Source organism: Sceloporus occidentalis, unplaced genomic scaffold (genome assembly GCF_023333645.1).
Source record: "Sceloporus occidentalis isolate IW3139 unplaced genomic scaffold, rSceOcc1.0.p SCAF_101, whole genome shotgun sequence".
NCBI classification, from domain to species: Eukaryota; Metazoa; Chordata; class Lepidosauria; order Squamata; family Phrynosomatidae; genus Sceloporus; species Sceloporus occidentalis.
This window is the reverse complement of record NW_028317081.1, coordinates 2,068,996-2,357,353: the sequence shown is the minus strand read 5'-3', so window position 1 is coordinate 2,357,353 and position 288,358 is coordinate 2,068,996. Positions and strand designations below refer to the sequence as shown.

The 288,358-nt window shown below is 39.6% G+C and overlaps 5 protein-coding genes and 3 non-coding genes across 8 annotated transcripts in view; 5 read left to right on the top strand and 3 right to left on the bottom strand.

The window, feature by feature from the left end:
* LOC149283794 (complement component C7-like) overlaps positions 1-2,598 on the bottom strand; it is a 145,572-nt gene extending 142,974 nt beyond the window's left edge. Inside the window, exon 1 of the mRNA XM_089497306.1 lies at positions 1,483-2,598. Within this exon, the coding sequence (XP_089353432.1) occupies positions 1,483-2,598 (1,116 nt within the window). The remainder of the gene's footprint in view (positions 1-1,482) is intronic.
* Positions 2,599-7,669: 5,071 nt separating this feature from the next.
* On the bottom strand, positions 7,670-7,741 carry TRNAQ-UUG (transfer RNA glutamine (anticodon UUG)). The gene has a single exon. It is a non-coding gene; the product is annotated as a tRNA-Gln (tRNA).
* A 235-nt stretch (positions 7,742-7,976) lies between these two features.
* On the top strand, positions 7,977-13,559 carry LOC149283790 (large ribosomal subunit protein eL37-like). Its single transcript, XM_089497304.1, has 5 exons — positions 7,977-8,006; positions 10,820-10,978; positions 11,668-11,803; positions 12,271-12,355; positions 13,469-13,559. Exons 1-5 carry the CDS (start codon positions 7,977-7,979, stop codon positions 13,536-13,538), a joined length of 480 nt encoding a protein of 159 aa, XP_089353430.1. The 3' UTR covers positions 13,539-13,559.
* On the top strand, positions 11,508-11,587 carry LOC149283792 (small nucleolar RNA SNORD72). The gene has a single exon (XR_016277901.1). It is a non-coding gene; the product is annotated as a small nucleolar RNA SNORD72 (small nucleolar RNA).
* LOC149283791 (small nucleolar RNA SNORD72) lies at positions 13,319-13,398 on the top strand. The gene has a single exon (XR_016277903.1). It is a non-coding gene; the product is annotated as a small nucleolar RNA SNORD72 (small nucleolar RNA).
* A 19,049-nt stretch (positions 13,560-32,608) lies between the features above and the next one.
* LOC149283789 (5'-AMP-activated protein kinase catalytic subunit alpha-1-like) lies at positions 32,609-44,110 on the top strand. The gene is made up of 9 exons (XM_089497273.1): positions 32,609-32,735; positions 37,219-37,360; positions 38,849-38,942; positions 40,025-40,169; positions 40,609-40,696; positions 40,973-41,197; positions 42,079-42,568; positions 43,323-43,449; positions 43,863-44,110. Exons 1-9 carry the CDS (start codon positions 32,609-32,611, stop codon positions 44,108-44,110), a joined length of 1,686 nt encoding a protein of 561 aa, XP_089353399.1.
* An 11,010-nt stretch (positions 44,111-55,120) lies between these two features.
* LOC149283788 (tetratricopeptide repeat protein 33-like) lies at positions 55,121-189,713 on the top strand. The gene is made up of 4 exons (XM_089497334.1): positions 55,121-55,335; positions 116,811-116,892; positions 146,456-146,587; positions 189,369-189,713. Exons 1-4 carry the CDS (start codon positions 55,121-55,123, stop codon positions 189,711-189,713), a joined length of 774 nt encoding a protein of 257 aa, XP_089353460.1.
* Positions 189,714-211,967: 22,254 nt separating this feature from the next.
* LOC149283787 (prostaglandin E2 receptor EP4 subtype-like) lies at positions 211,968-225,220 on the bottom strand. Its single transcript, XM_089497303.1, has 3 exons — positions 225,165-225,220; positions 222,537-223,377; positions 211,968-212,564 (listed from the first exon to the last, which is right to left on the bottom strand). The coding sequence occupies exons 1-3, from the start codon at positions 225,218-225,220 to the stop codon at positions 211,968-211,970; spliced, it is 1,494 nt and encodes a 497-aa protein (XP_089353429.1).
* Positions 225,221-288,358: the final 63,138 nt, after the last annotated feature.

Genomic DNA, 288,358 nt, shown 5'->3' with positions numbered 1-288,358 from the left:
TTATCCAACTAATTGGGTCTGAGGTTCTCCAATTTCTGGATACATTTATTTTAACTGCTGTTAACACATGTAGTAAAAACTGCAATTCCTGAATAGATATTTTGGGTAAGTTTATGTGTAGTAGGGCTCTTTCTGGTGTTAGTCCCCAGTGTGATCCATATAATTTAATGAGCTTATTAGATAGTTCTCGCCAAATTCTATTTATCAAAGGACAACTCCACCATATGTGGAGAATGTCTCCTTTATAGTACCCACATCTCCAGCAGTTCGTCAAATTGTTAGGCGACATTTTTGCCAGTGTTGTAGGGACTAAGTACCACCGGTTCATCAGTTTATATTGCATCTCATTTAAATTCAAGCAATGTATATTTTTATATGATAAGTACAATGATTTATTCCATTCTTCTAATTTAATTGTGATATCTAAATCTCTCTCCCATTTTTTAATTGCTGGAGGGATATACTCCTTTTTAAGTAACGTTATCAAAGTGATTCCCCTTCAACTAAGTCGCATAAGAGTTTTTGTGCTTTCAAATTTTGATTCCAATTTATCAATTTTAATAGAAAACTTTTAACTCTTAAGTAATTATATGCTTCGCCTGCTGGTAGATTAAATTCTGATTGAAGCTGAGAGAGGGACTTTATCTTCGAGCCATTGATTAGATCTTTTATTCTATGAACACCTCTTTGTATCCAAATTTTTAGATTTATATTGTCCATTAGATTTTCTATAATATATAACGGTAAATCCACTATTATCTTGTCTTTAAGACCTACCTTACTTCTTATCCAGATCCAATTCATGTATAAATGTCTGAAGACTAAACTGTTTATGGTTGGCATTAATTCCGTCGCTCTTATAGGAAATCCAAAAGAAAGTTTGTAAATCTTTAAAAGGATATTTTTTGTGATCTCACCCCAAGGCTCCTGAATAGATTCCTTTCTCTGAGATATACAGGCTTGCATTAGTAAAGCTGCCTGTGATTATTCTTGGATTAGGGGGACACTTAGTCCACTTTGCTCTTTATTTTTTGTAATCAATTTTGCATTTAATCTCGGTTTCTTACCTCCCTAGATAAATCGGTTTATAGAGCCTTGGATTAGGTCCAACCAGCTGTGGGGTATGTTCAGTGGGATCATCCTGAACAAATATATAAATTTAGATAGGATATATGCTTTCACAACATTTATCCTCCCCCACCAGGAGATAAATAGGTTTCGCCATTTTTTAAAGGATAAGTTCATTTCTTTAATCATGGGAAGTAGATTTTTTTCAACCCATGTATTTGGAGTATTTGTGATTTTAACACCTGGGTATACTAAGGTTTCATTGGTGCATCCGAAACCAATTCTCTCTATTTCTTTCTTTTGTGTTTCATTGAGGTAGGATGATAGCACTATTGATTTATTTATATTTAGTTTATAATTAGAAATAAAACTGAATTGATGTATTAGCTTCATAATCTGATTCACTAAATTCACTGGGTCTTTAATTGTAAGTAATATGTTGTCTGCATAAAGTTTGATTTTTTGTGTTTCTCCCTCTCCACAGCCCACTATCCCAGGGCTACTTCTAATATCTCTTGCGAGGGGTTCTAAGGATAGGACATAGAGCAGTGGAGAAAGAGGACAACCTTGTCTTGTCCCCTTAGACAGCGGGAACCAGTTGGATTTAATTCCTGACCCAATAACTCTACCTCTCGGATTCTTATAAAGGGCCATTATTGCTTGATGAATCTTGCCTTTTATCCCGAATGCTTTCAGAGTTTCTGCTAAATATCTCCAGTTGACCCTATCAAAAGCTTTTTCAGCATCTAAAGATAGGGTCAACTGAGGAATTTTAGTTTGTATATTCTCTTCAGAAATTCCTAATAATGCTCTTATATGGTTAGATGCAGAACGTCCTTTAATAAATCCAACTTGGTCTGTATGGACCAGCTGCGGTAACACTATGTTTAATCTTTGAGCTAGTATACCTGCATATATTTTTGCGTCTATAATTAAAAGGGATATAGGTCTATAACTAGTTATCTTGTCAGGTTCCTTCCCTGCTTTAAGTATTGGTGTAATATTACCTCTCAGAAATTCTTCAGGCAGCGCCCCCTTGTCCATACCATCATTAAAGGCTCGGACTAGACATGGTGAGATCTCCTCAATAAATATTTTATAAAATGTTGCATCGAAACCATCTGGTCCCGGGGATTTTTTTCCCTGTAATCTATGTATTTCTTTATGAACCTCATCTAAAGATATTTTCTCATTTAAATTGTCCAAAACATGTTTAGGGAGTTTAGGAAGTGTTCTTTCCGAGAGATAGTTCTTTACATCTAATTCTATAGATCTATTTGGCAAATTATATAGCTCTTCATAGAATTCATTAAAAGCATGGCCTATCTCATTGGGGGCAAGTAATGTTTTTCCTTTAAATATAATTCTAGTAATCATCTTATCTTCCCTTTTCTTTTTCAATTGATTGGATAACATTTTATCTGCCCTGTTTCCTTTATAGTATCTTTTTGATTTCATGGTCATCAAGGCTCTGTTGGTATTCTCCAGTAATAGGTGATTAATTTCATCATTTGTTTCTTTAATTCTCATAACCGTATTTTTAGAGGGATTCTGTTTATTGAGTTTATTAAGGTGGGAAAGGGTGATATATATGTCGGATATTTTAGCTTCCGCTTTTTTTTTCGCATATGCTCCTAATTTGATGAAATGTCCCCTTATAACTGCCTTGAACGCACACCAGAGACTTAGGGCTGAGATGTTATCCACATCATTCTCAATAAAGTAAAGATGAGATGTTTTTTTATATATTCGATGTCTTCTGGTTTTTCCATTAGTTTGTGGTTCAATCTCCAATCTGTTCTAAGTTTTTCCCCATTCTCCTCCAAATCCATAGTTACTAGGTTGTGATCAGACCATGTTATTTCATGTATTTTAATATTTTTAGCTTTTAATGCTAGACTACAGTCTCCCAAAATTAAATCAATACGGGAATATGAATTATGTTTTTTAGAGAAACATGTGAAATCTTTTTCTATAGGGTGAGCCATTCTCCAGATATCAAATAACGCATGCGATTTTATCAAAGCTTGGAATCTTTGTGCCTGTAGAAGAAGATTTCGATCATTAATGGTTCTTTTTGAAGACATTTTATCTAGGTGGGGGTCTAGGATGCAATTGAAGTCTCCCATCCATACTAAGAAACCCTGTTTTACCTTCTGAACTTTTCCTAGTAGGTTAGTCAAATAGCGAGCTGGAGAGGTATTAGGTGCATATACATTTACTAGTGTAAATAATATATTATTAATTTCAACAATAGCTATAATATATCTCCCATCGGAATCGGTTTCTACATATTTAAATTTTAAGTCCAGATCATTGGAGAATAATATGGCGACACCTCTTTTTTTCTTTGTTTTTATTGATGCCTGTATGGAATGCGGAAATCTCTGATTTCTTAGAATAATATTATCCGCAAGGAAACATATATTTATTTTTTCTTCCCATAACCTTTGTAATACTATATGGTTTTTTTGGGTCGAGTTAAGGCCTTGGGTGTTTATCGTACCAAATCTAATCATCCTTAATTAGTTTAACAATCTTACTTATTCTCCCAATGAGTCTTACACTGTGTATCTTTTGTATAGTATAAACATGGAATCCACCAAACAACAAAACAACATTTAAAAACAATAGACAAATTAGTAGGAATAATATCCACCGATGTATCTGCCTACATCCGCACCGTTTCTCCCCTCTCATAGTGCGGATAATTAGTGCCATCAAGCAGATGGCAATTGGAGTCTAGGTATAAGTTATTAACTAAATATAAATATGCCCGTATTGATTCCGAAGAGAACAAGGAGAAAAAAAATATATATATATATATAATGTAGAAAATAATGAACCATCATTTAAATTTAGACCTGTGTATATCTGTGGGAACTATATGTCCTAGCTACTTCAATTAACTTAATGTGACCAATAAGTATACCAGTGTGTATCTGTCAAAGCTATATGTCCTAGCTACTTCAGTTAGCTTAATGTGTCCAGACCATATGTGTCTATTTGTTATGTAAGCAAACGTTTCCTATTAATCCCCCATAAATTCAATATAAAATAGTGCAGAGAAAAAAAAAATAAAAAAATGTAGTTTTACAAGAAACATATTTCATCATAAGAAATTATGTAATATAAATTCGAGTGAAATACCCAATATACCTCCTAAAGTGCACTAAATCTAATTAATTTAATTATCTCGTCCTAGCTACTTACTAAATAACTATTAGCTAGAAATATTCGTGTCAGAAATTAATATCACGTGTATATTGCTTATAATATTAATATCGTGTATTTACAGTGTCCTAAATCAGGAAAAAAAATAAAAAAAAAAAAATAAAAAAAATTTAATGAACCATCTGTCACAACTTACCTCTCCGGAGAATCCTTGTCAGGGCGCCGTTCCTCGTATTTGCGGCATAACAGCAAAACTAGTGTAGCTGCTTCTAGCCACATATCTCCTAGCAACCTACGTGTCAGTCATAGGAGGGGGCGTGCCCAGGCTGGGAGATGACTGGGGGTGTTGCTGCCTGAGCAATCTCCAGTGCAGTTCCGGGGGCGTGGCTTGGTGTGGCTCCTAATTTAAAAAGCCTGCTGGTCTGCTGCACTTTACCCTTGTGTGGTCTTGGAGTCTGATGTGCTGATAGCTGCGCCTGCTTTGTTTACTACTCCGTGTACCGAATCCTGGCTTGTCTGACTTACTCCTCTGTGTACCGAATCCTGGATTGTCTGACTAACTCCTCCGTGTACCGAATCCTGGCTTGTCTGAGTAACTCCTCCGTGTACCGAATCCTGGCTTGTCTGAGTAACTCCTCCGTGTACCGAATCCTGGCTTGATTTCTTCACTTCGTTTTGCAGTTCCGGTGCTACCTTCACTGTCCACGCTACTGCCATCTACTCCTCAGAGACTGCCTATATTATTTTGCCTGTACCCTGTCCTATGGCTGCTCAATATCTCTTCGGCCCTGGGTGTTCCCTTTGGGCCTTCCCATTCGGTATCTCCCAGGGTGAAGTTGCGGTTCTTCAAGTTTCGGGGTATAGGTACGTGACACCATCGTTTAGATTTAAACGAGTGTGTATCTGTAGAAGCTGTGTCCTAGCTACTTCCATTAACTTAATGTGTCCACTCAATATGTGTCTATTTTTATGTAAGCAAACGCTTACTATTAGTCCTCCATAAATTCAAAATAAAATAGTGCAAAAAAAGTTTTAGTTTTACAAAAAACATATTTTGTCATATAGAATTATGACATATAAATTCAAGTGGAATACCTAATATACCTCGTAAAGTGCACTAAATCCAAATTAATTTAATTATGTCATCTTAGCTACTTACTAAATAGTTCGAAATATTCGTGTCAAAAATTAATATCACTTGTATATTGCTTATAATATTAATGTCGTGTTTTTACGGTGTCCTAAATCAGGAAAAAAAAACAAAAAAAAAGAAAAAAAAAAGTCAATTTATTCTTTTCTCTTGTAACCATTTCTCCTAATTCTCAGGTGTATCGAGAGTCCAAGTTTTAAATTCATATGTAAGCGTAATTTTGGTCGGGAATGTCCATCTATATCGGATATTTTTTTTCCTCAAAATGGTTGTAAGATGCGGGTACTGCCGTCTTCTTGATCGTGTAAGGTAAGAAAGATCTGGAAGGATTTTGATTTTATTATACGGTTCTGACAATGGATTTTCTCTATACATTCTTAGAATCTTCTCTCGGGTTTGAAGGTTTGCACAACCCATCAAAATATCACGGGGTATTTCCGAGGGCAAATCTGATGCTTTTGCGGGTCTGTAATAACGCTCCCATATAGGTATATGGGCTTCTTGAGTAATCCCCAATTTTGAGAATAAGTCTTTAAGAAACTTTTCTAAAGCGTCATTTGTTAAACTCTCCGGGATTCCTCTTATTCTCAAATTAATTCGTCTTGCACGGTCTTCAAAATCTGCTATTTTCAATTCCAAAGCCTCTATTTTTGTAGTATTCTGTGTAATGTTATCTTGGTGAGACAAGTCTTGTATAATTAAGTTTTCTAGTTTCTCCATTTTTTTTTTTCCACCCGTGTGGCAACGGATAGTAAGTCAGATCTTATTCCCTGCATCTGTATTTGTATTTCCGATTTTATTTTCTCAAATTGATCATCCAGCGCCATTTTAAGTTGTTCTTGAATTACGGGGGTTAAATCTCCTGCGGGAGCTGAATTGATTTTTTGATGTTCTTCCTCCCCAGGGCTTGTATTCAATGTTTGTTCCAATACTGATCTTTCATTCTCGAGTTTAGAGGCTTGTGGTGGGGAAAAAAAGGATAATCTTTTCTCAGGTTTGTCTTTTTTCTCGTCCCTTTTCTCTCTTCTAAGCGATTTCTCAGAGGGCATTTTTGCCGCCATATTTTATTTTTTATTTTTTTTTCTCCTTTTTTTTCTCTTCCCCCTTCTCGCCTTTTCTTTTTTTTTTTTTTTCTTCTTCCTACTGAGGTGTCTTTAACTAAATAGCACTCTATTTTGTGCTTATGAATCTTTCCTTCTTACGTAATTCAATAAAATAGGTGCTATTTGAATAATATATCATATATAGCTTATGTGTAATAATGATGAATCTTTCCTTCTTACGTAATTCAATAGAGTAAGTGCTGTTTGAGTAATATATCATATATAGCTTATGTGTAATAATAAATGCTGGTTATCACATATATCACAGGGTTGTTGAGAAAATACCACACTAACAGTCCATAAGAAATATCAGATGTTGTCCAGAAAATTAACCACAGAATATCCAGTAATTCGGCAATAAATTTAAAAAAAAATGAAAAAAAGAGAAAATCCACTTATCTGAAGAATGTATTCGTTTCCAGGTGTCTGTCAGATATCTATGTCAGCATATATTGAGGTTGAAGTTATTAATTCAGGCCTCAACCCGCACACGCGTCATACAGCCGTCCACCCCCGCAGGTGAATCCTTGCTTTACCGGGCCAGACCGCAGCTCTCTTCGTATAGCTCCCGATCACAAAACAAAAAAGAAATCCCACCTCCACGGGTGCAGTATTGTGCAAGCAGCCTTGAGTATGGCTCCGATAGTGGCCGCGGCAATTGCGGCGATGACAGCCGCAGCAATAACTGCTTCAGCCACAGCAACAGCAGTGTGGAAGTCCCAGCGGTCCCGGTATGTGCGGCGGTAGCAGTGGCGGCAGCAGGTATTATAAAGCCGGCAATCCGACAGACTCTCGTTACGCCGCAGGGTTTGCTGGGCCTATCGCACCCTAGACTCCGTTGCCGCGAGCGTGGCACGAGCGCGTGCTATGTCATGGCTCCACCCCCCAGGTGGGGGTAGAAACTTTTCATTTGCATTATTGGTACATCATACGATCTGAGAAACACACTCATAAAACGTCTTTGGAAAGTTCAAGATGTTTAATAGTATGCCATGAATGATATTACACAGGGTAAGACTAGATTTTTCACTGTGTGAGCAATAGCAAAAACAGCAACAAGGTGGAAGATTTGGTTTGTTTAAGAGCATGCCAACAGGTAAGAACTGACTTTTTGTTTGTGATTCCCTCCTTCTGCTGTAAGCTAAAGCATGGTTAGAACTTATCAAGAAACATTAGGTTCCACCAAGATTTGAACTTGGATCACTGAATTCAAAGTCAAGAGTGCTAACCATTACACTATGGAACCACACTGAATGAAGCCTCACACGGAACCATACCGAATGAGGCCTCACACAACCTCATCCAGAAAAATATTCCCTCGATGATGTTTCGTCTTCTGCTTACTGTCCTTCTGTATAAATGGAAAGAAGGTCAAAAGTGGACAAGACTTGTAAAGGAGAACCAGACAAATAATAGGAAATTATTCAAATGCATGCTGGCAGAGAGAAAAGAAAAGAGATTGTCCTTGTTAATAGTATGTCATGAATGATATTACACAGGGTACAATATGGGTAATAAAGACCTTAACAGATTCACTCAATTATGCTATGCAGTCCTTCTGTGCAAAAAGCAATTATATGAAAACTGGAGAAGACTAGCAAATTGTAAGCAAACAGTGAGAACTTAATGATATACATGTTGACAGACTGCATATCCCTCCACTGATGTTTTACTTCACTGGATCTCCCCAACCAGCCCATGCTTTCACCGCCCGATTCCTGGCCAGTGGGATAGTTACCCAGGACAATGGGACAGTGGCTTAAAATTGTTACTGTCACACAAAACCCACTAACTGCAGCTTTGAGTCCCACAAGTTAAGATGTTGTTCTGGTACAGGCACCATGCCACGTCCTACATCACCCCCTACACCATGTTATACTAAACAGGACTGAATCAAAACCATTACTTCTCTATATTACCTATTTTCCTGCGTATGCTATTGACATAATGATTATTTCTAAACATTGGCAATATATATACAGAGCCGGCCTTAGGCGTTGTGGCGCCCTGTGCGGACTACTCCTCTGGCGCCCCCCCCTCACTGCCCCCTCAAACTACCCCCCTCTCTGCCCCTTCAAACTACCCCCCCTGTCCCTTCAAACTAACCCCCTCGCCCCTTCAAACTACACCCCCCCTGCCCCTCCAAACTACACCCCTCCTCTGCCCCTTCAAACTACAACCCCCCCCCTCTGCCCCTTCAAACTACACCCCTCCTCTGCCCCTTCAAACTACAACCCCCCCCCCTCTGCCCCTTCAAACTACACCCCCCCACTTAACTTGTTGCCGGAGTCCTGCGGTGAGACCGGGAGGCATCCGTCTTCTCGCTCTGCCGCGCTGCCGGCATTTCATGTTGAGCGCCGGAATAGTCCGGCGCTCAACATGAGATGCTGGCACCGCGACGGAGTCAAGGAGAGTAAGGGGCGCCGAGCGGTTGCTGAGAACTTCACGAGCAACCGCTCGGCGCCCCTGCCCGGGACTTAGATTAAAGCATCGGGTTTTTTTTTTGGTTTTTTTTAAACTCTATTTAACATGAATGATGTTAAATAAAGTTAAAACAAAAACAAAAAAACCCCGATGTTTTAAGTTAAGTCCCGGGCAGGCGCCCCTGCTACCATGGCGCCCTGTGCGGTCGCACAGGTCGCACACCCCTAAGGCCGGCCCTGTATATATATACCGTATTGGCCGTATTGGCTCAAATATAGGCCGCACCCAAAAAGTTAGGTGCTTTTTTTAAGAAAAAATATTCTTAGTAAAAAATACACAATGGAATATATACGCTGTCACTCTGCCCACCCCAGATATGCTGCCACTCTGTCCCCAAGATGTGCCCCCCTCCTGAGATATGCCCGCCACTCTGCCACCAAGATGTGCCCCCCCTCCCGAGATATGCTGCCACTCTGCCCTCAAAATGTGCTCCCCCCCCAGACTTACCAGTGCAGACTCCCCAGGGTCGGGCGGGGCCGGCAGGGGGCATATACACAGTACATATATACAACTTGGTGCCGGCAAGAAAGATTGTTAACGTACATCGTGGGTATTCCCGGCAAGGGATATTGTTAAAGCACATCGAGCAGACATGCCACAAGCGGTGGTTGTTTACGTGCATCGCCGCAGCCGGTGAACGTCTGCACGGTGCGCTTAGACAACCTCCTATGCTGGCACTTCCCCCGTGGAAAGTGCTGACAGGGGAGGCTGTCTCAGCGCATCGGAGAGTAGGATGCAGGTCCCCTGCACCGCTGCAGGGGATCTGTATCCTAAACCTGCTGCCTGCCCGCCGCCTGGAACTGCATGTCCCGGGCGTCGGGCGATACAAATTGCGCATTCCTGCGCTAGACCCCAAATACAGGCTAATTAAAGACTTAAAGTGGGGGGGGGGAAGTGCGGCCTATATTTGGGCAAATACGGTATATATATATATATATATATATATATATATATATATATCACCTTTTACCCACCATAACTTATGTAATGGTATTTCTTAGCTACCCAAGCCTCAACTTTTAAGCCACTATCACAACCTCATACTGATGAGTTCCACGAAGGAGGAAACAGCTGTCAATGAGCGGTGATCTGGCTATTGCACCTCTTCCCGAGTTTTGTCTAAAAGTGGATATAAAGGTAAAATGTGATAATTGTTAGCCTTATTTGCATGCGCCTACCCAGAATCCCTTGTGGCTGTGACAGCACCATGAGAATTCTGAGGGAAAAACAAGCCTTCTGGCTTGTCTGGTGTCTGTAGATGAGTGATTAATAATACTTCTACTACCCTATATATATTTATATATATATATATATATACGTAACCAAAGAAAAATGGTCGAGAAAGGACCGGAGGTGGTCCGAAACGTTGGCTGTGCTGATTGAAATAAACTAGTGTTTAATGCACTTTACTACAAAGACCCGTGAGTGCCCATTTTTCTTTGGTTACGTATATCTGGCTATTTTTGGAGTACCCAGGAAAATAAAAGCCTGTGTATATTTACAATATTTCTGCGTGTGCAGCCGCTCCCTTTGGTTTGTATATATATATGTTATTTGCTTATATTTTATAGTATATATATATATATATATATATATATATATATATATCGCTGGTAATGACCCCTAAAAATTAAGAGGGTGGCCATGATAGAACTCTATAGAAGTTAAATAAATGCATTATCACTGTACTCAAACTCCAAAAATTAGGTAAATATTTCCATCTTCCATTTAGAATACTGACACCAGCAAAGTGCTTCCATATCATAACCATAGAAAATCCTTCATGTTACGCTGCGAGCATCAACACAAATGTTACAAATATAACTAATATACTCAACAGAACCAAACACTTGCCCTTATCAAATATGGCGAGAATGATAGCACGGTAGTGCGTGTGCGCAGCCTGCCGACTGACGCACACCCGGAAGTAGTTCTCCACGATATAGCGGATGTAGTTGTAAAGTTCCGGTCTCTGTCGTATCGGCCGCTGGGGAAGATGGTGAGTGTCGTGTTGCTCTTCAAAATACAATCCGGTATCATCCGTCCTTAATTTGTCCTGTTAGAGTCCGAGAGTTCTGGTTGCTTGCTGGACATGTTATTCCGAGTGCACACCGCCCTGTATGATCTGAGGATGCTGCATTATAAGCGATTTTACTAGGGGCGGCCTGAGGGCCTTGAATCTTCTCTATGGTTGAAATAGTAGATGCCGGGCCGTCAGCGTGCTTAAAAAGTAATGGTTCCCAGCGTTGTCGTTATGTTTTAATTTACTGCATGTTATTTGCTTATATTTGATGAAATAACATGTTCAGCGAGGCTGTGCTTATGGGTTTGAGCCGGAATAAATGTATTTCTAGGAGATGTTTGTGTGTCTATATTATTAAAGTGCGCGCCTTGGCCTCATACATTCCCGCCGGGAAAGCCCTATGCTTGCCCCCATGTGTTATTGCTGTGCCAGACGTTATGCATCCCCCAGCACAAGCAGTAGAAGCCATCAAACTGTAGAGTGGGGTTATTTGCTACATGGACTGCATTTATCAATGATGCTGATAATAATAAATGTCTGAACATATGACATTTCATGATTTCGCTCTTTAAACTGAGGTAAATGCTGTATCTGTGTGTTATTATTATATGCCTGTTGGGTACTTTGGTATTTGACTGTATGCTCTTACACATTTTTGTTTTTAGACGAAGGGAACATCGTCATTCGGTAAACGCCGGAACAAGACGCACACCTTGTGCCGTCGCTGTGGATCTAAGGCATACCATCTGCAGAAGTCCACCTGTGGAAAGTGTGGTTACCCAGCTAAGCGCAAGAGAAAGTGTGAGTTCCTAGTGTAAAAAAGAAGAAACCTGTTCTGTAACACTGCAAACCAAGATTTAGGGGGCTAGTTGTGACTGCATGTCTTTCATTCGCCAATGAATATCATCTCTAAGGATGCTTGCGTTTTATAAGTTAAGTTTTATGTCCATATACAGTGGGTATTAACACTTACACATAATCATTATTCTGAAAGGCTCTGACTTTATTCGTTCAGAGTATGAGCAACTATTAAAGATGTAGGTGACGTAGTATGGAAAACTGGAGAACTACTTGCCTATGAAGCATGTGGTTTAAGAGCCGGGGAGCTCTGTGGGATGTTTTAAGTACTCAAAGTAATCCTTATGGCAAGACTGTAAACCTAAAGCTGTAGTTGTTTCTACATTGTTGTATGGTAATGTGGGAACTTGAAGCCAAAGGCAGCTGAAGTTTGAACTTTTATTTACAATTCAACCTGAATTTCATTTTAGATAACTGGAGCGCTAAGGCCAAGAGACGCAACACCACTGGCACCGGTCGTATGAGGCATCTTAAGGTTGTCTACCGTCGGTTCAGGTAAGCATCACACAATCTAGTGAGAAAAAAAGTTTTCAAACTTCTGTGCTGTTAGTGTTTTGTGTGGATTGATTTATCAAAGGACAAGTTAAGTTTCTCTATCTGCTAAACAGATTTAATTCTTAATGTTTTGCTAACTGGATTACACTAAGCTTTCACCGCTACTTGGGTGGTCTCTTGGTGCTTGCGTTATGGCTCCTTTTTCATATCTTGAATTTTGGCGCCAAATGCTTTGTATTTAAAGTTGTGTGGCTTTTTCCTTATGCAAACTGATGACAGATACCAACTTCAGTATAAATGTGGTGTTTGAATATGAAACAAGTGGCTTGCTTGGCTAGCATCCTTTAATGCAGACTCCTGCAAGATGTAGGACATAGTCGAGTGAAATTCCTGTTCTTCTGCTCACACACAATTTGTTCAAAGTTTGTGAAAATGTTGTGCTTGGCAGTACTTTGGTGTGGTTTTGTGTTGCAGTAAGACATGTTCATGTCTGTTCAATGAGAAGCTTTTACCTTCTGATTCAATTTTTTTTCTTCAAGTTAAAATTCCAGTATTATGGAATATTCTGTTAGAACAGACTATGAAACTCACATTTCTGTGGAGGGCATTTGAGAAGACAGCTAGTGATTGTTTACATATGCTAAAATGTCTTAATGAGTTAATTTGCTATGTTCAGAGACCTTGCCTTAGATTTTTGCCATACGTTAACTGTTAAAAGTAGCTCATCTTGGTTAAGTGCATCATAGTGAAGTCAGTGACTGCAGACGTGATGTTCTGTGAATACACACTTTAGTTCTGGGTCTCTCATTACGGAGGGCCCTTCTGGTGTAGTTCCAAAAAGGCTGACAACTTCATCCTTGTCTCTTGCATTATTGCTACATGTATGTGGAATACAGCTGAGGCTTATTTCCAATACCTTTAATATTGTAATATACAGATACTCGTGGATCCATCCACCCTACATGCTTATCGATGATGTTTCAAAAACAAATGTCTGAACATATGAGTTCTTAAGTGATTTCAGTTTGTGACTGAGATAAGCGGATCTAAAAATGCTCTTGGGTACTTTTTTTTGTTAAAGTTGCTTAACTTCATATTTTTCTTTTCTTACAGAAATGGGTTCCGTGAGGGCACAACACCAAAACCCAAAAGAGCTGCAGTTGCTGCTTCCAGCTCATCTTAAGATCTGATGTTTGTTAAAATAAATGTGGTTAAAAATCAATGGTGGATGAGTTGCCTTGTCTTTTTTCACCTGTCGTCCATTCTTTTTTCGCAATTGATTGGTTTTGGAGAAGAAAAACATTAATTTAATCGAAGGGGAGATCAGCCTGATTGGTAAGGGCTAGCCTTATCTAAACTCCTTCCTGTCCTGGGTTTCTTACCCATAACCTCACCCTCCATTACAACAAAGGCTGCCTTAAACGATAAATAACTTAATCAAGGACAATAGGCAAATGTGGTCAGTGAGGAAGAAGAAAATGGTTAAAAAAAAATAAAAAATGCCAACAGTGTGTACGTCAAACACCAGAGTTCATGGTTTATCATAGGCTGTTTAAGCACATCCATGAAGGCGTTAACTGAAAAATGTAACTTTAATTGAGATGTCCAGGCTAAAACCTTTTTTGTTTGAGACCTGGCGACGGGAACCACTGAAATTTTTTTTTTTAAATGCACTAAAGCAGGCATTGCAGCCAGTTTCTGAAATAGACAAGGCCGTAGAATGCTGTGAGGATTGATTACGGTGCAGTGCAAATGCTGCTATGGAACTCATTAAATGACAAAATATCCAATATGGTAAAAAAAGAGAAACTTGCCGGATAAATATTCTCAAAGCCCCTTTGAATATAAAAACAAAATTCAAATCTGAAGATACCTACAAAGAGCCTCAGTCCAAACTTAATGGTGCATACAAATAGACATTCACAGTGGAAATGTTTGCCAATTGTCGGAAAAAATAGCTGTACTCTAAGGAATAGGGGAAGTGACTTCCTAACAAATTTTTTCAGTATTTTATGAATGTGATTAGATGTCATCCCATAAAGTAGGAGTAGATGAGGTTATTGCTGTAGCCCAATAAGGAAAAATGGTGAGACAGCGTACATATGTTCGCGGTGGGAGGTTGGGTCACTTTCGGCAATTTTTAGGTGCTTCCGTTTAACTGATTACTGGGAAAACTTTATTTTAAGCAAGTCAGCCATATAATTATTACCACTGACAGTTGATGTGAATAACACTGATAATCGTATCATGGCTCCTGTCAGTGGGTGGGATATATTGGGCAGCAAGTAAACATTTTGTCCTCAAAGTTGATATATTTATAGCAGGAAAAATGGGCCGGTGTAAGTATCTGAGCAACTGTCGCAAGGGCCACGCTAACCGCTGTCGAAAGAACCTGCAATGGGCACGTGAGCACGGACTGAACCACGGAGCAAAGGAAGAAGGTGGCCTGGTCTGATGAATCACATGGATGGCCGGGTGAGTTGCTTACCTGGGGAACATCTGGCTCCAGGATCCATCCATGGAGGCCCACCTTGCCACTTACAGGACTTAAAAGATATGCTGCTTCTGTCTTGGTCCAGATACCACAGCACATCCTCAGAGGAATAGTGAAGTACATGCCTCTACAAGTCAGGGCTGTTTCGGTGGCAAAAGTGAGGGACCTCTAGAGTGTAAGCTCGTTGAGCAGGGCCCTCCTCACCTGTTGTCTCCAAGTCAATTTGTTATGTTACATACTACTTGTTATGTCCAGTCCACCCATTGTGCAGCGCTATGGAATTTGGTGCTACATAAAATACACACTCTACAACTATATAGTAACGTACACATTTTAACACCATACAAAGGAGCTAAAAGAAATGGAAAAAAAAAAATGGTACAGAAAAGCAAACTCTTGCATGCATATCTTAATGCTATCGCTCAGCCCTCCTCCACAGCATATGAACATAAACCCTCTCACCCTAGCTGAACAACAGCCCTCCAAATATATTGCACTGGTTTCATGGGTCCAGATGAGTGCAGCAATCAACTGCATTCACTTGTTGAAGGGTTGCCCAGCCCCTCCACTGCAAAATGGAGACTCACATGGCCATTGGCCCAGCATTTGCCAGGATATAAAGAGATGATATGAACTAGAGTGCATTAAGTGGCATAGTGGAAAAAACTACAACAATAGGTGCTGGGTGGGCTGCATGCGATCCACTCTATGATGTCACAGAACTATGTGATCATTGTGGCTGCAGCATTCTTGGATCCAACAGAGAAAAGACAGGGGGGGGGGGCATACGCTTTCCCAGTAACCATGCAGGCATATTGAGGAACCAGCGCTGGTGAAATTCAGACAAGTATAAATTGTTATATATGCATATATATATGTCATTATACTTTTCTTGTAGTGGATCTATACTTTTGGATGACTTGTACACTTTAAAGGGAAATCACAAGCACAGTTTTTAGCATAATGAGACTAAGTTATTGAAAGTATAGTCGCCAAGTTGAAAAAAAATAGGGAACACTTTGCAGCGCAGCTTGAAAATTTACCACACCCACTGAGCAAAAGCTCCACCCACTCTCCCCAACCCACACAATTAGCATAATTTAGCTCCGTCTAGTCATTATGGCACAGATTGTATCACCAAGTTTCCACCAGCACTACATACATCCTTGGTATGCAGTAGATACATTTGCAGCACAACATTTATACCTAACCTTTACGGAGGTTATTTTGAGGAAAGTAGCTAAATAAATAGTATGAGATAAATGTTACATTAGGGACAATGGGACAGAAAAGAACTCTTTGACACGCTAGAGGTTGTGTACGATAATCCTCATTATACATACATACTTAGCATACTGTTATCGGCGCACCTCATAGTGAGAATAAATACATTAGTAAGTCTGATATATGTGTTACAGCATAATCCCATTACTATATATATATATAGATAGATAGATATTTTGAGCCAGACACTGATGTTTGGATTGCATAACTCCAATTATTATATACTGAGCCAGACAATAATAGTGGTACAGCATAACTCTCATCAATATATCCCAAGCTTGATAGTGATACACAATCATTACACAGTGATTCAGACACAGACAGGGGTACAACTTGACTCCTATCATTATAGAGTGATGTAGACGATGATAGTTATACCGCAGAACTCTCATCAGTATATATTGAGCAGGTGGTACAGCATAATGTCCATTAAATAGTAATCCAGTCACTGTGGGTGGTATAGTGTAACTCCCGTCATTATATACTGAGCCTGAAAGTGGTACAGTATAACTCCCCATCAATATATACTGAAGCTGACAGTGTTGCACCACAACTACCATCATCAAACAGACAGTGGAACAGTATAATTCCTTTAATGGAAAGACAGAACTGCACTCCAAATGTGAGTAACACATTTAGAGCAATGGTGCTAAAGCTTACAGGTGTCCTCCAAGCACCATAAATAGCAACAACGTAAAAAAAGAGGCTAGCACTCAAACCACATGAAGAATGAACAATAATAGACATATATGCTGATACAAACAATATTTACTAGGTGTAATATCACCAATATTACTTAACAAAAGCAAAACAATAACTTAACCCCCTAAGGACAATGGGCGGTCTCTAAACCCATTGAAAACAATGCATTTTGAGCACGTACATGTATGGGCTTTGTCATTAAACAGAAAACTGGGACAGCATAAAAGAAAAAAACACTATTATTTTACACCTGGAATAGGATAAGACCAAAAAGTATGCATTCTAGCTCTGTCATTTAGCTCATTCTTAGCTCAATCTAGTAGACAAACATCCCGACTGCTTATCATATTAGGTATGATAAACAATACTCATTCCTAATCACACTTTTTACGGTAGCATTTATGATGTCCTGTCTATCAAATGAAATCTTTCCCTACTTTAGTCAGAGTTTCAATCTGGGTGATTAAAGATAGTGGTGCGCATTTTGTTGGTGATGATGTCATCATGCGTGGTATGCACACATATCCTCAGTTTTCTTTGGAAGCCCAGAAAGACCTCATGGCAAATCAGAAGATTCCTAGAGCAGCCAAAGAACAAATCAACATGCATGGAGGAGACCCTGCTGTCTCTAAACATACCGAAAGACACGGAAACAAGGTAATGCAAGGGAAACAGACTTAATATAGAACTCGAGAAAAAGCAAACAAATCACACAACATATATAACTGCTTCATTAAAGCTACAGAACTTTTTTTTTGGTTAACGAGAATATATCTGGTATATTTTTTAACAAAGAAAACGTAAAACCAAGAACTGACAGCCAAGTTGGCACTGGAATAAGGGTATCAGTCCTGGACTGGTGATTGGGCAAGCTGGATATTTGTCCAGAGGGTTGGTGCCCCTACATACATTTATTGCCACTTGTGCATTACATTCTGTCCTTTACTGTGCAGACAGTGCCTGGATACACACAACCGCATTCTCTCAAACAACTAACACAGCTTGTAGGTGTCCTAAAAAAAAGCTACCCTGTCTGAATCTTAGGGGTTCTATTTTGACAATAGTCTTAGATGAAGCCCATTGGCAACTCTCATGATAACATAGGAGGACAGACCCATAGAAGTTGCTGACGTAACTACTGGACCTCTGAAAGATGGCAAATTCCTAGAGATTTTGTTTTCAGTACATGCAAGTTTGACACTGTTTGTCACAACACTGACCTCTTCTGGGACAGCGCTCAAACCTCTCCAATAATAGAGTGTCTAAGTGAACTCACTTTCAATATTCCCAAGGCTATTCCTCACGTCTATTCACTTCTGCACACAATACAGAAAAAGGAAAGTTAGGTTACTGGGTTAAATGGGTAGAAGAAGAAAGCGTCAAGATGCGGGAACTATCTGGAGATAAAAAAATGTAATTATTTAGATGGCATTGAACACTAGCTAGAGGGCATGCCATGTTCCTTAGTGTTCCTTGACAGAGAAAGGGGCGCATTATTACATGCCCACAGTTGGAGTTGGTGCTTCTTTGCTTCTTTTCAGGCGACCTACCTCAAAGGTACCAGAAATTAGGATATTAATACTGTTATTAACGAAAAAAAAACAATTGTCAAGTGGTTAAATACTGGAAACAAAAAGGAGAAAATATACGCTGCGCTTTACCCACTCGCCAGCTGCAGTGTGAACCTATGTAACCCCTAATTATACCTATAAATAAATAAACAAGAAAAGTGGTTTGTGCTCTACAGTGCCGAAAAGTGACAAAAAATACATAGAACAAAAAAAAGTAAATGGCCAGTCACTGTATCAACCTTGACAATCTAAAATTTCTTCCGAATAGTTAATACGATAGGAAAAAAAACAAAACATAGTGTAGTAATTTTGATATCTTTTTGATGGCTATGAAGCCACAAAACCTCCAGCAAATGCTTATAAAAACAGAAATACAAGAATATATAGAGTAGTATTGTCGAAAACCTTGATTACTTTCTAAACATTCAGCAGCTATCAATAACCTTTATCCCTGGGCAGAGATGTCTATCGAATTTTAGAATTAGTACTTGTATTAATTAATCAAGGAGAAGTAGATAATTCTAATTTAAGAGATATTCTCTTAGATCTAGAAAAAAAATTTATGAAAGAAATCAAACAAAAATGGGAAATTGCCATTCAAAAAATGGGAAATTGCCATTCAAAAAATGGGAAATTGTATTAAAAAAATGGGAAATTGAAATTAAACCCTAAACCTACTTACAATCAACCAGGTCATTTATTTATGATAAAGTGGAATCACATTTTGGAAACCTGTACCTATAATTTAATAGAATTTATTATTAATCAAAAAAAAGGTCAGTTTCTTTAGATAAAGAAATAAGCGAAGAACTTAAAATCAAATCATCTGATTATACAGAACTGATTATACAGAACATATCTCCGATATTATTTCCAAAACAAAAAAAAATGGAGTCAGATATAATAAAAGTGAAAACGTGAATATGTTTCTTAGGGGTAAAAAAGATAATAGATTAAACACTATAAAACAGCCTACAGATTATAGACATAAGAAAGCTCATAATAAAATATACACACATAATTTTGTTGAACACACAAAAAAAAAAAAAAGATAAATATATGGAAGTAAAAACTAAGAACCACTATGTATCATCAAAGTCTACTATTCAACAGAGGTTGATAAATATTAGTAGTGAAGAAAAATTCACAAAGGCTTACAATGTTAAGAAAAATAGAGGTGGGATTACACAAACACATAAAATATCACACAGGAATATAGATAAACCACTTTGGAGGAACAGTAATTTTGAAGAATCACGGACATGTGAACAAAGGAAAGATCAGGATAGATATGAAATCCGGTCTGAAGCCGGAGTAACTTCTCCTTTTTTAGACAGGGACCAGAGATTGATAAAACCTCCTCCAAAGATTCAGAGGGACAGACAAATGGTAAGAAAGAGAACAGATTTCAATATCGAGGGAAAGAGGAGGAAAGGCTGTGCAAAAGAAAAAAACTTCAGAAAACATACATAAAAATAAAAATAAAGATAGATGTGGGTATTTTCAATCTATCTCAGAAAGTGCTCGGCCAGGAGTTTTCAGCATATGTTGATATAAATTTTCTAAGAAATGTAACTCTAAAAAGATGTTTTGCTGTAAAAATTCCCACTGAGGCACACAAAGACCGAAAAACAATTGAGAATTATTTAATTCTACATACATTTAAAGAATAAATGTAACCTCTACCCTACTAGCCAAATTTAAAACAAAAAAGTTACACAGAAAAGGCAAAAAAATAATAAAAATATGTCATTTTCTCAGACAAAAATCAGGCTTTTATGGATGCAAAATGTGTTTAACATTTAAGCTAATACAACCTAGAAAGTATCCAGAAATTATTTCACATACTAATGGCAGATGTTTTAAAATACAACATTTTATAACATGTAACGCCAGAAATGTAATTTATGTGTTGGAGTGCCCTTGTGGATACCAGGATATAGGACACACTTTAAGAACTTAAACAGAGACTATATGAACATATTAGAAATATTAAAAAGGGTTTTACACAACATTCAGTGTGTAGACACTTTTTAGAATGTCACAATAAAGAAAGAAAAAATATTACTTTCTGCACTTTTGAGAAAGTGGAAAAAGATTGGTGAGGAGGGAATAACCTAAAGGAGATGGGAACACGAGAAATGAAATGGGTTTTTGATCTTGAGACCTTACAACCAAAGGGGTTAAATACCAATTTTCACCTGCTCAATTTTTTTTATCATGTATGAAGCTAGTGTTCAGTGTATATTGTGACAGAAAGCATGGGATAATAATGGAGGGAGTGTATATATCCCCTTATATTTTGCAGGGTGGTTACCCTCAGTAGTTTTTTTACCAGCCCCAGAGAGATTTAATTATTAATTAATTATTGCTTCCATGTTAATTGTGTATTTTGGGTCCCTGGGGTGGAGCATTTGGAGAGTAGGGTGGGCCAGTGCTCCACTCCACAGTTTATGAGCAGCAGAGCAACAGCGGGTGGGATCCGGTCCGGGGATTCCAGCTTACGCTCATCAGTACTCACCTGCATTCACTAATTAATGGGGAAGCAGTTAAATAGCCTCTGGATCTGAGCAGAGGCAGATCGTTTGGCTCCGGGAGAGAGAGGGAGAGAGAGGGAGAGAGAGGGAGAGGAAGGGAGAGGAAGGGAGAGAGAGGGAGAGAGAGGGAGAGGGAGGGAGAGGGAGGGAGAGCGAGAGGGAGCGAGAGAGCGAAAGTGGGAGAGAGCTGCTATATTATTGATTGCTGCTATTACATGTAGCCTGGTTTTGTCGGTAACGGATAAGCCGTCCGACCGCAGTTAGGTCGGAGAACTTTGTTTAGTTTGCGCTCATAAGAGCAAGGATTTTGTTTTTGATTTGTTTTGTTCTGTTGTGCCTGTCTTAAAGAAATAAAAACACGCACCAGCCTTTTATTTAACCCTCCTCGTGTCTGAGCCGTCTCTGCAACCTGGAAGACTGTATGTGGGCAAAGATTCCTGGACAGAATACCAAGTTCAGGGGTATTTTGTCACGTATGGTGGAGAACGCTGGTAGCACACGGACACGGACAAGTCGATAAGGTGCAAAAGAGACTCAAAAAAATATAAGGGGATATATACACTGCCTCCATTATTATCCCATGCTTTCTGTCACAGTATGTATACATACATATATATATATATATATATATATATATATATATATACTGTATGTGTATACATCTGCATGAACATATGTTGTTTTATTATTATTATTATTAGTATTAGTATGCATAAATAAATGCAATTGAGAAATAATGCATACATTCCAAATTTGATGTAAAAGTGTTGAATAAAAAAATTATTCTTCCAAGCCTCTTTTTGGGTGATTTGTTTCCTGCATGAGGGATGTGGTTTTTTATATTTATTAGCATTTTTTTTATATTTATTTATTTATTCGTTTTGTATACATATGCTCTCAATTGCTGTATTCTGAGTCTTTTTGAGAGCTATGAATGGGGAGGCTGGTTGCTGCTGTGGTCAGTCTAATGCCTTTCTTACTTCAAGGCATCAATTTTTTTCTAATTTTAGGGTAATGTGCAGTCCTGTACCGTGGGGCAGGACACCATTGAGGGATCAAGTCATCAAAATAGTCAAATTGTTGGAGAAATGCAGTCCCATGGAATGCAGCTGGATTTGTTTATCCATTGGAGTAGTAGATAAATAGAACAATCTCCCAGGAGAAGCTAATACAGTGAGGGAATTTAAACAGGGACATGATAGACATAAAGCTTTCCTCACTATAGGACTTGACCAAAGACTGATAGGGGTTTAAACCCCTTACATCAGAACACAATGGGCAGCCTAGATGGGCCGAATGGTTCTTATCTGCTGTCAAATTCTTTGTTTCTAAACTGTTGCTGGTGGTCCTGCAATGCAAAATCTAGCGTGGATCTCTTCCTAAACCTTGAGATGCAGCTTTAAGTAAAAGGTAAGACCAGAAGGGGGTGAGGACCTCGCTCTTTGGAGACATACCTCCAAATATTGTTTTCGAATCAAAAAAGCCATCTGAACTGAACAGTCAGGAAATGAGATGCATATCCAAAAAGGAACTCAGCAAAAAAAAAAAAAATTGTCTTGAATTGTTTTTGCTTGACTTGCACACGTCTAGCATTAACCTCATCCATGCCTATATTATTATTGAAGGTGTCCATAAATTGTATTAAAAAGAGGGAAAGAAATTAAGGAGACAGAGACAATCTTATCTGCTTTTGATTTCATATAGCATACTCATCTGAAAGGCTATGTCTCGCTTCCAAGGTCAATGTCTAAGTAAGAGACCCTTCTGGCAAAGAAGTTTTAATCTTGATTTACACAAGAAGACTGTGAAAACCTTGAAAGACCTTGCAACCAGACATTTAAGTACATTTATGTAAAGTGCAGGCACTGAGTCTGACCAAGTGCTTTTGACCAATGCTAGTCCTAAAAAAGCCTCCTCACCTTTGTTGTAACGGTGAGAGCCTGAAGGGACTTCCCGATCAGGTAAGGTGGGGAAGAGACAACTGGGACCAAAACTGTAGACACCTTCAAGTGTGTTGGTCCTGGCTGATTATGATGTCCCGATATGCACCTCAAGAATGGTGTCTGTTTAGGAGAGATAGAGTCCACTTAGAAACAAAGGTAAGAAAGAGAATGAAAATGAATGAGAACAAACTATTTTGTGCTTATGGAAAAACAGGAGGAATTGAGAAGGGTAGTGATGAAGTGCAGCTCTTGTATGAGTTGTTTTCTTGATGGATCAAGAACTAAAAGGTCACATAGGTCACGTATTCGTTTTTCTCCTTTTTTTCTGCTGGGTTTTTTAGCCTGATTTCTGTCTTCCGTCGCATAGCAGAAGTTATTATGGGAATCCAGAAGGAAGAAAAAGCTAATAGTGTGGGAAAAATAAATGCCTAATACTCTAGCCTGACATTCATTTTGCTGAGATGCAGTTTGGCTTCATCTGGGTGGGAAATCGCTAAGCGGAAAACCTGGTTTTGGTCCCAGGATTTAAAGGTCCATAAAAGCAACTCTGTTGGTCACCAGCAGGGGACTTGTCTGGCTTCAACCAACGAAGAGGAGCTGCCCTTTCCCATTCGTTCTTTAGTGTGAATGCAGTTATGTCAGTGCTGCTGCTCACTGTTATAGTGTTAGGATATAGTTAGATATCCTTATGATGCTGTCACTCGTGTGTTACAGTATATGAAAACTAATGCATCCAAACATTACATCTATGCTTTTCTTGTGTTATTGTTTTTTTATGTAAAAATCCTAGTTTTGTTTCTTTCTCAACAGTTTCAAGTGATAATGTGGTGTTTGCTGGATGTAGCACCAGTAATACCTTCCTGTTCTCTACAACAGTAAAACATACATCTCAGGTATCACACATACAAAATGCCATTTTTATTAACATTTACGCAAACACAACCACACTTAACTCTCCCCTCGTCTTTTACAATTAATTGAAATGTCTCAGACCGTATTCACGTATTTTATTACTCATATCCTTGGAGAACAATCCACTTTGATGACACTGAAGCTATGTAATGTTATTAATCTCATCACAATGTTTATAAAACCAAACATCAATGCTATTGCCCTTTTCAATAATGTAAATATAATTTTCTTTGGAAGTCTAAGCAATTTGAATACATACATGTTACTCAACAGTCTACGCACACAGGTATAAAATGGAAAGTGTTTAATGGAAAATGTATGTTGGTTTTTAGAACTACTAATTTATGAGATCTCTCAACATTAACTTCATGGCCTGTTTGCCTCCATTTGTTGATTTTGTCAGATGAGAGGAAACAGGCTGTAACTCAAGCTAGGGCAAAAAAAATAATAAAAGCATTTGGAGTGCACACTCCCAATGGGACATCTACACGTTGAGTGAAACACCAGTCATGTAGATGAATCAAAAGGCAAAGGCGCATCATCGCACATTTAACACCATCTTACTTTTTAAAAGATGTTATCTTAAATAGCAAATAATTGTTTATGTATAAAAAGATATATTTAATTATTAGCAAAATACTTAAAAAAAAGTATTATTATTAATATTATTATTCAAGAAATGTCTAGATCAAATAAACAGAAACTAAACAGTTCCATTTGTAGCCCTACTTGTTATGTGCCCTTAGAATGGGCTATCAGCTATAGACATAGTAATATTATCCAAATAAAAATTGTATAAGATAAAAGCATATTTACAGAGCAATGCCATTTTCTCAGGCAAAATACTTAAACACAAAAATGCTGCTACCTTTTTTTTTTCTTACAAAAAAAGACAAAATATTTCAATATTAATAAAAAATGTATGGCAATGTGGACCCAAAATTGAACCTCTGAGTAAATAGTATACACAATGAACAGAAATTATTCTATTTCTATAAAAAAAAGTTTTAGAAAAACAATATAATCCTCTCCTTTTCTTTACGCATTTTCTTAATTTGGGGGGAGGAAAATTCCTCTTCCTTTATGGACATTTCTTCCTCCTTCTGTTCATGGATTGGTTTGGATGAACTGGGAACGCCGAGGCCGTATTTTAATCGCAATATATCCAATTTTTCTCTTTTTAATTGCAAAAGTTGGCTGCGGAATAATTTACTGTCCAGTCTTTTCTGGTTTTTCACTTCATTTGAAATCTGGCTCTGGTGCCTTAATTCAGCTAAATCACTACGAATACCGTGTAATGCATCCATGATCTCTGAATGTTGTGTGGCTTTCAGATTTGTCTGGGACAAAATCAGCTCTGAAATCTTGCTAAGTTGTTCTGTGGTTTTATCTACAACAGCATCCAGTTTCCCGGAGGGAGAGGAAGAAACAGCAGAAGACTGAGGACAAGAAGCTGACGACGTTGATGGCCCATCTTCTGAACCCACAATTATTGAAATGATTTCTTCTTGGGCACTAGAGTGTAAGGCTGAACAAAAAAATATATAAATATATAATATATATTATATAATAATAATAATATTTCTTTAAAAGCAGTGCACAGGTCAGGTTTATACATTTGCAAAAAGTTTTCTTTCCAATCTTTAGACTCCTTTTCATTTTAATTTTGAATGTAAGTGCAAGGATATATAATACAACATTTAGGCTTTGTTTTATATTTATGCACACCAGCTGTACATGCTGTTATAATGTCTATCTTCACTTGCAAAATACATATTGCTGTACAGCAAGACAATAACAAAGAACATCTACATTTACTGATGCATGAAATATACACACACATACACATATATACATACAATTATTCAGCGTACGTGTTTGTGAAGACCCAGAGGGTTCATCCGCTGGCTGAAGCTTATGGGATCCGTCACAATGACTAGCTTTGTAGAGATACCTTGCAGAATCTAATAAAATATTCAGAAAGAAAGTCACCCATACTATAAAAATCATGACGTATGGCATATGATATTTTACTTAACGTTATTACCAATGTACTATTGTGTTTTTAGATATGACGAAAGGACCTCTGAAGTTGTGCTGCATCTTACTCAATAGACTTCAGCCCACTTTCACTAAAGGGAGAAATGTTACGAGAGCTGTCCGTTTCTCCAGCAAGAAGGGCTAAAGCTGGCCCTGTAAAATTCATTAAATTAAATGGGCGAAGAGACACTGAACACATCCTAATGATTTTGCAACGCATTGTACTGGGTCAGCCAAGTTCTAACTGCAGTCACAACCCTACAGCAATATCTTTGTTTTTGTGTGTGACCAAAAGTCACTCCATACTCTGTGAAATATTATTCAGAAATAGTACAGGCTAATTATAAACATGCATTGGATAGGCATAAAGCTACCCTGAATAAAGATATCCTAAGACAGGTTTGAGGTACTAGTCTTTGCATCAGGAAAATCAGGCAGACTAGATAGGCAGATCTGTCATCTAATTTTACGTTGTATTATTCATCTGAGAGACAATTGCACACAAGTTTGTATTCTGACCAGCGATATAATGCCACAACTCACGCTACCATTGTTCCATGTCAGGATAGCCGGAAAACCAGGATTGCTGGGGGCTCCTGAGCTTTGAAAGAGCACTCTAAATAACTTTCGATTCACAAAACATGGAAAGGAACCAAGCTGCTTTTGTTTTTTTGATCATTTTTAATGCAATTTCTTCCTTGTTGTAAACTTTCATTTAAAGGGATATTTTGCTCTACTTTGAAAAGTCAATGAAACAAAGTCTTTTTGCTTCAGCCCCTTAAGGATCAAGGCCTTTTTACACTACCGGACAGCCATATGTTTTTACTATGTCTCTGTTCAGCTGTAATGTCCCTCCTTTTCAGTTGGTGTTACTTTTTTGTGAGTGTAAATTATATATATATATATATATATATATATACACACATACATTCAACTCAAACTTATGTAATCAGCCTTTATTGTAAGTTCCTTACACATTGCAGACTTGCCCGGGATTTAGTCTTGGTCATCGAGGAACGTTTTTTTTGTGTGACATATACCCTACGACCTTGGTCGCGAAGGGGTTAAGCTGACATTACCGTTTATTTAATATCCCTGTCAGACAGCCAGCACTGTATCTGGTGAGTTGGTTCATAATGATTTATCTCATATATTGGATTTGGGCATTTCCAATGGTATTCTCTGCATTGATGAGGTGTAATATATTTATAGAATGAAACCATCTTTGCCTTTATTTCATTTTTTACCTTAAGTACGGTACATAAAACTTTGGTTGACCCTCCCGGTAGACCTATTGTCTCTGGCATTGGAAGCTTGGGAGAGGGTCTCCCAGAGATGGTTATTTACAACCAATTGTTATTAAACAAAAAGGTTACATGTCTTTACCTACCATATACTCAGTGTCTGCAAGCTATTAGGTGGGGTCTACAGAGATACAGTGAATATGCCTCTGAAACTATTGATTTTTTTATTACAGTCTATTTTATTTTTACTTACACACAATTTTTTCAGTTTTGATGGTCAGTTTTATTTGCAGCTTCAAGGGACTGCAATGGATGCGCGATTTGCACCTTCATATGCTAATCTCTACATGAACTTTTGATCAGTTCTGCAAATCCATTTTCAGGCAACATAAAATGTTTTGGTCGCTATATATACGATCTGTTATTTATTTGGCAAGGTGACCTTGATACCATACACTCATTTGTACATTATGTTAATACTAATGATTTAAATCTTATTTTTACATTTGTTACTCATCCAGATACTTCCTTTTTAGATTTGGAACTGCGGTTGACACACGAGTTAAAAAAATTTTAGGTTTTTTGAGCAACATGCAACTGATTTAATTGAAAGATTTAAGTCTAGGGGTTATAAATACAATGATATTATGAATGCATATGATAAGGTCTCTAAAAAAATCACGTATGGAGTTATTAACTGACCATATTGTGTCGCCTACTGTAACCAGACAATCTAGTTTTATGGGTTTTTCCACTTCATTTAGTAATCAGTATAAAAAGATTAGGTCTATAATACAAAAGCACTTTAGCATACTTAAATCAGATTCTATCTATGATAAAATCCTGTCTAAAGGGGTTAAATCCGTTCCCCAAAAAAATAAAACACTAGGTAATATTCTATCTCCGACCAAGTTCATTAGTCAGCCTAAGAAATGTACTTCGTTGACTTGTTCTGGCATGTTTCCTTGTGGTCATAATGTTAATTCCTTGTTGTCCCTATGATAATAAGAATGTTTCTTTTACATCTACCTCTAATAACCGTACCTTTAACATTTAGGCAGTTTACTAATTGCACCGCATGTAATGTTGTTTAATTATGTGTAAAGAATGTGGGATTCAATACGTTGGACGTACTACACGAAGACTTAAGGACAGAATTAGGGAGCATATTTTAAGTGTTGAGTCAGGTGTTTCTTCTTCACCCATTGGCAATCATTTTATTTTATGTAATAATTGTAATTTCCAAGATTTCCCCTTTATGGGGATAGAGCGTCTCACCCCTAGAGGTGTTGATGCTATTACCCTTCTTAACCAACAAGAGGTATACTGGATTTTCAATCTGACCACTAGAAAGTTTATGGGGTTAAATTCTCGGTATGAAGTGTCCTGTTTCTTTGATTAAGGTATTATTTGCTTTTACTTTCATCTGTGATTTATCTCTTTATTTGGGTATATTATATATTTTTATTTGTGATTTATTTCTTTATTTGGGTATATCATGTTTTTCGAATTTATTTCATATTGGGTGATTTATTTATTATTCGCTGTTACTATCAGGTGTTCTTTATTTTCATTAAGTGTTTGATTAACATGGCTATACTAGGGCTGCTTTTGTCTTGTGGGATTAGCTTTTGATAAAGCAATTGAGGTGCGAAACTGGTATGACATTTATTGTATGATTTTTGTATAATTTGTATGTATATATATATATTTTTTTTTTATTTTTTTTTTGTTACTTTTCTTGCATAATTTTGGACACACTATATTTTTTTTATCAGGCATCCAAATAAAATACTTTTGTTATACTTCTATCTCCATGGAGTGCCGGTGTTTTCAGTGTTGAAGTGGATGCTCCCGTGTGGGATATTTGCTTCTGCCTTGCTTTTTATTTATGTGGTCTGAGGTGGCGTTTTGTTTGTCAAGTCTATAGACAGGCATAGGTTCCACGTCACCAAAAAAAAGAGCCAAACACCATATACCTAATCATACTGCCAAATGTTATGAGATGTTTTATTAAATGAAATTTACACTACATGCGTACACTAGTAACAGTACTATAGTTGATGCATTGACCTTACCCATGCTTTTCATATGACTTGACATCTGCTTGGGTTCCTGATCTTGTGATGATATAGGTGGTCCTGAGGATAGCTGTTCTTCTTTAGCTTGGTGTAGAGCACATGTCTGTTCTTGCAAAACTGCATTACAAACATAGACATAAATAGGACACTGAATACAGTACATTATTACACATACTCATGAAGAAGAAAAGGTAAAGGGCACACACTGAAGCCCGGATAACAAGGTTCTGACAGGTGAGTGGTATTGCTATGTAAAAGTAACTATACAAATCACCTCTACAAAGCTAATGCTCTAAACTGAGGAATAGGTCATCTCTGATAATAAAAACTCAAAAAAATATACATACATTGGAGACAAATTTGGATGTGCTACCTATTTATTGTTTTATATAGCACCATCATGTTCTGCAGCGCTGTACAATAGGGTATTTAAAATAAAAGAAAAAAGTCTGTTGCAAATGTAATATATTACAGCAGCTGTTAAACTTTTAGGAGCAGCCACGTCCAAAAGTTGGATTTCACAGATTGGTGGAAAAAATAAATCACCTTCACTTTCAAATGCTGCTTGTTTATTCATTCAGTGGCTGCTTCCTGCGTTGCTTGTCAGTCAGAAGTGAAAAATGTCTCCACGTGTTTCTGTCTAACATGTCCCTTATGCACACGTGCACTTGGAGCATGCATGGACACCCAGTACATTCTCTCTTGCCTCGTCTGTGACATTGCACATAGAATGTAAATTGGCGTAATGTATCGGTTTCTCTTAGTCCGTCAATTCTAATGTTATCATACCCTTTGAATGTATGGACTGTAAGAAGTGCTTTGTAAATTGCCGTCGTAATAAATAAAAGATAATAGCCTACTAAATGTAGCAGGGTGCGAGAGAATGGAGAGGCCAAACAACCCTCTCATAAAAACTATATGCTTTGCCAAACAAAAGGAAAGAGCGCTTAAATATCTTGATAATAACGATCAGCTCGAATAACTATTGTTTCATGATAACCTGCATCCTTACATGCTCGTTGGTCAGTATCCACACTTCCGTCTACACCGGTCACAATGTCTAGCCCCAGGGCCTCCAGCAGCTCTTCTTCATCACTGGTCAGGTCCTCATCTTCAAACGTTTCACTTCCTGTCTGCCCTGAATGAGATGCGGTCATGGACAGCTTGGTTTTCAACTGCTTCTTCGCAAGAAAGTACCTTTTTCTTGCCAATCGGTTGTTTCCATCAACTGCTCTAATTGCATCCGTAATCTTCCTCCGTAACACATTTTTTTCTTTGGATGACGTTGGTGTTCCTGAAACTATAAACAAAAAAAAATAAAAAAAAAAATATATATATATAATGTCAGATATGACATTTTTTAAGGTTTTAAGACCTTTTGTGACATGCGATATATAAACTTGAATAATTCTGGGTATGGAAAGAAAATCTATAACATGTAGCCAAGTCATGCCAGGGCTCTTATTCTGCCCTCCCTGTACCAACAGCATGTGATGTAGCTTTCTGGCCCACAGCATCAGGAAAGGTGTGTGAGAAGATGCTAACAACTAAGCGAGACACCTGTAAGGAGTGTTATGTACTATCATTTAATAATCGCAGAGGTAATAAAATACAATTAAAAATCAGATTGCTCTAATTGATTCATTTCTTCCAATGTTTTAGATGCCGTTGTATTACGGGGCAACTTGGGTGAGCACGTCTTGTAGCCCAGAGTTTAGCCATCCGCCACTGTACGCACACACAAATAGGAGTGTTAATAAAAACCCATCTCACTTCATACACAAAAAAAATGTGCATCCTCAATAAACAGACTCCCTCCCCAGTTTGATCATAAATGAATGCAAGACTAACATTTCTTGCTCGTTTGTACAGCAGAAACCAAGGACTTCTCCACCGCACTTTCTTTCCACAGCAAGTTTCAGAGAGAACCAAAAACTTCAAAGTTAAAATTGTTATCCTCTCCCGTCGTGGAGGACAGGCGAGCTTGGTGATACATTGGAGGACTAAGCGAACCTCTGATGATTTTTGGGTGCACTTTATGACCAAGGATGTCTGCGAGGTAGCCCAACAAGACCTATTTCATTTAGCTTATGTTCCGTTCATTACAGAGAAATAAGTCGGTACTGCAATTGTCTGGGGAAACGACACAAGAATAAAACCCCAGTAGATACTTACACCTTGGTGCGTCAGTATCCACGATCCGATCCACGCTGGCTTCATTTCTCGGCATCAGAACTTCCAGGAGCTCCTCTTCATAGCTGGTCAATTCTACGTCTTCAGGTTTATCATCCTCAGTCCCTGCTAAATGGGACGCAGCCTTACAGAGCTTCTTCTTCAACTGCCTCTTCACATCGAAGTATCTCTTCTTTACCACCATGTCGGGGCGATTGTTTCCACCGACTTCGTTGACAGCATCGACAATCTTCTTCCAGATCTCATTCTTCTTCCTCTGGGGCGTTTCATTCGCTGCCGGGCCTATGATGCTGTGAAAATACTCACACACTTTTGACACCAAAATTTTATTCTCCTCAAAAGAAAATCTAATCGATCTTGGTGCTGAACTGTCCTCACAAGCTCTCCTCGCCCTACCTTTCCCCTTTGGGGTCAACAGGTTGGTAGCCATTTTTTTTTTTTTAAGTAAAAATTACACAAAAAAGTAGCCAAAATAGCTAAACCCAGGAACTTTACCTAAAATGCCACCGGTTCTTAAATCATCATTATTATTGCTGCAAATTCGAGCATTATTACTGGAAAGCACTAATAAGTTTCTAATTGCATAAAATTCCACTACATATACTACAGCACATATTCTGATGCTAGAATTAACCGACGACCTCACTATTTGATTTTTGCCCAATAATAATTAATTTAAAGAAACCCAACTAGATAACTGATGGATAACGTAAAAGATATATATGTATAGCAGCTGTGTTCTGCTGCCAGACGCTGCCTTGGCTTTTTTGATCAGAGTACTTTGGTGGCAATCTGCCACAAGACTACACTGTACTGTTTATCCAGTGAGAAAACAACAGACAATGTTTCAAGCTGTTAAAAGCAAACAGACAAACATGCCGGGCATAATATATAAACAAATGTGAGTTGACTTGTCTACTACGGATTTCCTCCTAGTATCTCCACAGGAAGCAGGTTTCCAGGGACTTGCACCTCATGCTTGTGCATAACTCCCGGGTTCTACTACTCATACGGCCACTTGCCCCAGCTCTAATAGCACTAGCCACCGAGGCACCCTTCCCCCATTTAACCCTGCCCCAGTGTTGCCCCAATCAGCGCACCGCCATGACCGATAAATATCAGGAGACGCGCACGCTGGTGACGTCACTCTTCGTCTTCTCACGGCGCGTGCCTCAGCAATCTAGCCCCTCCCTCCGTGCGCGTGCCCGCCCATCCGGGCCGCACCGCACCACCTGGAGCGCGCGCGCACACCATGCGCAAGCTCAGTTCCTGGATGAAGATGGCGGCCGATAAACAGAAGCATCATGACGGGAGGGTGAAGATCGGCCACTATATCCTGGGGGACACGCTTGGAGTGGGCACTTTTGGCAAAGTCAAAGGTCAGGCGGAGATGCTGCTGATAACGGAGTTTAGGGGGCGGAAAATCTTAATAGTTTAATTTCCCGGGGTTGTGGGAATTTGAGGTGGCCGTGGAATAGTCCGCCTGGAGGGTAATAGGTGACAAGGGTGGGTGTGGTGTGTTTACGGAGCGCTTCATGCTATGAGGGTAAATTGCCGTTATATACATTAACGTGTATTAACTGCTTTATTATGGAATTGGGGGCAAGGAATGGATATGGTGCTGGGCATATGGAACGTCTGGAGAGGAACAGGTGGTTGTGTAGCCCTGGGTGGTAGTAATAATATATCCTTTTTGAGGTGAGAGGGGTTTTCTTCTGTAATTTTTGCCCCCTTTGTACTGCGCCATGGAACGTGTTGGTGTTATGTAAAGCAAACCTAATAACTTGTTAGTCTTTTTTTCCCGTTTCTATGGCAATGTTTGGGGGGGGGTTTGCTGCAAGCACAGAGTTTCTGCCATAATTATAGATAAGGTGAATGGCTGACTGATGGGGAAGTTGCAATAAAGCGGCCCCCGTGGGGTTAATATACACGTTATGGTGAAATACCTGAATGTGGTATTACTACACAGGAAGGAGCGTTCCCGCTGATCTACATGATGTAAATATCTGCCGTAAACACGCGTGTTTTTACACTATTTTGATGGCTGATTCATGGATTGTGTAATTTTTAAGATTAAAATTGGCAGCCTGGGGGCACAAAAATACAGTTTTATCAAATCAGCTGTATTTCAGGTGGCGTCGCAGACGGTATTGAATATAATGTTAACTTTGGAGCCTGTGTTTGCTGAAGCCTCCCTTTGATCTGTTCTTATCCAGAAATATTTAACTGTTTGTGTGCAGCAGGTCTCTTCTGGGAAGCAGTTGCGCAATTGCACGGACATTCCGGTGGATCTAAAAACCTAGAGTTTGACTGCAGGTTCAGGCCGTCTTGTCTGCCCGTTTTTCAGTCGTTGGTCATGTTATAGATTCAGGAGCAGCATGTCCATCCCATGCGTGTTTACGTTCCCTCTCTGTATTACATTACACATATATAGCGCCAGCAGACTCCGTAGCGCTTTACAGTCAGAGTCGGTAGGATTTATTAAAAGTCACAAACTACAACTACAATCTATTAGTATCTCTACCGCTTCTGCTGGGGGGCTATTCTATGTTTATACCACTACATCAGTTATCATGGTACTAATTCTGGTTGATGTGGTCGTAGTTAGTTTTTATATATATATATATATATTAGAAATGAACACCGACGTGTCTCGACTCTCTGCTGTTGTGGATGATGTATCTGAAAGCGCTGGTTAGCGGCAGCAAGCTGTATGAACAGAATAATTCCCCGGCTGTGAATCTTTAACCTGCAGCTTGCTGCTCTTAGTTCTATGCGTTAGGCCGTACATTATCTCGCGATGTGTTAATGTTACACTTCACTGCTCTTATCCGAAATGTTTATGCTCCTCATGCTTGCTGTGTCACCTTCAGAAACTGGCCCAAGGTGAGCCGCAAACTCTTTCCCGGCCCTTGGCTTATGGAATCCTCCGTCCAGGAACATTGTTGCTGATAAGAGGCTATTAAGTTTTATTACATGGCTTTGATTTAGATAACCAAAGGAACTGGCAAATAAGAGCATAAGTTGAGTGAAAGAAAACTTTCCTCTGGCACAGTGTGGGTTGGTGGTCTCTGGACCAGCTAAGGAAGCCGTGTTCTCTACAGATGTTTCCAGGCTGGTTGTGACATCGTTTATAATCAAACTCTTCTCACACTCGCTCCGCGGCCGGTCTCTCCCGTGAACTCTATTCACGTAAATTCAGTCCTATCAAAAACTTCATGCAATAAAAATGCATTTGAATCACCAATTCAGCTTCGCTTATGTCGCATCTTGTCGTGTTTTACCCCCTAAATTGGTTTTGTTTGAAGGATATTTTGTATTATATGTATGTTTCTGGTTCTTATTAGTGGAGCGTTATTAGTGGAAACGGTTGGGTGTAGTGTAATTGCATGAAGGTTTTATTGCAGCGTTGTACGGACTAGTAGTTCTGACTGTAAGTTTATGCGTTAAGCGCCCTCTCATTAAGTGCTGCAAATTTGAGCAATAAATCACGAAGCGACACAATCCACATTTTTACATTTTCAGCCCTAAATTCTGAGTGTTGCTCGTGGGAGCGAGTGTTGCTCGTGGGAGCGAGTGTTGCTCGTGGGAGCGAGTGTTGCTCGTGGGAGCGAGTGTTGCTCGCATAGCGGCAAAATACACTACTTATTGTCATTACATAGTGCCAATAATTTACTCAGCGCTTCTTTACAGTACTTGTATTTATATGGTCTGACAAAACTAGAACTGACAGACTGATGGACGTTGGATAAAGAGACTTTGGCGCAATAGCTAGCGAAGCTGCTAACGGGCAAACGTGAGGACCAAGCCGATGTTTGAAGTACACTCCAGGACTTTGGTGCTGTAACTGCCGGCAAAGTAAAAACCATCTACATAAGTTACACGTAGCTTTTATTTATTTTATCCTCCAGTCTGTGTAATTGTTTGGGGGTAGCCGAGTTCAGTGGCAAAACCTGTATGTTTTAATTTCCGGTCCCCTTTCCTAACCCGTGCTTACAAATAAGAGGAAGTGACAAGTAATGGTGTTGCTTACCGTGGTACACACACAGTGGGTGTCTAATACATATATATTGCTATTTTAATCTTTAAACCCCCTCTACACGGGTTAAACAAACACTGTGGCCTGGTACTGATGCCTGAAGAGAGCCGGGGTGTTACTGGCGCTCTGGGTATGGGAATATCGAAGCAGATCTGTTAGTTCCTGCTTTATGAATACCCCGGGATGGCTGTTCTACACATGGCCGATGTCGTTACTGTTGGGTTTTGCCCAAACAAAGACAGCATTGCATCGTTTGCCGGGAATCTCTGAGCCCCACAATGCTGTGTATTTGTTGTGTATTATCGCAGACCATGTGAGACTGAAATCTATTTGCAGTCGATCCTGTTTCTGGATGAACACGGCGGCAATGAAACCGTCTCTATGAACTGTCTCTATTATATTACGGCAGTGCAAAGTTACATTTTTGGTGATGAGCAAAGATGTTTTCCATTCTTTGTTTGAGAACCTCGGTATTGCGCAATGACCGTAACATTTACAGACTCCAAAAAAATCAATAAATTAAGGAGGCTGCTGTAGTTTTTACTAACAAAATTAAAGCTACCCATAGTCTATATCAAAGTTCTAGAGAGAAGTTTTGAAGAAAAAGTTGACGTTAAATGACCTTTTGAGATGTCAGCGGGCTATACATCGGATATTATCAGGCTATTTCAAAGAGTAAATTCAATTAATTCTACCTGATTAAGGTGAACAGGAATTGTCCTTTAGTAGCTGGATAAGAAGCCCTTTTGCCTGGAGGTAACAATCTTACACGTCGGGTAATACGTGCCGGCTGTGAGCATGCTACATGCTTATCTAGCGCAAAGTAAAACGGCTCGATAACAATCCACGTATGTTTTGCACGTTGAATGGACGCTGAAGCAGGTGTTGATCACTTAACTCATGTCTCATTTATAACTGAAACTATCGCAAATCCAGTGAGAACCGGAAGCGATCAGTTCGATTTCCATGGAGTCGGAATAGACGTTTATCTGGTCTCACAATATCTGATTATTTTAAGGGTGTGATTTTGTTTTGGGACACAGATGGTAGAGACTTTTTTAACCCACCCAGCAAATCACCATTAAACAAGTAAATCTGCTTTAGTGTTGTGCGTTTGTAAGATGAAAGCCACCTATTGGATTTTTGCTCCTCGATCTGACAATTCATCAATCCCCTAATAAGCGTGCGTTTACTGCTGCTGCACATGGGCGCTGCGTGTTTTGTCTTTCTATAGCACCATCCTATTCTGTAGCGCTGTCCTAGACAGGACACTGCAAGTAGTGTATAACATAACCATTTGAGCGCCTTGCTCTACAGACTGTGTTTATAAGATGAAACCCATCTATTGTATTTTGGATTTGTTGGATTTTTGCTACTAGATGCAATGATTTATCAATGCAATAGTAACCACCTTGTACACCTAAAGCATCTATGTCTGGACTAATCACTGAATACAGGGTCACCATATCTGTCGCTTTTCCAGGAGACATCTGTAAAGCACTAAAATCTATGATGGGGGATGTATCGGTTGGTTAAGTAATACATTTGCTTTTGTGACATACATGCTGCAGGGTAGCACTGTAGGTGGTGACCAGCAATTTTCAGATGTGTCATTTGGGAACCCTAAACATGATGCAGAATGACAAACAATGGAAAAACACTGGCTTCTGATCCTTGTGCCAAATGTAATAAGCTGATTTACACAAATCTGATTCTAATTAAATTATAGATATAATGCATGGCATGAACACAAACTTGGATAAATGTCATCCTTGTAGCAACTCGTAACACTATTTTATTTTTTCCTCCTCCTTTTATACCAGTTGGGAAACACGAGTTAACGGGACACAAGGTTGCAGTGAAAATCTTGAACAGGCAGAAAATTCGGAGCCTTGATGTGGTGGGAAAGATTCGTCGGGAGATCCAGAATCTCAAGTTGTTTCGGCATCCCCATATTATTAAACTGTAAGTTTTTTTTCTTTGAATTGGTTTTTGCCAAATTACATTGTGAAAGGGAAAAAAAACTTCTTTACTTTACATATCCTATTTACAGTGACTTTAGAATGTGCTGGTACAGTTAACTGACGGTTAGCGGTATGCAAGATGTGTCGGTATCTACTTGCTGGAATATCGAAAGTGCCCATCAGACGCTGGTAAATTAGATGTGTAGCTTTTCTTTTTTTGGTAGGAGACAGTGGCAGCTCCGTTAGCGGGAGACAGGGGTGGCTATGGTGGCAGCCCCGTTAGCGTGAGACAGTCAGGGGTGGCTGTGGTGGCAGCTCCGTTAGCGTGAGACAGTCAGGGGTGGCTGTGGTGGCAGCTCCGTTACCGGCAGACAGTCAGGCGTGGCTGTGGTGGCAGCTCCGTTACCGGCAGACAGTCAGGGGTGGCTATGGTGGCAGCTCCGTTAGCGGGGGGCAGTCGGGGATGGCTATGGTGGCAGCTCTGTTGGCGGGTGACAGTCGGGGATGGCTATGGTGGCAGCTCTGTTAGCAGGGGCAGTCAGGGATGGTTGTGGTGGCAGCTCCGTTAGCAGGGGCAGTCAGGGATGGCTATGGTGGCAGATCTGTTAGTGGGGGCATTCGTTATAATGGCATTCATGCAATCCTTCACTGATGAGGAGCAAAGCCTGTTTTGATGCTAGTGGGTTCTTGCGCTTCATCCATAGCTATATTTATATATTTTCTAAAACTGTTGCATAGCGTTGTACTTGTTAGGAGAAAGTTGGAAGTCTTACCCGCTTATGTAAAATAGTTGTATTCTATTGCATCTTTAGTACGCTCTGCTGTTTATGTTCTCATTAATCTGCTGTGCGTCTGTGCGTGCGCGCTGTATGTCTGGTCCTCCACCCCTTTTAATGTTTTGGTTGTTATGCTTAACTGTCACATAACCAGCTGCATCCCAAAAGCTTATGGCATGCTTCTGGCTAGCACGCTCCTTCCCTCTGGTCACACTCGCATGCCAGCCACATAATGGAGGGATTGCCGGGTTCGTTGCTGAGCCCGTCCGGTGGGGCAGAATCGGCATGCTCTGTGTGTGTCCCGGGGCCCAGAGCTGCAGATACCTACTGGTTTGGTGAAGGAGCTGCTTGTTCAATGTTCTGATTTCACGAATACGAAGACATGTGGGTAACTGGCCATTTCAGAATTACTGCAATGAAATTGGTTTATGACCATGCAGTAAATGGGCTCATGCCGCAGGCAAACACATTGCCTCCCCTAGGAACTTCGGCATAATTGTGTTTTTAACAATGTAAAACCTCCCATTTTTTTATGGGGTAAACTTTTACACAGCCTATTTGTGATTGACATAATCTAAAAAATAATGGCTCACAACACGTTTATTTCATTCCCTACACGTTTTGGGTTTGGGTGAGACTAGACTTTTTATCAGGAATTTGTTCTTTGCATGTATATTATCCAATGTTGTCTTTACCTGCTTTTCTTGTCTTAGGTACCAGGTCATAAGTACGCCAACAGATATCTTTATGGTGATGGAATATGTTGCTGGCGGTGAACTCTTTGATTATATTTGTAAAAATGGAAAGGTAAGAATTTGAGTAGCGTTTCTTCCCCTTCTATAAAAGTTAAAGATAAAAAAAACCAGAAGAACCCCAAAATCTCTCAATTATAGGTGATGTTAGGCGGCATTTAAAATTGTCATGTCGCAGTAACGGGCAATAAACAAACAAGTGGCCTACTGTAATGGGGAGACGTAATTTGAACGTTGGGGCACTTGATGGCATCGGTTGCACACATTCAGAGCACAGCTCAGATTTTGTTCATCTAAGGAGAAAATGTTGAATCCCAAGTCAAATGGCTTTTAAATATTGTCCATGTTGAGAAACTGTTTGTCTGGTAGGGGCTGGTACGTGATAGTGGGGTAAGGTTAGACATCTCGCTTAAATGGATACACTAGTTATCAATGTATATTAATGCATATAATAGAGAGATTCTTTTAAGTTTATGTGCTGACCCTTTTTCCCCACCCGCCAGCTATTACCCTTTCAGCCGAACACCTCTCTTGCCATGCGATAAAATTTTAAGAATACGTATTTAAGTACTCAAAGTACCTTAGTATGCATTGTTCTTTGTTAAGGCTGTCCCTTTAATTCGGTTAGTTAACCCGCGTAGCTTAATGTGTAGCGGGATTGAGAATCTGTATCTATACTCCTCATAATATGCAGCCCAGGCAATTATTGCAGCATTCTCATCACTGCGTCCTTTTTGTGCCAAAACTTAATATGTAACATATAAACACGTTTAATGCTTCCAGGGATTGATCAGATGCCTGGACGCTAATATAACTCTGTACTACTCTAAATAGCATACACTCAGTTCGGTAACTGATTAAGTGGTCACCTTATTGTCTGGGCAAATTTAAATAGATGGGCAACTGGTGGTCACATTATGGTGAGATATATAGGGACTTAAAAGCGTGGTCTGTAACATGGATATAGGGTTGTAGTAATACTTCCCAAGAAGAGCCAGTAGTGGAGAAATGTTAGCCTAATAACCATATTCCCCATCCTATGGAGTTCCTGCTTCTTTCATATTTGCCACATTACTTTAGGCTGAAGTCGGAAATTAAACAGACCTAATGGTTTCTTTTGACATTTATTTTTTGCAGTTGGATGAAAAAGAATCGTGCCGCCTGTTTCAACAGATCCTTTCTGGTGTTGACTATTGCCATAGACACATGGTGGTGCACAGAGACCTGAAACCCGAGAACGTACTTCTCGATGCACACATGAATGCAAAAATAGCAGATTTTGGTAATTTTTCATGTCTGTACATGTTCTTATATCTCGAGGGCACTATAAACAAACTGTTTTGCATGTGGCAATATGGTGTTATCCATATGCATATGTACCACACAAGCCTAGGTGTGCTAAAAGCAGCTGGGAGCCGAACGCCTTTGATGCTTGTCCCGTCTGATATTGGCACGGTGCTGATGTTTGAGATAGGTGGGCTTAAACACAGCAGCCGATGTGTGGCTGTTAAAAGGTTTCATTCATTCCTTAAAATGATTTTGATCCCACATGTAAGAGAGACATTTGCGTCTTAGCCCGTTTCTCCAACTCAGACCTTCTTGCAAGAGAACCTTGTTGGGGTTGATTTTCCATAACGTATGTTAGTATATAAGTGGTTGAATTAGTTACTGGACTTTTAAGTTCATTAAGTTAATGTATATATTTTTGTAATCCCCACCAGGGCTCTCCAATATGATGGCTGATGGAGAATTTTTGAGGACCAGCTGTGGGTCTCCAAATTATGCTGCACCGGAAGTAATTTCAGGAAGGTAAGAGTTGTTTCAGCTCGTACCACAAATTCTAAGTGCTAGTCCTACACCTCTACACTTGTGTTCTTTGCACTTAATTAATAACACTCAAGATCTCTACACAATAAGAAACTTAGAATTGCGTTCTGTAAATAGTTGAAAATGTCAACTTCAGAAACTGTCTTGAAGAAATGTTGTGTATTGGCATAAAGTTGTTTATTGTCCATTTTCCATAGTTTTTGAGGCACATTCTATGTAGAACAATTCTGATTTAACTGACTTTCTATCTGTGATTAGACTCTATGCAGGGCCAGAGGTGGATATATGGAGCTGTGGTGTAATCTTGTATGCATTATTATGTGGGACTCTGCCATTCGATGACGACCATGTGCCAACACTTTTTAAGAAGATCTGCGATGGCATCTTCTACACACCTCAGTATCTGAATCCTTCAGTAATTAGCCTTCTGAAACACATGCTGCTGGTAGATCCCATGAAAAGAGCTACTATCAAAGATATTCGGTAATGTCTCTCTCCTACAAAAAACCTTACCAATAGGAGCTGTTTAAAATCTGTGCGTGTTATTTGCTTCTATGGGAAGCATTGAGGAACAGATGATCTCTTCATCATCCACCACCCCCCCACCCGCCAGTTTATTTGTATTCACTTTTTCATAATTCCACAATATCCCCCTCATAATGTATAGTGAAGATCGGAATGATGGGTCTCACTTACTGGCAAACTCCTGGTTTAGTAATTAGACTCTAATGATTTAGGGGGATCCATGATCTACATTTAAGAAAAAATGTTTACTCTCACACCATTTTAGCTCCACAATCAGATATTGGCTGGAGATTGCGTCTTTAATACATTTGTTTCATTTAGCAGCCAAGCGTATCTTTGATATCATGTATGATTGAATTAGGATCATCTGTCTTTCTTAGACAATACCTGCAATGAAAAGTGGATTGTTTGTCCTAAATACCAGTCCCAAACACCATCTAGAAGTAAAGTTGTTTTTTGGGGGTTTTTTATTTTATTTTTTTATTCTGGTTGTTCTACACTTTGATCACACCAAATGCAAACTGTCTTCCATCTGTGACAGCACAGCATCGGACACTTTTACGTTTCTGGTACAAGTGAACTGTTTAGATATTCTCACTTAATTTCCAAAATGTTAATCTTAAAACGCATATTATATGTGCAGTTCCGGTTTCCTTCTGAGCATATGGTGTGATTGTGTATAAATGTAAAAGTCTAATGATGGTTTCCCATTAGCTAAACCAGCCCTCAATGACTTTTAGTCCACAATGTCTTGTCCTGATCTACTTGTTATATTGTAAAACGAGTTCTGTATAATTATTAAGCATTAACGCATACTTTTTTTAAATGTTGTTATTCAGGGAACACGAATGGTTTAAGCAGGACCTTCCAAAATATCTGTTTCCTGAAGACCCGTCATACAGTACAAATATGATTGATGATGAAGCCTTAAAAGAAGTTTGTGAAAAATGTGAGTGTACAGAGGAAGAGGTTCTGAGCTGTCTCTACAGCCGAAACCACCAGGACCCGTTAGCTGTTGCCTACCACCTGATTATAGACAACAGGAGAATAATGAATGAAGCCAAAGATTTTTATTTGGCTACGAGCCCTCCGGATTCCTTTATGGAAGAACCCAGTGTGTCTCGTCCCCATCCAGAAAGAGTGCCCTTTTTAGTAGCAGAGTCTCCTCGACAGAGGCACACTCTCGATGAGTTAAATCCACAAAAGACCAAACACCAGGTTGGTTTAAGAAGAGCTAAATGGCATCTTGGGATTCGAAGCCAGAGTCGACCAAATGATATAATGGCGGAGGTTTGCAGAGCGATGAAACAGCTCGGCTATGAGTGGAAGGTGAGTTAAGATGTCAGATATTGTTACATTCAACATAACTGGCACTGTGCTTACATCCTATTAAATATTGTACAAAGAAAAGAATCTGAACTGCATTGCCTTAAATGACATAATTGTCAAGGCTGCTAAACCCCTTTACTCCCCTATGGACGTGCAGGTATATCCAGAAAAAAGGAGCCGGGATGTCTGTTTGGGCATACCTGTCCATCCTGATTTAAAAAAAAATAAAAAAAAATTGGGCGTGGGCAATCAGGTCTCTGGAGGACAGGAGAGACCCGGCCAGCCCCTTAGCTAAAAGAGCATTATGGGAGATGTAGTCCTGCAGCAGCTGGAGGGCCACAGGTTGGACACCCCTGATCTAGGCCCTGCTGAGATCTGTATAATTTTAATTTATTGGAAGCCCAATGAAGTCAGTGACATTACTGGCACCTAAAATTATGTGAGCTACAAAGGGATCTCAATCCATACCACACTGGAAACTGTGCAAGGGAAATTAATAATTATTTATATACTATTTATTTTATAAACGATGTGCCCTGGTATGTTCCTTGGCCTTACCACTATGTGGGGGGAAAACCTAACCCCTTTAACCAGTGGTATTAATAAGAATATAATATCGAGTAATATGTAAAAAATAAAAATAGATGTAGCTCTCGAACTTAAGATAAAAATGTGATGTTACTGTAATGGGGGGGGAGAATCTCTGCAGCCGGTACTCTTAATAGCATATTTATTTCCTCTCGACATTATCAAGGTTGTCAATCCATACTACCTGCGTGTTAGAAGAAAGAATCCGGTGACCAGCACACACACGAAGATGAGCCTGCAGTTGTATCAGGTGGATAGTCGAACGTATCTGTTGGACTTCCGCAGTATTGATGGTAAGTGGCATCCTTAACTTGGACTCTGTTTAATAGTGTAGATAATGCAAATTATGCTGTTTTATACTTGCTATCTACATTAAGTACAGTCCTACTGTGGCCTGGAAGATTGCTTTAAAAGAGAAAAAAAATGTAAATGTGCCATTTTACACAACCCTAGGTATCTTGTGTGATTAATATTTTAATGTTTCACTGCTTCCGTGTCATCACATAAGCTTCTAAATTGGGATATCAGGCTTGCTGTGCCAATTTTCCCACACATTTTTGTTTTTAAAACCTCAAGGCCACTTGGATAAACTCAGTCTTCTCCGTGATCCAATAAAGGTATAATTCAAATACTGTGTATTGCTGCATCTTGCGCATGCTAAACTTTTTTATTTTTTTTTTTATTTTTTTTTTACTTTCCCTCTCAGATGATGTGACCGAACCTAAATCAGAAAGTGCCACACCTAGAAGATCAGGATCGGTCGGCAATTACCGGTCGTCACCAAAGAGTGACACTGATGGCGACGGTCAAGGAAAGTCATCGGATGGTTCCGGTCCCTCCTCTCTGACCTCCTCGGCGGATTCCTCAAATACTGAATTCGTTCCCAGACCAGGAAGCCATACCATAGAGTTTTTTGAAATGTGTGCAAATTTAATTAAAATTCTTGCACGATAGGCCCAGAGCATTGGCCTTTGTCATATCGAGCAATAAGCATGCAGTAAAGTGTAGCCAAATGCTTCCAGTTTTAATCCAGTCATTATATACAAAGAGCTGAAAGCAACATCACAAATGCAATTTGCACATAGATTGGAAGACTTTGTTCTGTTAGATTTAAGACCATAAAGCTAATGTGTGATCATTATTTTTAATAGATATAAATGCCATCGGATATAAATTGTATATATTTTTCAAGTTGGCAAACTTTTAATTGCACATTTTATTGAACACTGGGCTATGTTGCATAATTGAGAAACCTTTTTTCTTCCTTTCATGTATTTAATCTTCACGCAAGTCTGGTTTCAGCATGTGGCTGGATGGCCATAATTGTGCAGCGGGATACATCTTAAAATTGTTTAATGACTAGGCCGGGGCCATTTTGTATAAATGTAAACTTTTTTTTTTAATGTATGTAAAGCCTGACACAATGTTGAGGACAAATTATTGAACATTTAGACAATGCTGTGCATCTGTTAAGCAGGTGCCCATTTGGCATTCAGTTGCCATCGTGGGTTTCTTGCCTTTCTAGATTGTTAAACATATCCGCTACATTTGTGTTACCAGCTTTTACAAGGAACACATTTAACACGTCAAAGAAAATTAGTATTCATTAGCAAATTCCCCCTTAAAACATTCCATTTTTTTTGTACATTTTACTTCAGCCTTGGCAAATGTTTTCTAACTTGTATATTGTCATTAAGACTGATCCCACCCGTTTAACTTGAACTCATTTTAAACGGTGAATGTGCATTAAACGTGACTCTGATTAACTTGATCATTGGTATATTTCAACAGTACCCTTTCCCCGAGCTGGGTGTCTAGCATTACGTACGGTAGCCATGCGGCACGGCTGGTAGTATCTGCACTGCATCCTTATGCTTTGGGATCGTAGGATAGGTTCCTGAAGCTGTAGATGTTGCGTCAAAGGTCTGAGAACTTGGTTGCGATCTAAACAGAAGGACTTGATATTTTACTTTGCCTTGCAGCACCTGTTAGAAGCCTCAGACTAACAGTCCAGGGAATGAAACGGGGTAAAATAAAGTGAGGACTGTTGACTCTCTGGGCAGTTGGGATGTGAAATTATCTCCGCTGCGTAATGAGACACGGATTTACCAATCCAACCAAACTGTTCCTGTTGAGCTAGCGCTTAATAACGCAGCGTTAAAGTGGTGAGATGAGATGTTTCACCTCTACGCCGCTCATGGTTAACGCTAGAGAATAGCGAGGACAGATACTAAAACTCGATAAGTAAATCAAGTCCTCGCTGCAGTAAGAACCCACTGTCTTAAACAAGTCGTCAAACTTCTGCCAGAAGTACCTCAGTGGTGTGGCCACCTAACCCATTATGTACCATTTAACAACGTATTGCTATGCAATGTATTTATATCTAAGAATTGGACACTCATATAACATTTTTCCCAATGCGGGTATAGTTCTAGGTAGTATGTATCCCAACTATAGTGCTTGTACATGAGCTCATAAATCACAAAAAATAGGTTTTTTTTTTCTCTCCTGTAAGTTCACTATATAATTTGTGCAATAAGACCTCAAGCTGCCTAGAAATGATATTCTAAGATGAGTTTGACTCGCATGTATGTGACTTGCTAGGTTCAAAGCTTAACTACTGACCTCAGATTGTACACCTGCAAGCTACCATGCAGCTAGGAGGAAAGTCACTCCCTTGAATGTATGTGTGTGGGAATCAGGGGGGGTTTTACTGCAAGCAAATTTGACGATTGATATTTAATACATCGACACAGCCTGGTAACAAAATCCAAAAAATGCCTGGTTACAATTATGATTTTTTTTTTTTGTGTAGCTCAGTTTCCCTTCCCAGGGAAAGTCTGCATTTTTTTACTATATATATATATAATATATATATGTGTGTGTGTGTGACGACCTTGTATCCCCTTAAACTTCTAATGATGCGCTGAGACATGGTGTTTACTACCTAGAACCTACATGACCCATCTGTGTGCATGGAACATAGCTGGTGTTCTCCCATTAACCAGTACTGGGTCGCAGACTAAACCGTACTGTATTGAAGAAGGTAGCCTATTTTATTTGGTCTGGTACCCAGTCTGCACGGTGTTTGTGTGACGCACTGGGGAGGCGCCTGGCTCTCCCCGCTATATATTTTAGGCCAGCCTGGTGTTTATGCTGTAAGGATAAAACCCTGAAACTGAGGCGGAGGTATGGGGAAGGCGTGACAAAAACAGCAGGTCTGCTCTACGTGTTACTCGACTTGGAGGGAACGCTACCCTTCAGCTACCTTTTTACGTATAGATAGATATATATATAATATATATGTATGTGTAACCGGCCTACCGGTCCCTTATTTGCCATAAGGGACCAACAACAACTGCGTATCCTCCTGGCAGCTACACTACCAAACCATAACTTCTATGATTGAGCATAGCTTGCATATACATGATGTAACCTCCTAGGCCACTATAGGTTATTACTCCATTATGTTTAAACGGATCTGTTGGTGTGTGATGTCAGAGAACGGTTAGAGGAAACTGTGAGCATTTGGAGTCAAATATTTGTTGTGATCAAAGGCATTTCTCACATACCTGAGTGTATTTCATTATGAATTTTTAATAAAATCTGTACTTTATCATCGTGTCTGATAAATTGACTTAAACCCAGCCTGCGCCTGTGTTCGGAAGTCCAGTAGGTATGTGGAGTGCATTAAAGGTGCAGTCCCGCCATAGTTTGCCCTTTTAATGTGGATCTTGGCTGTCATGCACATTTATATGATGGGTTTCTCCCACCGCAGGCTTCACGGCCTCCCCAAGGCATGTGTCTCTTTCCCCATCCTTACAGAGAAGGAAAAAATGATTTGATTCCCTGCTGGTTTTGTACGTTTGCCCGCTGACAAAGACATGATCAGTCTATAATTTTAATGGTAGGTTTATTTGAACAGTGAGTTACTGAATTACAAAAGAATCCAGAATAACGCATTTCAAATAAATTATAAATTGATTTGCATTTTACTCTGTGAAACAAGTATTTGATCCCCTATCAATCTGCAAGATGTCTGGCTCCTGGGTGTCTTTTATACAGGTAATGAGCTGAGATTAGGAGCTCTCTTTTAAAGGGAGGTCTCCTAATCTCAGTATGTTGCCTGTATAAAAGACACCTGTCCACAGAAGCAATCAATCCGATTCAAAAGTCTCCACTAGAGCCAAGACCGAAGAGCTGTCCAAGAATGTCAGGGACAAGATTGTAGACCTACACAAGGCTGGAATGGGCTACAAGACCATCGACCCAACAACATACATTCAACGTGCAAAAAAAAATGTAGTATTGGATTTAGGAAACTATACGTTATACCATTGTTAGAAAACCAAGGTTGCATGTTAAATGTATAACGGATAATTGAATGGACAAGAAAACTGAAGAAATCACAGATTTAACTACACATTGTACAGGGCCCGCCAAGCTCTGTCTCCAGCAGAAGCTTACTGGTGTTTGACCTTCATAATGTACAGTGAAGCCTCTGCCAGACATTGAATATTTTGTGCTTAATCTACATGAACTGTGGTATTTTGTGCACCATAGTAATGCTTTTTAGGGAATCTGTAGGAATGTGTAGGATTACCTATTCACACAATATATATAAAATTATATATTAATGTGTGACCCATCATTTAGTCTGAATAAAACAGAAATAGAAGAAATCGGAAACAATACATTTTTTTCTTAAAATAACTCGGACACAGCTACAGAAAATTACTCAATATATATTTTCCCGTGTACTCGAAATAACACAACAGATAATTTGTCACCAAAACAGTATATTTTATATACGTTAACACTAATTCCGACGGCAGCCACCGAAACCAAAACCACTCACCGGAGGTGGAATAAAAATGATCAGGAAAGACTAAGGGATCTCGAAGCTTGTAAGAAAGAAGAGCGAGAGATGAGATATGATAGAAATATTTAATATAACATAAAAGAAGGGATGTTTAAAAGAGAAATGTTAGAACAAGAGGTCATAATAAGTCAGAGGCGTAAATATATAGTAAGGAAGCTCAGCAGAGGCGGTAGAGGCTAATACATCGAGGGAATTTAAAAAAGCATGCGAAAGCCATAAAGCTGTCCTGGATCTAAGACAAGACCGCGCGATTAAGATCTGAGTCTTTACAAACTGCGGGAAGCATCACTGGGTGAACAGCTTCATCTATGTGATTTGTGGTTGGCAAAGCGGACCCAGGATGCCAACCACGTGTTGGTAAGGTTGGGTCCTCTCCCGCAGTGAGCGGGGCAGACAATCTGCTCCTTAGCCCCTTGGTAGCCACGTTCGGCATCTGCGGTGGAAGTTTTCTGTGTTTAAGTGCACTTGCGAGTCTTCCCGCGTTTACAGCTGCAAATCGGCCGCAGATCCAGAAAACAACAGCTTCTCTCACAATAACACAATAAAAATCCATCGAAAGTAAAAATATCTGACGCTTCCTTTAGGCAGCAGCCGGCTCAGGTATCGGGCAGCTGGCTACCATAGTAAAGCATCATGGAGGATAAAGTATCCGAGACAGCACGCCGCCATCTAATACGCAGCGAGATCCACTGCTGGACATAACACACGTAGGGATCGGCGACTGTGACGCGACCCGTCTCCTGAACCTTCCACAGTACAAACACCCCAAAAGAAGCCATTAACTGTAAGCTTGCGAGCCGGGCTCTCTCCACCTAATGTATCGGTTTGTCTCAGGCTGTCAATTCTAGTCCAGTCATACCCCTTGAATTTATGTATTGTATTATGCGCTGTGTAGATTGGTGTAATAATAATTTATACTTTGTCCTGAATTACACAAAATGGACCACAGCGCCGAACACCCTGGGCCAGAAAGATGAGGTGGGTGATGGGAGTTGTGGAAATTAGTATCGCCTGCCTAGATTGTTTTTTTAGTATAATGATTGAATTTAACCCCTTCTAAATTATGCCTACCCTGCAATATTTCTATGTATGTATGTGTATATATATATATATATATATTACATTTAGTAATGGGCGGTGTCTTTTATATAATTGTACGATGACGTGTTATGCATGATCTAATCTTATCGTGAAAAAAATATATAGGTGTCTCTAGGTAAAGTGCAAACAGCTTATATGGTCGTTGCCACACCTGGGAAGCCTCAGGGTTTTTGCCCCAATCTCAGGGTGACGGGGCAGATTCTCAGGGCCATTAGATGTTCTAATAGCGCACTGCATACAATCTTCACCATGGACTATTTTTAGGGTCAGCTCACTTATGGTTGTCATATAAAACACTCCTCGCACTCAATGAGTAAAAGTGCACGTACTCGGTGGCTTCCTCAGCAAGATGAAATAAGCGGTTAAAACAATCGGTAAGGCGTTATTTACAAACACGGACACACGCTTTCAAGTCGGAATATTACCTAAACGCTAAGGGCCAACCGTGCATTACCCATGGGTGACTGGGCCAGCTTAGTGATAACCCGCCGCTTCTCTCAGGGTTATATTTTTTTGTCCCGCTGTGTGCTGCTCATGTCAAGCTCCGCCCACTTTAGTGTATACAGCGTCTGGGAGCCAGAGCGACAGAAGCAGGTAATGTAAAGGGACCGGGCATGCAGGAAATGGCGCGGGCCTACAACCCAGGCTGCACTACAACTCCCAGCATCCCAGTCCAGCCTCTGCCCAAGGATAACGAGAATTGTAGCCTGGGTGCCAGATACTTACGGCAGTAATAAACCTATCTGCGTAATCCGATGTCAGGGTGTTGCATGGGCTTTAACCACTTGTTATGCAAATAAGACCCCTTCTTCCATTTAGTCTGCCCGTTTCCTCCTGTGCTTGGTCTCGTCTTAGATTCAGGATAGCTTTATGCCTCTCCCTTGCATGCTTAACTCGCTATAGCCTCTACCATTTCTGAGGAGAGGCTGTTCCACTTACCTACAACCCTCTCAGTTTAGCCAGCTGCCTATACACTGCTATTTTTGTTGTAGGCTTGGTGGGTCACTTTCAATAGCTGACTAGGTTTAAAAAAAAAAACCAAATATAGATAAGGACAGGAATGTTAAGTAAAATATGTATGCGTAGGAGTGAAAAATACCTCCCAGATTTAACCTTTTCCCACAAATGAATGGCAGCGTGCTGTAAGGATCCAGTTCCAAGGTCTGCGTGTACACAAATGTTTATTGCTAAGTTGCGCATGTGTCTTCCAACTACCCAAATTCTTACCGTTGTTTCAAATATTTGATCATGCGCAGACCCACCAACGATTCAGGAGCCCAGATAGGTGTTAGGGTGTGTGAAAAGAGGAGGGCGAAGGCCAGAGACATGACCTCCTGTGCACCCTATCCTGTCTAATGCGTTTTTATAGCATTTGAAGAAGATGTATCAAAATAATGATCAAAATAAAAATACTATCAAATACAGCTGCTGTGTGTTACGTTAAAAACAGTAAGTTACAAGAAAAGGCACTTAAATTATTAAAGTATTTATACTTTTTTGAGATATATACAATATACCTAATTATTATACCCAGTAACATAGGGCGGCACGTTTGGTGGTCGCCAGTCCCCCACGGTGGCAGGTTGCGGTCTCCTGCAATCGAGGCCTTCGGTGTCCTGTTGCGCAATAGGCCGGTTACAAGGGAGATCTTTGATCTTCCCAACTGGCCTATTTATGCTATGAGGCCATGCGGGCTCAGCACAGCTTCCATAGCTTTTAAGACAGAGTGAGCCTTTAAGACACAGAATGCTGTGATATGACATCATTTCCATATCTGGGAACTTCTGGGCTCCGGCTACCCGGAGCCTACGCTTGCAGGACGCAGCCAGGACTGCACACTTACATTGGCGGGCGGTCCCGCTGACTCCTTCCTATTCTACACTTCTGTGATCATATACAAGGCTCCCAATTGGTGCTTTTGCTGCCAGTATGTAATGAGTGACATCCCTGCTTGAATGCAGGTGACTCCATGAGGACCAATATTAGAGCCGTTTGGTTAATACATTTGAAGAGTCACTATGTAGAATCTGTCCAAAAAAAAATAAACAGCTCATTGTGCATTTTATGTATTTATTTTTGGTCGCATGGCAGTAGGCAGCCACAGTAGACTGCTTGCTCCATGCTGTGATTGCTGCTTTTAGATACCAATCAATTAATTTGTATTATTTTTTTTAATTATTCTTGAGGCTGCTTATCATTCTCTGAGGCTGCAACCTCACAGCTCCAGCTGACCTCTGTGTTCAGGTGATTCTTGCCGCTGACTGGCTGCTTGAAGGACAGGAAGCGTTCACCAAGCCAGTTCTGGAAGTGAATATATCACATGCATGGAGTAGTGTTTGGCCGAACGCATCTCCTGATGAGGTGGGTGATGAGGAAAGGGGCAAATGGGTATGGGCGCAATCAGCAGAACCCGCCATATGCTGGACACCATAACAATTGAAATGTATTGCATTAAAGTGCCTATGATGGCTGGATTGTCCATTTAAGAACTTGCCTTGCTTTAGAATAAGAAAGTAATCCGTACCGATTGAAGACTGCCACCTGAAACCTATTTTGTATTAATTAGTGGAAAATTATTACGCAAGCAGTCGCAACGCAGCTGAAAACCGCGCCATTTATCAGGACCTGTCAGCCTCCCGGTACCAGCTGTGTAATACATTTAACCCCAGTCATTCATTTTTACAGTCGTTAATTTGTGTTCTACGCATTTCATCAACTCCATTGACTTTAGCACAAAAATACAAGTTGTTATTGTTTGAATGAATAAATAGGCGTCTAACATTTTCCATTAATACCCGCCTCGCAGCTAGATCTTCCATTTGTATAAATAGCTCTGGCTCAGCTCTGTTTTGTAGAGGGAAATAAAACATGTTGTCTGTCACTAAGCATGGACTGAATTTGCCGACTGCGTTTCCATACTTCTGATAGCAAAGTCCCTTTCCTTTGATCGCGGACCAAAAAGCTGCCTGGTCGTCTCCAAAGAGAAAGTTAACATTAATTTATATGGGTCAAGCAGTAAAGCAGCTCAAATGGAGACCACTGTCCTGTCCCAAACACATACACAGAAAGCTAAATGTTATTTATCGTTTTATATAGTGCCGTCATATTCTGCAGCGCTGTGCAACGGCACATAGAACACCCATAACAGGAGGGCATAATAAATCCAGTACCGGTGTAAATGCTCCCTCTGGGTACCCATTACGTGAAACTGAGTTTCTTTTAGAAATGATGCTTCTACTCGTATTCTGTTACTCCCATGTGCCTTCTGTCAGTCGTCGGGAACCACAGGTCTTGGACCAGCTATCTTGAGCTTGGCAGACCACGTACATAATGGTGTAACCATCAGGAGGCTTTGTGCTCACCGGCATTCCCATCTCCCATATGAGAGATCAGCGGGACCGACCGCTGATGTCAGTGTGCAGCCCTGGCCGCTTTCTGCAAGCGAAGGTTCCAGGTAGCCGGAGCCCACTGGTTCATGACACAACTGAGGCCTGTCAGGCAATTAAGGGCCTTTACATACCGGGGTGCTCCCAGGCGTCCTTGCTGGATCATTGCACTTCCTGACCCTGTAGTACTGCAAGTTTATTGCTTGTTTTGTGTATTTTTTGGTTTTGACCCCTGGCTTTGGACTTTGACTACGTTCCTGTTTTTGCCCTTGTACCTCACCTGGTCGTGGTTATCCAGATTTTGATCGTTGGCTGTGATTATTCTTTGGATTACCCTTTACCGTGACCTTGTTTGCCAGTCTCACCAGTATGTCCGCTGGCAGCCTCCCCAGTCTGTCCGCTGCCAGTCTCCTATCCGCTGCCTGTTCCCTGCCCTGTGCCTGCTGATGGCTCCTATGAAGAAGCCCAAGGCTGCAGCAGACAGAAGAGGCATGATTTTATTACATTACATTTATTAGTACAGCGCCACCAGATTCAGTAATGTCCTTAAATTAGAGAGCAGCTACTTTTTCATAAGATATGTTATTTTGAAGAATTTATATGGAAGTAAAGGTTAGTCCCGAGTTGGTAGGAACACACGAGACAAGCAGAGTCAAGTTGATGACTTTATTGGCTAACTGAGTGGAAGCTTTCAAGACCACTCAGAGGTCTCTTTATGAGAGGTCTTAAAGCAGGCATGTCCAAACTTTTTTCGAAGAGTGCCAGATTTGATGAAGTGAACATGTACGAGGGCCGAACATTTCGCCTGACATTCTTTGAACCATTAAAATTAAATGCAAATTAACTATTTTATGCAAAGTTTATTGAAAACGGCATACTTTTCATTTTGTGACTTGGATGACAAATCTAAACAGGTGTTAAATCACTCTGCCTTTAATATCAAAAAACAGATCTATATTTGGGCAACTTATCTGTGGGGTCTTATCAGTCCGGAACACGGGCCGCAATTGGCCCTCAGGCCGGACTTTGGACATGCCTGTCTTAAAGGTTCCATTCTAAATCTACTCAGACAATAAAGTTATCAGCTTGACTCTACTTGTCTCCCATATTTAAGTCCTCACTGTGGACGTGACACAGAAAACACTAAGAAAAAGCGATTCCCTTCAGATGTTACAATCCCATTAAAATAAAACTTTTCGTTATTGAGTGCAGAGAGAAAAATCTCTATTGGAAACCAGACATATGATTGAGGTAAGCCACAGTTCTGCTTGGCGCAAATTATGGTTGAAAAATATTCCTATCACAAAGGTCACTCTTGCTCTGGATAAATGGTTCTCCTTGAATCATTGCCTATGTGAACACCGTTCTCCTGAGCACCGTGCCAAGCCATACCAAGCGTATATAGATTGGATACTTGCGTTAGTTATATAATCAAGTCATCTGGAGCAAGCAAATCTATTTTATTCTAAAAAGATTATCAAATTTCTGTATGTTCAACACATAAATATAAGTTAGGATGACCATTTCCTTTATTAACAAAGTCTGCCCCAGCACTTTAAAAAGACTGCATAGATCAGTGGTTCTCAACCTTCCTAATGCCGCGACCCTTTTATACAGTTCCTCATGTTGTGGTGACCCCCAACCATAAAATTATGTAATTATATATTGTGAAATATGTGTTTTCCGATGGTCTTAGGTCGCGACCCACAGGTTGAGAACCGCTGGCATAGACCTTCAGTACTCGAAAGATGTGTGACTCTAGAAGAATTACGGGGTATTAAAATGATCTATGCACGTAGTAGCCATATGTTTAGACGTAGCTTTAGGGGGCCCTTGCTTCCTAGAAGCTGCAGGTGATAGGGATGCATTGGGCACCTGAGTGTCTCCTAGTGCCCCCTTAAAGACAGACGTAGGCAGGACGGAGGTCTTGTTTAAAACCGAAAGGGATTTATCACCTAAAGTGATTGATTACAGGTTCAACTTATCAGCTGCACTATGCGTTACGATCCAATCCAAGTAAGCTTTTCCCGCAAGAAGCCTTCTGGTTGTCCCTGAATAATGTATTGTTTAATAACTTCCGCGGTTCAGGTGAAAACTGTTAGGGTTGGCGTTCATAATGTACAGTTGATGAGTTAAAACTGCAAACTCCTACTATAGTGAATGCTCGGAATTTCATCAAACAGCTCCCTGCCAGCCAATCAAAGAGTTAATTAAAGCAAATTTCTCATATTATCCAAATAGTTACCTTGTGCCCTATATCCATCTGATAAGCTTAACCCCCATTACCCTAATAACTGTTTTTTTCGTAACAGTTAACTCTATAATTCCATGCAATTAGCCACTTAATGCACAGCTCTGCTAAGATAGAAAATGAACAAATAAATAACTAACAATACAATCTAAGAAAACTGGGGGGGGGGTACAATATAAGCCAATTATAGAAGGTACGTTTTAATTGGACAAGAATAACAGATTTACCAAAGTAATATTTGGGTTAACGTTTACTCTGTTGAATAAATAATCGGTAATCATCTACTGTTACCATCACTTTGCTGCATCCATCATGAGATAACCAGTTCTTTTGATTGCTAAAAGATGGCTTCATTCGGGTGGAAGCGGAAGATCGGTGAGAAAGTATCGAAGGTGACCAGACACCGGTTTGAAGAGGACGCAGCGGAGGCAGCGACAGAAGGCGATGATGCGGATTGGCTGAATGCCGCAAAACGCAAAAAAGGGACACTGCTTGAGGATAACGGCGAGAAAAGCAAACGCTTAAGGCAAGAAGGGATTATCCTGGCTGAAAATGGAAGGTACCATTTCATAGTTTTTATGTCTGGAAAAATAAGTACCGTTTTTACCTATATGAAATGTAAAAAAAATAACTACAAATATTATGTAATCTTTTTTTATCCCCATTTTTGAGAATGAAAAACATTTAGATCATCATTTTAGATTTAAAGGGGAAAGTTCGTAAAAGGTAATTCCCCTTGAACATAAAAGCCAGCGCTGTATATAGTTTTTTTATACTATATGGACAAGAGTATTGGGACACCTGACCATTACACCAAGAGGGACCTTTATGACATTGAATTCAAAATACATAGACATTAATATTAATATTCTAATCAGAACAGCCAGTGTAAAGTTATTTACGTATTAATGTCAGAACCTAAAACTACAGTCTACTGCAAAAGGGACGGAACTTTACCTATAGCTACACTAGTTTTACGAGCTGGTTTCTCAGTGCTGCCACCTACTGGCCAGAGTGGCTATGTACAAAGGACTTTATGGAAAAAATGTTTTTGGTAGGAATAGCAAAGGAATCCTTTTAATTTACTAAATTAAGGTAGGGTTGTTTACGCCAGCACCATAATATTTTATTATTTGCAAATTAATGAAAATCATGGGTATACTATATATACTGTACACAATTGTACCCACATATTACACAGAAAGTAAAAATAATTTAAAAAAATTAACACGAAGGTTAGGTAGACATAAAACAATTTACTAGTCGTAAGGGGGACATTACTAGTCCACTGAACTGTTTATTCCAGCTTTTGGAAATCTGAGAATATAAGACTCAACAGGTGGAATTTGGTATTAATGATACAGTTTCTCAAGGTAACTCTGAAATAAGGGATAATCACTTTTTTCAGATTTTGAATCCTTTGACTTCAAATTATAGACTTATTGCACTTATTGCAATAATACTTAATAATTAATAATTCATTAATTTACAGTTGATATAAACACAAGAATCAGATGCTGAGTTTGACCACATGGGGGCGCCAGAATTCTTTAGAAAACTTTTCGGCAAGATTCATGCTTTGTGGAAGATGGAAGGCAGAATAATAAAAAAAAAAGAATGAATGAAATGTTACATTTAATCTAACACTGCTTGTAATCTTGCCTGTATATTAACAACATATATTTTTTTTTATCTTTTTTTGTAAGATTAACGTTACTGGGCCAAGGATATCAAAACAGTTAAATAACGAACATTAAACTGGTTAACATAGACTACCTGGGTATGGATGATAAGTGACTGGTTTGAGGCTCAAACTCACCTCTCTATATCTCATTGTCATGGATTTGGGCAAAGTTGCCACGACTCTTGGTTCAGTAAATAGGAACCACTGGAAGTGCGCCGAGTCTTGCTGCGTTTTCCCATGGGGTTGCTTTCAGCAGTTATCCTGGCCATTGGCCCCGAAGACCACTAAGCAGTGAGCTATCTTTTTCTTACTACATTTTTGGGGCTGTAATGGGCCACCATTTTTTTTTACATATATAGCACTCCAGTTGTTTGTGGTTGCTGCAGGATACAGTGTTATTCTCACCCCTGCAATGTCAGTGGTACAGTAGAACAACCTTTCCTGTGATCATAGTGTTTGCTAGCACTTTGGCTTTTTTTCTGATGTATAGGTCAAACAGGCTACTTCCATTTAAACCCTAAAAATAAAAGCCAAGTCCTCCCAAATATATGTTTACTCCTTCTCCTCTGCTGCGAGTAGGTTTATGCAGGTTTGCGCAGAATGTCCAGAAAACAGGCACAGGTCTCAGCAAAAGCACCCAACGGATAAAAATAATAAGTACGGAAAGGGTTAACTGCCAGTGATACTTTTAAAGTTTAACTTTAAGTTAAACGCATATCGGAGCCTATTTTACATGATTTTTATTGCACGCAAACCAGCATGGAGTACGCATATTAAAGTACTTTAATTAACTAAAGCTGCTGAAAGTCTAAATATCTGTGGAATCCCAATAAATTTGCATGGGGAACCACACAAAAAAATGAAAGGGATCCCTCGGCTTCGGCTATCATATGCATTAAAGACATATGATGGCCAGAGTGTCCCTTTAAGTAGACACAGGAGAAAATCGCAAATTGTTAAAAAATATAAAATAGACCCCAATATGCCTTACATTTGTTTTAAAAACAAATTGTGGACAAGACAGTCTATTTACGAGGATATACATTTTTGATGTGCGAGTGAACTGTACTTGAGACCAACTTTACTTTTCACCAGGTCACTGTGAACTGCAGAGATGCAGCGTCAAGACCGTAGATACTAAGAGTGTGAGAAACGTTCTCTCAACGAGCCGTAACAAATGGATTTCTGAGAACAGACAAATACTGCATTGAGATCCACTCACGGCTGTGTTTGTTGCATTCTTCTAAAGCCCTGATTCTCTCCGTTCATTAGATTTTTTATTTAGCGGAACTAAATACACGTAACAGGCATATATAGCAGCTTTCTTATGTGACCTAACAATTCATAAACAGAAAATCACTAAGACATACTAATGGTTCTTTAATCAGCCATTTACAGAAACACTAATTTATACATACTTAAAGATGTCCAAAAATGAGTTACCCGTATTCCAACAGCACGTTCCAGGATGGCATACCATAAAAAAATTCTAATTCAAACAAGTAATGTGACATTGGCATATATGATATCGGCAAAAAAATATATAAATTGAAGAATAATTTCAGTGAAAGGTGTAACAGGTGCTACTTGGGGAAAAGGTTAAGAAACAAAGATCTAAAGAGGACTCGGTGACTTAATTTTCACCCTCCTATCTCTGAATCCTCAAACACCAGATTATATCAGATTATATTACAGGGAATGGTTTGCTTCCAAAGTAACATTTTTGTCTTCAATCAAAGGCAATACCTGTTATCGGACAAACATTGGAAAAGGAGTAGTGTGACATAAGTCACGTCCTACCAAAGCCTTCATCTTCTCTTGGACCAATATTGTGATCTCCATTTGCCTTATTAAATTAGAGACTGCACACTCTTCAGCACTATTCTGCTATGGCTGGAGTCTTTATTGGCTTTTTTTATTGGCTTTTATTGGCCCTTTGCTGTTACCCAGAGACCCGTAATCGACGTGTTGATAACAAGAGGAAAGTTACTGATTTGTTTTGGGTTTTTTTACGGTTGCTTGTTATTCCTTATCTTGGAGGCGTCTTGTATGTGTTTATTGTGCTCTGTGCCGGAGCATTAACCGAAGGGGAAACCACAGAATCAAATAATCACCAATTTTATGCCGATCATGACTTGTCACTTTTTACTTTCTTATTTCCATCTGTTTTTGTTTTTTGTGGATCTGACCCTTCCCTCTTGTGAGTTGCGTAAATTCTAAGGATGATAAATGCTTTTTAAAGCGCTCTGTGTAAGTGGATTCCAAGAATATTCTTTTATCAATTAAGTGTGTCTGCAGTCCACACTATGGCTAGAAAATCTATAGATTAAAAGTTATATTTATAGAGTACCCACTCATGATACTCTTTGTGAAGCCGAAGGCTGATGAGTGCCACTTGCTTCTGATTAAATGACTGTTCACCTATACATTGGGATGCCACTTTATAGATAAAATTTGTCCTAATTTTTCAAAGAGGTGCTTGTGTCAGGTTCTGTATCACAATTATATTACATTTAAAGGGACAGGTCCTCTGGTGCTAGTTGAAGTTTACGGTACGCTGGCTTTTCTTTCAATAGAATTTGATGCGCATTCTGTAATAGTCATGTATTTTTTTATTTTGCTCAAGTGCTCCCCCAGTGGTCATTCTCTGCTACAACCCCTTGTGCAGCTGCACTGGATCTGGAGCAGAGAACTGTGGTCTTGTAGAGTGGGGGCCCTGCGAGTGCAGCACTCTGTCTGATGATATCACTCGCAAAACAGGAAATCCCATCAAAATGATTCAAATGCTTCATAATGATTCAGAAGATTTGACTGTGAATGAATATTATTTCCAAGGACAGGAGTCTCAGTCGGAGTATTGTCCACTAAAAACAGGGACATCTGGCCACTTTGTTTATGTGTTTGTAGAAACAAAACTAACGTTTTTAGCCTTCAAAGATTACACTAATTAATGAGTCACAGAAACCTGGCAGTGGCAGCAGACCTTAGGGTTCAAGAAAGACAGGTCCTACTAGCAATGCCTTGTTAGTATGTCGATGAGACACATAACTCATTGACGGTAGAAATCTATTCAAGAAGATCTCTCATTTCTAACTATTACATCATACAGTCCTGAATAATGATTAAACCCGCATAATGGCGTTTACCAATTATAATAACCAACCTGGAACCCTTCTGGTTTTGCCCAAAGACTCAGGAAATCGGAACTCGTTTAAGGGTCTCTAGGCAAATGTTTTCAATGAAATCCACTTATTGGAAAATAAGTACAAGCTATAGGCATTTTATGAAATCCATTTGTTTCAATTATGTAGGTGAAGCTTCCCTTTAGTCCCGAAACATACATGATTTAAGGATTTAGTCCTTAAATTATTCACCATTAGTTAGACTAGAACAGGAACAATGCTTTCAAATTACATTTTTGTATTAAATACAAAAAAATTCAGAAAACACTGTCTGCTTGCTTGTATATTTAAACAATTTTGCTTACAGGTATATTGACAATCAAATAACTAGAAGGTATTAGCTACAGTATAAATGATCCAACAAATCAGCCAACCAGTCCCTGTCTTCGTCTTTGTTTCTGTGTGTAAAGTGCAACGGATTTTAAGAGCGACAGAACTGTTAAATAGGCAGATATCTAAAAAAAATATTTTAACCTGGAAACACCACTCTTTTAAAATACGTTCCTGCTAGGTAACTGGGGCTCTTCACTGTGCTTGTGCGATTTTGCTCCCTGTGCTTTTCTTAGTAGGTCCCTGTTGTGAGCCAATCATTGATTAGGGGAGGGACCAAATAACTACAGAGTGTTTCACAGAACACTCTACAAAGCTGCAGAGAGGTTTACATGTAGAAAAAAGTTATTGTTTTATGTTTTTTTTTCACTTCAATGAAAGGGTTATAGACAAGTGGAACAGTCTTCCAGCAAAAGGGGTAGGCGCTAATACAGTGAGGGAATTTAAACATGCATGGGATAGGCTTATGGGGATACCTGGGAACTCTCCGGGTTTGACCCAACGATTGCCTGGTGAGCACTGCTTCTTCGGTTCTCTGGGTCTTGACACGCCCCGCATCCCGCCCATTTTTCCTTTAAATGGGGGTGTTTCCCACCGGCCAACGTCAGAGTGGCGCCCCGCAGGAGAAGGCTCCGGGTAGCCGGAGCCCAGAAGTTCCCAGGTATGCTTATGGCTATCCTGAGTCTAGATGGGCTGAATGGATCATTGCATGTAGCGAGCGATCATTGCATGGAACAGGCACAATGGCTGCCTGCTACTATGCCAAAAAAAGTGCTAACAGGTTGCCAGCCACATCCAGCCACCCCCGCCTGTAGATAAAATCAATAAAATAAATGACAAATAAGAAAAATAAGAAAAAATACACCCTAAACGTACATAATATTTTTTTTTAGAAATGGGCTAATGACTCTCTGTGGATTACAGCTCCAATCACTCCAAACAATCCTAAGGAACATGGAAAGATTGGCTGGGGAAAAAGCAAAGAAAATTTAACGTCTCCCTTTTGTTAGAGATTTGTGACCAAATGGTTGTGTGCAAAGTGCCGAAAGGCTCCTAATGAAATACTCTGGGTTTTCTTCTTTCCAAAAACATATGCTTTTGTGGGGGTATTCTGAGCTGGCGGGCTGCTAAACACCCCCAAATGAGACATAGACATCACAAAATAAAATCTGAACATTTCAAGTTTGGGAAAGTTTATGGGATGTTACATTTTGTGCCCCATAACTTCCAAAACCCTCCAAAAACCTATACATGTTGGATATTTCTGCAATCAGGGGTTGCTGGTTTGAGGACAATTATCATAGAAAAAAAGTAAAAAAAATGTTTTTTTAAATATTCATGTACTTTCATGTATTATTCATACTAAATGTTGGACTATAGTACACAGATAAAAACTGTACTAAAAGAAAGTTCTGTCTGTCCAAATTATAATTTACAAAGAACTAACTAAAAGTTTTTGTGTACAAAACACCCTCAGTAAAGAATGGGTTAAAGCCAAGACTACATCAGTTGCATTATGTTTGGCTGCTTTGGATATTCTAATATGGGATATAGTAAAGTTTATTCAGTACTACAAGGAAATTGAAAGCATGCTTCCATAATTTAAAGCACTCTTTTGTGCATGTGTTCCATTGTTCAGCCAAAAAAAAAGAAACAAACAAAAAAAAGTATTTATAAGACTTTGGTTTTAACTGGCAAAACGTCTTGTTTTGTTTCTGGCATCATTCATAGAAAGTGCTTTTCTGTAACAATGTAGCTTAGTCATCGCGTACGACAAAATCCTCCATTGTAAAATGTAAAAGTACGCAGATATCATGATTTTCAGTAAACTGTTGTGCTCAGGATGTATTTGAATTTGGGTAAAATGCATATTTCATGCATCTGTGTTAAAAAAAAAAAAAAATCACAAAAAATTAGATTCCAGACAGGCATAAATCAGGGGTCCACAAATTTGTTTTGGATCTTGTAGCCAGCCAAAAAATTTAGGAGCCAACTTTTTCTTCCCCAATCATGTTTTTATTTTCATAAATTACCCACTGGTCTAAAGTTAAAGGGTGTTCATTGGGGCAATATGACATAAAACACCCCTTTCCTCAGTGCTGCGCCACAGTTAACCTCGTCATGACGAGGGTAATTTTATACCATAACCGCTCAAGCTTGTATGTTTAACCATTATTCCTCTTTTTTGTGTTTCAGTAAAGATTACATTATTTTCAGGTTTCATATAAAACATTACATTGCATTTATTTATATAGCGCCAGCAGATTCGGTAGCGCTGTTTCAATAAAATAATTGAGTAAATGAGTCGATCAGTAAAATAATTTAAAGTCACACACAAAAGGAGACGATGGTCCTGCTCTTGTGAGCTTACATTCAAGTCGTTGGTTGAGGGGATGTGAAACAGTAGGACAGGACTGCTTGGATGGGGATGAGTTGTAGACGTTGTTGATCGTTTAGATGACTTGATTAGGATGATGACTGAGAGTGTTAGAAAGAAAAGTTGTACGCTTCTCAAAAAAGGTGGGTTTTTAGTGTGAGTGTGCATGTGTGTGTTAATGTGTTTGTGTTAGAGTGAGTGTGTGTGCTAGCGTGTATGTTACTAGGTTAGGACAAGGGAAGGGAACTCAGCTGTGCCTGTCCACCCTCACTTGTCTATACTGCCGGGAAATGGAAGCTCGATGGGGTCACGTGATGTGACGGGATTCGATTTTGTGGCTGGCTTCTGTGTGTATGGAGCGGATATGTCGAGCCCGGCCATGTTTTATACCATATAGAAAACAGGCTAGACAGCTGAATATTATTGAATTAATTAATTAGTACACAAAAACTTGTGCGCTTTCAAGCCTCTAACTTTAGGTGAATAAGTCACGGTTGATTTGTACTCATTTTATATTTTTTATAAATATAGGGCTCACTATTAATAGTTCGATCAGAGTTAATCGATGTTTTTAAGTCGGCCTTACCATGCCAGTGTTTAAAGCAGCAAGTGTTTTCAGACCATAGAATGTGAATGGTAGGTTTATATCTTGCCTTTCCCATATATTGAATTAATTCCAATGTTCTGGCATAATTAATGTCTGCTTCTTTCGTACACAGATTTAGTTCAGTGATAAGAAACACATTTTGATTTCCCGTCCCTTACAATACCGGTCAAGAAAAATTAAGTTTTTTTTTATAAAACAAATGTGATTTCCCAGATTTTAAAATAATTGTGTGCAATTATTTCTATAAAACACGAATGTTGGCAATAGTAAAAGCGCTGGATTCAGATTTTGGTTTTACTATTATGTTGAATTTTGGGAATTGTGCGATTGAAATTCCATAATTTGATTCTGTTCTACCTGGGATAATCATATACTGTGATTGGTCTCACGCTATCCCTTTGTTTGTGGGCTGAAAGGTTTATAAACATGGGGATAAATACCATGGAATCCTTTCTTATACATTCTGCACGGGACAATGAAGAAAATTGTGATTTGCTGCATTTGTCTCTAAAAAAAAAGTTTTTTTTCCTTGCTCTATATTCACAAAATACTGGTTCTTTACTAGTTTTGGTACATAATTATTTTTGTATTATCCACGGCTACATATGTGAACCTCCAATTACAGCGCCCGATTTGCACAGCCACGTAAATGAGAAAACTGGCAATATGTTCATACATCATGACTTCAAAGTTCAAAGATCTGCCTCAAAATGCTAATTGCTTAAATTACAGAATTCTCACTGAAAACCTGTTGTTCTTCCTGTTCTAGCCATTTGAATATGTTTCCAAGTGTTATAAGGCATCTGAGGATAAATGTGTCTGTTAAAATGGAGAAAATACTAATATCCAAAATCTTCAATTAAGTGAAATAATTAACACTGTATTCGTTCTACTGCCACTTGAGCTAGCAAAGTCATGGTGACTTAGTACGCTTTCAGCACATCAGACGCACAAATCATGTTTAAGAGCTACAACACGTTAATGAATGTAGTCTAATTAAAACAACAATATAGTACATTCAGATGATTGTCAAGTTGTCTTTAACCCCTTAAGCACCAAGGCTATTTTAGGCTACGGAACCAGAGCATTTTTTCATGCTTTTGCTATGTCTCCTTTAGTGAACCCACACTTTTTTAAACCATTTTGATATATAGTGGCAAGTAAATGAACCTTTTCAGAATGACCCGGTTTTCTGCATTAATTGGTAATAAAAGGTGATCTGAGTGACAAATATAGACAAACACAATGTGCTTAAGCTAACAACACACAAACAATGATAATCTTTGATGTCCTTATTGAACATAGTAGAAGTATTATTAAACACTCATCTACAGACACCAGACAAGACCAGAAGGCTTGTTTTTCCCTCAGAAATCCCATGGTGTTGCCACAACCACAAGGGATTCTGTGTAGGCGCATGCAATTATCACATTTTACCTCTATATCCACTTTATACACGGATCCCTTGAAAGTAATTGCCCGCTTTACAGGACAGCCTTTAGACAAAACTCGGGTAAGAGGTGCAATAGCCAGATCACCGCTCATCAGTGGCGTCGCTACAGGGGGGCAAGGGGGGGCAATTGCCCCCCCTAGGTTAATCCTTGCCCCCCTGTTGCCCCCCTGCCGAAATTGGAATAAAGTCGCAATGCGACTTTAAATCCCGTCTTTTTTTTTTTTTTAATGTGGAGGAGAGAGAGGGTGCGGCCCGCGTAAGATCGGCAGCCAGGGCAACCGATCTTACTTGGGCCGCACCTCGAGCCCTGCTACTTACCTGTGGGAGGGTCTTCTGTACTGCATAGAGGAAGCGGAAGCTAGCAGAGAACGCAGAGGGAGGCCGCGCCCCCTGCTGAAGTCTGTCAGCGGCATCGAGGAGCTGCAGTGCAGGTAAGGGGGTGGGGAGGGTGTTTGAATGGGTCTGGGTGATTGAGGGAATGAATCTGAATGAATGAGTATATGAATGAATGTGTGTGTGTGTGTGTGTGTGTGATAGCATGGATGTGTAAGTGCTGGAACCTTGGCATGATGGAACTGTGATTGCTGTTAGCAATCACACTCCTATCATGCCAAGTCAGCCAGTACATGCTGAAACCTAGCCAGCTGCCCCCCTTGTGTATTGATGCTGCCAGCAGTATGGGGTCTGCACAACACTTACAGCCACCCTGTACCAGCATGTACTGGCTGACTTGGCATGATAGGAGTGTGATTGCTAACAGCAATCACAGTCCCATCATGCCTAGGTTCCAGCATTTACTGGTTGGATGTGTAAGTGCTGGAACCTAGGCATGATAAGACTTTGATTGCTGTTAGCAATCACACTCCTATCATGCCAAGTCAGCCAGTACATGCTGAAACCTAGCTAGCTGTCCCCTTGTGTATTGATGCTGCCAGCAGTATGGGGTCTGCACATCACTTACAGCCACCCTGTACCAGCATGTAGTGGCTGACTTGGCATGATAGGAGTGTGATTGCTAACAGCAATCACAGTCCCATCATGCCTAGTTCCAGCATTTACTGGTTGGATGTGTAAGTGTTGGAACCTAGGCATAATGGGACTTTGATTGCTGTTAGCAATCACACTCCTATCATGCCAAGTCAGCCAGGACATGCTGAAACCTAGCTAGCTGCCCCCTTGTGTATTGATGCTGCCAGCAGTATGGGGTCTACACATCACTTACAGCCACCCTGTACCATCATGTACTGGCTGACCTGGCATGATAGGAGTGTGATTGCTAACAGCAATCACAGCAAGCACAGTCCCATCTTGCCTAGGTACCAGCATTTACTGGTTGCCTTGGTATGATAGGAGTGTGATTGCTGTGTGGGCAGTGTGGACGCAACTTGTGATCTATGCCTGTAATTTAGGGGGTTTTAAATATACCTTTTAATGACGTGTTTTTATGTGAATTCCAGTTGATCTATGCCTGCAAAGCTGGGTTTTTGCGTTATTCTGTAGAGCCATATCTATATATTTCCATACATTATTTATGTATACCTGCAAATACAGTGTTTGTATGTCTTATTCAATTGATTAATACCTGCAATGCTGTTTCCATGTATTTATTTGATCTATACCTGCAAATACAGGATTTGTATGTCTGATTCTGTTTATTTGATATATACCTTCAGTGCTGAGATCACAAGTGAATATCAGTTGATCTATACATGTAAAGCTTGGTTTGTGTGTTAATGTGTTGATCTATACCTGCTATCGGCAACTGGGGCTAATATTAATATATATATGGGCAGCAGAGGCATCAATACACAAGGGGCAAAAACACTAAGGGGGGTATAAACGACAATGCAGTGTGAAAAATCCATCCTGATGTAGACGTCTGTGACGTAGATTGTGTCCTGCTGTTTGTGTGTTTTTGGTTATCAGTGTAGCAGAGCCTGTCCTCGGGTGTGTGTGTATAGGTGTTGGTGTGGCAGAGCCTGTCCTGGTGTGTGTTTGGGTGTTGGTGTGGCAGAGCCTGTCCTGGTGTGTGTGTTCAGTTGTCAGTGTGGCAGAGCCTGTCCTAGGGTGTGTGTTTGGGTGTGGGTGTGGCAGAGCCTGTCCTGATGTGTGTGGGTGTCTGTGTCGCAGAGCCTGTCCTGGTGTGTGTGTCTGGGTGTCGGTGTGACAGAGCCTGTTTTGGTGTGTGTTTGGTCATCTGTTTCCTGGCACTTAACTTACAGTAGGAATTATTTAATTTATATTTATCCAGAGATAAAATGCCCTCCTGAAGTTGTAGTGACTTCAGGGGACAAAACGTTCAAGGCCGTGAAATCATTTAGTGGAAAAGTTATTTATTGTGTTATAATATTTATTTCAAGGTCGCACTCAATTGTGGCTTCAGGCTTCCCATGTTGAATGATCAAGTATTATTTTAGCCCAATAACAAAAGTATAATTCCATAGCACATTACTTTTGGAAATTATGAATGCCCCCCCAGTTTAACTGTGGTATCTTGTGTGCCCCCCCTATATATTGTTTCTAGAGTCGCCACTGCCGCTCATGGACAGCTGTTTCGTCCTTAATGGGACTAATGGTATTTCTTATTGAACATACCAATTCACAGAGCTGGTGGAAACAGTAAGTGAACCTTTAGATTTCATAACTGTCCGAACCCTCTTTGGTAGCAGTGACCTCAGACAAGCATTCATGGGGAACTTTGGACTATAGCTACCTTGAGGTCATTCCTTAGCAACTGGAACGGGCTAAGGTCTGGGCTCTGACTGGGCCACTTCAAAAGGTGGAATTTTTTTTATAACCATTCTGTGGTAGATTTACTTTGATGGATCGTTGGCATGATGCACTACACAACTTCTACTGAGCTTCAGCTGACGGACAGCTACCCTGACATTGTCCTGTATGATACCTTGATAAAATTCATTGTCCCCTCTATGATGACAAGCTGTCCAGGCACTGAGACAGCAAAGCAGCCCCAAATCATAATGCTTCCTCCACCATTAGCATGATGTTTTCATGCGGGTACGCGGTGCCCTTTTTTCCGAACAATTTAACCTTAGTTATTAAAACAGCTTTCCAGTCGAGGTGCTCTTTGACAAACTTCAGAAGAACAGCGATCTTAAATTGGAGAGCGGTGGCTTCCTCTGTGGTGTCCTGCCGTGGACTCTACGTCTGTTCAATGTTTTTCATATGGCAGACTCATGAACAGAGATGTTCATTACAGTACTGTAAATAGTAAAGATTACTTTACATAATCATAATGTAAATGAAGATTATTGATTTTATCCCAATAACTTTCCTGAATCTGCAGACTTGATATTTTTGGTGACTTTCCGTGCTCAGATGCCACACTGAGCTGTTTCAGCTGTAACTTCCAAACTTCACTGAAGGCAGTGACCCCGGCACGTCAATGAATGCACGGAATCCGGAAGTAATTGTTCAGCTGACGTCAGACGCCACAACACGGAAGACAAGTAGATGGCGCCAAACATTTAAAAGGACCTTCACTACAGAGAAAATACTACTCCTGATGAAGCCTTATATGGCGAAACGCGTTGAGTGACTTTTCAAGGACTTTTTATGATATAATTTTATTTTATCAGTACTTTTATTTGCATTACAACTTTTTATGTTATTTTAAATACTTTTTAAAGCTGCAGCTGATATGGATCCAGCTGGCTGCTAATTAAGAATAAATATATATTTTTTTTTATATACCTTATATGTGAATAGTGGTTGATTTTTAGACACCACACACACATTGGTATCTCATCATTGGACTCTTCAAAGCAGAAGGAAATACAGACGCGACCAGATCACCATCAGAGATTACGGGCATCTTGACACTTATTTAAGTGTAAGTATATTTCCACTTGTTGCGTATTTAGCGGCATATACACAACACACTATTGGATTCTTTTCTGGTTTGTCTTCTCGGTTTATATCCCGGCATAAGGACCTCAAGGCCCTCTCTATGACGCACTGAACTCCATCAATACATTGTGAGTGGGAAATCTGCAATACGCAGGGCATAACACACTGTTTTACTCCTACACTATATATTTTTTCTTTGTTTTATTTTTATTGAATGGAACACACGAGCGCCCCCTAGTGGACTTTTTGCTGTTTCAGCTGTAGTCAGAGTGTCAGACATGAAGATTAAGACTGAACCATTCTGTTGTTTACCCCAAGGCTGTATGATAAGGAGTGATGGGGTTTTATCTCTTAGATTGCATGAAGATAACACAGCTAGAAGTTCATCTATCTGGAAATAGATATAAGAATTCCACACTTTCCCATTAACTGTTGAAAATTCTTACTGTTGGGCTGTATGAGAAATTGGCCAATCAGGGGGGAAAGGGGGCAACTACCCCCTGGGCAGGTCCAAATTTCTTCAAAGATGGCAGGAACACAGCGGAGGGATGGGAGGGAATGGGGTGTGAGATTTCATGTGAGGTATAATCAGTGTCATATGGTGAGGTGTGATGATAGAGTGAGGCACAGACTTCTATAGATATCACACACTGCACATTTAAGGCACCATATCCCGCAGCGTCAGAGGCAAACATGTCTCTGGCGTTGAGTCCGATTTTTGTACCATTCTAGGGTTGAGCCCCTCATTGCTCGCAACTTGGAAACACCACAGTCCTGGAGACATTATTCAAAGTACAGATGACCAAGCAGGAGGACGGGATTATTATTAAAGAATATGTTGCAGGTTTCAGTGACTATGCCAGACATCGGACAGGGGGCAGGAACTATACGAGGAACGTTCCAGCAATCCAGAGAAAGAGATTCTCCAAGATACCGCCATGCACCGAAATCTGGCTACTAAATCATTGGTGACTGTTTGCTGGGTTTTATTAGAATATCCTGCCAAAAAGTATACTTTTCACCTCCATATGCATACGGTTTATGGTCTGCAGCACATATGCACCAGTTCCGTTATGCAGGCAAATTTCAACAACTGTATATGGATATTTCCCTGAGCACATAAGAATTAAATTTATGGTGTTAAATGTATTCATTGAGTTTCCAAACCACCTTTGACTATTTGAAAAATAAATTTTTTTTTATTCCGATATCCTGGACTTTTTTTTCCTATTCAATTATTTTCTCAATTCCTTTACCTCGGTGCACTGCAGATACTCACCTTAATTAATCATTTGAAAGGTCTCACCTACAGCACCATGGCCAGTTAAGGAAATTAGTTTCCTAAGGTTAAAGCAATCACAGAAATGTGTCACGCCTGAAGCAATCACACAAATGTATCACACTAAGCAGCCTCTATTAACATCTCTGATGACTTGGGGTAACACGTGTTGGATTTCTATAAGGGGCAGAAAGGGATCATCACTGAAAATCCAAAATAACCTCAGAATGGAGAAATGGCATAAACATATAAAATGCTCATTTAGCCTAAATAGCTGTCTAAACCTGGGTTTAGGAAAGAGGTGGTTGTATGCAATATTTATATGCATGCCTTCCAACTTCAGATGCACGCTGGCAGATGCTTAGGGCCACAGGTTAACTGACATTTAGCTTGCTGGCACCTGCAAACATTTTATGTTAACCTTGCAGTGCTTAGGCAATAATAGCCATATTGGCCTATGAAATATACAATATCTTGTAGGATAATGAGCCATCAAGCCAGAAGTGATGGGGCCAAGGCATGTGTCTTAGGTTTAAAACAAAATCCAAAACAGTGACATTTGCTGTGCTTTGAGATCTTTGGTTGTGTTCTTTGGTAACAGAGAAAATCTAGCGTTGATGTTGTATTTGGGCTTAGCCTGCGTTTGTGTTCAGCCCCGTCATTTACAAATTTGAATTAACAATCTATTTGGTGAGGAGTAAAAAATGAGCATTCCCTCCAATCCCTACAAGGAGGAACATGAGGGGGCTTAAAGTGTCCACTTTTTAAATTTGCATAGGAAACAGGGATACATATCTCCCATCCATAAACATCCCTTATTACCTTGTTTCCTCCTGCCCTGTTTCACCTATTTCATGCCTCCAAAGGTCAAAATGGAAACAAATCCAGAGCTGGTTCAATGGGTTTTTATTGTCTAGTGAAAATGTAGATAGGGCTAGCATGGACCAGTGAACTTTTGTGGTTAGCAAGAATGGTCATGAGAGCCGTGGCTCTCAAAAGCAGGTACACAATTGGGCAAAAGGTTCCACTTAAGTAAATGTGTATTATAATCAAGGGCGAACGATAACCAGACGGCCCTGGCATTTTAACGTGGTGGGCGTTTGATGAAGTCAGTTTAGCCAACAGCTTGATATTGTTGGCCACACACTATACTTTTTTCTGCTCACGTAGCGTGCAGCCGGGTGTATGCAGCCAGGCAGCAGCAGTATGAGGTGATGTTGATAAGATTTAGCATTATTATGGAATTTAACCCCTTCTTACATGTGAAGTGTGCATGTAGATATGTGTATATATTTACTAAGGGGGGTGGGGACTTTTTAGAAACTTTTTTAGTTTTCATTAAATTCAGTGTTTGGATTGGCATACATGGGGATATAATGGGGCGTGTGTACTAAAAATGTATGGATATTTCACTTCGTGGTTCCTGTCCTCTCTGAAACATTAAAATCATTTATCATTTAGAAATTTTAGAACCTTTCAGGTTCAGCACGTGCGATATCTAAATGTTTTATATCCTTCACTGTTCACCAGCCCATGTAAAGGCATTACATTGGCCAACACATGGACAGCATCTAGCAGATACTTCATAACTTTGGACCACAGTCAATGTATTGATAAATACATTGATACATTCTCTGAATTATTAAACTACTGGAGTGTAGTCAGTAACTCATATCCACTGACTTCCCATTAAAGTAACGGAGCACTCAACTTGTAAAGATTGTGCTGCTCTGCAAGTTCCCTAGTGGATATGGTTAGTCCTCCGTATTTTGGCATCCATGAGTTGCCCCATGTTTTATTCCAGCTCAGAGACTGATTTTATCCCTATTTCCTCACATTTCATTTTCACAGGGTCATTTTTAAAAAGCGATCACTTTGGGGTTAATTTGTAAAGAGGAGGTAAAGTCTGCTCAGCAAATGTGCTAATTTTGCCACCTAATGCCACAAACACCAGCTTTCCTGAATTAAAATAGCCCCGGAGTTACACAGACTGATCAGGAGAAACTAAACTAAAAACCTTAGTTATGGTAACAGTTGTTTGTTAATCTGTTTAAATATATGCATGGTGTCCATAGTATGCCCATCATCTCTTGTCTCTGCCCAAGTTTTTGATTCTTTAATATTTGTGTTCTAAAACAGCCTTTACTTTAGATTTACAATACAATTAGAATTCATATTTTTGGGAGTATCTCTTTGTTTTGCTGATTGTGACATATTTATAGTCCTTTATTCCTTGCGATATAAATAAAAAATAAAAAAAGCATTTATAATCTTCTGTACCAACCCACAGAAATGACATCATTGTATCTTAATATCTCACTTTGTGTCAATATACTTGTATCTTTACTTCCTTATTTTATTGTGGCTTTATCTGCTTTACAGCATGCCTTCTGCAATACACCACATTGATTGTGGTGAAGTTTAACTAACTTTGCAAATAACATTTATGTCACTAATAGTTCACGTAGTTCCTTCCGCCTAAACTATAATTACCTTCTTCTTTGTCCTCAACTTTAGTTCCATAGTTTAAGTGCAAATTGTAACGATTAGTGTGTAGTTAAAACATTGGTTTCTGTTGTCACATGATTCAAGTAGAGTTATTATGGTGTCATTAGCCATTTTACATTGAAGCAGTCATAATTCAGTAGGGCCACTATTAAACCCTTCCCTAAAGCATACCTTTCAAAACACCCAGTTTTCAGACATTGCCCCAGTTAGCTACCCTACTTTTCCACCTTTGTGGGAAGTCAGGATCATGGGTCAGTTAGGGAGATCCTCTAGGCTGCTGTAACATTGATGGATATCTGTGCTATCACAGTATAGACCTCCATTGCAGCTCCCCTGTGACCTTCTCGCACCACTCTGAAACTGGGCGCCATGAAGTAGCTGTTTGAGTAGGGCAACGGGTTGCCATGCCTCAAGCTCTTCACACTTTTGGCACGAGCCCAACGAAATTCCTGCCTTGTGCCACTTTCCACAACACAGGTGAAATGCTGGAGTGTACGTTGTTGGCTTCCACCATGGCACCCTTGATGCGTTTCAAGCTAGCTTTATGGAGATATGTGAAAAGACTGATACCAAAATCATCCTGAGAAATATATAGCTTGATGCTAAATGAGTCTGCAGGTTTATGAAATCAACATTCAGCACAATATCAGTGCACCATACTGCTGTACATCAGCAGAAGCGTAAAGCATACCGTCCAGCATACCGTGCAGTGAGTGTTAAATGGCACGCAGCTGAAACCACCCGGAAACCAAAGCTATAAATAAATTTACACAGACAGTCCATTAACCAGCACAGTGAAAAAAAACAACCCAACCTATTATACCCCCGTTGGCCATTACTTCACCCAGAGAAACTACTCCATCCACAACGTTACAATCAAAGTATCCAAATTATACCCGAGTGACAAAAACTTTGGGAATCTACGTGAATAACAATTTTAGCAGGCTTGGGACTAAATAATAATTCTGAGTTCCTTTTACAATAAGAAACTGTCACTTGCCATTTACATTATTCTAGTCTATACTTCATACTGCTATTTTCAGCAATTTCAAATAATCATATTATAGGAAGTTTATTTTTAAATGCACTCATTTACAAATTCCAGTGTTTATTATCTGGGTGAACTGTTTCTCTAATGATACTAATGTAGTATCGATCGGTATATGCCATCATGGCCAAACCTTTGCTAGCTTAAAAAAAAATAAAAATCTAATTACATCCATCTCCAAAGCTGCTTTCAAGATTGGTGAATCAATTACAACAACTTGAGATGGCTCATTAATCCAAATATGTGAGCATATCATTCCCAGAAGTCATTCTCATTCCATCATACCTTCAATTTTAAACGCGTGAGAACTAGGGTAATGACGACTGCTCCGGGTAACACATGATTCCAGCTGTACTTTTGGAGTTCCAACGTGTATCTGCGCTCGGCTCCACCAGAAAGCCTAAAAGGACCCTTTCACCTTAATGGTGTTAATTATATGAATGCACAGCTAAAAAATAACCAAGAACAATCAAACGAACCATAGCTGATTTAATAAGTTGATCCTGCTGCACGTTATTTTGTTTATTTGTTTTGGCTTCAGTTCTATAGCCAAGATATTTCTCGAGAACGAAGTGCTTCTGAGGTTTCATTTTAGACCATAATTGGAGAATGAAGCAAACTGGAAATGGTTTTGCAAGAAATATCTGAGAAAAGGGCATTGTAGTTGTTTACTTTTCAGATTTCACTTACCATTCTCCTTCAGATGATTTTATTTTATGAAATATTTTGTTGGTATTTTTTTAAACATCACATTATGTCAGCATGTTTAACAACCAGTATAGGCGAAGATAGCAGAAGCAAACATACAATACAGAACATTATCCTTCAGTATCTCATACAGTATTCATTCTTTGTTGCTTCCACCTTTAAAGGGACAAAGTCATTAAAAGTAATTTTTGTACATCCTAAAGTGCAGTTAAGTAATTTTAGATTAATACAGATGTCATATTCCATAAAACAATAATTTTGTGTTTTAAAGTAAATATTTGTTATGTGGTGGTTACATTGTAGTGGTTACATTTTTACCCCACCAGTGAAAGGCCTTCAAATCTTACAAAACTACACTGCTGTAAAGAGTCTTACCAGATACATTATTTTCGCAAGTTCAGGACTGTTAGCAGGTACACAATTGTCCTACTAGATACAGAAGGAGGTACCAGCTCATCCTTCAACTCTTTGACCACTGATGAAGACACATTTGAAGAAGCAAATCCATATAATTAGATTCAGCTGTAGTCAAATGAAGAAGACATGGTGTACGTGGTGAAGAGATGACCGTAAAATTCTCTTTACAAGAACACATTTAAGTTATGTACACATTTTTCATGGTAGTGTTCCTTTTAAGTGGAAGTGATGTCCACAGAAATGTAATTAAATGAAGCTGGTATCATATCACTGACAATAACAATATATGTTAATATGCAGACGCAGGATTCAGATGGTCTTTTTGAGGCTGTCTAAAGCATTGCAGGGGTTAGCAGAATTTTACAACCATTACAACATTGGTAGACAGTGGCCAAGGAATAATCATCTATAGTGCTGTTTGAATGGATCTGTTGTTGAAATCAAGGCTGTTCTATATCAAGCGGCACAATTCTAAAATTGAATGTGACTCATTGTGTATAATTCATATTAATGTTGCCATAGGGTTTCTGATATTGGTATAACTTTTTCCCGCAACTTTAATAAGACTTTTCTTTGTTCTTCTGTCTCATATGTGTGTGGAAAATAACTATAGAGACCATTTTCTAAGTTAAATTATGGCATTTTGACTTGGATTTTCATCTAATGTATTTGTAGAGCTCAGTCCGGTCCTAATATGAAAGCATTTAATACCGTTACATAATTGTTAAACCTATTAGTTATTAAGTGCAGAGCTTTAATGATTTTGGTAAAGGTAAAACGAGACCCTAGACTGGGCCTACAAAAATATTACTGATGATAACTAGATGGAAGAATGTTTTGATGGTGTTGGTTTTGCGGAGGTGGCATAGAGTATTTTTTCATTCATCTGTTAGATTTTTACTTGTATACAAAAAACAAAATACTGTCTGCGCTTCTCACCCTAATAAAGTTGGCAACAAATATATAAACATAATATAAATGAGAGGTTTTGGTTCTATGAATTGGCCAAAGCATAATTAAGCTCACCCGCCACGTGAGGCACACTCTCAATAGGGTGAGAACCTACGCTCACCTCCAACATAGTGGGCACACAAAGCAGTTTATACTGCTACCAAAACCTTATTAATGTGTTGGGGGAGGTGCAATTAAACCTCCTCCCATTTAACCCCTGGACAGCAAGCTGCAACCAGACTGATGAGGAGCCAACAACCTCAAATATGTGCAAACAGGGAAAAGAAAAAATGTCGGTGCACTAAGCTAGTCTCAGGCTCAAATAATACAAATGTATAATACGAGGCCTACCAAACAGTGTGAGCATGCTGCAAATACAGTGTGTTGGCTGTACAATGTATACAAAAAACAAAATACTGTCTGCGCTTCTCACCCTAATAAAGTTGGCAACAAATATATAAACATAATATAAATGAGAGGTTTTGGTTATATGAATTGGCCAAAGCATAATTAAGCTCACCCGCCACGTCAAGGCACACTCTCAATAGGGTGAGAACCTACTCTCACCTCCTACATAGTGGGCACACAAAACAGATTTTTACTTGTCACAGGTCAGCAGGCCATCTACGAAACTCATGTGCCGGCCTGTTGGTGTTCCATTGAGCATGAACAATGTATGTTTTGTAGGAGAACATTTAATGCCACAGTGGGACCAGGCAGAGAAAGCATGTAATGCCTGGTCAATGCCACATAATGTGGTATGAGCATGATTGGGGAATGGCTCTCCTCCTTTTACCCAACTAAATATCTTTTTTCTCCATGGTGTCGCCTCTCTTAAACTGTTCTTCCTGCCTTTGATTTTTCATCTACCCTCATATGTTCTTAATCATTTCTCCTACTCCCTTTTATTAGGCACCTTTATGCATTCCCCTTTCTATTCCGCTCATTTCTCATTCACTTACCCCAACTTTTTTCTCTTTTTTCCCCCATCACATAATCTCTTCTTTGCATGCACCTCACTCCCTATTTTTATGTTGATATACATTTATACATTTCGAAACACTGTGACATGAATGGTTTTTATTCTCTTGAGGACTGGAACATGATCACGACTGCATACTGCATCTGTGTAACCCAACTAACAACCCCGTAGACACTGCCTCTGTTTTGAGCTGCTGAACCGTTTGGAACTCACATATTTAAAAAAAACCAAAAACACTTCTTGCAGTTTAATGTGTCTTATGGGAAGGCTGGACTCTTTTCTACCTTTTACCCTCAGAAGAAAAAGACAGATGTTCCTTAGCTTTTATATAATTGAAAATACATGTCACATTTCATCCCCCCCCGGATTGAATAGACAATATTTGAGTTTTAGTTGATGAACATCGCTGGTTGTTACTGTCCTACCTTTTAGGTCTGTAAAATCAAGTGGTCATTTACATATTGTAAAGCTTTAAAGGAGTATCTGATATCCGTGGCTTCATGCTGGTTATCGTTTTGCGTTGCTTCTATGAGCAAAGCGCTTTGATCAGGCCTGCTGCCAAGCTGGGAAATGTCATTGTTTAAATATTCTATTGATCATTGCTTTGATTATTGAGAATAACCAGCAATTTTTTTTATCTAACAGCACAGTGAGAAATCAAGAGACCTGAGTCTGTACATAAGGAAAAATTGACCTCTTCTTTTCTTTTGCTTTGCCTTCCTTTGATAATGATGACCAAGCGTGTATACAATTTGAAATAGACATTTGTGTGGTCTAAAATGCTAGCCACATTTAGTGAATAAATTCAGTCTTTTTCTAACAACGTTATAGGGGATTAAGGTAAATGAGATATCGTATATTACTCCTCAGGTTGACTAATGTTGTTACTAAATTACTTAATATTGTATATACCATTGTGAACTATAGACAGTGACTTGATAGGGTAGATGTTCAATTTTTTAGTCTTTCACTAAAAGTTACATTTCATTGGGTATTATTTTCTATACCTATTTTATTGTTGTTGTTTTTTTCTTCCATTTTGGTTATTTAATAGACAACATATAATAAGGAGATTATTCCCTACTGTTCTGGGTGAAAATTGGATTACCATTGGATTGGATTTTATCCAGGGTCGCCCCAAAAAAAAAATACTATGCATATTCTGTATTTAGTGAGAATTTATGCTTTCACAAATCATTTGGGAATTGCCAGTAATTACTTAATACTACAACGTAATTTAACAGATGAGGTTTAATCCATCTGATATGTCACAGATATTCTGAAAACAGATCATATTAGTGATCACGGTAATAGCTGTCTACTTAAACGTAAAATAGCCATACACCCCAAGGTAAAAAAATACTGGTTATTAAATTACAGATGCCTGGTTACTGTCTGTACACCCGCTCTCAGACAGGTCACATAATGCTAATTATCTCCCTTTCCACAGGTCTGCGTATGCCCATCAGCTTCCAGACCCTGACTATATATAACCATATCTTTTATTGTTACAGTTTGACAGATCTGCTACATCTCACTGGATATTGTGTTTCCCAAAATACCCCACTATTTAAAATATGTATCACGATGGGATTTAAACATCTGAGAAAGATAGGTTGGTGTTCGCAAAGCTTCAGGATTGTAGTTAGTCTTCATAATGCTTAGCATGGTATGGACCAAGAGCAGCAGAGTGACATTGAATGGGCATATTCTTAGGGCAACACTGCCTGTAGTTAGTCCCTAACACTTGCCAAATGGTTCTTCTGCGTTCTAGATGAAGTGTCAACTTCCGCTTGGTACTCTTGAAAGCGATATGGTTTTGGCCAGAACAAAGTGTTTCTTTAGGCCTCTTTGGAAATTTTAGCAGGGATTTATTTACCGTATTGGCTCGGATATAGGCCGCCCCCGTGTATAGGCCGCACCCTAAAAGTTTGGTGCTTTTTTTAAAGAATTTTTTTTTTTTTATAGACATGCTGCCACTCTGTCTCCCCCCCCCGCGAGATATGCTGCCACTCTCCCCCACCCGAGATATGCTGCCACTCTCCCCCACCCGAGATATGCTGCCACTCTGTCCCCCCGAGATATGCTGCCACTGTCCCCACCCAGAGATATGCTGCCACTGTCCCCACCCCGAGATATGCTGCCACTGTCCTCCCCCCCGAGATATGCTGCCACTGTCCTCCTCCTCCTCTCCCCGAGATATGCTGCCACTCTGCCCCCCCGCCCCCGACTTACCAGAGCAGACTCCCGGGTGTCTTGCGGGGCCGGCGGGGGACATCTACACAATACGCGTATACAACTTCCGGTGCCGGGACTCAGCGGATGTGCCAGCACCGGAAGTTGTATACGCGTATTGCGTAGGTTTCCCCCGCCGGCCCTGCAAGACACCCGGGAGTCTGCTCTGGTAAGTCTTGGGGGCAGAGGTAAAACGCATCGTGCGGACGGTCACCGCTGCCGGTGAACGTCTGCACGATGCGCTTAGACAATCTCCCGTGCCGCCCCCCCCCGTGGAAAGTGCTGGCAGGGGAGACTGTCTGAGCGTATCAGAGAGTAGGATACCGGTCCCCTGCACCGCTGCGGGGGATCTGTATCCTAACCCTGCTGCCTGCCTGCGTCAGGCGCTAGACCCCGAATATAGGCAGCACCCCCACTTTAAAGGCCTATATTCGAGCCAATACGGTATTTGAGATAAATCATGCGTGTATACACCATACACCAAAGATGATGCTGTTGGTGATGATCTTTTATGTATAGCTAGATGTTTGAGCTACCTTCACATCAGGGAGCGTCACATTGGACCATCATTTGAGCATACTCATTGGACTATTTTATTGGACATTTTATTTGGAGACTGTCCAAAAACATTGTTTTCATTACCTGTGCTTAAGTTGTTTTTTTTGCAGCAGTGCTAAATGTTCTTCTTGATATATAGATAATATACCATTGGCGCACAACTACACTTTCAAACATATACCATGTATCTTGTATGCTTATAAATAGGCATTGTGTAGTCATCGATTCACCTGCTAGAAATGCGTATAGCACAATGTATAGACTCTTTGGATTATGCGTTAATGGAGAAAGTTTGATTCTAGAACTCTGTCTCATCTAGAATTGAGTGCTTTAATAATTTTCCACATACTGGAAATGAAGTTGCTATATTCTGTAATATTAACATAGCAACCAGGCAAGCAGAATGACAGCCAAAATAGCACAGCTGCAGCAGTTGTGTCTACTAGGAATTACAAAGTAAGTAAGTGTACTATGATACAGTCCATCTTGTGCGTTTTTTGTTTTTTTTGACGGACTCAATAACTTTGTCTACCATGTGATGTCAAGGTAATATTTTTCGTTGCACTGAACTGTGAAACTGAACAAATTAACCTGGACCTTACAAAGATACATAATTACAAGCTATGTGTTCTTTTTAAAATAGCCTGTGCCGTTGTGTCTGGTATGTTCCATCAGAAATGGCATCTGTGAAGGAAATTGCACTCGCAGCATGATATTTCCATCAGGATGTGTTTTTCAGATCAATTACTAGATCAGCGTAATACTGTTCTTCAGTCACTCATAACAGGCTCCTAACTACAGCAAATAAGCAGATATTTGTATTTATTACTAATATTACAGGCATACCACACATTAATGTACACAATGGAGACCAGAGCCAGAGGTCACCGCAAAACGCCCAAAAGACGCTCAAAAGATGAACAGACGTGCTGGCGTCTTGCTGTTATGTGTCCATTTTTGTTAAGCGACTGTACGTAAATGGTTGCGCTGCGCTGTCCTTACTCGCGATAGCCTTAAAGCGAGGAATGCCTGTATTCATTTATTGCCCCTACTTATCCTGCATGATGGCAGGGGCTATATATGTAGATTTTTGGGAGATCAGGTTAGTAGTGTCTTTCAAGACAGCTTAAAAATGCTGCCATTGTTCACACACGTTTTGTCTTTGTAAAGTAAAATTTTAGATTCGCTGGATGCATTTGAAACTCCTAAAAAACAAAAAAAACGAATGTGTTGCTATGGTGATTCAGCCCACATTAATATCGAGACACAATGTGTGGCTGACTATCTAATTTTCCTCTGCACGCACTTCCTTCCTACTTTTTCTCCTCTACGGATGCATTCTTATAGACCCTCTTATACGTCGTCTACATTTTGAGTTTCGCTACATTTCTTTTCCACATAGCTGGCAGGAATTTGCACGCTAAAAGTTCAAAGAAAACTTGGTAAAAGGAAATATGCGAAAACCACATTGTGGTTGAAAAAGATGGAACATTTTTTGTGTTTCTCACACGGCTCCAATCTCACTACTTGAAGTTATTGAAAATATTAATATGTGGACATGTGAAGTATAATAGCATGACCAGGATTTCTATATCCATCAGTGCGTCAGTATCTTTCAGTTTGGGTGAGATCTCCGTTTCAATAGCCCTGTTGGTACGCTTTTACTGAGACCACAAGGAAAGTTTTTCATTGGACCAAACATTGATCATTAATACAGTTTTGCTGGCTTCAAAAGCTCATGGATTCAAGAACACATTCACGCTAAGACATTTTGGGTGGGGATAATGCTAACTCATTTTTTTTATCAGCTGGTTTTTATTTGAATACAGCTGACTCAATTAAGAATGCATTTATTTAAAAGTGATACGCCACTTTTTGCTCCAGATTACATCCTCAGCGGGTAATATGTTCCTTCAGGAGGCCACCAACAAGTGCAGAGGATCTAGTTTTCTTGTGATATAGTGGTTTTCCATCACTAGTTGAACATCATCTAGGTAACATTTCCCAGAGAAACCTCTTCTGATGGCTTCAGTGAATAAACGTGGTCACCATTGCAAGCTAGACTCCCCATTCTCTGAAGCTTGTGTTTAGTCATGCCCACTCTCCTCTTGTGTCACCCCTAAAAAATGAGTCATCCATGACTAGTTGAACCCTCAATGCAATGGCATTGGCACCAAGGTGGTGATCTTCACCAACAACAGTAACTGTCCTCCACAGTCAGGAGCCAACCTGAGTGTGGCAGGAACTGGTTTACTGGGTGATGGGAAATCTGTGTCTGAGTTGTGTTGTAGACATACAAGGTACATTGCTAAGTGCATATGACATAACCTTCCAGTGCTCAGTTATAGAAGCCCCAGCGGAAGTGCCATGTAGCAACGGAGGCTATCTACGCGCATCGGGCAGATGTTCACCGGTTGCCCCACTAGACACCAGGGAGTCTGAAACACAGGGGACAAGTCTGGGGATGCATTGGTAAGTCGGGGGGGGGGGCACAGTGGGATATAGGGGGGTATAAGGCATATCTGGGGGGGCAGAGTGGCATATAGAGGGGTATGAGGCATATCTGGTGGGCAGAGTGGCAAGCCGCGGGCAGATGTGCACAACTGTGGGGCAGAGTGGCAAATAAAAGGAAATAAAAACAAGACATGCATTTTTCTCAATCATAGTTTTTATTACATATGAAAAATATTTTACATGTGAATTAATATTTACTAGTAAAACTTTTTTTCTTATAGGGTAGTCTTATATTCAGGCTTTTTCTTTTTTTCCTGAATTAATATTCAAATTTTGGAGGCTCATCTTATAATCAGGGTCATCTTTTAATCGAGCAAATACGGTATTATAGTGACATCACCATGTCAGGTTTCATGTCATTATGAAAGAAACTTAATTTACCCAAATGTGGTGGAGGAGAAAGCAGCAACTCCTGTATCTCCCACCCTACATTTATATCTTTCATTACTTGGAATCCTCTCCTTTCGTTTTGGCTACTTTAATGTTTTGTCCACCATAAAAACTTCAAAGATTAAAAAGGTAGCAGAAATACTTGGTAAAGATTACATTTGTTCTTATTGCTAAACTTAATAACGCAGAGCATTTTTTCTGGCATGTCACTGGAGATACAAACCAGGAAGTGCTGTAGTCTTTCCTATTTCCCAGCTGCTGGAGCAATGACAGGATCAGGAGCGTATTAAAAGATTTATCGACCATTCATCATTTCCCTTCATAAGCAGAATTCTTGTGTTACCCCACTCCAGACACACATTTTTATTAAGTTGCATATGTCTGCGTTGAAGTATTAGACACATAAATATAATGTTGTTTTTACTGACTACAGGAAACGCTCGATGAAGTTGGGAAGAGGATTGAGTGTATAAATTGTCTAATTATAATGTGCCTTGGTGGCGCTGCCATTGGACTAAAATAAAAAAAACTTAAATAAAAAAGCTATAATTATTGTCGTAGCAACAAAATAATCCTCCATTTTTGCCTTGTAAGAGGAATAAAGCAAGGTTGCTCTATGTTAATTCTCAGTATCTTTAAAGGGGTATAAAGCATAACTACGTTTATTTATTAAACTATAAAAAAACGGTGATTGCTTTAAGTTTTAGAGTAGGGGACTGACTGCTTAACCCTACAGAAGCTGCATTTGGGAAAATGTGACAAAGGTTTTAGTTTTACAGAATCTACAACACCAGACTAATCAACAATAAAGTACTTTTAGATTGTAAGCTTGCAAGCAGGCCCTCTTTATCTAATCTACCGGTTTGTCTTAAAACCAAAATCCAGGTTCAAAGTGTGACAGGAAACAGCAGAAGCCAAGTAAGCAAATGGTGGGGAATAATCCACAATTCAAATTATGCACCCATATTGGCCTGTATGCTCCTAACCAACAAATATACCTTTCTCATCTATAACCACCGCAGCCTCCTTGCACTGACTAAACCGTGGTTAACATCTTCTGACAATCCTCTCCTGCTGCTGTCTCGTATGGTTATCTACACTTTACTCACACACCTAAACCTGGAGACAGACGAGGGAGCGGTGTTGGAATTCTCCTCTCCCCCACTGCACCTTTCAGCGTCTGCCACCAATACCCTCCCTCTCCTCCTTGTCTTTTGAAGTACATTCTGTCTGTCTCTTCTCCTCAATTGCCATGCGTGTTTCTGTTAGACTTGTGCATTCGTCTTCGGGCGAACATGAAAACGAACACGAAGAGTGCGTTTTCGTGTTTGTTACGAAGACACGCCGAATAGAAGACGCCGAATAGAAGACATATCTTTATGATAATCTTCGTACCCTCATAATACCTCATTGTGCCAAATTTCATCAGATGCCTCCTTCAGCAAGTGAAAACTCGTAACTAGTTTTATGCAAATAGCTTCTTTTGTGCCTGTCAATAAATCCAGAAACGTCTCTCTCAACATTTTTATAGTAAGGGACTTCTTTTTTTTCTTTTACAAAGCCCTTATTTGCTTTATCGTAAAAAATGACACTCAAACCACCTTGTAGCACACACACCATACTGGCGTGCAGAGCGAAGAGTAACCAAAGTCGTAATTATCTCTCTTTGCCCCCATAGAAGAACCCACCAAAAGAACACAGAAGGGTATTTAGTGCCGCCTTGGACTATATTTTGTGGTGGATGTTGTCTGTGGCCATATGGCTGATTACAGTATATTGTGTGTCCCCAATTCTTCAAGGGAAATCAGCACATGAGGAAATTGCTTTGGTGCCCCGTAGAACTAATTAGCCCAGCAAGTGACTTTTAGACATTTTACTATATTCATTAAAAACATGAGCATTCTGCTTCCCTTCATTGAAGGTTGAGCAGCTCTTTCCTTAAACCTTATGATTGTAAGACAGGCCTTCCAAGGACCTATATATTCTGTTCTGGAATTATTATTTTGATGTCCATAAAACATCAGAAGAAGTTATAAAGAATTATGAATTATGTGGGTATACGGTGTGTGTTAATTTGTAGATTTCTAATCAAGTATTGCAATTCCATAAGTTTTGCTTGTATTACTGCTACTATTTCTGTGTTTACCTTGTATGATTCTTTTTTTAAAAAAAAGAAAAGAATTATAAAATGATAGACTTTATAAAAAGCTTTAATTACTGGCGCATTGCTCAGTCACCCAGCATGCAAATGGTGAATAGAGAAGTATAAATTCAGTTAGAAAATGCTGTTGCCTTGATCACTTGCCATGCTCCTAAAAAAACATTTTCAGATTATGACTGGCATAAATTTGGTCTCATTTAAATGTCACAGCAGATTCCCTGGGGGTTATGTTGCCAAATGCTTGATATCTGCTCTTCTATCTGACATATTTACACCAGTTTATATCATACGCTATTCATTTTAATTTGCAAGCCTGTCATGTACGTATAAAGAATAGCCAGTTGATTAGTATAAAGAAGACGTAGCACACTGGTAGTGTTTGGCAAAATCACAATACGGTGTTGAAATGTGATCATGCCGAGCTGCGTCAAAGGTGTACCAGGTTCTATAAATTTTAGATTGCTGTTTAGTGGGTTAAAATTCTACTTTTGACCTTCATAAACAGTGAGTACAACGTTTGCAGAATATATTATCTTCATAAAATAAGGCAAACATAATTAAGTGTAACCCATTTACTATTCGGTATACAGTATAACCAGAAGGCTGGAAGTGCATGTATCTGCCTCCATCTTGCATAGGAACTCCATAGGCATACACACATTGCGTAGGCATTGCGACTGTGATGCCATGTGACCATACCTGGGAAACCTTGGGGGCTGACCCTTGCTTTCCAGCTTCTTTTTCCTCCGGGCAGGGGAACGGTGTTTGGCCATATCTGCCCGCCAATTTCTTTCCTACTTACCACCCACTGAAGGCCATTCCCTACTTGTGGCACTGCACCTTTTTAAAATCTCTTTCCAAGAAGGGTGAGCACTCTGGGTCGCAGAGAATAATGCAACCAAAGCTCTGGTTTTCTGGGTTGGACACTGGAAACTCGGTAAGCATACCTGAGAACTCTCTGGATTTTGTCCGGAGACTCCGGGTGAATCGCCGCTTCTCTGGGTCTCTACAGGAAATCTTCAAGTCATGGGAGTGACGTTGCATCACGCCCGACTCCTCATTCACTTCTCCTCCAACAATTGCACGTGTCCTGCTCTAGGTAGCCGGAGCCATAAAGTTCCCAGTTATGCTGAGATTTTGATGGCAGGTGTCCTTTGCCTATTTCCAATCCAATTTCGGATCCCCTAGAGCAGGGGTTCTCAAACTGCGGCCCTCCAGCTGCTGCAGGACTACATCTCCCATACTCCTCAGTCAGCCCCTTAGCTGAAGGAGCATTATGGGAGATGTAGTCCTGCAGCAGCTGGAGGGCCGCAGTTTGAGAACCCCTGCCCTAGAGCCTCCTACCACTTTTCCCACCTTATAGAGATGCCACTTGTGCCTTGAAACTTTTGCAATAATGTGCATGTTTTTCTTACAAGCAAATAAGTTGCTGTGAAAATATTGGTATATGAATATATGAGAATTCTATATTTTCCTCAAGAAAATTGTATTCAGGGTTTATTTTTGCGTTTTAAAGCTTCTGTGATACATGAGCTCTTTGGTTTGAGCTCCGGAATGAATTTATTATTTTAGATTTTAATACAGTCAGACGCAACAAAATATGATCGTTAATTATGATATTTATTGATATTTGACTAAGAGCTTACAAATCCTAATGTTGTCCATAAGAAGTTTCTGTAAGCAAAGTGAAGTATATTTATAAGCACCCATAATTCAACACATATCTCTACTCAACTCTTCTAATGCAGAAAAACAGTTTTTTGCCTCAAATAAACCTGAAAGTTAATGCAGAGTGATTGTACATTGGAAGGCTAATGCGTTTCCTGGGTTTTGCTTAAATTAAAATATATAGTCTGGGGACATATTTTCTGGTAAATAAGTACTTAAAAAATACTACAGTTTTCAACATCCTCTCCTGGTCTGTTGGAAGAGCATGGAGATATAACTATTGTGGTGGAATTTTTCACCCTTCCATATTACATAATCAACTTAGGACAGATGGGAACTATGATAGGAGATTTTCAAGTTTTGTAACACTAGTATATTATTTAAGGGTGATATTAAAAACAATACATCGTGTGATGGGACTATATATGTATATCAATTAATAATAACTAATAATTACTGCTTCTGACTGAAACATCTTTTTGGAAGCCAGTAGAGCACATGCTGAAATGGTACCCAAAAAATTAATTGGGCTTCTGTTTCTCCACTTTTTGTTAGATCTTTTTTTCTGTTTTATTTTTGTTTCTACCCCACTTCTTACTTTTCAGTTTAACTAGTTGGTTCCCATAGCCACCAGGTTACAGATAAAAAAGTAAGCTTGTCTACAATCCAAAAATAATTTTTGTGATGTTACAGTTACGAAAAGAAAGAATGTTCAGCAGAAAGTCCCTGGTGTGCCCGCTGCCATTTTAGTAACAGGTGAGCATTTATTGTAGCTGTGAGGCTGGTGATGAGCTCAGTCTTTTGGCATTGAGAGATCTTTATGGAAGATCACAGGTAATAGCCTGATTATAGGTAAATCAAAAGCTGTCATTCTTTCTGTCATTATTTAAATTGTCGTTTTGTGAAACCTCAGGCAATAGACAGGTAATAGAAGGCGACTCAGAGGTCTCACAGCTTTGGTTGGAATGCTGGATTATTGAAGCATTCTGCGAGGTTCACAAACTGATTTATTGCAAAAGTCACATCTTATCAAAGCATTATATTGAAGGTCTTCAGAACGACCATTTTTTTAAACAAATGTTTGTAAACGCAGACTGCATGGCTAGGTGCTTGATTTTATATACCTGTGGCAATGGGTCTGATTGAAACACTCTTGTGCATATATTGTATGTGATCCTTATTATTTATAACAGTAATTGCAGTGTTAAATGCTATTGTATAGTTCAGTGCTCAGTACAGTGACCACATTTCCCAACTGCCATTCAAGGACACTTACTTTCTTACTTTTAGGAGTGCATTGCATCAACGTTATGCATCCATCTTTGAAATTTTTGGCACCAGTTTCATGATTCAGGTCACAGATGCATGATCCTGTTACGCTGATAGGACAACAAGCGGGATAGGACAACATAGGACTTCCTCACACAAAAAACAAGATCGGCCAAGTATGAGTGCAAAGACGTATGTTGAAAAGTTTAACGCAGCATGACATTGTGTATGTAGTGATAGGCAGCATCTCTCTTCCCTGGGTTGACCAAAGAAAACAAAAGAGATAGGGGAAATGCTGGCTTCTCCAAATTGGGTGAGCTGGTGGCTTATGATTGGACAAAATTGAGACCACAAAAAACTGATTTGGCAGGTATACTAAAAATAACACTTGCTTCCAAAGACAGGCAATCTTTGTCCCCAAACATCTTCCTGGTGCCATATTTGTTCCTAAACAGCTTCCCAGTTCCATCTTTACCCCCAAACAGCTTGTCACTTGCCAGTGCCATCATTGTCTAAAAACAGCTAATCATTGCCATTGTTACACCCACACAGCTTATCATTGCCATCTTTGTCTTCGAACAACTTATATCTGCCATATTTCTCCCCAAACAGCTTCCCCTTGTTCCAAAAACAGAATCCCATTGCCAACCTTGCCCCAAGTCTGGGAGCTTACCTGAATGAACGAACTGAATGATGTGGAATCAAATCCTGAAGCCATGTAGTGCTCTATGTGACTGAATTTGGCATTTTCTTTCAGAATCGCAGTAAAATAGACACAGGGGTATTTTTGTCTTCAAGTAGTGACTTACGCATTGTTATGTAATGGTTTTTAAAGACTTTTCAAGCACAGGCTGTATTAAGGGTGTATTTGACACTCTGACCAAGAAAAAACCTGGGCAGTGTGTGCCCTGAGTCACCGTCCTGTTTGCAGTTTTGAAATCCAGCCTTATGGTTTAATGAATGCTTTTGGGCCAACACCTCCTCGTCTGTGATAAGCAGCGCGAACCCACGGGGTTAAAAGTGTAGCTAACCTTGGCAAACCTTTTGGATGGCTACACACAATGTTACGGCTACCATATGTAATACAGAGATATTGATCTTTGCGTTTGCAGATAAGGAAAGAACACAAAGTCTGCTTCCTGGTGTTATTAGCATATTTGTGGTTTTGTGGACTGATCAAACATTTATCTGCTCTTAAGGAAAACTGTTGTTAAATGGTAATATGTAAATCTGTAAATTAGTGAAGCAGTAAATCAATAAACCGGCTCCTCCAGGTGTGAATGTACTGTTTATCATTAATAAATGAACAAATATGTTTGCCAGCTGTTAGAAAGGCAGTTTGAAAGCTAATCCAATCTTCTAGATCAGGTCCTACAAACCCGTGCTACCCAGCAGCCATTGTTCTACCCTTGCCTAGAATTATACACATTATTATAATACTGTTTTTATTATCATGCGCATGGGCACCAAAAATTTTTGCGGACAGTGTGCATGAACAAATACGGCTTCCCACCTGGAGATTGAAGACACTAACCTGGAGGCCCTGGGGAAGCAGTGTTTCATCCAGAGACTCTGGGGGAACAACGATGGTTTCTATCATGACCTACCAAGTCCAAGAGTCAAACTCTCACAGCAACAGCACACAAAACATTATTATCATTTATTTATGTGATGCCTTCAGTACACAGAGTTTTGTGTAATGCATGGAATACTCATGTTTGCAAGATTATTATTCTTTGTCGTGTAGTCATTTGGATAGTCAGTAGGCTGTGTGTTTCCTAATGCTATGCTTAAAACCTCTGAATCACACACAATTATTTGGTTGGTTAACTGGTGAGAGGTTATGGAATGTATTATTATTATTATTATTATTATTTTATTTCTTTTATTTATATATCACCAGCAATGTATGCAGTGCTTCTTACAGTTAGTGCATGAAAGAGTCTGACAAAACTAGAATAGACAGACTAAGACAAACCGATATTGCTCGCAAGCTTATAATTACAATGCTTATCCATTACAAGACTTACATCATGGCTCAAGCATCACTGCTTTTATCCTAGCATCATGAATCTCTATCATTAGTCACCATCAACCATTTGTATTTCTTTGATCTCTATTTTCTAGAGAGCATGTGAGATTTCATAAGGTGCTAAGGTTAAGAAATTGCCATCTTGCCACAACAGCATAGCCTGTAATCATCACAAGCTGATGTCTGTGTTACACCCCCCGAACGTGCTACTCCTTGTCGTAGATGCCTGCATTCTGTAATCTGCAGTACATACATTAACATACTTCCCAATACATACATTAACATACTTCCCAATACATACATTAACATACTTCCCAATATTTCAAATGGCCAAGGGATGAGTGTCTCTAAAGGGCCATTGTATACTACCTAATGATAACAATTAATGCAAAATGGGTATTGTATTTACCAAAGGAAGAACACATTTTATTTACAAAACTTAATACATTAAGGCTGGAGAAATCTCACAAATTTAACTATACAGAGCCAGCCAAGCTTATAGGGATGAGCCTGAACATTAGGGAAGTCTAGACGTTGAGACCAAAACTTTCCTACCAACTAAATAAACCAAGCATTCTGAGCAACTAGAAAAGAGTGGGATCAGGGGAGGAAAGATGGACATATTATTGAATGAAGTTTTTTTGACTGTGTTTCCTTTATTTTACCAGATGCATTATTGTCGTACTATAGAGTAACTATTTTTGCCTTCAGATAAATTCAGTTTACTACTACCACAGTAAAAATTACAGAATGTTGAGGGCCACGGGCCTTTCCAGTCAAAAACGAGATTGAGTAACTAGAGTTAAAAATCGGTTAGTAATATAAGCACAATTTTTATGCATTGTTGATAGAGACCACGTTTATTTTTGGCCAAAGAGCCTCCAACTTCAATGATATTGAAGGAACATTCTATTCTAGGAAAACCAAAAACATAATCAGGACAGTTCTGGGCAGCGTAAACAAGATCTAGCTTATATGCTATGTAACAGAATCCCAGTCACATTGACGTTTGTGTTTTAACACAAAGGTACGTTTCATCTTTCAGGTTTGTATGCTTTGGAAGAACTGCATGTTTGGTCAGTCATATTACCAATTAACTGTACCAACGCAGTCACCGCTTACATTTACCTGTAGATCGACCCAGCCATGCGTTCTCGGCTGGTGCTCCGTCATTCCTTTATTATTGTTCTTGTTTTTTTGTCTTTATCAGTTAAATAAGATCCTTAGTTATTCAGTCTTTAGTATCCAGGGTTACAAGAGTTTAGTCCCAGACTGACAATTAGCAAATCAGTGCAACTCAAAATAAAGGAAGCAATGCCTGATGGCAAACGTTTGGATCAAATTTAATTAGTTTTAAAGTGGAAATGACTCACATTTCAGAACGTCTGTGGATATTTGAACTAATGACCAGGAAATTTAAAACGGGAGCTGTTTTTACACAATAAAAAAAATCTTCATTTGCAATGCTTGCATGAATTAATCCTTTTCTGAATGTGTTAAGAAGTTACCTTGTTTAGTTTGCTAAGTTTCAAATATAAATTTTGCATTGATTACTCGGGCACAAACAGGAGCTGTTTCAATGTTTATATCAGTAATTAGTATTTTTTAAATTAATATGACACATACATTCTCCCATTTAATCTTTGCCATACGGGATATGCCTGGTTAAATATACTATCATAAAATAATATTAATAACAAAAATGATTAAACAATAAAATGAATATATTTAGCATGTGGTTTGCTATATGGATTTTAATATGCCATTAAAGGCAAACTTTTCCCCTGTTGTAACACTTGAATTGTATGAACAATTCAAGTGGTATTTGCTTTTCCAATGTCCTGCTAAATTAACAGTTTTTTACTTTAAAAAGGCTGCTTGAATACTACCGTCAGCTGTCGGCATCGTCAGCAAGATGCGCTGTCGGATCTGATTTGCATATACACATGTCCTAAAAATATTCTTACCAGGCAACTGTTTTTTTTCCAGATGACTATGATTTTGGAGCAAACCCCTTCCATTTTTGGCCCATGACCTTTCCGCCAATCCTTTCATTTTTGTTATTATTATCAGTATACAATTTACAGGGTTATCATACTGGTTTTCTTTTAAAACATATCTGTGAAATTATACATTTTCAGTAAAAATGGGTAACATATGAGTGTGTCAATTTACTATTTTTTTTCTTCATACATCCAAGTATTCTGTGACATTTACTTAGGAATGTGTGATATTGGCTGCTTCTTTTATGAAGTTGGAGCATAATAGGTTTATTTATATTTTTTGATCAGTTTCTTTTCCCTAATGAGCAATTAATTGAGCAGTTTAATATTAGTGAGTGTGTTACTAAAGAGAAATGCTTTTGATGGCTGGAATGTCCCGTTAAGAACTTTTCTAATCTACTGTTCTGTTCATATTAATTGTCAAAAGAGACCTACTTCTCTTGGGACACATTGCTGTACTGTGAACTGGATTACGTTACAAGCTGTGTCTGTTAGCTGACCCAATGTGTTTATCTGATGTATGTACTCTGCTGGTTGTAGTGGCTAAGTGGAGGAGCTATCCTTTTTTATTTAATTTCAGTCTTAAAGTTATGGAGGTTGTATAAGGATCCAGTAGGACTTCCAGCTACCAAGTTTGCTGGAGAGTTCCAGTTGGGAATCATCAATTAATGATCTTTGGAGCATCAATTGGTCAAATCTGGCTTGATTTCATCTGAAATGTCCCTGGGAATTATCATTACATAGCATGGTAACAAGAGGCCAATTAATAATTTAACTGCTGGCTTTGGTTTTAGTTTCTCGCGGCAGCAATAGACAGTAGGGAATGCAGTCTTGTTCACTGTCATTAAACCTGCTGGACACAATTAGTGTATGAAAAGTCTGTAGATTAAGCACAGAATCACTGGTTAAATAAAGTCAAAGGCTTCTTTTGTAATTTATGTTTTAAGGCACTCTGTCATACAAACCATTGTCAGATAATTGCCATTGTTTTATTCTATTTGCACATTCATGCTATATGACATGACCTGGAAACATTATTCCTATATGAATCTGTGGATCATCCCCTTGCTCATATAAAGTATTGCTGCTGCGTGTGTTTTACAATTAGTATTTTCCTTGTGTTTTAGACTTTCTGATCTCTGTCAATTCTTAAGCAAAAAGTGACATAAAAGATAAAACAATGACTGGATCCAGCACTGAAGACCTTCTATCATTCTACTATTTTTATACCAGTCTGCACATTATCATGTATGTTTATGTTTGTAATAATAAGAGAAAATCCAGAATATTATAGTTTCCTTTATAAATAACCAAGTTCAATTTATGTTACAATTACGCCAAGAAGCAGAAGATTGCTATTTTACTCCGCTTGAGTATGGCCTGTATTAGTATACATAAGTATAGATAGTGGAAAATATTAGTAGCAACATATTGAATATTGGTTGTTCCCTTTTTGTTTTGAAACAAAACTTGAAAAAGTGTTGCAGTCGAAACATGAATACCTTTTAAGTGCCTGTATTTGGCTAGTTGTTAACCACACTGATTAAATAACTCCTAAAATTGGACATCAGGGCCACGGTCACTAGAGTATTCTTGTCTAGGGCTACTAGGCCAAGGGTGGCAAGTCCATGGTTGTATGGCACCTTAACCAAATTACTAGGGGCATGTTGCCCTCTTGTTTCCCTATTTTGCGATAGCTCTTAATGGGCTGGTTGGAGAGATCACTTATGTCTGTTGTAACTGGCCCATCTTTTATACATTCCATGTTAAGGTGGAGTATCCCCTCTTTGGGGCTTATCAGGAGAGTTGTGGTTTCAATTCCCTTCATTATGAAGGGTTAGCAAGAATGGCAGAGCTAACCCTGCATGGTAGATAAAGCAATGACTGAGGAGACTTTGAATAGGTCTCGCTGATTTGACTTTGCACTATATAGGACCAGCCAAACTTGTCATATAGCATATGATCACTTGGGTGTGGGCCTTCATAATGCATAGTGAAGGGAATGGCAATCACAATTGTAGACTTCCCTGACAACTCTCCCTGAAGTGGATAGACCTCTTTAAATGTGTTTGACCTTTAAAGTCAAAGACACTCTGTATATCGGTATATCGCAAATCCTAAATACACCACTGGCCAAGGTCATCAAAAGTTCTTGAAATTTCCTTAAATTTTGTATGCGTTTGCAGTAGATTTCACGCAAACAAACCATCTAGCTAGGTTAGACAACATCCGTTTTAACATAAATAACATAAATGTCTGGTTTTGGGGGGTTAGTTTACAGAGATGAGTTTAGCAAAGATTTGGTTTTATCATAGATATGTAAACAAGTGTCCATTAAGAGAAAGGAAAGCTTCACAGAAGGATTTTCCTGTTTATTTCGTGACTAATGACAATATGTCAACTCCAGTTTGAATGGAACACACAACTAAAGATCCATGATAAACATGGTTGCTTAGTTGGTTGTTAAATAACAAAATGTATCAGAATAAGATTTGGTAACCTTAATATAACCGACTTAATTCAGCAAGAGGAAATCCGGCAGACTTTAATACAGTAAAGACTGTTTAGGCTAAATGGACATCAGTGGTCATACAAGAAAACTGACATTGATCCTGTTGGACATTCACCCATCTGAATTTATACCTGAAGAAAGAAAAGGCACTAAATAGTGTATCACCCTAAGGCATCAACATTTTGATAACATTTTCTGCCTGGAGCCCTGGACATTTGTTGACAACTGAACCCAGCTGGTTCTATCATCCTTTGGTGCTGATTTAGGTTCAAGGTGAAATGAATTTACAGCTGCCCCCACAGGTCTGGTGGTAGAGGTGACTCCATGTCAAAAACAAAAAACAAAAAAAACAGGGGGCAGAACTTATGAAACAGTATAGCTGAGTTCAGCTTGAACTGCCTCACTATCTAAAACAAAGCATTTCCAATATCATCAGATTTATACCTTAGATTTATGCCCCTAGGCACCTTACAGATAGAGTAAAAAGCAAGATATGCCGTTCACAGCATGCACCTGGTCTCTTTGTAGGTCTGCAAATACAAAATACACATTCACTATAGGGAAATATAGCAACATGGACAAGTTGGGTGCAGTAGTATATCGTGGAGGTAGTCATGGCCCTTCAAATAGTCCCTTACTATGAATTTGAAGGTAATACCACTTAGAGTTACTTTTAACAAATGTTACTTTTTAATTTTTTTAAATAATTTCTCTTTTTCTCTGTGGAGACAATGCTGTAACAAAATAAAAAATACTTAGCAAACTCACGCTTTGTCAGTGCACCAAATGTAATAATAATTGTTTTGCATATAAATGTGTTTACTGCTGAATATTTTATATTTATTGCACGCAATATCAGTTAAATAAACCCATTAGATTTTTTCAATTTATTTACGGAAACACTGAATAGTTCAACGTTTCCTTGACATCAGCAAGCTGTTGCTTTATGGAATACTGAAATAAAAATAACATATATGACACACAGTATTGCAAACTTAGTGTTTATTTTTGTATATTAATCGACAGAATAAATTGTAAAATAAGAATTTTTTTATGTCAACAAAAATGGAAAAATTCTGTTTTTTTTATTCTGTGATCTGTGAAATTTTAAAGCGTAAAATGTTCTTAGCAAATTACTATAAGAGAGTGCAAACTTTTTAGGAGATAACATTGGGGCTGTAGCCAGTTACTTAGACGGTAAGCTCTATGGGCAGGAACCTCCTTTACTAATGTATTCATACCCGTTGTACCCCAATCATCATGAATGTAGACCACTGTACATATTATATAAATGCACTTATTGTACCTCCCTTTTTACTGTACTATGTTAGCTCTTAAGAGTCTTCTCCCTAACCCATGAGTTTAGGTGATCCATTGGGGCATCTCATGGAGTTGAGTGCCTGGAGAATTCACCATGATTGCAATGGATACTGCAATGTTCTTACCCAACGAGCAGTGTTGCTCAGAACTGATTTTCAAGAAATATCACATGGGTCTAAGGTTGTGGTTGACCCAGGGTTTGTCCATTAACCTTTTCTGCAAGACTTTTGGGGCATCTGCAAATGTAGAGAGGGTCCAATCCTGAATCCTGCTGGTTTGGAGAATGAAAGGTACCAATGAGTCAAGTTCTGTCTGTCTTACTAATGCCCAGATAAATATCTGAGCTTCCTCTTTGAGCAAAGAAGGGTGAAGGCTCAGTTTTATACCAGAAAGGCAAATGTACAAATCAGTGGTATAATCAAGTATGTTGTTAAAGTCAAACAAAAGGCAAACATCTTTTTTTGTTTTGTGTTCGAAACACCAACTTTTTGTAGAAGGTACGATTGTTTTTGGAAGGAATTTGAATATAACTGCAGCCGAAAGTACATAATAAAATCAAAAGGCAGTGCGGGATTCTGATGCAAAATATTACACCTCCTTACCCGCTAGACAACTTACTGCATATGTAACTGATAAAGGGAAAAAGACAAGGATATTAAAATAGACACCAATGCTATGTAAATATATTTCCTCCGCTCTTTGAACTATAAATACAATAAAAGCGTAAAATAAAATTTCCTTCAAGTCTTATAACTAATACAGAAGGTGTCCCCTGTATGGTCCATCTATACTGGTGGCTCTAATGTAAATCATTCCACTAATTCCAAACAGGATTTGCATCCTTCCTTAAGTTACTGGGACCAAGCGAGGGAAGGGCAAATGTTGTGTGTAGGCAAAGGACTATTCCACAGGTAGAACATAGCAGGAAGTTTAGAACTTAGTAGTTGGGTGAGGACACAATCTACGGCCGTGATATAAAACTACCCTAATATTAATTGTTGATTATAATTTCACATTTATTTGAATGGCCTTAATTTTGTAGTCATCCATTTGGCACTATATGGGATTCACATTTGGCAGCTCAAAAGTAGAGAAATGTGTCACTCAATTCTACAGAAGGGCTTTTTGGAGCATTCATCAATACTCTGCATCTTGAAGGTACTTCCTAGTCAAAAGTACTTCCTGACACTTCAGCTTTGGTCAAGGTATGTAAACTGTATATCGTGATGCATTGTCACTTTGTTGCTTGTTGAGTTGTTAACAAGACTAGTGGAAATGTACACAACTGTTTACTTCAATAGGGTTTCTCAGAATTTCCTCCAGGGTATCACAGAAGAATTTTCATCTTTGATATGCTTATTATTACTATTATAGTTGAATTTAATAAAATGTAAACTTGTAAGAGCAGGGCTCTCTTCTCCATCTGTATCAGTATGTTTTTAACTTTTGTCAGTGTTAATCTCCATTTTGTTCCGGGTTAGGGTTATTGTCAGTTTAAATAGTATTGTTTGTTTTTACCTCCCTTTTTTTATACAGCGCTATAGAATATGCTGGCGCTGTATAAATAAAATGTAATCACATCCAGTGACTGCTGAATCTTGATCCAAGCAGAATTCTAATTGCCTTCTGTAGTCAAGAAAGATTTTGTTCTACCTAAATGGCATAATCCCCAAAAAATAATTTAATGGGGATTTTTTTGGTCTTCTTTTAGATCAAAAGCAGGAAGGATAGGTCTTTTTTCAACCTAAATGACTGTTACTTAATGTTCCAACAACTGAGCCTGTGCTGGCCTTTTCTTTCCCCTCACCAATTCTCACTCATTCTTAAATGGTTAAAAGCAAGAGGTGTTTGAGTAAGACTCTATATAAGTAATACATTTCCTGCTTTCCTTCTTTTCTTTTTTTTTGTGCTTTTTAAAATCTCTACTATGTGGCGGAAAATGCAAATACTAAGCATTACGTATTGCAAACGTAATAACCCAATAGTGGCAAAAGATTATTTTGGTTATAATATTGCTGTCAAACGTGTCTGGACACAAAACCCCGGGCTTGATATTTATTATTCTCAACACTAGGTGTTGGTTAGGCTGACGTTCAAGACGGATAAGCCAAAATAGATTAGAAAGCAGTTTATTTTCAGTAATTCTAGCCATGTGCACTGCCTGCCCTCTCTCTCTCCCTTACAACTTGTATTCATCGAAATGACGCATGAATCATGTTTATTCATTTGTAGTAGTCTTCCTGTGCTGGGCTTGAACCCACTAATAAATAATAATAACCAGGGTTTGCTACTTGCCTTAATACTATGTAACTGGGGATTTTGTAGAAAACCGCCTTAAGTTCTACTTTGTAAATATATCACTAGGACTCTCTAACTGAAGTGCGTACATGATCTACTATTCCAATAACGTAAGGTTCCAGAAGCCCCCAGAAGAGCTCAGATACATCAGTCATGTATCTCTGTGTTATATATGTATGTATGCTAATAAGGCATCTGGTAGATTTGGTCCTCTTTACATCTTCTGCCATGTACTGTGTTACAATGGGAGAGAATTTTCACTGGGTATATGCAGTTTAGGATGTAGGGAGCAGTAACAGGGTGAAGAGATACATATTTTGTCTGCCGCTAGTAACCTGTATGTAGAGTAAAGACTGCCCCCAGTTAGATACATTGAATTGTTTTTTATTCTTATAGTCAGGAATACAAATTACATTTTAATGGCAGGATTCTAGTGACTTGTTTGAGATAATACTGTGGGTGAATGTGTTGTGAGCACTGTCGCTGCTAGCACTCATGGTTCAAAGAGATCATAAAGCCTCTGGGCAATGTTTGTCATCTTTCATAGAGGATTAGTCAAGTAGTTAAAGATAGGGTTTTTTTTTTGCATTACAAGGCGCTTTTCGTGTAGAGACAACTCAATAAACCCTATTTGCAAGTCAGATTTACGTGGATTGTTTGTACTTATTTATTTTGTACCATGCTACCTGTTAAAACAACACCATAGAGACATCTGGCCACCAGTGGGTTAAATCAGCAAGCATCCTTTAAACATATCTTCATGTCCTGTTCATTCTCACTAATAACGAAGTTATTGTTTGCCCAAGTGCAGGACTCATGATTCAGGGCATTATTCGGTTTTCAGTATGATCTCAACTACAGTATGATCTCAGAATAATTGGAACATTTTTCTTGTATTATATGCAAAGCAATCCAGACATGGTGTTCCAGTGAACTGCACCAAATGTTATCAGCATGAACAGATCATTACTGAGGAGATGTGATTTATACACGTGGTGCTTCTAGTCGTCATAGCACATCCTTGGTACAAAGACCCCTAGTGCGAAACTTAACTGAAATTGGTAGGACGACAAAGGATACTTTTCTAAAGAAATTGATGTAATATGCGAAGAAACTCGTCTTTTTTTTGTTTTGTTTAAGGAAAAGGCTTACTTCTAAGTATTTTCTCACCTTCATATTCAAAAGAGAAACTATGACTTTTTTCTCTGTGCAGGCAGTCATCAGTCCACCAACATAATTACCCAGGTCAATAGGTGAGAGTTGAGATGATGCCTTCTGGTCAGCGTTGAACTAATAACATTGTGAGGCTTTAACATGGCGTTGAAAGCTGTTTTTGATATTGTTTTAGCGATATGCCTAATGTGGAGGGGCACATGTTAAAGAACAGTCAAAATGAATTACATTATAATGTAATGTTTCCAAATAGCTCCTACCTTCTCTCCTCATCGATGAGAACACCTGTGGATATCACACTGGCTTCCATATATGTTAATAAGAGTTCAGGTTGCTTCCGCATGGGACCTAACCACACGGGAAATTAATGCTCACTGGTTCCAGTGGTTGCCCACACGTGCGGAAACTTGGTTCTCCCTGGTGACGGCTTTTTCATGAAGTTGATCTTCACGAAAAGTAACTTCAGAAGGAAACTTAGACATACGTGTTATTAGAAGCCAAAAATTAATTATCATGAACTTACTGGTCAACGAAACAAATAATATTTAAAAGTAAAAGGCTGGTCTTTTGAGAATCGTATTGGCAAAGTACAATTAATGAACTTCTAAAGACTATATACTACTGGGCATATCACATGGAATTCAGTAGCGTTAAGTTTGTATTTGCTTATCTGTACCCTGTACATTTGCTTAATTATTTAATTGTGTAATCTAGGGCTGCAACTAACGATTATTTTAATAATCGATTAGTTGGCCGATTATTTTTTCGATTAATCGATTAATCGGATAAAAAAAATTTTTTTTTTTTTCAATTTAAAATAATGTAATAAAAAACGTACAATTTACACGTTCATCTCTTTATCACAATAGCCTCTCTATTCACCTTCTTATTTTACTGACATAATAATAAAAGCTACAAGAACCCAAACACAGTGTTTCTCAAACTAGGTTTTAATACAAAGTTATTAGTAAATATTAATTCATATGTTAACTATTTTTCATATTTAATAAAAACTATGAGAAAAAAGCCTTGTTTAAATTTTTTTTATTTACCAAACTGCCCCCGGTTATGCACATCTGAACCCCAGCTTGCCACTCTGCCCCCATATATGCCTTATACCTCTTATATGCCAGTGATATGCAACTGAGCCCCCTGATATACCTTTTACCCCCAGATATGTTTTATGCCCCCCTGATATGCCTAATATCGATATGCCTTATACCCCCTATATGCCACTGAGCCCCCTGATATACCTTTTACCCCCAGATATGTTTTATGCCCCCCTGATATGCCTAATATCGATATGCCTTATACCCCCTATATGCCACTGAGCCCCCTGATATACCTTTTACCCCAGATATGTTTTATGCCCCCCTGATATGCCTAATATCGATATGCCTTATACCCCCTATATGCCTTATACCCCCTATATGCCCTAAAATTCATAATACCCTCCATACACCACTATAACTCACCCATACACCACTCTGGCTCCTCCCCCTCCCATACATCACTTTGGCTCCTCCCCCTCCCATACTCCACTCTGCCTCCTCCCCCCTCCCATACACCACTCTGCCTCCTCCCCCTCCCATACATCACTTTGCCTCCTCCCCCTCCCATATACCACTTTGCCCCCTCCCATACACCACTCTGCCTCCTCCCCCTCCCATACATCACTTTGGCTCCTCCCCCTCCCATACATCACTTTGCCTCCTCCCCCCTCCCATACTCCACTCTGCCTCCTGTCAGCCACGGAGGTTCACAAGACACCAGGGAGCCGGGTGGAGAGGCAGAGTGCCGTATGGGAGGGGGAGGAGCCAGAGTGGTGTATGGGAGGGTGGCTCCCATACATCCCTCTGACTCCTCCCCCCTCCCATACACCGCTCTGCCTCTCTACCCGGCTCCGTTACTGACAGGAACTTTCACTGCAGCTTCATAGAAGCCTCAGCGTAAGTGAAGGTGAGTAACGGAGGCTGTCTGTGCGATGCAGACCCCCACCGGCTGACAGAGAGGATGATCCTCTGTCAGCCGGTGGGGGTCTAAACGATGCGCACAGACAGCCTCCGTTACTGCCCTTCACTTACGCTGAGGCTTCTATGAAGTCAGTAACGGAGCCGGGTAGAGAGGCAGAGTGATGTATGGGAGGGGGAGGAGTCAGAGGGGTGTATGGGAGGGGGGAGAGAGACGGAAGTGAGAGACCGGCCGACAGTGAGGGGAATCCAGGTCCCCTGCAGCGTTGCAGGGGATCTGGATTCTAGTGTTATAATCCGATCTCTGTTTGAGGTCGGATTATAATTTTTATTATCGATAAAAATCGATTCGATTAATCGATAATGAAAATCGTTGACAACGATTTTCATTATCGATTATTATCGATTTTATCAATTAGTTGTTTCAGCCCTAGTGTAATCGTTTTGGAATTTTACTTCTGCAAAGCTACCTTCTTCAGAGTAACTCTATGACTTTTCACTAACAAGTCCTGAGCGAAAGTTCATGGTCCTAATTTTCCTACTGAAATTGGGATCAATTAAATGTGCTGCATCTTATAACTAGATGAAGCACTAGATATATCATCGTAGTACTATTACACGCCCAAACCCTTCCAAGAAAAAGAAAATCTTTAATCATGAAAAAATTTGCCTTCAGGGGATATTTAGGGAATGCTTATGTGACACGAACTCAAAAGCAGGCACAGATAGGTTGTTGCCATAGAAACTGGAAAAAGTATTTTTTTCTCCTTTTTGTAAATGATTGTTCTTACTTTGTTCTTACTTTGTGTAACAGTTATATATTTCAGTTAGCATTAATGGCTTATTTACTGAAATCCTGCCATATGAAAAATGTTTCCAGGAATGCCATCTCATACATGTGATTATATAGAAAAATATATATATATACTTGGTTTGGTTGGGTATATACCTTTTCAGTAGGAGTGGTTAAAACACAATGAAGGCTTTTGAAGCAAGAACATTTTCCGATAGAGCTATCATTAAATCGTATGGAAGGACTTACCTTTTTTGGATTATTGAAAGTGTGTTATTGTGGATGTTAATCTGATCCACTTGTGTGGTTTTATCTGTACTGAACGATAAAAAACCACTGTTAATATAGAAACATAGTAGTTGACAGCTGATAAGGACCATTCGGCCCATACAGTCTGCCCATTGCCAGTGATGTAGACACTTAAACCTTAAGCAGCCTTTGGTCTCATCTTCAGGATAGCTTTATGCCTATAAAATGCATGTTCCCCATAATGTATTAGCCTTTACCAGTTACGCTGGCAGGCTGTTCTACTTATCTCGAACCCTCTTAGGAGTGTCAGGCCTATAATTGATAAAATTGTACTTGATAAAACACATTTCATTTACTTAATACACAGATGTATAAACGGTTACAACCCCATATTACTGTTCAGGGGACCACCTTATGCAGTACAGGATCCTTCTGCTAGTAAAACCACTCAAGTGAGTCATAAGATTTTTCTCAACTAAGTAACTTAAATAACATCACTGTTATTTAACATACAGAAAGCTGGTTCCATACAACAAAGAAAACCATGACAAGTTGTAATTTGCTCTAGTTGACAGCATTTCTTAAGGAATGAAGATTGTCATTCTGGAGGCATTTGGATGCAGGCTTCCTTTTTAGGTTTTGCCTTTGTTTTTGTATCATTATGTGTAAGTACAGTTCTTATAAATCTTAAAATAACAGTTTACTGTCCCTGAGAGCCTCAACAAAGGTGTGTATTAAAGTACTCTGTAAGTACCTCAATATGCATTTCATTCTTACCATATGGAAAAGCTACAGCTTCCCACCTCTTCCATGGTCCGACAATTCTCGCCTTGAAGAAAAGCGTTCCCATTGAACTTGATGGTATCTTCAGAGATGAGGGTATCGTCATACCGCCCCACAACTTCTCTGAAGCAGCACTGGGGCGGACAACGGGCAAATCCATAAGGAGGATTCTGAAGAATCTGCTCATGCATTCGCAAGAGAGACACCATGTACATTTCTAGGGAACTCTCAGCTATCATATGCATTAAAGTTACGCTTTTGTAACTTAAAGCAGCATTGGAAATATCATGGATAGTCCTGTTGGATGGCCAATCCAGTTCCTGGAGTAATTATTTAGTTTAATATTTTAGCTCATTTTAACTTCATTTTCATGTGACACAAAAGCAAGTACTGATAGAAGATGCCATTGAAACTGAAAAATTGTCTTAAATGTTTCTATGTCATTCTTTTGTGATCAAACCTTCAGATGATATGATAAAATGATGGATCGGCTACATTTTTTTGGGGTAGCAGAGTAGAGTGTCCAATTAATGTTACAAATGAAGAAATGTAAGAGATATCCCCCTCCCACCTTCCAGGAATGTCTTTCGCTTAGCCTGTCCCATATTACAGCTTGTAGATAGAAGTCTATATATAGAAGATTCTGTTTTCTAGGACTTGGAATGTAACTTTACTTTTCTCTTAAACCTGGGTAGAACCTTCATTATTTATATTTTTCTTCACCATCCTCCCTTTGAACCGTTTCTCCATATTATATCTTATCATTTTCGTTTTTAGTGTGTTACATTTTGGAAGCTCTTCACATGTTCTGCCCTTCTCTTTTTCATTCCACTGCTCCTTTATTTATCTTCTACTTAGTTTCATTCATAAAGAATAGTCAAAGATCTAAGATGTGAAAAATAAAAAATAGGTATTAATTATTGGTGATGACATAACCCTGTTGAAGATATTGTAAAATTCCATGGCATGTTGGTAGATGTAGTACCCTTCTTAGCTTGAAAACTCAAGAGTCAACCCAAAACACTGCTGATCACAAACAGAAATTATTGTGGTCCTACTTCCAACATACTAGTAAGTTGTCTATAATGTATATTCTAGGACTGTAACAACTAATTGATAAAATGGATAATAATCGATAATGGAAATTGTTGTCAACAATTTTCATTATCAATTAGTTGATTTAGTCTGACTAAGATCCGGATCGCCCACAGTGCTGCTGGGGACCTCTCTGGCAGCCGGTGAACGTCTGTGCGTTGGGCGCAGACTACCTCTGCTGCCCAGAATTTCCGCCAGGGCTTCTATGAGAGAGCGCTGGCGTGACATGACCTTCTGGTGCTCTATCATAGAAGCTACGGCGGAAATGCCGGGCAGCAGCAGAGGTTGTCTAGGAGCATCGCGCAGACGTCCACCGGCTGCCCCCACTAGACTCCAGGGAGGCTGCAGCACGGGGGGCATGTCTGGGGATGCAATGGTAAGTCTGGGGTGGCATATCAGGGGGGCAGAGTGGCATATAGAGGGGTATTATGGCATCGGAGTGGCGTATCTGGGGGATTTAAGGCATATCAGGGGGCAGAGTGGCAAGCCTGGGCTCAAATGTGCAAAACTGTGGGGCAGGCTGGCAAATAAAAGCAAATAAAAACAAGAAATACATTTTTTCTCAATCATAGTTTTTATTAAGTATAAAAAAAATAGTTGAATTAATATTTACTAGTAAAACTTTTTTAGGTATTAAAACCTAGTTTGAGAAATATCGTGTTTGGGTTCTTGTACCTTTAAAATATAGCTTTTATTATTATGTCAGTAAAATAAGAAGGCAATTAGAGAAATGCCGTTGTGATAGAGATAAAAGTGTTGTGTGCACAAAGTACAATGACACTCGTTAATGTAAATTTAAAGTTTTTAATTCTGCTGTTTGGTTTTCACACCCAGTTTGTGCATTACATTTTTTTAAATAAACGAAAAATATATATATTTTTTATATCCAATTAATCGATTAATAGAAAAAATAATTGGCCAACTAATCGATTATGAAAATAATCGTTAGTTGCAGCCCTAATATATTCCAAAAAATACATGGAATTCACATTTGTGTCACCACAGCCTGGGTATGATCATACCACCAGTACCTGGTACATATCTAGAAGTCAATTTCACAGTGACAGTCACAAAGCTTATTAGTCACAGCTCTTGCCTATTGCAGTAGAATACTTTATTTTAAAAGACTCACTTGATGGGTTAATTAATGACTAGATAGATAATAATGGGGCTGTCATAGTAATATAAAATAAAAAACCTGTTTTGATGAATTGCAGATGCCAAACTGAAATGTTTATTAATCACACTTACCTTTTATGATGAGATGACTATTATGAAGTGTGTGAACTTTCGTGTTCTACACACTCGGCAGAGGTACCTAGTGGGGGGCGGGGGGGCGGTCCGCACCAGGTACCGCTCATCAGGGGGGTGCCAACTTGCCGGCACCCGGCACCCCTCCAGAGACGGACAGTAATGTCCACCGCTGGAGGAGCAGGCTTGCAAGGGAGCGGTATCGGAGGTCTTTAGCAGACCTCCGGCTCCCTTGAGTGATTTTAAGCCGGGTTCAACCCTTGATATCGCTCCCTTGCGATCCGCACGGCAACAGCTGCTGTGCGCCGGGATTTGTTGTCAGATCCCGGCGCACAACACTGAAGCCACGCCCACTGCCGTCCGTGCCCTCTGACCCGGAAGAAGACAGAAGAACTGAAGAAGAGGAGGAAAAGAAGCTGTAAGGAGAAAAGAGGAAAGGTAGGAAAACATTCAGTGAGTGAGAGTGGATTGGTATATGTGTGGATTGGTATGTGTGGATTGGTATATGTGTGGATTGGTATATGTGTGGATTGGTATGTGTGGATTGGTATATGTGTGGATTGGTATATGTGTGGATTGGTATATGTGTGGATTGGTATATGTGTGGATTGGTATATGTGTGGATTGGTAAATGTGTGGATTAGTATGTGTGGATTGGTATGTGTGTGGATTGGTGTATGTATGGATTGGTGTATGTGTGGATTGGTGTATGTGTGGATTGGTATATGTGTGGATTGGTATATATGGATTAGTATATGTCTGGATTGGTATGTGTGTGTGGATTGGTATATGTGTGGATTGGTATATGTGTGGATTGGTGTGTGTGTGTGGATTGGTGTGTGTGTGGATTGGTGTGTGTGTGGATTGGTGTGTGTGTGGATTGGTATGTGTGTGGATTAGTATGTGTGGATTGGTAAGTGTGTGAGAGTGATGGGTGTTATGCTGTACCATTTCCAATGTATTTTTCATTATATAATTATGCTCTAGTACATCATAACTCCCATCACTCTATACTGTTCCATACACTGGCAGAGCTGGGAGGCAGAGGCCTTGCACCCCCACCGCAGGACTCCTGAAAGGTAAGTGAACTTCAAAGTGGGAGAGGGTACATAGTTAGGAGGGAGTAGATAGGGAGAAGGGAGTGAGACGGGGGGATAGGGGGTAGATAGGGAGAAGGGAGTGAGAAGGGGTAGGTAGGACAAAAGGGAGTGAGAAGGGGTAGATAGGGCAATCATACTCCTATCATGCCAACTCTGCGAGTACATCCTGGAATCTGGGTATGCCTGGGCATGATAGAAATGTGATTGCTGTTAACAATCATATATATATTGTGACAAACCCTATAGCATGAGGGCCATACATGTCACTTTTAGGGGTCCTAAGCAAAGTCCTCTAGGGCAATCAGAGTCAGGAACAGCAGCTTTAAACAAAACAGCGCTTTATTTTAACCACTTAAACCCCAAAAACCAAATCATAAAAAGAAAACCTAGCTCCCAATTGGAGCCCTCTCTAACTTAACTATGCTGGTCTAAACTGACCAGCCTAATCACCCACTACCTCAACCTCCCAACCAGACCCAGCTACGCCAGGCTCTGGAAAACCTCCCCCAGACAGCACACAAAATGTCCAGGCAGGTATTGCCTCACTTGGCTCAGGGATAGTCTTCTTCAGGGCCTCTCCTTGCTCTGGGAGCACAGGGAACTTCCTCTTCCCCCAACAGTCTTCCTGAGTATCAGGCTCCAGGGGTTTTTAATGCCCAGCACCTGTGCCTGACGCCGGCCTCATAGAAATCCCGGACCGGATCCTGCAGATTTCTTGCCTCCTGGAAAACCCGGCATGGAGTTTCCACAGAATGGGGGAATGGAGCATTGGCCCACCCTGCTCTCCAATTGCTCCACCCCAGGGACCCATATGTATAATCTGCATAGCAGCTGTACTCAGATGCCATGCTAATCATCTCCCTGGGGTTCACACGGTCACAATATATATATATATATATATATATATATATATATATTAATATTGTTATTTAATTGTTTTGTCCTATTTTGGTGTGTTACTTACTTGAAATAAAAGTGTTAGATTTTTTTTTATGGTGTGGGGGGGTCATATTCGGTTTCGGCCAGGTAAATGCTGCATTTTCGGTTTCAGTCCAGAATTCGTTTCGGTGCATCCCTACTACTAATGAAGTGGTAGGCCTACACCACATCAATGTTTGGCTTAGTATATAGTGATAGGAGTTATGATGCACTATTGTCAATGTCTGGCTTAATGTATAGTGATAGGGATTACGCTGTACCACCGTCAATGTGTGCCTCAGTATATAGTGATAGGTGTTATGTTGTACCACCGTCATTGTCTGCCTCAGTATATAGTGGTAGGTGTTATGCTGTACAACCGTCAATGTCTGCCTCAGTATATAGTGATAGGTGTTATGTTGTACCACCGTCAATGTCTGCCTCAGTATATAGTGATAGGTGTTATGTTGTACCACCGTCATTGTCTGCCTCAGTATATAGTGGTAGGTGTTATGCTGTACAACCGTCAAAGTCTGCCTCAGTATATAATGATAACAGTAAGTGTTATGCTGTACCACCTTCAGTGTCTGCGCCGGTATATAACGGTAGAAGCTATGCAGTTTTAAAGTGTGTGTGTGGGGGGGGTGCCAAATACTCTAGGTACGCCCCTGGGTGAGAGGTCTCTAAATGCAATGTGCTAAGCTTCTAGCAAAAACCTGAGTGTTAAAAAAACCCACTTACTGGTGTATACTGGTGGAAATAGATCAACCTGCACGTGTTAGTGTATTTATGTGACTAGGTCTATTTAACCCTTCTATCTTTATCAGAATAGACTCCAGCAACCTTAAATGGTGCTCTTATTATAAAATCTTTGTCTTTGTAATAACCTTCACCTGTGGGTTTTTGAAGTATCCACTCGCTGTGGAATATATTACCAGGATTGTGTCCATGCAAATATTGATGTGATATTGATGGGCTGTTACAGCATGCAACTTACAAGAGCCTATGCTTTGGATAGATGACCACCACCTGCCAGGCTCTACACGTGACAGTTTCATACTGATAATAATAGCTACAGTATGAAGTAAATGGTGTCTGCCCAATTTGCTGCATGGAGATCTACAATTAGCAGTGTAGGGTTAGGTTTGTTATGGAATAAGAAGAGACGTTCACCACTATACTGGTATTTTCACCCCTTAGTCCGACTAAGCTATTTATTAGCCCTCTGTAATCCTCCTCTTTTTTTCTTGAAATTTTTTTTTTGACACGTTAAATGGTCTATATGACTGTATCTTGGCATGGTACCAGAGAGAGTTGTATGAGATATATTTATAAGTGGACCATCATTAGTAGATGAATACTCTCGTTGGTATGCAGAGCCAAGATCACGGGTAGCTCTGAAGAACTTGGAAAACATTCTGGTTTAGTTATGGCCCTTTATATCGACCGTGTTCATATTTGACTTAAAAAAAATAATAAAATCCTGGAATTTGAGGTTCAGGTTGTTTATTCAGAGTTTGGCGCTCGGAGTTCTATTGTACAGTAGACTTTACTTTTCTTATTTTTTTCAATTTTATTGAGGGCTGAGATTATTATAATAATTACAATCCAGCAGATTCTGCAGTTCATACAGTGATGTTATACATAAAAATGACACGCTTAAACAAACAGAGACCGAATACGACAATGACTGATGTATCTTTTGTTCCGTCTTCATTGAATGTTTATACAGCTTTCTTATATTCTCTTTCAAAGCTTTCACAAGTTAACACGTTTTATCATTATGTGCCATTATAATGAGAAGCTTTCAGAAATCACGAGTCAATGTATAGTATGTATTGTTATAAGACAAGTCAAACATAACGAACCACTTAAAGCACATTAAGATTTTAATTTTATCCTTCCATGTTGTACGTTTTCCATACAGACCATGTCATTTGAATTTCCAATGGAAAAAATCTTCTCTAATCTTATGCAATAATTGCTGCTTGCTTTTAGATGAAGTCATTGTACCTAAAGTATACAACTTAATTTGTGTGTATTTACTTTACACCTTGAGTTATGAAAGTAAATTACACAGTTTTCTAAAGAAAAACAAAGCCTTGGTACTTACAATTTGCCTGATAACATCACTAGTATTTTTAACCTATGGAGTTCTAGGTTGGTGAGCGGCGTATGAGTTTTCCATTGACAAATCCATTGACGGTCAGAAAATGGAGCTAAGTGGTTGCTCTTTCCAATGCTGCTACGTGAGACAAGTGGCCGTTATTCAAAAACAGTGGACTGGGGATGAGCACCATTGCCAGGACTTCTCCTGGATGGGCACAGATGCCTACAGGGATCCCACAGAGCACTCCTTCCGGGGGGCTTACCGTATGAAAGGCTACTGAGAGGGCCTATCTTTTTTTGCCATAAAAATGTAGACATAAAGTTTAAAAAAAATGTAAAATATATTAAAAATAGTAAGAGAAAAGAGAAACTTATCTAGAGAATAAGGATAACAGAGCTTCACTTGGAGAATTAGGGTCAAAACTTGGGAAAAATATAAAACGAGGAAGAGATGGTCTGCTCTCAAAATTCAACCTCCAAACCAACCATACCTGAATTTATATGTTTTGTTCTATCTCACTCTTTTCCTAATTCTGTATTTTTTACCATTCTCGTACCCCATTTCACTCGACATTAACAAAAGCCGTGTCGAATTCATACTATGTTTATCCTTGCCAAAAAATTCAAGAAAATGTAAATATATAAAAAAGAAAATCCGAAATTTCCTCTAAAAAGCTTTAAGTTCTAATATTTTACAGTCATACCTCCCAATACGGCCGCGTATCCCTCGAATGCAGAGTAATAACGGCATATAGCTAACCTCCCCTGCCTCTCATTAAGTATTATTTTTCTAGTTGCCTGAGAAACCCTTGGTCGTTCTCATTTTAGATTGATTATCCTGTGAGAGAGGATCCGCAAGCTATAGCAGATCTGCGTCAAGGATGACCTTAAAATGTACATAAGATCTGTTCACTTAAAAAGACATTAAACATTGCCGCTACAGAAGGACGTCAGGAGTTACCGCTCTAGACAAATAAATCTTAAAATATCTAATACGTTACTTAATAGTTTTTAGCTAGCAGATTTATGTTTGGGTAACAGAGATACCATTTTTTTTATCTGCTTATGATATAATCCTCCTATATGAGCCTTCCAAGACCGTATGCGGGATTCTCTTTTATGTTAATGTTAGCAACAAAATCCTGTATTTGTATAAAGGATAAACCTATGAATATGTATCGCCTAATAATTCCACTTTGCATCCTGTTACTTCTCACTAAGGTAGTCTGCCTGGAGTTTTAAACTAAGTAAAACAGAACTAGCTTTCACTGCACTTAAGCCTTTATCCTTATATCCTTAACTTAAATAAAGACAGGAATACTTTTTGGCTTTAGGTTGACTTCCTTGGCTTATAGTAAGCGCAAATGATGTCATCATTTATTACACTGTGAAATGAAATAAAAATGTGATTTGTATAAATGTACTGTTTCCATTGAATAAACCATATATATTATTCTACACATCACTACCTAAATGCTTGGAACTATATAAAGAAATAGTAATCAGCATCATCATGCAAAATGTATGAAATGTATGGAATCTATGGGACCACGAGTGAGAAATCACATTTTTTTATTTTTTTATCCCAAGTGGTTTTTTTTATCAAAGAGGTTGCTGAGGGTATGGATTTTTCGAGAGTAACTGATAGGCGCTCACATTGATGAGCCTTTTAATCAGCTGCCATATTAAATGTAATCACGGCTGCTTCTAGTCCTCTGGATCACTGAATGCTTAACGTCTAATATTTTTTTTACTGTCCTTTTATAATCTTTGCTTCAAATAATATCTACAGATATCTAGATATCTGTCCATGAAAGCCAACACTAAAATGTAAATCGGCAACATCGAGAGATCTGATCGCTGACCATAACAGACCCAATCCCGAGTTGGTCCACGTTTGGTGCTGGCTATATGGATCTCTTTTTCTTGATAGATTATACATCTAGAAATGTCTTCCTTTTGTCTTTCGATACTTGTCTCCAAACCTCTAACATTATTTGGGCATCATAGCAGACCCGCGTAAGACGCTAGTTCTTGTTCTGCGCTGCTTGGATGACAGAAGTAGGATCTGTGGTAAGGGGGAAATGGTTCAAAAGCTGATATTACCTTCACAATTAAGAAGGTAATAAGATAAGAATATATTAACAACATAGATTTCACCACTGTTTTCGACTGGATTATATTAACCAAACTCTACGATAAATTGTCCAAGGACTGAACCCAATTATCTCAGTTCCAGACCATGACTTGTAAATATATTAATATTTGTGCTCCAAATTAGTGTGTTAGCTACCAAACAGAGCAAAGTAAATAGCAGTGATACAACTGGGAAATAAAATGAAAGTATTCACTTGGGAGGCACAATAAAATAGTCTGTTAATTTAAATAGCATGGGTTGCATTATTATGGGGGTTGTATGACTATTTGTGGGCTGTGTCACATATTTGGCCCAAACTACAGATTCATTCAGTGACAGTGTGCTCCCTGGAGGCTTCACATTCAACTAAAGAGAAACACTAAGTAATCAAAGACTGCAGAACCAAAAAGCACCATATACATGAACTTCCATAGGTTTATTCTAATTGTAAAAACGTGCATTGTCAACATTCTTATTACCTATAACGCCTGGTCCATAGAGATGACATTTATTGTCAAAGGTGATACTTCTTGTTGTTTAAACATAAACATTATCTCCCTAACTGGCCCTTGTATACAACACAGCATGCTTGGGATGCAATAAATTGCACTACATGCCTTTTGGAAAGAGAGTGTCTGCATAAGAACTCGTACCCCGGTGCTCCGCACTGATGGGGATGACCCAGGACCAGGGCTGTCAGGCCAAGGGCAGCTCCCAAGTTAAATATACCACTACTTGTCAGCTTTCATACATCACTACAGCTACCAAGACAAACTTTCCTGTAAAACCTAAAGCCTACTGGGTCCATACATTGGTCTCATCAAACTAATTGAAATGGAACAGTTTCCCATCAGTAGTGGTAGAGGTCAATGGAATAAAAACATGCGTGGTGTAGGCATAAAGCTATTTTTGAAGGCACGACCCAGGACTGATAAAACAGGACATAAATGATAGACAAGAAAAGGGTCAAAATCCGACGAGACAAAATAGAGAAGGCAAATAACCACAGTAGTGAATACGCTGATAGCACAGTACATCTGAGCACTGTGAATAGGAAAAGGCACAGATTTATAGGGAGGAGGGAGGGGTACCCCCTCTGACATCATTATTGTGCCTAATTCCATTAATCTGGGATTTACACTTACTGTCCCTTTAACAAGCTGTCTGGTTCGCCTGCGTGCCCCTAGAGGGCGGGCGAGAGACGGAAACAATCCTCCGTCTTTGTCGCGACGGCCCCTTCCTCTTGCTCCACCCGTCCTGCGGATCGCGATGCAAGGAAAGAGACTGCGGCACCGCTTTCATCCAGAGGCAAGCGGGTCGACCACGCCAGACCCCTCTCCGTGCGTCGTCATGTTGGCGGCGCGTGTGGAGAGGAGGACGCAGTGCGGGAAGGAGGTGAATGCCACAGCCGGGACCCGACACTACCAAAAACTATTCAGACAAGTTTCATTTTTGGTCCATTTGTTTTAAAATTCCGTTTTCTGCCCTTTCGGTTTGGATGAAATTCTGAGGGCTTTTTCCATTTGGAACACAATTTGTTGTCACTCATTCACTCACTCATGCTCTCTCACACTAAATTTACACACTCTCTCAATTCCTCCCTGGCTTTTCTTCTCTTGCCTCATCTAGTTATTATTTGTTTTACATAGAACCATCATATTCTGCAGTGCTGTACAATGGGCATAACAAGTAGTACATAACGTAATTTGATTTATAGAGTTATAGAAGCAACAGGTAAGAAGGGGCCTGCTTAAAGAGCTTACAATGTAGAGAAAGTTGGGATATATTTCCAAGAGGTAAAAGTGCTGCTGTTAGGGATAGACCCAGCCACGCTACTATAAGTATTGCAGGAGAGAGACTAGGAAAGGTGTGTTCTGTTTTCATCCTTGTCTCCTTGTGTCTTCTTTCTTCATCAGCTTCTCTGTGAACTAGGCCTCCCAGGGTGAAAACTTCTCCGAGAGGCCAGAATAATAAATTCATTTCAAAATAATTCTGTTTATGCAGTTTTATGTTTTGTCTTCTTTTCGGTATATTTGAAAGATCGTATCCTTAGCTGGTCATGTGGGAATTCAAATGATCTGATAATGGGTCGGTTAAGTCAGTAATTACCTGGATCAATGGCCTTTGACACCATTAAACATTCAAATGTAATTGTCTTTCTAGACTAATTAATGCTTGTGTGCCTGCCTGACTTAATTGGAAGACATTCACTTTACGGGTATACGTGGATATTAGAGAGTTAACGGTTTTCAGCAAACTTTCTAGTAAATATGTAATATAATGTTGCTGGTGTATATGTGATGATTGCCGGTAATTGTTTATTTAATGTGTGTCCGGTTTGGTAATCACTGACTTGGGAAATTGATTATAACATTTTAAAGGAATTTCTTCTCTATCACCAGAATATCTAAACAGACGTATGGGAAAGGCCTACATGATGAATAGTCCACTTCTCAATAATGTATAAAAAATACATTAATGAGCACAGTGGCACATGCAGATAATACTTTTATATATATTAATGAGGCCTCAATGTAAGTATTAAATAGCACAAATGTCTGACTATATCAGATCATTATTTTATTCTTTGGCTTTACTAGTAAACTTGGAGGAAATTCCCAGATCCGTCATTTTAGCAGGGATGAGGAGTCATAGGTGGCAAAAGGACACGTTACCAAATATTTAGTCTATGGACGTAAATGATGGATTAGCAGAATTAAGAATTTTAACGGGAAACCACATTTCTCAAAATAATTACCTAGAATTATTTATTTAATATGTACACATTTCGAGTCACTTTTTGTCTAGAGAAACCAGTTATTTATTTTGATAAGAATATTGCCGATAAATGTTTATGTATGGCTTATACATTTGACAAGTAATGATGTTACAAATGAACAGCTTCTTAAGTTCTTACAAACCAAGGTTGATTGACAAGAAATAAATATAAATTGATTTCCTAGACCACGATTTAACCCAAAATGTTATGATCCCTGGTTTTTGAGAAATATTTCCTATGTTCAGCGAAATAATGTTGGTTTAAACCCTTAACCCCTGGGTGTCTGCCTGGGTTAGTTTAACATGAACTTGGAATCCAGAAAGGATCTTGATTTTGTGATAAACCACTTTTATTTAAAAAATCAATAAATAAAATTAGCGAGATATAATGTAATTCCCAGTGGATAAAGGACTATGTATTGTCTATGTGAAGTCGGCAAAAAAGAAAAGGTTAATTACATGCCCAGTAACTGTAATATAATAGCATTACTGTAGAACCTTCAAAAGTAGAAGACAAGCAAATATACCTCCGGCTTAATGAAGCACTATAACAAGCATATATATTAGTATTAACTTTCCTAATAAGACTTAAGACAAGTGATGCAAATCCTCAAGAGAAGGCTAATCATATAATTCGAGTACTGATTAAATCATAGTCATAGATTATAAACCACAAGTAGGCTCAGATCAGAAACTCGGTAGTTTATGGTTAATTCATATACATTGATTCAGAGCGCAATAATTCAGTGTACGAATGCAACATCTTTACCAACACGATACAAATGTCAAACTGAAAATAACTAAAAATATCATCTGAATTATTGACCAACTTGGAGAGCCAAGAAATGCAAGATTAGTAGAGAGTAGAAGATCTTTCATTATATTTACAACAAGCTATCCCAGCAAAGTACCAAGTCAGGGGGTGCATTCCTGCCACGTAGGGGAAAAAGTCCTTGTTTTATTCTGACAGATCTATGGAACCTGTTGGGTTCCAGCAGTAAGAAGTAACAATCATTACAATTAATATTTCGGTAAATGCCCCAGAGGCACAATAACCATACGCAACCCTTTTTACAGAGGCTTGTGTCCAGGACACTTTGCCTATCCGTTTGGGGACTAATTGTGTGAGAATGTATTTTCCATGAATTTTCTCAGACAAGATGCTCCCTGTAGAATAGATTGGATCAGTAATGAGTGAAAAGTCATCATCTTCTCCTTTTTTAAATGTTTGGGACAGAGCTTCATTTGGCATTCTTTTCCAAAACTTCCTGTGAAAATATTTGCTGTGCAGCTTACATGTAACATAATCACTGCTGTCTGCGAATACAGAAAGCAGCCACTATTGCGTTTAGGACAAAAAAAGTTTCCATTTTTTTATTTTAAATAAATTATATTAGCTATCAAATTATAAAATCTAAGTGGTCCCTTTAAATTTACATGGTGTCCCTTTTGTAAATGCATGAGGGGCTCTCCCATTTGCCCCTTCAAGCAACCAATCAGTGGCAGGAACCCATCTCCTGCATTGCAAATAGCTGGAGAAGAGGAAAATACATAAAAGGGGATTAAAAGTAATTCTCTCATAGGGACTTCATGAAAATTTAAAGAGACCATTCAGCTGTCACATACATTAATGCGCATATAATGGCTGGAGGGTCCCATTTGGTTCTTGTATATACTACCGTTCAAAAGTTTGGGGGTCACCTAGAAATGTCCTTGTTTTTTCTAAAGAACTACAAATTTGGTCCTATAATAATGTTAATAAATGACTATCGTAGCTGGAAATGCATGATTTGTAATGGAATATCTTCACAGACATAGAGAGGTCCTTTATAACTCCAATCACTCCTGTGTTCCAATGGCACGTTGGGTCAATCCAAGTTTGAGTTTATAAGGCTAATTAATCGTTAGAAACCCCTTTTCCAATTATGTTACAGCTGGAAATGTCCTAGTTTTCCATGAAAACTGTTAAGCGACCCCGAACCTTTGAAAAGTAGTATATATGGTTGAGAAACCTAAATCTAGAAAGGATAGTCACTTTCTAATTGCACAAAAACCAAAGCTTCTTTTATTTGTTTTCCTCGCACATTTCGGTTTCATGTAACCTGATTTATTGATCTGTTGGTAAAGTTACAGTTCCTGATAATTCAACTTTTGGACCTTGGCACTGCCTTTGATCCACATGTGGGTAATTATAATAATCTCCTGTATGTTTGCGGCAAATTAATTATTATATAATTGGCCTTTCCTGCAGTAATAAATCTAAATATAATCTGATTCCAGTGAAACGTGAGAATGTTTCCATTGTGTTACTGTGATTTTTTATGTTGGTCGAGTTGAACTGATGTGTTTATAAGCAGCCAAACTAAATGCGGTTTGTGTTTTTGTCTCAGACCTCCAGCGTTTGAGAGTGGATTTCCCGTAATGTTGTTTTGTTGCTAGAAACAGTAGCAAATCTTGTTGTTTAAAAGGCCATAAAGTAACAGATTGTGTGACAGGCTTCATCAATATGTACAAAATATTTATACTGTGCTCTTGAAAAAAGTGAGCAATTTATGAGCTTTTTAAAGAGGCCCAGTAACAGATTTCTTACCCCAGGTTGCTTTCCCTTGGACGCCAAGATTTATATATTGTCTAAAATGTTGTATAGCGGAAATTAAAATATAGGGTTTGAACAAGTCCGGTTTGCTTGAGATGTGTCACATTACATATAGCTTGAACAAATGTAGCCGTGGAAAACAAAAATAAAAAGCATAAGCATAAAAAGGTAATTAAAGTGATAAAATATGCTGATTATTCCTCCCAAATGCCTTGTTTAGAGGTCTTTTTGTCATATATATATATATACAGGTATTTGGGTTATGTTAATGTAATTCAACAGTTTCTGGTGTCTGTGATGTCCATACCTAGGACCTCTCCAGGTTTGATCCTGAGTCTCTGGGTGTAGCATTGCTTTCCCTGGTCACTTTCCTCTTTCTCCGAGCACAAAAATCTTCACAAAGGGCCAGTTCGACCTTGACTGTCCTGGGGAGGCAGGAATGCAGCAGAGTCAAGTAATGTGATGTTACGTGACCACACTATGTTTGTGTGTGAGCATGAGTGTGTCAACGAGCTGCTTTGGTGATAAGATCACATTTCATACTTTGCACCAGATTTACTTTTTATACATCATCCCCAATATCGTCTCCTTGGCTTTATACAGTTCTTATGGTCCATCAAAACATCTAAGCTGCATGATGTTCCACAAACGTTTCTGCACCCTTCGGCCACAGACAATAGGCACTTAGTCCACGAACGCTCACACAACCCTGTTTTCTGTTTTTAGACACTGGGAAGCAGTACGAAAATGGGATGAAGCGATCCAGTTAACGCCAGAGGATGCAGCTTTGTATGACATGAAGTCACAGGTGAGCTGTGTTTCATTTTTGTAACCCAAGATTTTCTTACTCGATCACTTTTATGCTGACAGTATTGGACATTCTTATAACTCTGCACAGTGTTTAATACTCATACGATTTGGGTTTTAAATTCTAGTAGAAATGGCTTCCTTCCAATGAGACTAACGTGCTGATCTTGGGCATTTATTACATAAAGTCTGCAAACATTGCAGCCAGGTTGTCCCCTATAATGGCTGTTCATGTCTCTGAAGAAAGCTCCAGATCAGATGATGCATGCTCGTTTAAAAAACATGAAAGGTGGAAACTTTTTGTTGTATCACTATTGTTATTGTGAAGCTGTATGGCTTTGTGCAGAGAATAGAAACATAACCACTGAACTGAGAAGATACATTTAGAATTTTACATATTAAACCATAGATAAGGATGTCTGAACTTTCCCAGATGTAGAGACACATCGTGTAACGCTTATCTGTACCGATTTGTGTGATGATACCTGGAAAGTATTGGCACGATGTACGGCTCATTAAACACATTAGCCAGTGGACTCTACTATGGGGTTTAGTCCAAAAATGAAGAGGTGCTGCCTTTTCCCTGCAAATTATTCGTGGAAGCTGATACAGTTAATGTGTGGTTATTCTTCTCAGGGAAATGATCATGACATTGGTAATCTACTTTACGAATGCGTGTTATATTTGGTACAGCAGTGATCATGCCAACCCTCCACTTTCAGGAATTGGTTTTATCTCTGTGTTGCCCTCTTCTCTGTTTTATTCTTTATTTGCTTTCTATACTTGGAACTTCTTTATTTAGTTTAAATCATCTTTTAATGGAGATAACTGGAGCCTTCGGAGTCGTCTGCTGTCTTCTTACAGTGATTTATGTTGCTTCTTGTGTACATTTGTTAGCCTTCTGTTATGAGTTAATTCACTTTAAATTTACAAGTCTAATGGTGACGGATTCTTAAACCCACATAAGACTATTGTGTGCATGTGATGCCCGTTTCAGCTTAGTAAAGTGGTTCAGCATTCTGCCATTTTTATACAAGTTGCCGGGAGGGAGAGAGACACCCGGAAACGACCGAAGAGTTGAAGTTGCAGATTTCAACTTCCCAACTCCAGTATGCGTTATAAAGGTCCAACCCCATTGTGCAGGGCCAGACTGGCGATCAGGCCGTCTGATATAAGCGCAGCGTACGTCTTGATATACATATGCATGCATTTTAATGCTCGTGCAGCATGCGGCTGGGCATATCCAGCCGGTGGAGCAGCAGATCCGGTGAGCGTGTGGCTCGTCTGGTGTGCCAGATGGCCAGTCTGGGCCTGCTATTGTGCTTCTAGTATTTGCAATGGGAACCACTCGGCTGTCATATACATTAAAGTACATGTGATGGCTGGAGTGTCCCTTTAACATGCTAGAGACTGAAATTAATGTTCAATTGAACAGCACCTTTAATTTGTTCTGTTCATTCAAAATATTTCTGTTTTCTCTTTTTTTCTTCACACATGTAAAAACCTTGTTGTGTTCTAAGCTGATTTATATGGAGCACTTTAAGATGAGAATCATCTGACATGAGAAGTGAAATTTTGTAATTAAGGCAAATTAAAATAGCTGAAATAGAAATGACAAAGAGAATTGGATTGTTTATAGACTCCCACCGCAATTTACTTCTAGGGCCATGGTTACATTCTGTAAGCCCAGCAGAAGGAATCCCTGGTTCTTACTTCTTCCCATAAGGGATAATTCCATTATTTGTTAAAGTTTAAATATTTCCTGTAAAACAGAATGATAACAGCTACTCACACATAGTTTTCCCAAAGAGTTGACTTCCTGAAAAGTTTGCGTGGAGGAGTTTGAAACCTTTGCATTGAGACTGATAGGGTTGGAGGCAATAGATCACAGCTTGGTGTGAATATTCTGTGTTTAATTTATTAAGTATATGGTAGTTTTTAACTTTCTACATTTCCTTTAAATGATTGCCAAACAGGATGGCTACATGTTCTCCCCTGTTTTATGATGGTTACAGTAAGCCGAGGGTAACTGCACAATAGACATTTATAATATTGGGTAAAAATATTTAAGCTTTATTATATGTTGTTGCTATATAAATAAAAGATAATAATAATAATAATGTGGGGTAGAGAAGGTGATCTTGGTGCAAAGGTTTAAGAGTAATGTTATCACCATGTAACCGATATGGTGGTCCTGCTGATAATTATGTTATTTTTTCTTATATACCACCAGCATGATTATATTTTATTAATTATTTTAATAATTATTAACCTTATCGCAGTGCTGTAAATTTTCCTGTACTCAATAACATTCTCATCTTAAAACTCAGATAGCTAAGATAAGCCTTTTTTGTTCCCCCTTATTTTTGTTTCTGTTTTGGTGAATTCTGAAGTCTATTTTACGTCAGTTTTACCTTTTTTTGTGAGGTTCTGTAGAGAATGCTTAAAATGAAAAATATACAAAATAAAATACAAACATGAAAAAAAGCCAGTGTTAAAGGAGGAGAAAAGAGCCCTACTTCAATGAACTAACAATAATTTTATGAATTTTGTATTTCGTAAACTTTTTAAAACTTAAATTCAATTCTCAGCATAAGATAAATACGCCTAATCATCTTGGGATGACCTTCCTTAGCCCTAGTAATGTGATGTTTATTCTATCCCTATGTATTGTCACTAATAGTTTTTCAAACTGTTTGTTAAAATTTTAATTGGGTTATGAGAGTATTAGAGTAGCAGGAGGGCAGACTTAGACTTTGAATAGGAAAGCTGGATAGCCCGATCATCCCCTTGGAGATACTGGCTCATTTCATACTCTCTCCTGCTGTAGTTTGAGCTCTGCTCCCATTGTGGAAGAGAGATCTGGGCATGATGCTTTTATGGAACACAAAGTTCCTCCTGCATGAGAGCAGAGATTTATTGGTTTTATGGGGCGATGAAGGGAGACAAGAGCCGTAACGCTAAGACGCTCTCCTCTCTGCCCCCCTTTCTGTTTCTCCTTCTTATCTTGTCCATTTTTTTTTTTTTATTCCATTTTGTTCCTTTTTATGATTTGTCTTTTTTATGAAAATGAAAATGCATCTGTTGACTGTATAATCTTGGCATACAGCGTAATGTATTTAATTTGAGAGATATTGTAAAGCTGTTGAGGGCTGTTTTACTACAAATGTAATGTTCCGCATACGCACTCTGCTTATGATGAAGTTGTGTGATGCTGCAATAAAATATAATTAACAACATTTGTTTTAATTGAGACTGGTTGTCTGCATGATGAACTTTGCAAAGCTGCTGAGGGTATGCAAATATCCATGTTTAATGATACAGATTCAGTACCTCCTAGGTCCCTTTTTGGCACCCAAATCTCTCTGCCCCCCTCCAAAGTCCCTCTTTTTTTTTGACCTATAACAGGAACCGTTATGTACAGTAATACTATGTGTTGTGTTATTATTCTGCTATGGTTTTGCATTCTACAATGTCTATCCTATGGTCTTTATACAGGAAGACATTTTTAAGTGTCCCTGGCAATTAAATACATATTTGGGTTTTATGTATATATTGCTGAATTTAGTTACATATGTGTTAAATTCTACAGAGAAGGTGGAACAACACCTTTAAGATGAAAGTCCTTGCAGTTTGTGCTTCACAGTGTTTTATGTTTCAAGTTGAGTCATCTGGGTAGGGTGAAGACAGCTCTTTATTGAATACCTCACATGGTTATGATCAACCTTTGTTCCACTGAGAATATCCTCAACAGGGTTAGGCAGTTCCCCGGGGTAGTCCTAATTCTCCAAATAGGGCCACCCTTCTTGCATGGGCAGGGCTTGGTGAGGTCATGTAATGCATCGTTACGTGACCAGGCTGTAATAGCGCGATCACTTTGTACGCAAGGTGAGTGATTAAGTGAGTGTGTGTCAGAGTAAGGGCATGTGTTAGAATGATTGTCTGTGTGTATGTGTGTGAATTTTGTGTGTTAGTGGAAGGAAGAGCCAGGCTAGAAGGTCCCAGCCCTCCTCTGATCCTCAGAATCTTCAATAAAAAGAGAATGTAAGGTCTAATGATTGTTTTTGATTCCATATAAGTTATCAAGAAAGAAAGTTTAAATTTAATTTCGAATGCAACAAGTGTCTTTTCTCTCTCAAATGCCTGTTCTAAGAGCAAGTTCCACCTACAACTGTTATGATAACTTACATTTTATTCATTGGTGTTACGCATTGAGTGGGACACGTGAGTCTATTCATCTACTCAGCCACAGTGGCTAACAAACCAGGCTTTGTATATAAAAAGCAGAGCTGTAATGTGTCACGTTGGGCACAAAAAGTGAAGTTAAAAGCATTCCTTTAATAATATTTTGGAACAATTATGCTCCGTGTAAGGATGGAAACCGAATGTGTAACCTGAGATGTTGAAGCTGCTTAAAGAGATGGGTTCAACTGACATCCCAGCAAGTATTAAAGGAACTCGCTCATACAGTAAATGACATCTGTACTGACTTCCAGTAAGTAAAACCCATCTGTAAATTGAAACCCTGTTGCCGGAAAAACTGTAAACTGAGCAGTGACAATTGTTTGGTCTCTTTGTAAAAGTATGGCATGTTATTCATTTCAAGATTTTTTAATTTTTTTAAAAAATATGGTTATAACGAAACAATCATCCATGGAATTGCAGAAACCACACAACAAGAAACCTGCGGTGAGGTTCGCAGGGGTAAAGTACCATAAACTCGGCTTTTGGCCGGTTTATGTTGAAGAAAAAAACATTTAAGGGAAAACACTTGAAGAAGTAAAGGAAGAAATATGCAGCCCTTATGAGTCAAGCTGTGCTGGCAGGCAGCAGTATTCCTAATAGCATCATCTGCTCTGGGAAAGATTTTTGTTCTAGATTAAAACATTGATTTCAATTCAGTATCTTTTTATCCTCTTTTCTAGGACGGAATATAGAAGCTTCGTAAGGACTGATAGTGAAAGTTTTGTTTGACTGTCTTGTGCGTTTGTGTTCGTAAAGATAGTTATAGATAAGTTGCCTTTCAGTACATGCATCAGGAAGATACCAGGTCACAAAGTTCATACAGATCATTGCAATGATCACTTTTCCTCCTACTGGAATTATTCTCCCAACACTTCTGTGAGACTCTGTCCTAGTTAAACGTAGAAACATAAATGTTCATGGTAAATGAGTAAACCATTCGGCTCATCTAAATCAGTTCTTGGTTTTGTCTTAGATTCAGGATAGCTTTATGCCTATCCCATGCATGTTTGCATTCTCTCACTGTATTAACCTCTACATCTTCTGCTGGGGGGCTGTTCCTCTTATGTACACTTAAGTAACTAGTGAAGGTTTCTGTAGCTCCTGTCACCTTTGCTAGATAGCTGGTCATTTGGTTGAGGGGCTCCTGTAGCTCCAGGGATCTTGAGTATAATTCTATCCTCCCATGTTTCCCTCTTTGGAATCAAACCTCTCTGTCCATCTTTCCTCCCTTTTCTGAGAGCTCTGCATTTTTGGGAATATGACTGTATTACAATGATCTGCAGCTTTATTTATATAAACAGTAGAAATAAATGAATAACTAATTTATGTGAATAAAACATATCTCCTGAATCATGTAAACACAAAATATAGCAATGAACAGGTCTCACTGAAATCCTACCCCCATTCACACCGCTAACCAAAGTAAAAATGTTCCTCTTTGGCCATGTTGGAGGACATTCCATCCACGAGTGTGAGAGTACATGGCCTGTGAAGAAATGGGGCCATATCTGTTTGGAACAGTACATTAAATAACACAATGAGATCTCCCTGTGGCACAATCACACAACACAACATGCTATATAACCACCTGCCTAATATTGTGTAGGTCCTTCTTTTGCCGCCCAAACAGCCCTGACCAGTCGAGGCATGGACTCCACTAGACCTCTGAAGATGGCCTGTGTTATCTGCACTAATACGTTAGCAGCAGATCCTTTAAGTCCTCTAAGTTGCAAGGTGGGGCCTCCATGGAAGCATCCTGGTGCCCAGCCATCCACGTGATGTAAAAGAAAACATGGTTCATCCGACTGGCCACCTTCTTCCATTGCTCCGTGGTCCAGTTCTAATGCACACGTGCCCATTTTAGGTGCTTTCAGCAGCGGACAGGGGTCAGCATGGGCCCCATACATAACAAACTGCGATGCACTGTGTGTTCTTATACTTTTTGATCAGAACCATCACTAACCTTTTCAGTTAATTGGGATCTGTCAAAAATGCCCAGGTATTTAAGGTTTGCAGAGGCGCAATGTCTTTGATGATTAATGGGGTTAATAGTATCATTCGGTAGATAAAGAATCACTATATGTAATCTGTATAATGGAAAATGTAACAAGAACTTGCCACCAGAGCTGAAAGGGTCAAAGTAAAGCGGTTTATACCTTAAAGTGCACAACATATGGAAATATATAAATATTGGAGAAAATATTGTAAAACTCATATAAGATTACTTGTAGAATAACTAAAAACCACTGTTAATTGTGACATGATTTAGGGGAAAAACAGAAAGTTTTCTTTTAATTATGTGTTGACGTAACCATTGTACAAACAGCCACCAAAAGAGGCTCTTGGGATTTTTAAAGAAGTGATGCCAAAAACAGCTGTATAGTTCCAAACAAGTTTCAAACAAGAGAAAAAGGAACAAAGGAATATGATTTGAAATAATAATAAAAGGCTGAAATAGAAGACAAGGCTGGATTCATGCAGAACTGCCAAGGAACAGCTTCGTTTGGTCACCTTTCCTGTATCTTGCAAATTGCATTTGTTTACAGTAAATAGTAATAGTGTCTCTAGCTTAAAATAAACAGAATATGAATTATTCGACCAAAATTATGTAGACGCCCCTCTTAATTATTGAATTTAGGTGTTTCAGTTGCAAACATTGATAACAGTTGTATAAAATCCAGAGCCGTAGCTAGCTCCTTTTCGCCTTATGCAGGAATGGAAAATTGTGCCCTAAGCTACTTTTTTACAGATGTTATTTTATTTACACTGCACTTACACACTTCCCATAAACACACCTGCCCACACACACTGCCTTTACACAAGCCTGTCCATTAACATGCATATACACACACTGTCCTTACAAACACATGCCCATACATGCTGCCTTTACTCACACCTGCCCATTAACACACATATGCACATGCACTGCCCTTATACACGACTGCCCCCACATGCTGCCTGTATACATACCTGCAGTAATTTGCCGGTGCATAGTGATTAGGGAGCCGAGGTCTGAAGTGCCAGACCTCACGCTCCCTAACGTGTTAGAGGGTGATCTCCGTAACCAGCCCTGCTCATCCGACACCTCCTACCCAGACCAGCGCTCATGGTCACTGGGTGCGCACTGCCCACAGGGGCGCCCAATGAGCAGGGCTGGTTGGGAAGATCACAATCTTGCAGCTGCCTCTGAACATTTTCCGAACAGATATGGTACAGCATAATTCCCACTACTATTCACTGACCCAGACATTGACAGTAGTGCAGCATTAGTCCTATTATTATATACTAAGCCAGACATTTACGTGGTAGGCCTCAAACCAGCCTGGCTGTGCCACTGCTGCCCATTTAGCACCCTGCCTGTGCCACCTCTGCCCCTGAATCAGCCTGTCTGTGCCACCTCTGCCCCTAAAGCAGCCTGTTTGTGCCACATTTGCCCGTGGAACAGCCTGCCCGTGCCACCTCTGCCTCTAAAGCAGCCTGTCTGTGCCACCTCTGCCCCATAAGCAGCCTGTCTACACCACCTCTGCCCCTGAAGCGCCCTGTCTGTGCCACCTCTGGAAAAGCCTGTCTGAGCCAACCCTGCCCCTTTACCAGCCTGCATGTGCCACCTCTGCCACCCAAATCAGCCTGCCTGTGCCACTTCTGCCCCCTAATCAGTCTGCCTGTGCCATCTCAGCCACCCCCAATCAGCCTGTCAGTGCCACCTCTGCCCCCCTAATCAGCCTACCTTTGCCATTTGTGCCACTAAACACTAACTTACTACAAACTTCACTCACTCGCCCATTCACTCTCCAGCACTCACTTACCCCTCTTGCTGATTTCCCTGGTCGGGGGTGGCAGTGCAGGCATCTATGCGGCCCGATGGCCGCCTAACACGGTCCTGTAGCTTTACTGCTGTGGCGCCCGTGCACTGTATGAAGAAACTCTATTCCCGCCCATGTTCCTGCTCCACTCGGCTCCATTGTCGGGCCGGCCCTGCCTCTGTAGCATCACTCACTACAGAATTACAAACTGTGCCTGGAAGCAACATCAGCACGAGCACTGTGTGCTTTGTGAAATGCATTTGCAGGGCTGAGCTGCACACATGCTGAAAATCACTATGCACAATGCTAAGTGTTCCGCTGGAGTGCCGTAAAGCACACCACCAGAAACGTGTTCTGTGGAGTAATGAATCAACGCTTCACTATCTGGAGGCCTGATGGATGATTCTGGGTTTGGTGGATGCACAGAGAACACCTACCAGAACATTCTGGACAATGCTACCAACTTTGTGGGAACAGTTTGGGGAAGGCCCTTTCCAACTCCAGCATGACTGTGCCTCAGTGCACAAAGCAATATCTCTAAAGACATGGTTGGATGAGTTTGGTGTGGAAGAACTTGACCGGCCACACAGAGACCTGACCTCAACGCGCTTGGGATGAATTGGAATAAGATTGTGGGCCAGGCCTTCTCATCCAACATCAGTTCCTGACCTTGCAAATACTCTACTGGATGAATGGGCAAAAATTCCCACAGAAACACTCCAAAATCTTTTGAAAAGCCTTGCCAAAAGAGTGGAGGCTGTTATAGCTGAAAAGATGGGGACATCACCATGGTTTTGAAATGGGATGTCCAACAAGCTCATATAGATGTGATGGTCAGGTGTCCACTCACTTTTGGTCATATAGTGTATGTATTTTAAATCAATTTTATGTGGATACCATGGATCAGAGAATTTAAACATTTATTTCACTTTGTTTAATAATCTCTCCCCTGTTAGGTTGCTGGATATATCATAGTTAGTCACAGATTGCAGTCTACTGATATAAATCTTTAAAATGTTAACTGTTATTTTTTTTTAAAAACTTTTAAATATCTTTTTGAAGAAAGAAAAAAAAGTCTAAGCTCTAGGTAATTTTGATTGATAATTTAGTTGTTACAGTAACACCCCCTCTAAGGGATTTGAGTTTTCCTCTCTCTATATGAATAATTTAAGTCAAATTCAAAACTCAAAGCAAATTCCAATGATAGAGATTTAATAGTGTCAACTACATTTAAAATACAAAACAAATCTCCGCTTTAGAGTTCCAAAAAAATCTGCATTTAATGTAAACACCATTAAAAGTCTTTGGCTGAAAAAGGATTTAGGTTCATTTGAAATCTAGGCTCAAGCTTACATCTCACACGGGGATTGCAGTTAAGACAGCAGTATGTGTGTGTACATGCTAAAAACATGACAAACACGGATGCTTACACAAATAACCATAAACAATTAGTGAAATTAATCTTTTTTGTATGTTTTAACATGTATACACCCATACTCTGCATTATATAATGTTACAGATTTTACAGTTCTAGGTCTTGCGTTTGTATGTGTCGTAGCTCTGTTATCTTAGCCCAGTCGGCTCTACAAAGCTACTGACTCCTTAATATGCTGCCATGTGGTAAGCAATAGAATGGCTCAGTTTTAATCACTGTATTGGACACATTAACCATTAACATTGCCATAAAGAATCATCTCAGTGTGGTGTTTGAACAGGAAAACTCACCCAATAGAACATATGACTGACAAAAATGGCAGCCACCAGCCTCTGCAGATAAAGGATTTTCTTTTAAAGGTTAGTTTTTTCAGTGCTAACCCACATTACTGTATGTATTTTTTTTAAATGTAACTTTTATTCAAAGTTTTAATGTTACAATAGGCTCTCGTGGCGGTCGGATCACTCCCCGGAAAAATCTTACTGATGTGGACCCTAGTCCAGCACCACATTGTGAGTGCTTTGTATGCATTTTCGTGAATCCTAGAGGCTATTGAGCATTTGTGAGCCAATATGCATTTTTTTCCCCATTGTTGGTCAGGGAGGGAGTTTCTTACTGTATATTTTATGATCAAATAAAAATATTATTCATGGGAATTTCCCTTTAAATCACAGATAAAAGGGATTACTCAATTTTAATATGTTTGCTAGTTATGAGTGTTTAAAAAGTCGCAATATTTTCTATAGAAACTGGAAAAAAATCTAAATTAAATGAAAGAAATAAACATTCTTCTTCTCCATGCCCTAGACCAGTGATGGCAAACCTTTTTGAGCCCAAGTGCCCAAACTGCAAACCAAAACGACTTATTTTTTTCAAAGTGCCAACACTGCAATTAAACCTGAATAACGAGGGGGCGTGGCCAGGGGAGGGCTGGCAGCCTAAGGCCTGGGGGGCAAGGCAAGTGAAGTGGCTCCGCCCCCTCGCACTCACCTTTCACCCCTCACGCTGCTCCCATCACTATGCGGCCATCAGACTGCTGGAAAACTTATCTAAACGGCTGCTGGGTGCTGATGCCACCGGCCGGAGCTACTTTAATCCTTTTTTTTATTTATTTAATATGCTGGATCGGCTTGCCATATTAAAAATAAATAAATAAAGTATTAAAGTAGCGCCGGCCGGCAGCATCAGCACCCAGCGGCCGTTTAGATAAGTTTTTCAGCAGTCTGATGGCCGCATAGTGATGGGAGCAGCGTGAGGGGTGAAAGGTGAGTGCGAGGTGGCGGAGCTTTCACCCCTCACACTGCTCCCATCACTTGGCGGCCATCGCATACGGCGCTGGGTGCTGATGCCGCCGGCCGGCGCTGCTTTAATACTATTTTTTTTTTCATTAAATAGCCGATCCGGCTTGCCATATTAAATTTTTAAAAAAAGTATTAAAGTAGCGCCGGCCGGCGGCATCAGCACCCAGCGGCCGTTTAGATTAGATTTCGGGCGGCCTGGGGGGCAATTGCCCCCCGGCCCAGCCCGCCCCTGGGCGTGGCTTCAGTGTTCTCTGGGGAGGGTTCTCCCCCGAGAACTGTGGGAGATGTTGTCCGCGGGAGCCGACGCCGTGTATGACTGTAGTCACGGCGTGCCCACAGAGACAGCTCGGCATGCCAACAGCGGCACGCGTGCCACGCGTTCGCCATCACTGCCCTAGACTATCAGAAGGTTTTTATAAAAACCTGGCCCTAGCTGTGCTGTAACTGTTGCCTTCCTAGGCTACTTGAAATGTTGCGCAGAATGTAAAAGTTGTGGGAGGATATTAAGGACCCAGAATCCTGCGGAATCTCTACTCTCTAGAAGGTTAAGCTCAGAAAAGTTCATTTCCCAGCAAAGAGCACATCTGGGGCCTTATTTAATGACCCTTTAAAGTTTTAAGTAGGCATTGGCAGTTAATAAACAGCAGTCAGCAATGCAACATCAGCTGTCTATAACAGCCCGCGCATGTTTCAAAAACAGTGGGTGTTGAAAAGGAATCTATTATAATGGAGTGGAAGATTTACACTGCTTTTCAACATGGTCGTGTGCTTTCTACTGAAATACATGCCTTTAACCTCTAGTTAACTTTAACATTTAGGTGTAAACTTCCCACCAGGTGCTACTGAACACAACTCTAAACAGAGGCATTAACCCTTTTAGTATTGCTCCATCGTGTAAGGTGACCCGATTTTTAAAATAAAATCCGGGGACATCTTTTTAAATTGGCAAATGGTAAAATAAGCATTTTTTCTTCAAACTATTTATGCAGTGTATTCAGGGTTTTATCTCTCTATAAAAAAAGTAAGTAACACACCAAAATTGGACAAAAAAATCTATCTATCTATCTATATATATATATATATATAACAGCAATCACACTCCTATCATGCCAAGTCAGCCAGTACATGCTGGAATCTGGGTATGCCTGGGCATGAAAGGAGTGTGATTGCTGTTAACAATCATATATATTTAATACAGCAATCACAATCCTATCATGCACAAGTAGCCAATACATGCACACAGAGCCGGCCTTAGGCGTTGTGGTTCCCTGTGCGGACTACTCCTCTGGCGCCCCCCCCTCACTACCCCGTCAAACTAACCCCCCTCTCTGCCCCTTCAAACTACCCCCCCTCAAACTACACCCCCCCTCTGCCCCTTCAAACTACACCCCCCCCTCTGCCCCTTCAAACTACACCCCCCCCCCCACTTACCTTGTTGCCGGAGTCCTGCAGTGAGAGCGGGAGGCATCCGTCTTCTCGCTCTGCCGTGGTGCCGGCATTTCATGTTGAGCGCCGGAATAGTCCGGCGCTCAACATGAGATGCCGGCACCGCGACAGAGTCACGGAGAGTAAGGGACGCCGAGCGGTTGCTGAGAACTTCACGAGAAGCTTCACGGCGCCCCTGCCCGGGACTTAGATTAAAGCATCGGTTTTTTATTGTTTTTTTTTAAACTTTATTTAACATGAATGATAAATAAAGTTTAAAAAAAAACAAAAAAAACCCGATGTTTTAAGTCCCGGGCAGGCACCCCTGCTACCATGGCGCCCTGCATGCACATCACTTACAGCCTCCCTGTGCCATGCTCCCCCACTTATCATTAAGTGACACTAATCATTCACAGATACTCATTCATTCCCTCATTCACAGATACTAATCATTCACAGATACTCATTCATTCCCTCAATCAGGCATACTCGTTCATACAGCCTCCTTCACCCCCTTACCTGAACTGCAGAACGTAAAGTCATGTGACTCTGCTAGGTTCCTGCTTCCCATGAGGTAAGCTGCAGGGCCCCTGCAGGAGGGGAACATTAATCGTGCCCTGCATCCGGGGACATAATTTTAAACCAGGGATGTCTGGTTACCCTACCATCGTGTTGTCAAAGGGGGTTCAAATAAATTAAAATGACTTAAAAATATTAAAACTTAAAATACTTTTTTTTTTAAATTAAAAAAAGCGTTCTCTCAAATACCCATAAATCCAGGGGTAAGCCAGCTATGTCAGACTAAGTGGACTGTAAACCAACTGGCTGGTCAGAGGTCCAGTTGCTTTTCCTCCCTCAACCGTGGGTTTTTGAGGAAGTTCCATGGTAGATTGTGCTACTTATGACAAGGTGTTCTTAACCCTAAGCCCTGCTGTAAATAAATTTTAGGCCTAGGGTGTCCCAAATCTATTAACTTTATAATAAAAACATACTATGCCAATAAAGTACCTTCCGGCCCATTCAAAAAATGATAGGACAATGGAGTCTTGAACCCCATATATCTCTTCCTTGAAGCCTATGGACTAAGGAGTGCCGATCATTCCTCACCTGTTCACCCTAACCCATTCCCCATTCTTCTTGGCCAATGCATTTTGGGTGCTTGGGAATCCAGGAGATAAACAGCAAAAGAAAATAATTTTCAAAACCATCAAATCCTCATGTTCTGGAAGGGGACCCGCCTAAAACTGTTTTTGGATATAGTAAAATTTGAAAAATATAAAGCTCCAGCAACAGATATGGGGAAAAATATAGTGATCTGTGAACTGGAGATATTTTAAAACTGGAAAGACTTTGGCAATATTTTCACATTTCAAGAAAAATCTTTTATCTATTTATCTATTTTTACTGTCTTCAGATAAACACAAAGCCAAAGAAAACAGCTGAAATAGCCTTCCGTCAGATGCTTTATACATACATTTATATGAAGTTATGTGTTTAAAGAGTCAGTATGCTGCTGGCTGATATAATGTGAGATTGGCTGTCCCGCATGCTGGTAAGAAAGCCTGATCCTTGCCACCATGCAGAGATCAGGGACTGTGACATCACATGTCCTTTCTCCGTACACCCTTCCTGCTTTATTTAAAAAAAAAAAAAGGTAAAAAAAAAATTAAAAAGACAAACACATATGAATGTATTGACATAAATTGGTTGGCGTACTGGAAGGCATATGATAATAGAATGTAACATCGGTTGATAACGTCTCTGGCACAGAAAATAGCTACATATGGGAAACGGGGAAATATATTATGGAGGGTTAGAGAATCATCCAGTGCATTTACATCGCAACAAAAATGTGAGAAGAAAAGGAGACCACACAGTTATTGAATGCATGAAAGTACATATGAGGGCTGAAGTGTCCATGTAAGTTACTTATTATTTGGTTTAGAAATAATGGGGGAACATTTTGTGTATTTTATTTTTTTTGTATTTTAATCCATTTATCATGATACAATGTATGGATTATCTATAAATAACTTGTCCCAAAACTAATATATGTTCCCCTAGTAAATGAATACACTCTGCATAGATTTGTCAGCTAAATTTAACTATAGCAAAACCGTAAAAACTGGCCTGACCCCAGACACTGAAAGCATTGACTTCTATCATTTCTGATTTAAGGCTGAAAAGGTACTTCACACATTGCATTACATCTAAGCCTCAGACCATCATTTTTTATCATTATTACGATCCTGTGCTTTCTATTTTCCCTCCCTCTAAAACATTATTTCCTCTTGTAGTTTGCACTTTAAAATTTATGTCCATTTGGACATTACTTACTCTTTCCTGATGATTCATATCCTGCAAGCCTTGGATGATTTTGGTTTCTAGAACTACACGTAGCCAAATTTTAGGTGTAGTTTGACCAGCAGTACATTTGACAGCCCACCGGGTAAGAGATGCAATTGAAGGTCATCAGTGCCATTCCCTCCCAACCAGATAGAGATTTCATGTGTGTCAGACCTTTACGGCCCACGGGACACCAGTGAACAAGCAGGAGCTTAAGTATAAACAACTCCAAGCAATGGTCCCAATCGAGTGGCCTATTACGGCTTATTTTAGAAAATCATCTCTGCTCTGACTACCACCTATGGTTTTTTTTTACTTATGCCTTTTGTTGCATTGCCTGCCTGTATTTAAATGTAGAAAAATAAATAAGTCCCTTTCTAGTGTGTAGTTGAACAGAGTCCAAGGTAATAAGACTCATTAACCGCAGAATTATCTTGAGCGCAGCAGATGTTGGGTGCACATCAGGTCACTTTGGGCCAAGTACTCTGCAAATTACGAATTGCTGATCAACACAGAAATTTACTTATCTCTGATCCTTTATTTTTCAACTCTTTTGCTATGGAATATAGCTTTCTTAGTCATTGTTAACCTACACAGACATATGTTAAGAAGAATAGTGTGTGGTAACCACAGCAATGGTGATCCACTGTTCACGCTCTCATCTTTTGCTACCAATAATCAGTGATGAAAAATTGCAAGCTACATTATATGCAACTTAAACATTGTAAATTCCAGGATTTTTCCAGGTCACCAAGGGAGACAGAGACAGGTCAGAGGATCAGTAGGTGAATATTCTTGTTAAAGATTCAGGTAATTCGGGTAAATGAATATATTACTTATTTACTTACAACAGCAGATGAAAACCATTTCCCCACTGTATTAGCCTCAACCGCTTCTGTTGGGAGACTATTGCATGCAGATTGCCTCCCTCTCTGTAAAGTTGAACGCCCTTACATTACATCTAAGCCTTGGAGCCTCTAGTTTAAGACTATGACCTGTCGTTCTAACATTTTTCCGTGAGATGTCCCGGTAGGCTGCCTCCCCTGGGCCAGTCTTGAGGCGGCCATCTAATTATATGTGTGGCAATAGTCTCGGCTGCCAATGGATAGAATAGATAGAAAATAGGAGTGGCCACACGTATAATTACGTATACTACGCATATACCGGTCAGCGCCAGACTGGATGTGACTTCCTATACGCCGTGGTGCTGATTGGCACATGTGCAAAGCAAGAACAGACTGGCAGACCACTGTGGGCGACAATTGCACAGGCAGACTGGTTGGGGGGCACTGATAAGCTGTTTGGTAGCAAAAATGGCACAGACAATCTGGGGGCACTGACGATGTTTGGGGACAAATATGGCACTTGCAAGCTGTTTGGGGGCACTGACAAGCTGTTTTGGGACAAATATGGCACAGACAAGCTGTTTTGTGGCAATAACAAGTGGTTTTGGGGAAGGATGGCACCAGCAGATGTTTGGGGCTAAGATGGCACAGGCAAGCTGGTTGCAAAGTTGGCACTAGCAAGCTGTTTGGGGGCAAAGATGACACAGGCAAGTTGTTTCTGGTCAAATATTGCACAAACAAGCAGTTTGGGGGCACAAGCTGTGGTGGCAAAGATGACACAGACAAGCTGTCTGGGGCACAGAGACAACAGACGAGCTGTTTGGGGGGCAAAGATGGCACTCGCAACTGTTTGGAGATAAAGGTGACACTGTGGAACATGTTTCTTGAGAAGTTATAAGAATATAGTGGTTAGAGTATAATGATTGTGGTTGGATATTGGAATGAATTAGGATGTTGGGGGTATGATGAAGGTCAGGGGCAGGTCCACGCCAACACATACATACAACTACTCTAACACCCTATACATACATACAAACTTACATAGACATGCATTTAAACATAGATACACACACACTTCTGTAACACCATGCACATACATTCACACACACAGCCCCTCCAACACTCTGCACTTATACATACATATATAGCTACTCAAACACTGAGCACTTACACACAAAAACATACATACATGCACACTCTAATACCATACACCTAAACATACATGCACACACAATCTAAAACCATACATTTACAGACAGACACAGCCAACATACACTTACACATATTTACATACACACATTCACTCTTGGATAATCCATGCAGCTCACCTCCCTCTTACATTTTTAGCGCTATTTTTAGTAGAGCTTCAAGTTTATTTGCAGTTTATTACCTACTGTGAAATAACCTTTTCCATTGAAAATATATTTTGTTTTCAGTAATTTATTTACTTACAATAGTTTTGTAAGTAAGCCTACTACATGATGTCTTGGGCTACAGTGATATTAGGAACTGTGTGTTTTAATATGTGTCTTTTGACTAATGTGTTTTTCAAATATACTTTAAAATGCAGGGTTTGTCCCTATTCTAAAGAGAAATTATTGGGGCGTGAACCCGACAGTGTCCCCCCCCTCCAATGGCACCATAAAATATGGGGCTGGTATTCAATTATTTCCAGGGCTGACTTTAATTCCCAGTTCGGTCCTGTATGTAAGCAGGTGAGTTTTATGATCGCTCCATGTTTTGTTTCGCTATGGTGCATCCTACACTCCTGAGGTCAAGATTCATCACTGCATGCGAAGTCAGCACCACTAAACTGTTGGTGGATAAATATCGCCTCTTAATCATGATGAGAACTTTCAAGTGCCTTTTGGCGACGCAGCAGGAATCTTTACTATTTTTGGTACAAAGCCTCCAACGGCATTGATGTTTAAATTGCTTTAACATACCCTAGAAGGAAAGGTCACTTGTAGAGCTGCCCTTACATCACAGGGAAGATTCTGTGTGCCCTTAGAGATCACAGTATGGTGGATTCTTCACCGGTACCATACACTGATGTCCATCTCACTTACCCTACCTGCCCCCCATGCTGATTGCAGATATACCTGCCCCCCATGCTGCAAAGGGCAGCTTCCCTACCATTATTTAATTCAGGTCAGGACATTGTCACTGATGAGCAGTATGGTTCCTCCTCATTAACCACAGTTATTATGGGAAGGATTTGGTTGTGATTTATATTATTTTACTTTCTAAACAAAGTCACATGGATTGATTTAGTGTAGAAAACTACAGTAAATGTGTAAAATGTGACAGATCTGTTGTAATCTAGTAAAGCATGGTTAAGTGATATGCCTCAATTGAGTTATTTCAAGATTAAATTATAGAAGTAAAAAATATAAAAAAAATTATAAAAAATCACAAATGTTGATTAGAGTAATTTTGTGAAACTCAGCTGCACTCACTAACAGTGAAGTCCACTCACACCAAAACCAAGAAATAAGATACAGAAAAAGGATTGTGATGCGGTAATAAAATTATATATAAAAAAATAAAAATAAAAATGTAACAACAAATAAATAATAATAATAAAATGTATAATAAAAGAAAAGAAAAGAATCAAAGAAGCAAGAAAGCAAACCGTTCTATGTATCCAATTTGATTTGAAAGTTGAATTTAAAATGCACTAACACTTCAGAAAAGCATTTCAAGCATACAAGTGTTACACGGCTCAGTGTACAAACACGAGTGTACCGGATTACTCCCTCGCCGTTAAACAAACGACCACAAGCTATATTATCTTTTTTTATATTATATAGTATTTTCGTAGCGCCTCACCGAATAGAGAGGTCACATCCTTTTTCTGTATATTAGTTCATAAAGTAGAAAAACTACAGCAAGCTCTCCTTCCAACTCCAATTTTAGCGAATAAACCCCCTTTTGATATAACACTAAACATTTAGTCCATAGATAACTGAAATGTAATGATCCGTTTTATCTGTAGATTGTAAGCTTGTGAGCCCAGCCCTATTCTCTTAGTCTGTTCTAATTTTGTCAGACCCCTTGAAAATATGTATTGTAAGAAGTGCTGCGTAAATTGTTGGAGCTATATACATAAAAACATGATAATTATAATCTCAGTGGAGGCGGCTGTTGGCCCTTTTTATGTAAATGTGAAAAATGTGATGAAGGAGCACATTTCTGGATTTTCTCAGATTGCTAGATCTGTATAAAACTGATCCAAAGGAAGACGAAACAAATGATGTTACTAATGAATGTTATTAATCAGCAGATACAGTCTGCAGTATAAAGAGTGCATGAAAACAGAGACTAATGTGTGATTGATCGCCAGAGTATTTGGTTACCAATTTGCTAATTAGTCACATAAAAGCATGATGATATTTGGGATAGAAAATGATTCATGTATGATAAACGGTGTTCCAGCTGACGATCGCTCCCACTGTGATGAGCTAACTGGATATGAGCCCTAGGTCACTGCGAACGACTCTTGTTAAAAAAACAAAGCAAAACAAACAAAAAAAAACGTGAAATGATTTGAAGAACAGATGTTCGCAACTGTTTAATAAGAAAAAAAAGAATCATTGACTACATCGATGCTCGAGAGCCGAGTGAATCATACGTCTCGCTTCACTGACCTGCAACTATAGGGACATTTCGTATTTCAGTAACGCATAGTTATTGATCATGCAGCGATGTCATCACAGGTTTGTATGACACGGTAGCACGTGTCATCAATTTCTCTTTCCAAGAAAATAAAGTGATAATAATTGGGTTTAAAGATGTTTAAGCAGCTTGAACGTTCAAGACTAAACAGGTGCAAAAATGTTTATGGCGGAAGATTTAAACAACCGTTAACCAATTATTATATGAATACAATTAGAATAGCTTTAATACGGCTAACATATGTTGTCACATTCATCTGATGATACAGTCTGTGGGGTCTTTTGATTAAAGGGATAGTCGAATTTTCGACACCCCCCCACTACAAAATGACTACACGGAAATTTAAAGGAGCCACGCACCTATTATGTGCATCAAAGTACATATGTTGCCTTGAGGGTCCCTTTAATGTGGGGGTTTGCAGGAGAGATGAACGTTTCATCTCCTCAATGTCAATAAGCAGTATTAAGGGCAAACCCTCATGACCTTTGCTTGCAAAAAGATCTAAGTTGGTCCTGTATTGCACATATGTAATTGATTTAGCTATGTGTTAGCATACCAGGCACCGTGAGCCAGGGCAGTTCCCCCAGTTGCCCCCTCCATCTTCACTACAGAGTGCAGAACTTTTTTAATGCAGTCTATGGAGCCTGTGCTGAACTGTCATAGCATCCATAATGTAAATGTGCCGAGATCAGAAATCTCCCCTGTAACCAGCCCATTGAGCATCAGCACACTGGGGCGGGGGGGGGTCTAATCACCTCAGAGGACAGTCTGCCCCCTAGATGTGCAGCAGGGGAACTGCGGCCTTGCTGGACCCGCGTTCCTAGACTAGGTCTCCCTAGACTAGGTCTTCCTAGACTAGGCTATGTCACTACCATCACAAGGAATCTGTTGTTAATGACTCATTAATAATGTTTCTGATAATGATCCTTATGAAAACTATTCGCTTTCAGTTGGTAAGTCACCTGTATTCAAGCAGGGATTTCAGCTATACTGAAAAAAGCAATAAATCCGGTGACAATATAAAGAAGTCAACTCCTGACTGGGCAGCTCTTTAGAAATTGCTTTTTTTACCCTTAGAATTCCTAGGTATGATAATAACCCCCGGATAGCTTAATGCAGTATATACATTTGTCAAACAAAGTGATTCTTTATGGTACACTTGACCTTGACATTCTCCAAGAATGACTTCACCGACTGCTTAAGGAAATGGAATGGACTATAAAAAAAAAAGCAATAAAAAAACAATAAAAAACCCCAACAATAATATTACTCAATATGCATGATCTATTTTAACAGCCCAGGCTTAGATTTTAATGCATGCCTTATATTCTTAAATATAACCAAGCTTCCTTGAAATATCTAACCAATTTAAATGACTACCCTGCATCTTTGCAGATCATAGTTTTCATAACAAATTAAATAGAGAGAGAATCATTGATGCTTAGGTTCTACGGGATAATGAAATAATTACCAAGGTCGGATCTTCATTGATCTTTCGTTTTACTGGCATTTATAGGCATTACAAAACGAAATCTCGGAGGAAATCAGATAAATTACGCATGTGCCCGATAAATCACGTGGATGTCAAGCATTAGGAGGACACACACGAAAACTCTACAATTCTCGAGAGGTCTTCGGTATTTAGTGCCACGTCTAGGAAAAGTCACAGCGATGAATCCTTTCATAAACACTTGATATGGAATTGTCAATAAATATTGCTCCATTGAGAAGAGATCCAGAAACGATTATTTTTGCTAAGTGTTTTTTTTTTAGCTATTAATCCGTTCACTGTATATTGTTAGAGTTTATTTTTAATGACTAGACTTATAAATAACTTCATAGCCAGCATAGAATGATAATAAAATACTAATATATATATATATTATTATACACATCTAGACGGGTAAGCATTTTGCAATTATAACTGTTATATATAATATAATAATATAATTTTTATAGAATCATAGAAGTTGACAACAGAAAAGAGCCACTTGGCCCACCTATTCACATTATTAGGTGCGCCAAAGCACACAGGGAGGAGAAAACTGTTAGATTAGTAAAATAACTGTGATAAGACGGTGATTTTTTTAGATATATTATTATTATTATTATGTTTTATTTATTTGTTATGTCCTGTCTACCCATTGTACAGCGCTACGGAATTTGATGGCGCTATATAAAACAATAAATAATAATTAATAATAATAATTTATATAGTGCCAACAATTTACGCAGTGCTTAGATATACAAGTGAAAGGAGAACATGTCAAAGAGGAATAATTAGACGTAAATCAAATGAATGGAATTATATAAATGAGGATAAATAAAGTAGAGAAGGGCTACTACAATGAGGAATGGTTTGCAGGATAATAATTAAAAGGAAAGCCTAAGGGAAATTAATATGAATAGCTTGGAGGAAACAAGAAAACATTAAAATATTTAAAGGGATTTAACAAAGTAAAGGAGGAAAGTTAATTTCAAAGAAGGAGAAATGTTAGAACAAGAGGCCATAATCTAAAACTTAGAGGGTTGGAGGCTTAGAGGTAATATAAGGAAGTTGTACTTTACTGAGAAGTTGGTAGATAAGTAGAACAGCTTCCCAGAAGAAGTGGTAGAGTGTTATATAGCAAAGGAATTTAAAGTGTCTTTTATTGAAAAATGATACATTATAAATAGTAACTCTAAAAAAGCTCAAAACAAAATGCAAATGTGGCTACCAGGTGGACTGCGCATGCATTCACACACAGACACGTTTTCTTACTCTTAAATGCTATGTATATAGTACCGTGCAAAGGTTTTAGGTGTGAAAAAATGATGTAACATAATAATGCTTTAAAAAATAGATAACAAAAGTTATTGTGGGGGGGTGGAAAAACCCTCCTCCTAAAATTAAAGGGGTAGCAGAAGCATTATTAAAGACTAGTCTACACCAACCGGACAAGCCTGAAGACTTGTTTTTCTCCCAGAAAACTTGTAGTGCTGCCATAACTGCTAGGGTTTCTGGATAGGCAAATGACCACATTTTGGCCTCTATATCCACTAAATACATGGACGCCTTGGATCAAATATGCACTATACTAGACAGCCTTTAAACAGAGCCCGGCACAGAGGCTACCACTCATGGACAGTTTATGGGACTCATCAGCATGAGGTTGTCATACTGGCTTACTGCTTGAGGCACTAGAACAGACCTGGGCAAAGCACGGCCCGCGGGCCACATCCGGCCCGCTGAATAGCTCGGACCGGCCCGCAAAGAGTGTCCTGGTGACTCACCAATGAGTCCGGTGTCCCCCCCCGCCCCGGTCACTTACCTTAAACTCCTGTGTTGGAAGCGTTTGTCTCGGGTGCCGGCGCTTTACGCTGGGCGCCGGCATATGACGTCAGACGCCGGCGATCAGCAGTGAAGCGCCGGCACCCGAGACAAACGCCTCACGCTTCCAACACAGGAGTTTAAGGTAAGTGACCGGGGCGGGGGCGGGAGATCCTGAGAAGGGGGGGTTAGGGAGTTAGAGGGGAGATACTGAGAAGGGGGGGTTAGGGAGTTAGAGGGGAGATACTGAGAAGGGGGGTTAGGGAGGGAGGTCTTACTGTGTGTGTGTGTCTTACTGTGTTTGTGTGTGTGTCTTACTGTGTGTGTGTGTATATCTTACTGTGTCTGTGTGTGTCTCACTGTGTCTGTGTGTGTCTTACTGTGTCTGTGTGTGTCTCACTGTGTCTGTGTGTGTCTTACTGTGTCTGTGTGTGTCTTACTGTGTCTGTGTGTGTCTTACTGTGTCTGTGTGTGTCTTACTGTGTCTGTGTGTGTCTCACTGTGTCTGTGTGTGTCTTACTGTGTCTGTGTGTGTCTCACTGTGTCTGTGTGTGTCTTACTGTGTCTGTGTGTGTCTCACTGTGTCTGTGTGTGTCTTACTGTGTCTGTGTGTGTCTCACTGTGTCTGTGTGTATCTTACTGTGTCTGTGTGTGTCTCACTGTGTCTGTGTGTGTCTTACTGTGTCTGTGTGTGTCTTACTGTGTCTGTGTGTGTCTCACTGTGTCTGTGTGTGTCTTACTGTGTCTGTGTGTGTCTTACTGTGTCTGTGTGTGTCTTACTGCGTGTGTCTTACTGTGTTCATAGCTTATTCAGTTATTGTAATAAATATTTTAGCCCATTTTTTAGCTCAAAATATTTTTTCCTTTTTTTTCTCCTCTAAAATCTAGGTGCGTCTTATCAGCAGGTGCGTCTTATAGAGCGAAAAATACGGTATGCACTCCGAAGCCTTGTTCATTTTGTTCACTTCTGTGCTGTGCTAATAGTTATTCAGGCCTTACTTATTCAAGCACCTCTACCAATGACGTAGGCTTGAATAACTTTATTAAACAGCACATAAGTTAACAAAATGGACAAGGCTTCGGAGTTTGTAGTTTGTAGAGGTCTGGCCCTCTAAAACCATTCCAATTTCTCATGTGGCCCCATGGGAAAATTAATTGCCCACCCCTGCACTAGAAGGACACATAACGAAGTGGACAGATTCATAGTTTCATTTTTTTTATAATTTAACAAAATGCAAAGTGAATGAGCAGAAGAAAAACTCTGCATTTTGGTAAATGATAAAAAAAAACTACTAACACTTCTATTTTTGAAAGCATTCTTACTTTACGGCTATTTTTTCTCACCTGCCAAAAACATTTGCACAGCACTGTATTTATTCAATAGTAAATCAGACCTCGACTGGATAACCCTTCCCAGTAGTATCCTATTTGACTTATCATGATAGACAATTGTCATTTTAATTGTTTCTGTTGGAAGGCATTCTTTGTAATCTTCCAGTGTGCTATAAGATACTTGAGATCAGCTGTCATGGCTATACGTTAAAATGTATATACAAGTTGTCATGGAGTGACTTTCATTCTGTATCACGGTTCACACTTTCATTCTTTGTATGTTCATTCATAATATAAACATGTTACAAACTTTCTTACATACATTTACACTTTATTTGAACAGTGAAATAAGAATAATGAGGATTCTGTGCTCTAATTAGTAAACTGTTGTGTTTGTGACCACATTAATAGATAAAAGAGTAAATGATTCCAAATGATTGCTTCAGGAGCCACACACCAGTAGTATAACTATTTTCTCCCGGTATGCCATTAGCAGACAATTTTCTAAATTTACTAGAGGTTAAGTGAACAAGCAGAAAGACTCCAGGTAAATGTGGAGCCCATGGAGATGGTTTGACTTGGCAGGAATACTAAGAAATCGTAAACAGTGTAGAATAACATCTACTGGTATAATCACGCCATGAAGATGACTGTGAAGTCGACAGGCTAGCCAACTGTGTGTAGTTCTTATCTTCATAAAAAAGAAAACCAAAATGAAAGTCCGCCCAGGTAGTATATGGTTAAAGTTTATATAATAGCATGCTTAAACTCGATTAACTGATTTCTGTCCTGAGTAACATTTAAAAATGGCAGGTGATCTGAAAAAATGGCTGATATGCCAACAATATGCATTGCCTATCTAAAATAACATAACAGAAAAGATTTTAAAGAAAGCTAAATTTACAACCCAATCCTGCATGACAAATCAGAGATGCTTTCACGTCACAATAATTGCACTTACAGTGGACCAGGGCAGAAATTTCATGAGCAGACTTGTGGCAAAGGTGGCATCATATGACAGCGCCATGTTTAAAGTCACTGAGCTCTTCAGTACGACCCATTCTACTGCCGATGTTTGTCTATGGAGATGTCTGGCTATATGCTGATTTCATACACCTGTTAGCAATACGTGTGTCCCAATACTTTAGGTCATATAGTGTAGTTTCTGACTTCACTGTATATTTGTCAGTCATTAAAAACATAGAGATATAAGAGCGACGGAAGTATTTGTGTATGGAAGTTTTGGAATGAAACCAATATGACAGTTTTTTATTGACATGAGCTGATTTATTACAGTGCTAATCCTAGGGTGTTAGGGGAATCTGTACTTGGTAAATTCAAATCACAAAAAAACATCCCTCCTTGTTGCCTCTGTGCAGCTCAGTCTGGATCAATGTAAACGCATTTTCCACTGGACTGTCGGCAGCTATCTGACTTGGAGGTAAAGCCATAGCAAACAATGAAAGTAATTTGGTGTGATTAGCTGTTGCAATTTTATACCTTGCCATCAGGTTCTCTATTCTGAGTATATTTATTGATTATAATAAAACAAGTCTTAATATAACATGCAGGGGATAGAAGAATAGCAGTAATATGCTTTTTTTTCTTTGTTGTTGAATAAAAATGCCTTAAAGCAAGAGCTTTTGTGCAAAAATGAATCAAGGGCAAAACCATTTTTTAATCTTTGCTTTGTATATATATCATGCTAGCCAGTTTTGCTAATGCGTATATCAGACAGATCGTCTGATGGATACAATTATTTTACCAAGCTGTGGTTCTAAAAGTTAATTGCATTTAATAATCAGTACTTTTATAATATATATTTTTTTAGAGGTACTCTAGGATGTTATCAAGCAAATGCATGTTGATTAAACACCAGGCATTCCAAACAAATGTTCCCGGTACATAAATGCTTTGGTAGACATATAAAACGATATATCATAAATGCAAATTGAAACAATATCCCGCTTTGTTATCCCCTGTCCATTGTAGGAAGACTAGCGATTTCAATAACATGAACATCAAAATAATTTATTGGCAAACAACCCCTGGAGGCTTCCAAATTGAAAACTGCCAATAGAACAACAAGAACAATGCTATGGGTCATTGCAATCAAGCGCGGCGGGCTGAGAGCATCCTTCACCAGGATACATTGTCCTCCGTCATTGTAAAGAGGATGCATGTGTCCGTTCACTTCATGTTTAATTGTGTAACTAATGTCTAGGCAGCCTGAAAAAGCTTCTCGTGTTAAATAAAATGACTTCTGTGTCGCAGAAGGTCGTGGAGAGAGATCCCTGTACACTGTTTGTTTTGTGGAACAAGCAGGAAGTCCGGTGGAAATGGCTCAAGATGGACTATGATTTATTGCACGTTGTAAAAGCCCAGCAATCATTTTGCGTAGATGTTAAAGGTAACACGCCTTTGATTAACCAGTTCCAAGGTCTAAATATTAAATAAATTGTGCGATTCCAGCTTCCTTTATTTCTGGACAGGTCTTTGGAGATGTTTTTAATTACATTTGGTACCTTGTGGCCATGCCTAAGAAAAAAGAGCCATCTGTCCAATATCGTCATATTTGTTGTTCACAATTTACTTAATATTTAGGCCTGGTGGAATGACATTAACATCTTAGGAGGGATGGATGCAGGCAATGCCTTTAACTTGTTATTTATTACGCCACAATAATTATTTCGCTAAAGTGGTTAGTGGGCGGTTAGCGGTGACAACCATCCCTGGGAGCTTCTCCTGCAAGAAGATTTAACACGGGCCTTCTTAATGTAATCGAAACATTGTCAGAACTCACCCGCGCCAAATATTTATGTTTTTATAGGTATTTTCCAGCCCCATTACATAGGCGCTGTGGTTGAGCTGGTTGTGTATGTGATGTGACCAGACCGCGTGATCATGGATATTCCAAACATAGATTTGGTCATAAACAATTCCTTTTTGGCTGCATTTGAATTACATATGTGGTCAGGGACATGAGTTTTGACCAGTTATATTGAAAATGCATATGTCACTCCAATCTGAGGGCCTTTAGGAAGACCCTAATATCATTCATGATACTTACAATATATACTTCTCTTGCTGGTGTGTCAAATAATTATCTTGAATGGCATATAGGAGTTTTCATTAAGAACCTTGAGAAGCTGGTGTTTCTTTAAAGGCTATAATTAAAACCAACTGGTTGAATTGTCAAGTTGCTACATAGAGCCAGATCAGGCTGTGAAAGAATGAATGTTTTGAAGGGTCAACTCATTGTTAGGATTCAAACCGTCCAATTTGGGTAATTGTCAGGAAATAAAGCCATGTAGTATGCTCTTATTACGGGGTCGTCTGTTTCATCTGTCATCCACACTGATCTCAACAGAACAGAATAAGGGATGCGGGCTGTTCACATTCACATTATGCCGTCCCCTAGAACTAGGGAGGCACAAAAACAGTTCTTTATTTACTTTTAATGAAAGAGGGAGCATCAAATGTTTTCTTTGAGTGATACATTGTTTCTTTAATGTCATTAAATATTGAAGATTCTTGCATGACTTTGACATTCTTTCTCTGATAACAGGCTCTTCAGAGACCTAACATTACTCTGAGTAATTGAGGGCTGTTATATTTTCAAGCCATAGTATACACTTAGGTATAATGCCGGAATTCATTATCCAAGAAAAATACATCTGCCTCTATACATCCTGAGATATTGTCCGGCCCCATCCAGGCTGCGGAGCTGCATATCTCTGGTTTCTCCTGTCTCGCTACAGTTCCCCTGTCTCGCTATAATCCATTCCTGGATTTCTTTATGCTCTGTCCTGACACTACCCCTCCCCAAAAGAAATCCAGGAATGGAGTATAGATATGCAGCTCTGCAGCCTGGATGGGGCCTGACAGATATTGGTGTCTTGTCTTTTGTGCGATGCCCAGCTTCTTTAATTTCTTTACATAAGGGGCAGGTCTCACAGGGAATCAGGCTTTGGAGATGTTTGTAAAAGTATTACAATTGGTACCCTGTGGTCATGCCTAAAAAAGGGGCATCTGCCCAGTATCATCATATTCATGGTTCCTCAGAAACCGTCACTCTAATTTCTATGCCACAATGCAATACTTTTACTTTTCTTCAATATATCATACTATCTAATACTTCTATTCTCCTCCTTACACTATGTATCCCACACTGTAAGGCCACAAGTATGATTTTTTTTCATGTATTTTTGTGTCTTACTCGTCAAAATGTACCAGAACTCACTTTTAGCAACAAGATTACCTTTGAAGAGCAATAAAGGGGCTCAGGAATCAGAACACCAGGATTGTGAAGATGCCATGCCACCCCACCAACAGCAGCACACAGTATTTATGTTTCTGAGTACCCTGTCATGGGTATCAGTAGCAGTAGGTATCTATGTGCCCTGCTGTCACTGATCAATACCCCACCCTACTTACCTTTCAGCCCATGGGTGGAGTGAGAGGTCAGTCCCTGGCAATCCCTTTTGGAGCATGGAAATTTATGACTTGACAGCATGTACATTATTTATGTTCCCCTACCTGTATTAGTCTACTCCCTGGCACTTGACAGGCAGTAGAAGAAGAAAGATCTGTGCTGCAAGCTCTGTTGATCCTCATGCCCCACAATAGACCACCAGTGAGGCCCTAGAATTTGAGGCCTAAGCAGGTATTTGTACAACTTGTGTGTGATACATCATCTGATGTATCAAAAGATACAGAGATTTCTCGTCTTGTTCCAGTAAATGTCCTTTACCGACAGACTTGAAGGCTTCCATTATTGTCCGACATGACTTTCCCTGCTCAAACATCACACTCAGCTGATTCTTTATGGCAATGCTAATGAAGTCCGTTCATCCATAAATTTTCATTAGTCGGAGTGTTTGCCTATAAGTAGTCGGGGTGTTTGCCTAGTAAATTGGGCTAAGATAACAGAACTACAACACATAATATGCAGCTGCTTGAAAACCGTATATCAGGTACAGAAGGACATCCTTACAGGAACACTTACCAGGCCGATGAGCTGTAAAAAGATAACCAACTATAATGTGTGAGTGGAACATCAGTCAGTATCTCCCCCAAGGTTTCTCTTTGTTTCTTTTTCGCTTTTGATATTGAGGCATTAGCCGAGCCCAATGTCAGTCTCTTTGACAGCATGCATTGCTGGCATCTAACGCTACTCAGACTAATGAATGGATTTATTGCATTTTTATTTGTTTTATATTATACCCCGTTATTTTGGAAATCAGAATGATGCGGTTTCAAGCAGACAATCTCTAGTCACGTGATTTAACATTTCCGTTTTATTTCATTGCATTTTAGCAAATGTCTGAATTTTATATAATAATATTTAACTGTGAAATGTTTTACGAATTTTATGAATGAACCGGATTATTAATTGTTTTGGTTGACCAGGTGTTTTTTTTAAATGTTCTCCCTCAGTTAATTGGCATTTAAAAATGTAATTCTGAATTTCTTTGGGTAAGACCTTTTTTTTAAATAATCAGAAACAGTGTATGGGGGAAACGCCATGATTTAAGCATTATAACCCTTTGTCACGGCACAGGAATATGGCTATTTTGGGAGGACATAAGGGGAGATTGCCCCATAAAATAATGGAGAGTTATTATTTAATGAAAGTGTATCAGGTTGCTATATTGTAGCTCTATATTTAAATGTTCAGCTTCACCTTCAAATAGATTCTTGTTTCAATTGAAACTAATTAAAAGTCCCTTCCCCCATTTTTTTCTCTGCAAAATCAAAGGCTGCTGAAGTCTCAAGAGAATTCTGTACCTTCATCTCAAGGCTGCCCACACCATAACTTTTCTCTTTTTTATTTTTCTCCAGGCACTTTTGTATCTCCATGAAATATTCCCGGCAGTACAAGCCGCTGAGACAGCAGTTCAGCGGGATCCGCATTTTGTTGAGGCCTGGCAGACTTTGGGTCGGGCACAACTTGGATTAGGAGAAATTACGATGGTAAGCATTTTTTTTTACTCAGAGTCATGAAAAAATATGTACCGGTTAATCCTACAAAAACTATTAATTGATGAACTGTCAATCTAAAATTGTGTCAGTATGCTACACAGCGAAACCTCAACTGGAGCCAAGGCACGGAAAATAATGGAATAATAATAATAAAAAATAAATAATAAAAAAATAGATTTCAGGTTGTTTTTATTCTTAAAAGGAGAAAACCAGAATCCCTTTTTTTTTGCATAAGCCCTAGTTCAATAAAATATTTATTGGAGGTCTTTAAGCTTGTTACACAAGTTAGTCTTTCCTTCAGAAGAAATTTTCTAGGAATTCATTTGTTAAAATTGCCTTGATTGTTTTATCAGTCAGTGTACTTTATTTGGGATATTTGTTTGAAAAGTAAGGTACTATGTCACTTTGGGGAAAATCTGTGATAAAACCAATTAATTAATTTATTGTCTGCAAGTTTTCTCCCATCTCTTCATACCAACCAAACTGTTGGGTTGGAGCAGCAGTTATTTTTTTTTTCTTTTCGATTTTTAATTGGAGGGGTGCAAGGTGTTTTGGAACATTTATTATTACCGTATTTGCTCGATTATAAGACGAGGTTTTTTTCAGAGCAACTGCTCTGAAAAATACCCCTCGTCTTATAATCGAGGTCGTCTTCTAAACAGACCTCAAAAAAATGTCCACTGGGGCCAGGCTGCTTACCAGTGCTTTGGTCGCGAGCAGCGTCTCTTCTACCAGCAGGAGAACAGGAAAGTAGCAGAGTGTCGCATAATTCTGCCTCCCCCTCCTTCCTCTGGGGGCGGGGCCAGAGAAGTTGCTCGCACAGCCGGGCCCCTGCAGAAGTCTGCGAGTGGGAGATCTGCAGTTCAGGTAAGGGGGTGGGGTAGGGTTTTTGTGATTAATGTGTTAAGTATGTGTGATTAATGGAATGAATGAGTATTTAAATGTTTGTGAATGAGTGTGTGTGTGATAGCATGGATGTGTAAGGGTGGTGGTGGTGGTAGCATGGCATAGGGAGGCTGTACTCACACTCCTATCATCCCCAGGTTCCAGCATGTACTGGCTGCCTTGGCTTGTTAGGAGTGTGATTGCTGTTAGCAGTTTTATATATATATATACCTCCAGAAATGCCTTTTAACCCCCTATATGCCACTCTGCCCCATGATATGCCTTAAAAGGCATATCATGGGGCAGAGTGGCATATAGGAGGGTATAAGACATTTCTGGAGGCAGAGTGGCATATAGAGGGTTAAAAGGCACATCATGGGGCAGAGTGGCAAATAGGGGGTATAAGGCATTTCTTCGGGCAGAGTGGCAACCCTGGGGGCAGATGTGCATAACTGGGGGGGCAGGTTGGCAAATAAAAGGAAATAAAAATATATATATTTTTCTCAATCATAGCTTTTATTAAATATGAAAAAAATGTTTACATGAATTAATATTTACTAGTAAAACTTTTTTTCCTATAGGGTAGTCTTATATTCAGCCTTTTTGTTTTTTTCCTAAATTAATATTTAGATTTTGGGGGGTCGTCTTATAATCAGGGTCGTCTTATAATCGAGCAAATACGGTATTATTATTATTTTATTTTAAACATTTCATTGTTGATACTTATGGGGTCGTTACAGACCTTAGGGATCACATGTCACAGTGTCTGATGCCTGTGCCATGTGAGGAAAAGATTATTTTTCCTGCATACTGTCAAGCTGATCCAGCTATTGATCAGCTGCCAGCATTCAGGCACTTTTGAAACATGGAAAACCAGAAGCTGCACAAAGACTTTGCTCCATCATTGAATATATTATAAAATGTTCTAGCTGTGTTAAATGATCTAATCATTTCAAATTTTGACTTTTTGATATTTTTTAAAGAATGCTTGCCACATTACAAAGCAAAAAAAAACCAACAAAGTTTTTGAGTGATTTTTGTGTAATTAAGCTTCCAGGGAAACCAATAAAACAGATCGGATAAGGTTTATTTGTTGAACATGCTACAAGTTTTATCTAGGTAAAGAGTGCCTTTCAATAATGTGCACCCCTTCATTTAAATGCAACCTCTTCTTTGATTAAAAGGGCGCAAGTAGGTATTTGATTAGGTTCCAATACACAACCTTCTCAGAGACCACTTTTGAAAAATATATTTTTACATGTTTTTTGATAAGTCACACCAAGTACACAATTCCTATAAATGATATTGCTACATAGTCATCCACTTAATTTATTGGCACAGCATGAATTTTTAAAATTGTTTATTTTTTATTGCTAGGTGCATTTTGAAATTATTTGTGTCCGTATTTCCAATTTTCTAACTATTTTTAATACCTCTTCTCGTTGTAATGTTTCACACATAGTAATGAGTTTGAATTGAGGAAGTTGGCATTTCCGTATCTGCCAATGGAAAATTAATTTGGATTGTTATAATGTGCAGTGGTAGATATCATCAGTTTATTGGTATAACTATTCTGGGCAGATTGAACAGCACGTAATCTGCATGCTGTAAAGGAGTTTGCTGGTTTATAACATTTAAAAGACCACCAACCGTTACATTTTAATGTAAATAAATAAGTGAAAATTAAAGGGGAACTGTCACCTTCGCATCCTTTCGTATCAGCGAGTTCATCTATCAAACCAGTCTTTAGCTAGAGCTTAATGTTTGTCAATCACTATAATGGTTTTGTAAAAATAATGTTTCATTTCCTGTCCTGGAGTTCTCTTCATTGTCCTGCTAAGCATTTTAACATAATGGGGAGTACGTATCCCGAGAGCAGGAAGTTAAGATGACTGTTGTAACAGATGTAAATTGGATTTTTAATACATGTTCTTTGTGTTGATTGTTTTAATCTGTATGTGTAATCTGTATTGATATCCCACATTACCCAGAATCAAGTCATCCTTGTTCAAAAATCCCCTCACCTTTTGTGAGTTTGTGGTAGTATATTTTTGTGTAATTGAATTACTACCACAAACATCTGCAAAGTGTTAAACTACTCTGGGTTTTAAAAAATATATGGTTTGAAGGGGATAAATAGAATTGGCAGGCCTCAAAGATGTTCCAAATAGGACGTGAGTACAGGATGACCAGATGTCAAAATTCCAAATTGGAAAATGCGCACCTCCCAAATGTGGCCTTTTAGTCCCCTAACAATCCAACAAACATATGCATGGGATGTATCACTGTATTCAGGAGATGTTGCTGAACACATGTTGTTGCTTGGCAGTGACATATACCAGGAGCTGTATATATCAACATACCTGAATTACAATGTGTGTGGAAAAAAAATACTACTACAAATTTTGAGGCTGGTGGTAAAATTAGTGCGTGGAAAGTGTTAAAATACCAGCATTTAAAATGCCATGAGGTGGTATATATGATTTGATGAGGTAAATTAAATTGGCTGGCTTCAAAGATATCCCAAATAATGCGCAGAATGACCAGATGTCAAAATTGCAAGGTGAAAAATGAATTGTGCATATCCTTAACGTGGCCTTTTGGCTCCCAAGCAACCCAACAAAGCAATACATGGGTGGTATCACTTTACTTATGGTGAACACATATTGTTTCTTAGTAACACTTTAAATTCTTAGTACATTTCATACCTGAAATGCAATCTGTGTGAAAAAAACCCGCCAAAAATGTACCTCTTTGGTAAACTTTTGGAAAAATTGGTGATAAAATGGCTACATGAAAAGTATAAAAATACCCTAAGTTGAATACCCTGAGTTGCTTCAGGGATTCATGGCAGATAGCAGTGTTAGAATGTCTCTATACCTATTTTAAAATAGCAATATGCTACTTGCGGTTATTGCCCTATATTTTGGAAAAAAAATATATAAAAACATTGAGTATTTCTAAATCCAGGACAAATCACCTCAACTTTTTACCATATTTTATTTTAATATAGTAAATTAGATTATCTAAACTATATTCAACTAAAGCCCTTCTTGTCCTGAAAAAACCGATATATAAAGTGTTTGGGTTCACAAAATGATATCCATTACATCCATTATCATGAACGGTGCAAAAGTGAAAAAACAGCCCTGTCCTTAAGGGGTGAATATGTGTAATTGTTATAGCCAATTTTAATGTGCACACCCAAAATACGTTATGGTGGGGACAAGAAAGGTGATATACACACACATATATTATTTATATATATAAATATATATACAAAAATAGTAAAAGAGATTTATGCAGAGGGTCATTTAACTGCCATTCAGAGTTATTATTATTATTCTTTGTCAACCCTCTCCAAAACCAAGACTTTGAGAAGCATTAATGTTTTTTTCTTGGAGCAGAATTATGCCTCTTGTGTTCAGCCTAATTAAGTAGTGTTCTGTGATGTTAATTAGCAAGGATCAATATGATTGATTCTAGAGTTCATAATCAGTAGCCTTAGCAATTAATACATTGTTTTACTTTAGTATAGTTTAAGTATTTTGCAGCACTGGATACATGACAATAATCCCCAGTCAGACAATAAGGTAAAAGTCAATCTATGAGGCAATGTTCTTCTTCAAAATACAATGATTAGACTCCACAAGGTTATCTAGAATGCTTTCTGGATAATAATTAGCACATTATGTAACAAATGTTATATATAAATTACATAGATACTGAAACTGTGAAAGGTAGATGGGCTTTAAGGACATTTGGGTGCAAACCAGTAACAGTCAACATGGATAGCATGGAGGAAAAAACGAAAAAAGGGGATAGAAATGTGATGATTAAAATTTATCACATGAAAGAAATTCAACACAATTAAATAGAGAAGTATATTTGCTTTGCTTCTATATTTGCAAATTATACTTTACAGAATGCACATTGTTTTTTTCTGGTTCACAGTTTTTCTACTGTGGTAATTGTACAGCATTTACCATGACACAGGTTGACTCATGATGGCATATGATTCTGCTAGCAAATAAATTAAATGGAATGCATATATATTTATAACTTAAATAATCATAAACTCTTCCTTAATAACCATTTATGGTTAGTTGTTTTTGTTCCTCAAAAAAATGAGATTGTTGTGTTTCTCTTCCCTGAAAACATTGTGATGAGAAACCACAAAGTGTGCAAACGTACATAGTGAATTTCTCAAGCAGAAGTTATGTTCTTAGTACATACTGCATTGCTAAATGTGATCCTAATGCTAGACGTGTTTGAAGTCCAGACTTATTATAAGTGTAAATTGGAAAGACTTTTGTTTTTCCATGAAATGAAGATGAAATTGGATGCAGATGCAAAATTTCAATTGCCGTAGTCCCTTTATTTGGACTTTATTTCAGAAAGTGCTTTTGCACTGGAGGACCGTGAGTGATGACGTTCATTGTATTAGCTTGTTAGATCTGGAACAATACAAAAAGTGTCTCAATATCTTGACAGTGTGCGTTTCAAAAATTACCCTCATGATCCGCAGGCCACACCAATGCTGACAAAACTTCTGTATCGTATTTACCAGAAACCACAAGAAACCCAATAACATTGCCACTTTTTGAGATATTTCATATGTCCCAAAAGTCTAGGGATCCAGAGCTTCTTCATTTAATAACTGAAACTTAAATAATCAGCTCCATGGTTTAAGGAAAACATAAGTGGTGTGGAGAAAGGTTAGAGGTAGTCTGGGAGTTGTATTGGTGACAAGGAAGTTCTAGCAACTAAGATGGTATGCTTTTCTGAAGAAGTGGGGATTTTTCTTGAATGTTGGGAGGGAGGATGAAAGCTGGAGATAAGTCTTGTGGATGGGAAAAGGAAGAGGTGATAAGTGAGGAGGAAAGCCTTAGCCCTACACCCCTTACCATGACTCTAACCGCATCTCCTAAAACAGGTTCTACTCTTTGGCCATTTGATATGTTGGGTCTGGAGGTATAAAACATATATATATATATATATATGCAAATTTCCATTGGGTAATATTTATTTATCATAAGGATACAGGCCACCATAAGATCAGTTTTCTAATTGTTCCTCATATTGTGCCAAAGCTTCGCAAAAGCCAGGTAAAATACTTCTTAAGGAAACATTGTTGTTGGAGTAATGTTTACTTAAGTCGTATTTAATGTATCTCGTAGACAAGGTTGAACTGTGTGTTTCTAGAACTACCAAACTGTGCTAAAGATTATTTCTCTGCTCCAGCAGCTGCTTTACAGTCTTTGGATTCAGTTATTGATTAACCTTAATGTTGATTTCATGTGTTTGGAATTTTTAAACTTGTGAAGAAACCCTTTAGATATAAATAGTGTTGCTATATTTACATACACAGCCGCTCTGACACGAAAGCCTTTATATTTGTTGATAAGAGAGTGTTTTAGTTCCCAAATTAAAAGTTCAGTTAAATTTGGAAAAAAACCACAATTCTCAACGACACCTGCTCTGCGTTTTTGATCCTTTAGGCACGCACACGCTGTGACTTTTACTTAAAGAGGAACTGTCACCTTCATGACTACATTCATTAAATGTTGTGTTTGTTTATCTCCTACACTAACTAACTAACTAACAGCCACTGATGTTTTATTATTTCCTTTATTTATGTATCTGTTATTATAACAAAAAATGTGCCCAGTGGTCTGAGTTGTAAAAAAAAAAACAGTGTCTCCTGTAGCTAGATCTTAGGCTAGCTGTGGGCAATGAGGATCATAGTCTAACTGACCAGCTCAGGGAGCTTCCTGTGCCGGTCAGAGAGATCAGAGGATCAGGCATTGCTCAAACTGGGTGTTTCTTGAGCTGGAAGTTCACTTTCTGGGAGTTGCTTCTTAACAACAGTCATGCAAGAGCAGAAAGAGCAAGAGTAAATACTGGCAGGGGGAGCTAGGGGTTAGCGGCACTTGGATACAGTATTTCTTTGATGCCCTCCCCAAACCTAATCTATAAACTTGCTCTAACACTTACCCACTATAACACCATAAACTTACACATACAAGTGGACACTATCCCTCCTCTCCCTCGAACCACTGAACCCTGACACTTTAACAATATACTCTAACAGACACACATATATACATACATATATAATATACACCTTACAATGACAGACAAACTCATGCTAAAAACATACACTAACACCCATCAACACAGCATGCACTCACACCATACGATCACACATCCATATTCTAATGCTATACTCTAACACACATGCAATTCAGTAGCATGCGCTCACTCTTAAGACGTAGACTTACACATACATACATACACACATTCACTACTCTATCCCACCATCACTGCAGCTTGCATGGTTCTCCCCTCTTCTTCCCTCTTAGTTCACAAGGAGCCTTGTCCTCACTTTATCATACAAATGCTGTATCATAATATGTACATTTACACAACCTTATTTGGGAACAACTCTATGTTTCAGACTGTTCTATTCTTGGGATATAATTATCCATGTAACTGAGTTAATAATTCTTTTTATCCCAGCCCTCTTTGTTATATGTGGTGATATGCAAGGGTTTATCTCTGTAGGGATGGTCTTACTTTGTCGTTATTTTATCAGGTTTGTAGAGTTTACTCCATCTATTTAATAGGTGATTGAATTGCTTTGAGCGTTGGAATTTTAGTGTTATTTGTCTGGAATAAGAACAAAATGCTAGAATGTAACCTTTTTGAAGTATTACTTATTTGTCAGACTGTTTCTATAGCCATTTATTGTTGGAAATCCAAATATTAACAATAAAGCACCGTGATAGTTTACAATAAAAAATCAACTGTTGACCATAAATCGCAGTGATTGAATAACTACCATAGACAAGGTGAGGATTGATTGTAGTCCAAGGTGATGAGAAACAGTTCTCACAGTTAGGTGGGACTTTTCCTGTCATGCACATATCCTTCTCTGTTGCTTTCATGCCTTGATGCAACGAGGTAAAGTATTATTATTGTAATTTATTTATTTATATAGCGCCATCGTAATCCGCAGTGCTATACAATGGAAAAAAAAATACATAACAAGCAGTGTATAATAACATAACGATTTGACAAAAAGTGAAGAGAATCCTGCACAAATGAGTTTGCAGTCTGGAAGAATAATCTAGACAGATTTGTGGAGAAAGAGAGGTGCAGAAATGCTTCTCTTTCTCCATGAATCTGTCTTTGTTATTCTGGCCTCTGGGAGTACTTTGGCAAAAAGGACAATCCAGGGGGACAGCCTCCCCCTATTCCTAAAATCTGAGGAGAGGGTTGTGGACAAAGAAAGAAGACAAGGGGAGAAGGGGGCCAAGAAAGAAGACAGAAGAACAAGTAGCACGGAAGCGGTTGGTGGAGAAGGTAGAGAGACTCAGCAAACAGACTTTACCTCTCGCGAGGCTCCCCTGCTATTCAGAGCGTCCAGGTACTAGGCAAGGCTCTAGTTAGAGCCGCAGATCTTGTGTGCTGCACCTTGATGTCCGGTGGCCACATTTGGGCTGAGGGCCACATATGTGACACCCCTATCTATAGCCTTCTCCATCAAATCAGTTATCGCTATGTGTGGAAATCGGTGTACAGTGTTTAATTATATGTTATAAATGTGTAACTTCCTGAATTGCTATCTGATTAACTACAAAGTGACCATTATTTAGGTTTATTAACTTTTTAGAACATCGAAAGGAAGACTATAACACAGTCAATAAATTATGTTAAATGTTTCCATATACGTACTTTTATCGTTCTAGGAATTTCAAAAGAACCAACATTTTTAGTGAAGGTATAAAAGTGTGTAGGCAGGTGAGCTTGTAGTATATTCTCATCTCCATTTGTGCTAATTTGATATATTACCTAGAGTACATTTAAGGACATTTAAAGCAATTTAAAGCAATTTTACAATCTGGAATTCGCAGTCAATGATTTGAGCTGTGTTCTGTTTAAGATAATCTGCAGTCCAGGGAGTGGTGTTTATCAGTGTCACCTTCAGATCTGGAGACTTCAAAGAAGGCACTTTCTCCCCATGCACGTCCATCCAGCTCTTTCTTATGTCTTTTGTGGCTAAATGCAGAGAGCTTGTGGTGCAGAAAGAGACAGCTGGCTCTCGAGCAATGTAAAAAAATCACACAGCTGGTGCCATTCGGAACTTCAGTTGTCAGCTGCACATTAAGTCTCCATGCCAAGCACACTGGCGAGGAGTAAACAAACATCCATAACTGAACTCTGAGCTAAAACAGCCACATAATACACCCTAATGGTGGCTTTATGTGTATTGCCCTGTAAATTCGCTTTATTTTTGTGACACAAAAAAGGGTAACTAGGAAATTTGAGAGGCAGCTGCAGAGGCTACAGAATGATCATGTTCCGATTCTATTGGGTGTATTAATTATCTTTCTATTCTGAGCATATAATTATTTTTTCCTCATTTCGTATAAGATGGTAAACAGTATATTTTGTTTCTTGTCTTCATTTATTCTCCTTAAATTGGTGCTGCCTTGTGTTGTTACTAATTCAACAGGAATTATCTAGACCTATAGACCATGCAAGGAGAAATCTTACGCCACTTCATGTACATGACATTTTTAGGAGATCATTTCCTACATAATTTATGAAAATGCATTTGATGGTTTTACTTTCAACTAGTAAACGGAATTCTGCACTTCCTTCTAAAGTCATCCCTGAAGAGATTGCACATCTTTTATTATTAAAAAAAGGCTTTCTTTTTAAAAAAATCCTCCTTATTTTCCAGATGGTTCCTAAACAAAATATACATTAACACACAAACATATACCCCATTGACTAATATATAAATAATTTCCACAGTCTGGTCTTCTTCCTTTCAATTCTAATCATGTTTCCCTCTCTGCTCAGTCCTATTTTTCTTTATATATCTTGGTAAAGAGACCTCATATATATCTGTCTGCCGCTTAACATTCCACACCAAGATCTAGCTGTCAGATACAAATACTTCATCTGTATAAATAGTGTAGCAGCTGTACACACTCCTGTTTATCCAAATGTATGCAGATTAACTTTATAGTAGCGATACAAATATGATGTTTGCTACAATACTTCCAGTAGCCAGAATTTTTCTCAATAGCAATTTTGTTTTAGCAAATGTTATCTTTGCAAAAACTGTGTAACCTTTAAGAATGTTCTTGTCTTGCAGTAATACAAATAATTTACATCAACACAATACTGTGTTAAGATCATGGGGGTAACTAGAAACCACAGAGCCTCTGTGGGAAAATTGCCCCGGACCCCTCAATTCACCAAGCAACATGTCCCGCAGCGCCATCTTAGCTCCCAAACAGCTTATCAGTACCATCTTTGTCCCCAAACAGCTTGCCGGTGCCATCTTCATCTTCAAACAGCTTGTCAGCTCCCCCAAACAGCTTCTCAGTGCCTTTGTCTTTGCCCAAAGCAACTGGTTAGTGCCCCAAGGTTGTCTGTGCCATCTTTGTCCCTAAACAGCCTGCTTGTGCCCCTACCAACCCCACTTACCTACAGGAGTGCTGTGTCTCTCTTTGTCCGTACTGTGTGCATGTGATGCCGCTTCCTGTATGCTGGATCAGTCCGACACACAGTCAGACTCACAATTTACGTACATTTACTCTCTCATTCTTACATGTAAATTTACACATACGGTATATGCTCATGTTAACACACACACTCATGGTAATACACACACTAAGAAAGCCCGCAAACAGTTTGCTGAAGACAAGCAGACTAAGGACATGGATTACTGGTACCATGTCCTGTGGTCCGATGAGACCAAGAGAAACGTATTTGGTTCAGATGGTGTTAAGTGTGTGTGGCGGCAACCAGGCGAGGAGTACAAAGACAAGTGCGTCTTGCCTACAGTCAAGCATGGTGGTGGGAGTCTCATGGTCTGGGCCTGCATGAGTGCTGCCGGCACTGGGGAGCTACAGTTGATTTAGGGAACCATGAATGCCAACATGTACTGTGACATACTGAAGCAGAGCATGATCCCCTCCCTGGGCCGCAGGGCAGTATTCCGACATGATAACGAGCCCAAACACACCACTGCCTTGCCATTTTCAGTTTCAATAAATATTGTGCAAACTACAATATAATACAACTCTTACCCCCTCACATCTACATAATTGAGGTGATGGGTCCATGGTATGGTTGGAGTGAAACGTAGACGTTTGGAGTGAATAAAAATAAGAATTTGTGATCCAAAATGAATTGACTGAAAATATCATACACTTCTAAAAATGAACAGTTTGGTCAGAAATGTGTATAGGAAAGATATGTCAATTAAAATGCAGTCATTTCATAAACTATGACTCAGCCAAGTTGTCAAACATGCAAAGCACAACAGTAAGCTTAAGTTCTCTAACAACTTAACAAGGTAACACAATAGCTTAATAGCGATGATTGTATATTTTACAATATTCTTTTTTTTTTTAATAATGTGGTTTACATAAAAATGGTGGTGTGAGTTGACCTAGATCTTTAAGTTAAACTCTGAAAGGACATATTGTTTAAAAAAGTTCTGACATTATTTTAGGTGGGCACGTGGTAAAAGTATCTTCAATGATAAAACACATTTAAATCCGTGATCAATATTGGAAGGTATATACAGCATTTTATTAAGCCAATATTATCCTATACACTATAAAGCTATTTTTCTTTTATGCTGATCCCATTCTTGTATTTTTATTAGACTTGGGCACCAGGGGGCTCTTCGTGCTCGTCTTCGGGGAAAAAAAAATAAAGTCGTTTGTACGGACATTTTACTGATAGAACAGGGAGACCAGTGGGATGTGCCGGGTAAGTTGCAGCATTGGGGTTTTAAAAGTGTGCACGAGCGACCAACAGAGTCGCTCGTGCAGACTTTTAAAACCCCAATGCTGCAACTTACCCTGCCGATGCCACTGGTCTCCCTCCCTGTTCAATTAATTAAATGTCCGTACGAGCGAACAATAAAGTCGCTCGTACGGACATTTAACTAATTGAACAGGGAGGGAGACCAGTGGCATCGGCAGGGTAAGTTGCATTTAAAACCCCAATGCTGCAACTTACCCTGCAGATGTCACTGGTCTCCCTCCCTGTTCAATTAGTTAAATGTCCGTACGAGCGACTTTATTGGTCGCTCGTATGGACATTTAACTAATTATACAGGGAGGGAGACCAGTGGGATGTGCCGGGTAAGTTGCAGCATTGAGGTTTTAAAACCCCAATGCTGCAACTTACCCTGCAGATGCCACTGGTCTCCCTCCCTGTTCAATTAGTTAAAGACCAGTGGCATCTGCAGGGTAAGTTGCAGCATTGGGGTTTTAAAACCCCAATGATGCAACTTACCCGGCACATCCCACTGGTCTCCCTCCCTGTTCAATTAGTTAGTCTGTGCCGGGTTAAATGTCCGTACGAGCGACCAATAAAGTCGCTCGTACGGACATTTAACTAATTGAACAGGGCATCGGCAGGGTAAGTTGCAGCATTGGGGTTTTAAAACCTCAATGCTGCAACTTACCCGGCACATCCCACTGGTCTCCCTCCCTGTTCAATTAGTAAGTCTGTGCCAGGTTAAATGTCTTTTTAAATGTTTTAAAACCCCAATGCTGCAACTTACCCTGCCGTTGGCACTGGTCTCCCTCCCTGTTCAATTAGTTAGTCTGTGCCGGGTTAAATGTCCGTACGAGTTACCAATAAAGTCGCTTGTACGGACTTTAACTAATTGAACAGGAAGGGAGACCAGTGGCATCTGCAGGGTAAGTTGCAGCATTGGGGTTTTAAAACCTCAATGCTGCAACTTACCCGGCACATCCCACTGGTCTCCCTCCCTGTTCAATTAGTTAGTCTGTGCCGGGTTAAATGTCTATTTAAATGTTTTAAAACCCCAATGCTGCAACTTACCCTGTAGATGCCACTGGAAATCCATAGGTTCGCTGTCAGGGGTTAACTTACAAAGACCGTGCGAGTGAGCCTATTGGTCACCTGCAGGGTCTTCCTCTGTAGGCGACCAATAGGCTCATTCGCACTGCCCTGTAACCCGTGACGGCGAACCTGCGGATTTCCACTTCCGGGAACTGCCACGATACCGCGAAGACAAGGTAAGTTAGAAGGGGGAGGTAGAATGGTAGACGAAGACGAAGACAATCACGAAGATCTTCGTGGTGTGTGTCTTCGTCTTCGCCTACGTTTTACCGTCACCGTCTTCTCTTCGGCGTTTCTTCGGAACGAACATGAAAACACACTCTTCGTGTTCGTTTTCATGTTCGCCCGAAGACGAATGCACAAGTCTAATTTTTATATTAATTTCTGGCATTGCCAATGGTTGTTGCCAATTCACAGCCCAAAATACCTAAAAAAAATTATAATTTTGCTGCCGTAAACTATAATTCATTAACGTTGGGGGTTGAGACACGGATGCAGAGACTGAACAATGAAGAGGACAATGTAAGGAACCGGCTCAGACATGTTGACGGATCAGTTGGGTCAATAGCGTAGTAAACTGGACAACACCTAAGCAAAATCAGCAGAGAAGACGTGGAGGCCGAAGAAGTACAGCCAGGTCAGCAACGGAATCAACAGAAAAGCACCAAACCAAATCAGCAGATAAAACCATAATCAAAAGAATTGGACAGGTCAAACACAAAATGATCACTCAAAGTATTTACACGAGAAATGCACCAGGTTACACCAACAAATGATAATGAGGAAATGACGGCCTGCTGTTGAAATGGTGAAGTCTGGCAGAAATGGGGTCAACTTGAGATCACAAGGTCCCTTTAAGATATATTGTCCTCTGTGCACACCAGCCTAGAAGATTACATGAAGATGGACATCGCTCAGTCACATGACTGCACTATGTGAGGAAAGTTTGTAATGGGAGATTGTCGCCGAGGATCGCCAGCTCTGGTGCGACAAAGGTAAGTTGTTACATAGAACATCCAATGTCCACCTAACTACAAAGCTGTTAGTATCAGTTGTGGTATGTTTATACCTGGGAACTCTCCGGGTCAACACCTGAATCCTCCGGGGGGAGCAGGGTCTTTACAGGCCCCACTCCCTGCTGATTTCCCCTTTAAATTGGGGTGTTTCACACGATGTCAGCGGTAACACCCACTGATGTCACCGGGAACTCCCCCTGACGTCAGCGGGAACGCCCACCAACGTCAGTGATCAGTCCTGGCTGCGTCACTCAAGGGCAGGCTCCGGTTAGCCGGAGCCCAGAAGTTCCCATGTATGGGTATATTTGACATCTTGCAATTCGGCTTATAAGACGACCTCGATCATAAGTCATTTTAGCTCGAAATGTGACACCATGATTTTTTTTCCCCCAGAATCATAATGAACACATTTTATTTTAAATACAAAGACCCCCTTTTCTTTTAAACAGTACGTGTAGGCAATCGATAATGCTTAAAAAGGATTACCATATTAATGTGCAGAGTGATATATGATTGTATTTGCTAGAGATGTAAGTGCTAATTAAAGTATGAAAGAGAGAGAGGCTTTCTTTACAGATGTTGAAATCCTTCTAATCGGAGTAATTATTCTAGGAGGTAAGCTAGTGCTAAATGGTTACAAATGGCTTCCATTATCCGTGTCATTAAGGTAGTGGATATAATCCATCTGGACGCATACTGTAAATATCACAGGGGTTTACTTGGAAAGTTAACACCTTTAATACCAGGATGAACTTGTAGCATGCCTGTACTGTTGTCCGTGCGTGTGTTTGTGTATGTATGTATGTGTGTACGTGTGTGTATATATATATATATATATATATATATATATATATATATATATATACCGTATTGGCTCGAATATAGGCCGCACTTGCCGAATGCAGCCTATATTCGGGGTCTAGCGCCCGACGCCCGGGACATGTAGTCCCAGGTGCCGGGCAGGAAGCGGGGTTAGGATACAGATCCCCCGCAGCGGTGCAGGGGACCTGCATCCTACTCCCCGATACGCTTAGACAGCCTCCCCTGCCAGCACTTTCCACGGGGGGGGGGTGCCGGCACGGGAGGTTGTCTAAGTGCATCGTGAGGACGGTCACCGGCTGCGGAGGTTGTTTACCCGCATCGCCGCAGCCGGTGACCGTCCGCACGATGCGTTTTACCTCTGCCCCCAAGACTTACCAGAGCAGACTCCCGGGTGTCATCCGCTGAGTGCCGGCACCGGAAGTTGTATACGCGTATTGCGTAAATGTCCCCCGCCGGCCCCGCAAGACAGCCGGGAGTCTCCTCTCGTAAGTCGGAGGGGGCAGAGTGGCAGCATATCTCGAGGGGGGAGGAGGACAGTGGCAGCATATCTCGGGGGGGGGGAGGACAGTGGCAGCATATCTCGGGGGGGGGAGACAGAGTGGCAGCATGTTTTTTTTTCTTTAAAAAAGCACCAAACTTTTAGGGGGCGGCCTATATACGGGGGCGGCCTATATCCGAGCCAATACGGTATATATATATATATATACGTATACATATACACACACAAGATAACCAGATAACTCCCCTGTTACAAGAAAGATTTTTCTGCTTACTTGTTGATGTAAATTTACCTGCATTGCTGAAACATATTGCTGGGTGCGGCTGATGCCCATTAGGTGATGAAAGATAGAAGTTCTTCTTTGTTCTCATGTCATCAACCTGTAAGAAGCCCTTTTTTAGTCATGTTATAGCTACTAATGAGTGGAAAATGCACATCCATTCCATTTTATGGTATTAGGATACCACAGCCAGCAGCAAACAACTAGTGGAGAAGAGGTAGGAGCTTGGATCCATGTGTATGGTAGTTAGTGTGTATGCATGTGTGTTTATGTACGTCAGGATGTCTCTGTATCAATGCATATGGTTGTGCTGCTGGTGTGGTAGTCTACTGGTGTACGTGTGTGTGTGTATGCATGCATCTACCTTTTGTGTGGCTATGTTGGTGTAGTAACACAAGGAAAGTAGCAATATATCTGCTTCCATGATATATGTAAAAAAAATTTGTTATTCTCTGTTTTCTGGTGGACACTTTTTTTGTTGGGACATTCAGTTGTCTGTTAACACCTGAATGCAGTTTTGTAAGAACAAACATGTGCTTTGCATGTCGGTCCTTCCAACTATGCAGGTAGCCCTATTCATGTCCCTTAAAATAGGATTCAAAGTGATGTTACTGACTGGGGGATGCCGATCCGAGCCTGGATGTTATAAAGAAAAATATAAACAAAATTGTAGAATGGAAATATAATTGCCCCAGAAAAATGGACTAAATAGTTAGATTATAGGAGGTCCCAGAGGCCCGCCAGATCTTGATCCACTTCTGATGATCATGTATATTGGTTTTCAGATGGCAGCTCTTTCTCATTGTTTTTTATGTAATGTTAATACTAAAACTATCTTTGAAAGTTTTCAGTGGTTAAAAATAAACATTTTACCTTGAAACGAAAGTAAATCTCATCTAATTCTGGAAGATAGAATCTTCTGCAAGTCGAAAATGTAATTTGGCAAGGAACGGCAGAGCATGCTTAAGGCAAGTGTATGCTCACATTAGTTTCTTAGAAGAGTAAACACATCAAGTAATCCGAACCTATTTCAGAGATGTCGTCTTAATATATTTCGAACCTAGAACTTCCAAGATAATATAATCAGTCTCGACTTTTCTGTTGCTTTACTCTTGGTTCTGTTGTCCAAATTTCATTGAGAATCTATCATGGATAAATCTGCTTTTATCTGTGGGTTAGTCGTGTTTTATGCGGATAGCACCCCAGGGTATTGAAGGCAATGACCCCTTTTCAGTTTAAATTAAATTCAGAATGCACAGACCAAGTACCGAATAACCTTCACACTTATCATCACACTTAATCTCAGATTAAATTCATGAGATACCATTTCCATAATGAAACCTCAGAATCCCTCACAAAATCCTTAACGTTTCATAGAACCCTGAGGATTTATGCCTTGATACAATATTTACCCCTTACATGTTGCTTAGTATAAATCTTAAATCAATGTGGCATTAAAGCTATGTAAAAACCCATTTTTACTGTAGGTATTAAAAATGCAAAGGTGTGTAGTGGCAGCAGTCAAATGTTGGATTCTCTACTCTTTAAACTAAAGGCTCCAACCCCCCCCCCTCCCAATTATTAAAGCAATGTTAGACTGTAAAGATATGGGTTAGCTAAGCCAAACACTATTTATTTCACAAAATAGATTCCCATCTACAAGTAGGGGCCGACATCAAATAGACGTGGCCACCACTAATGATACATAAAGTAGCCTGAAGACCCAATAATTTCTTAATATAATCAAATTTAACCGGTGTTGAAATTTCACAGTTGCCAAGTACTTCATTCAACTTAAATTGACTACTTGGTCTAAAAAATAGTATAAATGTCAGTTTTTTTAAATATTCTGTGGTGGTAACAGAAAGTCAAAATGAAAAATAAGGGCAATCGAAAACTTTTATTTAAAAAAATTTAAATAAAAAGATGCAATGTCTGTACAAACCACAGTTTCAAGTTTAATCTAGATAATAATAATAATAATAATAATAATAATAATAATAAAAGTTAGAATAATTGGAGCATCCCAAGCCAAAAGGTAAAGCCAGATTTCCTTATTAAGGTGAAGCATTCACTGGGGACACTGCTTTAGGGACAGTTCTAGACATTAGTAAATAGTGTGGACTCTTTTGTACTAGGAATGAATAGAGGTTCAGTTTTTAGTTCAGAAGCCAGTAATAGACCAGGAATTGTCTGTAATTTCAAATTGTTAGTTGTCTGTCTATGTTCTGCATGTGATCTTGTGCCTTTTAAATTCATTTCTACAAAAAGATTACCTGGATTTTGGATTTTTAACTATCCATTATATTTAGGCGTCAGTCCCAGCCTGGGTCATCTGTGGCCCGGAAAGTAAAGTAAAATTGTATCATTGTGGAGTTCATAGTTCAGACACATAAAAGACAAAGCCTTTTTAATATGTTATTTTACAGCATAGGACTTTTTAGACATACATATATATATCTAAATTCCAAAAATGTTAAATTCTTTTTTTATGAATCAAAACTGCAATAGCATCATTATTTTATAGTAAAACTAAACTGTGAGTAGTGTTGATTTGGTAATCCCATAATCGCACAGCATCTGAAAATACTCGGTATAAAATGGACAGTTTAATGTCCCTGACAGCCCGAGTGAAAAATTATTAATAAATTAACACCTCCAGTATGTGCTTTCCCTGCACAGTAGTGTGCACTGTGACCTTTATGGGGTGCATGTGCAATAAACGTGCATGCACAACCGCATCCTGGACAAGTTTACTAAGAGGGGTAGGAGATTTTAAGAAATGTTGGTTCAATTATTTTTGCTATTTGGTTTGGAATGTATTGGGAAGTAACGTGAAAAAATACTCTTTTTGGGGAGGGTTAGTTCATGTTTTTGCCTCTATATCATGTGATCAGATGCACGGGTTGCCTCAAACTACGTATCTATAAATAGTTTAACTTGTACTAATTAAAAAAAATTAATGGGCTTCACTACTTAAAATATATATATATATATATATATATATATATCATTTGTTACCATCATTTAACTATCGCAAAACTGCTAAAACTGGCCCTGTCTCTCGAGAGTTAAAAATGTTCCCGACCCCTGACATTCCAAGGGTTAATACCCAAACAATAGAAAATATGACAGAAATTGTGCTGAGATGTTCCCTTAATGTCAAAGCATAAAAATCACATTTTTGGCTTCTAATGCACTTCATCTGTCTTTTCCATATAGATGCTGTCTTGATATGTCTCTCTATATCATGGTTAACTCATGGTTGCGTTTTCTTTCCCATGTAAATAATTGAAGACATCTGAAAGTATAGGTCACCATAATCCCATCAGACGGCGGCCTTTTTTCCCCTATAATTTATGCCTGCAATAACGCTGTGAATAGTATAACAACAATGTTATGGTGGCTGTAGAAGGCTCAAGTAAAGCTGCCGTCCTTTGACCATATGTTATAACTTAATAAAAAGGGGAAAAAAATAAGAAACCTAAAGAAACACAAAACCCGTGTAGGAAGCAATTTAAGAAACATGTTCCATAGCATCCTACAACATCAATATATACTCACAGTCTCTTAAATAAAACCCTAGGCCGGCAGGTCCCCATAACACCAATACTCAACGAGAGATTACAACTCTCCCTAACCAGCACATTAACACTATGGAGGTCTTTGCCCAGTAGGCACAGTTTCCTTCAGCGGCAGACTTCATTTAGAAGTGGAGTGTTAGGGTATGACATCATATCCCAATGCTCAGTAGAAAAGAAAAGCAGTGCGGAGGGGCGGGAGGCAGCCCTGGGTTAGACCTAGACAGCGCCAATCGTAAAATACGCCACTGAAATGAGGTTAGGCCTTTGCCAAAATACTACTATAGACCTTCTGTTATTTGTATCATTCTACAACTATGGAGCTGCAAGTTTTACATTTTAGTTTAAGCATTTTTCTTGCTCTGTGTATTTATCCAACGTTTTTGAGCCAAACATAAACTCAGTAAATCCCTTTCAAAAACCCAAATAGGAAATTAACTGAGCCTGAAGAAGCGGTATTTTTTTTATAACTTAGAGCAGTCAAATAATCATTAACATTATGATTTCTTAAATACATATTATACATCACGCTTTTTTTAACAATGATGTGAACGTTTTTGAGCGTGCCAAATCCACATTAATGCAATTTATCTCGTACGCTCATTGTAAAAATGATGCCTGTTTTATGGTAGTAGTCAGCATGAGAAATAATGTTTAAACATATAGGAGACACAGACCAGAGAAAACCTGGAAAATTAAAATATATTATACCTCAAACAAAAACTACTCCAGAACTTTTATCAAGCTGATACAATACAGAAAGGCTTCACACAAACAAATTACAAGACTAGCCCTAAAAATGAATCACGGTTAAGTTTTCTGGATGCCACAATCCATGGCAGAATGGAGTTTCTAGGTAACAGAATCTAAATAGAAAAGAAAAAAGTCAAAAAGAGTCGACACAAACATAAGGTGTGAAATATGATGCATCTACTAAAGCAAATCATGGTAATAGCATGCATAACAAATCTACTAAACACTAAAAGAGGCAAATTGCCAAGAAACACACTTTCCGAGTCTATAAGTAGCATCTCCTGATGTGAAATATGTAAACAGTATGTCCAATTTGAATGCGATTGGGTATGCTTGGCAAGGGGTTACACAGGATCCAAAATCTGTAAAAAAAAGAGTTAAAGGAAGAAAAAGTAAACAAGGAATAATTAGATTAAAGACAAATGAAGGGAGTGTCATAAAGGATCAAGATGTAGCCAACTGCCTAAATCAATACTTAGGAGGGTGAAGGGAAGGGCCCTCAGTAAGAAAGGAGGAACTAGAAGACATGGAAAGCAAGAATGCTTTTTATAGAGGAAGAAATTCTACTTGAAGTCTTAAAAGTAAAAACAGACAAGTCCATGAGATCCAGTGGGATGCATCCAAAGTTATTAAGAGATTTGAAGTGTCCTGGCAAAACCACAAGCAGACATTTAACCAGTCACTATTGACAATTGGAAGTTAGCAACTGTAGTAGCAATGCACAAAAGAAAGGTAGCAGGGAAGACTCGGCCAACTATAGACAAGTAAGTCTTACATCAGTAGCTGGAAAATTAATGGCAATCATGCTAAAGGATATGATTGTTAAATATCTGGAATGGTTTGCAAGATCAAAAACAGCGCAGGTTTACTGCAGGGAGATTTTGTCAAACTAAGTTAATTTTATTAGTAACTTAAATAATTGATCAAGAGGAGCATTACATATTTCAGAAAGGTGTTTGACAAGGTTGCTCATAGAAGGCTGATACATAAATTGCAGTGTTTGGGTTTCGATGTTGGAGACAGATGGTCGTAATGGTTTATATTCAGCGGAAGGTCGTTTTACCAGTGGGGTACCTCAGACATTAATATTAGGACTCCTACATTTAGCAATATTAATAGTATAATTTGTTTGTCTGCAGATGATACAAATGTTTGCAACAGGGTAGACATTCCTGGTGGAACAAACCAAATGGCAAATGATTTAAGTAAATTAGAATAGTGGTCGAGAGTATGGCAGTTGCGGTTTACTGTTGATAAATGCTAAATAATGCACTTGGGAAGTAAAAATCCCAAGGCAGAATATAGCATTGGGGACACTCATCTGTCAGTGACAACTGAAGAGAGGGACTTTGGCGTAATTATTTCCGAGGACATAAAAGGAATCAATAAAGTGTCACAAAAAGGAAGTAGGGTATTGGGTTGTGTAGCTAGAGGCATTAGTAGCAGAAAGAGGTGGTGGTTCTTCACAGAACTCACCTAGAGTATTATGTGCAGTTCTGGAGACCTCATCTCCTGAAGCACATTGACATATTGGAGTGAGTTAGGAGGAGGGCTACAAAAATGAAAAATGGTTTTCAGGATAAAAATGATCAGGAAAGACTATGGGATCTCATCTTGTATAGGTTGGAGGAAGAAAAGAGAGAGGAGGTTAAATGTAATACTGATAATTTAATACCTAAAGGGATTTTAACAAAGTACAGAAGGGAAGTTTATTTCAAATGAGGAGAAATGTCAGAACAAGAGGTCATAATCTAAAACTAGAGCGTCCTATGTAAGGTTAGGAAATGTTACTTTATCGAGAGGGTGGTAAATAAATGGAACAGCCTCCTATAAGTATTGGTAGAGCCTAATAAAATAAGGGATTTTAAACGTGTGGGATAGACGTAAAGCTATCCCCAATCTAAGACAAGATAAAGGGATTACTTTACATCAGGACTTGATGGGCCGTATTGTGTGTTTCTAATAAACTGTACATTAAATAAAAAATAGCTTTTGTTAAATTATGAACCAATGTAGGCAATATGAGTATTGTTTTTTCCCCCACAGAGATATGGAATGAAGTGTTCACTGTCACTTGCAATCACTGTGATTTGTGGCATTTGCTCAAAAGGAAATTTGAATGGGAACACACACCATTTTTCATCACTAGTATCAGATTAATAATAAGCTGTGTGGTTTCTTTTTTAAAACACTTCTAGTATTTGCATAATGTTTTTAGACTGGTGCATATTAGTATTTTTTTTATTATTGTTGTAGCTCTGTTATCTTAGCCCGATCTACTAGAAAATTAAAAAAAACCTGACACCTCACATACTGCCTACGGTAAGCAATAGATTGGCTCAGTCTTAATAATCCTGTCAGAAACTCTGGTTCCTCAAGTCTGTGAAGGAATAAACTTTTTAAAGCCATAAAGAATCTTAGTGTGGTATTTGAGTAGGGAGTCACCCAAAATGCCACATGGCTGACAATGATGGTAGCCCTTGTGCTGCAGATAAAGGAGGAAAAAATGCCAACCTATAGCAACTGTATATATCACTGGCATACTCACCAACACTCTGCATGACCCTGCAGCGTTGAGCCCTGGGCTACCCAGTACAGATGTTGAGTAGTTTGGAGCTCTTTTACAAGCGTTGAGGCTGTGTCTAGTAGGCTGTGTGTGTCTAATGGACTGTGCATAGGCAGTATTTTCATGGTGGGACAGACGCAGATTTTATGGGATAGGACCCAAAAAAAGGACTGTCCTGGGAAATTCCAGACTGTTGGCAGGTATGCACTGGACCTTATGCTCAAGCAGGAACATATTTTTTTAGACTTACCTCTAAACATGCATGAAATAGCCATAAAGCTATGGCTAAGGACTGATTACGTTCTTTACATTAGGAAAAATAACCAGACTAGATGAGCCAAATGGTTCTTATATGCCATCAGGTTCTATGTTTCTATTCTTCTCTCCCTTGTATCTATATTGCTGTTGGAGAGAGTAAGCTTATATTAAATACAAAGTCTCGGCTTAGGGAAGCAATTGTCTTCTGATCTCTTATCTTCCCAGGGTTACGGAATAACGAAATTTGTAAGCCCAGTATGTTTGCTAGATAAGAGCCTACCACATATGCTACAGCCTCAAAAGCCACAATAATGCCAAATCAAAATATTAAAACTGAAAATGCTGGTAAAATATGTCTCAATTTTAACTCATTGTAAATGTTCCAAGGTTAACTTGTTAACTTTTTTCAAGCACTTATTGTTTTCAACTATAAATCTCTTACAAATTGTGTATTCAAATAAAATAAACTTTGGTTGAGATCAATTAACCGCCTTGAATAAGTCGATAATATGTAATCTCTTGCTGAACATTTAAACTGTTGTTAGAATATTACAGATATTGGTGCTCCCTGGTCTCCTCAGTGTGTCTTCTTCTCACCAAGACCCAGAAAACACTGGATTTAACCCTAAAGTTTGTGGGAGAAATTAGGTTTTAACTCCTTGATGTTACTGTGCATTTTTGAAAACCAGCCTTAAGATGGCCCAACCTTAAGCAGAGCAAAGTCCTCCTGTAAACTCCCATATACACTGGGGTTAGTGAATATACCCCTCAAGATATCTTCAAGGAAGATCAATCGTACTTGCTACCCTGTGATTTTCAGCCATTCCTATAAGTAGCTTTGTAGTCCTTAACATGCATTGAGGCTAATGTTTTCACATAGGAGAGCAACAAAAACCGAAGACGAGATCATTCCCACGCAACCTTAGGCCCGACACCTTGCGTTAACAGGGCAAAGACTACCAAACTGAACACATAAATATAATAAGTAACATCAATAAGTGTAAATAATTAACAAAACCCATAAAGCCCACCAGGCAAACTAGGAACCACCACACAGGGAGGGACATACCAAAATGCCCAAACCTGAGGCTCCCAGCACCACCTACCGGGAACCTCCCATCAAATACTCTCCCCCAGAGCATTCACACCCCCTAGATGCCTGGTAAGCTACCCACCCGGCTGTGACAGCAGAAATACCCCAACATAACACAATAAACAGGGAGAGAAGGTGGGACAAACAACAGGGTAAAGTAACTACAAGATGTCCCTCAGCCTCGTGTCACAACCCCGTAAATAACTATCCTCTAAACCCCACCCTCAAGTTACCAAAAATTGGCGCCAAAACCTGTCCCTACTCAGGGCCCACTCTGGCCATGCTGGCCCCCGGCGGGCATCATGTCTTCACTGTGTTTTGTGTTGAACTATGATCACAGCTTTTGTTACTTCTAATAGCACATGTTTGTGAATACCGACATACATATATCTATATAGATGAGATTTTCCTTTCTACATTCAGTTACATTGGTATTTTTGCTTGTCCTTTAAGCAGGACCTCAAAAAATAAAATAAAATAAATTAATATAATGAAGGTGCCAAGTTAATAGGGGTATAAAGAATATTTTTATCTGAGATATGGGGATTTTTTTTAAAACGTAATTTTGGTACAACGTTTTAAAAGTAATGTTATCATCATGGCACCCAGTGCATTGCTTTATTTACCAAAACATTCTTTTGGTTGCCATTGTGATAAAACCACATTTAAACTTTGTGCTAGTCGCCTTTTAGAAATATTCCCCACAGATTCTAAATAAACAAGTTTGGATCACTAAAATAATGGAAAAAAAGAAGTATCCCAGTCGTTCTATATTTTAGAATGCCATATTCATATTAGACTTGCAGTTTTTATTATAGCAATGTGTTTTTTTTTCATTTTGTTTAAAAAAAAAAAAAGTTTAATCTGCTTCAGTCAAAAATAGATCCTGTTTTTAGCATTCATTGCTTGCTAAATATCGACTACCCCACCATAACCTTTAAACCTCATTTTTCCATTTCTGAGTAAATGATTTCTAAACACCATCTGAAAATGATAAAAAAAGGAGGCAAACCAAGAATTTAAATCCTTCCAGAATGAAAGAAACAGTTTTTGGTTCATTAAAGAATTTTGCATGGACTCAAATGTGTTTTATTGCATGCATTAGTTATTAAAGTTAGAACATGAGCCATATTTTCCAGGACATATATGCAATCCACATGTTGGCAACCAGGACATGTAAAGTACCGCTCTGTAGTATGTGGGATGTATAAATTAGTAACTGATTCTCTTCTGTGATTTTGTGCATCAAAAATGCTGGAGCGCAGTACATTACATGTGTTGGTCACACATGAAATGTATATTATTTCCCAGAAAAGATGGCCAATGCTGTCACCCTACCTGTTTGCCTCTACTGAAACCAGGACGTATTTATATGTAGACTGTAGGGCCAGTTACAAGGGAGATCTTTGGTCACCCCAACTGACGCTCAGCACAGCCTCCATACACTTCGTTAACGTCATATCCCAGTGCTTAGTTTCTTAAAGACGTTCCACACCTTTTATTGTATTGGAGACGCAGGCCATAGAGATAAAAGGTTAATACAGCACTGGATAGCATACATGATGTGAGTCTCCATATTCTCATTTTCTAATACTAATGTATTGTAGTCCATGCCAAAGGAATTTCCAGTATATGGAATATGACGGGAGTATTTCTTTAAGAGTAAAAAACATGTTATAAAATATAACATAAATATAAGTCTTAAGAAAAGCTTTCCATTTTCCCAGATAGCCATCCTCTGTTGTTCACAATGCAAATTAACCACATTGTCAGAAGTCACCTATCCTAACTCATGTTACCACTAGCATTTAAATTAATACTTGCGGGTACAATAAAGACCACTAAAAATACTCAGAGGGTGACCAGGTACCAGAAAACAGGCACCTTTTATATTGCATGATTTCACAAAATGATGTGGTGTTTCCCAAATGATTTTTTTATAAATTTTATCATCAGTTGAACCAAGCCAAAAATTACCTGCAAGGAAATCTCGATTTGTTGTGAACAGGCGTTTCCGGGAATGTTGTTCCGTAGAGATACGCTTCCCATATCAATTTGCAAATTCGCCTGACAGAGGCTGTTTTCTGGTACACGCTGTGGAAGCAATTTCACTTATCACACGGGTGAGCGCTGTTACCAGAAGAGGACTTGATATTAAGTCAGACTTTCTTAGCAGCAGGTAATAAAATGTTACGCACGCAAACCAGCGTGGAATTATATGTATTATATTTGCATGAGAGAATTGCCGCGAATATCATATTTGAATAATTTATATGACCTCTATCATAGTCATTAATAATGTACAGGGTTTTTAAATGCTGACTACCTATGTTTTATGTACCTGTGCTCAGTTCACTTATCTTCCAGCTTGTAGCAGGATGGCGGATTGCAGAAAAGCTTGAGATGTTACAGGAAGGATGGGAAGTCCCAGAGAATACATATTTGTATTTTTATACTGTAGGAATGAAATGCATAATAAGCAGAGCATGAATTAATAGGTCCGGTAAAGTAGTCCAACTAACGTTGAATACTTTTCTATCTTGTAAGTAGCTTGCGGCAAGATGGTGGTTTGCAGAAAAGCTTGAGGTGTTACCGAAAATACCCTGAAATAGTTTGGGAACATTAATTTAACCGTAGATGGCAGTGGCTATGACTCTTACATTCTGTAGCATAAAGTGATGGAAAATATATGTATGTGAATGATCTAAGACAAACAAAAGATAGAGTGCAGCGCTCCGTTTGTAATAACTCTATATTAATAGTGTTATGCAATACTTGAACATATCCGTCCTTACAAAATAACACCCATCGTGCATAATAAATAAAAAAAGAAAGAAAAAAAAAACCCCAAAAAACAAAAAAAAAAACCAGGTATACTTAGATTCAAATGAGAATCTAATAGTCTAAAATAGTCTTCTATGAGACTCTCAGCAGGTTCACATTAAAAATAAAAGAAACATATAGATAATAGTATAATATTGTTTATACAAGAGATATTAACCCTCCTATAAGATTGGTACTTTTTTATTTATTATGATACCTGGTTTTTTTTGGGGTTTTTTTTTGGGGGGGGTTTTCTTTCTTTTTTTATTTATTATGATACCTGTTTTTTGGGGGGGGGGGGGTTTGGGTTTTTTTTCTTTCTTTTTTTATTTATTATGATACCTGTTTTTTTTTTTGGTTTTTTTTTCTTTCTTTTTTTATTTATTATGATACCTGTTTTTTTTTTTTTTATTATTTATTATGCACGATGGGTGTTATTTTGTAAGGACGGATATGTTCAAGTATTGCATAACACTATTAATATAGAGTTATTACAAACGGAGCGCTGCACTCTATCTTTTGTTTGTTTTATTGTCACGTAGGGGTTAAGTGTTAAGTGCTGGCAGCTATTTATACTCACTTTATATATCAAAATATCTATTAGAAGCGCCGTCATTCACTTTATTTTTGTACATTTTTTTGAATGATCTAAGAGAGTTCTAGAGTTTATGGTCATATCCTTCTGGAACTCTTGAGTTCTGGAAGGATATGACCATATTTTAACACTCTGTGTTGTGCTAAACGAATTATGCCCCGTTCCCCTTTATATCAGAGTTTATTTGTGTCTATTTTATATATTTGCACTTAGATATATCATGGGACTGCATAATATCAAAAATAATGTAGTGCCGTTTTACAAACATTCATAGTCGCATACCATCATACCTGGGAAGCTGCAGGGATGGCTACCCAGAGCGTCCCTATTTTTAGGTGACACTAGCATCATTTAGACGGGGTGGTCGGGAGTAGGTGGTAGTGGGAGTAAGGAGAAAGTGAATGGAACGTGGTTGGGTAGTGGACACGGCCAAACCTTGCTCCCCTGCCTGGAGATTGATGAAACTGACCCGGAGTCCAGGAGAAGCAGCACTTCCCCTAGAGACTCTTGTTCCAAACTGGAAAGTTCTCAGGTATGCATATAGCGCTCTGCTAGTCAGAAGGCTACATATCAACCAACTTATTTGTTAAAATACCATTTTAGTCTTTAGTTTCTTCATTGAGCAAACATAGAATAAGACCTAGAGTCACATAAGCTTTCAGGATATTGGAGATATCTTATTTATCTGACGAAGAGACCTCTGAAGTCCCAGAAGCTTGTATGACTCTACATCTGTTCCTGTGCTGTTCCATTAAAAGCTATCACCTTTTACTAAAGACTCCATCCTTCATTGAACCAGCTGTATCCATTTTATGTATTAACAAAAACAAAGTCTGGCCCCTTCTTTCATCCAGTTTTGGTTTGTATTGCAAGGCTACAACTACTACTACTACCACTACTACCTTTTGAAAGATCTGATGCTGAGGTCTGTAGCTGTGGCTACCATGTTTATGGACAATTCTGCTACAAAGTAGTCAGTGTGATACAGTTACCATAGCAACCAAATTTTAATACTTTGCGACATCGATTCCCAATATGTTATTAGTCAAGTCACTGGGCTGAATTTATCACTCCAAAGTTTTGTCTTTAATAGACTTTACTCATATTTATAGGACAAACAATGTTCTTGGTTTGTAGTATCCTATAATAAAATAGCAATAATATTGCTGCCAGGACCAATTTCTTTGTTTGTTAAAGTTGTCCATTTTATTGTTATTCCATTAATATTTAATTTGTGATCATTTTGTTTGCTGCAAAAAAAAAAAAAAGTAACTGTGAATACATTTACAAACTGTATCAGCTTACCGGTTAATGCTTTTTGGCCCATTTCCCAAAGGAAAATTATAGCGGATGCATTACACACTGCCTGTAGCCCGCTACAATTAGGCTTTTAGCTTCCCAGAATCATTCAACAGTCTACCACTCCTCCAGGTTTCCTTAAAGGAGACGGTAGCATTCTAGATAATTCCTGATAGTAATTCTAATACCTTTCCATCACATTATTCGCCTTTTTATTTCTTTCCTCTAAAACTAATGTATTGTAAGTATCTATAGCTTGTGCTTGCGGAATCGCTTTGAGGATTTTTAAGATGGTTTGGCCAACATTAATGAGTATCTAGTTGTCCTGAAGCTCTCTCCCTTTTCCTCCAATCTATAACAATCAGCAACTTAGTGGGAAGGAATAATCATGCAGAGCTGTACAGCTGAAACAAGCTTCTATCATCAGCGGTTCATGCATCATCTCTTAAAACAACGCAGATCGTGGCTGGGCTGGCAGTAGGATTGCAAAGTGATCTTTAGTGAGGGATCTCCTTGGGCAATAAAGAAACATTTGCATGGAATGATCTGGTTAAGCAGGTGGAACATTTCGGGTTGATTGTATAATGAAAGGTTTTGACCTGCACACCCCAAAAAAAGGGAATTGTTTAAAATATTTTTAGTAACTAATAGATATGCAGATATTTTAGAGTTAATGTCGAGAAATGTAATGTTCATGAAATACTTTAAAGTATGCTAATTAAATATTGATGAAGAGTAGATTTTATTTCATAACACGGAACCAGTGAACTGCTCAAAATAAGGTTTCAGCACCTCTTTCGAGCGCTGCTGTTTCTCATTTCTATTGTAAATATTTGCATAAGCCTTGGTTATTCCTAAAACCAGCCTTTAATATCCCAGTTGGCTTGGACTACATTACCTAGGTAACAAATGTAGCGGTCGAGCGACACACTGAACATCTCATGATAATGGAAGCAGGAATCTATTCTGTCTGCACATTCAAGGTTGGAATATGATATCTTGTGTTTGATGGGCAGAGCTAATCTTTCCTTAAAGCCCAAAACTGCTGCTGTCCAATAAATGAAGCGACAGGAGCTGATGTTTTATGCCCAGTCTCAGTGAAAGAAGATTTTAATGTATGAAGCTATATTTTGTAGCAGTGACCCAATATGTCTACAAAAAAACTACAACAAGAGTTTCTAGAAAGGTGCTTTCATATAAAATTGGTGTCCCCCTTTCCCGCCTTTAACTACTTTTATCCATCTTGAACACTGCTGCCGCTCTCATCATCCTATTGTTTTCATCTGCTGCCCCATTGCCTTTCATGAGGATCAGCAGTCCAGGTGAGGTGGTTGTAGCACCTTGTGTCCATGTGGTATTGAAACCCTGGTCTTTCAGGCATCCATTGCTGACTACTGCGCTTCTGGACTGTTGCGCTGGTTGAGGGACTCCTTCGCCTAAAAGATCCTTGTTTAGCTGCACCAGCCATTCAACTAAATATGCAAACCACTGACCCTAGGTGCTCAGATATTTGTGCTTTATTGTAAACTAGCCCTGTCTAGTCCCCTTGCGAAAACTTTGTTTGTTTCTCCTGGCTACGTCTGACCCTTATTATGGTTCATGCTTTTGTTGTGTTGCTGATTCCTACTTGCTCATCTTTGGCCATGTCTGACCGTGATGATGCTGCTGTGTTACTGTCTCCTGGTCACTGATGTCCTCTGGTTTTGTCTGACCCAGCTTAACAATTCCCAATTTTGCTATGTTGTTGAATCCTAGTTGGTATCAATAGGGTTGGACTGGTGTTGATGGGGCGGCCCTGGCCCGTGGCCTTCTGATGACCGGGCCTGGCTATCATCATCCTCAGACACCTTCCCTGTTGTTCTGTACATTGCGTTTCCCTCATCAAAAAAGGTAATCAGGGGGACCCTCTGAAGTATTCAAGAGAGGTGGTGGCCAGATGGCCAAATGGTTCTTATCTGCCTTCAAATATTTATATGTAGTACAAATTTAAATGACAAGTACATTCTATGAATAAAGTCTGCTGTGTACAGTCTTCTATAGAAGGTGCATGATAAATGTACAAGCAATGGGTGGTAGATCATTAATTTCATTACAATTTAACTTGAGAGGATTCATGCTTTTTTGCCTTTGGTGCCTGAGGGCGTCCAGTGTTATCAGGTGCCATTTAGCTTGCTTTCCGGAGACATTTACGCACAGAGTCATCTCTCCAAGTGGAAAGTCATTTTGTTTAACTAACCTTTCCTTTTCAGGCATCAGTGTTTTCTGTCCATTTGTGTGGTCAGTTTCCTTGCTTCACATGACAGGTTGTATCCCTGTGCACACACTTCTATCTGTGCTCACTACCTAGCAAATTATTTAAATTGTGTTCGATTTTCCCTGCTCACAATTACTTTGTATTCTTGTGTAATGATATACAATACCCACAGAGCAGGAATTTCTGGCTGTGGCTGCATCTTCCTCACCTCTTTCTCAAACTCTGGAAATACGTTTCTAATGGAAAAATAATACGCATTAAAGTTGTTTTTGGTGCTAAAAATGTTGCATAGGTTTGTGCACTCGTTTTGGCGTCCTTTTAATAGACATACTTTGGGTAGTGGGCAGGGCTGCCATCAGGGAGGGTACAACCATTATAGTTGTAAGGGGTCCGGCTGTCATGGGGGGCCTGATCGGGAAGATAAACTCTCCCTCCATTTTTATTTTCATACACACACAAAAAAAGCTCTGGGGCCATACTCTAGGATGAGAGTTCTGAGGGAAGGAGGCTTCAGCTCTCCTGATTGGCTGCGTTCAGAAGCCTCTACTTCATTCGGAGCTAAGTGTAAGGTAAAAAAAAACTACTGTATGTGATATGTGTGTCACTATGTGTGTACATGGCTGTGCTTGCCTGTGAGTGTAATGTCTGGTAACAAATCCCTTGTTTGTGCCATATTTTCCCCCAAACAGCTTGCCTGTGCCATCATTGCCACCAAACAGCTTGTCTGTGCCTTCTGTGGCCTCAGACAAAACAGTTTTTGTGCTCAATTGTTCTTTGCTATGCACCTAATGATTATGACTATATTCTCTGTCATATACATATATGACGTTGCTGCTGTGTGTAATTATTCGGGTATATTGTGGTACTGGGATGGTTTACCATACCTGGAAACTTCCCAGCCCCAGATAGGTTTGTAAGGAACGGGAAGTGGATGGAACCTTGGTTGGAAATGATGTACCCATTTTCCATAGGTGGATATCTGCTTAGTTATAGCATTGTGTTAGCCTTTGAGTTTGTGGGGGATCCTTTAAGCCTGACATTGGTGAACTTTAGGACTTTTCAGAGGCATCAGCTCTGAAAAATGTTGTATCATCTTACTTTTTACAATGGTATCTTTGCAAAAATGAAATAATCTTTTTTGTGTTTCTCTTCGTGTATCACCAGGTAGATTGTCTTGTAGTTTGTTCATTCCTGACAGACAACACAATAAAGAATTATTGTTTGTGGGGTTTTTTTACCACATTTTTAATCACGACCACTATATTCCATTATTTGCAACTGCCCAAGAAAAAGTACATAATCTATATTGCCCCTTAAAGGTGATTTAGTTCGGCCAAACTAAATCATTAAATAAATGCAGGATTAAGCACATCATTTCTAGCGCATCTGAATGTCCAAATCGTTCCCAAAGATTACACAACATTTTGACGCATTCATAATTGTCAGAGGCTGCATTATTATCACACAGCACAAACATATTTTGTTTTTTTTTGATGTGACTAAACCTTCAGAGGAAAAAATAAAATTACCGATCTGATAACGTTTACATACGAGAGAGTGCAACGTTTTATCCAAGTGAACAGCACCTTTTGGTTGGCTGTCCAGTTTGTTTATAATCGAACCAATAATCGAACCTTAAGTAAATTATAAAATAAAGCAGTAAGTGCACAGAAATTCTGTATCACAGTTAAAATAATGGTCATAATAATTAAATTAATTATTTTTTTGATTGTTAAAGAGCAAAATTTGGAAAAATCCTTGTAATAGAAAAACAAGCTTGAAACGGTAATATATACAGTATTATACCAGTTTATGGTTTTCTATGTTTTGGGAAAACTTCGCAGTTAAAGGAATAGTGTCGTCCCAAAAAATGTACTTTTATTTTACTGCATGCTAGTTGGAGCATACGTTCATCATCCATCAACCGGAGACTCTGGGTGAAAGTAGGGTAGTTCCCAGGTATACGTGTGATTGGCTTGGGACAGAAGAACTCCAATAAGGAAAGAACACCTGTACTAATTTGCATTCAGTGAAATCCAGAATCCATGCAAAATCAACTCCAATATGCACTTAACATGAAAAATAATGTCTTTAATTTTAAGATTATAACCCTTTTTTTAAATTGTAACAAAGTTAAGTTAAAGCCAGGCATCTATTTTGGATAGTTCAAATTAAAATTTTCCCAGATGACGGGAATTAGGCATTGGTAGCATTCCTGGAAAATCACAGGAACTGGAGAGCTCCTTATTTTAAAGTGTTTCAGCATCAATGTACTCCTACGACTCAGGGAGTTTCAATTCATTATTAAAAGACACAACATCCCAGCGTAAAGAATGGATTATATCCAACTTAATAAAACTCAAACACAAGTACTTTAAAACGAATACCTTTCAGTCTTCCTGTTCTAAATCGTCTTTAACTAAAATGAAACCATACATTTTACCTAAAAAAATCCTTGGACTTCATACAAGAAGAATGGCTGTTATTTATTTAAGAACACAGCTCATTATTGACAGTGATCTGTAAAATCTGGTATGTATATTTTCACCTCCATCATAACAAAGAATTAAAAAATATAATACAATCATACTGAAAATAAATATTATTTGGATACCTCAACGGCTTTTAACACAAATGCTTACCGCATTTGTGTTAAAAGCCGTTGAGGTATCCAAATAATATGAGAAAAACTCACCTTTGCTTCTTCTGTTCAACCCTTACCAAAGCCAAATAACAAACATACGTCTCTAGAAAGGAAGATAATGACTGCTCACAGTATTATAAGTATCAGCTGTCCTTGTAATCCACATTTATTGTTAAAACAACTCTTGGAGGTTAATTAACTATACCGAACTGTTTTATTTAAGATTGTGGAGAGTAAAGAACGTAACCGATCCTCTTTACACAGGGCTGTTAAAATGTTGTGTAAAGCCACAACAAGTAACCATACTTCTGCAGCTAAATGGTAACAATTACTGAAGATCCACTGGTTTGTTCGTTAGATGTAATTTGGATCCTGGTTTAACACCGCAAAATAATATCTATGTTGACTTGGTGTAATGTTATCGTAAAACAGTTATGCTGCATAGCTTTTTATGATTAAAGGGCAAAGTCACTCAGCCAGGAATAGCAGCATACCTAGAAACTTTCCGGGGCAGGCAAAAAGAAGAAACTGACCCAGAGACCCCAGGGTCAGTGTGTTTTTTTTTTGGGGGGGGGGCGCAGGCTAGCGGTACGTGGCCTTGCTCACTCCCCTCCCTCCACCTAATTCCTGCACACTTTTCTTATGAAAGTTCTATAGCTCTCGTTGTGAATGTGATTGTGGGTCTGAAAGGGGCATATTCCCAGGGTCGGAGTTTAGGGGCAAATTCCCAGGGTCGGAGTTTAGGGGCAAATTCCCAGGGTCTGACTTTAAGGGCAGATTCCCAGGGTATGACTTTAGACGCAGATTCCTAGGGACTAATTTAGAGCAATTTATTCTTTCCAAATAAATTCCTTTATAGGTGACATAATTCAAAATATGTTAACCTTCTGGAAAGTGATGGTTTCCATGAAAACCGTTATTAGAACTGTTTGGTCGTGGCAAGTAACTACAATAAAATTATAATTATAAAGGTTAGTAGTTGGAGTCTCTGTGTCAGTTCCTATATAAAGTTCAGAGATATGGAGGTGGGACACCTAGCAAGGCGCTATTCTGATGTCCCATAAGAGGTTTTGGCGCAGGAAACAAAGCATAAACCCAGTCGATGCTTGTGGTTTGGCTGCATTGATTGTAGTTATTGGCTTGGCGTGCCCTGGCATCTTTTTAGAAGCCAATTAAATTATGAGTCATTTGTTGAGTTTTGAAAGCCTTGCATCCATGATGTTTTGTTATTTGGAAGCTCAAAAACAATATAACATCTGCTTGTAAAACATTTTATAATGTCTTGCAATATGTAACGCTACGGCCATGTTAGATTCTGCTTAATATTACTTTAATATTTCATTACATACACATGAAATATAACCCCTCTTGGCCTAATGTCTTCTGGTCTTCGGCTGTTTGGTATCCCAACCTTCGTGTATTCCTTTCATGTCGGCCCTCCTGTGAATCTTAAACTTTTTCCTAAAATCATGATATTGCTTTTAAGCATTTTGATTTTTATCCTGATAGCCTCTGGTTTTATTCTATAGATTTTAAGGAGGAACTGCTACACAACAGAATTTACCCAATCCTAAGTATTGCAGGGTCAATTCAGACTTTCTTGCGGGAGACACTCACTTTCATGCCCTTTATAATGCATAGGAATAGTTCAACTCTCCTGCTAAATATCATTTTACTGAATAGACCCCATTAAAGTACAGTTGTATGGTACACTTTGCTATTGCTGCTGTTGCCCCATCTGTATCTTCACCAACCTACCAACATCTACTGTAGCATTGTCCCCTTCCCATCCCATCATTATATTCTCTGGGAAGGGCAGGGTTTGTGCAACAGTGGCAGATAATCTCCTCTTAATTCAGTAAATCAATACATTTTTGCAAGTCTGCAATGTTAAAATTCAATTGGTATTGTCATTCTTATTTTAACGACCCATCCTTGGCAACAGATGTTGTTATCATTATCCATATAATAAAAGCAAACAGCAATATGTGAAATTGCCATACCAATAACCATATACATAATTACTTATATTGCTAGTTGCCAGTACCTTTCAGAGTCCCGCACACCCTTTATCTCAACACTCTCCATGCTTAAATAATTTGATAAAAACAAGACTGCGTAGGCTCAGGGAGCCTCAGAAAAGGCAAGAAGACATTATAATTCATTATCTCTGTAGGGCCATGGCATAACAAAAAGCTGCACAGTTTGCTTCATGGACTAATGTTATATTTATATACTCATCCTTCCAAGTAGACCATGATGATGTGAGTACAAAACCATCCACTACAAGCCAAGCCAGGCCTCCACTGGAGACACCGGTTCTTGTGCTTAATATCCTAGGGAGATCTGCACAGCAGTAAAAAAAGAACAGCAACTGAGTGATCTCATTGTTATTATAATTATTATTGTATCATTTTATTGTATTGTTGGTTTTCTTCAATCAAAGCTTTCCTTTAGCTGGCGTGAATTACGTTTCCCGAAGCAGATTTAATGTGCTGTGTATATGGTAGTTGGTGTTGGAGGATAGGAAGGGGTGAGCTGAGACCAAGCACATATTAGCAAGGGAGCTCTCGTATTCTCGTATGAATTATTGAACTTCTAATGAATAATCAAAAACCTGCTTAGCCCAGATTCCGAGTGTTCGGATTCCTTATTGAGTGCTCGAGGTACACGCCAAAGCAGATGGGACTGGCTGGCATATCTGTCCACCCATGCCCTTCCCTCATATGTCATGAACAGAATCTGTTGTTTGGGGGTTTTTTTCACGTAATCTACAACCTGTGTTGTGAACGCAATGTAATGCAAAGCACAACCTCCATAAACAGAATTTCTTCAGAAAAAAAAGTTTTTTTTTGTGTCAATTCTTGAAATATTTGAAATTGCAGTGCGGATTTAAGCCTGTTGAAGAAAGTCATTTTCCTTTGTCTTTCTACATCTTTGCACGTGAGCGGTTTGCAAACCTAGTTAAAGGTCATCAAGATTTAAATTTAAACCTAGCCCCAGGCCATGAAGCGTAATTTTCTGTTTCATCTCGGGTTCTAAATTGCATAAAATTCTCCACTTCTGACATGAGTTTTCAAATCATATTTCTACCACAAAATATCTTTATTGGGTACTTTAGATAGGATTTCTAAAATATGTAAAAGGAGCATAGGTCTGATAAATGTCTTATATGTCTTCACACTTTATGGTGAGATGGCCCCTTTAGATATAAAATGAGTAAACCAACTATTCAGGTCTCTGAGCTGTGATTCTGGCCCTGAAATTTGTTCTTGGAGACACAGATTCTAAAGTTGTTATGGTTTTAACTGTTACTTTATTAAAACTACTTACAACGTGGCTTTTTTAATGGTTGGTTTGGAGGTATTTGGGTTTAAAGAGACTGTTTTATCTCAAAGAGAGGTTAGTAAGGCAAAGGGGGGAAATTATCACTCAGGAACTTAAGATAACTGCTCCAATTCATAAAACATAGGTGTTGTATTTAACACAGTTAACACTTAAAGTGACAGATCCGAAAAAGGCACAGGTTTTTAATTTTTAAAGGCTGTAAGTTAGGACAACAATATTATTTTTGCTATGTTAACACAAGAGAAAATAAAGTCTTTCAGTATATTTAGGCAACATGGAAAAGGATGTACAAGACCTCTGAGATCCCAAAAATTCTGATACGTTATATCATTTTCTATGTTGCCCCAATGAAAGGTATGAATTAGGACAAAATCTAATTTTCTGTAGACTAGAAACTGCTACTAAGATCCAATTTGTTTTTACTTCTACTGAGAAATGAAAAGAAGACAGGGAGGTGGAAGCCACGTCACATATACATACATACATACATACATACATACACATACAGTACATTTAATGGTACTAGTTAGACCAAGACTTTTTATAGTAATGTGGTCAAAATGAATGCCTTGTCTAAGCAGAATAAAATATATAAACACAGGGAATTATAGCATTGTAAGGCTATATCTAACATTAACAAGGATGATAATTTTTGTGGCGCATGATGCAGTGTCAAAATTATGACATATGCGTTTCCGCACTCTGAGTCACCTCCACACCCAGGTAAATGTAACACTTCGGTTTGTAAATAACATAAATATGTAGAAGTCTTAAGCAATACTTTAGTAATGTCATTTTCAAGGTGCTTCCTTGTCGATACTGATGTTTATCTTTTAGCAAAAGCACTGTAAAGTTTATAGTAAACTGTCGCAGAAACCCGCAGGAGCCACTACCTGCCAGCTCTCACCGGGACAGTAGGGAAGTTGAGTGCAAAAGGGTTAATATAGTAAAAAAAAATATATAAAAACTGCCCACAGGCTTACACAGAGTTACTACACCTTAACTCCAAACTTGTTCACACCCTGACCCCAAAGCTTTACTCATTGCCACCACCAAGTTCTATTTAAGCTTTTAAAAATACCTAAGAGGGCTTTGGTAACCCCTAAAAAAACACAATTTAGTCAAAACTTATGTTCGCTTTATGCACCCAAAGGATGTTGCTGTAATGCCTCGATGTCGAGCTCTGAGAGCCCCTACCCCTACCCGGGGCATCAACATCGGCCATACAGTGTATGGTGGCGGAGGCCCGTTTTAAAAGAGTTTAGGAGGCGATCAACACCCTGGGGTGTCTAGTTTTCAAAAATAAATGTTTTTATAGGGCACACTGAATTGGCCAAGTTCAAAGATGTACCAATTATGGCATGGGCAGTGGATCACCAAATGTCAACGTTCAGCATTGAAAAATGTGCATGCGCCAAATGCGGCATTTGCCCCCTAACAGTCAGGCAAACCAATGCTTGGGGGGTATCGCTGTACTCGGGAGATGTTGCTGAACACATATTGGGGTGTTGTGTGACAGTGATGTGAATAAAATGACTACCACAATGTTTGACAAAGACTGGTGGTAGAATTAGTGCATGGAAAGTGTTAAAATACTAGCATTTGAAATACCCTGGGGTGTCTAGTCTTCAAAAATATATGATTTGATGGGGTAAATTGCATTGGCCAGCTTCAAATATATCCAAAATGGCACATGGGGGAAGAATTACCAGATTTGGAAAAAATGGTTTTAAAATAGCAAAACGGTACCTGTAATTATTGCCCCATAATGTGCAGAAAAAAGCAATACAAACATTGGGTATTTCTAAACTCAGGACAAATAGTAGAATCTATTTAGTAGGTTTTTTCATTAGCCTTTATAGCTGTGTAAACGATTTTTTAAGTAAAAGTCAGAAAAAGACTTTTTGTCTCAATTTTTACCATATTTTATACTTTTTTATATAGTAAATGATATGATACAATCAAATTAATGACATCTAAAAAACAATATGTAACTTGTGTGGGTTCAGTAAACGGGAAGGAAGAAAATTACAGCTAAACACGAGCAGCGCAGGGGTTTAAATAAACAGAGATAAAACACAGAGAACTTACACAAACAAAAGTAAAACAATCTGTGGGAATCCCCCGACTGTACAATCCCTCCTGATAGTCCAAAACTAAAAGGAAATTGAAATTTGTTTTTTCAAATTCCCCTTCTTATTGGAATCTTCTTCCTTTGTCTATTTGCTGTCACACGTGGAAGGGAGTGTGTAGCCCAGGCCTTTGCGACACTCCTAAAGAGTGGGGTCATATAACCTGGCAGCAAACTCTTGTCTGATATTTTTTATGTCATATTTTGTTGTGATGGTACCTTGTATGTTAATAACTCTGGAGTAATCACATGCCCCATGTTATTACAAACGTACAGATACCAAACACCCCTATGTACATGATAGCTAAATCACGCACTGTTAGTTCTCATGATTTAACCCCTTCATGCTATGTTTCCTATGATTCTGGAGATCGCATTGTTAGCACACCACACATCTTCATGTTATGATTCTGTTATGGGAATGTAACCATGCAGTATTTTGGATATCATAACTCTTAAAATGCTGGGTGCTGCGTGCCTGGTCTCCTAAAAAATATGGCACCCAGAACAAGACATTTGGCATCCCTTGAAGATGCCCTGCTTGGATGCTCTTTGTATTGCACTGATTTTATGAAGGGGTCTGGCCAGTTCTCCAGATAACATGCATTGCAGGATGTGGTCAAAGAAAAAGTTAAATTTTCTCTTATTCACTATTGGACACAACAATTGGCACAAAAAAAACAAAGGGATCGATCCAGCATTTGAAAAAAACAAACTTCCAGCTTTATTTTACTTAATGATTAAAAAGCATAGTTCACACCTGTGCATCCAGTACACAGGAAACCCCAAATCTGACGCGTTTCAAGCGGTACCCCGCTCTTTATCACAGATAACTCACCACTGAATTTGTTTCCCTTAAGTAAGGCAACAAAAAGGGGCCCATAGAATTGGCCCCATAGAATACAAATAGTTTTTGGCATCCTATACCTTAAAAGGGACCTACGCTGACTTGAAAGCTTATGTGGTTTCATGTTACTGACACTTTAAGGTTTTAGAAACATATTAACCATGTTAGCCATAGTATTAACCTCTTTGCATATGGTCATGTACCAGGTACATCCCAAAAAATGGCCTTGTAGGACCAGTGACGTAACTGGTATATCACGTTAAAATCAGTGCTGCAGTGCTACACCACAGGAGTAGCAAAGACCATGCTGGGGTTTATTAACAAAAGATTTGGTAGCATTTTTTCTTTGTTTATTCTGACTTCATTGCATTTTACAAATCACAGCATTTGAGATACAGCATTAATAGTAGGCAAAGTGGCATTTTGGCCTAATGCCGTCAGTTACATAACAAAACAGCATTACCGAACCCAGGGGCGTACCTAGAGTATTTGGCACCTGGGGCGGATCCTGTATATGGCACCCCCCCACACACTTTAAAACTGCATAGCTCCTACCGTTATATACCGGCGCAGACACTGAAGGTGGTACAGCATAACACTTACTGTTATCATTATATACTGAGGCAGACATTGACGGTGGTACAGCATAACACTTATCACTATATACTGAGGCAGAAATTGACGGTGGTACAGCATAACACCTATCACTATATACTGAGGCAGACATTGACGGTTGTACAGCATAACACCTACCACTATATACTGAGGCAGACAATGACGGTGGTACAACATAACACCTATCACTATATACTGAGGCACACATTGACGGTGGTACAGCGTAATCCCTATCACTATACATTGAGCCAGACATTGACAATAGTGCAGCATAACTCCTATCACTATATACTAAGCCAAATATTGATGTGGTGTAGGCCTACCACTTCATTAGTAGTAGGGATGCACCGAAACGAATTCTGGACTGAAACCGAAAATGCAGCATTTACCTGGCCGAAACCGAATATGGGCCCCCCCACACCATAAAAAAAAACTAACACTTTTATTTCAAGTAGGTAACACACCAAAATAGGACAAAACAATTAAATAACAATATTAATATATATATATATATATATATATATATATATATATATATATATATATGATTGTTAACAGCAAGCACATTTCTATCATGCCCAGGCATACCCAGATTCCAGGATGTACTCGCAGACTTGGCATGATAGGAGTATGATTGCCCTATCTACCCCTTCTCACTCCCTTTTGTCCTACCTACCCCTTCTCACTCCCTTCTCCCTATCTACCCCCTATCCCCCCGTCTCAATCCCTTCTCCCTATCTACCCCCTCCTAACTTTCTACCCTCTCCCACTTTGAAGTTCACTTACCTTTCAGGAGTCCTGCGGTGGGGTGCAAGGCCTCTGTCTCCCAGCTCTGCCACTGTATGGAACAGTATAGAGTGATGGGAGTTATGATGTACTAGAGCATAATTATATAATGAAAAATACATTGGAAATGGTACAGCATAACACCCATCACTCTCACACACTTACCAATCCACACATACTAATCCACACACATACCAATCCACACACACACCAATCCACACACACAGCAATCCACACATATACCAATCCACACATACCAATCCACACATACCAATCCACACATATTCCAATCCACACACATACTAACTCACACGCATACCAACCCACACGCATACCAATCCACACACATACCAATCCACACACATACCAATCCACACACATACCAATCCAGACATATACTAATCCACACATACCAATCCACATATATACCAATCCACACATATACCAATCCACACATATATCAATCCACACATATACTTATCCACACATATACTAATCCACACACATACACCAATCCACACATATACCAATCCACACATATACTAATCCACACGTACCAATCCACACATATATCAATCCACACATATACTAATCCACACACATACACCAATCCACACATATACCAATCCACACATATACTAATCCACACATACCAATCCACACACACACCAATCCACACACACACCAATCCACACACATACCAATCAACTCTCACTCACTGAATGCTTTCCTACCTTTCCTCTTTTCTCCTTACAGCTTCTTTTCCTCCTCTTCGCTCCTCTTCTTCAGTTCTTCTGTCTTCTTCCGGGTCAGAGGGCACGGACGGCAGTGGGCGCGGCTTCAGTGTTGTGCGCCGGGATCTGACAACAAATCCCGGCGCACAGCAGCTGTTGCCGCGCGGATCGCAAGGGAGCGATATCGGAGGTCTTTAACAGACCTCCGGCTCCCTTGAGTGGTTTTAAGACGGGTTCAAGGCTTGGTCCCGGTGTGGACCCCCCCCCCCCTGCTAGGTACGCTACTGACCGAACCCTCCTTCAGCAGTTTAGCCTTACGTACATCCCGATGAAAATATACAGGCTGTCTTTGTAAAAGCAACACCAGTACACATAATATAGCGTGTACTTAACCTAACAGTGATTGCAGGTGAAGGACCCCTCTGGCAGCAAAAACCCAGCTCAGACTAATAATAGTAACAGAGAGAAAGAAACCAGGGAAATAATAGCGGACATGAGCATAGACATTAAGTATGGATTTTTAGTTTTAGTTTTTTACTTTCCTCTTAATAATTTGTCTTTCCCACCATTGCATCCAAAATATAGCGGGTCATCTGTTTAAGCCCAACAAACATCTCCCTCCCTAAAACTCAACTAACCCAGGATCTCTCAGGCAGGGTGGTCAGATACACATACAACCATCCAGATTTGGTAGCCTTCCTTCCACTAATAATTAGCACATTATCTTTGTCTCCTTGCTTGGCATAAATGTGTATGTATGGGTTTTAGGAGTGTCAAAAAAGCACATAACAGTTAACACCGTGGTTTTGGTAAGGGATATGAGAATGTTATCCTGAATATAAGACAAAGCCAATAGTTACGGTTTTACAACAGCTTGATAAAGGGTCAGACCAGGTAGGCCAAACCTGTTTTCTGCCATCAGAGTCTGCGTTTATTTTTGTACGATCATATGTTTTGTGTATTGTTTATAACTGGTACTATTGTCTACATGAAGTCAATGTACATTCAGCAATTTCATTATTACTCATTTCAGGCTATTCGAAGCTTTCAAATTGGACTGCACCTCTGTCCCGCTAACACTGAATTACGGGAAGAGGATCTGACTTGGGCACGCAAACTGCTAAAACAAAAGAAAGAACATGAGACAGAAGAACCCAACAATAAAAATGACATCAATATTGGGCAAGAATTAATCCCCGACTATGACTTCGAAAGTGATGAGGTGGTGGCAGCCTGTGCTGCTATATCGCAGAGGCAGAAATCCATGGAAAATAACAAAGGGGTTGTCGTGTCAGCATCTGGATCAGTGACAAATGTTGAACAGAAGAAGAACAAGCCCACTCATGATGATCCCAAAGAGTTTATAAAAGCACGATAACGGAAAAGTTCTAGTGCTGTATAGAAGGTCATGTAAAACATGGGTGTTTATTTGAGGCAATAATAATAATAATGAGAAAAATAAACAGTAGATCTGTAAATAAAGGAAAAAAAATTACAAAACTTATTTTTTAGATGCAGCTTCGAAGAAAGATATATTACAGAGTGTGTAGTATCGGTGGTGACCTTAAATGATTGTGTGTTAATTTGTTTATGTTTTTTTTGGTTTAAGACTACTTGTTACTTCTGTATTGCAGGCTAAGGTGTGATGTCTCAATGATATATGATGACATTAAAGCTTTAAAGGTTTGCTTAAAATATAGACTTTGCATATTCTTCTAACATAGCTTAGAGCGCACATTTTCCATCTACGGTAACTAGTATTTTGTTGTTACAGTGTTCACTTTGAATACGTTATAAATCATATTGTTTAAAATAGATAGGAATGTCTTCTTTAATATATTTTACCTAAAACAGATACATATCCAGTGACTGTTGCAACATTTTATTTCAAAGTCATATAATGCCAGTGGAGATTTTTTATTTATTATTAACATTATTATTATTAACTCAGGGGTGTTAATAGAAACCGTAGGGCCCTGGTGCAAAAATTGCCCCACGCCCCCAACGTCAACAGCTGGTATGTGCCATCATTGCCCCCAAACAACTTGTCTGCGCATTATTTACCTCCCCTTCCAACACAAACACATTACACATCAGTGCTTACACCCACAATTTCACATCCATGCTCACACACTTAAGATATTCATGCTCACATACATACAAACAAAAAAATAAAAATATATACTACTTCCCTCCTGCGCCCGCCCCCGCTTACCTCTCACCGCCCATGCAGCTTCCTGTCTGGCTGCTCGCACACTGTACGGGCAGCCTTGATTTCACAGCAGGGTCACGTGACCCTGATATGTTCCTGTCTCCCAATGCCGGTTCTAAATAGTTTAGAAAGGGCCCAGACTGGTCCAGTTCCGATCGGAAGGGTCCTTTCTTAACTATTTTGAAACTGCATGTGGAGACGTGCACAAGGGGTCTCAGGGGTCGCCCGGTGCCCCCTGTAGTTATGCCTGTGTATTATCTTTTCATTATATAGTGGCAACAATTTACGCAGCACTTCTTAAAATACAAATAGTATGACAAGACTAGAATTGACAGACTAAGACAAACAAATACATTATTTGCAGCATTAAGTGTGAGTGTGAGCGCTATTCGGGTCCAAAACTACACGGGGTCTATGTGAAAAGCCATCCTATGCAAAGGGGCAAAATTTTGGAAATCACTATAGCAACCAGTGGAATATTCAGGCTGAGTGTTACACCTTAAACAAGTGTTCTTTATACATAACTAGTATTGTATGTTACTATTATTATCTTTTATTTATATAGTGCCAACAACTTACACAGGGCTGATCAGACAAGATTGGAGATTAAATAGTTCTATACAGTCCAAAGGGATCAGCACACTCGCATCAAGGAGATTGCCAACTCTCAAAACCATAGTTTTAATTTAAGCTGTTTAAAAACACCTTTCCAGGATAAAAAAATGACATTACATGGTCATATAATGCTTACGCCACTAGCTTTTGGACTTGTTTGTATATTTGAAGCTTAGTGTCCAGATACACCTATACATTGAAGCGGTGTCTCTATATATATAACAAATAGGAAGGCCTTTCTGTCCCTGGTAACTTACATAATTGAAGATATATATTTATATTTCTTACAATCATGTAAAACTCTGCCTCATTGATTATTTTTGTCGGTAGGTACTGATACATCTTCTTGGAAGTTTCCCAATTGTTATAATAAGATGTCAGATCTGCTGAGTTTATTTGTTTAGCATACTAGGGTGTGCAATTAATGTTTTTTCTAAATGGAACAACAATTTAAAATCTACAGAGTCCAGCTGGATTATGGCTCGAGGATCCGGTTTGATACTACTTGATTGAATGTGACTGCTAATTATGATCTGGAATCTGTACAGATTAATTCACAAGACAGTAGAAGACAATATGCGCATGTTTAATCCGTGTAAAAAACTTATTTCCCTTATTCTTTCCATTTCCTTTACTTTCCTGATCTGTCTGTTCTTAGCTGAATATTTCACGGCATCTCACGCTATTTAACCCTTTCGTGGTAAATCTTACTTTTACGCTTTTGTGGAAATAACACATCATACTCAATCAAATACACAAAAGCAATTTCTGGGATTTTCCTTCTAATGTCTGCATGAATTTAGAAATGGTGGAGAATAAAATGTTGCATTTAAATACTGGAAATATTAAGACTATAATTGAAAAGGTATGAAAAGTTTCAATGATTTTGGCATCCCTTTGTATTTTGTTTAAACAAATAAAAAAGAGACATAATAAAAATATATGTCACATAAAAACTAATTTTAAAGTCTTATAGAGATTTTTGTACTAGAAAATCATATTTAATATCTGTTTGGATTTGTTCATACTAATAATAAGTAATGCCAGTGATTATTTAGCAGAAATTAGTTATACAGGATACCTTGTTGATGGATTTCTTTTTTTCTTGCAGAATGGTTTATAATGAAACTTCTTAACACAATAAACATTTCAAGCCATTATTAAAGAAGAATGTGGATTAAACAAAAGCATGAAGTTATTTCATGTCTTGTACTTTTAAGCAGAAAGTATCTATAAAATGATATTGTTTAGTCTAGATACTGAACAAGCATGCAGTGGGGCCCAAGGAGGATCGAGAAATTCAGTAAAGACTATCTGTATAGATCCCGTAATCAATTACAATATATTAATAAGTAGGAAGAGAATTCAGATTTTTTTTTAGTACGGATTCCATGGTTCCAGTTATTTATTTATCAGGCTGATTGCAATGCTAAGATGGCCATGATCTGTAACTGCTCCTCCAAGAAACACAGCCTCCAATCCACCACCACTCTTCCACCCTGGTGTTTTTCCATGTGTGTTTCTACTAGAATAGCAAATTGAGCAAGATATGATGTTATCCACAGTTTCCATAGCCAAATTTAACAAAGTGCAGAAGGGAAGTTCAAATGAAAGGAGGAGAAATGTTAGAACAAGAGGTCATGATCTAAAGCTAGAGGTTTAGAGGCTTAGATACAATGCAAACAAGTTTTTCTTTACTGGGAGGTTGGTAGATAAGTGGAGCAGTCTCCTAGCGGAAGTCAATGGTAATCGGCATATGGGTATCCTGACTCTAAGACCAAGTGCCAAAATTAGGACCAGAAACCAAGATACAGGTGTCCTTAATTAATGTGTAAGTTGTTTCTAAGGTTGTCTCCAAAACATAACAATAGAAAAAAAACACAAAAGTACTGTCTGTATTCAGTGGATGCATACATGTCCAAACACCCAGCGCTCAAAGGCTTCAAAGTAACCTTTAAACTCCAAATCACTGCTCATTTACTGGGCCTGAAAATAATTAATGTTAAGACTGTTAAGATCAGTTATAAAGGAACAGTCCTGGTTTGGAAGTCATTTTGTTGCAATGTATAGAGTTCTACAGTGTTAGCCATAGAAAGAGAGAAAGCATATTTGGAAAAGATGATATGCTTGAAGAAGAGACCAAGATAGTCTCGAAAACTTACGATCCATTAAACGTCAGTTAGCCAATAAAAGTATCTTTTTGGTAAATTTGGAGTTTTGTAAAAAGCCCCGAAAACGAGACCAGGAGAATCGAGAGATTGGAGGAAATGACGGGGAGATGACATCACTGCAAGCGCAGTTGGATGATCGGAAGAGGATGTCACCCCAAGCTCTGCCCTATTGCCCTAAGTTGACGCTTTCAGTGACAGCCTCCCCAATGCAGGAAGCGCCACCATTTTGCGGGAAGTTGCTGGGTTATGTCTGGGAGATACGGACGAAGAAAGAAGATACCAGATTAAGGATTAAAGATTGAAGATAGAATAGAGAAGAGAAGGTAGAAGATAGAAGATGCAGAAGAATATGCGGAAAGCATGAGAAGGCAGAGAAGGTAGGGAAACATTTAGAGAGCATGAATGACAGTGTGAGAGAGAGTAAATGAGAGTGAATGTCAGAACCAGGCAAAAAAAATTGTTCTTGAATTAAATATGCTCTAGAATTTTCAGCCAAACCGAATGGGCAGGGAACGAGATTAGTTGCCCGAAAACGAATGGGCAAAAACGAACCAAAAAATTCTTCCAAATAATTTTTTGGGCCATTTGCACATAACTACTATACAATCCTAGCCGACCCACATACAGAAAAGGGACGAGACGCCATATCAACCCAACAAACTGAGCACAAAAGATTAAACATATTTTTGGGTTAACACACCGTACTACACACTAATCAAACCAAATTACAAACTGGCCAAGCTGCTAATTAATAACATAGTAGTAATGCTATAACACAAAATGTAGAGATTCTATATATCCTTGTCGCCAAATGGGTGCAGTTATTTGAGTCACCTGCCTTCAAGCAGAGTGCCGCGTCTTACCCGCGGGAGACTGGGGGTGCACACGCGGCTCCACCTCGAGGCTGCAGCTCAGGCCTCGACGGACGGACACACATGCATGCGCGCCTACTTGGAGTGGGAGAAAAGGAGCGAGACATCAATAGTACTAACGAATGACACCAAACACAACACTCATTACTTGGTTATACCAGCTCCCCTACGGTTGTATCCTGCCGCCCTCCTGTGCCTTTTACCCGTACCCCTTTCCTATACCGCTTCATTACTGTCTGTCTCTGGTATTTTGACCGCTTGCCCTGACCCGTGCCTGTTATGCCGTTTACAAGATTGTCGCCGCCTGTCCTGACCCATGCCTGTTATACCGTTTACAAAAGTGTCGCTGCCTGCCCTGACCCATGTCCTCCATATCGGCCTACGTATTGTTCCTGCTTGGGGTATCCATTACCTAGCCGTCTATGCTGACACAGAGGTTACCACCATGACATACTGATAGGGAGAATCAGGCATCTTAAGATAAATGTAGAATATGAAGGAGTAACTAAAGTTCTATGTAATGGAAAGAGCCAAAGAATTAAAATGTTTTAATTGATCTATGTGCCATCCTGCCTTGAGCACTTTGAAAACCTTAAGAGTATGTTTCACTTTAACAAAACACAAACTTTTTAATTAACAGATTCCTTCTAGTCACCAGATCATAGCTACTTATATTCAGTCAGCCAGAACAGTTGGTTTGCATTTGAGAAAAACACCAGATTATAGATAAAACTAGTTTTAAAGTCCTTGAAAATAAAGTTTTCGTTCTTCAATATGTTCAATATTTTCAGATATTACCATCCTGAGTCCATTTAAAAATCAAACAAGAGGTTTGGATTAACCGGCTCTTAATCTTTAACAGCAGGTTCAAAAATGTAAGGCCCAAAGAATGCCAATCAAACTAAATCAGGGGTGAAAAATACCCAGAGCGACCCCACATTTCTGCACCAAATAAGTTATGTATTAAAAGCAGAAATGGTATTTAAAAATATAGAAGTCCTTATTGGCCTTACTTCTTGTAGCCTGGAAGGTAGCGATAAAATCTATTCTTATAATTTTTAAATTGTATCTGTAATGTCCTTCAATCTCATCTTCTTCCTGGAATAGGGACAATGAAAGATTAGCAAACCCTATGACTACTGATTCATTAAACTAGTTCCCGGACTGTATAAATCTCTACTATTATCTGTCACCAATGACCATTCTCAAAGGCCTCCCTAGTGTTCCTTTTTAGAAGGAACCGTCCTTCTCTGGGACCCAGATCCCTGTGCCTCTTTCCTTCTCTTCTAGGTGGTCAGCATGTTTGCTGGGTATGAGGGTATCGCAGTGTTCTACAGCTCTAAATGTCACAAGAACATATCTAGAAACAGCAGAAAATTCCTTAAAAAACGAAAGCGTATAAACAAAATACATTATTCATACATCATAAATAGCTCCCGAGGGAGCTGTGAATTAAGCTGAGGTCTGTGCTTTTTCTGCACAGACCACTGTTGTAGCTCCTATGTGGCCATAGGGTGACCACATCAGCCATGTTTTCCAGGACACATATAATAATTTTTACATATTGCTGACCAGCCCGCAAGTCTATACATCCCACATACTGCAGGGGAGCACTTTACCTATGCTGTCAGCAATAGGAAAAACGTATACGTTTCCTGGAAAGCATGGCTGATGTGGTAAACCTATGTGGCCACCTTGTGACACTCTGTATCTGAAGGCCCCGCTCCTGACCATGTCCCTCACAGGCCCAACCATGCCCCCTACCTTTCCTTAGCCACATCAACAAAAGTGTCCTGATGTGGGCACCTGAAATGTCGAAGTGTTTACCAAAGTGTCCACATTTGGCCATTTGAAATGTTGGTAGGTATGCAATATTAAGTATCCTACTTCACAAATAGAGACGGTCCATCTCTAACCTCTCATCTACTTAGAAGGGAGCAGACAGATAGATGAGAGCTTGAGGAAAAAACATTCCCTAATAGTTTTGTTATTCATTTTTCCCTTCAACCTACAGCCCAGGAGATATGGGAAGAGAAGGGAACACTCCATATGCCAGCTCTGGTTTTTTACAGGGTACCACAGATAGAAGGTTTTTACACGTTTATACGTAGATATAAACGTCTTTCATCATAGCTGCTTATTGCTTTGGATGGGCATTTCCTATTTTACGATTAAACTGATAACATAATCAGTAACATTTATGACCCATAATAAATCTGTTTTTATTCCCACTGATCTTCAAGAGTAATCTACCTGAATAAAAAAAAATGTTTTATTGAGGATTTAAGTATAGGAAAAATCCATGACGGCTTCTGAATATTTCACCACAGGAAAGTCACAAATGTAAAAATTCTGATGAACTATGTTCCAATATACTTAAAATATGGTGTCCCTTCTCTTTACAACAATTGATGTGTCAGGCACGTCACGGATATACATCCTCTTAACGACAATTGACATGCCTGGCACGTCATGTGGTTAAACGAGCATAGAAAGCAACTAATGATTACTTTCTTCGCTCAGCTGGTGTTGCTGCAATGCTTGTCTCTAACAGGTGGCATTTTGAAACCCTCCTAGGAGTGGTCAAATAGGGCCCCTGACTTTTTTTTGTGTTGCTGAATGCCTCTATATCAAGGCATCCAGCAACACCAAAAAAAATGTAGGGGCCTTGTACGATCGCTTCTAGGAGCAGTCATATTCACCATATTGAAAGTCTATATGCTTTTCAATTATGGCACCCGGGGGGGCTAATAAGAACTACTTAGGAGGCAATCGATGAGCTAAGCTCTGCCAGTGTTGCTGTATTGACGTGATATAGAGGCATTCAGCAACAACCAAAAAAATATGGGCCGTTTGACCACTCCTAGGAGCATTTCAAACTGCCATCTGTTAGTGACATGGCCATCGGTTAGAGATGGTATCTGAAGAAAGCCCTTCTTGTCCCGGAAAAAACAATATATAACTTGTGTGGGTACACTAAACGAGTGAGGAGAAAATTACATTCCTAAACACGAGCACCGCAAAAGTGTTAAAACAGCCTCGGCCCCAAAGGATACAACAAGTAAAAAACAGCCTGGTCCTTAAGTGGTTAATAACTAGTTATATATTACGACCACTATTTTACCCGGTTACACTTTTTTTAATGTAACTCCACTGGCCCTGAGTAACTTGTTAAACTTGTTAAAGTCACAATCCTGTAAACAAAATTGACGTGTCTTCAGGGCCGAATTGGCGATGACAGAGTGGCACTTTGAGGCCAGAGGCCTCATGACCTTAGTGCAGGTCACGGCTGGATATGCGCGGCCACGCACTCTTTTTATACTCAGGTAAAGTGCGGCCAGGCAAATCCTTCAAAAGTAAAAGAGAAATAAAACCCTGACCTGCTGCTTTTTCAGTTGAGAAATGTGGATTGCTGGGGTTTAAAATCAGTCCTGGTACAGCGGCTGATAAATTATGTATACGGGGTCATGGATACATGACCCCGGGGTCATGGATACATGACCCCACAACGATAAAGGATACATTACATGGAGGTCACAATCCGTTTGGGCCAGTCCATTACTGTGCTACCAATACTTATAAAATAGTATTGATTTCACTAAAAATTGCACAATTAAAATAGAATAACTTTTTGAAATAATAATTTTTGAAATAATTCAAATTTTGGTATATTAGATGTGATATCAGAGTTGTACGTTGTACCCACTTACTCTTGTCATTTACCCATTTGCTCAACGACTTCCTGTTTGAAGCATGAAACCACAGCTTCTGTATTTCCTCTTTCTACGTTTGTTTTTGCTATGTTTCATAGTTTCAAATCTCGCTGCTTCTGATAATAGTAGAACCCCAGGCTTTGTAAAGAACGTTCAATAAGACCATTAGCTGCATAGTCATTTCTAAACTAAGTTACTAACTAGGACTAGTTACACACCAATCTGCACCTGTTTAGCTTGTGTCCTGAAGGGAAAAAAAAGAACCATTCTTCCATAGTAGAAGCTGCAGCTCCAGTGCTGACCACCAAAGTACTGGAGTAGTGGCTGGAGTGTCCCTTCATGGTGTTAGGGTGACCACATGCGTGTCCACTAACATGGCACGCTTATTTCACATGCAGTTCACAGTACAGTTTGGCTAATAGAATAAAAGTGGAAGTGCATCCTGGTTTAATAATTAAGGTGCAATATTCTGTATTTTTTACAGATCTTGGTTTCTTGGATTGATTCACAGTTATTAAGATTGGTTATTTATTATAAAACATCATACTATCTTCTCCAAATCTTAAATCAAATTTATAAGTTCTAAATAAATGAATAATGTAATAATACATGCCAAAAAGTGGTAGAGTTATGTATTATTAAACTGCACAAATCTAATAATGAGTTCTACATACATGATGGCCAATTTTTAATGCCAATAAGTTAGCTGACATCAGTTTTCTAAGGTTTTAAAAAGTTGCCTTTTTCAGTGCCTGTGTTGGCTAAAAGATAGATTTTATGGACATGGTCCAACTACAAAATAAATGGTGCATGTAGGAAGCATTACACTGACTGTAATTTGGAAAAGAAAACACATTTTCTTTTTCTCTGTTTTGCTCTGTAAACCATGTTCTTTCCATAAGTTATAACATGTTTTTAAGATTTATAAGGTTTATACACACACACGTTTACTCCTAAAGTGTGATTATATTATTGAGACATTTAAACTGTGTATACCAGCCTTAATATGTGTTATCATTTTTACATTTTCATCCCCAATCTACAAGAACTGCATTTCCACAGATGGCTTCTAATTATGCCTTTAGGGATTGTTTACTTAGTAATAATCCTTGGAAACAAATAACATGGAGCATACAAACAAATCCAAAAACATAAACCATTATAAACATGCCAACACCAGAGCATGTACTGTGTTAGCCGGTTCTACCGCTGCAGGAAAGTAGCCGTGCGAATATACGTGGTTTTAGCTACTCAATGCCAGGGCCACGGCGGGTTTACAAAACAGCTCATTCATCAGCCTTTAAAATTGATTTTTTTCCCCCAAAGGTTGAACATGGTTATAATTTGATGGTCCGGGTCTGGACTGGCCATCTTGCAAACCAGGCAAATGCTTAGGGGGCCAGCGCCAGATGGTGCAGAGCATTTACATTTGCTGCCACTTGCTATGGCTTACCCGTGACCGCCGTGTGTGCCCGCAGGCTGCGTGATAGTCAGAGTCTGTAAGTGCCAGGGCCGCTTTTGTCCCCTAGACCTGTTTGATTTGTGAAACAGCCAGGACGCCTTTGTATTATGTAAAATAATAAGCTTGGTGACAGGTAGGTGCGCGGTACGATAATGCTTTTGGTCGAAACAGGTTAATGAAGAGTGACAACTTGTGAAAAGCCAATAAATCTTCTAAAAATGTCATTTTACTTAATAAAAATAATATACGTGCAGCATCCTACGAAAACACAAACAAAATCATCCATCACGTTTCACTTATTACTAGCCCAAGATAAAAAGTTTAGTTAAAGTCGATACCTTTTATTCGGTCAACATAGAAAAAGATTTAAAGTTGCATAAGCTTTCAGGAAACCCTTCCATCTGAAGAAGAGACTGACGAGATTCCGGAAGGTTATGTAACTTTACATCTTTGTCTATGTTGGGTCAGCAAGAGGTATTATGGTAACTTTATAATATTGTGCAAAGTGGAAGAAGAAGGTAAGGTATGTATTCTTACAGTATATCAATATCTTCAGATCTACGCACTTTATACATTATATGTGTTTACATCCATGCACAATACTATTTGCTGATTATCACTTGTTTCGTGCGGCTGGTATAAGTGTTGCAGGACATTGAATCCCGTTGAAGTTAATTTTTTTGTAAGCCCTTTTGACACAATATTTTTTTATTTGTATTTAGTGGATATAGAAATAGCACAGACATCGGCAGGCTAATAAAAACATAATACTTAGAATTCACAGGGGAATTGGATTTTCCTAATAAAGACATAAACCATTTTGTCAAGCTTAGCGCAAATCACATGTTTTCCCAAAAGGAGTAGTGCGTATTTGCACTGCGGAGTCCGCCTCCCCATGAGGATTGTGCTGGCATACATACGGCAAATCCACTTCTGGAATAATTAACCATATTTATATCTGAGCTATGCCAAAATGAGCTGCGAAGTTAATGAAGCATCGATCTGGGGGAAAATATGATTGTTCTTTTTTTCAGGCAGATCGAAATGATGTTTGTTTATGGAAATAACCGTAATTGGCACATCATTTGCCATAAATAACTATGGGGTAAGTAACAACTAAGCAGCTTATAGGTATCACGTTGCATACTGATACGTATGATTCTGTATTCCTATTTCAACACATAGATTTGGAATGACTAGTAACAGAATTCTGTGGAAGAACCCCAAAAATTGTGTACAACAAGAAAACAACCATGCGCATGCACCTCAAATAAGCCAATAACATCTACTGTATAGGCATATATATATATAGATATAGATATGTAAATGTAATAATAAAAAAATGAAACTAGTATGGATTAAAAAAGAATAGGAAGAATATAAAAAATAGATGCAAGATTTGGGATATTTTAACAATATATTTTAATTATTGGATATGAACATGTTAATATTATAAACGGGGATAAAACAACAGATTGAACCATATATATATATGATAGATAGATGGATGGATGCAGATACCTGGCATTCCCACATTTTCTTTACAGAATGTAAATGGCTGAACAAAACCTTACAAAAACATTCTGATGACCTACTCGTTATATATATATATATATACATATATATCTATATATATATATATATAATATATATTTCAAGGTCATAATACAATCATTCAAATAAATAAAGTTCTCAATAAAGATGTGGTTTGTGACTGGGACAAAGTTATGCAGGCAGTGTCTGTCATGTTATTCGTGACATGTGTGAACATATTACATGTGCCGTATTGACTGTTCTGAAGTACAATTTACACACTTGAAACCTATAATTTCCAAGATATGTCCATGACATGGGATAATCACAGAAGGTGGCTGGTTTTTGAAGGGTACTAAACAGGGTTTACGGAGAGGCTTCCCAGTGTGTAACAGACCTATGGTGGCTGGGTATAAGACCCATCAAATCCTAAGAACAGAAAAAGAAAGGAGCTATGGGCAAATGTTCATTTTGGGAACTCTTTGGATTTGCCCCAAAAGCTCCAGATCGCCTCTCATCTCTGGATGATGGTGGCAGCACATACTGTAGATCTGTCCATGCTCCCTGGGTAATAAGGTGCCTTGTTTCAGCCTATCCCCTGTTTTGATTCTAAAATAGAGGAATCAAGATGTTGCACATCTGTATTGCATAGATAAAGTCCAATCAAGTGCTTAAACCCTTTGATGTTCAGTTTAGTTTGGCCAGGATGCAGACTCTGAAGCAAGAATGGCCCAAGCACAGGACAAAAAACCATAGGCACTGGAGTGGTCAACAGTCACTGCATCAAGGGCAAGAAAACAACACATCCAACAAGCCGCCTATAGGTCAGGGTTACAGACAAACAGAGTAAAAGGGACTAGGCATCAGCAACAGAGATCAAGCAGGGAATCAGGTAGTACTGGTTTCTGGGGAAATTAGAGTTTTACACAGCTTATCAGGGTGCAAGACTATGGCAATGCTAAAACCCACATGTGCCAAGCATTTAAGTCATCACCTTGGAAATCCTCCTTCTGAAGTCTGGTATCCCTCCATCTATCATCTGTGCTGCAATTCCCTATCACTGGACAGTTGCCAAGCTTAAAATCAAGTACTTTCAAAAAGTCTCCACAGATCCAAAGGAGCCCTCACTAAATTACACATAATGTTACGTTGGTTTTAAAGAAACCAATTATTGGGTGGTTTAGTTTATACATAGTTAACATTTTAGATATTGCCACCCCATAGCTTTTGCTTCATACAACTGAAAAACTATAATCGTTCTGTAATCAGGCAGATGAATCATACTAAAAGTATCAGGGGGTGTTTAAACACAAAAGAGGAGTAATTCTGATATATTATTAACGTAGAAGTAATGACAGGAAAGCTCAACAGCAATTGTGAAAACCCCAGATTATAAATGCACTCAATATTGTATATGTGTAGGTGTCACTGGAAACCATTTCCATATGTAAAACAAGAATTGGAGACACGATATGTGAATATTTGTTTAATTCTGCTTGATGAAAAACGTGTATTATCCTTCCTTTTGCATTCTACACATCGTAAATTTCGCACAAAAAATAATAACACAATGTGTTTTGCGTGTGTTTACCCAATCAATATACCCATAGAGTATCTGTCAAGGGCGAGCAGATGGTTGGATCATAATTAATCACGTGTTGCCTCTATGGCGACATATTCATTGACAATGGCAAATAGGTTAATTTTACTAACCTCCTACTGTAAATCCATTGTTGGAATTATCCTTCTTCATTTACTAAGCTGAGTTGAGGACCCTTCCCGTGAGCTTGCAATCTAGCCTAGCAAGAATGGTAGGATTGTGGGGGGAACCGCCAGTGAGGTTACATTCTAAAATCATGATCATATTAACAATGACATATTGACCAAGTACTATAATTTGCTTATATGTACTTTGGTTGTTTTGAAAATATGCAAGTGCGTATCTATCTGTCTATCATCTCTGTCATAAGTTATATTTACAGTAAAGCAATAATGTTTAACAATTACTAACACCCAGTGTTCTAACGCTTAGCTAAAGTTATCGGGTTGGTGTGAAATGTGACTGTTTCCAGATTTCCCAAGTAGATGTTTGAAGATTGAATAGACTATTGATTCTTATCGCCAGACCGTAATGACTACTAACTATCCTGATCTTCAATTAATATCAGACAGGACACAGGTGCCTCCAATAAAATAATGAATCTCAATGACCCAAGGGTACAATCGTAAAGGTCAGAGGTTTCTGGAAGAAGGGATTTAATCATAATATCCTCTTTTCTAGCTTTTTGTGTAATTGCTACCTTGTTTCATTTGTTGTTAAAGTTGTCCTTGGTTACTATGTTGTGTTCCGATTGTTATACCCATGAGATTACTTTTTATCTTCTCCAAAGGACAAATTAACTTGTCATGGTTGTTTGTCTCCATAGGGGGTAAGTGTCTGACCTTGGTCGGTGAAATTGAGTGATTAATAAGCCAGTACATCAAATGATGAAATTTTTCATACGTACCATGGTGGTCTTTGTACCTGAGCTAATGTGTTATTCTAGAGAAATAGGAATCTTGCCCTAGGACCTCTCTTTCTAGGGTTTACTCAGAGTTGTATGGGGTCTTATGCCACAAACCAATTTATCCATGTTGCAAAAAGACTGGGCTGGAGTCTGGGTCTGGTCTGCGCTGATGAAGGGCTCCTCACACATACAATAGCTGTACTGACCCCCAAGCAACCATTAACAAAATGTATATACACAGCAAGGCCTCTCCATAGTCCTTGGGCCCTGGGCCAGTGCTTGGATTGTTGACATCATGTTGACACGTCGGCAAAACTTCAAGAGATACAACAGTTGCAGGAACAAAAGCTGGTGGTTGAAAAACGTCTCCCGGAGGTGTCCCAGAAAGGTAAAGAGGACGCAGAGCTTGTATTCGGGCTCCTTTCTGAGAATAGCAGTGTGAATTTAACACTTGCAGTTGAGCGTCTAGAAAAGGTAAAGCTACAGGAGACTGTAAAACAACTACAAGATGAAATCCAAGTCTTGTTTAAAACCAGTAAAGAGAATGCCGAACTTCTTAAGGCCAATTCAACCCTAAAAGACATGTATTCCCAAGAAAAGGCTGAACTGGAATCTTGCAAGGATCAGCTACAAGCCACAGAATCCCAGCTAAAGCAAATGGAGCGGGATAGGCAAACATTATTGATGCAGCTTGCTGATATCCAGGCTGAGAGAGACACAATGGCAGAGAGTCTGGAGAACGCCCAGACTTCAAATGTAAAGCTTCAACAAGTTGGGCTTGAACTGGATAAAGACAATAAATCCCTCAGATATCAACTGGAAATATCAACCTTAGAGCTGAGAGAGGTGAAAGCAACCCTTGAGGAACAAAGGGTTACTGCAGTAGAAAAACATGTACTACTACAACTCCAGTTAGATGAACTGGGTATACAGCTAGCTGAAGAAAGGGAGGCCAAGCTAGCTCTGCAGCAACAGATTAAGGTCCAGGAGGAAGAGGACACTGTATCTGAAACGTTCAATATTGTACAAGCAGCAGGTGAGCAGCCACAGTACAATACAAGATGTCTGGAGAAAAAGACTGTGATTAAGAATGCCATTTAATGTAAGCTTTATGGGTTAAGTGAAGGAGGGTCCATGCATGGTGCTAGGAGTACTGGCCAACTAGAATATCAACATGGCAGTAAGCTACTCCAGGGAGCAGCTGGTCCCAGGTCCAGCAGAAGCTATACTTCAAAGGAGGAACCTTCTACAGGTGACAATAAGGTCCATCCTTTACATGCATCTAGGGTAAAAGGACATAAAAATGGGCTTGGTATTAAAAGGAGTGATGGTGAACAAGCTACTGGGAAACAGCTGGAAGATGGTGTGCACTTGGCTGTATCGCGTAGACCACGCAGGGTAAAACTTTTGGATAAGCAAGCTACAATGATGTTCATTTGTACAGAGAAGAGGCGTGGCTATGCAGTGTGTTTCCCATTCACTGATGGTTGCAGAAACCCAGAAGGGCAGACGGATACAAGGAGACAGTCTCCAATACCGGGACACGTTTATGTTGTGTGGAAAGAAAAGCCTCCTGATGCCCACCTAAGAGGGACGTCATCAGCAGAGCTGCTTAGTCCCATGGTCGCTCAGCCCCATGGTTCTGAGCTGGTGGGGAGGATATGTGACAGTGTAAACCCCAGGGAGATGCTTAGTGTGGCATTTGGGTACAGGTGATATCCAGATCGTAAATATGGGTCCCTGGGGTGGAGCAATTGGAGAGCAGGGTGGGCCAATTCTCCGTTTCCCCATTTTGTGGAAATTCCATGCCGAGTTTTCCAGGAGGCAAGAAGTCCACAGGATCCGGTCCGGGATTCTTATGGGGCCGGCATCAGGCACAGGTGCTGGACATTAAAAACCCCTGGAGCCTGATACTCAGAGAGACTGTTGGGGGAAGAGGAAGTTCCCTGCGCTCCCAGGGCAAGGAGAGGCCCTGAACAAGACCATCCCTGAGCCAAGTGAGGCAATACCTGCCTGGACATTTTGTGTGCTGTCTGGGGGAGGTTTTCCAGTTGAGGTAGTGGGTGATTAGGCTGGTCAGTCTGGACCAGCATAGTTCAGTTAGAGAGGGCTCCAATTGGGAGCTAGGTTTTCTTTTTATGATTTGGTTTTTGGGGTTTAAGCGGTTAAAATAAAGTGCTGTTTTGTTCAAAGCTGCTGTTCCTGACTCTGATTGCCCTAGAGGACTGTGCTTAGGACCCCTAAAAGTGACATGTATGGCCCTCATGCTATAGGGTTTGTCACAGTATATAGTGCTAAGTTTCCAATAATATGTTTCTGTTTCTAACATTTAGTCAAAAACATAATTATTATTACTCTCTCGATCGAGGAATGGTAAGCGAGGGGATGTGTTAAATGTGTTCATTCTTTCTCTGAGGACTTTCATAAACAAAAAACACAACCATTCACATTTGTCCATATTATTAAAAATTATTAAAACCCCCCAGAAAAAAATGCCCAGTTAAAGAACTGGTGTGTCCTTTGATCCCACACACAGATTGGTGTAATGTAGTCATTTCGATGTTGCTTCTGCTTGAGTTTCACTGTAGGGTATGTTACAAGTGGCCGGTCTAACCAGTTTTTCAGTCTCCTCTTTCACAAAGGGAAGGCACAGTAATTTGTAAGATTAAATTGAAGCACTAAAACTATATTGGTCTCTTCTTCAGTTTCTAAATAATTACCTCCCGATGCAAAACAGTGAAAAATGTAGATTAGTTAGATTTTAGGTTCTAGATTCTTGTCTGCTTGTCTGTATCAGCTTATTTTTATGACACCGTCTGCATGCGCTTGTGTTACACAACTGATCAATCTAATCAATACACAATCTTCTTCTTTTTACTCGTTTTATTTCTGTTCACTGCATTCCTTGGTAAAAAAAAAAAAAAAGAAAACAAACAAGACAATAAAACTCAAAATTGGATCTCTGATCTACAAAGGCTTTTAAAAAATTGTTCCTTTTATTTTTCCCTGGAGGTTATTGTTTAAAGTATTTGTGATTGTTTAGTCGACCACCTTTCATTGAGTAAGAAACTAAATCGCATAAACTTTTAGAGGTCCCTTCATTAGATTAAATTCCTTGAAATTAGGAAGAATAGACCTTAAAGTACCAGCACATGGCTAACACATTAATGGGTGAAAAATTATGTTTAATCTCAAATCCCCTCCTCCACCACCATAAAAGCTGCGGGGTGGGCGATGCATTCACTCACAACCCTCTCTGCTATGTTGGTCCCCCAAAAGATGTCACAAAAATCTTTAGTCTATATTCTCTGGAACCAATATGGCAATTTTGGGTTTCTTGAGGCTGCATTTTCTATAGCAATAGATTATATCAAAGCTTGTAGAGTTTATTTGTACTTATATGTATATTTTTATATATTAATAATTTAACTCCTAGATTTTACTTCCTCTATCACAGGGGTGGGCAATTAATTTTCCCATGGGGCCACATGAGAAATTGGAATGGTTTTAGAGGGCCAGACCTCTACAAACTACAAACTCCGAAGCCTTGTCCATTTTGTTAACTTATGTGCTGTTTAATAAAGTTATTCAAGCCTACGTCATTGGTAGAGGTGCTTGAATAAGTAAGGCCTGAATAACTATTAGCACAGCACAGAAGTGAACAAAATGAACAAGGCTTCAGAGTGCATACCGTATTTTTCGCTCTATAAGACGCACCTGCTGATAAGACGCACCTAGATTTTAGAGGAGAAAAAAAAGGAAAAAATATTTTGAGCTAAAAAATGGGCTAAAATATTTATTACAATAACTGAATAAGCTATGAACACAGTAAGACACACGCAGTAAGACACACACAGACACAGTAAGACACACACAGACACAGTGAGACACACACAGACACAGTGAGACACACACAGACACAGTAAGACACACACAGACACAGTGAGACACACACAGACACAGTGAGACACACACAGACACAGTAAGACACACACAGACACAGTAAGACACACACAGACACAGTGAGACACACACAGACACAGTAAGACACACACAGACACAGTAAGACACACACAGACACAGTGAGACACACACAGACACAGTGAGACACACACAGACACAGTAAGACACACACAGACACAGTAAGACACACACAGACACAGTGAGACACACACAGACACAGTAAGACACACACAGACACAGTGAGACACACACAGACACAGTAAGATACACACACACAGTAAGACACACACACACACAAACACAGTAAGACACACACACACAGTAAGACCTCCCTCCCTAACCCCCCTTCTCAGTATCTCCCCTCTAACTCCCTAACCCCCCCTTCTCAGTATCTCCCCTCTAACTCCCTAACCCCCCCTTCTCAGGATCTCCCCCCCCGCCCCGGTCACTTACCTTAAACTCCTGTGTTGGAAGCGTGAGGCGTTTGTCTCGGGTGCCGGCGCTTCACTGCTGATCGCCGGCGTCTGACGTCATATGCCGGCGCCCAGCGTAAAGCGCCGGCACCCGAGACAAACGCTTCCAACACAGGAGTTTAAGGTAAGTGACCGGGGCGGGGGGGGGACACTGGACTCATTGGTGAGTCACCAGGACACTCTTTGCGGGCCGGTCCGAGCTATTCAGCGGGCCGGATGTGGCCCGCGGGCCGTGCTTTGCCCAGGTCTGCTCTATCATATCAGCATATTCTGAGATATATCTGTTTTATCTTAATAGTTTGTATTGTTTTGTTAGTATTGTTTCTGATATTGTCTGTATTTTTGTATATTTCATATAAATTAGTGATATATATATTTTTTATTGACATTATTTATTAAACATTTTGTACATTTTGTCTCCTATTAAGCGCTGTCTCCTGAGTTTTTTTAATATGTTTATTTATTACTTAAAACTCGCTAATTTCTGTGTGTCTAAGTAGTTATTTGTCTTTATTTCCCTGTGATTGTCTGACCAATGACTTCCACTTACCTGCCCCATGTAACAACATGTTTTATTGATAAACCATTTAATGATTCATTTGCGACTCCCTGGTAATAAAGACTGTCTTTGTTAGGGATAGTTAGTTAAGGAGTCCTGAATACTAAGGAAATAAAGGCAACACACAAACAAATTAGCTTAACAATGCAATTTTATTGTGATTTGTCCCCACTCTCCACCCACAAAAAATATTTTGGCCAATACGACTTTTGCACTTATACAGACTCAGAATGTAATTATAACAAAGGAATTCACATGGACCACAAAAAGCAACACAACATGCTTAATTTATGGCTTGGTAAAGAAACCCCTTTAAATAGCTATACAGGATTCACAAAGTGTATGATCAATAAACACAAATAGCTTTGCAACTAAGCTGCCCCAAGAAAGTGACCGATGGATGACATCATATTCTAAAGTGTGAGAAACCCGTAAGACCAACTGCTTTCACTGGTTCCTTTAAAGCAGGTTTGGGTAACATGATCCTGACACAGCAGGTATACTGACACTTAAGGCTATAACTCAGGTTCACCACTTGACCACAGCTTCACCACTTGACCACTGATGTCTCATGAGCTGTAAAGCAAGTCTAAAGCAAGCTGAAGGACACAAGTGGATCTCTAGCTGGGTTACAGGCTAAGACAACAGGGATAAGACAGGGATACACTTTAAATGCAACCCATGTCAGGTGGTCCTGAAAAGGAACTGGGTTTTCCATCAGCTGTGACCTTGATGAAAATGATCATCTCCAGATGTTGTCATAGTACAATGCCCATAGAGCTCAGCTATTCAAGTGGGTTACCTGGCCCTTCTTTAAAGAACAGGAGCATGATAAATCAACCTGCAGCTCCAATATGCTAAAAAACATAGAAACAGCTAATGGAAAATATTTTTTTGAAAAAATGCATCATGCAAGGTTGAACTTATCATCTGTTATTTCTACACAGAATGTGCTTTTAATAACGTTTTTAATGTCTTATCATGCAGCTACCACAAAAGCAACAGGCTACTGGTATGTGATAGCTGGTTGAAGCAACATCTGAGACTGTGAAAGCTTATGTGACTCTTCTTCTGTGCTGGATCAGTACTAATTGTCTCATTTTGCTACTTCACCTTCTCTTAGACCGATATGACTATCGATAAAGGTAAGTGACCCATGCTCTCCAGCTTGCACCTCCACATTTAATGGCTGTCTGTAAATTGTAGATGATATTGATCAGTAGCTAAAAGACATCAGGTTATCCACCTTTAATATGTCCAGCACTGTCCAACTATGCCCTTAGATATTTTTCTTTATCCCTCAGCCTGTTTGTAAACCCCACAGGTTTTTGAATGATATGATCCTCAACAATAAAAGTCTGGACAGCACTAGTCTAGAATATAAAATTAGTCACCCAGTGGTACTGAACGCTATATCATACTATAACATGGAGTCACATTCTGTAAATGCTACACAAAGTTTTTTTTCTTTTAACATAAGCACAACAACAAAAGTTAGACCATTAGCTATGCTGGCATGACACCGAACGATTGTCTCGGCCGCAGTAGGGACAATTTGCTTTTTTTTCTTATTTAAAATAAATATTTCTATTGTTCATTATTATTACTACATAAAATTTAAGGAATTGATTTTTGGCCATGTAATATGTACATTCCGAGCCAGTGGCATTGTGCAAATAGCAGATTTAACTTTTAGTTTCTCTTTAAAGTTTCAGTTAATGATTTAACAAAATACTGCCCAGATGGAATCAATTATATTTCGCATTGGTTGGTTGAAGAATGGAAGAGTTTCTATCGTTTCAAGCACTACATATTACCCTTGTGGAAAGCAGTTGGAAGTCTTTTGGGGTTTTTTTTAGTCTATTTGTCAAAAAAGTTCTAAGAAAATGAAACGTCACTAGCATTTTAACCTACTCTATACATGAACATGCTATAATGTGATGTGACATTATCAAGCTATATTAAGAACAGCAATAACATTTAAAAGGAACTTTGACTTTTAAAAAAACCCACACAATTTCAGCCAATACCTAAAACATGTATGATTTAACCGATTGTTTTCCAAAATTCCAACCCACAATAGATTATTTTTTGCACGGCTGGATCCCCATATGGCAAAATAGGTACTTGCATTAAATGCTGTGTCCAACTGGTAGTTCCAACCAGGATTAGGGTCCTACCATTTTGACTCACTCCCTGAAGCCCTTCATATACATTCTTTCATTTTATATTGTTTAACTTTTTGGAGGTGTTGGTAGTGCCAGCATGCTTAATGCCCGATTAAATTGGGTGCCACCTGTTTGATACATAGTGTATCTTCTAAATAGATTCCACCTATTTTATTTTATTTTTGTATTTCATTGTTTCCTTTTTTATATACTTAAAGTGCTAGACACCAGTCATATGCTTCACCTGTTCATGGATTATGACTTCTATCATAATCAACCCTGTTTAAGACTAATGGTTCTATTTGAGTACAAGAGATTATTTGCTCCACCAGACTTTCTTCTTCCATGTGCAACTCGTAGGCACGCCAAGGGTTGTGAAGGATCAAAAAGATCTTGGAAGCCAAGTGGCAGGAACTGGGATGGACTGACGGGGAAGCTTAGGAAAAAACTTTCCTGCCTCTGAGTTTAAGGCACTGCCCAGATATCTCGGCAAAAAAACTGTTATAATCAAAGCTTTTACGGCAAATTTGGAAAATAACGAATATGCTAATATGGGTTCTATAATAGATGGTGATCCACATTTTGTTGTCTTCTAAAACATTAAAAAATACACTGTATCCTTTTTTTTTTAAGTGTAATTGTCGGCAGTAAGCGTTTACATTCAACAACAATGCCCATCCGAATATCTGTATCATTGTGCAGATTGCGGCATTGAGGAATTATCTATGTCATATTACAGCATTGGTGCTTGGAAATCTACATCTGCATATATATACACATACAGTATATATATATATATATATATATATATATATATATATATTGGTTTTAGTGCAAAACTGTAGTAGAACATTGATAATACCCCTCATTTTCTTGAGAAACGCAGGATAAGTAAATTGTATTTTAATCCATAACTAGATAACTTGATCTAAAATCCTTCTCACAGAGAAGACAATAAATAAATGTACATTCTTTATACACACCAATATTCAACCATAAAAATTCACATTTTTAAAGCTTAGCCAGAAATTGACATCATATATCAGGCAAATGTAATTTGCCCCTGAAAATTGCAAAGTTAAAGTAGCAAATTAAGGGTCATATAACAATCAATCGTTTGCCCCTTTACAGAAAAATAAGATCCTTTCATGAAAAGGTGCCATATTCACACAACAAAAAGTGCCAATAGTGTATGCCAGAAAAAGTAGGTAGCCGGTATTCTGCATACTTAAACTATGATAAACATCTCTGGTTTAGTCAATATTGTTCAATCATCTGAAAATGACTTGCCATCTCATGACCAGACACCTAGAGCATGTGCCACATGAAAAGACTCGAATAATGGTCTTGTCATGAGAATGGCACAGGTCTGTACCATAAACCTCTATATACATTTTTCTGACAAATTCAATGGTTCATCTGGAAATGTGACATGGAGTGGATTCCCTTTGGGTGAAGTTCCGTTTGGAGTTGTCTGTGTCACCTGAGTCTCGTCTGTAATCAACACTTGCTCGGAGTCTGGTCCCTGAGAAGAAACAGACTGGTCTGAACCATGTAACGTCCTGCTTGAGGTTCCATGTGTGTTGATGGCCATGGTGGCCCCTGGCAAAATGGTGCTGCCTTTGAAACTACCATCGCTGAGTTCCAAAGGATAAAGTAAAGTCTGGGATGTTGAACTAACTTCTCGAAGCTCCCGGGAAACAAATGACGGAGAATGGCTTGAGAGGGCTGACGAGACCCTTCTACCATCAGTGCAATTGAAGCTCCCTGCAGAATGTGGTCTCCGACCCCCTCCAATCCGACAGAACAGGCACTTTATTTTTTCTATTAGTTTGCTAAGGACGGTCTTCCTCAGGAGGATATAAATCCAAGGGTCCAATATTGGGTTCACAGAAGCTATTCGAATTGCCTTCAGATCCAGGTTACTTGAGACATCCCTGACTAATTCAGGCTGATAGAGCTGGTTCACAAAAACACGTACCTGCAAATGAAAATAGGATATATTTAGCACGAGTAAGTTTATCTTTAAAACAAACAGAATAAAACGGCAGACATCAACTTCAAAAAACTTTGAAAGCGCCAGTAATGGGAAGGAATTTTCCACAGCAATTAAAAATAAAATAGGTTTTCATATTTGTTCTTTGGGAGTGAAACGTTCTTATCTTTAAGATAATGTATAGCCACCTCTAGACATATATACTTATAACTCGTTTATGTAACGCATTCCTAAAAAGTAAATAGATCAAGTAATTTTATGGTTGTGTTGAAAGTCACAATGTTGATATTCATAACCAACTGTTGTGTGTTCTGCACGAGAAAGAACCCCCCCGATCGCCTATAATCGCTTCTTCTCTTAAAGAAAAACCCAAAAGTATGTGAACACATTGCAGTGATTCTGGCACCAAAGTAAAATGAAAAGTTTTATAGATGACTGAGATAAAAGTAAGGAACACTTGTCACTCTTTCTTCTAATATACCCTTTCAGTTAATTTTAGCCATACATAAAAATTTACTTTTTTATTTGTGTCCCAGTTGGAAAAAAATCCAAAAGGAAGCAACTGCAATTAATCCAGCGAGACCAGTTTTCCAGAGACGTCACATCTTATTTTACATATAACTTTCTTGGCATGGCAAGTTGTTGGCGTATTCGAGGTAAGTTTAATTCTTTCCAAATACTGCGTGTTGAAATTTTGTTGGACAAAACACTTCTTGCAATTAAAACATTGGTGCAAGTTAGTTTAATCATTCTTAATTGCCATATGTGCAATGGTCTCAAACTGGTCTGATGTCCAGTCAAAAGAACAATCAAGCAATTCCCAGCAGATCAAACCTTGAATGCTCCATTTCCTTTCCAAAAGCGTTTTCTTGGGTCTTAATTGTCAAACCATGCCCCTTGGCATTTGTTATGGTAATAACGGGGACATCTTTCTTTAATGGCATGTGACACAGGGGCTTTCCAATACATTTTCACTTGATTTCATGACCTACAGCTTGTTATTTGACCAAATCAATTAGAATATTGGGATACCCAGACTAAGGGGTTTGGATCTCAGAGACCCCCTCCAAAAAAAACAAAAACAAAACTGGGACACTGAGGAGATGTACAAGATAAAGAATACAAATAAGGCACAATCACAAAGTTTTATAGAAGGCACCAGTAGTTTTTAGTTTTTTTAGTGCTGGGTAAGCCATCGAAGGCTTGAATCAACTGTGTGGCTTAGCCTGACTTGTCATTTAAAGTAAAGAGTTTTAACTCTTTGGTTGTCATTCAGCTCGATCATATGTGACTCGCTAGCTATCACTACACTTTGTTTGGCCGGTGAATAAAATGGATACAGTTGTGGAGAGGTGACCTTATTATATTTATTTCATTACATCACTCTTTCAGCATATGTTCTTTTTTTGTGCCAAACCTCTGGCAAAGCTCATTAAGACATTTTATGATGGATCCTTTAATATCTGGCCATTTTCAACCAATGGGGACTAATGTCTAGAAACAGCCGTGGCTCTTGCTAATAGATATTAGAATGATAGAAAACAGATCACCTATCCAGGGGCAATCTGGCGTACAGCGTCCATGGTTCTGTGATTTCATATATTTGTAACAAACATCTCTTTATCTTTGGGGGTTTTGTAGTAATCACATATATTGAATTTACAAGAGCCATAGAGCCATGTAATTGTGAACAAGATTGCCACCGTTTGTCTGTGTTTGCTGCCAGTACAATTTAACCACGAGGCAATGTCAAGTACCTGTGTGTTATCACATTAACACAACTATATCCTTTAAAAAGGCAGTAACTTCTCTCTTGACTGGGTTTTCTTATGTTCATGAGCGTAGGAAGTCTTTCTAAAGTTAACATATGGTAGTGGGGCCCTCCAATTTTACATGGTGCAGAAGAAGACCTCATGTACTTTCAAGTAGTATTCAGCAATTTCAGATTTAGGGGAGAGGCAGGAGCACTGCCATTATCTTACTACCCGACTTTTCTTGTAAGCAGTGACTTTGACAGCAGATAAGAACCATTCGGCCCATCTAGTCTGGCCATTTTTCCTGATGTAGAGACCCAGACCTTAATCAGACCTTAGATTCAGGAGCTTTATGCCCATCCCATGCATGTTTAAAGTCCCTCGTTGTATGAGCCTCTACCACTTCTGATGGGATTATCTGATCAATTATCTACCACCCTCTCAGTAGAAAATATAATAACGTATACCAGTGCACTTTATTTTTGACTACAACGCAGTTATTAGAAACAAAAACAGTTATTTTCATTAATGCCAATGTCAGATTGGGCAATATAATCTTTTTTTTCAAATATTGAAATAATAAAAAAAAAATACTGCGGGATTTTAACTCAACCATAAGTGGAATACTATATTTTAAACAAAAACATATGTATCTTATTCCCATGGAAAACCATATATAATTGTTATTTAACTACTACTGTAAACAATCCAGAGAGGGACAGAATGCTCGCAGCTCAGTAATGGGAACCGTCCCGAAAAGGAGTCCCGCTGGCAGCCGGTACTTCTCATGCAATGTCTAAAAACTAGATGCACGTTTCAACATCTCGTAAAAATGCTGTAAATAACCAAATCATTTCTAGTGCTTTTATGACCAGCAGATGGCACTTCCTGCAAATCGAAGGAAATGGCCACTGTGAGGATTAATTTAAACCTGTCTTTCAACACCGGCACCTAATCCAAGTGTTTTACGCTCTAATTTGTTAAATTATGAGATTACATTTCCAATACTGTTGGCACCCATGTAAAATAACCACAAATCACTTGCAATGAGGAAACTCACAGAATGTAGTTTAGCTTAATGTCTTTATTAATAACAATAATAATTTATTAATAATTAACAATGTTTACATAAATGTAAATCAAAGGTGACGGCAGCAGCCATCTTGTTCCAGTCACTGCATCCAGCGCAAGGAAAGGGACCAGCAATCTATACATAATGTTAGGCCAAATAAAAATCTTTCTTTTCCTGTCAAATAACTTCCCTCTAATTAGCAGCCATTAAGATTTTTGTAGCTAACGTGTAAATGACTGGTTTTAATTTACAAAATTTTGAAAAAGTGATTTATTACTACCTGAGAGAACAACTGCAGAGGAAATGTGGTCGAAAACCAATTTGAAAACTAATTTTATTGATCTATAATCACTGGTCATTGTACATGTGGAGATTGTGACCTCCACAAATGAGCGACATCTACCGCTTTATTTAAGGTCACTCGTATATATTGCAAGATCACATTTCAAAGTAAACTGTTGTTTGCGGATAAGTCTGACATCAAGGGCTAATCTAATGACCCCTGTTGGTCCCGTTAAAAGTCATGGAACTGTTTTGCATCTTCATGAAAGAGACGGGAAAACCGAGTCCTTAGGGGGCAACATGTCGGAGATCGGTGATAAAAAGGCTTTATCACCATTTCTTAGCCAGAGGGGATTGATTAACCAGGATAATGAACAATGTATGAAATGTTAATGGGTATTTTAAGAAAAAGTTACAACCCAGCATTAGTGTATTTCCCCGGGATTAACAATTATTTTATCTCAGGTCAAAATCTGTGGCAACGATAGAAAATCCGAAAGAAAGAAAAAAACACAGCTACAGGAATTAGACTCACAGACACATGATGAAGAAATTAAATTATACTCCCAGATGTAGAGGATTCATTTCCAGAAGATGTTCTTAATGAAGGAAGTAAATGGCCCCAATTTAGTTTTCGTCTTTATCATTATATATATTGGGAACTTACTACCCAGGCCTAATGTCTACATGGAAGAGTTTTTACATTTAAAAAAAAAAAATAAAAAAAAAGGATCAGAGCCGTAACTTTGACAGTGAAAGGGTTAAAATGAGTATTATGTCTCATGTGTACTTTTTAATAAACTATCTGTGTTCATTATAGCGAGTGGGCTGATACATGCATAATATTCACAGGCCCGTACTTGACGTATAATTAAATAATAATTTCAAATGCATCAAAGTTATTTCGTTATTTCCAATGTACATTTGACACGATAAATCTTTCTAGTTCCATCATGTTAGGCAGAGACCTTTTAAAAAAAAAGTTGCGTAACTTTGCTTCTTAAAGCAGAAATCTGAAAGCAAGAAGTCCTCGAGGCCACAAATCCACCCATATTTTAGCACATATCTGATCAACATATAATTAAGCAACTCACTTTGTTGCCTGTATCACTAAGCAATCAGTGTATGCTTCTGTAAATCTAGTCTGTAAGACTGTGTTGGGGACTGGAATGGAGAGATGTCCCATGTCAACAAGAATGCAGTACTCTGGATTATCTCTGCTTGTTTGTATTGTTGATAATTATGTGTCTTCTGTCTCTACTGTTGGCATGACTATGCCTTCTCAGACTTAAATTCTAGTGTCTCAATCTAACTTCCAGTTATGTATTAGCTTTGCTGGCATATACTGCAGCAGACGGCTTCAGAGCTAAAGGAATTGACTTCTTATGAGCGGCTGATGTGTGGAGCCATCATCCACGACCCATTAGCATGTTCTGCGCAGGAGCGCCTCAAGGTTATTAGGAGCCGTACGTAATAAGAGTTATCAGGGGCCCATATTCTACCCATACAATAAAATAATAGTTATGCGCATACAATATTTATAACCACAAATTTGTTTAAGGGAAAATTCTTTACAGCTATAAAACTTTGTGAGGAACCTGCGTCTCTCCTTCATTCTCAAGGAGCCCAATGGGGAGTTCAATCAGATATAATCATCTGCGCACCAGGAGGGTTGTTTTGGCATGATTTGTGCATTTTCAGCCTATATACAGGTCTGGTTGGCATGCATGCCCAAGTTCGTAGCACATGTGTCTGGCATGTCACCTGCCAATACCCCGACCATGTGAAATCTTGGAATTCATGTAACGATACTGTCATGGACCCAAAAATTCTTTTTTTCTATACAAAAAAAAGAATTAGAAAGAAAAACCTGCTCACTATTTGTGTAAGAGTAGCCATCTGCTATTACACAGACTAAATAGTACGCCGTGCTTTATTAACAAATCAAGGTACAACTTTGACTTGTAAAGTTTTAGCAGCGTTAGACGTTAACGTGATGTATTCTTGGTTTATAAAACACACTTTGCTTAAGTGGTTGTTAAAGACTTGGATAGATTAAAAAAAAAAACCTTTTTCCCTCTCACGGGTTGCAATGTTAAATAAAATAACAGCACAGTAGACACAAACACAACGATATTAGTTAAACTGATTTTTAGGTAGATTTCTACATAATTGTTTTAATGGGCGAGTTCTAAAAAAACCTATTGAACAAAATCGGTGATTCTTATTTATAATTCATATCATGCATTTTTTTCTCTAAAACATGACTAGCTAACCTATAGAATCCACTTTGGAATTTAAGGGGTTTCAGAGATGTGGCGCTATACGTTTTTCAGACCATCTGCATTTTAGATTTACATGGTGCTATGCAACCAAACAATATGTAGAAAACAGTGATGATTTCTTAGAAGAGGACATCAAACTACCCCATTCTGGCCTGTTTGAACCCATTTTCCTTGCATGCTGTGTAGCAAGGTCATCAGTCATCAGATTTTTGTCCACTCTTCAGTATCGACTCGGTTTTGGTTTTCGATTTTCTCAGTGATGTACCATGTGCATAGTGAAGAGCACATGAGAATCTCTAGTTTGGACACAGATATAAGATGCTGCTGTCCTTTAACTCCAACTTTTGTCACCAAAATTTAATGGGTCATCAACATGGCATGGCCAAGGTGAACATCACCACTACTACTTGGTATAACAAAGTGTGTGTAATATCTGTGTTCCCAGGTTCAGTGCTTTTTTTCAGATGTTATGCTACCAAACTTGTCTTTAAATGGAATCAAGTGATCAGCCTGATTAGACCAATGATAAATCTTTATTTTCGTTTATTTAATTTTTTGCAGAGTTACAGAATATTTGGTCAATGAATGACCAAACCCTTTCAACCATCTTACTGTCCAGAGTTCTGCTGTGATCTGCAGCTACTAGTAGGTAAGGTCTACTAGGTAAGAGTGAAGCAGTTACTATCAAACCAAAGTGATGCAGATGGTAGATTATATTTCTCAAAATGGCAAATAACAAATTATCAACCAAAAACATAAGGGGCATGAAAACAATACTGCTAAACATGTATTAGCCTTGTATTAATCATGTATCTCAGACAACAAAGCAAAACGCGACTATCAATTTAGGACATTCTTATCATTAGACTGAGTTAATATTTGTCAGCGCTAGCAAAGTCAATGATCAATCAATGCATTATAAGCTGAGTACACAAAATTAATTGTTGTGAACGTGCATCCGGGGTTGGACATTTAATAATGCAACAGAGCAATAACACGGTATTTTTTTAACTATTTGTAAATACAATTCATTTTAATTTGTAGGGTCAAATTTCCAACAATTACTAATGGACCAGGTGATCAGGTCAGTAAAGTTAGTGTTGACTATGTCACACAAAAGGGTTAACTGAGCACATAGACAGCTTCCAAGCGTTATTAGAACATAATATGCATTAGGACATTGCAATTAAGGGCACCGCCCTGACCAGAAATTGCTTCTCTACCATATTCTATTACTGTGCAATCACAATTTTAATTAGATACATTGTGTTTTGGAATCACTACATGGAGAAGAATAACACCTTAACTCAATAAAATGTGGTGGTGGTGGGGGGGTTGTTCAAATAGTTTTGGTGTAGACTAAACAGCGGCTTGGCTGAGGCAGTCATCATTAGATCCTTGTGCTGTAATAAACTTTTTTAACTTCTCATTATTAGTAATTACAGCCTGCCAAGTTGCAAGAGTTCATAGGTCTTGGGTGCAGCACCCTCATGGGGACAACCCTGGGTGGAAGACTCTCTAGGGTAGTGTCTCTGCTCTAAGGAAGCTACTTCCGTCATTGAAACCAGATAAGGTTGAACAGCAGGAACTATGGAAAGGATTCTATTCCAGCACTACTGTGTTCAAAATGCATGGTGGTCCAGAAGAAGCTGGAAGTTCGGTCAAACATCTAGTCACACATCAAGGACTTTAGTCTCAAACTAAGACATGTTTTTATATACACTGACACATGTTTTTTTTACTAACTGTCATTAGGCCCTTCTTGCTTTTGTTTGTACCATGTACAAGAAATTAGTGGTTTCAAACAAGATAACCCTGTGACACTGAGGTTTCTACCTACTAAGGTTGTGATAGCAATGAAATATTTTGTGATTCATCCTTAAAATGTTAAGTGTCTCAATATAACTGTAGAATTGGTAGTGATGAGTCAATGCTAAGTTCCTGCAGCAGCCCAAAGTGCCAAAAACAATTTTTAATAAGTAATAATCAGCCGCCAAGTATGCAGCCCATACATAGACCTCGCCTATCTCCTGTAGGACATTAAACTTAAGCAGCTGGTTAATGGTAAACATCAAATGTAAATGTTTGATTTAGATAACCAAGCTGCCTGATATCACATGAATTATTTGCCACTCAAACATTTCACAATTTGCAAAACCATTGAGCAGTTTGTTAAACTCTTTAGATATCATTATAGAAAGCTCTCAACCTATAGGACACTTAGTAGCTGCAACTGGACACTGATAGAACCATAATGTGTTTGAGTTTGAGTGCAACTATATAAGTTTAGCAGTGAAATGCCATGAAAGTTTGCTTCATCCAGAAAAGTTTGGAATCTCCCCATTTCTATGCCAGACATCTATATACTGAGGCTTACCACCCTCTTGCACTGGAAAACCCACTGGAGGAACTTGATCACCAGAATGATTCATTTTTGGTACCACTTTCGAACATCACTAGGGGAATTATGCAGGGCAGGCGGCGAGTAAAATAGATTAAAAAAATTCTATAACTAAAATTGGAATAGGTTCGTCACAACGCTGGCATATTTTATCTCAAATGCTATTTGCCTGACATCAAAATATCAATTCTTGATAAAGACGTCTGCAGACAGCAGCAATTTGTTGTCTTCGGTGTGAAGCAGGCAAGACACACTGGTTTCTAACTCTCATCATGCTCTGCTGGCCCTTAGCATCGCAGCGCACAGTAGCTATTGCGCAGGACCTTATTATAACCCTGGGCTGAGAGTGATGCGAGATTTCGTCTGTTCGGCTACTAGTGGCAGAGGTCGCTTATTACATTATACGAGATGCGGATGTCCCTTAACCCTGTCAATGTCTGAAAAGTGCTAAAAACTCTTTGCTTGCCTAGGATGCACAGGTTTCTTTCCCAGAAAAAGGTTAAATCTATTATTATTTAGTTTATCGATAATATCTATTAAATTGTAGTTAAAATTCTGATATAGGTCAGCCATTTATTAGCCATTAGTGATTTCTTATTCTTACATTTCTGGTTCCTTTGGCAGGGACAGGTACAGAATAAATAAATAGTCAAATGCCGCAGCAATTTGAACCTATCTGAGATCATTCACACCTTTACTGATTTGTATAATTAAGGTGGAGTGTATTGCACATTATCTTGTCGAACTTGCAGAACTGGGAATGTAAGTACATTATCACACTTACACAACAAGCTACTGTTTGCCCTCATGCCTCTGTAGACTTTCTTAAGAGGAACATTGTATCAAAAACAAAACTGTTAACATTTCAACGAAAAAAGAACATATTGCTCGTTTCACAATTGTTATTTTTTGTTTTTCCGGATAAAGCACCGAACCCAAAAGTTTGTCAAGACACACACTTGCATTTTTAGAATAAAGTTAAGGCAGAATAATATAATATATATTATTTTTATATTATTATTATTATTATTATTATTATATACCAATAAAAAAACTTTATAGAGCTTAAACAACTACTACAGTCCAGATTTGCTGCTATGTGAGTAAGTCATGGAAGTGAAAGTGAAATATCTTGAAAATGAGTTATTTAGACATCAGGCTGGAGTCTGGGTTAACCAGGAATGTTCTGACTTCTGCCTTATTAAATGTTTTATGGTAGCAGTAACACAGCCCACAATACCCCAGCATCTGTATTAGTCACAATTAAAGAATATATACTCTTGGGCACTATAAAAATAAATAGACTCAGCGAGCGGTCACACATATGACACGGACTACTGAATACTTCCAAGCCACTCAGTAAGTGGACTTTTATCAGCCCAGATCCTGGTTTTCGCTTCCACAAGCATATCAGCGTTGTCTCTAGGCAGCTGCCAAGGGCCCGGCCAGTTCTGGTGGCCCTTTGTGTCTCAACCTGCCCAAGTGGCAGCTATAGGGTGGTATTATACCCTTTGCGTGCCAAACTTAACAAATACACATAGTTTGCAATGTGTTTAAATCTCTGAGGTCTCAGCACTTCCACTTTAATGACAATAATGTGCAGTGCTGCGGAATCTTGTGCCCTATATAAAGATAATATTAATAAAATGCCACTCTCTCCCCTGAGGAGCTTACACTCTTTACAGATGGTCCTCAAAATGCACATGCTTCTCAGATTCCAATTGTTCTGTCCACTTCCACTTGTTGAGACCAAGTTAATATTTCCATAAGCAGAGGCATTCATCACAAGCTGACTATAGCTCCCAATATTACAACTAAGCCGTGTTAAGCAAAGAGGTGATGCCTGGAGGTGATGGGAGTCATGGCCAAGAACAGAGAGAAACAATTTTATCTTTAATAACCACTGTATTTTCCTGGGGTTTCTAGCTAGACATGCCAACCCCCTATTTATTTGATCTTTACACACCTTCAGTGGGGGTTGGCAACCTCTACAGGTATAGTAGAGATGTATATACTAAAAAAAAAACATAAAGCCATTTGATTTTAACCATGTGTGCACCACAGTGCAATGTGTCTGTGCTTTGCCCTTCAATAATCAGCTTTTAATGGGACAAATAAAATGAATAGAGATGGGGAGGGAGGGCTGGGATAGAAGGGACTCACCACGAGGGGGATGGAGCAGATCACCACCACCACGGAGGTAGCGATCAGCAGGATGACCATCTGGATCTCTGCCCCGGCCATTCTCCTAAAGCTGCTGCGCCTCCTGAAGTCCGAGAGCCGGGCATCGGTGCCCAGCGAGGTCCTGCGGACAAACTGCCGGTGCATGCGGATCAGAGCCACGCACACCAGCACATTGCACAGCACCGTGGCCAGGATCAGGAAGGAGCTGAAGCCCGCATACATGTACGAGTAAGCGGCATGGGTGGACACGTTGGTCCTCCAGTCTATGAAGCACCAGGTCATGGGGTACTGCATGGTGGTCTTCCCCAAACCCATGCTGGGCAGAGCGCAGAAGAGCACGTTGGACACGTAGATGGCGAAGAGGGTGAGACCGGCCAACTTCTTGTCCACATAGTGGTTATAGAAATAGGCATGATTGATAGCCAGGTACCGCTCGATGGACATGGCACATATGATGCTGAGACCGGACAGTCCAAAGAAGAGAAGGATGAAGGAGCTGTACTCGCACAGCTGATGCCCACCTGGCCATTTATTCTGGACATAGGTGGCGATGGTCACAGGGCTGACCAGGCAAGTCCCGAGCAAGTCAGTGAGAGCCAGTCCACAGACCAGCGTGTAGAAGGTGGTCTCTTTCTGCTCCTTGCGCGATTTGCAGAGGACTATGATGGCAATCAGGTTTCCCACCACCCCAAAGATAAACATGACGGCTGGGATGGTGGGGGGCTTACCAACTGCCCCAATACTGCTGCTCACATTAGGTGCAGAAGACATGTTGTATTCAAGGGACAAGTTATAACTTTCCAAAGTAGCCATTTCTAAACTTACATCCATATATGGAGCATAATCCCAGGTCCAACAGCTAGATGAGGTCTTCTCTGTCTCTGGTCAGCTTTAATTGATTTACTATAGGCGGAGGATCTAATAAATGTCTAGAATCAGGCAGTCATTAACTTTTTTTATTCTTGTTTCTTCTTCGTCCAAGAAAGTGATCTGAGTGATCAAGTAATTATAATAATTTCTTTACTCAGAGCCAGGTGAGTCCCAGTGCCAGGTGTCAGGTCCAAAGGTCACACACTTCACTTCCTTGAGACAAAAGTAGGTTGGAGATGGGGGTCATCAAGCAGGTTTAGGTGCCACCATGCCTTAGCTGTGCAGATCTGCTGAGCATGAAGTCCACCTTATAGTTTTTCATTGTATCACCCCGGAGTCGTCTCCCTCCCGATTGTCGTTGGGACCCATCCACTGCCCTGCTGTAGCAGACACTACAAGACTTGAGCTCAAGTTTCCTCTGTTGTAAGTTTCTCAGAGGGCGGGGTTTCGGTGCTCTCCGCCCATTGGCTCTTGTGATTGGCTGCGCTGATGTCAGCGATGCGGGGAGTGAGGACTCGCTGTTCTCGCTGCGCTGCTGTCCGCTCCCGGTGATCGGGATGCTGCCCGGCAGAGACGGGGATGAGCTGATCTCAGACCGGTGAAGCCAGTGCGGGTGCCGGAGCCCCTTAAACTTTGTGGGTTCACGTTTCTCTTATTTAGGAAGCCCGCTAGTGTTTTGGGGACCTGCGCCCGTTACCCGCTCCTTCCTGAATCCTTCTGCAGCACGGATTTTACCACTGCTGGTTAATAATACCAGCTGCAGTGGACTACAACTCTCATCATCCATATCCTACTATTAGTTTAAGTGGATGAGCATGATGAGAGCTGTGACGCTCAGTAGCTGGTCTCACCAGCTTCACCAATTCGGGGACTATGCTGCACTATCCTGGCTTTCGTATTGTGATGGGAGTTGCAGTCCACGACAGCGTATATATATATATACTACAGAGAGATTCTTATTCATTCCCATCACCTTTTAGCCAGCAAGTAGTAAGTCACTAAGAATGTTTAGTTAGGAAGGTAGCACTGATATAGCCTTAGCTCAGAGCGCTGGCTGAAGGTTGTAGGAATAGTTTGCAGAGTGCTGACTGTGAGTGATGTGAGTTGTGACGACCATCCAGTAGATTGTCAGCTCCCAAGAGCAGGACCCTTATCTGCTTCTGTACCAGTATGTTTTAATGTGTATTAATGTTATTGCCATTGTCTTTTTAAAATATTTTCACCTGCTCCTATTGTAACAGCCCTACGGAATGTGCTGGCGCTATATATAACTAAATGTAGTGACTATGTCCATTTAACATGTCAATCTTCACAAACCAATAAATAGTCGTAGGAGGGCGTGATAGGAGTTGTACATTCATTTGGAGTGGGGATAATGGGCACTCTAGCAGTTGCAGTTAACACATCGCACGCCACACGCTAATCAGAGTAATGCAATCTGGGATAATAAACAAGGTGCTGCGTCTGTAGGAACACCGGTCCGGCTCTGCAGGCGTATCACGCGCACGCTCTGGGGCTCTTCTGCAAATGCGTCTTACTCTATTATCATTCACAGGCTATCAGATCTAAACATCTTTCTATTATCAGTATTATTAGCGGCAGTGTATCCCAGGTTCTTGCTGTTGCTTCTGGGCTGTGCTACACCTGCTGGATAGACATATTAGAATTCTGGAGCTTAGATGTAATGTAAGGAAGTTTTTCTTTACCGAGAGGGTGGTAGATCAATGGAACAGCCACCCATTAGAAGAGGTTGAGGCTAATACAGTGAGGGAATTTAAACATGTATAAGACATTCATAAAGCTATCCTGAATCTAAGACCCAGGATTAAACGGGCAGACTTGGCGGCCGAATGGTTATTATCTGCTGTCAAACTGTATGTTTCTATAAAGATTTAAAATAATAATAATATATAATAATAATAATAATATATAATAATAATTTTTACCCTTGTGCTGCTTTCAATAGCAACAGGTAGCCCCATGCAGAAGGCCAGATGCCCCCGTCCCACACAAGACCACGAGGGACAGGCATAGCAGTGTATCTGACCCTTTTTGGACTTTGGGGGTCTAGTTGCAGATATATCTATCCCACCCGGGACCCCTATTATTATTATAAGGCTGGCTGTGATGGAGCGTTACCATATATAAATGTTTTTGTCATTAGGAATGAAAGAGAGGATTTGATTAGAATGGTTAAAACCTCGCTTTACCCTTGGACTTAAAAGCACTTCTGCGCTGTATTGCTTTGTTTCATTTTAGTTGGCATCTGACCCACGAGCTCACCAGACGGGGGCTGAGATTAATGAAGAGACAAACGTATTGTAAACAAAACAGGTAGAAACTGCTTAACCCCCTTCACAGACACGGGCGCTTCTTACACAAAGCATTGCGTCTCTGATTGGAATTCAAATGAAGAATAAGAAGAGAACAATGATGTCAAAATTCATCTTATACTTAAATTGAGTTTTGCGCCCCGGAGAGCATCGTCAGCATGACTCGGAGCCATTGTCGGAGACCGCGCTGGGTACACGAGGACGTACAAAGCTGATTGGGACAGTGAATACGCAGCGTTTTTTAGTGAAACGATGCTGGATTTACTGAAAAAGACAGAAACAGCGGGCATTCTCTGCTTCCCTGCTATGGAAAAGAAGAAATTTAAACAGATTTTCCATTTAATAACAAATGATAAAGTAACGGGCAGATAATCTACTAGACAAACCCCCTGAATCCTTATCATACTGCCTGTAGTAAACAATAGAAAGGATTGGTCTTAATCACCTGGGCAGATGTTAGGACTAATAAAAGTCTAAGCAGGGAAGGACTTCATTAGCATCGCCATAAAGTATCAGCTCAGTGTGGTGTTTAAGCAGGAAAACAACAATGGTGGCCCCCAGGTCTGCAGGTAAAGAAGTTTATTGGGACAAAAAGGAGATAAAACAGCTGTTGGAAAAAAACATAAGAAATAGATAATGTCCCATCTTTAATATGTTTCGATTGATATGTTTCCCCATATGATTGTAATTATAGCGCATGGCACAGCTATTCTGTTATTATTACTACTATAGAAAATAATGAGCTACTTTCTGCAAAGCCCCAAACGCCATTATCTGGGAACAGTACAAACTGGCATACTATCCATCACAGTGACATAAGAGGAGGATCGTGAACTTTATACGAAGGTACAAATTCTTTGTGAATTCTCCCGTACTTTAACAATTAGTAGAAATGTCAGGTGCGTTATTTGAATCAGAACACGTCAGGGCCCAAAAATAATCGAAATCCCTCTATGAACTTGCATGAAGACATTTTGCTGTGAAATCTTTGCCCTTTGTGTGAATAATACATTATTAATATTATTTGTGTCTATCCACTGTAACTGACTACTTTATCAACAGACCTACTATTAAGTAATACAACTATCCATAGTTTGTTCTTTGTAGTGGCTGTGTTGTCACCCGTCTACCATTCTCTACAGGAGGGAATAGAGGAGTGAGGGCACTGAGGGGGGGAGAGAGATAGACAATGAAGAGGAGGAGAAGGGAGAATGGTTATAGGCACATTGGATGGAGCGGTCAGTGAACTATGGACATTCTACCATCATTTAATAGCCTTAATTAATTGTCAAAGTGGATAGAAACCCCAGCCAGAGGGGTATGAACACTAAAGAGGTGCAGCAGGGACTCTGGTAGAGGAACAAGTAAATAGGAGACTGAGAAAGAGAAGTGGTTCTGAGAATATTAACCTAAACAAACAGTTATGTGGTTGTATCTCAATATATAAGCCTTGCCTATATAGTCAAGAAAACCACTAAACCAGTGGATGCATTATCTAAGTCACTTTGATCGTGGCATGATTGTTGGGGCAAGTATGTGTGTTTAATGCCTGTTGAAGGTGTGCTGACGGGTATCTCTGAATACACAATGCATTCAACTTTGAAGCAGATGAGCTTTAGCAGGCTAAGACTTTGGTGTTAGTGTTCTCCACGAAGCGGCCACTGAGTCAGGGCCGGCCCGACAATGGAGCCGAGTGGGGCAACCGCCCCAAGCCCTTTTTTTTTTTTTTTTTTTTAAAGCGAAAGAGAGAGAAAGGGGCGCCGGTTTTCGCTTACCAAGCTGTCAGCACCCGCTCGGCGCCCCTCTCTCTCTCCTCTGCGGCGAGTCTCCCTGTTCGGTCTCGGTGCCGGCTTGTAATGCTGAGTGCCGGAAGATTACCTCATTTCCGGCACCGAGACCGAACAGGGAGACTCGCCGCAAAACTGCTGAAAGGTAAGTACAAGGGGGGGGGGTAAGGGTAGATAATAGGGAGGGAGGGAGAGGAAGGGTAGATAATGGGGGGGGCGGCAGGGACGGAGGGAGAAGAAGGGTAGATAAGGGGGGGGGCGGCCCTGCACTGAGTTTATGATTTCGAAATTGACAGGTCCACGTTTAAAATATGGTAAGTATAATTTAAGTAGTTGGAGACTTCATAGATCATGATTAAACACTAATGGCTAATGGTGAACAGATTTCATGGTCCCAGATGATCTGAAATGGTCTGTGAACAACAGCATGGCCTATGAGTACAGTTATGTACTAATAAGAAAAGAGATCTGTGTTACTGAGTGATCTCAATGCTTTCTTCGATGACATCACCACCAGGTTATAGAGGATGCCCAACTGTAGTACTGGCTATTCCATAGGGGTGATCTAGACACGGGACATTAGTCGTACCACCTAGAAGGACATTTATTGTAGGCTTTTGAAGTGCAGAGAGAGTCATCAAAGTCATCAAAGTCAGTTTTTCTAGGGCACCCAGAAGCCATGGTGCTGAACCTCTTTGAGCTCTTTGAATTGGTCTCAGACCCCCTGCAGCTCCTATTATTATTGTGCTGCTCAGTACAAAGTTGTATATGAGGTAGAAGATACAGATTTACAACATATTATTACTTACCAAAGCCATGAAAGTGACAGTGTTCATACTGTGGGGACATCCAAAACAAATTACTTTCATTTAAGTCGGATGCACTGACGTAGATGTTACAGAGACAGAGATGGCGTCATTATGTGTCATGCTTCGAGAAGTCAGAATGCCTTACAGATTCCACTGCTGTTATTCTGAAGTAACAATTTCTACTCTCAAGGGATCATCATGTAATGTTTGGCGTTCAGATCAGGCAATAAAAGCAAATTGGTTAGAAGGAAAGAAACCATTCTTTTCCACCAGCAGCCACAACATTAAGTGACGTAGCAATTGCTGAACGAAATGTAGATGTTAGGTTCCAAAACCCTTTTTTTTCTACTGAGAGTCAGACTCTAAAAAATGTATGATAGGGGATGCAAGGGATCTCATTGAAACCGTGTGTCACTGCAGATTACACTGCAGATTACAGCATCACAAGAATGTTATTATTTAGTGGATTTAGTAATTACATGAAAACTCTTCACTCTTTCATTTGCTACATTAATGCCAGGGCTTATGACAATTCCCAGACAAACAGTTAAGGAAAGGTCGCCAAATCAGATCACATTATTCATTTAGCGGGACCATCTGGCACTCCAGGTGTAGCAGTTGGGGTGAGATTTACAGTGCAGATGACCCTAGGGGGACCTCCGACGTACTCAGTCAAGCAATTCCCACCATCACAGGAGAAATAGAATAAACTATGTTTAAACCCCTTTCCTTCTAGCAGCATGCCTAAAAAAGCTACAAAGTATCGTATAAAACCAGCATATAATTTTATCCTTATAGATATATCAGTAATCACAGCAAACAGTTTCTACCCGTGATGGGTTACATATTTTTTCATTCGAATTATAACGGTGATTAAAGTTATAAGGGTGATTGACATTGCGATTATTTATTATGTCTGCCAGCTTTTCATTTTATAGCGTGGAATGCTATTACTGTATTTTTTTTGGATTTGTAGTTATTATGCTGCGTTATGAAATACTTTGATTTAGTCCCGCAATACAAACCCAATAGCGGAAAATTATGAATATAGGTTTCACATTTTCTGTGTTTCGCTAGCTGTGAAAGTTTGTAACCATCACAGCATTACTAATGTAACTAAAAACGCTCCGCTTCCCTGATCCCAGGAAAAAAATCACATTTATGCTCATTTTTTAATAGTTTTAATGGTGTTTTAAACAAAACCACCCATCTAAGGTAGTGAGTGGCTCTTAAGATTTTTTTGATACAATGTAGACATAATGACAGCTACACAATTTTAACTGCATACATTTGTTTCCCTTGTCACATTTTTGATTTAATATTATCCAAGTCCCCTGCCTGTAATTCTACATGATTCTGTAATTCTATATGATATCTAGCTGGACAGAACACACTTAATACTTGTTAATTTGTTTTTTTTACTGTACAGTTTATGCTTAACTTAACATCTATTTAGTATATATATCTAAAGTTATCAAACATTTAAAGTCGTTAACTTTTTTAACATTTTTTAATACTGCAAAATGTCCTTAAACATTCAGTTTATGTATGTAGCATAAATCAAGACGAAGGACTAAGTAAGGTTTTTGATCTTACAGCAAATCTTTCAGGCAGACTTGATGGATCAAACCTACCGGCAAGTCCTATGCTTCAATTTTTGAGGATGGTTTCTATTCCCTTATTATCAAATCTACAATATGCTTTGAAAAATATTGCATGAAACATTTTACAAACTTAAGTATAATTGAATATAAAATGTTATTTTATGGCTGCCTCTACCTTCGTTATTGGTGCATAGAAGTAAGTGTAAAAAGCAGAGAAGGAAGGAAAATAAATGACTGTAGGCAACGTTCCATACTAATCCAGGAGGTTTATGAAATCCAGCTAAACAACATATCGGAGCACAGAAGCATTTTGCCCTATATTAACTTTTTTATGGAAATGTCATATAAACCATTGCATTCACAGCTACTGAGGGTGTATGTGATTTATTAAAGCAGATTTGGGATGCAATTTTCTTTTGACCATACAGTATTGTCATACCTGGGAACTCTCAGGGTTTAAACCCCACTCTCAGGGTGAAGGGGCAGATAGATTGGGGCCGACTCCTTCCTATTCTGTACCACTGTGATCATGTATAAGACTCACAATTGGTGCTTTTGCTCCCAGTATGTTATGGTTGATATCCCAAGTGACCCAATTGACCCAAGTCAATGTTTCCATGAGGACCTGTATTAGATCAATTTGGTTAACATATGTTGTGAGTCACTAAGTAGAATCCTAGAGTCTAGGAGCCAGCTCATTTAGAAAGTTTCCAGGTATGAGTCTTGTCCTGCGTAGCTTCCCAAGCATCTAGTGGCATATTAACCTTCGGCAGGGCAGTGCCATCTCCATGCCGCTGTCCTTCCTACTGGATTTATTATCTCAGCTCTCCACTTTTAAAGAAAGCACCCTCTATATTGTTAATGAGCTATGACTTCCCTTTTAATTGGCCATTGAGTAGTGGTGTAACAGGGAGCCTGATCACCAATAGGCTGCCAGCCCCATGGACCTGCCACTCTAGGCTAAAATACAGCACTGCAAGTGTCCCTCTTTAGGTGGATGACCCAATTCTTTCTGCCCCTTTTTCATAGTGACTCCTGGGTATAAGCGGATCACTGTACTATAAGCCCAAAAACTCACAATAATGTGCATATAAATTGTAGTTGAAGAATTTTGTACAATGGGATGGGAAAACCAAAAATCTGATTTGAAGGTTCAATCTGGCTTGGTGTTTGCTGCATTAAAAACAGGTCTGGAAACAGACTGCTTTATGCGTTTATCTTCCATAATATAAAAAAAAGAGGTTCTCTCAAGGGAAGCAATACTTGGAAGTCCAGAGTGACTATGTAAGAAAATGGAACCCTCAAAATAATGTAACAGGAAGAAACTGGACACTGGATTTTTACAAGAAAAGTTGATGGACCATATTGTCTACTGGACCATATTATCTGCCTGAACGTAGCCTCTACTGTATTTTTTACCCAGAAGATATCTCTCCTTCTGTAAGATCAGTAATGTTGTTTCCAGTCAGTCACTTCTGGATTCTGTGGAATATTTGGGACAGATTAACAGTGTAGAGAAAATGATACTTTTACCATCATAATCCCTCAGTGGTATTTTCCCATTCCTGCCCCTCTACGCCTATTTTATTACCTGCTATTTCCTCCTCTATATCATTCTTCATGGTTTATCTCCCAACTATGTTGCAATAACAGCATGTGTACAGAAGCCATGGCAATTTAACAACAAATTTAAAACGGCTATCAAATACATTGTTGCATCACTTACATCAGGAAAATGAAAGACGTACGTGGACAAGAGACTATAAATCACGCCATGCGAGGAAAATCATATAGTGATTTTCATGAGGAAGTCCAATGGGAAAAATATTTTTCCCTTTGAGCACAAAACCCAGTGCTATTTACAGTAATAACAAAACCTGGTTATATCTCACTTTGTCCCGATCAGCTGTAGACCTGGAGGCTGCCATTTTTGTCAGTCACGTGATATTTTGGGTGGCTTTTCCTGCTGAAACACCACATTGAGCTGATTCTTTATGGCAATGCTAGTGAAGTCTGTTCCACCATAGACTAAATCAGAATATCTGACTGGGTGATTAAGACTGAGTCATTTCATTGTTTACCACACGCAGTATGACACAGAATTTAGTAAATTGGGCCTAGATAACAAATCTAGAAAAGGTACAAATCGCTAGCCCATACATTAAACATTATATTATGCAAAAACCTGACCTGTTTTAAAAAAGAAAACAGGACAATATAGGTCACCTAGACGTCATAGAAATTAACCCTTTCCTGCCAAGTATTCTTAAGGTGGGGTTAGTTTACAAGCCCACACATACTATTCCAGCTGCTTAGTCTTGGTCTGTTCATGGCTGAGATTTATAGGAATTGTATTGTAAAATTAGGTACAGCTCATTTCTATCTGAGTTAAAATATTTAAACTTAGTCAATGATTACAGTAATTGTCTTTTATCAAAAAATAATAAACATCTTTGGTGGGGAAAAGTGAGACTTGTACGCTTTACAAGTGACCTCTATTTCCGAGCATCATTGGGTCATGTGCGCATGCACAGGTTTTTGGTAGCATCTATTCACGCCATAGTGGCGGTGTTCAGGATCTCATACTTTAATCCAAACATATCGAAATGGGCATTTTAGCCCCAAAAGTGTCATTTTAATATACACCACCACTCTCAAAACTGTAAAGGTCTGGCTACTCTTGCGTCACTCAAGTGGTTAAGTGGCCTCCATGAAGATTGCGCAATTCATAAAGAAACACACATTTCTACATCTCGACATATATCCCTTTTTTTGTCTACAGTGTTTGCTAAGTTTTCTAATTAAGGAACTATGTTGAAATGTTAGACAACTGTTATCTACAAAGAAAAGAAATATAAAAATCACACGAGTATTTTGCATATCTCTGCACATTTCACTTCCTGAATACAAATTACTCTAATTTACAGCCAACTACAGACGGGAGCAAATAAAACAGCATAAGAACACCCATCCAAGACACTAGCCATGTTATTAGCCTTTACTTTTTAACCTGTGCCACATAGCTGCTGGTTGTCCTAGAGTTTTAGATTTAGTCCTTTGTTATGGTTCTTTGAGGCACGAGAGATCAGATTTCCCTTTATGGGAGATTTGGGATGATTATTTGAAAATATTTTGTTTCAGCACTATTGAAAAACACTTTCCATAACTGTACTATAGTCCATTCTTCTTGAGGGGGGGGGGGGTGTCATGGACATTATGCTATCTATTAATATTATATGGAGGAGGATTTAGAGCAGTTTGGTTGTTGCTATACAACTTCCAACATGTTCGGTCTGGCTGTGCATGAAAGCGTCTAGACAATGTGCTGAACTAAGCATATTCATGGTTCCCATGCATTGAGTAAGGTGGCTTAAAGGTGCTTAGGTAAGACTTTAGCTCCATCTCTATTATGTTTAACAAATAAACCTTATCAGGTCTGTCAATTTATTATCTCCTCATTCATTACATGAAAAGAAAACCCGAACATTTTAAAATGTTCTATGGCAACAAACCTATCAGTGCCTGCCACGTGACAAGTGTTCTCATTAAACAGTGTTGATTAAACAGCATTATCAGAACCTCACCAGAACCAGGCATGATGTTTCTAATAATGCATTTAGTTACAAAAGTAGGAGGAACAGCATCTTTACAGAGCAGGAGATTGACTAAAAATATACAAGGTTGTATAAAAAATTTACAAAATGTTAATATGATGATGGGGAAATAAAAGTTGAACAAGTGGCTGTTGTGATCAACCTCTGTTTGGGGTCTATCCACTAAGAGGTTAAGGGGTCAGTTGAGTTAAGGGTAAACTTGACCAACCATAATTGACTCCGGTTTCAAGACCAATATTAACAATTGCCCTCGCTCCATGTGTGGTTGGGTGAGAGATAATAAAATAAATCAATGAGTGTATAGTCTCAAGTATATGCCTTTCCCCTCCATCCCCAGCTCAGGGCAAAGAATGAGTAAAGGCTATTAAAAACATTCTGAGGGAGGCATGAACCTCATCAAATCTTGACTTCTCTATTGAGTTTAATGGGTCCAATAGACTCCAAACATTCTAGACCTTGGGCAACTCGATTGCTTTTTTCAGGTTGCATCAACTCGACTTACATGTAGTACATATGAGTTTTGTGTGCAATTTGAGTGCGAAATGCGAATTGGCTTTAGTGAATTTATACGTTGGACTTTTGTCGGATTTGTAAACAGACCCCATTGACTTTCTTAGGACAGAGCTCTGATGTCCTATCTTGAAGAGAGATACAAATTCTCCTGCCAATGCCGAACGTCAGTCACGCCTCTGTCCCCAAACGAAGGTCTAGAGCGCAGTGTGGCTAATAGCAGGTGTTTGATCATTTTAGCTGATGGCCAACATTTCACTTGTTGCTTTTTTTAACGTGTGTCAAGAGTTGATAGTAGCGGATAATCCATAATCACTAGTTTGATCTCACAAGAATCTGTAATGAATGTAAATGTCACCGAAAGTACGTCATAACATCAAAAACTATTTTCCAGTGTAGCCTCTCGAATGACGTGCTTTGCTACTTTTTTGTGGATCAGGAACATTTTGCTTCAGGTGAATCATCATAATAATTATAAAATGAAATACTTTTGTTTCAAGGAAAGTTCAAACTCATGAGCACAATTAATACTAGGAAGTGTCAAGCAGTGTAGCAATTCTGCAGCCTTCTACCTTCAGTCTTGACTCCTGTGGTGGGTATTGAATTTGTGTTCTACTACTCTGGTTCTTCTGGTTAAGCTTTTACTAGAGAAGCTGTCATGAAGTCCGCATGGTTCAGCTGCTACCTGCATTACTGTGAGCGTATATCTGCAGAGCATTAACATCATGTATAGCATCTGATGCCACAATCACCTCAATGGCTTGTTCTTACCAAAGAAATAATTTAAAAGCACTTATCTGAAGCATAAATATTGGGGATTCCGTCACACTTTATGGCTTAGCCCGCCAGTACCCCAAGTCTGGATAGTCCTTTCTAATTTTCCATGGCTATGTTGCTTACCAAGGCGCTGAATCTCATGCGCTCTCATTCCTTCTCTGAACATCTGGATGTGCGCTGATCTCTTGCTTTGTTGTGTTGGTCATTTCAGCAGCACCCCAAAATCTGAATGTGTATGCTTTTAAGGTGTGCTTTCCTACTAAACAATGGCTAAACACTGACCTCAGCTGTGCTATCAATAACCATACTTCTCTGTGATCTTGACTTTGGCTTTGACCATGCTAAGTGTTATCACCTGGTACTTTTGTCACACCGTTACATTGAAGTATTGCGTCCGATCCCGTTTTTCACCTCAGTGACCAACTCCTAATCTTCTGTACGCCTGTCTGTGTCCTATCTTTCCCTGTGCGTTCCGTTCTGTCCTCATAGACCCCTCATAGACCTCTGCATAGGAGTTCCCATCAGTGACTCTGATTTTGTCTATTATGAAAGAACTATAGATCAATGTTGCTTTATTCTTTATTCTACTGCTTTTGATGCTGTAGTGGTTCCATATAAGACAATCAAAAATTTAATAAAAATTCAGTTTCAACTTCAACTCGTTTTAAACCATGTGGGAGACCGAGACACAATCATAATAGCTAAACAGGTCTATCATCAAAGATATTGTATGAGAAATTCATTAAATATTGGATTAAACATTATCCTGATACATTAATGAAAATGCTAATTTCAAATGATAAAACTGACCTTTTTGCTGAAATTCAAGTCTCTTCTATGTAAAATGATACTGTATATAATAGCTTGATATTCTCGTGGTATTTTATTTTAGCTACTTTATTATTTATTTTATAAAACATAGTGATGGAGTGATATTTTCATATTAACAAATACTTAAAAAAAAAAAGGTCTATAAAAGCACTACAAATTCTCAGAATTACAGTTATTATTATTTATCGGTTTATAGCATTATCATATTCCGCAGCGCAACAAGAAAACAGGACATGACAAGTAGAACATCACAAAACAATTCTGATTTACATAAAGAAAAGGTAAAGAGGGCTTACAAACTGTTGTTAAAGGACATAACATCTATTTTGTGATTTGACCGTGTACATTGCAGAAACCTTTCAAACTGCTGGCAAATTATACTTCATACATTCTTCCTCATTCAGGGCAGGCTAACAATTTTACGGGATTTTACCAAAAATATATTAGGCTTTTTTTGTTTTTCATTCACTTTAATATAATAGCTGCATGGTCCCTTTTTTTTAGTGGCGTCCCCCCTACAAATTCATAGACTGATTCTGCAGAGTCTCCCCCATATGCATGCGTCCATTTTCATGCCACCCAGACTGTTCAGTCCTCCGCATTGAATGCAAGTATATTCTACTCACATCCAAGAACCAAAGATTACTCAGGAGATGCAAACATAGTTTTACAGATAACCTGAGAAATAAATCCATCTCAATCTTGAAACTGAAGGATAAATGCATAAGAGACAGGCCCGGACTGGGACAAAAAATAGGCCCGGGCATTTAAGACTGAGCAGCCCATTTTTATTTATTTATTTTTAAAGCCCACCCTTCATGTACCATCTTTGCATTTCCCCAAATCACTTAAACATTCATGATAGACACAAACACTTACTCACTCATTCACACAAATCAATAACACATACTCATTAATGCAGTCTCACAAATCATTCAAGCAATTTATCCACACATGAATTCATTAATTCTCATACGCATTCACACAATTCATCCACACATTTATTCATTCATTCTTGTACGCATTCACACTACCCCCTCTCCCCATCCCCTTCTTATCTGCCCCTTCTAACTATGTTCCCCCTTAACACTATGTACCCCCTTCCCCATTTCTCAATATGTACCCTCTCTCACTATCTATCCCCTCCATCTACCCCTTTCTATCTAACCCCTCTGCCCCCTCTCACTGCACCCCCTCCCTTACCCTACTTACCTTGTTGCCGGAGTAAGCAGCAACTGCGACTGGATCTGCCACTCTAGGAGGCCGGGCAGCCCCCACCAGGGCCGGCCTTAGGGGTGCCCGGCCGCACAGGGCTTAAATTAAAACATCGGGGTTTTTTTTTTAAACTTTATTTAACATCCTCCATGTTAAATAAAGTTAAACAAACTTTATTTAACATGAAGGATGTTAAATAAAGTAAACAACCCCCCCCCCCGATGTTTTAATTTAAGCCCTGTGCGGCCGCGCACCCCTAAGGCCGGCCCTGGTGGGGGCTGCCCGGCTTCATAGAGAGGCGGACACGGTCGCAGTTGCTGCGGGCTTAAGGGGCAGGTGCCCCTTATGCCCTGCGTTAATGCAGCCGCATAGGCCCAGTCAGTCTGGTCCTGACTGAGCCTATTTTAAGGTAGGTGCCTCGAGCTGCAGCTCCATCAGCCCCTACGTCAATCCGGCCCTGGGCCGCCCGGCCCACCGGGAAAATGCCCGGTGTGCCCGATGGCCAGTCCGGGCCTGATAAGAGATGATAAATAGCTGTGCAAAAAAATTGGTTGAATAAAAGGGTGTGCGCCAACATGCACATGCAACTAGGTGATAGACTGATAGACAGTAATTTCGAACATAAAAAGTGAGAAGGAATGAAAGGTCTATGATTCCTTCTCCCTTACACAGCTCCCTATTGGTAATAATTGCAGATTACTCAGATATGGCATAATTCCTGCTCATTCACTCACTTATGTTTACAAGAGGACCTCTGGTGCCAGGGTGTTTAGCTACAAAACTATAGTTACAGGGACTCCTGGTAAGAATAGAGAGTCTGTGAGCATGTGGGACGAACATAAATATATTTAATAAAATTGATCTATATATATGCATGTTTTGGGCTAATACAATGTGCATACAAACCATAAAAGGCAGTAGAACAGTACTTTTCTACTAAGTAACATTTTTTATATATATATAAATACACACTACCAGCATGACAGAGTTTTGTGGAAATCTCCTAATTACAACAGCAGAGGTATCTCCTACGTTTCTATTGATTTTGTTTGGCGTCACAATGGGACATTATTGATCCCCAGTGTTGATAAATGAGCCACCTGCACTCACGTAAGGATACCCTGAGGATACCCAGATTAACCTCTATTACCAAGAGTCTTGAGAGCTTATAAACGACATGGTCTTGGAAAACCTAACCAATTACTAAAAAAATAATAATTCTCTCCTATGCCTACTTTTTCCAACACAAAACATACAATCCCTTGTCATCTTTGATAAATGATATTGGAACATGTATAGAATATGTTTAGAGTATTAGCAATAGGTTGTTATTGACATTATACATGTTTCACACAGCCAAATGGAGTCCCGACGCCTTTTTTTTAATCAACACATAGGAGATGTGCATGTATGTATTATTACACAGTCAGTCTTTATCGTGTTTGATGCATATTTCCTCAAACTTGAACAATCCTTATTGTGGTATAATAGGAGGAACTGATATCAGAGCAACACTGTATTTATTATAAGTATTGTAATTCTGTATGAACCGATCTCTTTAAAAGATGTACCAATTAAACAACGTACACGTACGAGAAGATTGTTGCTTCCATGCACATGAAGTGCTGTTCTAATACTTATAGGTAATTTGCTTATATTAATATGCAAGCACCATTGCATGGATCTTCTTTAGTAAATTAATTATAAGCGGTAGTGTTTTGTCCTCTTTATGTAAAATAATACTATACTGTCTTCGTGTACTTCTAATTCACAACTATTTTTCTTTAAATGCGTGAATTCACAGGCAATTTTAAATAAGAATAAAGAAGCTCCATATCCTTCTTCCTGCACTTTGACCTATATCACTATTTTGTCTTCGGTACAAAGCATTCCACTGCACTTTTCTTGTAGATTCAATTAGCAGAATTAATCCCAACGTCGTGGGCTTCTTTCTATAGAGAAATTGATTGACTAAATAAAGTTACGCTTTAATTGATTTACTGGAATATTGCACTTTTAATTTGATTTGCAGATCAATAGTGATGAGTATTTCAACATGAAGGTAGAATTTTGTTGTAAAAAAATACTTCATGGAGTTGTTGCCTTATTATGACATTTAATAAAATTACCGTTGGAATGATGTTCTTATTGTGGATTGCTGTGCTAGCTATTTGTCAAATGTGACAGGATCCATGTCTTCCATTTTTTGACTCATCAGTCTACAAAATATTATCCCTGATGACCTTGGGGGTCATCAAGATGTTTTTTGCCAAATGTGAGACGGGCCTTTGTGTTCTTTTCGGTCTGCAGCAGTTTTTGTCTAGCGACTCTCTCATGGATGCCATTTTTGCACAGTCTCTTTCTTATTGTGGAATCGTGAACACTGACCTTCACTGATGCAAACGAGGCCTACGGTTCTTTACATGTTAGTCTGGGTTCTTTTGTGATCTCTTGGATCACATGTTGATTTGCTGTTGGAGGAATTTTGGTTGGCTGGCGACTACTAGGAAGGTTCTCTACTGTTTGGAGATAATGGCTATCACCGTGGTTCACTGGAGTCCCAGTACCTTAGAAATGACTTTGTTTCTCATCTCTTCTTGAATTTCTTTGGATCGCGGCATCATGTGCTGCTTTTTGAGACATTTTAGCCTACTTCATTTTGCAAAATAGGCTCAATTTAGTTGACGTTTAGATTTAACAGAGCTGGCAGTAATCATGTCTGTGTGTGTTGTGTGAAATTGAACCCAATTATCAATTAATTTTGGTTAATTTAGTAACTGAGAGGGATATTATTTTTTCACATAGGGCCATGTAGGGTTGGATAGCTTTTTTTTTTCCATACATGAAATCATAATTTTAAAAACGCATTTTGTGTTATCTTTTAAGTGTAACAAATATGCAAAAATAGAAGAAAACGGGAAGTGGACTTTTTAACAGCAAAAAAAAAATATATACATGTTTATTTTAATTAAGGAGTCTAACAATTAAAAAAAAAAATGAAACTCTTTATAAATAACTTATAAATGTGTAGCAACACAACAATATTTAACTTTCCCTTTCACGCTTCAAGGATTGAAGATAATTCTTTGATAATAATACTGGGTTAAATCAGTAGCTTAAACAATATTTGAGATTTATTGTGACATTGTATCTCTCTCTTTTCCTCTGGTTGATACTGTTCCTGACCAACAAGTCTTTAACAACATGATTGAAAAAAATGAATGTGCATGTACCGAAAAAGTCAGAGCGTACATGACAGAACATTTAGCAAGTAAGGGCACGAGCAGAACTCGGCCTTCAGTACAAATGACACAGCCGGGAACGCCCAGGCAGCAACACGCCCTTCATCAGAACATGATCCTAATTCAGTGTTTGTTCCACGAGGTGTTGATGTCAGCACATAAAGAAATGCATATTTCTTTAAATATCGCTGCTGTGTCATACCAAAATATGTATACTTTTATAACAGGCAACCAGTTCTTCTTCTACTAAACCGTTAACCAATTCGCTGGATTTCCATTATTTCACATCTGTACATTAGAACTGTTTTTGTGCTTCTAGGCTTGTAGAACCATGCTGCCATACCTGGAAACTGTCAAGAGTTTTTTGCTCTAATCTCAGGGTGAAGGGGCAGATTCTCAGGGTCACACAGCGTGGATCTGACTCCTTCCTATTCTACACCGCTGTGATCATATATAAGACTCCCAATTGGTACTTTTGCTATAAGCATGCTATCGGTTAACCCATTTAGCGAGACTTTACATAGAATCTTCATGATGGGGTAATAAAGGGTTAATATGTCAAGAGTCTCAGGGTCAGCTCATATACAAAGTTTCCAGGTAAGTATACAATACAAATAATATTTAAATTATGGATATTGTCAACAAAATAATGATATTTATTACTGAGGGGGCACCTTTGCTAACAAATTTACAGCTTTAGGTCACCTACCTTATGTCTTGGGGTGATACGCATTATTTAATAATATGTATTTGTGTTCATTGCCCTCCAGGCATTCTACTGTGGTATATTCTGGCCTAGGGTGGCAGGTCCAGGGGTCGGCAGGCCTTCTGTCACATAATAGGGAGCGTGATCTTACAAGCAATGCCCATAGTCACTGGGTTGGTTGAAAGGGAAATCAATGATCTCCCCAACTGGCACATTAAAAGTATGGAGGACTGTGCCGGGTCATATCCCGATGCCCACTAGGAAAGACAGTGGTGTAAAGGCGGTGGCTGGCAGAGGTGCCCTGGGTTAGCCCAATGGCAGCGCCAAAGGTAAATACATCACTGACTCCTCATTGGAGACCTATCCGTCCTACATGAATTGGAGCTTTTTTAGTTGAAAACGATGTGTGAGTTTATTATCATCATGAGTTTATTAATAGATATGTGTCCATTTAAAAAAAACCAACTTTTTTTCCAGAAAAAAATATATGGTTTAATATGTAGATACCGGCAAGTCACTTTATGTTTATTACATGGTAATTGAATGAGAGAAGGAGAAAGAAGGGATAGTAATACTGGTGCAGAAAGTTTATGGAGAACTTGATTAAACATAAGTGAGAAGAGGCAATAACATATATGAAAATAAATGAATCATATAAAAACATGAAAAAGTAATTATGTATGGAAAACATTGAACTATTAGAAAAGAGAAAATAAGATGTAATGGTGTCAAAGTATATGATTAGAGAGAGATAATTTTACAAGCAAAGAGAGATCATAATGTCAAACAAAAGTGTTTGTGCGGGGAAGTCATTTCTATGCAATAATCATGGAGTTACATCATGTAGATTTTTATAAAGCTTTTTATGTGTATATTTGGATTCATTAATGTAAAATATATATGCGCACACTATTTATTTGTGTGTTGTTCTCAACAGCATGCACAGAATACCGAATGTAGTTAAGCAACTGTAATAGAAGATAAACATGGATTATCTGAGCACTGAAGAATGTGAGCGAGACGAGAAACATGGGGTAGAGATTATAATATGGTGACATATCTGGTTTATTGTCCACATGGTCCAAAATTGGTTAGCATAGTCAAAATATTCAAAGATTTAGATAATTTCTGCACTCTTGATGACCACCAATAGTTTACTGTTAACCAAATCAGAAAGTGTGTTTGTGTAGCTAATGTCCTTGTCTCCAGCCACATCTAGGAGGGGATGGAAGTGATGACTGGAACGGCTGCGTGCTCAGCCAAAGGCCCAGGGATACTGGTCCTGCAGAGGTTATACAGGCTGCCCGATTAGGCCCCGGGGGTTTCCCTAGTACACCTAGGGAGTGGGGTTCCATACTAGCTGTAACACTCGCTAACCCAACAGCAACAGTCGTACTTATCCCTCTTGCTGGTGCAGTTTATGGCTATTGGAAATGGGTACACGGCAACAAATTTGAAGGCTTACCTTCAAAGTAAAATACACCATTGAATATAATTGATTGATAACCAGTATCACTCCCTAAAGGCAATCTTACTGGAATTTTGCCCTTTTCATCCTTGAGTCAAGTTTACTGGCATTATACCGTGATGCTAAAGTACCTGTGGTTGTGAGTACATACCGTGCATTGTTGCAAGTGTCAGGTATTTTAAATGATACAGAACCTGTGACCAACGACACTGTTGTTTACAGTATCGTGGATACCATGTCGCGTTGGCACCCTCACATACTGATTTTCCTTTCATTTTGAGAACTAAGGCAGTTTCCAGTATGTTCTGCAATGAGCATAAACAAAAGTCAGGGCCAGAAGTAAGTTTGGAACATATTTGTCCTGCCCAGTATTTAGTCCGGGATAATTGTATGTCAGTTTTTCTAGCGCTTCAGCTGAAAAGGCAGTCAAGATGAAAATGATTCATACTCAGTCAGGGGATAGTGAAAATTAACTGTTTAAAATTGCAATAAGCAGAAGAGCATCTGACAGAATGGTGTAGAGAATTTCAGAGACAACAAAGGTGCAACGTTATGGGAATAACGCAGAGTGCAGAGAGTATTTGAAAAAAAAGAAGGTATATATATATAGGCCTGCGCAGGATTAAGGGCTCTATAGGTAAGAGTCAAGTGTTTGAATTTAATTCTGGAGGGTATAGGTAACTCTACCTTGATTGGAAGCAAATAGGAATAGAGTTATGGCAAAATGGATAGAACATTGGTTGAGAAACCTCTAACACCCATCTGGTTCACCACCGTAACGGTGGGTGCAGGGAATGTGCTTGAATTTGGTCTTCAAGCATTGGAGATGCGGCCAGTATAGTAGCCTGTATATGGAATGGATAATTTCAAGCAAGTAGTGTCTGGAGAGATTGAGTAAACTGGTTCATATGGTGGTCCAGGCTCCCTATGTAAGCCTCACAAGCAGACATCTGATGTACAAGATGTTCCATAAGTGGCACTTTGTACTGTCAAGCTCACATTGGGGATACGGATCCAAATGTAGAGATTGGACAATGAAGAAGACGATCCAGGTGATGGTATCAGACTGGTAGATACATCAACCCGGGTCAATAGCAGAGTAAACTGGACAGCACCTAAGCAAAATCAGCACATAAGCTATGGAGGATTGACAGAGTGAGGCAGTAGATTAAGGTCAACGGGATAAGAAAATCAGTCAGGCACTATCTTGGGAAGGCCAATTAGTGGGGACATGCAAGAATCGAAGTATATCACAAGGGAAAGGAGAAATAAAACAAAATAGAATAACGCTTTTATTCTTGATCTTCATCTACCCATTCAGCTAGACTATTTTAATATCACTTTTATATGATGGATTAATCATATGTTTTATTGTAATTAAGATGTTATGATAACAAACATAAAAACTCTTCAATGAGCCACTTTATTTTTGTTCATAACTAAAGGTATGCCTGCTCCTAACAAGTGAATTCAGTTTTGAATTGTGTTGTTTTCAGAAATACTTTGCCAGAGCAATGTACAGAAAGTAAAGAACAAAAACTATTTCCCAATTCATCCAACTTCTAGCTAAATCCAGCACAAAATTCTTCAACAGCTCAACTTGTCCAGACAGATTCAAAGTTATTTATGTGGCAAGAACATGCGTAATGCATTATATCTGGGTCATAACTTAGGGAACAGTTGTAGAATTACTTACGTAGAATCTTTTGATTTCTTTATTGCAACTTATTTATTAAAGGTAGCCACTTCTGCATATGATCCACCCGCTACAGCCTATGTTCTGATCAGTTTTCAGACTGACTTGTCCCACCTGCCAGTCTTATGCACTTAAGTCTATTTAATATTTTTTTTATTTAACCCCTTAAAGCCTAAGGATGTACTATTGCATAACAAAATGGCCCAAAATGACCACTAGGATGTCACAGTACATGAGTTTTTCATTATGACAGCCTGAAGTTCTCCCTTTATAGGATAGTCTGACAGTGAGTGGGATCCCTGGCACAGGGTGAAGAGACTGGAAGAAGGTGAGTGGCCCGTCCAAGGCACGATTAGTGAGTAAAGAAGTATCCCGCTTTGGCTCGATCAGAAGGAAATAAGAACGGAGGGAATGTGCCTGAATGGGGTCCTCAAGCATTGGAGATGCGGCCGGTACAGTAGGCTGGGTACTGAACCAGTTCTACAAAGTAATGTCAGGATAGATCGAGTAAACTGTTCATATGGTGATCTTCTGAAAAATATCTGCGGGTTCCACAAATGGCACTTTATACTGTCACGCTTATATTAAGGATAGGGATCCAAATGCAGGGTTCCAAATGGAACAAGAAGGACAGACTGGTAGATAGATAAACATGGTCAACTAGACAGCACCTAAGCCAAATCAGCAGACAAACCATGGAGGACAACTGAGTGCAGTGAGGTCAGCAACGGAATCAACAGGACAGCACCAAAACCAATCAGTTGACAAAATGTTGTCAGATACCAAACTATCTTTCAAAGTACTTGCAGATTCAATGCAGCCATTAACAACAAAGGGGAATGTAGAAATAACAACTGGAAGCTGAAATAGTGTAGACCAGCAGAAACCAGGGGGCAAATTGAGGTAAGGATGACCCTTAAAGTCGCGTGCCGAACATGACTACGGATCTGGGCTTATTCGCAGAGGGAGTGGTAGAGAAGGCAGGGGAGGATCACAGCTCTGCTGTGATGAAGGTAAATCATGACTGTAAATATTTGTGCCAGTGCGTAAATTAGCTACCGGGGGGCAGGAGCTGATGGAGCAATTTGGCTTTACCTTGTTTCAATTTGCCTTCTCATTGTTAGTGACGGGCAAATGCATATGGGGTATTATACAGAATCCTCCATGGGGACCACATTAATATTTAAAGGGACCACTCAGATATCATATGCAAAAAAAGTGCTTATGATGACTGGAGGGTCCCTAAAATATACATGTCTTTATAGTAAATTCTGGACAATTTATTGTAACTTATTGGGTGCAATCATGAGTATAATCTGAATGTGTCAGTGTACTGTATGTAATGGTTATTCCATGTTCCATAGCTGTAGTTCCTGTTGTTTTACTCTTGATTCACACCTTTAACCCAGTTCAAATAGTTACTGTTCAGTCGCATTTGTCCTAAACATGACTTATAGCACAGTGTCCTTAAAAGAGAGTATGATAGTTATTACATGAACAATGAATCATCTATCACATGACTGGGAGTCGCAATCTTCTTTTATGGCTGAATTGTTGGTGTGATACATATATATAAATAGCAATGTATGTCTGACACATACAGTGTTAGATTATTTATGCAGATTATTTATGCATATTATATCAATGGACACGTGTGTAGTAGGGATGAATCCATGAAAATTTAGTTGATAATGGTACATTATATATATGAATCTAAGTCAAGACCAAGGATTGATCACGAAGAAACCAGCAGACTAGGTGGGCTGAATGGTTTGTAGCTCAGAATACCCTAACCAACCTTTGGAGCTCTGCTTAGTGTACATCATCCCTCAGATGCCTCTCATACCTTATGTCCTGAGAAAGATCAGAAGGGAGTTACAGTAATTGCAAGACTCCCTTACCGGCCATGGTTTTCTATGGTCGTCCAACTTCGCTCGTTTTACTGAGACCGAATCTGGTCTTTCAAGACTCTCAAAAGTATTTTACAAGGAGACATTGACCACTATGTTTGGAGTCTGAAAAGTGTCCATTGAGACTATCGTAAGAGTAAAATAGTAATGCAGATCATTAATTTATTGGAAAGAGTAATAAATAGATTTAAGTATTAAGCAGAGACTGAGGCACCCAAAAACCCCTTACAGGTTTTCACAAATTGGCAGTTCAACCATTGGACTAACACAAGAAACCCTGCCTTCAAAGTTCTCCCACTGTCAGGTATCACAATTTTTTAGAACTGAAAAAATAACAGGTTCTGCTTTCATTGTCACTATTTATTCACAATATACCGTAACCACAAAACACATCAATCAGTTTAGTGATTTAGTCATTCCTGAAGAATGAGGATTATATATTAAGCAACAGGGAAAACATTAAGGGTGGGTAATAATGGCGGTTATTGCTATAGACACACCCTTTGACTGTTAAAGGAAAGAGCTGAAATAAACTACATTATCAGCTTCTCAAAACATCACCCCAAGCATACTTTTCTTGGCAGATGCTCTTGCGTTTTAGCTTTGCGACTGTATTCAAATTATAAAACTTAATCCTATTTCATGACCCTACATGCGGCTTTTGAATATGTTTGAAAGCAGTTCTAAGAACCATGCAGCAAGACAAGAAGATCCTGAATTTCGTAGAATAACCGATCTGATTGTACTTGCTGAATGTCAAAAGAGATATAAAGTAACTTTTATGTCCAGGTTTATGTGCTGATTTTATATAGATTATACAGATTAAGTATATTATATAGATTTTTTTTTTCCCGTTGCTGTGTCAGCTTAAAGTCTGACTGAGAGATCAACTGATAGATCCCGGTAACTCTAACCTCTAGCTGACCTAAGGAAGACCCACCAACTTTAATCCCTGGGAAAAGGCCTACCACAAGGCTTAATGGTATTACATGGCTACGTGCTAAACGCTTATTGTCCAGTGCAGTCAATGGATATTCACTAAATGGAGAGGACGGAAAAAATTACGGATAAACATAAGGATGGCATCTGATATGGAGCGAGAATCTGTTGGTGCAGTCACGCAGTGGTGGGCCTATTTTTTTAAGATGGAGGTGTAGATTGATCCCTGCCGTTGTGCATGTTTTCCAGAACCTTCCTTGCTTGGTAACACAGATAGTTAAATTATTTAAAATGCCCCTGTCTTTTTCTCAATCAAAGGGTGAAATTTAAGTCTGAAAATTTCCAGTGCATCAGAAGGCTCTTGTTAGATAACTACAATTGTTTTCTGGTGCTTTTCTGGACACCTTGAGGAAGCCCCAAACATAACATTAGGGGTGAAATGCATTGTGTGAAAGAGAACAGCAGACTGTTTACATTAATTTTGGATATCCACTGGACAGCCTCTAAACCAGTAGCTCTTCTACAGAGGTGGTTATAGCGTGTGTGGTAATCTTTTTCACTTATGTTGGTGTAGGTACTTTTATATTTGTTCAAATACATTTTATATCAATTACCTATATTACTGCTTTGTCTGCTTTGCTGTATGTACCCTGGAGAAGTAATGAACAGAAAATACCAAGAAGTCTGATACCTGTTTGTCTGGTGAAGGCACAAGCAATGAACTGCTCTGTATATATGGGAGTGTAATTTACAGATACTATATAATGTGATTCCTTATGACTCAGCAATATCTAAAAGGAAGGTTGTTAGTGTTGGGAGTCCATTCTACCATTTTTCTACTCAGCCATGCAAAGTGCTGGCATGAAAATTAGGTAGCAGGGAGTCCAAATGACCTTGGGCTATGCCAGTGACCCACTGGGCAAAACCCTCTTATCATCTTAATCCAGTAACTTTACAAGTTCTTGTTACAAACTTACAACTGGGTTTCAGAAGGGTCTAAGTTCAAAGGAAATTCACTAGATATAGTATATAAAACTCTTATCCAAGCAACCCTTCCAAAAAACTTCTCAGACTTTCGTGGAGACATGGTCACTAGTTTATCTGGATCTAAATACCAGTATAACAGCACATTCCTGTTTCCCAAGGCTCCGTCTTCTATTAGCAGTCATACTTTAAAATAATTTGTATCACTCTTCCATATCTAATGAAGTTCATGTTGTTTGACTGGTTCCAGACTGAGTAAAAGCTAGTCATAACTGCATGCAATGATCCTGAAGCCTCTTGAGCAGTAATGTGCTTACTCTTTGTATGTATTTAAATACTGATGGAGAAAATTCTACATTTGTTAGGGCAAATCTAATCTAATCAGCATGATTAGGTGCTTTATATTCCAATGCTTCCATAAATAGCTCTTGGGAGCTAGAACGTTTCAAAGTTTAATTTCTGAAAAATCCAAAGCCAAAATAAATATCAGTGATGACAGGGGATAACCCTGTCTAGTACTGTTCGTGATCTGAAATGGCAGCTTGTGCAACATACCCTTGTGCTTGGTTGGGAGCTAAAACCAAAATGTAAAAAAAAAAAGTAAAAAAAAACAGTTAAAAAATAAAAGGTAATACAATTTTAAAAACACATAATGGGGGGTGGGGGGCTATATGGGTAAACAATGTCCAAAAAGCTCTGCTCTTTAAAGTTAGAAAAAACCCTTTGTAATGAAGGGGTTAAACTAAAAAATCTCCAAAACAATTGATTGCTGAACAAATCTCACACGCTCTAGTTTAAGTACTTTTAATTATGCTATAACTTTGAGTGTAACAGTTCCTCTTTAAGACTGACACCTTTGGCATCTTTTTTGTCCTCATAACAAGTTAATATTATAGATGGGGCTGCAACTAATGATTATTTTCATAATCGATTAGTTGGACGGTTATTTTTTCGATTAATCAATTAATCGGATAAAAAAAATATGCAAATGTTTTCGTTTATTAAAAATACTTTAATGAACAAACTAGGTGTTAAAAACAAACATCAGAATAAAAAACCTTAAAATGTAAATTTAATTTTATCAACATGTGTAATCACAATAGCATTTCTCTCAGATTATTATATTAAATAAACAGTATTATTATACTGACATAATAAAAAACTACCGAAGACAAAAAAAAAGAACCCCAACACAATATTTCTCAAACTAGGTTTTAATACCTAAAAAAGTTTTACTAGTAAATATTAATTCACATGTAAACTATTTTTTCATCTTTAATAAAAACTATGATTGAGAAAAATGCATTTTTTTTTATTTTTTATTGTATTTGCCAACCTGCCCCCCAGTTATGCACATCTGCCCCCAGGCTTGCCACTGTGCCCCCCAGATATACCTTATACCCCCATATGCCACTGTGCCCCCCTGATATGCCTTATATCCCTATATATGCCACTCCACCCTCAGATATGCCTTATACCCCCTGATATGCCTTATACCTCCCTATATGCCACTGCGCCTCCAGAAATGCCACTCCATCTCCAGATATTCCACTCTGCCCCCCAGATATGCATTAGGCCCCCCTGATATATCTTATACCACCTGATACGTCACTCTGCCCCCCCCAGATTTGCCACTCTGCCCACCCCCGACATGTCCCCCGTGCTCTAGACACACAGACAGTGAACGTCTGCACGTTGATGTGTAGACAAACCACTGCTGCTGGCACTTTTGCTGGAGCTTCTATGATGGAAAGTCATGTGACGCCGGTGCTCCATCATAGAAGCCCCGGCGGAAGTGGAGGGCAGTAGCGTAGGTTGTCTGCGTGCATCACTGGCTGCCAGAATGGAGGACAAGGTCCCCTGAAGCGCTGCGGGGAATGTGGATCTTAGTGTTATAGTCTGACCTCTATTTGAGGTCAGATTATAAAATGAGGGGTATTTTTCAGAGCATTTGCTCTGAAAAAACCCTCATCTTGTATTCGATAAAATCGATTCAACTAATTATCGATTTTATCGATTAGTTGTTGGAGCCCTAATTATAGAGAAGTTGCTTTATGCAATCTGATCTTAAGTACTGATGATCACCTAGTTATTAGGCTATTTAAACTAAAGATAAATTAATAAAATATATTTTTTTCATATTCAGTTTTGTTTTTAGATATGAGAATAATGAGCTTAACGATGACGAGCGTTACTACCGTACAGGAAATGGTATACAAACTGATGTGGTTGCTTGTATGCAGACTTCCTCCTGGAGGCTATAAACTGCAGAAACATAATGACAAGTGAAAACGTAAATTCCCTTGAGGGCTATACGCAGTGTAATTCGTCAAAAGGTTATTTTTAGGGACGGGAACTGGTTCTGGAATCTTGTATGTTATGATGTCATAAACATTGGACCATAAACAGCGTGAATTATATCAACCCTACCCAAGTCAGTGATACAATAAAAAAAAGCCTGCATTTTTTTAAAACAAAACCTAGCTATTCATTATACATGGGATACGATGGCATTCTTTTTATTGCAAAAATTATATTTTGGAATTATTTGATACATAATTGCAAACATTCTGTCCTGTTAGAATGTGGAAGTGACCTATTTCTTTTATGCTCAGCCCACATTAAGCTAACCTAGCAATGAGTACCCGAGAGAGGGGCTTGGGAGTAATCGTTTCTGATGACTTAAAGGTAAGCAGACAATGTAATAAAGTGTTGTAAAAAGAAGGCAGGATGCTGGGTTGTATAGCCAGTGGCATTAATAGCAGGAAGCGGGAGATGGTTCTGACACTATAGATCTCTGGCCAGGTGTAAACCTAGAGTATTGTGTACTGTTCTGGAGACCCCATCTTCAGATGGATATTGACACATTGGAGAGAGTTCAGAGGAGGGCAACTAAAATTATTAGGAAAGACTAAGGGATCTTAATATACATCGCTTCGAGGAAAAAGGAGTCTAAAATAGTCTAAAACTAGAGGGTCACAGGCTTAGAGGTAATGTAAGGAGGTTCTACTTTACTGATGAAGTGGTAGATAAATGGAACAGTCTCCCAGCATAAATGGTAGAGGCTAATACAGTCCATGCAATTTAAACATGCATGGGATAGATATATTTATGAAATATATTTTCTTTTAGGTTTAAAAGAGTTGCAGGGGAATTTTTTTAGTGATAAACAGCCTAAACCCTGTAAAAGTAGACACGCTGTCTACAGTAGCCATAGTGGTTCTTTTTTAACATATATTATGTGTATAACAGTATTTAAACATACATGACCCAGGCTGATAAAGACGTTCTAGCAGCTATTTATTAAAGAGCATATGATGGCTTTAAATCACGTAATGCAAAAGCAATGTGGCAGCTCTCATCCAAAAGTAATAGATGTGTTCGTTTTTTATATTAATACTTAAGTAAATAGTACTCATCAAGCACAATCATTAAAAATAACATAAAAATGTAAAAAGGTATTATATGAACGCAGGCTTGTTGCAATCATTTTATTTGCGCTGTAGAACGGTTCATATCAAATGATCAATTGCAAAACCAGGAAATATAATACATGCAGGATGCCATATGCTACCTATATTATAATAGATTATAAAACAACACGTCTTGGCTTTGTGGTAAATATGTCTGAATTTCATCACAAATATCTTTGAAATCGGTGTGGGTACACCCCTACCCACGTGGAAATACAGTAAAATAAAAGTGTATTATCAGGTTTGCATGCATGTTGTAAAAACAGACAATCTGGCATCATTGGACATAACGCAAAATTTGTTTGGCTGCCCTTTTAATCTGATTTTATATTGTTTATTTAGAATGGTAAGCAGTAAGGGCTTTCCTACTTATACCTGTGTAACATCATACTATCTATCACTATATTGTCTCAAATCTGTTAAATATTAATATATTATTATTAATGATATAACAGAAACTACTGAAAATATTAATTGGGGGGGGGGGTGCGAGTTTGTGGCTGGTTTCAGCTCAAGATCACCTGTTCTGATTGAATTATATTGAGCCAAGTATCGAGCTTGAGCCCTTACCGGCATCTATATAGAAAGACGATATAGGTAACGGCAATTAACACCACGCATTGTTTTCTTCTATCCAATAGCTCATACCATAAACAGAGAGGATTCTGGGGGTCTAGCGAGCGATGCAACGGTATTCCTGCCGCCAGTGCCACAGACCTCTGTTCTATTGCCACCAAAAAGATGTACAGTACTCCATCCAGCATTGTGTAGAGCTGCCCTTTTCTCCATTGCAGCTGTGTTGGGGATTTCCTTAGTTTCAAGATTACTTCTCTTACTGGAATAATTTTAATTTGCATTAGACGCAAACCGTCAGTGACCAGTGTGGTAAAGCTACGTATTTGTGAAATTACATTAGAACTGAAAGTGATCATAAACATAAAGAATACTCTTTTCTGTTTTACAAATTGTCATAAAGTTACTCGCTTTATTGATATATTTAGGTATAATTAATTATTAATACAATGTCGTATTGGCTTAACAAAAAATGTTGGGGTTTGAGAGAGAGCGAATGAGAATGCAAGTGTCAGAGAGTGAGAGTGTGAGAGAGTGTGGACCCACAAATTTTAGATGAAAATTCAGAGCTTTTTGCTTTGTTTTCGTCCAATTCATGGGGGGAGGTCTGGCCTCATTTCGAGGATTTGTATGAATTGCAGAATCTACAGAAATTTTGTACATTTGCACTTCGCAGAAATCCAAACGCACAAGTCTATTGAATTTTAATGTATGTGTGGCTAATGAAAAACCACAAAAAAGCCAATGCCACCTGATTTGTGACCTGATTTGCATAGCTAGTGTTTGACCCAAAGTTTTTTTGCTTCTTCAATCTCTGGGTTGGAGTGCGCTGTTTGGTCACATCCTTTCCATTTTCAGTTGCTGTCCACTTTGTGCCTATTAAACTCCTGCTACCATCTACTCTCTGTCTACCTCCTATGCAGATCTCATATGCTAGACAATTTTTTTATTCTAAAAAATATGACTTTATTTGCTTGAAAACTATGTCTTTAAAAGAGATCTTTTCCCAAATCTTACATTTTACAGACCCATGTAATAAATAACAAGACGGTTTTTACAGATTAAAATAAGCAAGCTATAGATATTAAAAACATACCTTCTGGCTATTTGACAAGGAAAGGTATCTTAGCTTCTTATCTTGATTCTCAGCATTATTACTGTTTCACGTGAAATTATGTCTCCCCTGCTCTTCACTTTGTGATTAGTTCTGTCAGTGTAAAATGTTAGCACATCTTTAATTGATATTTTTTTAGTGAGGGAAAACTAAACAAAAAATTTATCTAAAGTCAATTTCTTATTAAAAATAAATAAATAAAAATAATAATAATAAAATATATATATATATATTTGCTCTAATTATCACAGTATAAAAGAAGGGTTCAAATGTAACCCTTGCAATGTTGGCTCATATTTAATGTTTAAAATCAATCAAACCCAGCCCTGAAAGTTAGCTTTGGCATTTCCAGCACTAGTCAGCGCTACTTGCATTGTGGATTATTGCCCATTGTCCTGCATTTCTAGTTCTTGTGTTAGGAGTTAATTCATTAAACTGTAGGTTCTCATAAGACGTATTTCATTGCATTAGTAGAAGGGGTTAATTATCTTTGCAAAACACACATGATCTCTGGGGTTGGGTAGCTTATAGAAACTTTAGGAGCTTTGAAAAGACTAAGAGGGATCCAATGTTCTTTGTGTTGTTCCAGAACAAAATATATTTCAAAGCTTTTTGTAAAATCATAACTAGTTACAATAACATAAAAGTGATTTGAACAAAGTATGAAAGGGGTCTTCGCTCCCTATCATGCGATGAACGATTTGTTGGTTGCTATGGTGATAAGTCCATTTTTAAAGTTTGCATCAGAAAACATTTTTTATATATAACCTAAATTGCCTGGAAACTTGAACATAATCAGTTTCATGCATTCCGTGACTTCTTAAACAGATTAGCCCTTTCACCTGAAAAACAAGTAATTCTGCAAGTGCTATGATATATTATCGCTGCAAAAATTCTACATATATATCTATAGTAATATATCTAATGTATATTTAAATAAATAAATACATATACAGTATATATATATATATATGATATAACATATATATATATATATATATATATATTAACCATCTGAGTGCCAGGACATAGTGTAATATGTTTTTGTAATGTAATTCTTCAGAATAATAAAATCATATTAACAAATTGTATACTAACAATGATTAACCCCTTAATGACATAGCCCGTACATGTACGGGCTCAAAATGCATTGTTTTCAATGGGTTTCGGGACCGCCCATTGTCCTTAAGGGGTTAAATTACTTTTTTAACATGAACATTCCAGTCATAGACACATAATGGCATATGGTGGCCTTTATTTCCAAGCACATATTTTACACTTTCGCAGCATCAAAGCTGAACCAAGGTAAGTTGCCAGCTCAGAAAAAAAACTACCTGTCATGTGAAGTCTGAGATCTGAGTTACAATAGCTAGATAATTCACTCTCAAATCATTCAAATGCAATTCCATGGATTCTTTTTGAAACCAATTATAGAAACCAGCTGAGAGCAATCATCTTTATAGCAAAGACATGACTGAGACTAGCTTTTTGATTCAAATATAAAGAAATCATGGTCCATTTTTCAACAATGCCCTTGTTACCCTCACTACACAATTCTTGCTAATTAGACAATAACTTTTTAACCCCCAACAAACTCCACACTTCATCTGCTGGCCATGAGCTGGCATTATGTGTTCTATTTAACCAACGAGTACCTTCTACCTGTATCACATGAATGTAGGCTAGAGTTAATCAATGAGAACATATGAATGGGGCAAAATAAGACATAATTAGGGAATTTTATTTGGGCATGCCCTGGACATCCAAAGGATACATCCAAGAGCGCATTTATATTTTGATTTCAGATATTTGAGATTGTTCACATATGTTCATGCTCTGTATATAATATTTTATAAAGCAATGTTCTTATGTAAAAAAAAGATTTCTGGGGTGATTTCTACTACCGTATTTGCTCGATTATATGATGAGGTTTTTTCCAGAGCAAATGCTCTGAAAAATACCCCTCGTCTTATAATAGAGGTCGTCTTCTAATCAGACCTCTTTCTGCTGGGGCCAGGCTGCTTACCGGGCTTTGGTCGCGAGCAGCGTCTCTGCTATTAGCAGCAGGAGAACAGGAAGCTAGCAAGGTCCTCACATAACTCTACCTCCCCCTCCTTCCTCTGGGGGCGGGGCCAGAGAAGTTGCTCGCACAGCCGGGCCCCTGCAGAAGTCTGCGAGTGAGAGAGCTGCAGTTCAGGTAAGGGGGTGGGGGAGGGTTTTTATTGATTAATGTGTGAAGTATGTGTGATTAATGGAATGAATGAGTATTTAAATGTTTGTGAATGAGTGTGTGTGTGATAGCATGGATGTGTAAGGGGGGTGGTGGTGGCATAGGGAGGCTGTAATCCCACTACTATCATCCCCAGGTTGCAGCATGTACTGGCTGCCTTGGCTTGATAGGAGTGTGATTGCTGTTAGCAGTTATATATATATACCTCCAGAAATGCATTTTAACCCCCTATATGCCACTCAGCCCCATGATATGCCTTTTAACCCCCTATATGCCACTCTGGGGCATATCATGGGGCAGAGGGGCATATAGGAGGGTATAAGGCATTTCTGGAGGCAGAGTGGCATATAGAGGGTTAAAAGGCACATCATGGGACAGAGTGGCAAATAGGGGGGTATAAGGCATTTCTGGGGGCAGAGTGGCAAGCCTGGGGGCAGATGTGCATAACTGGGGGGGGCAGGTTGGCAAATAAAAGGAAATAAAAAAATATATATTTTTCTCAATCATAGCTTTTATTAAATATGAAAAAATTGTTTACATGAATTAATATTAACTAGTAAAACTTTTCCTATAGGGTAGTCTTATATTCAGGCTTTTTGTTTTTTCCTAAATTAATATTTTGATTTTGGGGGGTCGTCTTATAATCGAGCAAATATGGTACTAACCCCAAAACAGCCACCCCGGCCATTGACATATTCTGGCCTAGGTCTAGAGTGGCAGGACTAATGGTTTAGCAGCCAATCTTCCTGCTAGGCCATCACTCAACAGACCGATTAAAAGGGAGATCACTGATCTCCCCAACTGGCTCATTAGCGTTATGGAGGGCTGTGCCGTGTCCATGGCTCGACTATTGGCACTTGTTCTTATTAGTTACTACCATTCCCTTCTTTAACATCGGTTTTGAAATGCAAAGTCTGGGTAAAAGTACAACATGGACCATTTCAAGTTACCATTTCCTCTGTATGTATTGGAGCTGTCCTACATTCAATTTATTGTATAATAATTACCGTCATTTGTACTGGCCATATCTGTAAATCTGATTATTCCCACGAACTGCAAAGAATATTTTTGATAGTGTTCCAGAAGGAAGTGTGTCTTTGCCAATTAATACTGCGTATGAATGCATGCCTAGTGTTTAAAGTAGGGGTGAACACAATGTTGCCAAACGACCATTTTACCCCTCTACTAACCCCTTAACCCCTCTACTAGTCCCTTAACTATCAGGCATTATTCATTTCCAACCACTCAAGTGTCTCAAGGAAAGGGAAGCCTTGTGAGGTCACAGTTGCATATTCATTGATATAGAGAATAGCCCTACGATTAAGCTTTTCATTCCATGCCACTTGCTTTGGGGTTGCTACTTTAATCTTTTTTCCACCAAAAACAGATTTCCTACTAGTTGCAAATGTCAAAGAAATTGCAGGTGTTCATTCTGCCCCAGAAGTTACTAAGGTCCTAACCATAACCAATAGAAACCAAGTTGTAGATGCCAAGAGGAAAATGATAATTTCACAATTTAAAATCTACACACAGTTCTGCCGCTCAAGAACTAGTGAAAAAATATTGATACCTTATTAATCATGTCATACTCTTATGCAACTTAAAACATTGATTATTTTCATTAAGATTTCTCTTGCACTGTATTGATCTCAATATTGTTCAGTATTTTCCTTACACAGCAACGTATAACCACATCAACATGTATGTTTGTTAAGAAAAAAGGGTTTGCGAAATATCAGGGGCGTACCTAGAGTATTTGGCACCCGGGGTGGATCCTGTAAGTGGCACCCCCACCCCCCAAATGTAAAGACATCTACAAAATTATGTTGGCAAGAATATTTATTGCACCAATTTGTAAACTGTATGTCAACTGTAAACAACAAGAAATCTGAAAAAATAAATTAATAACTTATAAGTAAAATAAATACGTTTAAATAACATTTACTGAACATATAATAGTGCTTTCTTTAATAACCCTCAAAAAAAAAACAGCGTCCACATTGCCCACATAGAACCTGACCAGCACCCAAATTACACACACATAGGACGTGCCATCTTTGCCCCCAAACAGCCCAGCATGAGTCAGCATTGTTCCCAAACAGCCGAGAGTATGCCATCTTTGTCCCATAAACACCCTGCCTGTGCCATTTTTGTCCCATAAACACTGTGCTTATACCATCTTTGCCTTTTTGACAAATCAACTATACACCTATGATTAACACAAACACTTTTACAGTCACTCACTAATTCACTTTCATTCACACAATAATTTATTCTTTCACACAAATTATTTACACATATTCATTGATACATTCTCACAAATTCATTAATTCTCTCACTCATTCACACAATTCATCCACACATTAATCCATTCATTTTCGCTCTCTCATTCTGACTCTATTTCAATATTCTTGCTACCCTCCTTTCTCCCTATCTACCCATTCTCACCCCCTTCTGCCCTATCTACCCCTTCTCACTCCCTTCTCCCTATCTACCCCCTCCTAACTATCTACCTTTTCCCCCCTTTGAAGTTCACTTACCTTTCAGGAGTCCTGCGGTGGGGGTGCAAGGCCTCTGTCTCCCAGTTCTGCCACTGTATGGAACAGCATAGAGTGATGGGAGTTATGATGTACTTTAGAGCATAATTATATAATGAAAAAGACATTGGAAATGGTACAGCATCACTCTCACACATTTATCAATCCACACTTACCATTCCACAGATTCCACACATACCAATCCACACATACCAATCCACAGATTCCACACATACCAATCCACATTTACCAATCCACACATACCACATTTACCAATCCACACATACCAATCCACAGATTCCACACATACCAATCCACACATACCAATCCACAGATTCCACACATACCAATCCACACACATGCCAATCCACTCTCACTGAATGATTTCCTACCTTTCCTCTTTACTTCTTACAGCAGTCAGCTCCTTTTCTTCCTCTTCGCTCCTCTTCTTCTGTCTTCTTCCGGTTCAGAGGACACGGACGGCGGTGGGCGCGGCTTCAGTGTTGTGCGCCGGGATCTGACAACAAACCCCGGCGCACAGCAGCAGTTGCCGCGCGGATCGCGAGGGAGCGGTATCGGAGGTCTTTCCCTTGCGAGCCTTCTCCTCCAGCGGCGGACATTACTGTCCATCTCTGGAGGGGTGCCGGGTTCCGGCAGGTTGGCACCCCCCTGATGAGCGGCACCCGGTGCGGACCGCCCGCCCCCCGCCCCCCGCTAGGTACGCTACTGCGAAAGATATTATTTTGATGTTTGCAGCTGTTAACCATGCTGTCTGCATGCAGTCTGGCCCTAAAGGTGCATGGGAGTAAAACACTTGACAGGATCATGTTCATTGAGTGTAGGAGGTCGAAATTAAACCCATGTGTTTTTGTTAAAAAATAAACATTAAAAAATGTATAACATGCCTTGTATAATTAAAAGAGCAGCTCTGAGATGTACTCCCATGGATCATCTAAACGTATTAAGTGACTCATTCCATTGAACACTAACCCTTTACTGTACGTGCAGCTCTAAGACATACCGCCGTGGATTGTATAAACATATTAAATGACTAATTCCATAGAACACTAACCCTTTACTATATGTGTAGGTGTTGTTTGGGGCTAGTATGTGAGAAAATCAAAAGTATTTGAAAATTTGGGGGTTTATTTACAAAAGGTAGAGTTCACAGGACAGTTGTCCTCACTTCACTATTCATTAAGAAGGGCCCACATTGGAAGGTTTCTCCAGCAGGAAGGGCTGAGCTGCCCCGGGGTAATGCATGACTTTGAACAAATCCCTTTTTCTCATTTAACTCTAAACTATATCGGGCATACCAAGCTCTTCCTTCAGCAGAAGCTCACTGAGGTTGGCCTTTCATAGTGAACAGTGAACTGAAAAAGCCGATATTCATCTCTCCTGCAAACTTTCCCTTTAGTAAATAGACCCCTTTGAGTGCCAATTGGGTGAATAACCCCTTGTGATGCATTTCTCAATTCTAGCATTTAAAGAGTTAATTAATTAATGCTACATATACAGTAAGCAGAGTTTTTCATAAATCATTTTGTATATAGTCTGCATCAGTAAAGCTATACATACTTTATATCTTTAAATCATTATATCACTTTTCATATAGATATACGGGACTATCCATTTTTAATAACATTGTTAGTATGAGACTATTTAAAAAATATTAGATATTGCGGCAGGTGGGCGGTTATCCCTAAAGCTTGGTCAGAATGTGCGAATGTGCACGGAAATACAGAAAGGGAAGCATACCCTAAAAAGTAATCATGTTCAGATGCCAGGGTTCTGCTGAAATGTTCAACATGTACACACAACAACGCAAATGACCTTTTAGGTTGTGAGCTCCCCTTTCTGTATATACTGTATATTTTGTGTATATTTTCAGGTTCTGACCAAACCTTAAGGTTGAGCACCCCACCTGCCACACAGGTGCCTCATTAATGGTGTCCAGAGAGGGGATCAGGGTGTCAGGACCCGGGTAATCAGGTTGGGTAGGACACTCATTGCAGGGGATACCTGGGGTTCTGTCTGCACACAGGGATGCATGGTAACCAAAGGGTAAGACAGACAGGCACGAAGGAATACACCACAGGCCAAATTCCAGGTAATGCTATGTATTGTATATTATGGCAGGACAAGCAAATACAGGTTAAACAGTCTCTTAGCAAGAAAACGGATGTATGGCAGGAAGCCCACTGGACAGGGCTGAAGGTAGGAATAATTCAGGATCAGATACAGGGCCAGAGCGAACCGTTCCTATAACCTCAATGCAAAGGCACCTAATAAACAGGGGAGTGTCCAGATATAGGCCTGGTCATTAAGTCAGGTGTGAATGACATAGGCTTCAGGTGAGGGAGGATAATAAAGCCTGTTGGTGTGGTAATGGCATAGATATAGGTATAACCAAACACAGCTGAACATAAATACACAGAACATGGATTAAATACATAGCAAACTTATCCGGACACTGGGTTAAAAGCAGTGCAGTCCCCTATTTTAGACAGGACTCGCCAAAATTGGGGTACTTTGACATAGTTGTGGGCTAAGCAATATATGGCTATGTGACCGAATCCCCAATATTTATGCCTCAGGTGCATTGATCTGTTGCAAAGATATTTGTGCATTTGAACCATAAATTAAACCCTAAATTAAGGATCTACCCTTTTATTAAATCAAATCTTTACTAGATACATTTTATTGGACCAATATAGAAAAAGATTACATACGCTTAAGGGATCTCAGATGTCTTTTCTTCAGATGTTTATAATAAAAGGAACCAGCTTCATCCAAAGCCTCCATTGGTACAAGAGGTTGCAGGGGCATTGCCGCCAGGGGGTCCAAGGGCACCCTTGCTATGGAAATTAGACCAAAAGTCCATGTTTAAGGTTAAAAAGGCTGGGTCAGCTGGCCAACTTCAAATATCCCAAATTCCATAAAATGTATTTACTATACAATGTAGATCTCATAAAGCAGATGCCTTTAGTTTCTGATCTGATTTGCCTTTATAGTATGACATCATTGGAATACGTACTTTAATATGCAGTAGGTGACACCGTTACGCACTGATGTTGTTGTATTGCTGGAATCATATGGTTATCAAAAATAGAGATTCCTTAATGGATTCTTCAAAATGAGTTAGAAAGTGTTAATATTTTGACAGATATCCATTTTTTTTTTAAATAGGGTCTGGTACCCATCTTATGCTAGAGAATAAAAAAAACGCCCTTCCATTTGATTATTTGGTTTAGAGACTACAAAGAATGTTCTCTTTTAATTTAGATACAGTGCCTTAAAGGTTGGTTTACAAATGTTCCATTTTCTTAAGTTAGCTTCACATTCCATTATAAGTTGTTACACGTTTTCAGAGGCACTCAGCAAAGTAAACTTAAGTCTGTGCCTTAACTGGGTCTGTTAGGGATACTGCATGCTGTCTGTATAAGTGCTTTTCTGTGGTTAGACATTGTGTTCAAGTCTACTGATATCTTACAAAATAATGAGACAGTTTGGGGCAGCGATGTAAGTTTTAATATGTCACGATGCATTCTGTATGCTTTGCGGTTTGTGGTTGTGAGGCTCTGTCAAATTGCACATTTACTGAGCCACATTAGATACCATCTGCATGCCGCCTCTGTGTCACATTCATTTGCAGGAAGATCATTTGGTCTATAATGCTAATATTTTACGCGTGTCCCCAGGTTTCACAAGTAGAAATCTCGCAGCGTGATGTTATTTGTGCGTATGGCGACATTGTAAAGGCGGTGAAGAAAATCATCAATGGTTTCCTGTCTCGTGTGAGTGGTTAAAATCTGTATCGTGTTTGAAAACACAAAAACATAAATTAGACGTAACATCTTACATGTCCATTCGTCTCGGAGCTCCCCCAGCAGTGTAGATTTCCTGTTTTTTTTGTTATATGAACACGGGTTTCTCTTTACCTAGAATAGCTTTAAAATACAACATGGTTTCTTTTACCTGCACTTATCACAGCAAAAAAAAAGTTTCACCCGCAGTAGATTTGGAGACCATCCTGAAAAACTCTCTATTGGCTCTTCTGCCTATTGAAGGGTCTATCGAAAATGTTAAACTGTGTGCCACTTTAGGGGTTAAAGAAATAGAATTATTGTGTCTAGGGCCTGGACTGGCCTGAGGCAAAGAGGACTCGCTAGGCCCCTTTTTTCCTTTGGAAGGGGCAACTGGGGTCCCCCCGTCCCTAATGAGTGTGGTCTCTCTATCTCTGAGAGAAGCAGAGAATGTTAATACAAAAACATAAAGTGATTGCAGATTGTACGATACCCTCTAGTATACAATCTGTTTTTCTTTCTTGAAATAATAAGTGTGGATTGTATCAGGGCTCGAGGTAATCGGGTAGTTGGCTTTAAAGCACTACTTTTGCAGGAAAAGCCGGGGATTTATTAGGGTTTCTGGGTGAAATGCTGGTTTGGGCTGCTGCCTCCAGTATCTAGATGGGAGAGTGGCGTTTAGTTGGTCTATGTCATGTTCTGCCCAGTCTGGCCTACTCCTTGTCCAGCACTCACCACTTTAAAGTGAACACAGAAAAGAAATATCTCACATCAGGTCATATGTAATGCCTCTATCCTCAAGTTACTGCATTAGTCTGTTCTAACATGTCTTGTAACCCATATAAGAATCCAGTAAACTGTTTTATTAGGCCTGGAGCTTGCACCAATATACTTCTCGTAAAAAGTCTGCAGTAAATATGCTAAATAATGTAACTGAGTAAAGAACTTTGGGATTATGTTGTTCATGCATATTTCCCATGAATCTAGTATCCTAGTCGTATTATCAAAACCTGGTGAAAAAACCTGAGCACAGTAAGGGACTTTTATTATTTGAATAAGGCACGAAGCTCTGGAGGGGAGACTGGAGTAGTCTGTCTGACCAGCGGAACCCCAAAGACCCTGGAGGAGTCCTTCGCCCACTAACCATTTCTTCTGCAGGTTAGGTTTTTGGGTTCTAGAGACTGTGGGTCTTTTGGTGACCACCCCAGGCCATAGCAGCAAAAACAGTGACCTGCAGATCACAGGTTGAAGGCCAGACTGAGCCCCAAAACAAGTCACTGACTCAATCTCCCAGAGTTTGTTGCGACAAAGTGTAAAAAATGTCAGTTTTGTAACCATATTTTTTTTAACATTTATTTCTTCATTTATTCATTCTTTAGTTGGGGGGGGCATTCTTCAATTTATATTTACCTCTTTGGAGCTGCAAATTGAGAGTGGATAACTTTTTTTTTTATCATTAGATAAACTGAAATTTCCATACTGCTTGTTTTGCCTGGCCCTGCATAATTATATTGGACAAGCTTTTCCTACGTAGAAGAGATTCTTCACATTTGGTATTAGTTTTTAAAGAAATGAGAAATTGCAGCAGATAACATTCACATGCTGTTTTGAAAAAATAACCCTACAAAGTCTTATTTACAATAATTATACCTTATTTATTTATTGCTTCACCTCGGTCATACCAAATATTAAGATTCTGTGTCACTATAAGAAGCTCTGAAGCTTTTTTTCTTCATATTAGGCAATAGTAACAAATACATGAGTTACACCCTTGCCGGATCATTCTTATGCTCCTTTTATTGCCTTCGTACATTGTCGGTTTTGGGGAATGTATGTTGGTCAGGGCTGCATAGTGCACCTTACAGTCTTTTCACCAAGACATGGAGTGACCAGTTGAGTTGCTGAGGAGTTTCCTTGATAACAACTTGAAAATAACTGCAACGTGTTCATTGCAATTAACGTTCCTGCACTTGAGTGTTATTTTACACAAGTGCAAACTCGTGGTGAGAGTAGCTCAGTGTTTAGTCCAACTTGTGCAAGTTTTCTGCTGAAATGGAATTTTCTGCCAACTCACATGCATTTGGAGTTTAGTGAAGAGTGTTTTGCAGATATGCTTAAGGTTAAAAGTCATACCTGTGAACTCTGAATCATTCGGGCCACTGGAGTGGGGTACTAACACACCCCACTCCCCTTTAATGGGGATGTGCCCTGTGACATCAGCAGGGACACTCATTGATGTCAGCGGGACCACCCACTGATGTCAGCAGGTAGTCCTGGCCACATCCTGCAAGGGGGCTCCAGGAAGCTGAAGCCTAAAAGTTCCCATGTATGTTAATAGGGTGAGGGAATTTAACCATGCATAATATAGGCATAAGGCTTGTGTGAATGTAAGGTAAAAGAAATAAAACATTACATTTTATAGCAAAAAAAAGATTGGCTGAAATTTTATTAAATGTGTTTTCGGGTGGTCCAAATTTGGGCTGAATTTTGCTGCGATTCACAAAGACCACCCAGTATCCATGTTGCATTTCTCTACTTCATACAGAGCAATGGACATTTGGTCTCAAAGACTTACCAGGGGCTGAAATGCCCCTAAGCTGTGGTGGTGCTACACACAAACAAAACCTAAACTTCTCATCATCAGGCCTCTTGTTTTCACAGGCGGAGCACTGTTTTATTGATACTTTGGCAGATCAAAGGCATATGAAGGGTGAGCAGTTGGAATCTTTATGAAGTTAAATATTAAAAGCATTTTTTTTGCCAAGCCAGTTAACAAACAACTGGGTATAAGCAACATATGCTGGAACTTCAGCTGCTCTGGACTGTGACTCCCATCCCACAAAAGTGACCTCCCCTGGGTTAGCCCCCCCATATTAATTTTTTTTACAAAAGATCATGGCATTTGTTAGATCTTTGTTAGATCAGGTTTGATCAACTGTTTTTTTCGTTAGATCTACTCTAAAATAGGCAATATTAACAATCTTTTTCAGGGGGGGCTAACCCGTAGCCAGCCCCCCCTCAACAAAAATTTCAACAAAATGTTACTGATTATGATAGCTCTATGTTAGATCAGGTTTGATCAGAAATTTTTTTTGTTAGATCTAGTCTAATTACTGAGATATTGGGGGGGGGCTGGCCCCCCCTCAACTGAAATTTGGATTTCCACCTGCGTGGTAGATCTAACGAAAAAAACAGTTGATCTAACCTGATCTAACGAATATCTACCAAGATCCATTAAAACAAATCCAAATTTCAGTTGAGGGGGGGGCCAGCCCCTATGTGTACCCATCCCCCGCACACAAAATAGGATTGTGAATACCGCCTCCTGCGTGGTAGATCTAACGAAAAAAACTGTTGATCTAACCTGATCTAACGAATATCTACCAAGATCCATTAAAAATATCCAAATTTCAGTTGAGGGGGGGCCAGCCCCTATGTATACCCATTACCCGCACACAAAATAGGATTGTGAATACCACCTCCTGCGTGGTAGATCTAACGAAAAAAAAACGTTGATCTAACCTGATCTAACGAATATCTACCAAGATCCATAACAAAAAATCCAAATTTCAGTTGAGGGGGGGCCAGACCGTATGTGTACCCATCCCCCGCACACAAAATAGGATTGTGAATACCGCCTCCTGCGTGGTAGATCTAACGAAAAAAACAGTTGATCTAACCTGATCTAACGAATATCTACCAAGATCCATTAAAAAAAATCCAAATTTCAGTTGAGGGGGGGGGCCATTAAATATGCAATATCTCAGTAATTAGACTAGATCTAACAAAAATTTTGTCTGATCAAACCTGATCTAACGTAGAGCTATCATAATCAGTAACATTTTGTTGAAATTTTTGTTGAGGGGGGGCTGGCTACGGGTTAGCCCCCCCTGAAAAAGATTGTTAATATTGCCTATTTTAGAGTAGATCTAACGAAAAAAACAGTTGATCAAACCTGATCTAACAAAGATCTAACAAATGCCATGATCTTTTGTAAAAAAATTTAATATGGGGGGGCTAACCCGGGGGAGGTCAAAAGTGAATGTTTGGAGTCAGGCTTCAAAGCAGTAGCTCCTAGAATCTGCTTTCTCCTTGAGGGCAAAGTGAAGTAAAACAGGGAAATGTGTTGTAGGGAATCTTGATGAAGTAAGGGACTCTTTGTAGGTTTGTAGGCCAACATTATTATAGACTTCTTGTGGCTAATCAAGGGTTAAACCCTTCCTTACCACTGCTAATTGTGATTGAAAATACACTCACTGTCCGGATTTAGCTAATTACACTGCTGCAGACGTACATAGTCTCTCCTATTTCATTCTTACCAAGGACACTGGAGGAGCATAAGAAGTAGAAAAGACACGTCACAGAGTGCACCAGTGCAAAAGTACACAGCAAGTACCCCAGAATGTCCTGAAGATGTGGCTGGCCACTAAAGGGAGAAAAGGCAGTGCCACAGGAATGATTCAGAAACCAGGGAACATGGCAGTTCAATCCAGAGGCAAATCCATATGTTATAGGTGAGCATACCTTATCCCTGGTGGGTCAGCAGGTTTGGGGGCTGGATATTCACATGATCCCAAAACCTCAATCTCTCTGAACATCCCTCCCTCCAATGCTAACATTCCTCAGTGCCTCTATCTTAACGGGGAAGGGGAACCATCGTCCCTAGCCCAAACTTAAACTGTTACATTTAATCTATTTCTGATCGTATACATCTTGAAAACATTTCCCACATGTGCCTCCACGCACTTCCCATTTTCTATCTTGACTATTGCAGTACAGTCTTGCCGCTTATACCTATCTTTTTTTTCTTACAATCCGTTGTGAGCTAGGCTACCTTTACCCTTCATTACTCTACTAACAGCTTTCGCCTTTGTCAATATTGTCACTGGATGCCTTCAGGATTCCTTTTACATCCTGACTCACTTAGAAAGCTCTGAATTGCAGTTCCACTACCTATGCATAATAATTTATCAATAGATACACACTTTCCTGGTCCCTCCTCCCATCAGATCTCTGCTTCTGATGCTTGTATACACAAAATAGAAAACCAAATCCCACGTGTGAATATCAATAGAAATAAATATAAATACTTCCCACAATGAAAGCAGCTACCAAACAACACTCTTCCTCAAAGTGTATACAGAAGCAAACCAGGAATAATGGAGCGCATATACATAGGGGAAGAAAACAAAAACAATAGTGTAATATTGTCAAAAAGAATGTAAGTTTATAAGGTGTAAGTTCCACTCACAAAAGGACTGGGTAAAGCAGGCTCATCAAATGTCAAGCTTCTAAAACTGTATTCTGTAAAAGCAAACATAAACCAGGATGGTGCAGTATCTTCAATGAACTGATCTTAAAAGATCAAAATGCACTTACAATTGAGATGTAGCATCACCAAAGCAATGACAAAGATGTACTCAGGAGATGTTGCTGAACACATATTGGGGTGTCGTGTGACAGCGGCATATACCAGGAGCTGTAAATTCATACATAAAGTAGGTGTGTGTGAGAAAAATACACACACAAAAATACTACTGCAAACTTTGAAAAAATGCTGGTGGTAAAATGTGTGCATGCAAAGAGTTAAAATACCAGCATTTAAAATACCCTGGGGTGTCTAGTTTGCAAAAATATATGGCTTTATTGGGCATACTGAAATGGCCCGGCTCAAAGATGTACCAAATAGGGCATGGGCAGTGGATCCCCAAATGCCAAAGTTCAACATTGAAAATGCGCATGCCCCAAATGTGGCCTTTTTGCCCCCAAACAGCCAGGCAATATCATTCATGTGAGGTATCGCTGTACTCAGGAGATGTTGCCGAACACATATTGGGGTGTTTTGTGATAGTGACATATACGAGAACTTTTTAATTCATACCTGAAGTAAAATGTGTGTGACAAAACAAATGCAAAAAAATGACTACCACAAAGTTTGACAAAGACTGGTGGTAGATATGGTGCATGGAAAGAGTTAAAATAGCATTTGAAATACCCTGGGGTGTCTAGTTTTCAAAAATATATGGCTTTATTGGGCATACTGAAATGGCCCGGCTCAAAGATGTACCAAATAGGGCATGGGCAGTGGATCCCCAAATGTCAAAGTTCAACATTGAAAATGCGCATGCCCCAAATGTGGCCCTTTTGCCCCCAAACAGCCAGGCAAAATCATTCATGTGAGGTATCGCTGTACTCAGGAGATCTTGCTAAACACATATTGGGGTGTTTTATGATAGTGACATATACCAGAACCTGTTTATTCATACCTAAAGTAAAATGTGTGTGAAAAAACAAATGCAAAAAAAATGACTACCATAAAGTTTGACAAAGGTTGATGGTAGAATTAGTGCTTGGAAAGGGTTAAAATACTAGCACTTGGAATACCCTGGGCTGTCTAGTTTTCAAAAATATATGACTTGATTGGGTAAATTGCATTGGCCGGCTTCAAAGATACCCGAAATGGCACATGGGGGGAAGAATTACCAGATTTTGAAAAAAAGGCTTTGAAATAGCAAAACGCTACCTGTACTTTTTGCCCCATAATGTGTAGAAAAAAGCAAAAAAACATAAAAACATTGGGTATTTCTAAACTCAGGACAAATAGTAGAATCTATTTAGCAGGTTTTTTCATTACCTTTTATAGATGAGTAAAAGATTTTTCAACTAAAAGTTATAAACAGTCATTTTTTTCTACATTTTTCACCATATTTTATACTTTTTTTAATAGTAAATAATATGATACAATCAAAACAATGTCATCTAAAGAAAGCCCTTCTTGTCCTGAAAAAAACAATATCTAATGTGTGTGGGTTCAGTAAACGGGAAAGAAGAAAATTACAACTAAACACGAGCAGCGCAGAAATGTTAAAAGGGTACAAAAAGTAAAATCAGCCTTTGTCACGAAGGGGTTAAACAAGGAAACTATTTGTTGAGGATAAAATATATAGAAACAAGTGACTGGCATAATCGAGTAATCTTGAACCTCAATTTAAGTTCATCTTATATGGAAGACAACACTTGGGGTGCCAGCCATGTATGGGACACGTGTTTGGCCAGAGTACCAACCACGTGGTTGCCTTCTCCTCATTCCACTCAATGTGGTAGTGAAAAATTATTATGCGTCGCTTCTCATTTTTTTTTTTTACAAGTAGCTAATATGTCTATAATGAACTATGTAGAAAATAGTAAACATTTTAGTGAGGCATATTGGTTTTAATACTACATTAGCATTAGCATTTGCTATATATAGCTAAACAATTCTAAATCGGTCACCTAGTATTGGAAACATTTTAGACAGTTGTGATTTTATTTGAAAAGAAAAAAATGCTACAGTCCAGTGGTTTCTCTCAATGCACCTGTCAGGTGATTGTGTTTGTACGGACAATTAAGAAAATCAAGGTCATGGCAAGCCACAATAACTCAGACAGTAATACATGCTGAACATTGCATTTTTTTATTGAACAAGAAGTTCTAGTAGCTAGACTCAGTCCCTTCAGTATTTGAAGTGCGTCATATCGTGTGATACTCCTAGAGTCTTTGCGTGCCAGACATGTCGGGTGAAGCAATAACTGTCAATTAAAGGGTTAAATCAATTTGTGCAAATGATTTGTGTTTTTGTACTGTAGCTTAAATTGCAGGATAGTGTCAAGCGATACAGTGTTAAATATCACAGAATTCCTGTCTAGCAAAAAGGCTTAACGCTACATACGCAAAAATGGCGTGCAAGGCTTAGTTGGATATAGGTACATTACACATTTTGATAGCTTATTGTATCACAGCTTTTTCCTTTTATTTCAAGAGTTAAACATATTTGTTCCTGGTTGCATTTTTGCATTTCCTGCACAGTTGGCAGGAAACAGTCTTCTATTTTAGAATGAAAAATGCTGATTGCATCAGAATTTAACATTCCACCCCATCCCATCCCTTTTATTATGATCTCCACGCTAGCCTTCTAGAGATATATTTACTCTGGATAGTAATGGAGTCTTTAGTCAAAGGTGATACCTTTTTGATTGGACTAACATAAAGAAAAGATGTAGCATTGCAAAAGCTTTCAGAACCCCAGAAGTCCAACATGGAATGCAAAAAGATACCTCTGATGTGACATCCTTTCCTAAATTATCACAATAAAAGTATACCCATCGACTGAAGACGTCATCTTCCCTTGGAACAATACATCTACATCAGTTTGTTACTCTGCATGACCAGACTTTTAATTGATTCAACTATGCCGGGATCATGATGTTGTTGTTCATTTTAGTATTACCGTATTTGCTCGATTATAAGACGAGTTTTTTCCAGAGCAAATGCTCTGAAAAATACCCCTCGTCTTATAATTGGGGTCGTCTTATGATCAGACCTCAACTAGGTCTGAATATGAGACTAAGATCCAGATCCCCCGCAGCAATGCAGAGCGTAGAGCTATACACGCTGCCCGGACTACGCAGCTCCGGTAAGTTTGGAGGGGGGAGGGGAAGGGAGTGTTAAATTGGGGTCATAAGGCATTTCTGGAGGCACTCTGCCTCCAGAAATGCCTTTTAACCCTTTATAAACCACTCTGCCTCCTGAAATGCTTTATACCTCCCTATATGCCACTCTGCCCCATAATATGCCTTTTAACTCCCTAAATGCCAGATTGGCATATAGGGGTATAAGGCAATTCTGGAGGCAGAGTGGCACATAGGGGTCAAAAGGCATATCATGGGGCACAGTGGCATTTAGAGGGTTAAAAGGCATATCATGGGGCACAGTGGCATATATGGGGTATAAGGCATTTCTGGGGCAGAGTGGCAAGCCAGGGGGCAGATGTGCATAACTGGGGGGGCAGGTTGAAAAAAAAAAAGGAAATAAAAACAAAATATTTTTCTCAATCATAGCTTTTATTAGAATTTTTTTTCCCCCACATAGTTTACATGAATTAACATTTACTGGTAAAACTTTGTTTCCTATAGGGTCGTCTTATATTCAGGCTTTTTCTTTTTTTTCATAAATTAATATTCAGATTTTGGGGGGTATCGTCTTATAATCAGGGTTGTCTTATAATCGAGCAAATACGGAACTAAGGGCTTGAAACTAGTATGTAGTATAACTTCCACTAAGTGATCAAAAAATGTAGCCTGCATGTTTTTCCTCAACAATACCCATACAGAGGCATACCAGAAGACACAAGCTTCAGTCCCATGCCCAACATTAATTTACAAATCTCATGCAGTAACATCCCACTTACCTTTTAATTCTACATTTCTACACTGGGCCCAATTTGGACATTTCCACTTAGGGATATACTCACTTTTGAAGCCCATGGAGCAGCGCAGCTTAATGGAGTGGGCCTTGACAGAGCTAGTGGGTGTGCATGAAGTAGTAATTTAAATAAATGTTGTTATGGTGCAGGGGTGTCTTGGTATGCCCCTACAGTGGTCAATGGGTTAATGTGGAGGCACCTGGTATGTGTTGGTGCCAATGTTTATACGGTTAATATGTTGATAGTTGGGGGTCATTGTCATTGTTTATGAAGAGGAAATATGTTATCACTGTTTAATTGTGATGGTCTGTTTTGACAATGACGTTATTGTTAATAAAGCTGTGGAAATTATATTTGCACTCAATAAAGGGGTGCGTGTCTTTTTTTGGGAAATGTTGGTTTGTGGCTACGGTTGGTACTCTGGCCAAACACGTGTCCCATACATGGCTGTTATTATGAATAGAGGGACCTTACCATTTATATAAAATTATTTCTTTGGTACCTGTGTGATAAGCTCTGCTAAATCCTGAAAAATAAGATGTTAAATAATTGGTATAAAAGTATGGACCACATTATAATAATGCCTGAACTGACACCAGGTTTGATGCACTTGCCATCTTTAGAATGTTTTCTCAGGCAACGGGACACTCGTCCTACCAAGAACTAGAACATTTACATTACACCAACAGGGACTTTGATGACATTGCATTCTAAATGCATATATATTAGTATAAAGTTGGTACCCCTTTGCAGCTATGACAGCTTCCACTGTTCTGGGAAGTTTTGAGCGTTTCTGTGGACATTTTTGCCCATTCATCCAGTAGAGCATTTGTGAGGTCAGGCACTGATGTTGGATGAGAAGGCCTGGCTCGCAATCTCCATTCCAGTTAATCCCAAAAGGTGTTTGATGGGGTTGAGGTCAGGGCTCTTTGTGGTGTAATGGTCAGGTGTCCCAATTGTTTGGTCCATATGGTGTATTTATGTCCCTGATTCCCAACAGGAGGTGGAGTTCAGTGGGGCCCAGAATAGCTAGCATTAAAGTAAGCCTTTAGGTCAGCAATATCAGCTCCAACTTGCTCTCCTTTAGTTTAAGTGATTATCAACCACCCCAAGCATATGTCTTATACATCTTAACAATGGGGTCCAACAAAATGATTTGGAATGGACACCATTAACTGTTTTTGACTAATTAATAGCTCTGTTATGTGCTATAGCTCAGGTCATTTGAAAATAAACCACAACATCTGTGATTATATGTAATATTATTAGGTTATGTTGTTCCACAGCAATGCTAATGTATGACATTAAGTGTCCAAAACAGCAATCTGTTCAATTTCATGAATGGCACACGCACAACTTAAAAAATAGAAGAACATTTAAAAGAAGAACTGGGAAAGAGACCTGTGCTTTTGCTCCAAGACCTGTAGCTGTCTTTGTGTCTAATGGAACATCTATCAAGTTTGTATTTGCTTTGTACACAGCAGGTTGCATAGGTACATAGGAATATCAATGTATGTATATTTTCCTTTCCCTATGCATCTGTTATTTTTTTTTGTAATAATGGGATGGAAAACATAACATTTATCAACTTGTGATCAATGACATGTTTTTGGCACGCATAGCGGCCTCTAAGCCACTAATAGCAGCAAAAACAGAGGTTAGAAATATACAGATATGTGGTCTGACACTTGAAAGAAAGGAGGTAGAAGAGAGTAGCTATGTATATAACTTAATTCTGTATTAAAATATTTTTGATAACGTATAGTCCATACATGTGAATTTAGAAACTTTAGTTTTTTTGATCGATGATCAGTAAATATAGCACTTTTATTATTTTAATGGAGTATAACATAGTTGCATAGAACTATATAATTTGATCATGCCCATTCAGCCCATCTAGTCTGCCCAATTTTCCTAATGTAAAGGAAATTTAGTTCTTGGTTTTGTCTTAAATTCCCTTAATATATTAGCTTTTACCCCTTCTGATGTGAAGCTGTTGCATTTAACTATCCACCAGTTTCATTAAAGCAAATATAACTGTAAACTCATGGCGGGATGTGCAGTGTGTTGTACTAAGATGAGGAAGGCAGATAAATGTGGTGAAATTGTTATACCTGGTGGGTTTAGTGCTCCATAGGCATACCTGGTAATTCTCTTGGTTTTTGCCCGAAGACTCGAGAAGTGCCGCTTCTTAGAGTCTCCACCAAAAAACTCTGGGTAGCGGGAGCACTGTTGTGACAAGCCCCATTCTCTGCCCATTTTCCTCTCAAATAGCTGTGTGTCCTGCGACGTCAGCGGAAATACCCAGGACTTCCTCCTCGCATCCCACAAGAAACGTAAGGTTCCCCGGTATGTCCATGTGACTTGAGCTGAAAACCAGGCCAGGTGAAACCCAATGATGTTTTATGGTAACCAGGAATTCTGGGAAAAGCTGGCATGAATTTAATAAAAATAGGAGGTATTGTTTGGTTTAAGCAATACAGTCAGGGCTATTTCTTCTTCCATCTAAATCAATAGTAATCAGCGATTTACCCACCTATGTAGAACTAGTAACAGTTTATTTTGCACAGGTTTCCCCAAAATGGACCCTTAATGCATCAATCGAACCCTTTACAGGGCACATCTGTCTAATAATATTTTGGGCTCCTCTTAGCCTCTTCTGTTAACAAACTTGAATTTGAACTTTCTATTTGCTGTCATAGTTTTGTTCCAGTGTAAAATTAACCCAATGGAAATAGGGCAACAAGACAAATATTTTAAATTTTCTCCCTCAATATGTGGAAACATATAGTTTAATCACCGAAAAAAAAAAAATAAAAAAAAAATGAACAGAAACAATGATCTTTTAAGCGAGCTACATGAACTTTGACGAATATATTTTAGAAGATGGAATCTCCGTATTGCACATTGAACAGTGATTTATAAGCTGGCAAACCCACCACCCTATCTCTATCTATAATACGGCTCGCAATGCATCCTGCTTGAGTTAGCTGCTGCTTTGTTACATCGCCTGCCTATGTATATGAGATAATATATATGATCTTGTGTATATATATGTGTGTGTGTGCGTAATTAGCGTATGGTTTTAAATAAAATGCTTGCAGAAATGTCAAAGGACAAATTTCTTTTGAGCTTATTTCTGAGGTTAAAATTAATGAAATGGAATGCATAAAAATGTAGAAAGATGACCAGATGGTGTATATTTCATGCCAAATGCGTCCTTTAGTATATAAACATGTGCAAATTATCAAGACTAAGGAAATTCTCAGCTATGCTGGCGTGAAACTAGAAGCCAACATGCAAGCTTAGTCTAGACAATTAAGAGCGTGTTGCAAGCTTGGGAAACCCAGAATTAAAGTATGCTTTATAAATATGATCAGCCAGTTCTTATGTCTTTTTGAGAAACATGAAGACTAATCATCAAGTTGGGTCGTGCAATTAATCATGGGACAACAAAATTTGAAGTGACAAGCTCTTAAAATCAAACACCAACTAGAAACAAATTCAAGGTAATTCAATTTGATAAAATAAAGCATTAAATAAATTAAAATGTTAATGTGTGGTTCATGCATCTTAAGTAGTATTGTTTTTAGATGTGGCAAGGGTTTAAGGGTTCATAGTTTAATATGAAAGTTAACAATATTTGCTGACAAATATTTGCTGTATTTGGTTAAGATTAAAACATAGAATTTTATGGCAGATAAGAACCATGAGGTCCGTCTAGTCTGCACGTTCTTCCTGATGTAGAGACTCCGATCATAGTAATGTAGAGACTGACCGTCATAATGTCTCGTCTTAGATTGCTTTATGCCTATCCCATAACATAAATGAAATTAAAAAATAATTAAGCCATTTAATAACCAAATCTGTCCAATTTAGTGGTCTACAGGTCAATAACAAATTCATAATTTCACATTATTTCTTGATCAATAAATATTGCTGTGATTTATATCCATGCTGACTTTCTCAGTTTGAGACCTAGCATGTTCTTTCACTGAAATCAAAACTTGCGATGGAAAGCAGACATATAATCCGCATTCCAGTTAATGGACATTTAAATTGCATTTGAATACACAGTGGAGAGCAGGTGTATTTGGAATGACTGTATATACAATAACTAGGGTAATCGCTAACAAACAGCCTAGTCATTTTGTAAACAGAATTTCCCTATTCATCCTAAAATGTTTTTTCCCTAAATAAATACTAATATTGAGATATATATATATATAGTTTAATGTGTCCAAATAGCCTTAGCGTGCCACAGATAAAAGATGCCTTGCTAAGCCACTCTAGAAATATTACTTATCAAGTACAAAAATACAGGGTTTAACTTTGAGTCCGAGAAATGGTAGATACAAACGTACTGAATTGCGGCAATTACAGTGTCACTTTGTGTTCTCATCTAAATTACAGCTGTCTGGGCACTTTACCTATTGCATTTAACATTTTTCTATCAAAAAACGAGGATTTATTTGATAGTTTATACAAAAGAAGTTCTCATAACCAAAACAGGGGGAAAAAATGTTTTTGCCTGAGAACCCAAATCTTTTTATTTTTAAACATATTTGAATTTTAATTTGGATATTTATGTCTGGCGGCACATTTGTCTGCTTTGTAGCTAATTGTAATCCTATGTTTTGTGATAGCTTAGTCCAGATATTGGTTTTACCGTGTAGTATTTGAGCCCATGGGATTTATACTGCTTACTTTTAAAGCAACCTAGCCATCATTATTATTATTGTTAATAATTATACATATGATTCACTGGTACTATAAACATGCTAAAGACATTTAGGGTGATTTATGAAGGTTTTGTAGGTGTGGAAAATATACATACAGAAAAAAACATTTTTTTTTTTTTTTTACTTTCTACTTATTTTGCTATACAAATAGTGGCCCAGGTAGTGAGATTATGGAGCTGATTGCTTAATTCAGAAATTCCCCCCTTTATTACAGAACAAACCTTGATACCCCGGCTGGATGCATAGTCTTGCATATTTAACTAAGCATGGTTAATTAAAATGAAAAACAAAGCAGGGGGCGTGTCCGACCGCGAGGGCGTAAGATGGACGCTTGAGTCTCTCTCTCCGCCGCCGCTCGCATCTTTTACACGCCTGACCGCGCTTCTAGCCCTCATGGGTCGATCCAAAAAATCGGCCACGGAGCCCTCCACACCGGGGGACCGTCTGCGCTCCTCCAACCCGGCCTTCCGCGAATATTTTCGGACGCCGGCGGATCTGGCCTCCCAGGCCCCTGAGGACCACGAGGCCCAGTCTCCGGCCAGCTCCACGTCGGTTGAAGACCCTGCTCCGGCGCTGCACCTACCGCCTGCATCCCAGCCACCGGAGGTGGTGAGTCTCTTCTCCTCAGCACCGTGGAAGTCCGACTTCTCGTTGCTCATCGCGGAGCTGAAGCAGGTGGTCCGCGACGAAGTCTCTGCGGTGCGCTCCGATCTGGCCACGTTGGAGAACCGTGTGCAGACCCTCGAGGCCTCCTCGACGCAGCATCACTTGACACACACTCATCTGCAACAGACGGCGACGCAACATTCTCATTACCTGCTGGAACTCCGCCGCAGGATTGAAGACCTCGACAACAGAGGCCGTCGCCACAACATCCGCGTTCGCGGGATTCCGGAGTCTGATGGCCCGGAGGATGTGCGGGCACTCCTCACGCGACTCTTTAATGACCTTTTGGGTCGTTCGGCTGACTCCCTGATGCCCCTGGACAGAGCTCATAGGGCCCTTCGCCCTCGAGGGGGACCTGGGACACCCCCCAGGGACATTATCTGCCACCTTGCCGACTTCTTGGTGAAGGAAGCCATCATGCTTCGTGCACGTGAGGTGGGCACTTGGCTGTTTGATGGGCACCAGGTGTCCTTCTACCAGGACCTCTCTGACCTGACTCTGTAGGTGGCTGTTGGGTTGTCCCTTTCTGCCTCCTCTACGGCTATCTTTTTGACTCTACTAGGTTACCTGCTCTCCTTGTAGTAGGTGTCATTGCGTTTTCCATGGCGTCTACCCCCTGTCGCCTCGTGGCCTCCTGGTCTGGCGCCCTGTATGCCCGCCACCGGGTACCTGTTTGCACTTTTTGCTCCCTTATCACATTGGGTTCACCCACTCCACTTGCACCATGCACTTCACTACGCTGTGCCTTGCTACACTTCTCGCCACTCCTTGGAGGGCGTTACATACGCGGATCTATCCATGTCTATTTAGATGTATGTATATGTATATGAATTTTTTTATTTTTTTTTTGTTCCTTTTATTGGGGGGGCGGGGGGTGGCTGGGTTGATGCTGGGTGGAGTTTGGGTTTGGGGTAGGGGCGGGTGGGGTTGGGGGGTTCTGTTTGGGGTTTTTTTTTTTTTTTTTTTGCGCTATTTTCTGTGGTGTATGAGCCTACCCTGCTCTCACGTTCTTTTCTCAGCCGCTGTTTCCACTGTCTTGGTGCCTACCTGCATCTTATGTGTGGTTTACCGCCGGTTCGCCTGCTGTGCCTTTTGCGCGACTCCATGTTTTCCAGGTGCTTTCCCACGATGATCTTGAGTTACCTATACAACGCTTCCTGGGTTATATATTTTTATTTTTTTTATTTTTTTTTTGCGCCGTGCACAGTGTTTGTTTCTTCTTCTGACTTGCACCTGTACCTACCTGTGCGTACTGACGTGCTGCTTCGACACACGTCTGTATCTAGTTGACCTAGTGTGTGGGTCTCTTTACTACCTAAGTCTAGTGGGGTTTCTCTGGCTCTGTTATTGGGTCTCCACACTTTTGTTTCCACTTGGTGGCGAGCGGTGGTCCCCGATGCTCTTGTTTTTGTGTCCCTTTTTACCACTGCGCTGTTGCGGCTGTTTTCCTGTTGCTCATTGTCCGGGTTACGAGGCCCGGCGGTTTTTCTCCACCCCTCCCGTCTTCTTCTCTCTTTGTGGTCCTTGCGCTTTCAGTCTAGCTTACCTGCGAGCGGCGGCCCTTACTGGGCTCGTCCTTTTTCTTCTCTTTTCTTTTCTTCTCCTGTGTCTCTGTTTTCTCTCTTTTCTTGTCGGTCGGCTCCTCCCCCTACACGATACCGCCCTTCCGTTACTGGGAACGGTTTTCCCGGTGGGCGTAGTTGGTGTCTTTTTCCTCTTCTCCCCCTTCTCTTTCCCCTTCCTCTCCCGTACCTTCTTAGTTTCTCTCACCCCCCCCTTTTTTTTTTTTTTTTTTTTTTTCTATTCCTGTTTGTGTCCCTCTCCGTCTTTGTGTTGTGTCCGCTATGGCTGCTGGTCTAACTCTGCTCTCTATTAATGCTCGTGGCCTGAATACTCCGGAAAAACGCTCCTCCCTTCTGCGCGATCTTAAGCGTGGGGGAATTGATGTTGCTTTCGTGCAGGAGACGCACTTCTTGAAATCCAGGGCCCCCAGACTGATTTCTCGATTCTTCCCCACTGGGTTTTTCAGCGATAACCCTTCTGCTAAGTCCAAGGGTGTGGCGATGCTTTTTTCTAATCGGCTTCCGTTTAGTTTGCTTGATACTCGGGAAGATTCTGAGGGCAGATTTTTACTAGTGAAGGGGATGATTCTGGAGCAAACTTATACCTTTGCCAATGTCTACCTTCCCAACAGAGGTCAGCCTCATGTACTGCGTCGCATTTTTCGGGAGTTGGAGGGCTTTCAGGAGGGGATTCTAGTGCTAGGGGGTGATTTCAATGTGTCCCTACACCCGGCCTTAGATACTTCTGCTGGCACGTCCGGGACTCCCCGTCACGTTCTTCGCAAGATTTCTGGTATACTCTCAGAGCATCGGTTGTTGGACTGCTGGAGGGCCCTGCACCCTTCCGACCGGGATTATACCTTCTACTCTATGTCTCACCACTCCTACTCCCGTATTGACTATTTCTTTCTTCCCTGTCAACACGCCTCTCTCTTACGTGGCTCCGCTATTGGGGTTACCACTTGGTCCGACCACGCCCCGGTCTTGCTTTCCCTGCTCTCCCCTCTGGCCCGTTCTTCTGACCGCTCCTGGCGCCTCAATGAGGCGATTCTCTCTGATGCTGCTGTTAGTGCGGAGGCATTGGAGGTTCTCCGTCGCTATTTTGAGGAGAACTCGCTCCCTGAAACCCCGCTGCTGACTGTCTGGGAGGCGCACAAGTGCGTGATCAGGGGTCACTTTATCAATGTCTGCTCTCGTCGAAAGCGTCTGGCGGCGGCTAGGGTCGACGAGCTATATGGGCAGATAGCGGAGGCTGAACGGGCTCATAAGTCATCTGGCTCGGGAGCTGATCTGCAACGCCTGCTTGCTCTGAGGGGCGAGTTAGCCTCTATTCTTAATGACCGGATGCAGAGATCCTTCGCCCGCTCCAGGGCCTTGTTCTATGAACACGGGAATAAACCGGGCAAATACCTTGCTAGGGCTTTGAGGGCGACTAGAAAGTCGGTGTATCTCTCGAGGATCCGCTCCCCTGACGGTCACCTTCGTTCGCTTCCCTCAGATATCGCTGATTGTTTCAAGGCATATTATGAGAGGTTGTATAATGTACGGGGAGGGGATCCGCCTTCGGCACCCCGTGTGGGGTCGGACGAGGTGCGGCGATATTTGGAGCGGACGATTCGCCGCACGCTCCCTGCAGAGGCGACTGCCTCCCTCGACTCCCCAATCACGCTTCCCGAACTTTTGCTGGCCCTTAAGGCCTCACCTTCTGGTAAGTGCCCTGGTCCTGACGGGCTCCCGTTGCGGTATTATTCTGCTTTCAGGGATCTTCTCGGGCCCCTTTTTGTAGCTGCCTTCAATTCCATCCTTGAGGGCGGTCGTATCCATGATCACACGTTGATGGCCTCTATCACCCTCATTCCCAAAGAAGGCAAGGATCCAGACCTTTGTGGCAGCTACCGCCCTATTTCCTTGCTCAACTCTGACCTTAAGTTGTTTGCCAAGGTCCTGGCCAATCGCATCAAACCGTTCCTGCCTTCTCTGATTCACCCCGATCAAACCGGCTTTGTTCCCGGTCGGGAAGCGCGGGACAGCACTATCAGGGCCTTGTCCCTGATGCACTTTGCTAAGCATGCCCAACTCCCGGTGATCTTGCTGTCTACTGACGCAGAGAAGGCCTTCGACAGAGTTGATTGGCCCTTCCTGTTTGCCTCTCTCACACATATGGGCTTCGGTCCCGGGCTGCTCGCTTGGGTCCGCGCTCTCTACTCCACTCCGTCGGCACGGGTCCGCGTCAATGGCACCTCCTCTGCCCCTTTCCATATTAGAAATGGCACGCGCCAGGGCTGTCCGCTGTCCCCCCTTCTCTTTGTTTTGTCTTTGGAACCCCTGTTGCAATCTATCAGGTGCAACCCTGACATCAACGGTCTTTCTGTTGGGGGTACGCGCCACAAATTACTGGCGTACGCGGATGACCTTCTCTTCCCTGTCTCTCACCCTCGGCTGTCTCTCCCTGTTATTTTGCGCGAACTATCGGTTTACGGTGCTCTCTCGAATTTTAAGATTAACCCTTCCAAATCTGAAATCCTTACCGTCGCCTTGCCCTGTGCTGAAGTTCGCTCCTTGCAGCCGTGCTTCTCCTTCCGTTGGAGTTCTGATAGAATTAAGTACCTGGGGACCTGGCTCTCCCCTGACTTCTCTCTCCTCTTTCGCTACAACTTTTCGCCTCTTCTTGCCGGGATCCAGGCGGACCTGTCGCGCTGGCGTGGTCTGATGATATCCTGGGTGGGCCGGATTAATGTCGTTAAAATGTCTATCATGCCTCGTGTGCTGTACCTTTTCCAGACCCTCCCCGTCTATCTCCCCCCGTCATTCTTTGTCTCCTTGCGGCAGACTCTCTTGCGGTTCGTCTGGGGTTCTCGGGCCCCGCGAGTCCGGTTCTCCACTCTGATTCTGCCCAAGTCTCGGGGGGGTTTGGCGCTGCCTTGCCCGCGCTCGTACTACAGAGCATGTCATCTTCTGCGGGTCGTGGAATGGGTCCATGGCCCTAGCCATAAGCAGTGGGTGGCTGTTGAGTCTTCTCTCTTGGGGTCTCCTGCTGGTGTGCTGCCATGGCTATCGATCCCGACGGCTAGGTCTCTTGCTGCGCCTGACCCATTCATCCGGGCTACGTTAGACGTCTGGCATTCTGTGCTCCGACACACCCGACTTTCCACCATTCCTTCCCCTCTGACTGCTGTTAGGGATAATCCCGACTTCCCGCCCGGCCGGGGAGGGTTTCTCTTCCCTGTCCCCCCCTCTGATCGGACGGGTAGTATCCGTTCCTACTGGTCGCCGTCGGGTCTTAAGCCCTTGACTCAGTTGTCCCCTTCTTCGCCTCCCCCCTTCTCTGATGTTTTCAAATACGCGCAGCTCCGCAGTTTCTGTTGCTCTCTGCCTCGGCAGCACAATCTCTCTCGTCCCCTTACTGTATTTGAGGATCTTTGTGTGGCGCCCTCCTTGTTAGCTCATGGCGTCTCCCGCTTATACGGCCTTCTCCTCGATGCCTTTAATCCCTTGCCTCCGGCGTTTATGGGTCGCTGGGAGTCTGAGCTGAGACTCACCTTCACGCAGCCCCAGTGGGAGAAGATCTGTGTCCTTAATTTCCGTTGTTCCAGCAGTGCCAGAGATCAGGAAATGTCGTATAAGTTGCTGGCCCTCTGGTATTGCCCTCCTGCGCTGCTTTCTGCCTATCGCCCTGATGTCCCCAATCGTTGTTGGCGGTGTGACGCCACTCCGGGTTCCCTCCTTCACATCTGGTGGGAGTGTCCGGGTATTGTCCCTTTCTGGACTGCCATCCACTCCACACTTCATCGCTTCACGGACTCGGTTCCCCCTCTCACCCCGGAGTGTTTCCTTCTTTTTCATGTGCCCCAATCCGTCAAGCGCTTCCGGAAATCGGTACTCTGCCACTTGCTGGTGGCTGCTAAGGCTCTAATTCCTTTACACTGGGGCTGCCCTGCCCCCCCCACGTTCGCTGAATGGGTGCTCCGAGTGGAGCGGCTTAGGGTTTTGGATGAACTGCATCATATAGCTTCTGGGAGTATGGAGCGGTATCAGGCCTTGTGGTTCTACTGGCTGTCTTTCGTGAGTGACCCTACTATTCGTCCCTTACTGGAGTAATCTGTGTGAGCCATGCGAGTTTCTGTGTCTTCCTGTCTTCTCTATAGCTTTTTGACTCCCTATGTACGTGTGTTGTGGTTTTGTGTCCCTCCCTCTCTCCTTCCCCCCCCCCCTTTTTTTTTTTTTTTTCCTCTTTTTCTTGGTTCTTTCTGATTCTCTTCCCTTGTTCTCCCCTTCTCGTTCTCCTCTATTTTTTTTTTCTTTTCCCTTCCACACCCCTTCCTTCTGGTCTGCTCGGCGCCTTTATGCGGCCTGCGGGCCCTTTAATTATGGGCTTTCCCGGGTGCCCGGAAATTTTCATTCGTGTACACGGTCCTGCTCCGCAAACAGTCACAGGAACACTCCGCCTGCAGCTCTTGGCTGGTACCCTGAATATTACTTTTCTTGGAGTTGCTCCTCTTGTGGGTGCCTTGGCGTTCCCGGCCTTGGAACGGGAACTTTCCAATTGCTTCAGTTGGTGTCCTATTTTAGCTAACTTTTCTTTGGTATGAGTTCTGCATCACTAGTGCTTCGCCTGTTGCACTCATGCGTGCGCCTGCTTATGGTAGAGGGATTTTCTGATATCCTGTAATTGGGGCATCGCCGAATATTTTGTTTACATGTCGGCCTGTCCACCCTGATTTTTCATCTGTCCTACGCGACTGTTAACGATATTTGCTGCACCCGGCCGGGTGCACAGACTGTGGTTCCTTCGCTGTGCGGGCACTTCGTGTGTCCTTGAGTGTACATTGTCTATGTACTCTGTTATGGCTCTTCTTTTGTAGCGTGTTGGCGCATTATGTATCACCTGTGTGGATTCTTCTACCCCTTCCCCTCCCTTTTTTCCTTTCTGTACCCCTTCCCTACATTACCTGAAAATTACAATAAAATTTTGATTTGCCCTAAAATGAAAAACAAAAGGTATTTCTATGAATTTTGTTTAATTGAACTTATCATTTAGCCAAATTCAAAATGAAATATGGAAAGTGCATTGCAGGATTTAGAGAAGTGCCTGAAACATTCCTGGCAGTAGACCTGGAAAAATAAGTATTACTAAATGTCTTAGATGCAATGATACATTTTGTTTCTAAGCAGTAAACTTGTCCTAGTAATGCATTGTGTCAGCTCTTCTTACCCGTATAACTCATTTATCTTCTAAAATGCCTTATTAAATAACCCTCTTTTTTACTTCTGAACATAGATTATAGATGAAGTAGCACTTTTCCCTTAATCCTTCCACTCTATGGACTTTATACACGTCAAGTTTTTCTGATGATGTTATTTAAAGGTTATAGAAAAATAGCTGCTTACACTGAGTGAACCAATTTTATTTCCAGATCCCAACTTTCAACTTTTTGCAGAAAGGCCCAGCAATATTGCTTTAAGTTGCCCTAAGTAGCCTGTTTTAGAAGTCTTTCTCCATCTTGATGGGTGATGCTGGGTGGCATAAGCTCTGAAGATCTCAAACCCTGGCCAGACTCACGTGTGCCTCTCATCCACCGCAAGTTCAGAGAGAGGCAGAGAGACGGGAGCAGAGGAAGGTGCAGGCTCGGGAGCTGAGGCAGAGAGACGGGAGCTGAGGCAGGTACAGGCTCGGGTGCAGGTGCAGGTACCGGCTCGGGTGCAGGTACCGGCTCGGGTGCAGGCTCAGGCACCGGCTCGGGTGCAGGCGCAGGCACCGGCTCGGGTGCAGGCGCAGGCACCGGCTCGGGTGCAGGCACACCCTTACGAAAAATTACTGCAGTTTTTCTGAAGTAATACTGCAGTTTTTTGGACATGAAAAAACTGCAATACTGCACTTTTACTGCAGTATTACTGGACTTTTTTTTTTTATACTGCAAACCTACAGTTGTGCTTCAAAGTACTGTAGCTTTATTGCATTTGTACTTCCGTACAAAAATAACTCCAGTACAGTGAAGTACACATGCAGTAAAACTGCAGTAAATGTGAAGTAATACTGCAGTAAAAGTGCAGTATTGCAGTTTTTTCATGTCCAAAAAACTGCAGTATTACTTCAGAAAAACTGCAGTATTTTTTTGGTAAGGGTAGGCTCGGGTGCGGGCGCAGGCTCGGGTGCGGGCGCGGGCGCAGGCACAGGTAGCGGCTCAGAGCAAAGGCAGTCCTACAACTACAATGCCAAGGCCCTGACTGAAGGGCAGGGCCGGTCTTTTAAAGGCAGGGCTTCACTCAATTCATGAGGCGCAGCTGTACCTGATAATCAGGTTCAGATCACTCCAGAGGGAGGAGGGTGGCCACTAGTGGTAACTGAAGTATTAGCCTGAAGTATAATTCAGCCATGGTTCAGGCAGCAGAGAGTGGACCCTGACAGTACCCCCCCTCAAGGAGCGGCCTCCAGGCGTTCCTAGGACGGCAGTGGTGTGGCAGTATCCGATGGTGCTGAATGCTCTTCTTGCCCGTAGAGCATTTTCAAAAACGTGCAGGTCACCCCGGCGTACAATAGTCCCATTAGACGCCATCACACACTCTGGTGACATGGCCTTGGGTGTGCTGGCCTGGGCACTCCCACAACCCGGGGTTACGAAGGTGGCGAGTACATAGGGCTCTGAAGGACGGGATTGGTCTGTGCAGGAACTGGACCGGTTCGGGGCCGACGTGCCAGGCTTACCAGACTTCCGCTCACGCAGCTGTTGCTCGTAGCGGTTGAGGTCTTTCCTATGCACGATTGTCCCATCAGACGCCAGGACGTTACTGGGGGCCACAAGGGAGTGTCTAGCGGTCTGGGATTCCTTGTTCTGGTTCCTAGGAGTGATGGGTGTGGTAGTCCCAACCGCACAAACACCCGTGGTATGTTGGAGCTCGGGTGTGTATGCCATATCATCCTCTGAAGAAGCATCATCCATGTCAAACCAGTCAGGGTCGTCAGACATGGTCTGGGGTTCCTCTGACATGGCTTCAGAAGGCGTAGGTTCACCTGGTGCCGTGACATGAGAAACCTCTGGTTCACCGGGCTGAGGAGACGGGGTGTGCTCCAGCTGTGACAGGTTGCTGGTGTCATATACTGGTTCCTGGGCACGGGGTTGGTCAGTGTGGGTTGCGGGTGGCTTAGCAGGTTTCCACGGACAATATGTTATCTTATGACCGGTCTCACCGCAATAATAACACAAGTTGTCCTCTCGCCGTTTTTGTTTCTCTTCTTTGGTGAGAGGCTTACGCTTAAAGCTCTTCTGTGGAGCTTTCTTGCCCTTGGTCTTGGTCATAGGCTTTTGTTTAGTGCTATCGCATTCCAACACAGACCTTACAGATTTGCACAGCTGCAGAAGACACTCCGCCAGTACCTCCAGAACTGCAGTCATCCCCGCGGACTCCTTGGCATGGCCTTGGCATTCTGTCAGGACCCGGGCGAGCAGGTCTGGTAGGAGTCCATGTGCAGGGGATACGGGGGACTCTGTCTGTACTCCTTTATGCATGGTGACAGAGAGATAGGTACAGACAGAGTAGCAGAACTGGAAAGGACGGGAGCTGAGGCAGAGAGACGGGAGCAGAGGAAGGTGCAGGCTCGGGAGCTGAGGCAGAGAGACGGGAGCAGAGGAAGGTGCAGGCTCGGGAGCTGAGGCAGAGAGACGGGAGCTGAGGCAGGTACAGGCTCGGGTGCAGGCGCAGGCTCGGGTGCAGGCGCAGGCTCGGGTGCAGGCGCAGGCTCGGGTGCAGGCGCAGACTCGGGCCCACTGGCAGGTAAGCCCACAGGCAGGTTCAGGCACAGGTACAGGCTCAGGTACGGGCCCATTGGCAGGTAAGCCCACAGGCAGGTTCAGGCACAGGTACAGGCTCGGGTGCGGGCCCACTGGCAGGTAAGCCCACAGGCAGGTTCAGGTACATGTCCAGGTCCAGGTGAGGCCCACTGGCAGTGCGGACGGGAACGGAGGCCCACTGGCAGTGCGGACGGGAACGGAGGCCCACTGGCAGGGCGGACGGGAACGGAGGCCCACTGGCAGGGCGGACGGGAACGGAGGCCCACTGGCAGGGCGGACGGGAACGGAGGCCCACTGGCAGGGCGGACGGGAACGGAAGCCCACTGGCAGGGCGGACGGGAACGGAGGCCCACTGGCAGGGCGGACGGGAACGGAGGCCCACTGGCAGGGCAGACGGGAACGGAGTACTACCGGGCCAGGCACGTGTACAGGTTCATGCACGGGTACGGACTTACGCTCGGGTACTGGATCATGCACTGGTACAGGAACGGGCTCAGGCACGGGTTCAGGCGCAGGCACGGGTTCAGGCGCAGGCACGGGTTCAGGCGCAGGCACGGGTTCAGGCGCAGGCGCAAGCTCAGGTACAGGTAGCGGCTCAGAGCAAAGGCAGTCCTACAACTACAATGCCAAGGCCCTGACTGAAGGGCAGGGCTGGTCTTTTAAAGGCAGGGCTTCACGCAATTCATGAGGCGCAGCTGTACCTGATAATCAGGTTCAGATCACTCCAGAGGGAGGAGGGTGGCCACTAGTGGTAACTGAAGTATTAGCCTGAAGTATAATTCACCCATGGTTCAGGCAGCAGAGAGTGGACCCTGACACAGTGAAATTAAACCATCACAGTTCACTGGTGGTTAGGTATCTGCAGTTAAGATGTAGGCTTTTTTTTACATATATTTATTTATATAGTACTTCTGTAGCACTATTACAATGAGTAAATAGAGTAAATGTAAACAATATTAAAATGTATAATATACAAAATCACAATAACTCAAGAAATTCTAATAAATACATTTAAACAAAAGAAACTTTGTAAGGGTGACTAAGGAAGTCAGGGTGGTTGTTAGCCAGTTAGGGATACATGTATTGTATTGTGTAAGTAGGATCATGAAGGAGGAAGCTCTACATGATTTTATTTAATTGGAAAATTGTTAGCAAGTTCTCAGGCAAAGAAGCTCAGAGTGGAGTGGAGTGCTGTGGCATAGAGGATGTTGTTGAAAGTGGAAAACAGAGAGAGGGAGGGAAGCTGGTTTGTTTGGCAAAGTGAAGAACAAATGTATTGAAATGGAGAACTTAAGTATGATTTCCTCCACAGATACACCTTTCGGAGTTGGCGTGTCTGTGTGGAATGCCGTGACTGGAAGTGGAAGGGTGGTGGCGCACAACTGCAGAAGCAACCTCATCTAGGAATGAGGCTAGGATGTGGTTGCACTTTTCTGTGACATCAGGGCAGGAAAAGGTAGAGATGTTGAGAAATGAAAAGCTGAAGTGTGTTAGTGGTAGTCGGTCAAGGTCACATACATTTCTGTAGGTTTGCAGTGGTGTTTTATGTTAAGAAGAGTTTGAGGTATGGCAAAGTTGTAGATTAGAAGATGGTTGTCAGGCAGAGAAGGGGATATTTGAAAATTGGGAGACAGGGCAGAGGTGGGAGAAGACCAGGTCAATTTATTGGTCATCATAGTGCATGGGGAGATGGTCCACTGTGAAAGTCCAAAGGAGGAGGTGATGAATAACATTTAATCAGGGGAAAAGGGATTGTCTATAAGTATGTTGAAGTCCCCCAGAATAATTGTGAGGATGTTAGTGGAGGGAAAGTGAGACAGCCATACATCAAACTGATTAATTAGCATTAACATTTTGCCATTTCATTAGCTGGACTGGCTGCAAGAAACAGAGCAGCAGGAACAATCGCGTCCATTGTAGCAGGGTAAAATGTGCCTCTTTAACCCAAAATCCAGTGTGGAAAGTTATAGGAGTGGAATAGATGACTGATGCAGCAGGCAACATCCTTTTATTCCATTATCATGAACACACGTGTTATAGTGGATTTCAAAGGGTTATAGTCCGGAATAAACATTTTATTTGTTACTAAATACAATGCTTGGTAGATACAAAAAAACATTTGGAACAAAAATGCATGGAAATAGCTCCAAAAGTCACCTTTGTATCTACCAAGCGTCACAGGATAAAGGGCACACATCTCCAACTACTGCTGAACAACTGAAATGGCCCTAGAGACACCTTATTTTAGGGGGCGTTAGTGAGTGGCTTGGAGGTAGTTAACTAAAACTTTTTGAATGACTTTCTATTCCTAGCTAGTCATGTAACACAATTTATTTTATATGCACATCTAATTTTATCAACATTTTGGCTGTTTATTTTTCATTATTTAGATTTTTGAGACTCCTAGTAAAAAAAAAATAAAAATAAAAAAGATAGGAACAGAGAAAGACAGAGGGACAAAAGTATTTGAGCCCCAAAAGAGGAACAGTTTAGAGGTCTGCTAATGACTGAATATGACCACACTTTTATGTGTGCAATTAAACAACATACCGTATTTGCTCGATTATAAGACGAGGGTTTTTTCAGAGCAAATGCTCTGAAAAATACCCCTCGTCTTGTAATCGGGTCGTCTTCTAATCAGACCTCAAATGAGGTCTGACTATTAGACTAAGATCCAGATCCCCTGCAGGGGACCTGGATCCTCCTATATGGTAACCTCAGCTGCTGCCGGCATCTATCACCGAGCACCGGCCAGGGCCGGCCTTTGGGGTGTGC

Coding starts and splice junctions, on each gene's coding strand:
- LOC149283790 (XM_089497304.1), top strand. CDS start 7,977: ATGAATGATATTACACAGGGTACAATATGG. Junction 10,979..11,667: donor ATCGGCCGCTGGGGAAGATG/GTGAGTGTCGTG, acceptor TTTTGTTTTTAG/ACGAAGGGAACATCGTCATT. Junction 12,356..13,468: donor GTTGTCTACCGTCGGTTCAG/GTAAGCATCACA, acceptor CTTTTCTTACAG/AAATGGGTTCCGTGAGGGCA.
- LOC149283789 (XM_089497273.1), top strand. CDS start 32,609: ATGCGCAAGCTCAGTTCCTGGATGAAGATGGCGGCCGATAAACAGAAG. Junction 40,697..40,972: donor CCGGAAGTAATTTCAGGAAG/GTAAGAGTTGTT, acceptor ATCTGTGATTAG/ACTCTATGCAGGGCCAGAGG. Junction 43,450..43,862: donor GGACTTCCGCAGTATTGATG/GTAAGTGGCATC, acceptor TTTCCCTCTCAG/ATGATGTGACCGAACCTAAA.
- LOC149283788 (XM_089497334.1), top strand. CDS start 55,121: ATGGCTTCATTCGGGTGGAAGCGGAAGATCGGTGAGAAAGTATCGAAG. Junction 55,336..116,810: donor ATCCTGGCTGAAAATGGAAG/GTACCATTTCAT, acceptor TTCTGTTTTTAG/ACACTGGGAAGCAGTACGAA. Junction 116,893..146,455: donor TGTATGACATGAAGTCACAG/GTGAGCTGTGTT, acceptor ATTTTTCTCCAG/GCACTTTTGTATCTCCATGA.
- LOC149283787 (XM_089497303.1), bottom strand. CDS start 225,220: ATGTCTTATACATGTTTAAATTCCCTCACTGTATTAGCCTCAACCTCT. Junction 223,378..225,164: donor GCCTCAACCTCTTCTAATGG/GTGGCTGTTCCA, acceptor TATGGATGTAAG/TTTAGAAATGGCTACTTTGG. Junction 212,565..222,536: donor TCTGCTCCATCCCCCTCGTG/GTGAGTCCCTTC, acceptor TTTCATTTGCAG/GTACGTGTTTTTGTGAACCA.